A 288,358-nucleotide genomic window follows, 5' to 3' on the forward strand; every position below is an offset into this window, starting at 1 on the left:
TAATCGAAAACAAAATATGGAAATCTATCAAATGTAAGAACATCTTAACAAATGTACTTTCAGCATATGTCTGTCGCATTGATGAAGTATACTCATTGTTGGAGTTTATTTCATTCTGGGTTAGATATACATCAGGGATATGGTGTGGTATGGGGAGGAGCTATCCATTTTCTGAAATTTTTAAAAAATTCCTTAAAATCCAGTCTAATGCTCAATTTTTATATAATTGGATAAAATGACAACACATACATAAACATGCTCCTTTGTACATAAGAGGTATTTTTGGTGGGAGAAGGAATCAGACGTTGGCTCCCTCCATAGTTCCAGAACAATAGGGTTTCATTTCCTGAAAAACATTTAATAGCTTTTAATTAAGTCAAAAAATGGCCTTCATAACTCTGCTATCTCAGGCGGCCTCTGAAAGAAGCACTTTAAGATGACTGATACCAGGAAGAGTCCTTCGATATATGTTGCTGTGAGGGTTACCATGTATCTAAAAAGTCAACTTGGAGGGTCATCTTTGTAAGTTCAATGTGTATACTTTTTGAATGCCAGAACTGCCTTTAGAATTCTGATGGAATGTTTTTTCTTTCCTTTGTTTTTACTGTCTGCATGTATTTTGATAGCAGTGTAAGTTTGAGTCCCTTTAATTTCAAGAGGTAGCATAATGAACAGGAGAAATCTTGCCATACAATGCATCGTTAGTAGGAAAAAGCTGTAATTTTATTGAGCAGTTACAGTGTTGTGCGCTTTAAACACTATTTCATTTGATACATCAACTCTCTGAGGTTGGGGTTATCATTCCCAGTTTCCAGATGAGATGACTGAGGCTTGAGTTGGTTACTTAACCAAAGTCACACAGGAGTAAGTGGCAAAATGCACATTTGAGCGCAGTTCTGTTTGCCCTCTAAAGACCATGCGCTTAACCACTATACATCCTGCCTTTCACAGAAACAATAGTTTTTTTTTTCAAAGCAAATGCCTTCCGTTAAATGGTTACAGAAACCCGACTTCTGTACTCTTCTATCTTGTATGTAGTTGCCTTATAAATGTTTTCCAATATTCTTAAAATAACTTCAGTTTTATCCAGCCCATTTGTGGGGCCAACGGATGTTGTGGCAGCATGCCTTTTAGAAGATCAAAACCAAGGCCAGTTTGCACTATACCTCATCAGTAATATTAAGCCCCAAATGTCACTTTTTTTCAGGGTAGCCTTATCTAGTTATTCTGATCACGTATTATTGTCATTCTGCCCTCAAACTCTTCTGCACCATGAATCATTTTGACTGTGCAGAGACTAAATGTGTCTCTCTTCTCACTTTCCTTAAATAAATCCCATTCATACTCCTTCCATTGTCTCTCAACTTTAAGTGCAGTGTAGCCATGTCACTCAACTGTCTTTGCCAGGTGGTTCTGAATCCTATTAATACACAATTCCTATTCCCAAGTTTAAGGCCTTCTGGGAAGGGTTTCAAGAGATTTGCTTTTTTTGTTTTTGAGACAGAGTCTCTTTCTGTCACACAGGCTGGAGTGCATATTCTCATAAATGGGAGTTAAACAACGAGAACACATGGACACAGGAAGGGGAACATCACATACCAGGGCCTATTGGGGGGTGGGGGACTAAGGGAGGGATAGCAGGGGGTAGGGAGCTAGGGGAGGAATAGCATTAGCAGAAATACCTAATGTATATGATGGGGTGATGGATGCAGCAAACCACCATGGCATGTGTATACCTATGTAACAAAGCTGCATGTTCTGCACATGTGCCCCAGAACTTAAAGTATAATTTTAAAAAAGGGTTGAACTTAAGATATCAGTAAAGTTTCACTTTCAGCACACACACACAAAATTTTTTTCTAGACAGAGTCTCGTTCTGTTGCACAGGCTGGAGTGCAAGGGAGTAATCTTGTCTCATTGCAACCTCTGCCTCCCAGCTTCAGGTGACTCTCATACCTCAGCCTCCTGAGTAGCTCCCAAGCAGCTGGAATTACAGTTGTGAACCACTATGCCTGGCTAATTTTTGTATTTTTAGTAGAGGCAGAGTTCCACTGTGTTGGCCAGTCTTGTCTCAAACTCCTGACCTCAGGTGATCCACCTGCCTCATCCTCCCAAAGTGCTGGGATTACAGGCGTGAGCCACTGTGCGCACAGTTGCTTTCAAGAAATCTTTACCTGCAATGTTTCCAGCCCTAATCTTTGACAGCCCCCATGCCCCTCCCTCCTCATCCACTACTTTCCTGTACTTACTTCAGCCATACTGACCCCCTTGCTACACCTGGCTAACTTTTATGTTTGTATTTTTGATAGAGACAAGGTTTCACCATGTTGGCCAGGCTGGTCTCGAACTGCTTACCTCAAGTGATCTGCCCACCTTGGCCTCCCAAAGTGCTGGGATTATAGGCATGAGCCACCACATCCAGCCAATGTTAGCTTTTTATTTATATCAATCTGGGCTTCTTCCTAAAGATGACAGATGTCAGCTGTTGAGATAAGATCATAGAAAGAGGAAGTAGAGAGAGAGAGAATAAGGCTGAGATAAAACCTTAAGGAACAAAAATCTACTCAGACTGGGTTAAAAAGAAAGAATGAATTGTGAAACTATAGGGTAAGGCTCACAGAATCCAAATGAAGGAAGTACATCTTGGACTCGAAGACAGAATTAGATTATAAATCTTCAACTGAGAGAATACATGGGTGTATTCTAGACTACGAAGAAAGTTTAGAAAAAAATGAAAAATGAGTAATAACTTGCACTGTATTTGTTAAAATGTATTATAAAGCTATAATCAGATGTTAGAGGGGTATAAGAATAGACCAACAGTTCAAAGGATAAGACACAATAAACACACACACACACACACACACACACACACACACACATATTTGGTATTTGATAAGGATGTTCTTTTTAGATAAGGGGGAAAGAATGGAACATTTAAAAATGATGCTGAGGGCCAGGCAAGGTGGCTCATGCCTGTAATCTCAGCACTTTGGGAGGCCAAGGCAGGTGGATCACTTGAGGCGAGGAATTCAAGACCCACCTGGGCAAAATAGCAAGACACTGTCTCCAAATATATATATAAATGAATAGCTGGACATGGTGGCACCTGCCTGTATTCCCAGCTACTCAGGTGGCTGAGGTGGGAGGACTGTTTGAGCCTAGGAGTTTGAGGTTGCAGTGACAGAGGGAGACCTTGTCTCAAAAAAATATTTTAAATTTAAAAAATATCATGCTGAGATACTAACATACTAGGTTAGTTATTTGGGGGAAAATACACTTAGTCTCCTACCTCACAATACCAAAATAAATTCAAAGATAAAGTTTAAAAAAAAACCTATAAAAGATATAGAAGAAAATATAATGGCTGTTTATCTCAAAATAAAGACCTTCCAAAGAATAGAAGAAAAAGAAGAAATGGCAGTGGAAAAAAAATTTCAATATATAAACATTTAATATATCTGATCACTAAAATGCTATCAGACACAAATTTACAGGTAAGCTACAAACAAGGGAAAATATTTGCAATCTTAAGTATGACAAAGAGTTAAGGTGATACTTTTACTATCAAATAAATACAAACAAGGTAAGATGAATATTCCCTGAATAAGCTGGAATAAGGACATGAATAACAAAATTATGACAGAAGAATTGAAAATAGACAAGCAACTTGAAAAAATGTTCCATCTCCCTAGTAAACAAAGAAATACAGGTTGAGTATCCCATATCTGAAATGCTAGGGACCAGAACTGTTTTGGATTTTAGATTTTTTTAAGATTTTGGAATATTTGCATTGTATTTGCCAATTCAACATCCCCAATCTGAAAATCTGAACTGCTTCAACGAGCATTTCCTTTGAGCATCATGGCGGCACTCAAAAATTTTGGGTTTTGGAGCATTTCAGGCTTGGGATTTTTGGATTACAGATGCTCAGCCTGTATAAACTAAAACAAGGTATTTTTCAAACTGGCTAATATATTTTTAGTGATAATATTTACTCTTGGCCGTGGTACAGAAAACTGTGCACTAACAATGTTGGGAGTGAAAATAAAAATTTGGAAACAATCTTTAAGTGCCCAGTATGATCGAACTAGGTAAGTATATTGTGAAACATTGACATGACGAAATGTTACAAAGCCATTTAATATCGCAATATCAAAAATGAAGAATATGAGACTGTGGTTGTGTCCTAGTGTTAAGTGAAGAATGAACATCAGAAAGAAATACGTACCATTCTGTTTTGGTAAGTAAATCTCTCTACCTCTATCTCTCTACATATCTACATCTAACTACTCATCTACCACCCAAAAAGTGTTTCTCCCTATCCTTATACCTTACCACATGCTTGGTACAGAGTCCACCACAAGAGGTTCCAGATTGGAGCCATAACTTCTACAGTTGAGGAGGCCACAAAAGAATGTGTACTGTGTCCTGTCTTGGTATATATGTATGTATAACTGTAAATATATGTGTGTATATAAATGCATCAAAGTATAAACAGCAGTCACTGCCAGGTTTTTGGATTATGGGCGGTGTGAATTGCTTTTCATAGTTCTTTTTTGATAAATGCAGTCTATTTTGATCATCAGAAGGGCCTCAGGAAAATGACGTCCCAAGAGAGTGGATTTAAATCTCCTTGGTTCTTTCCTGTGTGTCTTGGTTTTTAGTGTTGGTGCTAGAAAAGGAGGTAGTGGAAGGAGAGGATTGGGGACATGGCTCCTAGGGGTATTGGCCTGATTCTTTCTTGTGTTCTGCATGTAAGTGAGAGCTGGCCCCATGAGAGGACAAAGCCTCCGCTTCTACCAGATATCAGGGCACTCTCCTCATTTGAAACATGCTTTTATCAAGAAAAATTCCTTTATCTTACATTGTTCGTTTGTCCAGTCACTTAGCCGTGATCACGCGCAGCTCTCCCACCCCCTCAGGAATACAGCACACTTATCCATCAGTCTATTGTTCTCTCCTGTGATGCCTGAAAGGTGCTTCTCCCCATTCCTACATATTGTCTGCAGAGGTTTCCACAGCAAGGGTCTGAATTGGAGCGACTACTTGCAGCTGAATGACGCATCAGAGAGAACTGGGTTCAAATACCTGCTCTGTGCAACCTTGAACAAGTTTCTGAATTTCTCCAAGCCCCAAAAACTGTTCCCTTCCCCTACCCTTGGGGTTCTGCTTTGTGATACTGGAGTAATGAATGTAAGGGATGCCTCTCGATTGCCCACTCATACCATTGAATGTTGATGGCATGGGTCTTAGTGGGGGTGGGAATGGGGACATGCCAACCATTGCATGCTGTCCATCTCCTGCATCTCTGTCTCAACAACCCTAGGAGACATGTGCCCAATCCTCTCCTGCCATTTCCTTTCCTAGCACCAATATGATCCATAGCAACAAAGCCTGACTGTATTGGCACCTCAACCCACTTCCTTTTCTACCATACTCTCTCTACGACTCAAATTTCCTCCGTTATTGTCAATTCTATGGGTCAAGGTATTGACATAACCTATTAACTGCTATTAATTGGTAAGGGTAAAAGGGTAAGGCACTGTGTTGTAGTAGAAAAAGCATGGAGTTTGGTGCCAGGCAAATTGGAGTTTGAACCCAGGCTTCACCCCAATTCCCAAATGAATGACTTTGGGTAGATGATTAAGTTGCCCCATCTGTAAAATAGAGTAGAATATCCTCCTTGAAGAACTATTAATGGCGGTAGCTATTATACCTATAACTTTACAGAGATGTGATGGTTACCAACAGGATAATGGCCATAAACTCTCACATACAAGGCACTCACTGGTGTGAGTAAGCAATCGGAAGAGGCATTCCTCATATTCATTACCCTAGCATCAAAAAGCAGAACCCTGAGGGTAGTTGAAGGGAACCAACACTTTTTGGGACTTGAAGAAATTCAGAAACTTGTTCGAGGTTGCACAACTAGTGAATACAGAGCAGGTATTTGAACCCAGGTCTCTCTGGAGTCAGAGCTCAGGCTCTTCCCACAAACGCCTCACTTACTGCCTTTACCTGCATGTGCGCATCCCGGAACAAAGAGAGAACTGACAGCCAACTTCAGTGATTCTGGCATGTTACCATGAAAAAAGTCAGCCCTGATACGTTCGGTAATCACACTGAGCTATATAAAAAGCTATGCACAGACCTTTAGACATTTCAGTGGACATCAGAGTATATTGTAAAGCTCTAAATAAACCAGCTATAATGAGAACCAGAGTGATTTGCTCACATTACACTATGGATGAAAACAAAAGTTCTCAAACTTCAGTGTGCATCAGAAACACCTGCTGGGCCCCACTTCCAGAACTTCTGGTGTCAGAAGTCTGAGTGGGGCCTGATAATTTGCATTTCTAACAAGTTCCCAGGTGATCCTGATGCTTCTGGTCCAGAAACTACACATTGAGAACCACATAAAAATGTACTATAACACTCCCAAGTCTCATCTGTGTCTCATCTTCCAAAAATTCCGAGGAGCTATAGGTACATGAGTATCACAAAATCTTAGCTGCCAATCCAGAAACCCTAGCTTTGGGTTTGCTGTCCCTGATGGGTCCTTTCCCCTCCAGTGTTCCAAAGTAAGTAACCAAAGCACTCCTGGTAATCATGACTTTTAGGGAAGTGAGAATGCTGCTGGTGGGGCAGGGCCACTTTTGTTCTCTGTCCCTACTCCTGTGCCCATACCAAGCAGGTAGCTGGCCTCCACTCCCCTTCACCTCAGGGAACATTTGTCTTGTGAGTAGACAGGCTACAGCCTGACTGCTTTCCAGAATTCTGAGCACCTTGATAGGATTATGCATAGGAGAGAGGGGACATGCCTTGGCAGGCAGAAATGCAGGAGGGAAGTTTCTGCACATGAGACATCAGGGGACTTTAGGGAGACAGTATCTCAGGGAAATGGCTTATTGCTACACAGGAGGCTAGACCCCAGGCATCAGAGCTCAAAGTCTAGGTAGAAGCATCTTCCACACCTGACCCCTCATGCTCCACCAGCCCTGGAGCAGGCCCACCTTCAAGGGACCATGTGAACAGTGAGGGTAGCAGGGACAATCACGATGGACTGAAGGTCCCACAGAGGTGCCCCTAATCCTTGGGTAACCTGTCAGAAGAGGAAGAGCCCTCCAGTAGTGAATGAGATTGAACTTCAGTAGGATGGAGGGAAGATGCAGATTTAAGTTGCCACGTCTGAGCAAACCTGCCTTGAGATACACACTACATAGAAGACACAGCAGTCAAGTGCACACTCTTTATTACTAGTTAGGATCAGAAAAGCCTTGGCCAAGGTTGATCTTGGTGAGCTGGGTGGGATCCTTTGGGGAAACTCAAGGACACCTTTAGCTCGGATTGGAGGTAGATCTAACCAACCACCCCTAGCTCCCTTCTTGCTTTTTAGCAGCTACCATGGGGAGCAGAGAGCCTGCAGAGAACACGCCAAGAGGGAGAGAAGGGGCCCAGAGGCATTCCCATGATTGCTCGCCCCAGTCCAGTTGTATTTTTAAGCCACTTAGTCCTCCCAAGAGAAGCACCATCCAGAGCCTGGGGCCCCTGATGTCTGTCCTTGGAATCCATTTTGTTCTTCATCCACTGTTGACTGGAAAGGGATTTGGGATGGGGGTAGCCCGAGGCTGAGGGATAGAGTGCATAGCCCATACCCCTTGCCCTCAAGCACTGTCTTTCTTCAAGACACCCCAGTGGTCTTCCAGTCCGGCTGCTGGGCAACCAAGAAAATGCCTGTTCCTCTCAAGGGAGGAAATTAGTAGACAATCAGAAAAGCCCTGCCTTCACTTTCCTAATATTTGCCACTGCCCATTCATTTCCATTGAGACTAAAGTGAGGAGCAGTTCAATCACTCAAGGCCTTTCATGAAAATTTCTTTGACTCTGCCCCGGGAGTTACAAGAATAGATGTTATTTCAATTGGGTTTATCCAAAGGCCACACTATGTGTAAGGCTACAAAGACACCCCTGATCTACACTGTATTTCAAATTAGGCTTTCTTGGCTGGGCACGGTGGCTCACGCCTGTAATCCCAGCACTTTGGAAGGCCAAAGTAGGTGGATCACCTGAGGTCAGGAGTTCAAAACCAGCCTGGCCAACATGGTGAAACCCCATCTCTACTAAAAATACAAAAAATTAGCCAGGCATGGTGGTGGGTGCCTGTAATCCCAGCTACTTGGGAGGCTGAGGCAGGAAAATCAATTGAACTCAGGAGGCAGAGGTTGCAGTGAGCCGAGATCATGCCATTGCACTCCAGCCTGGGTGACAAGATTAGTATTTTGTTCTCTTATCTAACCAAACTCATCCAATTGGATTATAATGTGTGCACCAGATAACAACATGTAATTATAGTTTCTAACACATACTATGCCATCAATGACTATTTGGTCAGTAAATTAATGAATGAAATTAAACAAACTTGCTATAATCTCTAAAATTTAATGCTATTTTCCCAACCCCCTTTGAACTCAGCTATATCAATCCCCTTTCTCCAATAGGATTAAGTTCTAAAGAAATCTGTCTGCTCTCCCTTGTTCCAAAATACATGCAGCTCATCTCCACCCTGATTCTTTTGCATTTTCAGCACCAGCCAGTTGAGGTCTCACTGAGGCGAAGGATGCTGAGAGTCAGAAGGGTATTTCATGAGGTTTCACATGCTGGGAGCCAGATCATCTTCAGTTTCATGCAAGATTCATGGAGCTTAAAGACACAAAAATAGGCCCTAACCTATGAATGTTATAAAATCAAACAAATATGAACACTGCCATAGTTTACAATATAACAATAGCAATCTCAAGGAAAAAGCAATGTTCTAGAACATAATGTGTCTTATGTTCTAAAATCATGGCTATTCCCAGCCAAAAACCTGGTGTTGAGGAGAGAGGAGGTTAGGAGAATGCAGAAAGAGAAAAAAAGAACGCTCCATAACATCAGCTTTAGGGTAGCAGCCACCCAAAGTCCACCACCTGTAAACTTAAATGCAATTGGACAGATTGTCCTTTTAAAGATTGATGTATTCAATAGAATCTCATCTTTCTTGAAAACAATACTCAGCTGGGCATGGTGGCTCACACCTGTAATCCCAACATTTTGGGAGGCCAAAGCAGGTGAATTCACCTGTGGTCGGGAGTTCAAGATCAGCCTGTCCAACATGGTGAAACTCCGTCTCTATTAAAAATACAAAAAATTAGCTGGGAGTGGTGGCAGGCCCCTATAATTCCAGGTACTCAGAAGGCTGAGGCAGGAGAATCGCTTGAACCTAGGAGGTGGAGGTTGCAGTGAGCCAAAATTGGGCCATTGCACTCCAGCCTGGGCAATAAGAGCAAGACTCCATCTTAAAAAGAAAAAAAAAGAAGAAAACAATACTAATTATATACACACATATACATTTATAATACAAAACTGGGGAAAGAGATCCATATGTAGAAATAGATATGTTAATGTTTAAAATGGTTATTGCTTGATGGTGGGATGATGAAAATTTTTGTTTGATAGATTTCAAAATTTTCTATGATGTAAAGAATGAGTTTTTGATCAGAAGGGGGTCTCCAGAAATTTATTTATCTTTGGACTATGTCTCCATTCTTTTTCTACCTTCTTGAATTCAGTGAGGAACTTGTTTTAAGTCAAGACTTCCCACCTCAACTGGTATTTAGATTTTTCTTGTATTTGTAGCAGGCCAAATGTCAAGAAAAATCAATCACATTGTACACCACGGGCAGTCTCAATCCCTCCTCCTGAGGTCTGGGGCAAGAGTCTCCTCTTGCTAGGATTCAAAGGCTTTATTACCATTTGGTGGCCTGGCTATCTGTCCCTGAGGTTGTTACTTCCTTGGGTCTCCTTGGTTCCAGCTGTGCTCAGAGGTGTTTCTGAAGTGGGGCCTCACAGGACTTTCCTTCTGGCCTTGGCTCCTGCTGTCACTCAGGGGGGCCAACCCGTGAAGACTGGCAGGACCTTCAACCTGGCTTTGGCTTCTGTGATCCCATGGTGGAGTGGTCTCCTCCTGGGACCCTACTGCAGCTGACTGCAGGCCAGGTGGGTAGATGCCCCCAGTAGGCATCTGGGGTGGAATTGAAGCTCCTGCCACTGCTTCCATTACTGTAATTACTCTGGGTTGGTGGGGTGGTGAGTGTGAGAATATCACTGGGAATGGTTGGGGAAATGGCATTGGTAGAGGGAGTGGAACAACCGTGGCCCAGGGTCTAGAGGATTTTAATGGGAAATGCACACTGGTCACAGATGCCATCTAGGCCTCCTCCCTCTGGGACCTCGCATTCTGCCCACTCCGTGACCACGCGGCCAGCACCTCGCTCCACTCCTTTGCATCCCCAGGCCACTCCTCAGTCTCATGCTCCTCATTTTGCACCCAGGGTGTGACTTCCTGGGTCAGCGGTTTGGCCCGGGGCCAACCTCTTGGCCCGCAGCAGCTGCCACATCAGCACTTCATCCTCGTCCAGCACGTGCTGCATGCTCTCTTGTGTGTGATGCAAGTGCGAGACTGTGCTCCTTGTGCTCCTTGCGCAGCCGCTGCAGCTTGGAGGACACAGCCCAGACAGCTGCCTCTTTCTCCTTCACGTGCTCCTGCAGCTGCTGGGCCCGGTGCTCCTGCTGTTCCTGGTGCCTCATGACCACCTGCACACTCAGGACCAGTGCACTCCAGGCACAGGCCCTCTTGATGGCGTGGGACACCCATAGGTCCATCACTATGGAGCACAGTTGGTCCTCTGTCTCATTCCGGGACCACAAGTTGGAGGTTAGGTGGTAAGTTCAGATTGCCATGGTTATTGAGGACCTCCTGATTGATGAACTCGACCACCTCGCTGTGGCGGAACCTGCTCCCAGGACCCCCAAAGTCGATGCCCATGACTGCTGCTGCCTAGTCAGATGACTCACAGCAGTTACTATAAAACAGTGGGCTGTCAACTGGTGCACCACTCATTACCTCTTCGCTTATTCCTATTACAGTCTTTGCCCAATCCTGGCCCCCTCCTCGGCCTGCTTCCTCCCTTACCCCGTCCTCCTCACAAAGACTGAAGCCCTGAAACCAGTTCCTTCCCACCAACCCTTACCAGAGCAATAGGAGAGCACGTCACACATATGGGCGCTGAGTCTTGCCGCAAAAGCTGCTGGGACCAATCTTCTTCGATAGAGCTCCCCGTGCTGAACTGGCAAGCTGGGATCTATTTTACTTGTCACATCGTGCTTTACAGGGCAGGCCAGCTGGATTACTGTACTGGGGTCTGCAGTGATCCCAGAGAGAACTCCTGTTTCCAAGAGTTTCTGAAGGACAGCACTCAGGCACATGGCATGAATTTCTAATCTGGGGGCTCTTTTGGGGAGCCTCTTTTTGGCTTGGCTTCCTCTCCCATAACTCTCAGTTGCTACATCGAACCTTCTGTATACTCTTCCCTCCTCATCTTAAGCAAATGAATGACCTTGGACTCCCACTCAGCAAGGAAATCATGTGATTGAGTTGTGAAGTCCCTCCGCTTTATTTGCTAAGTCCTATGCTCCAGACCCCAGTACCTCCTATTCCATTTCCTCAAGGACTTGAACATATCTTAGTCTCCCTGTCTTTCCTGGATCTCCCCCATCGCCTGTGCTACTGGATATTTTTCCCCATATAGTAAACCTGTTCAAGTTCCTTCCATGCTAAAATCATTTCCTCCCTCTACCCTACATCTTGTTCTTCTCAACACCATCCTTTCTCCCTTCTTATTACAGAATAGCCCACGCTATGTCCACTTCATTATGCTCCTTTCACCATACAACCTACTGCACTTTGTTTTTCACCCCCAAAATATGAGTGAAAATTCTCTGATAAGGTCGCCAGCAGTCCCTACCTCAGTACAAAAGCTGGTGGAAACTTTGACAGTTCTTACATGATCTTTCAGTAGGGGTTGATCCTGTTGAACATTCACTCCATTCTGTCTTGGTTTCTGCAACATCAGATTTTACTGATGTTCCTCCTATCCTTCTGGCTCATCTTTCTCAGTTTCTTTTCTTTTTTTTTTTCTTTTTAATTTTTTTCTAAGACATCTTGTTATAGCATCTCAGTTTCTTTGAACTGCTTGTTCTTCTGTCCAAAGCCCCAAAGTTGGTGTTTTCCCAGTTTTGTCCTCAGACCACTCCTCTTCTCATTTTATATACTTTCCTTGGATGGGCGTATTTACTCCTATAATTTTAAATGCTGCCTGTATCACAACTCTGTATTTCCAGCTTAGACCCTTCTTGATGATCAGATCCATATCTTTTTCTTCCTTTGGTAGATAATTATTAGATGCATAGTAAATCCACTGGACAAAAAGTAGTGGAAAATATTGAAAAGTCCTGGCCTTCAAGCTGTTTATATCCCATGGGTGGAATAATAAATGAAAAAAGTAAATAAATAGGTTAGGTAATAATAAATTGTGGTATATGGCCAGGTGCAGTGGCTCACACCTGTAATCCCAACACTCTGGGAGGCCAAGGCGGGTGGATCACTTGAGCCCAGGACTTCAGGACCACACTAGGTAATATGGCAAAGCCCTGTCTCTAATTTTTGAAAGTGCAAAAAATAGCCAGGCATAGTGGTGTGTGCCTGTAGTCCCAGCTACTCAGGAGGCTGAGGTGGGAGGATTACCCGAGCCTGAGAGATCGAGGCTGCAGTGGGCCATGATCACACCACTGCACTCCAGCCTGGGTGACAGAGTGAGACCTTGTCTCAATAGATAAATAAGTAAATTATAATATATGCTGGCAAGATAATATATAGGTTGATATGAGAGATAGGGATTCTACAGGGGTTGAGGTTGTACCATGTATATAAGGAGTTTAGGGAAGGTCTCTCTGAGATGACATTTAAGCTGAGATCTAGAACTCCAGTAGCAAAAGTCTTGGTGTAGAAAAAGCTTCAAATGTCCAAGAAATAGAGAAGATCTCGGCTGGGCACAGCTTGGATTACCCCAGCACTTTGGGAGGCAGAGGCAGGCGGATTGCTTGAGCTCAGGAGTTCAAAGCCAGCCTGGGCAACATGGAGAAAACCCATATCTACTAAAAATACAAAAAATTAGCTGGTCATGGTGGCACACACCTGTGGTCTCAGCTGCTTGGGAGCCTGCGGTGAGAGGGTAGTTTGAGCCCAGAGAAGCAGGGTTGCAGTGAGTTGAGATTGCACCACCACACTCCAGCCTGAGTGACAGAGTGAGACGCTGTTTCAAAAAAAGAAAGAAAGAAAGAAAGAAAGAAAGAAAGAAAGAAAGAAAGAAAATATCTCTGTGTGACCAGAACATGATACGTTTGGAAGAGAGTGAAATGAGACAATCTTGAGAACATACATAAGCAAAGATGTTGTCTTGCATGGCCTCAGAAGCAATAGTAAGAAGATTGAATTTATTCTAGCTGTGAGGAGGTGACATTGTAGTGTTTTTAGTGATAGCATCATCAGATCTGAAACATTTTACTCTGAATGTGGCATGGAATAGAGATTATATGGATATTAAGAATATAAATTGGGATAATAGTGTGGAAGAAGCTGTAGCAATTGACAAAGCAAGTAATGATAAAGATTTCATTTAGTCTGAAGTGGTGTTACTGGAGATGAACACCATCTCCAGTAACATGTGGAATGGTGCTCATCTGGGAAGAGGTTGACAATATATTTTGAAAGTAAACTCGACAGGCATTGTAGATTGTTTGTCTAGGGGGGTGTAAAGATTGAGAGAAAGAAAGGAGATAAAAGTGACCTATCGTTTTTAAGTTTGAGCCAAGTGGGTGAATGGTGGTACCATTTCTGAGATGGAGAAGATTGGGAAAAGAAAGGAAAAAGTAAGAGTACTCCTTATATATTTTTATATTTTTTAGTTTTAAATTTATTTATTTTTATTTTTTTGAGACAGGGTCTTGCTATGTTGCCCAGGCTGGTGGCAAACTCCTCGGCTTAAGCAGTCCTCCCACCTCAACCTTCCAAAGTGCGGGGACTATGGGCATGAGCCACCATGCCAAGCCCAAGAGTACTGTTTCAGAGATAATGGTTTGTGATGTCTCTCAGCAACGAGGGTAGAGCTATCAAGTAGGCCTTCTGGGATTTAAAGGTCTGGAGCACAGGGAAGAAATTGTGTTGGAAATATAAATTTGGAAATCTATTGATGGTATTTAACAGTGGACCAGAATGAGACCCCCCTAGGGAGAAGAGAGTCACATAGACATGAGTTGAAAACAGTGGACTGAGTCCTGGAGCACTCCAAATGTTAGAATCATAGTTACAGTCAATCATTAAAAGTGCAAAGATGATCCCATGTTAATTTTGATTTAACCTTTAAAATCAGATAATTATGGTGATGTATGCTATTTCAGCCATTGAAAAATATGAAAAACTCCCCAGATAATTTTATGTAGCTATAATCACACCCGATGAGAAAAATATTATCAAAAAGAAAGCTATTGGCCCATCTTATTTATAAATATAACTGCAAAGAGATTGCACCGACATTTCTATGTTATTTTTGTTTAATATCCAAAAGCAATTCCTTGTGAGATTCTTGCATTATACATGAAGTAGTATAACTTTTGAAGGTATGTTAAGTTAAAGAAGCACATTATAAGTTAAAGATGTCTATTCCACACCACAGAAAAAGATGGACAACTCCAACATTCATTTTGTGAAGCCAACACAATTTTAACAGCCAATCAGAAAAAGAGTGTACAAAATATACTGACATATCTGCAAAAAACCTACATAAAATACCTGTAAAGTTACTGTATCAACATTCCTGTGGCAGATAATGTTGGTTAATAACTAACAACAAAGCCCACCCTTTTGCTAACACAACCTACACATTGCTCAGTGAGTGGCAGGCCCTGGAGAGCACCTCATGATTGGTTTCAGCTAATGTTTTTCTTTGTCAGTGACTGGTTTACGGGTAGACATGTAACCCTGTGATACTCAGTAAGATACATCAGACTTTTTTCTGGGGGTTTCCAGGAAAGATTTTCCCTTGTGATTAGAGGACAAATAAAGTGAAATCCATTCGCCATGAGTCCCAATCCTTTGTTTGTGATGCAAGTATAAGGGCATGTTGTTTGGAGCTGCAGGAGTTACCTTGAGACCATGAGAAGAGACATGTCAGACATATATTGTGACCATCATACAGAAATAGGGTGAATCCCCACCCAAAATTTGGTTCAGAGGTCAAGACTGATGGTACCACACATGCACTAAGAAGGTACAAAAATGTTTATTACTTACATAATGCAGCTTTCTGGAGAGAGCAACTAGGCCTCCCAACTTGATTAAAAAATTGCTTGAGAGAGCAAAGAAAGGGGCTTGGAATTTTAATTGTGGTTAGGGGTGGAACTCAGGTGAGGGTTTCTGTGTGTGGGCAGGGGCTTGTATGGTTTGAAACTCCTGCTGGCACCAAAGGAGGGAGCACTAAGGCTTTCTTATCAAGTTGCCCAGATGTGAGGCATAAAGGGAGAGTGAAGGGTGAGGTTTAAAAACTGTTAGCAGTCAAACATCAAAAAATGGAGTCAGGCTCTCCATTATAATTTACCCCTGATGTTTGAGTGATGACAAAACTATAACATGCTTATTTAATTGAATTTGAACTTGTTTAAATAAGCCATTGTGGGACTCTATAAGACCTGAAGCCTGTAACCTATAAGGAAGGTGAAAATTTCATTGAATGCCTTGTTTTAGAGCCCAGCATTTGCCCTCATGGAGAACCTCTGTTAGGGCAATATGTAAGAAAAATGTGGGGTTGGAGCCCCCACACAGAGTCGCCGCCAGGGCACTGCCTAGTGGAGCTGTGAGAAGAGGGCCACTATTCTCCAGACCCCAGAATGGTAGATCCACTGACAGCTTACATGGTGTGCCTGGAGAAGCCACAGACATTCAACACCAGCCTGTGAAACAGCTGCGGGGGAGGTTGTACCCTGAAAAGCCATAGGGGTGGAGCTGCCCAAGACCATGGGAGCCTACCTCTTGCATCAGCATGCCCCAGATGTAAGACATGAGGTCAAAGGGATCATTTCGGAGCTTTAAGATTTAATGACTGTCCCACTGGATTTCAGACTTGATTGGAGCCTGTACTCCCTTTGTTTTGGCCAATGCCTCCCATTTGGAATGGGAGCATTTATCCACTGCCTGTACATCCATTGTATCTTTGAAGTAACTAACCTGCTTTTGTTCCTTATAGGCTCTTAGGTAGAAGGAACTTACCTTGTCTTAGATTAAACTTTCGACTTGGACTTTTCAGTTAATGCTGAAATGAGTTAAGACTTTGAAGGACTATTGGGAAGGCATGATTGGTTTTGAAATGTGAGGACATGAGATTTAGCAGGGGCCAGGGGTGAAATGATATGGTTAGGTTTTGTGTCCCCATCAAAATCTCATCTTGAATTGTTATCCCCATAATCCCCATGTGTCGTGTTGAGGGAGAGACTTGCAGGAGGCAAATGGATCTTGGGGTCAGTGTTCTTCATGCTGTTCTCTTGATAGTGAGTGAGTTCTCATGAGATCTGATGGCTTTATAAGTCTCTGACAGTTCCCCTGTCACGCATTTACTCTCTCTTTCACCTGCTGCCATGTAAGACATGTCCCTTCCCTTTCTGCCATGATTGCAAGTTTCCTGAGGCCTCCCTACCCATGTGGAACTGTGAGTCAATTAAACCTCTTTTCTTTAAAAATTACCCAGTTTTGAGCAGTTCTTTATAGCAGTGTGGGAAGAGACTAATACAGATATGTAGACTTGTTAATTAAAATCGTCAAATAGTAACTGCTTTTCAAACAGTGACAGCTCTTCCTTCACACAAACAACCACCCAATGGGCCTATATATTGTGCAAGGTATAATCGTTCCCATTAGCATTCTATAGAATAGTGGCCAATGCTTGGTTGAAACCTATAGTCAAACAGTCTCAGGATATGACTATTTCCCCTAAGCCTAGCATCAGTCACAGTTTATGCGGGAATCAAGACAGATGATTCATTCTAAGACACATAGACAGTTCTGAGCCAAGACACACAAGCCAGAGTAACTTTAAGGATGGCCTCAGTCCCCTGCTCCTGTTTGTAAACATCAGTTGATTATTGAAACTTCTGACTTAGGTCTGTTAAATCTATAACAGAGGTTCAGCAGAACTCAGTAAATCCAGCACAACTCAGCAAATCTTTGCACAACTCACAGTGCAAGCTAGTCAGCAGGCAGTAGCTTGGAGTGCATGCTTACCACCAGGCAGCAGAGTCAATTAGCAAATCAAAGTAAGAGAAGAAGGATACCTGGTAGTGGCGGTCATTGTCTCAACCTCCTGCTAACTGTACCAACTATTGACAAAAACAGGATGGATTGCCACCCAAAATTTGGTTTTAATGTCTAGACTAATGATGACATCAACACATCAAGAGGATATGAAAGGTTTATGACTTACATAATGAGACTTTCTGGGGCAACCAGAGCAGACATCATAAGATGATCCACAAGTGGGTTGATAGAGCAAGGAAAGGAGACTAGATTGAGATTTTTATGAAGGGGAGCGAGTAGGCTGAGGTGAGTGTTCCTGTGCATGGAATGGGGCCTGCATAATTTGAATCTATGGCCAGTACCAAAGGAGAGAGATCTGAGGCTTTTTTTCACAGCTTGCCAAGATGTGAGGCACAAGAAAAAGGGGGAAATGAGCTTTAAAAGCTATCAGAATTTAAGCTTCAAAAAATGGAATCAGACTCTTGATTACAACAAACTTCTGATGACAGCATGGAAAAGTGAGAGAACTGGGGTCCTTGATCATGTTATTCAACCTCTAAAATGACCTTAGAACCACCTGCCTCAGATTTCTAGTGCTGCTTAATAATTCAATGTCTTTATGGTTGAGGATAATTTTAGCTAGGCTGTCTGCTACTTGCAGTCAAAAGAACTCTGGATGATACAATGTTGAAGATATAATCAATTACTACCATGTTGGATATATTCAGGTAATACAGGGACAATATAACAAATTCATGAATGTAATTCGTAACAAAAATAAATTAAAGGAGAATATCATAGGGTCATATTAATAACATACTTAAAATGCTTTCACAAAATCCAGTAAATATCCTTAATAAAAACACAAGGTAAAGAGAAGCAGAAAGCACCTACCTAAAAACTCCTTGCTAAAACTAACAACAAAGATCAACTTAAAGAATGAAAGAATAATAATGTTTTAAAGATAATCAGAAATTACACAGGAATGCTATTACAATTATTCCACATATTCTCTGAGTTTCCAATAAATGCAATAAAGGAAGAGAATGGTATAGCATAACAACTACTGAGAAAGATATAACTTTTTCTAGTGTGAGTGAATGCCCAGAGATGCAAGAGACATTATAAGTACCATTACGGTTAATACAATTGTCAAGATTGCAGGACACAGGGTAAACATAAAAAATATGCTCTCCTGGCTGGGTGTGGTGGCTCATGCCTGTAATCCCACCACCTTGGCAGGCCGAGGGGAGAGCAGGTCATGAGGTCAGGACTTCGAGAACAGCCTGGCCAATATGGTGAAACCCCATCTTTACTAAAAATACAAAAATTAGCTGGGTGTGGTGGTGTGTGCCTGTAGTTCCAAGTACTGGGGAGACTGAGGCAGAAGATATCGCTTGAATCTGGGAGGTGGAGGTTGCAGTGAGCCAAGATTGCACCATTGCACTCCAGCCTGGCCAACAGAGCAACACGCCATCTCAAAAAAAAAAAAAAAAAGTTCTCCTATAGTAGGAATAAGTGGGAATAAGTAGAAATGGGAGAAATATTTTATTCACCAAAATGGCTTAAATTATAAAATACATTATGTAGTAAGTTTGTAATAGGCAATCTTCTTTAGGTTTGGCTACATTTCTCAGAATTTTCTTTCCTTTCGGTTTGTAATTAGGGTAAGTCACCAGAGAGATTATTGTGGGAGAGCTGGAGGACACAAGTGACGCAGCAGCCATTTTGGAGCTTGAACACATTCCCTCTTTTCTGCTGGCTCACCACATTGGCACAAGACATGAGCTGGGTTTGGAACTCCTCCACCTTCCTTTGGATTCTCCTTTAGCTTCTCCAACTCCTGGGCCAGGTGTGTGAGTTTGGCTCTGTGACAAAGTGTCTTGGCTTTTACAGGATACCCATACTGTTAAGGTCAGAGGAAACAAGAACTGATATGGGTTTTAGTCCATCCTTGGGGATGCCAGCTTGCGCTTATGGATTTCACCTTGTACTTGTCTGGTCCCACTTTTTGTCTATGTTTATATTCCTTCCTATCTTTACTCTGGACTTCAAGTTCCAGCACCATATGCGGAGACAACACTGCTTAACCAGTTTCCCCAACTGTGTAATGTTAAATCTCTGGAACAAATGTCTTTGAAAATTACACACACACACACACACACACACACACACACACAAACACACACACACACACAGAGTAGTTCTGCTACTCTGATTGAAGCCTGACTGACACACTTGGAAATAAAATTTCACAAGGAAAGCAAGCAGATTTCCACTACTAGTCAAGTTGGTATAATATAGACTGAATTTATGCTCCGACAAAAAAAAAAAAAAACCTTTGAAAGTGGACAAAATATATGAAATGGTGGTTTTCCAGTCACTGAGCATTAAGTAATGAAGGAGAGTGATCCCTGAAAAATGAGAAAGAAATGAGGTGAGACCCATGTTTGCTCAGTATACTGTCTGGAGAGAGTTTCCAGTCCATGGTGCAGGGAAGAGGAACTTAGGTGGAGTCCGGAAAACTCCATGAGTTAAAGAGGGAGAGGGAAGAATCTGGGAGACCAATGTGGCTAGGGTTTGTTAGACAGAGTGCCAGAGAGGGGAAATGTATATAGCGTGGACTCCAGAAACCTGCACAGGGTCCCTTTGAGTAGAAATGGTCCCCTGAAGAACTGATGGACTCATGGCTCATGGATGTCAAATTAAAAAAAAAAAAAGAGAGTGAGAGAGAAGAAGAGCTGATGGACACATGTGAGGAAACTACCTAAGGCTAAGAAATTAACCACACAAAAGAATTGGCACACACTGAAGGTTGATCACAAATCGCCAGCGATGTAATCAATCATGCCTACTTAATGAACCTTCCCTAAAAACCCAAAAGGACTGGGTTCAGAGAGCTTCTGGATAGCCGAACGCATGGAGGTCCCTGGAGGGTGGCATGCCTGGAGAGGAAGTGGAAGGTCTGTGCTCCTTCCCATACACCAAAAAAAAAAAAAAAAAAAAAAAAAAAATGCCCAGAAATGAAACAACTTTTAGTTTTATCCTCCTGTAACTAAATCCCAAGAGTCAAAAAGAGGGGAGAGAAAAGAAAAAGAATATTTAACTAACAGGTTGTCAGTTGTCAAGTTTTCCACCCACATGGCTGCCCAATATTCCTCTGGGAAAATTAGGGATATGGTCTGGAAGGAGAAAATCATACATTTCTTTTTTATTTCAATTTATTGTTGTCGACAACTCCTCAACACAATATAAATGTTTTTACATGTTGATTCCCAGAAAATAGATGCCTAAGAAAGGTTACTTTAGGATAATGATTTCAGGGGGATAGAAGGTGAAAAATCAAAACCAAAGTCCAGCATGGACAAAACCACGAAGATATTTAGAAGTGGTATTTCTCAATGGCAGTCAAGTAAAACCAAGTACATTGTAACAGATGGCATACAAATCAAATCCTGATGCAGCACAGTATGGGGACCTATTTAAATTAATCTACCAGAAGTTTATTGAACAGTTAGAACATTAATGAATCCAGTTCTGTATAATAATACTATTTTTTCATGTCCTAGCTGACAACCCAAACTATCTTAGTACTCTTCAATATTGCTTTGCAATTGTGGACACAATGGATTCCATTGAAAGAGAAACATTGTTTGACAAATGATTCATAATTCCTTGTCTAATAGTCAATGCATTTAACAGGATAATGTATTATGTATAAAATATAGCACCAGTAGTTGAATTCCTGTGAAATGTTAACTGTTTTAACTCAAATTTGACATATGTTTCAAAATGTTTAGGATATCATTCATTGATTTTTAAAAAGATGATACTTTCTGGTAAGCAGCAGCTCAGAGTAGAAAGAGCACTGGACCTGGAGTCAGATGCAATGCAAGTTGTTTTTTCTAAACACTCTCTAATATCCTTTCCAGATCTAACATTCTATTATCTTTTACTACTGAATCTTGAGAGTTTGATTGTTTGAGGTAATTTTCAAATAGTTGAGTTGTTGTCTCTTATCATTTTGTTCTTCGTTTTTTTAAAGGTTAGTTTTGTAAATTGAATTTGTTAAAAGAAAATGGTTGAAAGGAGGCAGCTTCATTGTTTGTCTGTTTTTGTATTTTCAATTAACCTGCTATAGAAGATCCTATATCTTCTATTACTTGCCAATAGCGGTTGGCCCCCCTCTACTCCGTCAATAAGACTTGCAAGGTGTCTGGGAAGGAGATTCCAAAGAGGAGCAGCTATTATTTCTGCCACAACGCCAAGAGAAAAAATCACATTAGGGATTAGATTGGTGTAGGATGTTTACATGACTGGCTTTAATTCTCAAGATTAAATAGCTTAAAATTTCCTAAGTGAATTCACTCAACTCAATGTTACTTTTGTTCTCATCTTTCCTTCTTTTCAACCCTACATGTGTTTACATCTCTACGTCAATGTCGGATCAACAGAAAATCACATCTAAAATGTTCAAAATTAATCTCTCCAAACCTGCTTCTCTCTTGTATTCGTAGTTTTGATCAACAATGTCACCACCTTACCAGTTCTAGCCAAGCTCAAACCTTTGGAGTCATTTTCCAAACTCCTCCTTCCTTATTCCCCATTCTCCAGTCTTGTCCCTCTCCAATCACCCTTCACATAGTGGTTGCCAAGTGCTCTTTCTAAAATGCAAGCCAGGCGCGGTGGCTCACACCTGTAATCTCAGCACTTCGGGAGGCTGAGTCAGGAGGATCACTGAAGGTCAGGAGTTCAAAACCAGCCTGGCCAACATGGTGAAAACCCATCTCCACCAAAAATACAAAGATTAGCTGGGCATGGTGGTGTGCACCTGTAGTCCCAGCTACTCGGGAGGCTGAGGCTGGAGAATCGCTTGAACCCAGGAAGCAGAGGTTTCAGTAAGTCAAGATTGCACCAATGCGCTCCAGCCCAGGTGACAAGACTGAAACTCCGTCTCAAAAACAAACAAACAAAAGAAACGACAACAAAAAATAAAATAAAACACAAATGTGACCACAGAGCCTCCCTGATTAAAATGCTTTAATGACTCATTTTCACCTATTGGATAAAACTCAAAGTTCTCTTCCCATCCCTGAATATCCCTCTAGCTCGATCTCCTGACACTGACTGCCATTCCTCTGAGCCCTTGTCATTCCAGCTACATATACTGCTCACAGTTACCCAGACACACCATGGTCTCTTCATGACTCTGGCTTTGCATGTGAAATTTCGTCTGCTACTTTCTCAGCTCAGGATATTTTCCCTCATGTTCCCATAGCTTTTCACATACTAATTTTATAACGCTCATCAAACTTTACTATATAACTTCTCCACTTGTTTGTCTTCACTACTAGACTGCCAATTCTCTGTTTTGGGAGAAAGTAAACATCGTAGAGGAGATTCAGACTTTGGATGCTCCTACGTGGCATTTAAACTTGCTTTGGACCCTGAGACACTATACTATTTGCTGATGCTTGCTTTTTTTCTCCTTGTCCCAGCCCTCCCCCTGGTGGAGGTGATAAGAAGCAGTGGAGTGATCAGGTGACCAAAGATAAGTCAAAGTGACCTGGCTGATCCACATCCTGGATAAGCATCTGCCTCATGTCATTTTTAAAGTAAATGCTAAACTGGCTAATGGACTTGGCTATTGCCTGGCCTGGCAGGAACGTTCTGTCTTGTTATGTATTCATTGACAGACTCTGATTTCAATCTCCAGCGCTGTAATTACAGGTCAATGTAACCACCCCTGATGGTCTCAGAAAACATCATGCTACTGTCAAACAAATAGCCCAAGAAGAATTAGCTGGTGGAGATCTTCTTCCACGTTGTCTCCTCTGCCTGAAGCTGACAAAAACCTGTTTGCAGGAATGTTTGCCTTTAGAGAGCAAGGAATCAAACAGCAATCATATCCATATGCTAAGTGTTCTCCCCAGTTGCAGTGAGCCCTGCCTCTTTAAAAAGTCGCAAGAACAGTCTTCATCTCTATCACAGAACAATATCCTGTTAGCACTGGTTTCCGCCCCCCTCCCAGTTGAAAATAACCTAGTTTTCGACTCAGCATTTTGTTGTCCGTGGGAGGCAGCAGTTTCGTAAGCCCCTCTGGATATAGAGCTCTATAGGTACAGTGGTCTAGGTTGTCTAGGTTGGTCTGAGTGGTGATTCCCAGGGAAGGACCTTGCCAGACAGGTTTTTTTTTTTTTTTCCTTCAGAGACAGGATCTTGCTCTTTCACACAGGCTGGAGTGCAATTCAGCTCACTGCAGCCTCGACTTCCCAGGCTCAAGCAATCCTCCTGCCTTAATCTCCCAAATAGGTGAGACTACAGGTGCATGCCACCACACCTGGCTTAGGCAGATTTTTATAAAATTGCCTGGTTGGAAGTAATCTGACCTCTAAAACTAGCAGAATTTTAGAAAACATGATGAATTTATAATCATAATAGAAATTCTCCTTCATGGCTGTTGCACGGCTATTGTGAATTTTGTCAGATACTATGTTTACGCTACAGGGAGACTACTAGCAGCAAGAATAGATTTTACTTTTAAGTGGAAGGAAAGGAAATTAATATACTCTATTTGTCATCAGGAGAGACTACCTTTAAAAAAATCAAACAGCTCCCATAATGTCATTTTATACACATGTCATAGGCAAGGAAAGATGATCTGCTGTCTTAGATGTCCATCTGGCTGTGTCCTAATTGAAGAAAAAGAATTCAGGTGCTACCAGAGATACCATGAGCTAAAACAGAAACAGAACTGGTAGGAGTGGCCCCCTGAGGTTCTTAGGTTTCTATGTTCAGGGTAAAGATTACCCTGCCCACAAAACGATCATTAATGACATCATTTATGATGCCTTTGCCCTTCAGTTGGCACTGCACAGGCACTGCTTGGTTCTTCACCACATCTGTAAAGTGCATTGCCACCAGCGGGGAGGTGTAGTTAACCTGTAGGTGGAAGAACAATGAATTCTAAGTGTGGGGAGGTGGTATGAGGGAAGTGATCAAATAATCACTGCAGGATGAGAACTCTCACAAAGAGAACTGAGTAAATCCCATGATGCCAATTCACAAATGGCCAAAGCAACTGACATACTCTCCTTGAGTTGGGAAACTGTGGGAAAATCATATGTTTCTCTAATAAGTCACTTTCCGATATCTAATTGTCCTCTGGGGAAAACAATTCTGACTCAGCATAATATGATTTTTCTGGAAATCACACCATGAATTAAACCAAAACTAGTGTCTATCCAGTCCCTATGTTGGCGACTTAGCCCAGCGCTTCAAATGGGAGAAACAGAAGTGTGATTATTAGGGCATGTTTAAGCACAATGGTAGTAACTTATCTGCTCCTGGCTCTGCCACTAACTAGCAGTGTGATCTTGGGCAAGTCACTTTCTCTTTCCAAACGCCAATTTTCCCATCCGTAAACTTAAAAGGTTAAACTAGGCCATATATAAGATTCTTTCAGATATGGAAATGAGTGTGGTTGTGATAAGAATTGGATGAGGGAGCTCCTGGTTATGGCCAGCAGCTATTTACCCCTGTACTAACTGCTGCCTCCTGATTCTCATAGATCTCAGCCAGCTCTTCCTTTGTCACTGAGCCCTTTCTGACAGCAATGAGCAAAGGGGATACAGCTTACGTGAGTCAGTTTGCCGTAATAAGGGTAGTAGCGGAGGTCAAAAGAAGCCGACTCTGGGTAATACCTGATGGATCGGATGTCATTTTCATCACCTCTCTGTAAGCAAAAACAGGCATATGTCAGGTGCTGGGTCACAGAGTGGGTTAGAGTCTGAGCTAAAGGGAATTGTACCCCAGGTGAAATCACTGTGTGACCCATAACCAACTGTTCCAGGAAGACCATGAAAGCAGAATAGGGCAGAGCTCAGCCCTGACCTATCCCCAGTGGAGCATTTTTACGGAGTGACTACGCCTTGGCTTTTCAGTTCAAAGAATACTGAATAGAAGGCCTGAGCTGAGGAGGCCACAAGTGCTCAGTTTGGCTCTCTGTTGGCATCTAGGGCGCCCAGACAGAAGCAATCCAAAGGGCTTGCAGTACCTGATGCTGCTCTGGAAAGAGGCCCTACAACTCCAGCCTTTCTCCAAAAAAATCATGCTGGGCCTGGCACCCAGTCTTGGAGCTGAGGGAGATACATGTTAGAACATGTTTAGTAAATCCCACTCCACGATTTGCACACTGCAGGCTCGGTTCTATTGGAAGACAGATCAAGCGCATAGGCACCTGATACACAGGCACTCAGCCTACAGTTGGCTCACATAGACTCATGTCTCTGACCACATTCTCTGTAGTGCTTAATCACAGTAGGTGGGGTCAGAGGGGTCAGCAGGAAGAACCTGAGTATGGAAATAATTAAAGTAAACAAGTCTACCCTCATCACGTTATGTCAGGTAGGGGGCTGCCAATTCTGCAATACATTAGGCTTGCCCTAAATAGCAGAGGTCTGGGGGCTAGTATGGACAAATAGTGCATTGCTACTAGCAAATTATTTACTAAGGTCATGTGATTACTTCTGTCAATATACTGTAATTGTTCTTGGTACAAACTAAGCCCTCCTTAATTTATTCTAGTCATGACCTCATCCTGCTTGATTTCCACAAGTGGGTGTGGATTTGAGCAATATTAATTATTATAGAATGTATAGAGATTCTTAATTTTTTTTAAAAAAAGGACATAAAATTTGTAAGAAGGCAACTAAAACTAATAATTAAAACTTTGAAAAATTTTAGAAGAGACAGTTCTCAGCAAGGTTTGATGTAAGCTGAAAAACAAACAGCGTCTGTTAGGGAACTATAAGTAGAACTCTGTCCAGTTAATATGCTAGCTTAAGACTAAGTTGGTCTTTATGATTTACTTTTAAGACATTCTTCTAAAAAGCAATGACATTCATTTTTCATGAAGGCCTGGGGAATCAGTTCAGATAGTTTGTAATCACACCTCACATTGTGAATATTTACACATACACATGAGAACAGAATGTCCTTCCTACCTTGTTCATTTGGCAAGTACAGCCTGACCTTTCAGAGTCTATCTTCCCTTTTCACAGCATTTGTAATACTTGATTGTCTTGATTTCAGAGACAGAGTCATACTCTTACCTCAACACTTCTAACACCTAGCAGAGGATCTGATATATAATAAGTGATCAATAAATGCTTGCTGAATGTGGGATATTGGCTGAATAAATGCTGCCTTTTGCTGTTTTCTGATCTGCCACCATGAGGACTGAAGTTTTCAATTGTATTTCTCATACTGAGAATGGAATTACCAGGTCTCACATATTTGCAAGACAACTATCCAGGGATGGGGGTGCAGTTGATGTCACTGAACAGGGAAGAGCTGCTTCCTGTTTAAGAAGCAAACCCAAGATCTAAGGGCTTTTTCCTACAAGGGAGCTAATTGGTGCAGATAAGATAGAAGTTAATGGTCCCTCGAAGGGCAGTTAATTAGCATATTAATGGAGTTCTGTTTATACTTCCCTTGTAGTCATTTGTTATTGCAACACCCAGTGCTACTGGTCATTGCTGCAAAATGTGAAATTCAGTTTTAAAATCTGGGAACTAATGACTCTAATGAAAGCTGTTTGTTTAGTTCAAAGAAACAAATAATTAGAGCTAAAAGCAAAAGTGTAAACAGAATCCCAATTAATGACTTTGCACACTGTTGTTCCCTGCTGTGGCCCCTAGCTGAAGTTCAGTCTTTGGTTTTCACAAGTATTAATCATGGCACACTGACACACACGCATGCACACACATACACTATACACACAAACACACATGACTTGAATGCTTTCTGAAAAGAGGAAAACCTGAAGGAACTAAAGAGAGCTGTAGTTATGAAAAGACTAACTTTTCCCTAGCCTACCATCCACGTGTATGTCCCTGAAAGGGATGGACTACATTTTTGCATGAAACAGATGTGCTAACAACACTTACTCAAAAAGGCTCTTTACCTGAACTTTGCAGGAAACCTTCACAGGATCTCCAAGCTCAGGACGAAAGCCTACAATCTATCAAAAGAAAACCAGTGTTTTTTTGTTGTTGTTGTTGTTGTTTGTTTTTTAGCAAAACATATTTGACAGTAAAAATTGGGCTTTTCTAAACCTCCTCCCAATCATCCTTCCTAAGGCAAATGCTTCGTCTATTTTGCCTTCTCAGAAATGTTACAAAAAGCAGAAAATGAAAAACATCTTCAGAGCTAAGCAGCTTACTCCATGTTGTATTTATGCCTGATATTTACACACAGGAAACCAGAGCAAGACAAGTCTAAAGATGTAAATAACTTTCTAATTTTAAGAGGGTTGTGACTGATAAGGCTCCTCCACAACTAAGGCATGACAGGTTGGAAGAAAAATGCATTTTTTATGATTTCAGAACTGTCCCCCATGCCACCCTCATGTCAATCATCCCTTGTTCCAGAGAGCTCAGTACTCCATTCTTCATTAAAAAATGCTTTTTTAAAAATTAAAGATGAGGTCTCACTATGTTGCCCAAGTTAAACTTGAACTCCTAAGCTCAAGCAATCCTCCTTCCTCAGCCTCTCAAGTAGCTTGGATTAGAATCTCAAGCCACTGCACTTGGCTAGGACTCCATTCTTTTTTTTTTTTTTTTTTTTTTGAGACGGAGTTTCGCTCTTGTTACCCAGGCTGGAGTGCAATGGCCCGATCTCGGCTCACCACAACCTCCGCCTCCTGGGTTCAGGCAATTCTCCTGCCTCAGCCTCCTGAGTAGCTGGGATTACAGGCACGCACCACCATGCCCAGCTAATTTTTTGTATTTTTAGTAGAGACAGGGTTTCACCATGTTGACCAGGATGGTCTCGATCTCTTGACCTCGTGATCCACCCGCCTCGGCCTCCCAAAGTGCTGGGATTACAGGCTTGAGCCACCGCGCCCAGCCAGGACTCCATTCTTGACAGAGGCCATCAAGGGACAGGTTTAGGGGTGAGGCAGAAGAATGGCCATAGAAAGTGCTCGGGGGAAAAGGAAATTGATAGGTTTGTCTGGTTGTTTGTATTTCTGATGCTGTCAGTAGAAATGACCAGCCCAAGACAAATGGAGTGGCCAGAGCCCTCCTATCTAATTCATTCACTTATCACCACCAGATATGAAAAGCCAATATACCCGGTTCATCTTTAGAAGGATGCATGGCTGTCCAGTAGAGTATCCAAAAGTTGGGTCCTCCAGACCAGAGCAGTTCTTTAGGAAAGAGCGCTTAAATTGGCAGGCCTTCTTGTCCTCATCCTCATCACCATCTTGGATGAAGTACTGCCCCGGGGGACAATCTACATTCATTTCCTCTTGAAGACTGTCATTATAACCTAAAGCATGTGTGAGTGGCAATGGGTTATGTTAGACAGGTGCTACAGGGGAAGGCCATGCATTCAGTAGTCCTCCCTCCCAAGCTTCCTTTCTCCAGCTTGTTTGTACTCCTCTGAAAGCCCATTCAGTCTACCTGTGAACTGGCATCAGGGGTGCCCAACAGCCTTCATCAGCAGCATCCCTCTAGGAAGTCTTCCTAACTAGTCACTTCAGCCCAGTTTGATTGCCTGTTCCCTTGCTTTTCATTCCCATGGAACTTCTGGTTATCCATCTCTGGGTCCTTTGTCACTTTATAAATTTTCTCCATTTTCCACCATTTATTTTCAGATATGATAAACTGTAAACTTGGAATGCTGTCCCTTCTACTTCTGAGAGAGAAATAGGCACATAGTTGGTAGATTTTGGAAGTGGGACTGAAACATTCAAGGTAATGGTATATATAAAGAGGCTAAGTTCTTGGGTTAAATCTCCTTAACTTCACTTAGGTTTCAAGGTGAACCAGTTGGGTGGTTACAAATTTGGGGGCTCATTTGGAATTGTCCTTGTGGCTACTTGCTCGTGGTTCAGTAGCCCCCATACCTGGCAGTGGATCCCGAGGCCACCCCAAGCAGCCACCTAGTTCTCTTGGGCTGGGAGCCGACTGGTACTGTCTCTACTGGCAGGGGCACTGGCAACCCAATGTGCATAGATTTTATTGCAATATAGAAATAGTCCTGGGGACACCGGGTGCGGTGGCTCACATCTGTAATCCCAGCACTTTGGGAGGCCAAGGCAGGCAGAATACAAGGTCAGGTATTTGAGACCAGCCTGGCCAACATGGTAAAGCCCCATCTCTACTAAAAATACAAAAATTAGCTGGGTGTGGTGGCGCGCAACTGCTGTCCCAGCTACTGAGGAGGATGAGGCAGGAGAATCGCTTGAACTTGGGAGGCAGAGGTTACAGTGAGCCGAGATTCCACCACTGCACTCCAGCCTGGCAACAGAGCGAGACTCTGGGGAAAAAAAAAGGTCTGGGGAGACTGATTGGGGTAATAATAAAACTCCAGTCTCCCTCACAGCCAGCTGGGTGTTAATTACCCTTTCTCTATTGCAATTCCCATGTCTTGATAAATAAGCCCTGGCTAGGCAGTGGGCAAGGTGAACCCATTAGGCAGTTACAATGTCTCCCTTTGAAGTCAATGAGAGGCACCTGATTGTAAGAGAGTGTCAAGTATGAGTTGTGAGACAGAAGGAAAGTGGAAGAAGAAGAAGAGGAGGAGAAGGAGGTGGAGAAGGGGGAGGAGGAGGAGGGGGAGGAGGAGGAGGGGGGGAGGAGGGGGGGGAGGAGGAGGAGGAGGAGGAAGAAGAGGAGGAGGAGGAGGAGGAGGAGGAGGAGGAGGAGGAGGAGGAGGGGGAGGGAATAAGCCAGCTCTTCATCCTTTACAGAGGGAAGTTAGCACTGCAAAATAGAAGCATAAGTTAAAAGAAACCAGTGACAACCATAAGGTCTCTGAGGGGAAAGTGAGGGCATGAGATCTTATCTACTGAGGCCTGAGACATTCAGGGTCAATGTCCCTTTACATTGGATGGAATGTAACATGTGTCCAAGGAGATATATATATATATATATATATCAGGGAGAAAGCTTAAAGGGACTATCTGTGAGGTAACTCTTTTGGCTACCAAATTCCATACATAAAACTGGGCTTTAGAAATTACTGCATTATTTCCAATTTGATTCTAGATGATGGAGCCCAGTTAGACCTGTTAGACTCAATCCCATGTATTAATGTTCAAAGTAGCTCAGTATTTCAGAGGAGATTGTGCACCTGTGATCTACCAGAGGTAAAACTCAAAATGTACTGCCAAATCCTTATCTAATAATAGGTTCACAGGTTGTGACTTGGGTTTGATGTTGTTAATTGGCAACTGGGAATTTTAAATCTATTCCAATTATGGCTATGCTTTTATTTTTCCTTTGACAAAGCTACATTTACTTCAAGGCTTTGTTTTAATTTTTTTTCTTTTTTTTTTTTTTAGAACAAGAACTATGCTCAAGTAACTTTCTAAATGGAGGCTGCAATCATGTGCTCATTGTTTCTCTTGAGGCAGTTCCATTAAAAATAATGTGGCATGGGCATGACCCTTATTGCAAAATCCCAGTCCTCATGGGAATGAAACTGATACTCTGGGATGTCTACTTCAGAGATGTGCTTGTTTTTAGCAGGACACATTATCTACTTTTAGGAACTAAAAAACCAGTGCTTTTCCTAACATTCCCTGCTTCCACCATCGGGTCAGAATTGGTATTTCTCTGTCTACTAGCTTCTTGGAGGGATTTTCTTAGCAGGGATTCTGGCAATGTATCTGCAATCACTTGCAAGCATTCTGAAACAAAAGAAGATATTGTGCTGGCCAAGATGCCCAAAACATTTCTGTGGCTAAAAATAAAACTACATGGACTCAGAAAGAACCCAGCCCCATCTTCCCTCATTTCACAGGTAAGGAATCTGAAGCTTAGACTTACCAAAATAACACTGAGCCCTGCTGATATAAGGCTGAGTTTCTAATGCTTGGTCATATGACAGCAGCATAGAATTACAAAAAGCAGCATTTCTCAAACTTTAAAGTTCCTACAAATCACCTGTGGATTTTTAAAAAATGCATATTTTGATTCAGCAGGTCTAGGATGTTGTCTGAGATTTTGTGTTTCTAACAAACTCCCAGGAGATGCCCATGCTGTTGGTCCCTGTATAACATTTACAGCAGCAAGAGTGTCAAGAACATGGAATGTGGATTCAAACACTGGTTCTGCTGCCAGAAGACTTTGATCAAGCTACTTTCCCTTTTTGAGTCTCAGTTCTCTCATTTATAAAATGAGGGCGATCAACTTTATTATGCAGAGTTAAAGTTAAATGACAAAATTAATGTATTTAAATAACACTTCCTAGCACATGATAAGAGATTGTTCTCCTCCTAATTCAGTGCACACGTTATAATAGTAGCTGCCCGTAGAATGGATCAACCCCACTTCAACCAGGCCAGGACAACCAAACCAGAATGACTGACATTTTTCCCCACAAAGATTAAGTGCAGAAATGCAAACCCCACTGGAGCTCCTCTTTGATAGCTACATAAAGAACCTGTGTGCTCTGTTAACCTTAACCAAGCCACTACTTCAGATTTTACCTTGTGGAAGGGTCTCCCACAAAGCCATTCATATGCCTCTGAAAATTTGTCTGATGACACTGTAGAGATAGGCACCTCAAAAATACTTGGGGTCAGAATGTTAGAGCAACACCCAGAGATTCTTCCTTGAACTCCTTTCTGGAATGTTGTTAAATAAAGACACTTGCCTCTCCATTCAAGTTAGCCCATCTCCAAGAAATGACTTCTTTTACCTTGAGAAAGTTTAGAAGATAGGAATCTTCCAGCTCTGGAGAACTTTATTCTTTTCCCACCACTATCTCCCCCACAGAATTATCATCTATAAATGGTCATTATTGAGCCATCCAGATATGCTCAGGACTTAACTGGGTGCTGTATCATGTTCAAGAAAAGAAACAAAGTTCTCTGCCTCAAAGAGCTTACTTATCTTGCTGGAAAAGTGTCTTGTATGCTTTCAAGGCATCATACAATCACACGCTAGAGCAATTCTGATTGTATCTACAGGTGCCAAGGGTGATGCAAAGTAAGGAAAGATCATAATAAGTTTGGGTTAGTAAGACTGGGATTTTTGGGCAAGGTGAATTTTGAATTTTGGATTCCCACCCATCACCTTTCAAAAGAGCTTCCAACTATTTAGAGAAATTTACTTACCCTGGAGAAAGCCATTTAGGCTAATCACATAATGCTGCCAAGTTTCAGGTTCAGAAACGTTGAAGTTGAAGTTAAGGCTATGGGCGAAGGGTCTGATCATAACTCCTGGCAATGAAAACAGGTCTTGGATATATTAACCCATTCTTAGGATTTTTTTTTTTTTTTTGGTATTGATTCCCATGAAACCATTTCCCCCCAGGCAATCAAAATGAAAAGAACCATAATTTGCCAAGTACCATTTTACTTTTCCTCTTAATAATTGGATCTCTAAGTCATTACCAGGAAGAGCCAAAGTTAATTGAGGCTGAACATGCTGTGCAAGCATATTTCTGTCCAGCAAGTTCTGACAACACAGGGCATCTGGGCACACTCACCAGGAGGCTTTACCCGTTCCGTGAAGGTCGGTATATAAGGACTGATGGTAAGAAATAGTGTGTACATGCAGAGGGTGATCACAGCAGCCAGGGAGGCATAGAAGAAGAAGTAAATGAGTAAGATCAGGCCTGCAGAGCAATCAAAGATGACAGTGGTCAGTGCTTGCCAACAAGCCCTTCCTCCCTGCCTGGACTCATGAACCAGAAACAACCCAAACACAAAATGGCCCTTTAAAAATTTCCCCAGATTCAGTATGTCCTTGCTTATTCAGATTTCACCAATTTGGAGTCAGTGAGGATTGTGCCAGGGGTCTGATTGCAGCTTACCTGTACAGCATCTCTGATGGAAGGGCTTGCTGAGCAAATGATGACCATGAACAAGATTACAGGGGAGTGGAGTTTAAAGTACTGCAGAGGACAAATTGCTTGAGAGTCCTCTGGGCAACAGTTGATGTCCTAAGTACAAATCATTCTTTGCTATTCATGAAAGTGGATGCCCTGAAGAGTCCTAGCAGCTTGGTTCCAGTGATTATAGGTATTTGCAAGTGATGAAAGCAGCATTTCTTTCCACATAGTCTATAATTCACACTTTTGATGAATTTCCACTGGACTTGTCTCCAATCAAGACAAAGTGAGGTTTTGTCCTGCTTATTTCAAATTGTATTCATCTTTAGCAAAAGTTTAAACAGCTCTGCTTTTCAAAAAGAACACTAACACAGGGTGGGGAAGGGAAGAGAAGGAAACAGTACCTAATCACTGACACTTGCCTGTGAACTTAGGCAAGTTACAGAACTTTCTCGCATCTCCAAATCTTCACAGGTAAGAAGGGGATAAATTTAGCACTTACCTTATATTATCTATATCCCTAACAATATCTTAAATTTGGTCTTTCCTTACATCCTATCCTGACTACCACTTCTTAGCTGTTTAATCTTGGACATGCTGTTCACCTCTCTGGACCTCAATTTCCTAGTCTGGACAATAATGGTACTTACTTCTTAGCATTGAATAATGCACATAAACAGCATAGCACAGAGCCTGGCAAACACTAAATGCACTATAAGTGGCAGTCATCATCAGGTATTGTTAACATTATTATTAGTGCTGCAGGACCACAAGCATAGTTGTATGAATTTTCCCTTTGTGGACTGTATTAGGACTAGGTTTGTCCCAGGTTAGGCCAGACCAAGTGAGGTGAATGAGCATGAGATTGCTGTTGAGAAACTCTTTTTAAGCCCTCCTTGGGGCTCCTCCCTTGGGCAACAATGTTTGGCTCTGCTCATAGCAATGACATGATGTCAGAACTACAGATTTGCACTGAATCATGAACCAGAAACTGGAACAAACCACTTAACTCTGCAGTACCCCAAACTGAATCCAAATATTAATTTTTAAATTGAGCCATGAACCAAATAGAACTAACCAGAAAAAGTATTGTGGAAGGGAGAAAAAACCCATAGTAATCCGACTGGAAATGGAACTGACCCTTTTTATTTTATTACATGAGCTAAAGCAGAACAGGAACATGAACACATCGATTCCGTTGGAGTCCCTGGAGAGTAAAGGACAGCACTTGTGCACCTGTGATAATTGGCTATCACCCAGTGGCTATCTAATGGGATTTGCCCTGTGTTTCTGCCTCCATTTCTTTACCCCATCCCCATCTTGGGAATGGATCAACAGCTAGAGCCATCCATGGAGACCAAAAGACTCAGTTTCATGGATGAAGGGAAAGCAAAGGAACACAGGTACATTCCTTTGGAGATATCTTCCTTCTTTCCCAGGATGTGTCGCCAGGAAGCTATAGATGAGGGGAATGACACTAGCAATAAGTTCCCTTAGCCTCACCCAGGAGTGGGTGCCCTAGAGTTCATGATAGGTGATGACAGATTGAGATAGTTATCTCAGCCACCCCCAGGCGAAATCAAGCACAGTCCCCATCTGAACCCATTGATCCCTCTGACACTTTCTGCCCCGGATGTCCAAGTATTACTTGGGCCTTTCCTCTAGGTATTCTAGGGTTTTTTTCTCAATGCCCCACCCAGGCTTGGATAGACCACGAAGTAACCATGCTCCCAACTCTTCATTTCTCCCAATAAAACACCAGGTCCTGAGGCCTACAGGGCCTTTTGTTCACTGTTAGAGTTCATGAAGATGGGGCAGTGTTCTGGCAAAAGAATGAACTCCAGTGTTCATCCAACCAGGGTTTGAAATCCCAGCACTGCCACTTAGTAACTATGTGACTATAGGCAAGTTACTTACCCTCTCTAAGCCTCAGTTTCTGCATCTGTAAAATGGGGATAATAACATTACTACCTCATATGATTCTTGTTGGTATCCAATAAAATAACAGAGTTTCCAAGAATAGGGCTGTATAGCTACCAAAGGAAAGGCCCAGATTATACTCATAGGCCTTCTAAATATATTAGGCAGTTTGATGTCAAGATTGGGACATCATTAGTAAGTGCGATAGTGGGCACCTTGGTCTCAGGAAAGAAGACAGCAAGGCATGTGCTTTATGGCTGAGGCATTAACATTACCATTCGCCCAGGGTAGCCCAACAGAATAATTCCTGGGCTCCACTTAGACCTGCTACTTGGAGGTCTGGGTATGACCTATCATGTAATGCCCCCATTTCCATATCTTCTCTGGGCACTTGAACCTTCCTCCCTCATCCCCACTTACTGGCCTATGGATTGTCTTCCATAGAAGGAATTTACATCAGCTCATCTGGTGAAGTTTCAATGGCTGCTGACTGTTTAGGCTTCCCCTTCCAGAATCACACTTGCATTTCACAAGACCTGTTTTTCCAGTCCTCTTTAGGCAGGGGAGAAACAGCTGTGCACCCTTAGAGCCCCAATGAGTGTCCAGTATTTGTCTACAGCTTCCAGAATGTTGGAATGTCGGTTAAATGGTACATTTGTTCCAGTTGAGAGTTTGTGGGATGGTCAGGGGTGGGGCTGGGAATTGAGGAGGGGTGAAGGGAGATGAGAGCCCCACACCTGCTATTCCTAATTCCAGGAAGCAGAGCTGGCTGTTTACCCTGAGTGAGCTGAAATAGCAACATTAACTATGAGGGAGAGAATTCTTAGCCAAGGGGGCTTTTAGGAGACATGGCCATCAACTTCAGCAATCTAGACCCTTGGCACTAGGGGACTGTTATTTCATCTTTGGCATCCTTTATTTTTTTCTTCCATGGATTGACTGAGTTCTAAACTAGCAGCTGCTCTTTTTCTGAGCTGTGTAGAGTGTGGCAAGTGTGAATTTTACCAATGGCTAAATCTCCTAAGGAGAAGGCTCAGTATAATAGTTTAAGAGGTGGGTAAGAATGTAGAAGGGAGCACTGAGGAAGTTGTGCAGTAAAAATGATGGCAGCATGTTGTACAAAGAGGAAATGCTAAGGAATATAATTCTACCGTTGATCAAGCATGTCTATCATAGCAGAGGAAGACACCCACAAGCGGGGCCAGGGACACGCCTCCTGGCTCTCTTTCTCTGACATTACCAGGTGATGAGGCTTTATAAACACACTTGGTCAAGTTAGAAGGGATTTGAGTCTCACACCCTACAAGAAGTCTTCTGCATAGTTCTTTCAACTTTACAGTTTTAACATCTAATTGGAGCCTCACTCTGATCCTGTGAGAGAAGCAAGGCAGGGATTGTTTTCCTCATTTGGCGGGTGAGGAAACCAAGGCTCAGAGGGGGGAAATGATGAGTCCAAGGTCATGTGGATAGAAAGTGACAGGCCAGGGACTTAAAAAAATATGTGCTTTTTCAACTCATTCTCACTATCTCTCTCCATTATAACTGATGTTGAGCCCAGTGGATTTCAGTTACACAATCAAGATTGTTCATCATTGGAGTTTGTTCTGATGGAATCTGTCCACGGTCTAGGCATTTCCCTAGGCATTCGTGCCCTTACATGAAATGCAAAGAGAAGTTAACAGACGAGCCCATCCAGCGTATGGTAAAGGAGCCCTGGACACCACACCAAAAGCAAAGGACACCAGACTTTGGCATTGGGACTATTGGGACTTACTCCAACTCTGACCTGTTCGGGCCAGAAACATTCTTCTCTCTGGATCCCACAGGTATTCGCTCATGATCTGCAATTTCTGCCACCAGGCATTGCCTGTTGGCTGACCCTGACCCTCTTCCTCCTCCTTTTTCTCCTCTTCCTCCTCTTCTTTCTCGTTTTCTTCTTCCTCCTCCTCTGACTTGGGCACCACCATCACCCGAGCCTCTTCTTCTGCTTCCTCCTCTTCATCTGCTAAGTAGTTCTGGTTCAGTTCATCCTGATCATCCTGGAACAGTGACAAAACACAATACCCTATTTGAAAACAAATGTCCAATGGTGCATCCCACCAGCCAAAAATAAATGAAAATGATTCAATATTTGGAGATGCTTCAAATTTCTACTTCCCCATACACATACACATTGTTACAAGAAGTAGATTTTCTTTTTCTCTGTTCTTTTGGAGAAAATATCCTTTTTATGACCCATTTTTACTCAGTATTCTTTCCATAGAGGTGCAACTTTTATTCTCAGCTTCAGGCATTTGGGCTCTTCTCCAAAGACTGTTCATATCACTACTCTGTTCTGGGGCCTTGACCTCCCACTTAACTTTGGCCTATCAGAGCAGAGGTGAGCTCACACAGGAAGAGGATGGAATAGTCTTAAACATTTGTGTCCATGATGGCAAATTTTCAGTTCAAGCCAGCTTCATCCTAACACCCTGTACACATTCAGCTGCTCAACTTCGCCATTTCAAATTGTGTCTAAAAATAGCCTGGGACAGACATCAGGAGGGGAGGCCAACTCCTGTACCCCTCCTCAAAACTTCGCCTTCCTTCCCAAAAGAAACAAGAGATGGGCAGTTATTAGCTGCTTCTCTTGAATGATTATTGCCCTAGTTGGAATTTCTTCCTGTTTTAAATTGGTTAGAAAGACCATCTGAGAGCTGGAACCCCTGGCTTCCTTAGTCTCCCCCTATGCCTTAGGTAAAAAGCTGAGCATGTAATACATACTCAGCACATATTTGTTGATTGACTGATTGCAGCCATTACTTGAGATTTGAAACTGTAATCTTCTCTGAGTGGTTCTAAGAAAATTAAACTGAAAAGGCGGTGGGGGGGGAGGGAGAGAGAGACAGAGAGAGAGAGAGAGACAGAGACAGAGACAGAGAAACCTAGACTTCGCCAAGTGGTGTTTCAAATACCTCCCAGTCACAGGCCAGAGAGTTGTACCTTTGCTCTTTGGAGGTTTGCCAAGGCTTACTGCAGCAGCAGAAAATGAGGCTGCCCTCCCTTCTCTCTGCTGTCCAAGTCTGAAGAGTGGCAGGGCCTGTGCACCTGTTGGGGTTGGATGTGTCAAACACTAGAGATCAGGGTCTCTGTGCTGCCCGCTCTCTGCCTAATTCCTCAAAGGCCATTTAGAGGGCACTCAGCTAAAAATGCTGCCTTTGTTGAGGGGAGGGGGGCTCAGCAAATTGGATTGTTCAGAATCAGTAAAAGTGATACAGAATGACAAGGCTCAGCTCTCAGCACTATCTAGCTCTTGATTATAAGCCCTCTTGAATTGCTCTCTAATTTGTTCCAATGTGCAGCTCTATAAAAAATACCGTATCAGAACTGACAGGGACCTTCAAGATTTACTTATTCATCTGAGGCCCCAAGACGGGACAGGATCTAGCCAAAACTATGCAGTAAATCCATGATGGAGTTGATAGCCTCAGAACCTGTGTCTGTTGAAAAGCTGGACAGTGATGTTTCTCCCATATCACATTGAGCACAAGTGCTTAGACGTAGCTTCGCAGATTAACAAAACACAGTGTCTCAGGTTCTGTGTTCCTAAAATATTTTACGGCCAGGTGCAGTGGCTCACGCCTGTAATCCCAACACTTTGGGAAGCCAAGGAAGGAGGATCACTTGAACCCAGGAGTTTGAGGACAGCCTGGGCAACATAGCAAGACCCCATATCTACAAAAATTTAAAAAATTAACCAGGCATGGTGGCGTGTACCTGTAGTCCTAGCTACTCAGGAGGCTGAGGCAGGAGGATCACTTGAGCCTGAAAGGTTAAGGCTGCAGTGAGTTATGATCATGCCACTGCACTCCAGCCTGGGTGACAGAGTGAGACATTGTCTCAAAAAACGCACACACACAAATATTTTAGGTGCTTATAATCAAGATGGCTGACTGACATAGGCTCACAGTGTAAGGCTTGGGAAAATAAACTTCATCCATTGAATGGATTAATACATGTTCTTAAGTAAGTATCTTTCACTTGTATGTGAACCTATGTACACATTTGACGTCCCAAACTACCTTTTGAGCACCCAGAGGGAGAGTCCGTATTTTCTATCCTCTTGATGGCCCTCTACAGTATAAAGCTGACAGTTAAGTACCCAGTAGGTCCTAACCAAATATCAGTGATACCTGCCTGACTTAAAATTCTGATACAGGACTCTGCTCTCACAGAGCTTGTCACCCTAAGTGAGCTGTCATATATATCACAGTGGGCAGCAATCACGACCCCCAGAGAATCTACTGCACCTGAGAATCTCAGTGAATTTGAAGTATAACATTTCATTGAGGAGAAATTTATATTTACTGAACAATTTTCTTTTCTCTCCATGTTGCCTATGCCTGCTTTCAACCTTCCATAGAGGAAGCAGCTGGGCTAGGCCTCAGCCTGATCTTAATTTGTAGATGTGGGCTCTCATGATAATCCCATTAAAGATGGCCTGTCATTAGAGCCTTACCCTCCTGGGAAGAATTAATCTTCTCACAGCTAATTTGTCCCCACAGCTCTCACACCTGAGAGGCTATTAGAGGTTCCTGAGCTTTGCTTTAGAACCCTCAAATCTTTTCTCCTCTCCCCTGCTTCCAGGTAAAGGAGATGGTCACACTGCAAGAGAGGGCTTCCCCAAAAGATCCTCATTAATTAAATCCTGTGTAAAATGTATCTTTGTGTAACTATTTAACAAATCCAGTAGAAAGTCCTTTGGCAATGAGAATCCTTATCCCTGAGATTCTGTTTTGTCCTCATGGGACAGTGTGTGTAAGTGTTCTCGGATATGGTAGTGGGTATGTGATGGGGTCATCAGGTTTCCCTAAAAGGGAAGAGTCAGAAGAACAGAAGGTGGCTCCCTTTTGAGCCATCTAAATAGATAAACATATAAACAAATATATACACAAACAGTATGACCCAAAGGACAAATTTTAAATTTTTGCCCTGCATTGAGTAATACTTCATAAACATGGGAATGGATGGTTAATTTTAAAAGAGAAATTAGCACAGGATTCTATTAATTTCTTTTTAAATTTGATCAAGTACTAGAAAGAGCAAGATCCCCTGATGCATTTAAAGTCCAAACCACTTGACAAATAACTGAAATTATACACAACATTTTAGTAATATTACATAGGAAAGAAGGCAAGTAAGAAACAGTTTTATACACCTGCAGATTGTAACTGTTCTGAGAGCTGGAAGCAACGATTCTTCAGATTGTGGCTAAAAAGGTAAGAGAAGCCTTCTATTGGTTGATAGGAGGTTAAAAGAATTTGTGTTTTCTTCTGCGGGCTGTTGACTGTCTTCACTTAATTCCCTGGTTACGTAAGTGGCCATACCCAAAGAAAAATGGCTTAGGCTTTGTTTCCTCCTGGGGCTCAGATCACAATCCTCTCTGGGAAAGATTTCAAAATCCTCTCCCAAAAAAGTCCTGTGTGGGGCATACATTAATGATTTATAGCAAAACAAGTGCAAAGAAGTTTTGGATCAAGCAATTTGTAATACATCCTGGAGATAAATGATGGCACCAAAAGAATGTATGTGTGCCTGTCTGTTGGGCAGTGTGGGGTGGCAGGCAGGATGGCAGTGGGTAGTGGCAGATCAGGGGGTTAGGAAAATGCATACTGCAAATACAATGGAAAGAGCACAAGACGAGAAGTGAGGATGTTGCATTTTCACTTTGGCTCCTCCACTAACTTGCAAGTCACTCCTGTGCTCTGAGCCACAGCAGCCTCCTTTACATAATGAAGGGTTCTGGAGAGATGATGTCTGGGATCCCTCCCAGCTCCTATTGGGGAGTCTATGATTTTAACTATAGTTTGGAATTTCCACTTTAGAAAGAGAGCAGCTGGGCTTTAAGAAGCTACCACTCAAGGGTACTGAGACAGCTGGGTAGGCAGCGACTGTCATTTCCACTTCCTCTTTCCTTCCCTCTTGGCTAAATTTCTTGCTATTAAACCTTTACTCACATACTCTAAAAGGTCTGTGCAAATTCTATACTCCCAAGAAAATATTTTAGAAGCCCCTCATTCTCTGTTATCTTCTCTTTCCCTTATCTTTGTTTCACAGGAAGAGGGAGTTCCTCCTTTTATCCAGCAATTTAGGGTGCCCGGAGGAGCTGGGAGTCACTGCTCCTTTTTGAAACCCTGGGCTTCCCTAAACGTCACTGTTTCTGCCCATCCCAGAGACAGGCAGCCATAAATCAAGGTCTACACAGCCCCCAACCCACCCCATTAAAAAAAGGTGGGTGCAACAAAATATTCTGCTCTCTGGCACTCACAAGTCTGTAGCGATAACTGTAAGGAAAGGATGGAGTCCTTCTGGACCGGAGTTGCCTTCTCATGGCTGTTCAGTGGGTAAAGACGCAGCAGAGGCAGGCAAGCGGGTGAGAGTTCTGGAGCTTCTGCTGGTACAGGAGACACTGGTTGCTGGGAACACTTGGCGCCTGGTAAAAGTGAACCCTCCTGGCATGAGCCCTTCCCCAAAATAATCTAACATGTCCCTCTCTCATTGGTTGGCCCCTTCCCTGAATCAAGGGAAAGCCCTTATGGAAAAGCAAGCTCATCATTACAAGGAGGGGGAGATATTCTGGGTCACGAGGATGAGCAACTCACCCTCCCCCCACCCCCCTTTATGTGTCTTTCCACCCCTTGTCTTTCTCCAGCGCTTGAGATACGATGGGCCCAATGGAAATCTTAAGTCATGTTCTTTTCAATTGAGAGTTGGATATCAGTGTGTGCAGGGGTGGGGTGTGGGTGGGAGTTGGGGGTGAGGGGAGATGGCCAAGAATAACTTGCTTTTTTCATAAGGCTGATCTCATGCAAAAGGATCTAGGATGTCAGGAAAGATTCCCTTTGCTCTCTCCCCCCAACCCCCACACACTCTAAGCCACCTACATTAGTTCTTATTTGTGTCAATCCATGAGCTTCTTAAAATGTGGATTATTCTTTCTGATTTTAGAAGCCAGGCCCCTACTTCATACCTTCCTGCCCCAAAGAGGGTCTTGGACATAAGGAAGCCTTTTTCTAGCCCACATGTCAGAGTAGCCCCATCAGTCACTGCCCCTCGTACACACACCCCCTTCAAATCCTGGCCAAATTTCGGTAGTGGTTGAGATCTATATTTATCCCTTAGCATCAGGGCAGGGAACAAGACAGAACCTTGCAGTCTCAGTTTCCCAGACACATGTAACTCCTGAAACCAATGTGGCATCCAATGAAAAGAAAAATTAGAAGAAACAGTTAAGAATATTGTATCGCAGTTTTGGTCTGTTTGGTCTACCCCACTGGAGCCTGGGTGTCTAAAAGGCCTGCATGGAGTTTGTGATCCTTCCTTGACAAATCAAACCCCATTATATTCAAGTGGCTGAAAATGTTGCAGACACTGACATTCTGGACACATTCATAACTGAGAAAGACAGCACAATGGCTTAGATAGATTTCGTCGTGACTCCAGTTCAAGGCTATTCTGATGAAAATGGATTCAATTGCAGTTAATTTTAAAAAAGAATTCCTTTTATTGTAATGTTAGTAATCAGAACTCTTCTTTAACAGTGTCTCTTCCCACATCCTTCTTTGAAGAGAAAAAGGCCACTTACAAAAAAGAGAAACTTATTCTTCTCTTTGAATTTTATTAAAAGCAAAATATATTTTAGAGGATAACCCGGTCTCAGTAGATGTTGATCTCTATCTCTTACACCTTCTCCAGTCTGTGTGATTCCTTATGTTAAGTATGAGAATCCCCAGGCCCTTGGAAACCTCAAAACCAAACAACGACTAGGCTAACTGGCCTTGTCTTACAAAGGCTGGAAAGAGAGTACATTCATTTTACCACATTTCAAAAACTGAGAGTAGGGGGACCAAAAGTGGGTTAGGAGTGACATGACCTTCGGTAACAAAATACTCCATCCTCTAGAATCTTTCATTTCTAAGTATTCTGGGTAATTGGGGGTTTGATGTATACTTAAGACATTTGCTATGTATTTCAGCTATAGCCCAGGCTGTGTTCTGGAATGCCAGCTGTTGGGTGGGGTAAAATAACCAAATCTCATAGGATGTCAAAGACAGATATCTATATGAGTTCACACTCAAAACACGAGTTAGAGGGAAAATGATTCCTGCCAAATTTGGAAGAAAAAAAAAAAAAAAAAGGAACATGCCTACCAGTGCGGCAGAATGGAGCCAAAAGTGGCTACTGGGGATACAAACGAAGCAGTGGCTAAACAGGGACAGGGGGAGGGAGAAAGGAGAGGCTTTGAATATAGTAACAGAGTCTACGGCCATACCATCTTGAACATGCCCAATCTCACCTAAATATAACAGCAAATTCAGGGGCAAATTATTAAAGTCTAGAAAATTACATGCTTATTTCTTGGGCATGGGTGTAGCAAATACTTCTATAAGCCCCTTGTCCTGAGTGCCTGCTGCAGCAAAACCACAGAGTTGCTGACAATGGCAAGTAACTGGGAAGAGAAACCATCTTATGGACTGGGTCCTCCTGTTCCCAAAGGGAGGAAGAGATGGTAGCACCCTTCAGATAATCTTTGACTTTACCATGCAATGGGCTAGTTTATGACATCTGTTTTTGTGGGCCATTTCCACAATTGTGTAGGTTGTGGAGAGGCCACAAGGTGTCCCAGAGCTGTCAAAGAGCAGCTGTGTACTTTCCATAGCCAGGAACTGGTTTGGTCTTCAGGGACTCTGGGAGGTCATGTGTAGTGGAGCTTAAGAGTTGTTTGCCACTGAAGTCACCCAAGCAATGTTGAATACTCTCTAGAACCCCAGTCCCTTCCAAGATCAGTGACCTGTGGACTCTGAGGTCACTGGGTAAGGAAGCTCCAGGCCAAGCTAGGGCCTGAGGTTACCCTTGCATGCTGCTCAGCATAGAATGTCATTTTTGAAGTTCATGGAGGAGGGAGAATTCACTTAGGGCTACAATGATCAGGGAGCTTCCTGGAATAGGCGGGCTTTGGGCTGGACATTGAAGGGCAGGCCTTCAAGCTGGAAGAGTTGCTGCCTGACCTCAATGATGCCAGTCTGGTCCCTAGTGCCCAAAATTCCCCCTCCCGAATAGCTAGCCTCTGCGTAGTGTCCAGCAGGCGTAGCCAGCAGGCTCACTGGCTAAGGCCAGAGGGTTTCCTTGACCTGAAAGGTCCAGATAATGGCCCCAGATCCCTACTTCACTGGGTTCCAGGAAGAACCCTTAGCGCATCACATTCCTGAGCAGAGTTTCCATCTGTCTAGTACAGTTGTACAGTGAGAGACGCTTTCATTTTAAAGGACTGAAGGCTATGGGTTTGTGACTATATAAGCCTAGACCCTTAGGGGAAAAATGAAGGCTTGGGAAATTGTGAGGTCCTTGTGGAGATTCAAGCCTATTTCTAGTGGCTAAAAGGCACTAATGAGTATAATGCAGGCAAGAGACATTGGTTCAAACAAACAACTAATTGGAATTAAGAGAAGTGTGCAGAGGCCCCTAATGAATGGATATGCTAATTGGTCTTCTTTGCTAGCCCCTTGGGCTTTGGCTGTGACATGGACTAGCCTATTAGATGCCTGCTCTGTAATAGCTGCTGAAGGCTGGGGCCCTTTATTGCCATGGTAACATTGATGTCTCGAGTCTAGCTGAGCCCTGGATCTCTTAATTTACTACTCAGGCGGCTACAATTCTTTGGGTTTTATTATTCTTCGTGCCCCGGGTGCCAGAGTGGCAGTGAATCATGCTTATTCATCCTCTGCACCGCCCACGGTGTCTTTGAATAAGTCAGGGTGTCTCTTACTGTGTGTGATGAGCAGATTATTAAGTTAGAGCCTATTTCTGCCTTAGCTAGACTGGTGCCTCTCAGAAAGCCAATGTACTTCTCCAACCACTTACTTACCTGCTGCCTCAAATGGTTTTGGCAAGCAGAGTGATGGCACTGCACTGGGCTGGCAGAGCCTCAGCCTCCCAGAAGCCTTTGCTTGCTTGGTGGTCAGAAAGGAGCAGCACAGTATAGGTGGCGGGGGCACCGATTGGAAAAATGAAGCTTGGAAATGCATGCCATCAAAATGGAGTGGTCAGAGGGAGAGAAGAGTCATTGCAGAGGGTCCGTGCTAAAAGTTTTATTCCCTGTGGGGTAAGGGGGTCGGGCCTGTGTGGAAAAAGACAACCCCTCTTCCGAGTGACTCCAAAAAAAGAAGTAGCCCCTAAAGGCTAGAAGGTACAGGGGAAATGAATTTCACTTTATTTTATGAGACCTTTGTTACAAAAGCTGATCACTGAGGCCAGTTGTCTCTGAAAGTTAGTAAACAGCTTATCACTGGAGCTGCCCAGACATTAGCATCTCATTATAGAGATGCTCTAAGCATCCACTGCCATGCTGTGAGAAGTAGAATCCTGCTAGCTGACCTCTTAGGACTCTGTCAACCTTGCAGTCTTGTGTGTCTATATATGATGTTGTTTAATTTATCAGGACATATGCTAAACTTGAATGATACTTTATAAGTACACGTGCTTTATTCAACAGCACATATGCTAAAATTGGAATGGTACTCTATTCGTGTGTGTCTGTGTCTGTCTCCAGCCATAAATGAAATTTTGCAACAGGTGCAGAGATGTTTTCCTGACACCTCTGTCCCTAACAAATGGATAACCTGAAACTAGAGATAAATTGTACAATAAATCCCAAAGTTACAAATGGCTCCTACAAGCAGAAGTCTTAGGGTTTTTGAATTCTGTAGTTTGTTTTGATTCTTTTTTCAGTTCACTGCAGCATTTGCAGCATTTCACTGGGCATTCTCAGGGGAGAATTGGCAGACTACAGAGAAAACTGAGCTACATAAATTCAAAGCACACTTACAAGGCTTTTATTCTGTTTATTGGGAGTCACAGGTCTTCTTGAGCTAACTAGATTCTAAGAAGTAGAGTTTTTTATTGTGACAAGCTAGACAGAGAGCTGGAAACCTAAAGACAGTCAATCAAGTGTGCTAAGCACAGAAGGGACTGTTAGGCAACATTGTTTTTTTCCCACCAAACTCTGCAAACCTGCTTATTATCAAGCAGCAGCATTTCCCCACACAGAGGACAGTGATATTAATCCAATCTGAATCCACTCTGGATTCAGCAAGCACCAGTCAGAAATCACAGTGTCTCTCAGCTGCCTCTTAAATCAAAGTCAGATTCATAGGCAAAAGCTTAAGGTCTCTCCATCAACAGCCCTGTTCTGTTACTCACTTGCTGTAAGACTACAGGAATGACAATTGATTTCTCTCTTGCACCCTGTTCCCTCCTCGAAAGGAAAGACACTTGCATGTCTCTGCTTCCTCACTCTCAGGAATGCCATGGGCTTAGAACTCTTCAAAAGAAAATAGTGAAAGACTCTGACATTAGGTAGAATTATTGCTTATTAGAGAGTATAGCATAGTGTCTAAAAGTATGGGCTTTTAACTGGAACTGGGTTTAAATCCAGTTTCCACTCCTAATAGCTGTGGAATCTTGGATAAGTTATTTCAACTCTGTGAGCCTCAATTTTCCCACTCACTCATAAAATCACTAGATTGGTGTAAGGATCAAATGATTTAATTTATATAAAGTACTTTGCCTAGTTCACTCCATAAAGGTGGTTGTTATTATTGTCAGTATTATTATTATGTGTCTTACATGGATGTTGTTAGTAAAGTGCCTCCCAGAACACATGAGGGTCAAGACAGCAATTATAAACAGACAAGCGTCTTTGTCAAGACAGCAATTAAATCGATGGATTCTAAAACCATTGGCGGAAGATTCTGAGGGAGCAAGATATTCATGCAGTGTCAAAGTATTACTCCACAGATAATTTATTAATTTCAAAGAAAAATTCACCTTTACAATGAAGAATTCTAGCAGACATCACGTTAGCTTAGTGATCAAATTTAGCATCACTAATAACAGAGCGAAGGGCAATGACATATCGCCCTGCTGATGTGATGCAATGGGATATCAACAACATTGCTTCAATAGTATTCTTGCCAAAAATGTTTAATCTGAATGTAATCATGAAACAAACAATCAGACAAATCCAGGTTGTATATCAGACAACTAACCTGGACTCTTCAAAACTATCAGTAGCATTGAGAAGAAAAGCCAAAGGTACTGTTCCAGAATCTAGATTAAACGAAACTAAAAAGAAAAAAACAAACGAAATTCATTATTTTTAATTGAATCCTGTCAACACAAACTGCTAGGATGTTTTGGAGGCAATTAAAACTTGAGGAATTTTAATATGGGCTTGATATTAGATACTATGATTAAAATGTTAAATTTCTTGGATGTGATAATGGCATGATTATGCAGGACAATGAAATAACGCTCTTGTTCTTATGATATACATGCTGAAGTATTTTTAGTTGTATAATAACATGGTGGCAATTTAATTTCAAATGCTGCAGCTGAATACGTACATATGATATATATATATATATATATATATATATATATATATATATATATATATTTGGGAGAAAGAGCACGTGCACAAGCGTAAAATACTAACAATTTCTAGGTGAATGGTATGCTGGCTTTCATCATAATTTACTTTCAATTTTTTTTTTTTTTTTTTGAGACGGAGTTTCGCTCTTGTTACCCAGGTTGGAGTGCAATGGCGCGATCTCGGCTCACCGCAACCTCTGCCTCCTGGGTTCAGGCAATTCTCCTGCCTCAGCCTCCTGAGTATCTGGGATTATAGGCATGCGCCACCGTGCCCAGCTAATTTTTTGTATTTTTAGTAGAGACGGGGTTTCACCATGTTGACCAGGTTGGTCTCGATCTGTCGACCTTGTGATCCACCCGCCTCGGCCTCCCAAAGTGCTGGGATTAGAGGCTTGAGCCACCGCGCCCGGCTTACTTTCAATTTTTAACATTTTTCCAAATAAAAAGTTGAGAGCAAAATGTACATCCTTCCCTCCAGCCCCATAGCAGATGTGCCTTTTCATGTCTCCAACAGGTCTCTGTACCCTAGTTCTTATGACCCCAATATCCCCCATCCTGTTGCAATGGAAGACATTTGGAGTTAAGGAGACAAGAATCATGGAAAGTTTCAGGAAGGGACTCACATTTGAGTTTGGCCTCCAGGGGTGGGGCAGGATTTCACCAAGCAGGGGTGAAGGGAAAGGACTTTCCAGAAAAAGGCAATAAATTAAGTGAAGCTTGAAGAATATAGAGCAGAGGTTCTCAACCTTGTTGTGCATAGAGTTATGTGAGGAGCCTGGTAACTATGCAGATTGCCTGATCCCAGCTCCAAAATTCTGATTCTCCAGGTCTGAAATAGGGCCCAGAAATTTGAAGGTTTAGCAAGCACCAAGATGAATCGGATGCAGAGGTTCAAGGATTCTGATTTGCCAGCATGAACAGTTGCCTACAGCACCGACAGTGAACTGGCTATGTTTACCCTATGTCTCTCCCTTTTTCAGCAGATTTTATCAAGGTGAGTTGTTACAAGGCTCACCTAAACTTTCAGAAGGAAGTCCTCTGTACTAGACCTGTCAGTCAGAATGTCTGCCATGTTCAATACTCTACTCATTGCCCCATGTTCAGGAAGGCAAACCCAGCTAGTTCTGGCATGAGAGTGACCTTGACTGTACCAGGAATGAGCTCCACAATGTGATGACAGGTAAGGTATCCTGGCACAAAGATCTCTGTGCCCAATAGGGTTGATAGTAACATGCTAAGAGAATCAGATTAACACCCTGTGGATCTGTTCCAATGGACTATGGAAAGAATTTTCCAGTTAGTGGCGAGAGGAGACTAGAAAAAACTTATAGAGGCAATAAGAATATTATGCAAGAAGAGAATAAGATGCTGATAACTAGAACTGCTTGGAATCTAGTGGTTTTCTAGGCCATATGCATCTTTGTAATCTTTCTTTTCTTGAGGTATACTAAGTGGACCTCTATTAACTATGATAAAAGAATTAAATTCATGCACCCTGTCTAAGGTTCCCAGTTCTTAGAAAACTCCTAATGCCCACACTACAAAAAAGTATCTCTAGGGTGTGTTGCTGTCCACCTGAAGAGCTGGCACTCCAGAAATAAGCCAATTGATTCATTGTCTCTCCAAGCAGACACACAAATCAAGAAAAGAAACCCTGAACCCATTTTCTCAAGACCCTTGCTACTTTATAGATGCCGGCATCCCAAATGCCTCCCTTTCCTATCTCCGGTCTTCCTTGCTTGGTTCAAGCTGGTGGACACTTCAAGTTGTGTAGTTCTCTTCTGAACCATTTTCTTTCCACCACCTCTGGCTCCAACCCATGTAGAGCCCAGACTAGTAAATCTATGCCCAGAAGTGAAGAAGTTAAACAATCATCTTCTGTTTAGATAAGACCAACAGCTGCTGGAAGGGTTGAAGGAGGGGATAGTAGAAGGCTGTGAGGAGGTCCCCAATCCCCATATTTTTGCAGTACACCAGTCCTGAAGACACCCAAATAACTATCCTGCCTTTGTGGAAGGAAGAATGGCATGGCATAGCATGGCATGAGCTTTGCCCTGCTCTCTGTTCCCTGATATCCTATCTTCTGGACAGGATGACCAGAATCTGTAAAAACAAAAGAATGTTTATCCTGATGTTCCTACTCCTCTGCCTCCTTGAAACCAAGGCACTATCCTCTGAACTCATTAAGTATCCAGAATAGGGAAACAAATTCTAGCCCCAGAGCTGCTATCAATGCACAGTGTGATGTTGAACTAGGTAGTCATTTAATCTCTTGAGACTTCAGTTTTCTCAGAGGACTGGTGTGAGGATGATCACTTCGGTGAAAGCGCTGGACACATCATCAGGCCTTCTGGTAGAGCAGTGCTCTAGGAACATGATAAGTGGAAATGGCCTCACTCCTCTACGGCCTCCTGTTTCTCCTCTCCCTAACTCTATGCTGACAGCTGTTTCTCTAGCTTTAGTGAAAAAAGAGATTGATTGTCTAATATCACAATGTTGTTGAAGAGAAAAATAATTTGTAAACAATGAAAACCAAAGATCTATATAAACAAAAGGGATGCTTGGGACTCCCAAGATTAGAAATCTCTGCTGAAACTGCTTTATACAATTAATTTTCAGGTTAGAAATATCTGGGAAATGCAGTCTTGGGATCCTACCATTATATGCCCTATAAACTACCACTCACACGACCCAACAGGGATATAGGAGGACCAGTGTTATCTTTTGATGTAGAGTTTGGCAAGTATCCCCCAAACAGCTAAAACTAACTGGTTATTTATGAAGTGTATAAGCTATTCTAGTTGTGTCCTCAGGGAATTCCTGTCCATCAATATAAATCTGCCTCACAAAGTCCTGACCATTGCAAGAACCATAGCCCTGGGAAAACAGAATGACTTAAAAAAATGGGATAATAAATTAAGGATTCCCATTAATTTAGGTCAGGCGTCCCCAAACTACGGCCCTCAGGCCGCATGCGGCCCCCTGAGGCCATTTATCAGGCCCCCCACCGCACTTCAGGAAGGGGCACCTCTTTCATTGCTGGTCAGTGAGAGGAGCACAGTATGTGGCGGCCCTCCAGTGGTCTGAGGGACAGTGAACTGGCCCCCTGTGTAAAAAGCTTGGGGACGCCTGATTTAGGTAATAGAAGGAAAGAAAATCCGATATTTTACACCTCTTCTCTTTTCTGCTTAATGGGATACCTAAATCATCCAACTTGAAAAGTAAGGGCAGCTCCAGTGACACATAGGTACAGGGGAAGCACAGGAAGGAATTATATCATATAATGTAGCAACTACCCCTGAGCACAGCACAGCAAGCAACACCATCCTGAGAAAAGAATGCAAGTTCTGGAGTCAAATAGATATGGGTGCAATTTCCAGTTCTGATACATTTCATTTGTGTTAACTGTCAAGACCTGTGAAGGTTCTGATATTTTTATCTTGCAAGCTAACCTACCACATTTCCATGGATGCTGACAGAAGACATGAGACTCTGGGTCAGAGATAAGGGACTTTGTTTCTCACAGCAATAGTATTAGCCAGAGTGTAAGCATTTTCTGTCACTACCTCGTTCTCCTTAGTCTCATAAGAGCTACTTGAAGAGGCCCAGGTGACAGCTGCACATGCTGCAGATTGCATTACAGCAAGGATGTCAAGGATGTCACCTTTACTCATACATGCTGTAGACTGCGTTACAGGAAAGCAATACTGAACTTAATAAATCTGAATCTTTTATGATGGGCAGTAAGTGTTCCTGTATTTTGCTCCAGAAGGAGATATGCTATCTTCCAAAGCTGTTCACTATATGTATAGCCTTGAAAAGGTAGTCTGGAACAATATTAGTCACTGTCTCTGCTCACAAGAAGTACAGAAACATGAGGCCCATGGGAAATTGTCTCACAGTAATGATCATAAGAAAGTTACCTAACCTCTTTGAGTCCACTTTTTTATCTGTAAAATATGTATCATAATAGTACCTACCTCTGGAGTCATAAAGATTAAATGAATTTATACCTGTCTAAGCACTAGACATTTGGAAGATGCTCAACACTAAATGTTAGTTTCATTTCTCCCGCTTTCACTTTCTCACCACTATTACTAGAAGGTCCTACTATTCTATACTTCCTTTTCCGTTCTTATAGTCATCTCCTGGCTCCCAATGAAGACTTCAGTTTATTTCTCATCACATTTACTCATACATTTACTGGTTTCCATCTGCATTCTGTCAGGATTGTAGTCCCACTTAATTAACTCATTCCTTCATTTAGCAAATACTTACTGAATGATTATAATGTGTCAGCTACTGTGTGAAGTCCTAGGAATACAGTAGAGAATGAAAAATACATAATCACCACCCTCATGAAGCTTGCCCTTTAGTTGAGGAGACAAACATTAAAAAATAAATCACATAGAATTATTGGTCACCAGAAAAGCATAACGTATCCTCCATTTGACTCATTTGATCTCTGCTGCCCCTCTGAGAATCAGACACTGTCCACATACGATTATGTCTCTTACCACTTTTCCTTAATGGAGTCAAACTTCACTCCTGGGTCCTAACTAGGTGAAAGGTTGATCAAAACTTGTGGACCAGCAAGGATGTCAAACACTGTCCAAGTAGTGGAGTCCTATTACTTTCCAAGACAGGCAACACTAGTGATAGAAAGGAGGGTTGGGGAAATAAGGTTTCTGGAATCTGCTGAAAACTTGAAAAAACAGATCTCAGTTAACATTAGCGGAGTCATTCTTTAGGAGAAAACATAGTTCCCAAAGGAGTGTTTGAAAGCAAATCTGTTGGCATTCACTCCTAAGGAAACTATACAGTGTCTTCATTTTTCATAATTAATTAGCTACACAAACCTTCTTCCTCTTCCTCAAAGGTTAGTCTCTCCTCTAGCATATAAAGGATTATTATGAGCTCCAAACTAGTAAGAGATTTCACTGGATTGCTACCACTCTTCCTCCTCCTACATGAATATTTTCTCTCTCCAATAGGATTATAAGAACCTTGAAGACAAGGCCTGTACTTTACACTTCTCTTATAACTGACTTCCACTCCTTCCATTACTAGCATAGCCGGCATCTGTTCAGTGACACAAACAATCTGTTCTTAAAAAATAACTAGCTAAAAAAAGGAATGATGCTGTGGAATGGCATGGTGTTTACAAGCAGATTCATGGTGATTTTATTTATAAAAATTCCCAGACTTCTTTGGTCAGTCACCCTTATGGTATCAACAGAAACATTTTTTTTCCCAAGTAATATGTAAGCCCAAACAGATTGGTTTCCTTAGTTTCACAGATAGAAAGTCAGGTGTTAATTTGAACCAATCACATGCTAGTACAGTACTGCTAGGAATAGAAGCAACGAAACATTATCCCCAACTCTCACTTTAATCATTAGCTTGTCCTCTTTCTTAGTCTAATCCCTTTGATCATGAGTCAAGAACCTTTCCAAGCATGCCAAAGCTTCTGCTACTATTCCTCTATGAGGCAAGGGACAGAGGGTGGTTAACTTCTGGGGAGGGAGTAGAGGAGAAGGTTGTTATCTCTCAGTTGTTCTAACTTGGGGATCAAGAGAAGAAATAAACATTTTGGTGAGAGTGGGATTGGAAGGAACTTTCAATGTGGCAGCAAGGAGACCCTCATAAATAGGGGGAAAAAAAGGCTAGAACAACTGCAAAAACTAGCCCAGCTATTGAATTTAGCTGTCCACTTACTGGACTCAATTTAGGATACCTTGGGAAGTCAATAATTCTTAACTTGTTTCTAGAGAAGAAGAGTGGTGTAATGGGAAAAGAATAGAATTTGGCATTTCAAGTGCTCAATGTACTTAAATCTAAAGTAAACATGTTGATGCATCCACTAAAAAAATGAGTACTATAACTATAATCACTTCTTTCCAGATATTTTCCCTTTTTAAAATTGTGAAATACACATACAACAATTTTAATAAGACTTTTTAGAGCAGGTTCAACTCCCAGCAAAAGTGAGAGAAAGATGCACAGATATACTATATAATCCCTAATCCCACACATGCATTGCTTCCTTTTTATCAATAACCCCAACCAGAATGGTATACTTGTTACAGCTGATGAACCTAAATTGAGACATACATGTGGCCAGCAAGCATATGAAAAAAAAGCTCAATATCACTGATCATTAGAGAAATGCAAATCAAAACCACAATTAGGTACCACCTCACACCAGTCAGAATGGCTACTAATAAAAAGTCAAAAAATAATATGCTGGCAAGATTGCAGAGAAAAAGGAACACTTACACACTGTTGGTGGGAGTGTAAATTAGTTCAACCATTGTGGAAAGCAGCGTAAAGTTCCTCAAAGAGGGAACTACCATTCAACCCAGCAATCACATTACTGGGTATATACCCAGAGGAATGTAAATCATTCTATCATAAAGACACATGCATATGAATGTTCACTGCAGCACAATTCACAATAGCAAAGACATCGAATCAACCTAAATGCCCATCAATGTCAAACTACATAAAGAAAACATAGTGCATACACACTGTGGAATACTATGCAGCCAAAAAAGAACAAAACCGTGTATTTTGCAGGAACATGGATGGAGCTGGAGGTCATTATCCTTAGCGAACTAATGCAGTCACAGAAAACCAAATACCACATGTTCTCACTTATGAGAGCGAAATGATGAGAACACATGGATACATAGAAGGGAGCAACAGACACTGGGGCCTATTTGAGAGTGGAGAGTGGGATGAGGGAGAGAAGCCGAAAAAATAACTATTCAGTACTAGTCTTAGTATCTGGGTGACTAAATAATCTGTACAACAAACCCCAATGACACAAGTTTACCTATATAACAAACCTGCACACGTACCCCTGCACTTAAAATAAAAGTTAAAAAGAAAGAAACATTATCACCCAAATACCACCCATAGATTACATTAAAGTTTACTCCTGGTGTTGCACATTCTAAGGGTTTTGACAAATGCATAATGACATTAATGACATGTATTAACTATTGTAGTAGCATACAGAACAGTTTCACTGCCTTAAAAATCCTCTGCACTTTATTGATCCCTTCCTCCCTCCTAATCCCTAGCAACCACTGGTCCTTTTTGGGTCTCTATAGTTTTACTTTTTCTGGATTGTTATATAGCTGAAATCATACAGTATGTAGCCTTCCAAATTGTTTTATCTCACTTAGTAATACACATTTAAGGTTCTTCCACGTTTCTTCGTGGTTTGATAGTTCATTTCTTTTTAGTACTGATTATATACAGATTTGATGTCCTGATCATCCTTGCCCTGGCTTTTAAGGCAGTGGTTTCATACTGGTAGAGGCAAGCCTAGGAGACTTGATGCTACTGCCACCCTCCCACTTCACTGAGCACTAAGTTCCTAGAGTGGGGGTGTCACTCAGAAAATGTATGCTGTTGTACCTACCCCAGCTCCAGAGCCATGGCTCAGAAATTTTGTCTGTGGGAGAAGCAGGCCATAAATAGAGAGCCCTGAATGTCTTCCCAAATGAACTGGCTTCATTTGCAACAGAGTGCAGAGAAGTTCCAGTTTAAGGGGGTGCTCAAAAACAGTGGAGTGTGTTCTGAAAGAAAGGAGAATGGGAGATTCATTCATTACAGGCTAAACTGTAAGCTGGCTAGTTTCCTGGAGAGAACCTGGGAAAGAGACAGCTAAAAGAAGATGTTCAAAGATCAGAACAAATCTAAAATACTTGCCTCAGGAACTGTCCTTTCAAAGGAGTCTGAATTTGTTTAATTTTTTATCTCCATAGGTTTTTGGGGAACAGGTGGTATTTGGTTACATGATAGTGGTGATTTGTGAGATTTTGGTGCACCCATCACCCGAGCAGTATACACTGAACCCAATTTGTAGTCTTGTTTCTGAAAACCTTGTTGTTTTAAATACAATTGAACATTTCATTCCCCACCCCCACAGTAATCAAAGCAAACATTTTATCATTATTATTCTTGCTATATCAAGCTAAATTCCAGGAATGTAAGAAAGTCTGACTTGGAAATATTACATAGAAAAAGGCAGAATTAACACACTACATTTTTTAGTTTTTCCTTGTAAGTATACATTGACATCTTCTTATCTGATAGCAGCACTGCTGGTTTTGAGTGAGTTTTATTTTGTTTCCTTCCAGAGGGAATGCAGTACGGCAGTATTATCTTTGGAAAAACCAATTTGTAGTCTTTTATCCTTCACTCCCTTCCCACCCTTTCCTTCTGAGTACAAAGGAGTCTGAATTTGATTGGATTAGTCTGTTGAACAATTTATGCTCCCAGAGCATTGTTGAAAACAATAGGGCAATCAGTTGAAAATTAGTGTAGTTTAATAGCTAGGTTTCATTAGGGGAAAAAAGACAAACAGAGCCTTGTGAAAACCATCATTATCACAGGGTAACTCTGGGAATACCGAAGGCTGCATCACCTAAGAAGCAATATCACAACCTTCACATTGTGATGGTAGATAGGAAATATACTTCACTGAAATAACCCAAACAGCCATTAAACAACAAAACAAAACAAAATGAAAATAGCAAATACAAAAAACAGATCTTTAAGTGGGGACAAGTACCCAGGGTTGCTAATAATATATTAACTAAAATATTCAATTTCCAACAAGCATTATGAGACATGCAAAGAAACAGGAAAATATAATCTATATACAGGGGGAGAAAGGCAGGCAAGAGAAACTGTGTGTGATAGCGTTATGGACTGAATGTTTGTGTCCATCCAAAATTCATATGTTGAAGTCCTAACCCCAGTGTGATGGCATTTGAAAGTGGAGCTGTCTTAATCCATTTTCTCTTGCTGTAACTGAATATCACAGACTGAGAAATTTATAAAGAATAAAAGTTTATTTAACTTATGGTCCTAGAGGCTGAGACATCCAATATTTAGAAGCTGCCATCTGATGAGGGCCCTCTTGTTGCATCATAACACAGCAAAAGATATCACATGGTGAGAGAGCAAGAGAAGCTCAAGTCTCTCTTCTTATAAAGCCACCATTCCCATCACAGGGGCCCCACCCTTGCAACCTTCTCCAATCCTAATTACCTCCTAAAGGTCCCACAGCCAAATGACATCAACATATCAATTTGGGGATTAAGTTTCCAACACATAAAGTTTGGGGGACTTTCCAGGCATAGTGGCTCATGTCCGTAATCCCAGCAACTTGGGGGGCCAAGACAGGAGGATTGCTTCAACCCAGGAGTTTGAGACCAACCTGTGCAACATAGCAAGACTCCATCACTAAGAAACATAAAAAAGAAAAAGAAAAGAAAATGAGGGGGACACATTCAACACATAGCAAGGTCTTTGGGAGGTAATTGGATTTAGATAAGGGTGTGAGGCTAGGACTCCCATGATGGGATTAGTGTAGTTATAAGAAGAGACTGGAGCTTGCACACATGCTGTCTTCCCCAGTAATGATACAACAAGAAGGAAGCCATTTTCGAGGTAGGGAGAGGGCTCTGACCAGAACCCAACTATGCCTGCACCTTAATCTGTTACTACCAGCTTCTATAAATGTGAGAAAATATACACTTCTGCTGTTTAGTCTACCCAGTCTATGGTATTTGTTATAGCAACTGAGCCAACTAAGACAGACAGTGACCACATAATAAATGTAGCAAAGACTTCAAAATAGCCATTATAAACATATTCAAAGAATGAAAGGAAATCATGATTAAAGAAAAAAGGGCATGATAACAGTATCATATCAAATACAAAATATCAATAAAGGGATAAAAATTATGAAAAAGAACCAAATCTAACTTCTGTAATTGAAAAGCCAAATATTTGAATTAAAAATGTCCCCAGAGAGACTCAGCAGCAGATTTGAACTGGCAAAAGAAAGAATTGGTCAACTTGAAGATAAGCCAATAGAGTTTATCCAATCCAAAGAACAAGAAAAAAGAGTAATAAAAAATGAATGAAGAGAAATTTAGGATACCGTTAAGGACACTGATATACATGCAATGGGAGTACCAGAAGAGCATAATAGAGAGAAAACAGAGCAGAAAAATTATTTGAAGAAATGATGGCTGAAAATTTCACAAATTTATTGTAAAACACTTACCTACACATCTAGGAAGCTCATTAATTTCTAAGCAGAATAAACAAAGATATACAAAAACAGACACATCATAGTAAACAAACTGCTGAAAGTCAAAGACAAGAAAATCTGCTAAGTGGCAAGTGAAAAATGACTCATCACCTGCAAGGGAACCAGAGTGAAATAGCTGACTTCTCATTAGACACAATGGAGAACATTTTCATTTGTATATTGGCTATTTGGATTTTCAGTTTTGTAAAGTAACTGTAAAAAAACTTACACCAATTTTTAAATTTTTTATCATTTTCCAGCAATTCTGTATGTGTTCCAGGTCCTTGAACTTTATTTGAGACATATTTATAGGTCTATCTACCTATCTATCTGTGTATCAGAAATCATAGTTAAAGAAGAAAAGGCATGATGACAATAGACAGATATAGATGCTACTTTATGGCTCACTATTTAATTCTCTTAATGGTGTCTTTTGATGAACTGGACTATTTAATTTTAATGTGGTCAAAGTTATAAATTATTTCCTTTATGGTCAGTGGTTTTGTGTACTACTGAAAAGGTTCTTCACTAGCCCATGGTTGTGAATATAATCATTTGTATTTTAAAAGCATAATTTTGCCTTTCAGGTTTAGATTTATAATTACCTACAACTGATTTGAGGGTATTAATTGAAGTAAGGTTCATACATACTCTTACTACCCAATTCTGCGTCCTTCTCTTTTAACTTTTAGAGGCAATATTCACCCACTCCCAATAAACTTCTTGTATTTCTAACTCCATTCAGCATCTGTTTACTGGAGGTCTTAAAATGACATATCATATTCTATTTCTCTGAATTGCCACCTCTATCATAAAACAAGTCTCCATATATAGGAATCTGTTTCCAGGCTCTCTTTTCTTTACTCTGTCTGTCTATCTGTGCCAATATTATATATTTTCTCATTTACTATAGCTTTATAATATGTCTGATATTTGGTAAAGCATGTCCTCTCACTGTGTTCTGCTTCATCAAAAGTGTCTACAATATCACTATTAAATTCCATTAAATGGAATTTAATCCATTCCAGTGTTTTAAACTATTCTGACATCTTCCACATTTTTATCTCTGTACCAGAATGCCTCCTCCCAAAATTTAGATTTTTATACCCAGCTTCCTAGTGGGTATCTCTACCTAGATATCCTACAAATATCTCAAATTCCAAAAGTTCAAAATTGAATTAGAGTGATGTCAAAAGCAATAATGTGGTAAGGAAGAAAATAATTTCCAAAGAAGCTATGAAAACAGTGGTAAAAATTGCCAGAATCAAATTTTTTTTCTTTCTTTTTTCTTTTCTTTTTTTTTGTGAGATGAAGTCTCGCTCTGTCACCCAGGCTGGAGTGCAATGGTACAATCTTGGCTAATGGCAACCTCCACCTCCCAGGTTCTAGCCATTCTAGAACTCTAGCCTCCAGAGTATCTGGGATTATAGGCATCCACCACCACACCTAACTAATTTTTGTATTTTTAGTAGAGGTGGGGTTTCATCACGTTGGCCAGGCTGGTCTCAAACTCCTCATCTCAGGTTATCTGCCCACCTCAGCCTCCCAAAATACTGGGATTACAGGCATGAGCTACTGTGCCTGGCCCAGAATCAACTTTTTAGACTCTGGAAATCAACCAAAGTTTTGTAGGGAGCAGGAAGTGTTTATTGAAGAAAAACAACTAAATTATGCTAAGAACAACAAACTCTACAGTGTTTTAACTTACTCTATGCCCATTTCCTTCTCTCCAGCTCTGCAGTAGCCTTTAAAATGTATCACACAGTAATGTGGAAAATCAGGAGCCTGTAAGCCACTAGAGGAGGCAGAATGAAGTTAGAGTTCCTTCAAAGCCCTGTACTCATAATATTGTCATTACTTGACACATATGATAGTTCCTGGGAAGACTCTACTCACAAAGCTTGTCTTTATTTTACCTGACTCAGAGCTTGTTCAGTGTGAACAGCCTTTCATTGACTGTTAATATTAGTTGAAAACAATAAGTGGCAATTGTTTAACATCATGGCTGCCTGTTGAAGTGGATAACAGTTGGGACAAACAATATAGACTGACAAAAAAAGCTTAAAATAAAAAGTGCGGAAATGAAACCTCCACAGGGGCTTTGACAAGTGCTGAAAAATTCTCAAGAACCTAGAAGGGAACACATATGCCTAGGACTTCCCATTCCCAGGACTGTGAACATGTTCAGAAAAGACCTGAGAATGTCCAGAGCTCTCATCCCTGACTGACTTGGAGGCCCTACATAAGCAGGAGATGAAAGCCAAGACAAAGTCTCAAATCAACTGACTGAGTGTCGAATGCCTCCAAATAAACACAGAGTCCCTCAATAAAGAATAGAAGACTTATTGGTTTTAGGCACTTAAGGAGATACCTGTCTAACCATTAGCTGACCACCAAGCTAGCCAAGCAGAGACATCAGTGGTCACACATGATAAAAATATAAACTTTACAGATTACTTCAGTAAAATTATTCAACAAACAGCAACAGTAATAAAAAACAAATGGCAACAAAAACATGCCCTGGAATTAAGAGAGAATCTTATTTTCAGAGTTGCTACATTACATTATTTAAAATATTCAGTTTTCAAAAAAAAAAAATGAGACATACAAAGAAAAGAAAGAAAGTATGGGCCATAATGGTGTGCAGATGGGGGAGGGGGGAGGCAATAGGAAAAGGCAGTCAATAGAAATTTTCCCTGAGAAAGGCCAGACATCACAATTACTACACAAAAAACTTTATGTGAGATGCTCCAAATATGCTCAAATAAATGAACACAAAGGTGCAGAACTAAAGCAAAGTATAATAATGAGGTTTCACCAAATGGATTATCAATGAAGAAACAGAAATCATAAAAATAATGAAATGGAAACTGTGGAGGTGAAAAGTACAATAACACAAATGAAAAAATCACTAGAGGAACATGACAGCAGAACTGAAGAGACAGAATAAAGAATTAGTGAATTTAAAGATAGGTTAATTGAGAGTATTGAATCTGAAGGGCAAAAAGAAAAAATAAAGAAAAATGCATAGAGACTCATAGAGCTGTTGAATATGACCAAGCATGCCAACATAGACATGATACGATACCCAGAAGGAGAGGAGAGAGAAAATAAGAGAAAAAGTATATTTGAAGAAATAATGACTGAAAACTTTCTGAATTTCACTAAAAACACAAATTTACACATTCGAAAAACAAAAAGAACTCCAATTAGTATAAACTTAAAAATATCCACATCTAGACACATTATAATCAAACTGTCAAATGACAATCTTGAAAGCAGCAAGAGAGAAGTGACTCATTAGATAGAAGGGTTACTCAACAAGATTAACAGCTAATTTCTCATCAGAAACCATGGATGCCAGAAGGCAGTAAGATGACATACTAAAAGTGCCAAAATCAAAGTATTATCAACTAAGAATTCTACAGCCAGCAAAACAACTCTTCAAAAATGAAAAAGAAATTAAGACATTCCCAGATAAACAAAAATTGAGAGTGTTGCTGGCAGATCTGCCCTATAAGAAATACTAAAGTGAGGGTTTTCTGGCCACAGTGAAAAAGTATGCACTAGCAACTTGAATCCACATGAAAAAAACAAATAAACCGGTAAATTTAACTACATAGAAAAACACAAAAGACAATATAAATGTATTTTTTCTTTGTTACTCTTTGTTTTGATAATCACCTCTTTACTCCATTGGTGAAGGATGGATCTCCAGCCAAGGGTTATGGAGATGGCTGAACAGACCTGACACTGAACAGATGAGATCAACAGCAGTTTTTAGTCACATAGACTCACAACCCAGGGGAGGAGGACACCACATGCCATGCAGGACCACAAGGGGTTTGCATTTGGGACCAGAGTGAACAAGCAGGGTCTGTGGGAGGCAGATTTTGTAATATCAAGAGGATGAGGTGATTTTTGGTTCCCACAGAAGAATGTGATTGGCTCATTTGAATAATTACATGGGCTGGCAGGGACTGAGGTCTGCTACTCAGCAATAAGTAGCAACTGTGTCTGGTCGCCATGATAAGGACTGATTTTTCTAGATGTCAAGGCAACACTTACTATTAATTTTAGGATTTATATCACAACTGACCTCTTGATGTCTTGACATCAATTTAAACTTGTTGATCACTGCAACTTTGTGGGGAATAGAAGCAGTGCATTCCTAGGAAGCAAAGTAGGCACTTGATTAGGAGAAAGATGGGCACATGATAAGTTGGTCATCAAAAATACATTAACATTAGATGTATCTCCCTTTATGGTCAATAAAGGTATTTGAGGGACCTGTGTGGCATTGGTACAGGGAAGGCATGTGTCCAGGGGGCATGAATTTAGACTAATCAATGTCTGTGGCAACAGTGACACCCAGTGGGGGGGGGTCCATTTGTCACTTTGCAATTTAAATAAGAGTTATCTGAAGAACCCATTAGGCTTCCAATTAAACCACCTGCCTGGGACCTATAGGGGTGGTGGAAGTTCCATTGAATGCTTTCTTCAAGAGCTCAGCATTGTGTATTCTGATGAGGGCCTTTGCCAATATCAGAAATGTCTGAAATTCTAAAGGGGATAAGAAGTATCCTGGTAAAGCCATGTACTGTGGACTTAGTATTATGCAGAGATATATGTGACCTTGATTTATAGTTTGGGTATCTATGAAGTAAGAGATTCCCAGAGTTATTTACCCGAAAGGAGGCAACTTTTAGGCAATGGACCAAGAGTTTGCAAAAATGTGTAGATAGGACCATTTTTTGGCCAGCATATTCAATGTTAAGATGACTGCCTGAAGTGTGGCTAATTGTGCTGACTCTTGAGTCCCATTCTTTTCAGGGGCATTCTGGTTAAGGGATGAAAAGCAGCAAAATTTTGCTTAACTCCATCATGTATGATGGCAAGATACCACCCATAAAGTGTATGAATTTTTATTGCTGATCACTCAGTTGATCCTAAAAAGTATCTCCAGGTAGCCAAGGGCCTAGGAGAGGGTTGACTTCCTCCAGCATTATGGCATCGAGCAAGTGACTGAGGATAGGGGAGGCCAGTCTCTCCTGTAAGGTTTACTAGAGTGACCAGGTTTGGACCATTCTGTAGCACAGAGGTCTCAGTAGCTGTGCTGTGCTTGTAAGGTTCTGCTTCCATAACCAAGGCATAATGAGTAGCTGGGTATAGAAGATTACAGGTACAGGGGCTGCAAGAGCCTAGATTTTTCAGGAGAACTCAGTATGTGGCCAGCAATTGCTGCCCTAATAGTATACAGTGCAGGGCTGAGAAGGGCAATGCAGTTTCTTGCACCAGAAGCCTATGGACAGCTTATGTTTGTCATAAGTGGTCCAAAGACCCCAGGAGGTATGAGAGGAGGTTACTGAAGCTTCTACAGTGAATGAGTCTCTGAGGACACTAACAGGAGTGCCTGTTGATTGGAATTTGGACAGATTCTAGAGCTTTTTGTTGGATAAGTATCCATTCGAGGTGGGCTGATTTGCAAATAACAGCATCAGTGAAATTAATTAAATTTATACCTGAAGAATACGTTGCTTCCAGATACCCAAAAGTACTAAAAGATGGACTTATTAACATTGTGGGTGCTAAAAGGATCAATAGTTTTTTCTCAACAATGTCAGGAATAAAGTAGCCTTCAGTTTACCAAATGATGTTCTGAAATTTAATAGAGGTGGCAGGGCTTCGCTCTATGTGTGGAGCAATGCCCTATCCCCTTTTTGTGAGCACCTTTGTATTTATAAGTCCTTAACAAATGTGTCAAATTAATCTCCTTGGATGTCATCAATGTAATGTCATACCTGGTCATACGTGTGCCCCTAGAGAAAGGTGAGTGCAGTTGGGATCTGGCCTGCAAAGCTTATGTGCCAGGCAAGGCCTGGCAAAAGTGTATTGTGTCCTTTAGGTGGTGAAGACAAATGTAATTGAGAGCCAATTGAAATACACACTGAACACAGTATATTATCCAAATCTAAAACAGGATGAATATTTACCAACTGCCGATTGGATGAATCAGAAATTCCAGTAATACTGAATATCGGGTATGAGGACCTTAGCGGATGAGACCATAGCATTGAGATTATAGTTACCCACTGTGAGACCCCATTCATTCATTCCAGGTTTAAGAACAGGACAAGTTGAGATGCTAAATAGAGGAACAGTGTGGGTAATCACTCCTTCACCAATTAGATCTTAAATAGTAAGTTTTAATCCTTGAGGCCCTGTTTTAAGTTACATTAGGCCATAGTAACTATTTTAACTGGGGGTGGATCCATGGCATCTTATTTAGTTTAGCAAGTTTTTAAGTATGAAAGACTTAACTTTATTTCTCCTGGGTCAGAGTAACCTTGCCTACCACAGGGTATTTTAGAATAATGGGTACTGTGACCATGAGGAATTTAGACAAAATAATAATTCTGATGGTTAAAGTGAGGCATACTTATTTGTTCTCTATTTCATATTCTGTAACTCCCTTAAGATTTTAGGGGGGATCTTGTTTAAATATAATGAGTCCCCAGGTATAACTGTAATTTGAGCCTCAGTATTGATTAAGTCCATGAAGGCCTGCCAATTGGCGTATTTCAGCAATTTTTTTTATTGTTCTTTTCTTTTTTCTTTTTCTTTCAGCAAATGTTGATGTTAATTCGGAACGTATTTTGTAGAGGCACAAAAGCCAATCAGTGCCTTTTTATCTTTTTGCTGTGAAAATTATTTTGTCAATAATATCCAATTGTGTCAAATTGCGGACCTCTCTTTCAATTTAATTTTTTTCCTGCAAGCCTGAAATTTGAGCTCTTTGTTGGCAATGTAGGCATAAGCTGGAGAGTGGCATAGCAGAAGAGCACTGTGCCCACAATTCTGCTACAGCCGCACCCTTTCTCCCACACAGGCTTCCTTTTTGTCCAAGCTTTTTCCTCTGTAAAAATCCCCTCATCATAGGCCAGGAACAGTGGCTCATGCCTGTAATCCCAGCATTTGGGGAGGTTGAGACGTGAGGAGCACTTGAGGCCAGGTGATTGAGACCAGCCTACATAACATAAAAAGACCCCCATCTCTTAAAAAAAAAAAATAGCCAGGTGTGGTGGAGTGTGCCTGTAGTCTTAACCACTCAGGAGGCTGAGGTGGGAGGGTTGCTTGAGTGTGGGAATATGAGATTACAGTGAGCTATGTCTGCACCACTATAATCCAGCCTGGATAACAGAGTGAGACCTTGTCTCAAAAACAATTCCTTCATAATAATTTAGAGTTATAGTCACATAAAGTCGCTGCTTTCAGTTTCTGTCTGCAAAATCACCGTGATGCAGCCCTTCTTGATGGTTATGGGACAGGTTTGGGTTCCTGGGGACCGACTCATAGGTGGTAGCCTCCTCTTCAAGAGAATGCCAGTCAATCTTTCCAGGGTTGAGTTCCACATCCAGTGAGATAATTTTGTCTGTGGCTTCGATGTAATCTATCAAGTCCCGCTGTCACAAGATTAGCCGTTTCACGTGCTGGTAAGCAGCAGCACTAAATGAATCCCAGGCACATTGGCTAGGGGTTATGCATTGGAAGAGCAATTGAGTACAAAATGCTCCTTCCCATTTTTAAATAATCAATATGTGGCCATGGATGTACACCTCAATACCTTTGGAGGTCAGGAGAGCATATACAACAGCAGCAGTGGAAGCAGCATCACAGGAGAGAAGCAAGGATGCTACGGTTGCCTTAACAACAATGACTATTAGGCAACCAAAACGCCATGCGTAATTCTCCCCAGGGTGGTGGTCTTCTTCTTTTCCACAAACTCTACAAAGGCCATCTTGGGAGTACACAATCACAAACGAAGTTTCATGGCTGCCCCAAGCAGCCAGTGATGGTAACTAGGCTATACGCAGTGACCAGAGAGCTCCAGCCCTGCCTTTGGTAAGTGGGACTCAGGTGTCAGCTGATTAGGATGCTGTGTTGTCGCCTTCACAGGCAGAAGCCTCAGGAACTATCTGCCCAACACAGGCCAAACTGAGTGACACATCATGCCGAGGGTACAGTCAACAAAAAAAAAGTTACTGTCTTGAGAATTATAGCATTTAGAGTGAAAAGAGATGGTGATAACTGGCAAAGAAAACATAGTGCTGTGCAAGCCAAAGCACAAGTCCACCAGCAATTGACAATTCTGTTCCAGGCAGTACTTGGCATATCATGAAACCAGCTAACTAGCCATGAGAAGTTAATTAAAGCTGACCAGGTGTACTTGGTTATTGTTGGTCCATCCCATTCATGACACCAATTGTTTTGATCACTTCTCCTCCACCCCATTGGTGAGGGAGGGATCCCATGGTAGGGTTATGGGTATAGCTGAAAACACAACACCCAATACTGGCCAGATGAGATTGACAGTAGTTTATTAGTCAAATATACTTATACCCTGGGGGAGAAGGACACCACATAATACATAGAGCCACAAGAGGTATGCACTCTGGAACAGTGAACAACCGTGGGCTGTGGGAGGCAGGCTCTATAGTAGCAAGAGTGTGGGTACCCTTTGGTTCCTGAGGAAGGATGTGATTGGCTAGTTTAAATAAATCTATGGGCTGGCAGGGAACTAAAGCCCACTACTCTTTAAAAAAATGTTAAATTACACTGGTTGAAGATGGTAAGAAATATTTTATTCAGGAGCATGGTGATAGGTGTAGGGACCACTGCAATGTGATCTTGTGGTGTGAGGGAGAGATTGGGCTTAACTTCCAATACAGGGTGGGAAAATGGGAATTTACAGACAAGGAGCAGGGTAGGGGTCAGTGGATGGCAAATTACTAAGAGGAAGCATCAGGGGTAAAGGAGAATTCTTTTTTATTTTTTTAATAGTGGCAAGGTCTTGCTATGTTGCCTAGGATGGTCTCGAACTCCTGGCCTCAAGCAATCCTCCCATCCCAGCCTCCTAAAGTGCTGAGATTACAGGCTTGAGCCACTGCACCAGGCCAGGGAGAATTCTGATTCAAACAACCTAGCAGGCTGCTTCCTGAAGGCAAAATAGGGTGATGAAACACCATCGCCTTGGGGATGATGGAGGATGAAGAACCTGATTAGATATGGAGGGATCAGATATCAAGGGTGAGAGGTTCTGGTTAAACAGACTTCATGGATTCTTGTTAAAACTGGACAATGCAGAGATGCACATGGAAGTCTAAAAGTTAGGCGTAGTTGAAAAAGAGTTCAGAGGAGCCTGAGCCTGAATAGAGTTTGGTCAATGAGAAAATCTTTGTTACTACTCAGGGTTAAGCAGGATCTGCGCCTGGCCCCCATGATAAGGAGCGTTGCCTGGCTAGAACACCTTATCTGTGGAAACAGAAAGGGAAGGAGAATTTGCAGTTAGGCCAATTTTGCCGTGTCAAGGCAGCACACAATATTGATTTTAGGCCTCATAACGCATTTCTTTTTATCTTTTTTGATTTAAAAGACAACTGTGACCAGGAATGGTGGCTCATGCCTGTAATCCCAGCATTTTGGGAGGCCAAGGAGGGTGGATCACCTGAAGTCAGGAGTTTGAGACCAGCCTGGCCAAGATGGTGAAACCTCGTCTCTACTAAAAATACAAAAATTAGCTGGGCATGGTGGTGCATACCTGTAGTCATAGCTACTAGAGAGGCTGAGGCAGGAGGATAGCTTGAACCTGGGAGGTGGAGGTTAAAGTGAACTGAGATCATGCCACTGTACTCCAGCCTGGGAGACAGAGGAAGACCCTGTCTCAATAATAATAATAATAAATAAAATAAAAACAAAGACAATTGCATCCTAACAAATATGTGTTGATACATATACAATGTATAAAGATGGGATTTGTATGACAGTAACAACACATAGGAGTAGGGAAGGAATGGAGCTATATTGGAAAAACATTCTTGTACAAAATTGAAATTAAGTTAGTATTCATTTCAACTAGTTTTCCCAACTTAATATGTTAATTGCAATCCCCAGGGAAGCCACCAAGAAACTGGAAAAAGAAACAACATGGTAATTAAAATGATAGGTTAGAAACTATCCATTTAATACAAAATAAGGCAGTAGTGAAGGAAATAATAAACAAAAAAGACATGCCATATAGAGAACAAATTGCAAAATGGCAGACACAAATCCTACCTTTTTTTAGTTATATTAAATTTAAATAGATTAAGCAGTATAATAAAAAAAGAAGAGATCGAAAGAATGAATTAAAAATGATCCAATTATATGCTATGTATAAGGGACATGACTTAGATTCAAAGACAAAATTAATTTGAAAATAAAAAGATGGAAAAAGACATACCTTGCAAACAGTAACTGATATGGTTTGGCTGTGTCTCCACCCAAATCTCATCTTGAATTTTAGTTCCCATAATCCCCAAGTGTTGTGGGAGGGAATTGGTGGGAGGTAATTGAATCATGGGGGTGGTTACCCCCATACTGTTCTTGTGATAATGAGGGAGTTCTCACAAGATCTGAGAGTTTTATAACGGACTTTTCCCCCTTTGCTCAGCACTTCTCTCTCCTGTCGCCCTGTAGAGTTGCCTTCTGCCATGATTGAAAGTTTCCTGAGGCCTCCCCCGACATGTGAACTGTGAGTCAATTAAACCTCTTTTTCTTATAAATTACCCAGTCTTGAGTATTCCTTCGTAGCAGTGTGAGAATGGACTAATGCAGTAACCAAAAGTGAGCTGAAGAAAATATACTAATGCCAGACAAAATAGAATTTAAGACAAGAATTGTTACTAGAGACAAAGAAGGACATTTTATAATGATAAAATGGTGAGTAATTCAGAAAGATATAACAATTATAAACATATACAGACCTGAAAGCAGAATCCCGATATATATGAAGCAAAAACTGAAAGAACTGCAGGAAGAAATAGACAATTCAGCAATAACGATTAAAGACTTTTATACCAAACTTTATCTAGTGGATATAATAATTAGACCGGGAATAGCCAATCATTTGGCTTCCCTGGGCCACACTGGAAAAAGAAGAGTTGTCTTGGGCCACACACAAAATACACTAACACTGACAATAGCTGATGAGCTAAAAAAAATTGAAAAAAAAAAATCTCATAATGTTTTAAGAAAGTTGACAAATTTGTGTTGGGCTGCATTCAAAGCCTTCCTGGGCTGCATACAGCCCACAGACAGATCAACAAGGCAACAGATTTGACCAACAATATAAACCAACTAGATCTAACGGACATATTCAGAACACTCCACCCCATAACAGCAAAATACACATTCTTCTCAAGTGCACATGGAACATTCTCCAGATTAGACCCTGTGCTAAGCCACAAATTGAGTCTCAATATATTTAAGCAGGTTGAAAGCATACAAAGTATGTTCTTTGTTCACTATGGAATAAAATTAGAAGTCAATTACAGGAGGAAATTTGGGATATTCACAAATATGTGAAAATTAAACAACAAACTCCTAAAAAATGTCTCAAGGAAGAAATCACAAGGAAAATTAGACAATATTTTGAGATGAATGAAAACAAATACACAACATACAAAATATATGGGATGGAACTAAAGCATTGTTTATGGGGAAATGTATAGCTATTAATGCCTACGTTGAAAAAGAATAATGACCTCAAATCAATTACCCAAACTTCTACCTTAAGAAACTAAAAAAAAAGAGCAAACTAAATCCAAAGCAAACAGAAAGGAAATAATAAAGATTACAAAGGAAAAAATGAAATAGAAGATAAAAACAATAGAGAAAATCATTAAAACTGAAGCTGATATTTTGGAAAGATCAACAAAATTAATAAATTTTTAGCTAGGCTGACACAGAAATAAAGAGAAAACACTTGAATTAATATAATCAGGAATAGAAGAGGAGACATTACCACTGACATCATAGAAATTTTAAAATATGTATTAGAATACTATGAATAATTGTATGTCAACAAATTAGATAACCTAGATGAAACAGACAAATTTCTAGAAAGACACAGTTGCCAAAACTAACTCAAGGAGAAATAGAAAATCTGAATAGAACTATACAAATAAAGTGATTGAATCAGTAATCAAGTATTCCCACCAAAAACAAAAAGCCCAAGATTGGATAGCTCCACTGGTGAATTCTACCAAGCATTTAAAGAAGAATAAAAGAATAGTTAACACCAAATGCTTTCAAAAAATGCAGTCAAATGCTTTCAAAAAATACAAGAGAAGGGAATACTTCCCAATTCATTCTGTGAGCCCAGTATTACTTTGATACCAAAACCAGAAAAGCCATCAAAACAAAACTATAGACCAATATCCATTTCTTTAAAATCTATTCACTAAATACCTCAAGAAAATATTAGCAAACAAATCCAACAATGTACCAAAAGGATTATACCTCATCACCAAGTGGAATTTATCACAGGAAATGCAAGGCTAGTTCAGCATATAAAAATCAGCTATTGCAATACAACATATTAATAGAAGAAAGAAAAAATAACATGATTATCTCAACAGATGCAGAATAAGCATTTTCTTGATAAAACCCAACAACCTTTAACAACAAAAACACTCAACAAACTAAAAATAGATGGGTACTTCCTTAACCTGATAAAGGGAATCTACAAAAATTCCACAGCTAGCATCATACTTAATGATGAAAGACTAAAAACTTTCTCCCCAATATTAGAAACAAGACAAGAATGTCCACTCTCATCACTGCTTCTATTCAAGATTGTACTGGAAGTCTTAGCCAGTGTAATTAAGCAAGAAAAATAAGTAAAAGGCATCCAGATTGCAAAGGAAGAAGGAAAACTATCTCTCTTTGCAAGTGACATAACCTTGTATGTAGAAAATCCTATAGAAATCACGAAAAACTATTAAAGCTAATAAATCAGTTCAATAAAGTCCCATGATAAAAGGTAGACAAAAATCAACTGTATTCCTATATACTTACAATGAACTGTCTGAAAAATCAAAGTAATAAAATAAGTGCATTTATAATAGCATTTACAAAAAGAGTAGGCTGGGTACAGTGGCTAACACTTGAAATCCCAGCACTTTGGGAGACTGAGGCAGGCGGATCACCTGAGGTCAGGAGTTCAAGACCAGCCTGGCCAACATGGCAAAACCCTGTCTCTACAAAAAATACAAAAATTAGCTGGGCATGGTTGTGTGCACCTGTAATCCCAGCTACTCAGGAGGCTGAGACAGGAGAATCGCTTGAACCCAGGAGTTGGAGGTTGCAGGGAGCCGAGATCACGCCACTGCACTCCAGCCTGGCCAACAGAGCAAAACTTCATCTCAAAAATAAAAAAAAAAGGAAAGTATTTGGGAATAAATTTAACAAAAGAATTGCAATACTTGTACACTTGTCAGTGCACTACATAACATTATTGAAAGAAAATACAGACCTAACTAAATGGAACATCATCTGATTTTAATATATTGGAAGACAATATTGTTAAGGTAGCAATACTCTCTAAACTGATATACAGACTCGAGGCAACTCCTATTAAAATCTCAGCTGCCTTTTTTTTTTCTTTTGCAGAAATTGACAAAATGGAAATATAAGGGACCCAGAATCTTTTATTTTTATTATTTTTTTTGAGAGGGGTCTCGCTCTGTCACCCAGGCTGGAGTGCAATGGTGTGATCTCGGCTCACTCAACTTCCACTTCCTGGGCTCAGACGATCCTCTCACCTCAGCCTCCTGAGTAGCTGGAGCTACAGGCTCTTGATACCACATTCGGCTAATTTTTAAAAATTTGTTATTTATTTTTTATTTTTGATAGAGACAGGGTTTCACCATGTTGCCCAGGCTGGTCTCGAACTCCTGAGCTCAAGCTATCTGCCTGCCTCGGCCTCTCAAAGTGCTGGAATTACAGGCATGGGCCACCGCGCCCGGCCAAAAGCAGTCTTGAAAAAGAACAAAGGCAGAGGCCTCACGCTTAACCAATTTCAACGCTTAACGACAAAGTAACGATAATCAAGAGTGCATGGTACCTGCATGAGGATAGACCAGTAGAATGTAATTGAGAATCGAGAAATAAAAGTCACACTTATGGTTAACTGATTTTTGACAAGTATGTCAAGACCATTCAATAGAGAGAAAAAAAAGAGTGTTTTCAACAAATGGTGCTGAAACAACTGAAGATGCACATCAAAAGAATGAAGTTGGACCCCCCTACTTCATACCACATACATACATTAGCAAAAAATGAATCAAAGACCTAAGTGTAAGTTAAATCTAGAAAAGTTTTAAAAGAAAACATAAGCACAACCTTTGTGGTTTTTGGATTAAGCAATGGATTTTTAGACATGACACCAAAAGCACAAGTGACAAAAGAAAAATAGATAATTGAACTTTATCAAATTTTAAAACTTCCATTCTTAAAACGACACCACCAAGAAAGTAAAAACTGACAACAGGAGAAAAATTTTGAAAATCATGTATCTGATAAGAGACTTGTATCTAGAATACATTCAAAACAGTTACAGCCTTAATCACAAAAGGACAAATAACCCAATTAAAAGATGAATAAACAACCTGAATAAACAATTCTCCACAAATGACCAATAGGCAAATGAAGGGATGCTCAATATCATTAGTCACTAGGTATATTAGGGTTCTCCAGAGAAACAGAACCAACAGGAGACGTGTGTGTGTGTGTGTGTGTGTGTGTGTGTGTGTGTGTGTGTGGTGTTGTGTGTGAATATGAATAAAGCTGTGATGAACATGCATTTATAAGTTTTTGTGTGGACCTATGTTTTCAATTCCCTTGGGCATATACCTAAGAGTGGAATATCTATGAAATATCTTATCTCCATAATTAACATTATGAAGAACTGCCCATTTTACAAAGTGGCTCTCACCATTTTACATTCCACCCAGCAATGTACGAGGGGTCTAATTTCTCCACATCTGCTCCAGCATTTGTTATTATCTTTTATTATATTCATCATAGTAATGACCTTATGCAGAACCATGGGGGCAGTGCTGCTGCTCGTTGCATTTCCTTACTATACATTCATGAGTATATCTCATGGTTTTGATTTGCATTTTCCTAGCATAATGGTTAATTTTTAATCTGTCAATTTGAACGGGCTAAGGGATGCCCAGATAGTTGGTACAACTTTTGGGTGTGTCTGTGAAAGAGTATTTCTGGAAGAGATTAGCATTTTAATCAGTAGCCTAAGTAAAGAAGATTTCCGTCACCCATGTGGGGAGCATCATTCAGTCTGCTGAGGGCCCACATAGAACCAATAGGTAAAGAAATGGGGAATTCACTCTCTGTTTGATCAGAGAGTCTTCTGCACTCAACATCAGTGTTTTTGGTCTCTGGCCTTCAGGTTCTGACCGAATTGTACCACTAGCTTTTCTGGTTTTCCACTGGGTCTCCAGCTTGCAGATGGCAAATCATGAAACCTCTAGCCTCCGTAATCATGAGTCAATTCCTATTGTAAGTTAATCTCTGATTTATTATATTCATATATTACATATGTTTATAACATTATATATCTATATGAAAGAGTTTCTTATCAAATATATAGATATATGGTTTTAAATTTTTTTCTCCAATCCTGTGGGTTGTTTTACTTTCTTGATGGTGTCCTTAGCCCAGAGGTAGTACCACAGGCAAAGCCTAGGAATCTTGAAGCACTCTCAGCTGCCCACAGAGCAGTAGACTACTCTATCCTTTCTTTGAATTTAGAGAGGCTTATTATGGCCCTATCCATTGGGGTTCCTTTTGGTCCTGAAAACTACTCCTTCCACTGGAAACTGTGGCCTTAATAGTTCCAAGCACTGCCACCATCCTGAGTCAGGTCTCTGTGGTGATTCTAGGGTACACTCTGGAGGGATTTGGTAGCAGTTTTTCAAACTAGGGAAACAAATTCCTGCAAGAAATTGTGACTATCTCATCCAGATTTTCTCTACTACTGGGAAACATCTTATACCACAGACCCTGTGAGGAAAGCTTAGCATACTCAGCTTAAATTAAATGTACCCAGTATCATTTGAGTCGTAGGATATGGCAATCACATAGGCCTCCACTGTATTTCCTGTACGTTAGGGAGTATAATACTGACTACAGAATTTTTGCAAGGCATTGCAACAACCTCTGTGCTTCTAATGGGAAAAATAGGCCAAGAAGGGTTAATTAGATCAGGAGAATCCAGTCATTTTGTGAGGAGAGGTCATTTTTCATTTCTTTTAAGTCTTGAGAACACCCGTGGAGGTAGAGTGTGTTAGGAGGAAGCTGTCAGTGAAGGCCTTGAAGCCAGGGTGGGAATGATGGATCTGAAGGGACTCAGGGAATGGCGAATTATAGGAGGGGTCTAAAAGAGCTAACAAAGAAGACCCTGGGGGTGGGAGGGAGGCTGACCATAAAGGTCCTTGAAGTGGGAAGGAATTGACAATCTGACAATCTGACAGTGATGACCTTACATAGAACCATAGAGTAGGTGCTGCTGTTTGTTGCATTTCCTTACTGGTTGATCCAGTATCCTAGTTTGGGTCCCTTGGGCTGGACTAATATTTACGTGTCCCACTACAATGCCAACATATCAAACAAGCCACCATTAGAACAGGATCATTTTCCTCCAGGCAGCTGCTTGCTGCAATCATTCTGCTGATTAAATTTCATTCTGGAAAGTACTGCACAGACATTAATCAGGTATCACAGCCACTCCATCCTATAGAGCCAAAGCCTCTCTGACCTTTAAAAATACACCAAACAGTTGCTAGAACACATCTCCCTAGGGAGGACAGATCCTCAGGCCAGCCCACAGAAATCCATGCTGTCCTCACCCCCCTCCACCCGACATTTCTCCCCCTGAAGCGAGCAAACAGTACCACAGACCCTTCTGATATTTTTACCTGGAGGACTCTGGTCAGCCTTCTGTCTTGGTGATACCATCAGCCCCCTACATATGTGGATTTGGAGGTCTGCAAGAGTTTTCCCATCTCAAAATAGCTTCCCCACTGGCCTGCTCGAATTGCCTGACATTTTCACTGTAATAAGCACTTCTCTCAGAGAAAACACTGTAGTCTTCAGGAAGCCCTTGTTTAAACAAAATAAAATAAAACTGGCTTACCTGGAAGAAAAAATTCATAGGTAATAATGGCACCTTACAATCTCAGAGCACTTTTTCTTGCTCTCAATGCACTTTCCAATATGTTATTTCACTTTTACATCCACTCTGTGAAGAAAATAATACTAGAATCCCCATTTTACAGATGTCAAAATGGAGCCTCAAAGAGATTAATTGACTTGGACAAAAACATAGGTATGGAAATGGTCATTTGATGCCAAATCTTAAAAGCTTTCTATCATGCTAACACAAATGAACACTGTCAGCTGAGAGTTCTAAAAAGAGATGTGTTTTGACGGGGGATGCAGGCAATGGTTAAGGAGGTCATGTCCAAGTAGGATGTCAGAGAAGAGGCCTGCAAACATCCAGAGGACATGTTGGAGAAAATGAGCACCTGGGTAAGGGGAGGCAGACACGAGGAGAGAGGGGCTGAAAGCAGCCTGGTCGCCTTCACCAATTCAGATGTTAGTGTAAGTGTTCCCCCCTTCCTGTCCCCCAAGCTTGTAGGTAGCAAATAAAGTGCCTTATCCCTAGCTGTGCCTTCCTGCCAGAAGTGGTGAAGACATGCTGGATGTAATTGGAGGAGGGACAATCACATATTTGTGTTGGGCTGAGTTGGATTACCCTTGGTGAAGTGTGCCAGCTGCCTCTGACTGTCCACTCTCTTCAGGCAATGCCCATTCAAGCCTAGGGAATAAGGAACAAGACAGAACATTATAACAGTGTATCAATAATGTAAGATAGTGCCCTGTCCTTAAAGCATAATGTAATTTAAAATGCAGTGTGTAGTAGACTCCAACTTAATTGGAAGGGATGCCTTGGACCATTTGGTACACTACAGAACACTTGACATAGCCATTAAAAACTGTTCTTCAGAGCCCAGGAAACTAATTGCAAATGGTTAGGTAATGCGCAGCTGATAGAAGGAAGATTTTCCTTTAAATTGATTCCATGGTATATGTAAGGGAAGTTTATTGCGACATTGCTTGTAACTATAAAAAACTGGAACTAAACTAAATGTCCACCCATGAGGCTTCTTCAGGTAAGTTGAAATGTTCACACAATGGAATGTTAGGCAGCAGCTTAAAAAACATGAGGCAAACTTACATATACTGACATGGAAAATGTATTTATGAAATAGTATTGGATTTCTTAAAAAGTAAGTTGCAGAATAATATTTATACTTTGCTTCCATTTTTTGTTCACTACGTGTGTAATTGTGTGTGTATGCATATACTTGTATATACATAGGAAAAGTGGAAAATCTTGGGAAAATATACATCAGAATAGAGGTTACCTCTGAAGAGTGACATTGGGGAGGGAAAGAATTTCACTTTTTATTTTATTCAATTTTGTACTGTTTGAAATCTGTGTGCGTATTTTACTTTTGCAATGTTGGGTGTTTGTTAAATGACAGTAGTATTTATTGAACAGCCCCCTTCTTGTTATAGCAGGATTCCAGGTTCCTGAGCAGATTGGTGCAGGAATGGATTTAGGTGCATTTCACCTTCAATAGAACTTCTTACAGGTCCAATTGAACCATGTTTTTTATACACAGTAACACAATAAAATACAGCCTTACCAAAGGAATCTTCTCTAATAACCACAGTTGCTGATTTTTATTCCTCTCTATTCTGTTTTACCTCCAAATTTCCTCCTCTCCGCCCACCTAAGCAGAGTTCTTTCTATCTATCTTCCTAGACAGATCAGTTACCCAGAAAGCTGCTCCTTCCAGGCAATCCACAGAGTAGACAGCCCCCTACCGGTGTAATTTTAGGGGCATTGACAAAGCCAGACCAGAAAAAGTACTTGCTCACCTGCCAACACCAACAAGCCTTAATCATACGATGAAAAACAAGTACAAATTCTCTTAAGAGAGGTGACATGTTGCCTGAAACTAGCACTCAGACAAGAAAGACCGACAGAAGAGAGGTGTGTGTGTGTGTGTGTGTGTGTGTGTGTGTGTGTGTGTGTGTATGTGTATGAGAGAGAGAGAGAGAGAGAGAGAGAGAGAGAGAGAGAAAGAGATACCAAACCAAAGTAGGTGGGTCTGGCCCAGGCCCATACTGCAGTACAGATACAGCACAATTTATTAAACATTCACCTATTTCCTTAATTCGCTTGTAAAATACAATTTGGAGCGGTTTGTGCTTTTTAATAATACATGCTCATTGAATATATTTGAAAGATATAGAAAAGTATAAAAAAGAAAGCCATCTCCTGTAATTTCACTACTCAGAGATACTTACAGTGAATATTTGAGTTTCTAGTCATTTTTCTCTGCATATATGTACAATTTTAAACAAAATGGGATCAAACTATACATACAGTTCTTAGCCTACTTTTGCACTCGTTATTTCACATATTTCTTTGTCCTTAAATATTTGAAACACAATTTTAATAGCTGTATAACATATAGAATCATTTAGTTGTGGTATCATCTAGCTCATTGTTCTCCTAATTTTGGTCAGTTCAGGGTTTTTCTTCCTTTTTTTAACTTATAAATAACATTGCCATGGTCATTGCTGCACATAAATCTTAGTCCAGATTTCTCTTTCCTTAGGACAGATTCCCAGAAGTGGAATTACTGGGTCACAGAGTGTAAACAGTTTTAAAGGCTCTGTGGAGCAGTTTGAACTGGTAGCAAATTTATTGATTCCTAAGAACAACTGAACACAGAAATCCTCTTCAGTGCAAACCTGAACCAAGCAGTTGGACACACACAACCCCGCCTGTGACAATACCACATCTAATTAGGTGTTTTATAAATGTTTTTTGATGGGGATAAGGGAAAAGGATATACTGAGCTCTGTCATTAATTAAAGGAAGAAAATCGCCAATACAGCTTAACCAAATCCTATTCTACTATCCCTACCAACTGTTATCACTGGCAGGTAAAACATAGCATTTAAATAGTGAGGTTCCCCAAATGACCCCCAACCCAGTTCCTGTGGGCTTAAGGCTACTCATCTCCTCTCCCTTTCCCCTGATTTGAAAGTAATACGTATGGTGGATTTTTCTGTATGGATGTTTGCCTTCAGTAAATAGTCTGCAGTATAAAATGTTAATTATGCTTCTCATAGACTGATCTCACTCTAACCTTAACATTGGTGGTTATTAACTTCTGTTATGTTTATTCTAAAATTCAAAAAACTTTATCTAGCCTTATTGAATATCACAATGTCCCTAGTGTATTCATTGCTTCATGCATTACGGTTCTCTGTTGCTGTTTTATATCTTCAAATTAGGAATGTGTCAAATTCTGTGGAAAACAAAGACTAATCTTAAAAATAAACTACCTCCTTTCTGTAGCAGGAAATGGACTGTTTTCAGAACTTTCCTATCAAGAATTCAGTAGAAGTATGTATACCTGAATCATTTTTATGTTTTTGTTAATGCTTCCAAACAATGTACTTTTAAATCAGAATCATTTCTTTATATTCATTTTTATGTAATTCTCTTGGTGCTCTTCCTTCCACAATAGTGATCAGAAAGGAGATAGTTTCCATTCCCTGCCCATGATAGCTAAGTAGGTATCATAATGTAAGTGGGAGGGAGTTTTATTATGCAAGAAGGAACTACTATTGGGTTTGACTGATTGAAGATGGACTTTGATGTGGTGTATTTGAAAGCTATTAAATTCAACTTACAATGCTTAATAAAAATATGTGTTATTTCGTTATTTAGCAAGTTTACCTTTGAAATACTTTTTAGAGTACTTAACTCTCAAAATAAACAAAGGTAAAAATATGCGTGGAGAAAAAACGTGGAAAAATGCATTTCAACCTCTAAAGTGTTGTTGTCTGTGGTGAGCAGAATTGTGGAGCAGGAGTAATTTGCTGCATCAAGTGCCTCTGCAGTTTTAAGAACTTTTACTGTATCCTGTCTTATTTACTAAGTGGAATAAAGCAATAGATAAAAAGAAATAAAATATGTTCAACAAGTATTCAAATGCCAACTCTATACCAGATATAATTAAGTGATCATTATAGAAACTGTAAAGGCTAAATATAAGAAAGACTTTTGAGTATTTGCAACAGAGAACAATAATGAATATGACAATGAAAACACCTGAGCAACTGGAAGTTTCTAGGGTATAGTCATGCATCGCTTAATGACAGGGACACCTTCTGAGAAATGTGTCATTAGGTGATTTTGCCCTTGTGCAAACATCATAGAGTGTATGGGGACACAAACCTAGAGTGTCCCACTGCACAGCTAGGCTATAAGGCAAAACCTAGATAGTACCTCCTCCTACACAGGTAGACTATAAGGTATAGCCTATCTCACCTAGACTACAAAAGTGTACAGCATGTGACTGTGCTGAATACTATTGTAATACAATGGTCAGTATTTGTGTCTCAAACCATAGCTAAACATAGAAAAGGTAAAGTAAAAATGCAGAATAAAAGATTAAAAATGGCACACCTGTATAGAGCACTTACCATGAATGGAGCTTGAAGGATTGGAAATTCCTCCGGGTGAGTCAGTAAGTGACTCAATACAATCATGGTAGTATTGTGTCCTATTGTGAGGGAATGTGAAGGCTAGGACATTACTGTATACTATTATACATTTTATAAACACTGTACACTTAGGCTGTACATTTATTTGAAAAGACTCTTCTTTCTTCAACAAGTTAACCTTAGCTTACTATAAATTTTAATTTTTTAAATTTTTTACTCTTGTAATAACACTTTTTTTTTTGAGACAGAGTCTTGTTCTGTCACCAGACTGGAGTGCAGTGGCATTATCTTGGCTCACTGCAACCATTGCCTTCCAGGTTCAAGAGAGTTCCTGCCTCAGCCTCCCAAGTAGCTGAGACTACAGGGGTGCGCCACCATACCCAGCTAATTTTTTATATTTTAGTAGAGATGGGGTTTCACCATGTTAAGCAGGATGGTCTTGATGTCCTGACCTTGTGATCTGCCTGTCTTGGCCTCCCAAAGTGCTGGGATTACAGACGTAAGCCACCGCGCCAGGCCATAACACTTTTAAACATACCCTGTACAGCTGTACAAAATATTTTCTTTCTTTACATCCTTATTCCATATGGTTTTTTCTATTTTAACTTTTTTCTTTACTTTTCAAATTTTTTTGTTAAGAACAAAGACAAAACACACACATATTAGCCCAGGCCTACACAGGGTCAGGATCATCAGTATGACTGTCTTCTACCTCCACATCTTGTTCCACTGGAAGGTCTTTGGGGCCAATAACATGCATGGAGTTGTCATCTCCTATGACAACAACGCCTTTTTCTGCAATACCTCCCAAAGGACCTGCGTGAGGCTGTTTTACAGTTAACTTTTAAAAAATATTTCAGTAGAAGGAGTATACTCTATAATAATGATAAAATGTATAGTATAGGAAATACATAAACCAGTAACATAGTCATTGATTATCATTATCAAGTATTATGGATTGTACCTAATTGTATATGCTACACCTTTATGTGATCGTCAGCACAGTAGGTTTATTTACATCAGCATCACCACAAACTCATGAGTAACACATTGCACTATGATGTCACTAGGTGATAGGTGTTTCTCATCTCCATTATAATCTTATGGGAACACTTTCATATCTGTGTTCCATTGTTGGACAAAACCATTATGTGACACATGACTGTACTTGTGGGCTGTGACAGTGTTGTCTGCCCTGGACCAAAACACCGTTATGTGATACATGACTGTACTTGTGGGCTGCGACAGTGCTGTCTGCTCTGGTACTGCCCTAGGCCTCCGCCTCCTAGATCTATGGTTCCCTCTGGATGCCGTGTGCCCAACTGAACTTCAGCTTCTTGACTGGCCCTTCCCATAGCTGACTGCAGTTAGGTGTGTCTTCAGTGTTAAACATCTTTTCAAGGTAAAATCAAGAGGGCGTGGGGACCCAGACACTTTCGCATACTGATGGTGGGAACGTGCTTTGCCACAAATATTTGGGAGGACAATTTGGCAATACATTTTCAAAGCCTTAAAAATATTCTGACTTGATGATAAAAATCAGAATAGTGGTTACCTCTGAGAGCGTTACTCACTGGGAAGGCGGCTCAAGAGAGCCATCTCGGATGTTAGAAAGATTTAATATCTTAATCTGGGTGATGGTTTACAAGGGGGTGTGTGTGTGTGTGCGTGTGTGTGTGTGTGTGTGTGCGTGTGTGAAAGAGAGAAAATACATTGGTATGTACATTTTATTGTACATGTGTTTATAAAAAATGTTTAATTAAACATAAATGTTTGAAACTTTTGAACCAATAATTCCATGGTGATATTGTATCTTATGGTGAAAAAGATACAAAGCTTTAGTTCATTGCATTATTTACAGTGTTAAAAAACTGGCAATCTCTAAAATATTTAATAACAGTGAAATGGTAAGTAAATGATGTTCCATTCATTTTGAATCATTTTATCAAAGGTTTTTTTTTACTGATATTGGAAAACATTTATGATATAGTGTTTGGTAACTAACAAAGGTTACAAAATAGCAATAAATTAATAACCAGATAAAGACAAGTACCAATGCTGTTCCCTGGTGCTATGGTTATTTTCCTGGTACCCAAAGACAAAGATCAGCTGGCAATGAGAATCAGGCAAGCTTTATGAGTGAAATAATACCATTAACAATGGTTTTCCTCAATGGAGATTCAGCTGTTTGTGGTGCAGGCACTGAGTACCATGCATTGACCTAAGGTAGTCTGGTGGGTACACCACAACCTCAATTAAGGAGGTTTGGACTCTTTGAGGTGCTTTATTATTCTGAAGCTTCTCTCTGTCCCTGGTCAACCAAAGTCTGGAAAATGAGAGTTGGATGGTGATAACCAGAGCACAGAGATACTGGCTGGGATGTGTATATTATGTGCACTTGTGAATACCTGTATGGCAACCATTTTAAATATGCATGTAGTATGTGCATACGTGTAAACATGATTTCTCTAGCCCACATTCCCATATTTGGAATCAGGAAGGTACTATGTAATTTAAATAGTCAAACTGGTCAGCAAAATAAGGAGATGATTGAATGCTATGGCTCTTCCCAGGGAGAATGTGTTAGACTCAGAGCACCATCTGGCATTTTTCTAGTGGTTTGAAGGCTTCTGGGGAGGGTGCTCACCATTGGTTTGAAGAAGATGGAGAGAAGTAGGCTGCAGCCCCATTGGTAAACATTTCCTGATGCTATAAAGCAGTTTGCAACCTAAGGCAACACTGTATGCTTGACTAAACTTGTAATGAAAAGGATTTATTTTAAGGCATTTTCATAATTTAGTTTTTATCAAAAGCTAACCAGCAGTTTTACAGCAGCCTTCACTTGCATGAAAGACCTGTTTCTTCATTCAGATGGCTTGCCTATTGGTGAGTTTTATTGTAAACCTATTTATGTGTAAACTCCACATGTGCTTTGACATGAGGAAAATTAGAATGGAGCCCAGGAAACACTGCCTCTTGCTTTTTAATCGACCTGGCAAGCAGAGACTGGGAGCTCCTCACTGGGACAGAATGGGCATGCCCAAACAGGTATATTTCCTTTATTTTATGAGTTAAAATGAAATTCTTTGGGAGGAAAAGAGGTCTCTATACTGGGCTTTGTTAAAATGTAGGGTTTTTTCTCTCTAGTTCCCATTCTAGTCCCTCCCCTTTTCCCGGTCCTCTTTCCAAACAAATACACCATCTCTGGAGAGAAGACTGCTACTACTCTCCGAGCTGCTGCAGCTGCTGCTATTGTCAGTGCTACTGGTCTCAAAGTCATTTTTAACTTGACTGAGTGCATGCTGTGCTCCAAGTCCCATAAGGCACCCCAAGAGACAGCACAAAAGAAATATACCATATGCAGTTCTTTTAAATAGCCAGCTCCTCTAGTACTTAAAAAAAAATGTTCACTTTCATGCAGGATTCAGGAATACAGATGTTGAGAAAGCAAAGCTCACTCCCCTTAAAGGTACCTCACTAGTTTGTGTCTGAGATTATAAAGGTCAAATTACATATGCCCTCTGCGTCATTTGGTGGGTAGTGCGTTTCTCTCTGAATTGAAAAGGCCTCGGATCTGTCCATCAAAACCAGCATGGTAACAAGTTTCTATTTGGCTTCTTTAGTGATCTCTCGCTGTGTGGTTGCTATAGGGGAGCCAGGCATCTCTAAAGAAGGTGTTAAATAGTCTTTAGAGCCTGTATAAAAAAGGTCTTTTCTTTCAGGCTACTTTCACAGAAACAAAATATGTTAATTAGGAAGCACTCCTGAGAAATCAGTGCTGGATGCAGGAGTTCTCCACGTTAAGTAGGTGATATTTAGAATGGGAAGAGAAAGAGATAAGTAAACAGAACTCAAAGACAATCATTGCAGAAGTATAAATACAGGATTTCTCTCTGTCTTTGTGAAGCTTATGGAGACCCTGACACATAAGCTAAGCATGCTTAAGACACCCACATCTACAATAGTAGGCACCTTGTCTCTATCTAGGACATATATCACAGATTTCTAAACCACATTTATAGTGTAGGACTGCTAATAATACCTGACACAGCATTCAACCTGGCCCCTGGGGTGCCCAAGTTCTTTACAAAGGGCTTCCTTTTTAACCTTGAAGAAACATCTTCTCTTCCTTCAGAAGATGGGAAAAGGCAAGGACCCCCTTTCCCGGATAAGAAAAACAAAGCTTTACAGTAGATTAGCAAGGCAGACTTGGAAAGAGCCACGTACTCTTCTTCATCCCATTGACTGCTGGGAGAGTTTTATATTTGATTTGGTTTGGGTTTTTAGTGGGGACATGGAGAGAGGATTGCAGCAATCATCAGGGGGAGGTGGTTGGAAGGCGACCTGGCAAGCAGAGCCTGGGAGCTCCTCGATGGGACAGAATAGGCATGCCCAAACAGGTATATTCCCTTAGATATGCCAGGCTTCCAGGGCCATTTCCAGAGGGAGGTGGAGCCCACTGTTACCTGCTTCCTCAGCCTCCACCTCCCCTGGCCACCAGACAGATGTCTTGGGGGCACTCCAAGGAGGCCTCATCGTGTTCTGCAATTGTTTTGAGAACATTTGAAACACCTTCCGAGCCAACCACAAGGTGCTTCAAGTCCAATATCCTAATGGTGTCCAAAAGGATAGCTGGGATAATAACTTGGCTGTCTTCCAAGATTAGTGACATTCCTACCTCATCCCCAGTTTCCCTTCGTAATCCACAGTGGATCTGTCAGCCATGACTTCACTTTCACTCTTTCCAAAGCTACTTGCATTTTCATCTTGTTGCACCTTTTGGAGCTAATTAATTCCTTAGGTAGTCCATTTGCTATATAGAATAATGGTCCTTTTCAGCCACCATAGCAAGAACACTGATCTTAGAGTCGGACATATCTAGGTTCTAGCTCTCACTTCTGCCACCTACTAGCTGAGTGGGGCACAGGACATTTTCTTCCTTCTCTGAGACTCAGTTTCCTCCCCTGCATAATAGGGCTATTGATAACTGCTCTTCCTCCCTTGCATGGCTGCTATGATGAGAAAATGTGATCCTTGATATGAAAGCATTTGAACAGTATGAACTGGGATTCTGGTGCAGAGTCATACTTTAGCTGAACCTTCTAGCTAAAGATTGGGGGCTGTTGGTTCTAGAATTCTCAGATCTGGTGAATAAGGCTGTGCTCCTTCTCTCCGTGTCTGCATAATTTTATTCACTCTGGTCACATCCCTTCCCAGCCTTCATCGTTCTAGACTAAGGAGTCTGCATTTGTTTAATCTATCTTCATATGTCAGCCCCCCCACCCCCCAGCATCCCTTTGATTATAGAGTGGCCCTTCTCTGGATCATCTCCAGCTCCATTATGTCATTCTGAAAGTACTAAGGCCAGACCTGCTCAAGTGTGTGTGTGTGTGTGTGTGTGTGTGTGTGTGTGTGTGTGTGTTCCTCAGCTCTGAACCTCTGATTCTGTCCCCCTCCCCAGTTATAAATCCTAGAACAGGATAATTACCCAAGACCCTGTCCAACTACAGAGAAGGCTGGTTGGCTTCAGATTGAAGCCGCCCCCGCTTTCTCTGCGCAGCCCTGGCCCCAAGGGGCTAAAACTGCTCCCTGTCTGGCTTGGGAGGCTGGGAGGTGGATAACTAGGATGGGGAGACTGAAGGGGAGGGAGGAGGGGGGGTCTTGCGCAAGCGCACGCGGCTACACGGACCGCCACTGCTGCTGCCTCCCGAAGCAGAGGGAGGCAGAAGAGGAGGGAGGGAGAAGAGGGGAAGGGAGGGGGAGGCGGCACTTGGGCTGCAGCTCTCAACCAGAGGCAGTCTTTCAGCTCTCGGAGGGACGGAGAGAGGCAATCGCAGAGTAGGATGCTCTGCGGGGCGCCCAGAGCCCGAGGCGCGTGAAGCAGCTTCGGAGACTGGGGCAACCGGGCAGTTTTCACCATGCATCAGTCCCTGACTCAGCAGCGGTCCAGCGACATGTCCCTGCCCGATTCCATGGGTAAGTCTAGCGGCCCTTCCTTCGGGCGGCGGCAGCAGTGGGTGAGTGCGCTGGTCTCAGGACTGAGAACTCCCTGGCCGCCACAAAAGCCAGAGAGCGGGAAATGGGCATGGGTGGGGTGGTCTTCGCGCCCCAGTGTCTGGGTGGTGGACCAGAGTCCCAAGAGAGCGGCCTGGCTGTGGCGGGGGCGACGTGAGGAGATTGGAGCGCCAAGCTTGCGTCGGAGTCTCCCTGCCCCGGAGTCCGGCGGGTGTGTGCGTGTTTGTGTGCGTGTCTACAGACTTGCAGGCGGTGGTAAATCCCAGCTCTCTGAGGATCAAAACACTTCCTTGCAACCTGCGCCTTCGCTTTCCATTCGACACTCCCTCTTTGCAAAGTCCTCGTCACTTCTGAAAGCTCACTACTAACGATAATTAGAAGAAGCAGGGTCCTCGCCCCCTCCCAACTCTATAGAAGCTGCCGGGAAATTTAGAGATGCAGTTGGGAGGGGGCCTGACTTGCACCTCGCTGATTGGGGGGGGGGGGTTGCGCAACTCTGGGGGATGGGCGGGGGGGGGAGAAGAAAGGGGGGATGAGGGGAGGGGAATTCCTGAGGAATCACTCAAGACAGCCCAGCCCTGCCCTCTGCAGCCGCAGGATCAACATTCTTTGAATTTGATTCTTACTCTGCTCCAAATGCACAAAATGTGCGTGAGTGTGAAAAGGGAGTAAGGGGCAGGAGTGAGAGCGCGAGAAAGAAACATCCAGCGCGAGCCCGCGCATCTTCTGAAGTCGCGCTTTTCCTCTCGGGGCGGAATGCAGGGGGATGGGCACCTTTCGACACCTTTCCTTGTCGAAACTGGGGTACAGCTACCTTCGGGCACCAACTTGGCTGCCCCTCGAAGCTGCTTTTTGGTAGTTACAAACAAAAAACAAACCCAGTTCCCATCAACTGTTAGGCACCTTCCCAAGCCCTATGATTTCACTGGGCGGAGAAATTAATTTGGAGCCCTGGAGAGCGGGAGGGGATTGTCAAATCTTGATCCCACCTAATCTTTTAAAATTCGCCTCAGATCCACTTCAATCAAAACGAATTCTCCCTTTCCAACATACTTCATTCTGCAAAATCCCTCTGTCCCGCAGTTCCTGCCATCAGTCGGCTCAGGTCTTCTGCGATGAATTTGCAAGAACATCTCGAGTGGAGGGGGCAGGGAGAAAATTGAACCCCCTCTATAATCTCCCCACTGCCCGCAGAAGACTCAGTGTCAACAAAAGTCGTTCACCGGAGGGGCCCCAGAAAATGATAGCTCCTGGAAAGTAGAAAGATCTGTATCCTCCATGGTTTTGCATATTCAATATAAAAATTTACTTTTCCATTTTTAAGGGCGTAGTTATTTACAACGGGGTACAAATGAGGCCAAGGACTTGGTCCGAATCCAGAGCCCAGCAGTACCAGACTCCCCCTTACTCCCAGCTCGCGCGCGCGCACTCTCTCTCTCCAACACACCACACACACACACACACACACACAGAGAGAGAGAGAGAGAGAGAGAGAGAGAGGAGAGAGAGAGAGACGGAGAGAGAGAGACAGACAGAGACAGGGACAGAGAGAGACAGACAGACAGAGAGGTGGGAATGCACTCCTTACCTTGGCCAGCTGTGGCGCCAACGCAGCCCTGGCTCCCCGACGCCAAGCTGTTGCGCTGCGCGAGGGAGGGCTGAGCGAAGAGTGCTAGGGTTCCGCAGTGTCCATTCCCGCTGCGAACGGCAACCATCTAACCACCTGCAAATCAAGCCACACGCCCCGGGCCCGTCTGCCTTTGGGGAGTGGGTTTGTTGGTGGTCCAGGGCTTAAAGAGTTGCTACTTGGCTCACTGCTCTGTGGGTTGGGGCACAAGATGAAGAGCTTTTTTTTTTTTTTTTTTTTTTTTTTTCCCTTGGACTCCCAGGGGCCCTCAGCGATCTCGTGTTTTTCGAAAGGTCTGCGCAACAAACAGCTAAGTGGGCTTCGCCCAGCCCAGGCTCCACACTGCGGGAAAGGAATCATAAATTCCAGACAGAAGCGGAGCCGGCGCCACGCATTCCACTTTTTAAAGTCCGCAGACCGACGGCACTAGCAAATTCCTGAGTCGAGTGGTAACCCTGGGTTTCCACAGTTTGGACAGGGGAGTCTCCTCGGAGTTCCTTGGCTCTGATCCCGCACAGCCCCGGCCTGAATCAGCGTCTAGGCTGCTTAGGAGCTACTCCCACTTAACTTAGCTCTGGCAACGCCACCTTTCCTTGCGTGTGTGTGTGTGTGTGTGTGTGTGTGTGTGTAGGGGGGAGGACAGTGGGTAGGTGGGTTACTGTTTCAACCTCCAAGGCCCGCTTTTCTGAGGGGGATTCCCTTTATTGTCAAAACACAACCGCAACCAAAACAATAAAGTTTAAAACACACAGACACACTGCACCAAGGTGCCTGCACTCTACGCTTGCTGTCTGCCTGGGAACAGAGCAGCTCCTTCAAGGCTCAGAATGGAGCGGGCGCTTGGCAATTAAGAAGATAGTAATTTGACTCCAGCGTCACTCCCCGCCCCCCCCCCCCGCCATCCTCTCCCAGCAGCCCCCTTCTCCCTTTGGCAACACCGCCCCCCGGCGCAAAGGCACCTCTACTACAGTAGGGCATTCCTTCCTCCCAAATAACACATTTGTAATTCGCGGGCGGGCCTTGGATTTTCTCCATTCAAAGAACTGAAAGAACTGTCTAAAGCGGGGAGGAATGGATTTCATAGCCTTTAAGGAAATGCTTGTGAGATTGGCAGAGCCTTGAGGCTCTTGCGTGGGCAGCCACCTGTTTCTAGGGATGCTCAAGGCTGGGAGATCCGGGGACCCACCCTGTGTGGCAAAGCTGACTCAGGTAAGCAAAACCGAATAGGTTCAAAAGATCAACCCAGAGAATGAAGCAGGCATCGACAACAGAGTGTACAGGACAGGATACTGCGTTCCCATCTTTACTGCACCCCAATAAAGAGTATATACCTTATCTGCTCTCGGGAGGATAATCAAGAACATATACAAGGAAAAATAAAGTAACAGAGACAGCATCCTACCTTCTAGCAACTCATATCTTGGTTCACTCAGATACATAATCCTGGGACTGGCAGACATATGGATTGTGGACCAGATCCACGGTTACAATTGTAATGGTACCAGTTACAATTCACTTACTTACTGCGTAAGGTACCTGGGAATTTGGGGACACGAATAAATGATTAGAGTCATTCTGATCAAGAAAAACTTCTTGGAGGAGGGGAATTTTGAGGAGGTTTTGAAGGAAGGGAGGCACCCAGATTCAAAGACCGCAATGCAGGTGTGGGCTCTGATCAGGGGGGAAGCCCAGATGAGAGAAAAGCTGATTATTTTTGGAAGGGTGGAGACAGCAAGTAATTGGGTGCTTCTAGAGCCGAGCATCCTGGTCATTAGGAATCTGAGGTGGAGGTGGGGCACTGCGGAGAGGGAGGGCTGCAGTAGCTCTGCAGGTCGGCTGCTGAAGAGGGGCAGGCAAGGCCAGTGACAAGATTTCAGACTCTCTCACTGCTGTTAGTTGCAAAGGTGGTTGTTGTTTAAGCAGAAATATACTGGGTGCCGAGGAGAGAAGGTAGTAAGAGGTATTGTAGTTCTCACACTAGTTGGCCAGAAGGATTTTAATTTGAGGGAACCCTCAGGTGTACCCTACTTTAAAAAATCAATTCTATGAGAATAGCCCATATTTATTCACACAGTGCCCCCCACATCCTTCTTGATTAAAAGCAAAACAATTCTGAGATGTTGCCTCTTGTTCATTCAACAAGTAGCGACTGTTTATTAGGTATCAAACACTAGGTATAAATCGTAATAATCACGATTTTCATGTATCTGCTGCTTTAAGTACCTCACGGTGCCTGAGTTTTTTGATGTGTCACTTTACTAAACAAAATCAGAATAAGATGGTCCTGTGTTTACAGGATCATCTAAAGCAAGCCCCAAATTGTACCCAAATAAGAATGGGGGTGTACTCCCTAATAAAATAAAACGATCACCAGGAAACTGTCCTAAGCAGACATAATAAACTGCCTTTTAGGAGCCTGGGCCACACCTTCAGGAAATGGGTGTCTTGCTCTAAGTAGATGTGAATTTTTTTGAGTCAAATTGACACTAAAGATAAATTGAGGGGCGATTCTTCATTTTCAAAACGAGTCACCCTGGGTGGTTCCTTAAAAGTCAACTCCCCAAGTGCAACTAGAAATAATTTCATGTTACACAATTATGGTGCTTATCGTATAAAACAGCAGTGACAGGGAAGGACCCTCATGAGGGGACAGAAATTAGATATTCAACCTAGTGAGGGGAGAGTTAGGCATTTTATCCAAAGCAAATCTTTACTGGAGGCAAGGCCCCTGTGGGGCTGTGGGATCTTTGCCTGGGTTTCTCAAGTGACTGATTTTTCAATTCAGGTTCTAAAGCAGGAAAAAAGATTTTCAAATGACACTATGTGGTTTGCTGAGTCACTTTTCTGACCTGGCTCCTCCTACGCTTTTAAAAGTTAGAATGATATTTGCAAAGAAGACCCAAGAGCTGTGAATAAGATTAAAGGCCAGCTGGTGGGGAAGGAGCAGACAAATAAAAGAAAAGAGAAAAAGACCACGCAGGCACACACACACACTCCTCCAATTTCATCTCTAAGGTTACATGTTTTCTGGGTAAGGTGTTGAGACGCTTGCGTGTCACAAAGATATACGTGGTGTATCCAGATGTTCCCTCACTCTCTTTTGCCAATTTGGGGCAGGGGAGGGCTAGAGATTGTGTGAGTGACGAAAGAGAAGGGAAGACAAGAATGGGAGGCGATGTTGGTAAGTTTATGTTAGAGCCCCTCTGTAGACGCAGCTCAGATTCACTGAGAAGTATCTATCATCAAATAAACTTAGACACTCCACGGTTTAGAGACTCCTTTAGGGTCCCTCAACATCAAGAGGAAGGATAACTAAACTTCAGGTAAAAAGAAGAAATAAATCTTGGACTTCCCCTACCCTTCTGCTATTGCCTTCCCAGTACAATGCAGTCCAGAGCTCCGGCTTTGCTCATATGTTTATCATCAGTCAGCTTCCACTGCATCCCTAATAGCTCTGTTATGCATAGGGCCCTGATATCACAGGTGTCTCTAGAGGGCCTTTCTGATTTTGTTTTTGTTTTTGTTTTTGTTTGTTTGTTTGTTTGTTTGTTTTCCCATGGAGGCTGGACTCAGGTTTCTTTAAAGAAGAGTGTCATTTCCCAACTTTTCTTACCTCCTCCTCCAGGGTGAGACATGGTACTTCAGCATTGTAGATGTCTATAAAAGTTCAAACCACTTCTACATTTCAATGAAAAATAGTCTTAGAATAATCTCATCTTAGAAATGACCCTGATGAGTCATACCCCTCATTTTCAAGGCTGACGTCAGGGGAGACCACCAGCCCCCCAACCTTCCTTGGAAACTTCAGCAGGGACCACACTGGGGAAGAAAAGATGGATGATGGGGTTAAGCCTGGGTGGTACTCCCAATGCTGGCCAGCCACAGCGCTTCCATCTCACCACCCAGGCCTCCTGGATATCGCTTCATTTTCTTGACCTCCTCCCCATTCCTCCATCCCCTCTCCGCTCACTGCTCACTCCGAGGAGCAGTCTGGTTGGCTTCTCCCAACAACTGCTTCCTGAGGCTGCAGTGAGGCCTCCCAGAAAGATGGGGTCTTACGGACAGATCCAATTGATCTCTTTAGGGTCATAAATGACAGTGAAGACATGTGGGTGGGCTACCCCATCAGACCTCCTCACTGCTTCATCCTCCTCATGCTCTATACCTCCACTAGAGAGCTGGACTCTTCTCATTTGCTTATTTTTTTGAGAACTTCTAGATGGTTCTCCCCTGGTATTTCCTCTTGAAGGGCCTCTCCCTATGCCTGAAAAATCCCTGCAGAATGTGTAACAGTGCTCCATTCCTTTAAAAAAAAAATTCAATTGAAAAGTGAGCCTCGATACTGTTTTTCTATCTGACTTAATCATCCTGTTTTCAAAAAAATATTGGTTTGCGCTATCATGTCTGATAAGCCCTAAGTGGGAGAATGGGTTTCTCATCATTTATATTTATGTCACCCTCACATAAGCCTAAATGTGTATAAGTTATAATCCTCCCCATCTACCTCCCCTGATACGTATCTTTGTGGACTAATGGCCTCCAAACACTCACTTTATTACACACATTTGTTATGTGACAAATCTTGCCAATACACCATTTTAAAGTTTATACATGAGGTGGCAAATGTCAGAAATAAATGAAAAAAAAAAATCCCAGTAACTTGGCTTGGCTGTGATATTTACACTGAAAATGAAATTTCATATCTCTAGCTTATGAAAAAAAACTCTCTTAACTGCATATTGGCTTTAAAATGTTTTCATTTAATAGCCCCCAACACACCTCCCATTTATCATATGCCTTCTAATTTGTCCTAAAAAAACACTCTACTGATTAGTTATGACACATCTCTTATAGAGTGCCAGGAGCAGAAAAATTTGTTTTGTTTTCATGTCACTGGTGAAATTTCTTCTGTTGTTCATTTTCAAACTGGAAATACATTTTTTATTATAAAAGTGGCACCTGATGCCTCCTTCCCCACAACCCACCCCCCACACCGTCACCACCCAAGATAACTTCAGTTACCAGTAGGATCAGGAAAGGAAAACCTTCTTGGTGTTTTTTGTTTTTTTTTTTCTTTAAGTCAACCCTTTCCCCAGCTGAAATGAGCAATTTTAGTTTCTTTTTATGCTTTCAGGAGCATTCAATCGGAGGAAACGAAACTCCATCTATGTCACCGTGACTTTGCTTATCGTGTCCGTGTTAATTCTCACAGTGGGCCTTGCTGCAACCACCAGGACCCAGAATGTGACTGTAGGAGGTTATTACCCAGGAGTTATTGTAAGTATAGAAGGCACAGGTAGGTTGCAGTAGCTTGCTTGCTGTCTGCAGAAATTCTGGCTCTGCTCTGATAGTTTTCAATTCTGTTTGAGTTTCTAGTGTTTGCTCAGATTTCCTCCTTTATATCTCTCTATATTTATGTAGAGAGGCAACTCTGGGTCTGCTAAGAAGAGCACTGGACTGAGAATCAGAAGAATCCAGCACCATCCCTATCTAACTGTGATCCTGAACAAGTCATCTCACTCTTTAGGACCTCAGGTTTCTGGTTTAGGAGATGTTACTAACTACCAGTGTTAACCTTAGGCTAAGGTGCCTTCTCTTTGGGCACCTGCATTCCTAGATATAATAGAGGTCATCTGATCTTACCTGAAATCTAAGGATCCTGGCAGCTTGACATTTTGACCGACAGCACTGATCTCCAAAGCAATCCTGTACTCCTATCAGGAAAAAGCTATGGAAGATATAGTCCTAAAATATGTAGATTTATTCACTTAAAAATTATATACATACATGTTTATAAAACATATAAAAATGAACATTCAAAAATTAGATAATAATGAAATAAACAATAACTTTTAATATCTTCATGTGAACACAAACGAAAATGTCACCAGATCATATGTACTTAGTGTGAAGTTCGTCATTAAAGACAGTGGCTTTAAAACCTTATTTCAAATGGCCCACTAGACAATTGTGAATATTTTTGGCTTCCTTCTTATCCCATATAATTAGATTGTCATTGGAGTCATTGTTTTTTAGTGTCAATCTCACAATTTGGCTGACAAAAAGCTACCCAGGGAGTTAGAAGTATCAAACTCTGCCATTTTCTTGTTGCTTACATTTGCTTACATTATTAAGGTCATCTTTGGCTTCTGGTTTCTCAAGAGAAATCTTTCAAGCCTCTTATCCATTTTGTTGGGACTAGTTTTGTCAAAATTGGATAATACATAAAATGTCCCACCATCAAACCTTTGCTGCTTGGAACTTGCCCTCCTCCAGAAGAATAGCTCACCTGATCACCTGACATAAACACGGACAGAGGGTGCCAGTGACAGTCTGTTTATTGAATATTAGTAATGTTTGGCTTCTTATTATTTTAGATAAACAATAAATAGGAAACAGGAGTTCTAATTGTTTCTGTCCTTATTCCAGTGGATTGTTTTATCTACCCCAGGATGCATGCAGTTCCCTTTGGAAGCTGCTAAACTAGTTGCATTAAAAAAAACCCAAAATCTCATTTGAGTCTACGTACACTGCTGTTGAACCCAAAAACCTAACTCTAGAGGTGAGATCATATTTTTTAATACCAATTAAATGGCTCCTTAATTGCTAGAGAGCAGAAGGAAGTTTAGGACAGTTCAGTTAAGAAGTATTTTAGGACTCAAAGAGGTCAGATGTATTTTTTGTTGTTGTTTTGTTTCATTTCTCTTTGAAGTGGAGAGAGAGAGAGAGAGAGAGAGAGAGAGAGAGAGAGAGAGAGAGAGAGAGATGGGGATTGGAGAGAGAAGTAAAGGGAGAGGAAGAGATTAAAGTCCGGCCTTGGACAAGCCAGAGCCATGAGTGACCAAGCCTAGAGCCTGTTGCCTAGGTCACTGATTTCATTCCACAGTCAGCCTCCTCAATAGCTCTTGAGAAGCTGGGACCTAGCATGGGCTGCAGGTTATGCCTCCCTGGAGCTGAAGGCTGCTGGCGGAAGTGCCTCCACAGCTCCAGGGCAGGCAGGACTCCTTCCAGCTGAGGGCAGGTGACCCACAGACACTGTTTGGTGCCCTCTGTTAAACATGTGAGGTGAGAACTCATGCAGTCCACTTCCTGTGGTGAGGCAAGAAAACCAGTCGTCAGCAGAATGGATTTTATTTTTGAACACAAGCAAAGCGGGCAGGGGGAGGGGGGGCGGTGGGGAGTGGTGCGGGGAGGAACGGACGGGGTAAGATAGTATTTTGGTGGCTTGGAAAAGCAGTTTATAGGGTCTGCATGACTTTGTGTATTTCAGATAGCTGCATTAGTAAAATATTTCTAACTGATGAGCAAATGCTGAAGCCAAGATTCAGAATCTCTGTGGGTGAGGGGAAGGTATTTTCCATGGTATTTAAGAGTACGAACTCCTATTCATAAACAGTGGCTGTGAACCTTCTCTGTGGAATATCTGACTGTGGGCGGCTAGGTTGGAATACATTAACAAAGGAAGGAGGGCGCCTGATTGCTGTTATTCAAGTACCTGATGTTCAGCTAGCACTGGAATTTGAAGCAGTGGGGACGTGTGTTTTCGTGTGAGTGGTTCACTAAGAGCTAATATGGAAGAATTAATAGGAAAGCCATCCCTAAAGGACACTGTGCCCCCCCCATGATTTAACCTTTAAAAATGTGCTCTTATAGTTTCTGGAGATTGTTTCTTTAAAATGCATTTTAATTACATAAAATAAAGGGGAAAAGATAGCAGATTGAATAGCAGAAAAAATCCATTTGAGTTTGTAGGTCGGATCACATTATAACAAATACACTTAGAACTCATACCTCAGAAACAGTAAACGCCTGAGAATCCAGATTTGTCTAGGAATGGGGTACTTTCACTAATTGAATAGTTTGGTTATTAGGGAGTTACTATAGAAACTCTAAACCAGTGGTTTCCCCACTCTGATGAGAATAAGAATGACCTGGTGAACCTGTGAAAAATGCAGATCTCTACTCCCTAGCCTAAGAGATTCCGATTCAGTTGGTTTGCGTGGGTCCTAGCAATGTGAATTTTCTTTTCATGAACTAAAAATTGAAAGAGTAATACACGTTGAATCCACCTGAGGGGAAAGAATCCAGGGGGCAGGGGGAGTCTAATTCAGGTGGACTAGCAACCACCTGAAGAATTAACACGCAGTAAAATATGCTTAGCAATAAAACCAGAAGGATCATAGTGTGTCATCTGGAGATTCCGCATTGTCAAATTGGTCACTTTAAATATAAATTACTAATGTGAAAAAGTTTCAGCTTATTCAGAACTCTGCTGTTTTAGGCTCTGATTAAATGTGTTAACAATACATGAGAATTTAAATTTTCAAAACAGACAAATTAGGGACAAGTTATTAGATTAAAAGAAGACTTACCGTACAAATCTTTTAAATATTGTGATCTCAGGTACTTAAAATAGAACTCAATTTGCATAACTCTAAGTCTTGTGAAGCTTTTCGGGAGCATCTTTATTTTGCCAAATAAGATGTCTTTGTACATTGTTCTAAGAGACGTATGCACTCTAAAGTTTTTAAAAAACTAAAACCAGGCTGGGCATGGTGCTACATGCTTGTAATCACAGCATTTAGGGAGGTTGAGGTAGGAGGATAGCTTAAGGCCGGGAGTTCAAGACCAGCCTGGGCAACATGGTGAGACCCTCATCTCTACAAAACGTAAAAAATAATAAAAATAATAAAATAAAAATAGCTAAGCATGGTGGTGCACGCCTGTGGTCTCAGCCACTTGAGAGGCTGAGGTGAGAAGGTCTCTTGAGCCCAGAAGGTCAAGGCTGAAGTGAACCACGATGAACCACCCCACTGGGCGATAGAGGAAGACGCTGTCTCAAATAAATAAGTACATAAAATTTAAAAACTAAAACAAGCCAGGTGTAGTGACTCACACCTGTAGTCCCAGCATTTTGAGAGGCTGAGGCAGGTGGATTGCTTGGGTCCAGGAGTCTGAGTCCAACCTGGGTAACATGGCAAAACCCCGTCTCTACAAAAAAAAAAAAAAAAAAATTAGTCTGGCTTTGTGATGTGAGCCTGTAGTCCCAGTTATGTGGGAGGCTAAGGTGGAAGGATCGCTTGAGTCTAGGAGGTGGAAGTCACAGTGAACTGAGATCACACCACTTCTCTCCAGCCTGGATGACAGAGCAAGGCCCTATCTCAAAAAAACCGTAAACAAAAACCAAACACCAACAAAGACAGACAAACTGGCTTAAGAATTTTACTGGCCTCAAATGTTCAAGGCATTTTATTTACTCTAGGAGGGTTCTGGTGAGCTTTGTACTCTGAAGGCCTAAAAACCTAAGAACTTCATTTGCTGCTTGAAGCTGAAAGAGACAGGTGAGGGTGGTTGCTCCTTCCCTCTACACCTCCTCTTACCTCAGGTGCAGGAAAGCAAGCCCTCTAAATGTGTTTCCCAAGCAACCCACAAGATGGAGTTGGCCCCCTGGATAGTGAGACAAGCCTTTCATTCTTGCACCCTCCCCTCAGCTGCTGTATTGATACTATTAGGGCCCATACTAGCCTGAGTCTTCTTTCAAGAAAGAGAGCAAGAATTTCTGCCCCATTTCCTGGAAGTGGGTGGGAGAGTCAGTTAACTGAAAATCATTTCAGAGTTACTGTGGGATATTAGGAGACGGCACAACAGGGATCATTCAAAACAATCAATATACCAGAAACCTTCTTTAGGTCAGTGTGGCCTCGGATTCACATGTAAAGACTCTTCTGAAAAGTCCAAAGAAATTTTGATTAACATGAATGCTCAAGAAATATAAGGAGCTCTGGATAGTGGGATTTTGTAGCAAATTGTGAATTAGGCAGAAAGATTTTCAACAAGAGGTGAAAAAGTTTCTACCTCCTGTTTGAAAATGTTTCTAAAATCTAAGTTCGTGCTAAAATATAAGTTCCTAATGTACTAAGTACATTTTAAAAATGACACCTGGGCTGGGTGCAGTGGCTCCTGCCTGTTATCCCATCACTTTGGGAGGCCGAGGCAGGAAGATCATTTGAGCCCAGGCACTCAAGACCAGCCTGGGCAACATAGTGAGATCCCATCTCCACAAGAAATTTTAAAATTAGCCAGGTGTAGTGGTGCACACCTGCTGTCCCAGCTACTTAGGAGGCTGACATGGGCAAGGTGGGGGGAAGAATTCCTTGAGCCCAGGAGGTCGAGGCTGGCAGCAATGAGCTATGATCACACCACTGCGCTCCAGCCCAGACAACATAGCAAAACTTTATCTCTGTGACAATTTTAAGAATTAGCTGGGCACAGTAGCTCAGGCCTGTAGTCCCAGTTACTCAGGAAGCTTAGGCAGGAGGATTGCATAAGCCCAGGAGTTCGAGGCTAGAGTGAGCCTTGTTTGCACCGCTGCACTCCAGGCTGGGTAACAGAGTGAGATCCTGTGTCTAAATGAATAAATACATTTGAATCCTGATTTGCTGGCTAAGACTTTTATAATACCAAGAGGTTCTCACCTTCATTGGCTCCCTGTTGCTTCCTTGGCATGCCATTCAGAGCTCTCCATAGATGCTCTCAGCCTAGTCTCTCATTACTTCTCTTTTGACAAAATTGTGAATTCACAGTCCTTTGAACACTACTTGGGCTTTTCTGCTTTGGGGCCATAATAACATTTTGTTACTCGTGCCTGGAATATCCTTCCTGCGCTCTCTCTATTTAAGTGCTCTGTCCTATCCTAACTTAAAAACACAACAGGAATATTTTTCAAATACTGGGGTCCACAGTGGTGTCTGCCATCTTTGAACTCCCTACCATAGATTCCTCCTACTCATGGTTGCTAGAAAATACTTGTGTCCCGCTTTGTGGCATCTGTTGGGCTATATTCTCATATAGCTTTGTTCATATTGTCCTCAATCCCTTATCTGAACCCTTGGGCCAGATGGGATTCAGAATCTAGACTTTTTATTTTAGAAAAATTATATAGTATGTATACTACTTATTAGCTAACAACCGAGTAGGGGCTTGAGAACCACCCCATAACCAAGCACCTCATGTTTCTATAATAAGACATGGATTTTTACACTAAGTGAGATAAAGAGTATAAAATAACCTCACAACAGTTCAAGGTCAGGTTTTGCCACCAAGTTAGTTACATTAAAGAAAAAAAAATCACACATTTTGGTTAAGAGCTTTGTGGATTTCAGAATTATGAAAAGGGATTGTGGTCTGGTTTACCTAATTATAGTACAAGCTTCTTAGCCTGAGTCGTCTTGACCATACCCCATCCATCCCACCTCCTGGCCTCCAAATCACAGATCGAACACAGTACTGGCCAGAGCAGATGTCCAATTAATATTTACCTAATTACTAATTTTTTTGAGCCTTTGCCCTAGGTGTCTGAGGCAGTAAATGGGACTAGGCATAGGTGACAAGAGTCCAGCCCCCAAAAAGCCCTTGAATCTGACTTTGATATCTAATCATCTTCTTTTTTTCCCCCACAAGTGGAGGACAGCCAAAACAAAGCAAACTAGTTATTTGTTCAGGTAATGGGGAATCGAGATGGAAGTCCAAAGGTCTGAACTTTACATGATTCCATGAAGCTTTTGATGGGAGACCACAGAGCTTACCTTTCTGAGATCTCAAAAAAGCAAACAATAGATTAGAAGCAACTGTCAATTTTAAGGAAACTGTTGGTTTTACCTTCTTTATTTTCAACCCCTCAGCTTTTCTGCAAATAAGACTTCTCACTCCATCCTTACAGAGAACTTCTCTAGGGGGCAACAGTGAGGTCCTTGTTACTTGGAGGTCACTATTCTACTGACACTGGCCACAAACACAGCAGGGTGTGGCTTAAAGAACACAATCTGAGCCAGGCGCGGTGGCTCACGCCTGTAATTCCAGCACCTTGGGAAACGCTGTCTCTACTAAAAATACAAAAATTAGCTGAGTGTGGCGGCATGCACCTGTAATCCCAGCTACTCAGGAGGCTGAGGCAGGAGAATCACTTGAACCCGGTAGGTGGAAGTTGCAGTGAACCGAGATCGTGCCACTGCACTCCAGCCTGGCGCGACAGGGCAAGACTCTGTCTGGAAACAAACAAACAAACAAACAAACAAGCTGTTATTCAGGTGGTGACCCAAGGGCTAGTCCCAGACCTACCATTAACTTGCCATGAGAGGGCATACATCCTTACAATTCTCCATGACTTCATTTTCATGTCTATCTAATTGGAATATCAATTCCACCAAACTCCATAGTATTCCTGTGACCAAACTAGGGGGCAAGTGCTTTTTTAACTTAAAATGCTTTTGAAATGTAAGATCGTTTTTGCAACACTGGTGAGTTCATTAACCTGTCATCCAGGTAAGTGAATTGAATCCTTCCAGCTATGACTCAGTAGATACTAGCTCCCTGCCTGCTGAGCTCTAATCCATCTTTTGAGTTCATACGAAAATGTTTCCTCCTCTATGAAACGTTAGAGCTACCATTTATTTAGCAGCCTACCTTATGCAAATCACACTACATACTTCATTTCATATAATCCTCATAGCAATCCTGTGTGGCAGGCACTGTTACGATTCCCATTTTATAGATGAGGAAACCAAAGCATAGAGTGGTGAAGGAAATGGGCCAAGGTCACAGAGTTTGTAAGTAGCAGAGACAGGAATATGTTATATTCCTGGCTGCAGGAATTATTCCCTGCTCCTATAGCACTTTGTTTTTGCCTGGTCTGTGGTCCTTAACACACTCTCCCTTACTAGACTGTGAGCTCTGGGAGGACAGTAGCCACATCTTCTTATTCATGTGACATAAAGCTATTAGTGAACGTCAGAAAACTGAATGCATTGGAGTGGAATAGAATAGAATGGAGGGGAAGGGAAGAGAACTGGATGAAGTAACTGCCTGGCTTGGGATTTCCAGTTCTGAAGTGCCTTGTCTTTCCAGACAATTCCACAAAGCTTCCACCCATCTCTGGTCACTGCCATCAGAGAGTTATTTGCCATTAGAGGGTATGAGGGATAGGGAGTGTCTTTGCTTCCTGTCTTAGGACAAATATTGCTATCACGATTCAGGAGACATTCTGTGAATACCATTGGAAGCTGATGAATTGTTAAGTAAAATGATTTATTTTTCCTGTAAGAAGCTGCCTCCAAATGTCTCTCAACTACACAAGTGGCCCAGAGTGCCGTAAGCACAGACTATTCATGGACTTTCACCTAAAAAATAGGAGCTATGGAACTTTTCAGAGGTGGAGACGAGACAAGATAGAACAGAGAAACTCTCTTAGTATGAAATAGGTCACACAATTAAAGAATTCTCCAGCTCAAATCGGGTTAGAGCAGTTCAAAAGTTAAATGGCTTTAAAATAACAATAATAATCACTAGAACAAAGTTATATTTACTGAGTACTTACTGAGTACCGGGTGCTGTGCAAAGTTCTTTGAATGTATTATCCTAGTTAATTCTCCTAAAAGCCCTATAAGGTATTCACTACCGTGGTTCCTATATTTACAATATAAGGGAATTGAGGTTTAGAGAGCTTAACCAGTTTGTTCAAGGTTACACAGACAGAAGATCTGGGGTTGGAAGCCAGGCTAGTGTGATACTTTATGGCAACATATTTTAATTATATTTGAAATAAGACCAGATGGGAGACAGGCATAGCTTGAATGTTGAATGAGGATATTCTCAGTAGAGTCTTGGATATTATCCTCATGCACTGCAGCATCTATTTCCCAAGAGACATTGCCCTGCACAAGGAGTCCCGGAGATTTACATTCATTCCTTCCCTTCATTCTCTTTCATTCTTGGCTTTTGAGACAACCACCCAGTCCCCTTACACTGCCCTACCAAGCTCTTCCCCATCCCTTGGGTCTGTTAGATTCCCAAACCTAGGTGCAAGACTTGGGGGTCTCAAATTGAAATAGATGTCCCTGTGAGCCAAAGTAATGCTGCAGCTGGAAACCCAGACCATTAGTGAGGCTAAAGAGAAAAGTAACTACATCACTGAACTTGTGTTAAGATTTATTGGTCCATTCCCACCACTTTTTACTTCTACTTTCATCCCCATCAACAGCTATCAGTTAGTGATCATTTTCAGGTAAGACTGGCAGACTCAGTCCTCTAATGGCAGAGCTGAGAGGGCAGCGAAATCTGCTATACCAAGCCATAATCCCAGCCACTTAGACAGGAAAATTGTTTTTCGGGGTTTTACACTGCCATTTCTGTTCACCCTTTAATGAATGTTTTCTGTCCATAAATGAAGCAGAGATGGAAGAAGAGGTGAATAAGTGCTAACATAAATTGCAGTGGGTCAACCACAAATACAGGCTTGCAAAAAAAATTTTTATGTATTTTTAGTGTGGGTTAAGGTGCTTCCTGATTTCTAAAGTACTTCCTGAGTTGGATTGGTGTACCAGATGCATCACACTTGCTTTTGTAAACCTTTATTTTGTGATCTATACATCAAAATGGCAGGTCTTTTTCAAAAAAAGATAAAGATCAAAATATAACATATACTTTTCATCATTATATGTCTCTTACTGACTCACCAGTCACATGCTAGGTAATAGATACTGAAATTGAAATAGGCAGGCTCTGAAAAGCTATGGGTGACCTTTACTTTTAGTTTTTGGCCACATGAGTTTTTTTCTTAGTTATGATTCATAGCTACACCCTTGTAAAACTGGCAAATGGTGGGAAAAATACTTTCATTGTACATGCTGTTTTTGTGTAAGTAACAACTGCATGTGGCTTTAGCATTGATACCCCAGTTTTTTCTATTATCCTGAATCATATCCAGGGGCTGGAATAATTGTATGGTCAGCCTGACTGTCATCCCACATACTATGTATGCCATGTTGCCTTGCAGCTCGGCTTTGGATCATTCCTTGGAATCATCGGATCAAACCTTATTGAAAACAAAAGGCAGATGGTAAGTTTTCATCCCTATAGAGTCAGTTCTTCCTCTGAAAAAGCTCAACATTTATGTGGAGAACTAACACATCTCTTAAGTCTGTGTGATTTGGTCATAAAAGGATCTACTACTTTGCCATTTCTCCTAAACCTCTAGGGAATGTGTTTTACGGTGACCCTGTGGTATGAAATTGGTTCTCATCTTGCTTGATGCTCTCTCACTGACGTAGCTAGATTTCTTATGCTAAAGGGATAGAATATTCTGGATCTTGCCCTTTGCTTTCCTCCTTACTTCCGAAGGAGTGCTCCAGCCTATCCAATCAGGCTACGGTCCTCACCTAGAATGCTTTTGCTTCCGTTTCTGTTCCTACAGCCCTAGATTATTGGTGACTCTCACATCTTTCTCTCTGATACATAATCTTTTGGGTAAGTTTTCACGGAGAGTTCCTGCCTTTTAGGAGATTACAATCTAGGAGACTTTGACTGCACAAGCAAATGTACTTGTGGTACAAAAAAGATAAAATTATGAAGCCATCCTAAAGTATCTCCATTACCCATAGTTCAAAGCTAAGCATGTTATAAGATTGAAAGGAAAGACAAGAATATAACAGGTGAAGCTTCTATGTCTTAATAGGGGCCCACAAGGGCAAGCTGTTATACTTTCTCAGTTCAATCTGAAAAGGCTTCCTCAAGGATAAGGGTAGAAGATACAGACAGAATTGCAAGCATATTGCAGTTTTATGGAGTTGTAAATCAAGATCAAGATGCCTGGTGCGTGGTCAGATGGTGATTGGCCTCCCCCTGTACAGTCTCTGTGACACTGAAACTTTGATAATGGGGTCTATTTCACAGCAAGTTTAATCAGATAACGTAATAGCTCCAGGGACAGAGAACTCTAACCATATGTTTTTCCCCAGCAGTGTGGGGAATCACCCTCAGGGGAGTTCTAATAGTTTTCTTCTTCCATTTCACCTGGACTCCCTCTTTACCAGTTGTGTTTGCACTTTGGGCTTAAATTATTCAAAATAATGGGGGAATTTTAATTGTAGAGCTGATCACAGCATAGCTAATAATGCCAATTTCATTACATTGTTCATTCATTATTTACCAATTCTCTGTAGCACTGTAAAGCGAGAATTATGGGGAGAGGTTTCTGAACAACTCCCAAAGGAGATAAGTATTTCCTCCTAGCCTGCTGAGGTGGGAGAACCTTAGGGTGGCTTTGATTTTTTTTTTTTTTTTTTTTTTTTTCTGAGATGGATGGAGTCTTGCTCTGTCACCCAGGCTGGAGTGCAGTGGCCTGATCTCAGCTCACTGCAAACTCCACTTCCCGGGTTCAAGCCATTCTCCTGCCTCAGCCTCCCAAGTAGCTGGGATTACAGGTGCACACCACCACACTTGGCTAATTTTCTTTGCATTCTTAGTAGAGACAGGGTTTTACCATGTTATCCAGGCTGGCCTCAAACTCCTGCCCTCAAGTGATCCACCCTCCTTTGCCTCCCAAAGTGCTGGGATTACAGGTGTGAGCCACTGCGCCCAGGGTGGTCTTGATTTTCATTTTCTCCTTCTCCCTGGAGAGTAGCTTAATGCCATGTGATCTCCCCATCTTTTCTTCCAAAAACCTCAAGGAGGAAAAATGCTGATTCCGTCTAGTTCTGAAGGTCAGCACAGGCAGATGGTGGGCTCAGGTAGCATCTATCCCTGCCCCTGGAAACACCTTGAAATACCTATTTCCTCCCACATTGGGTTGTAGTAGCATCTTTGTAATAGACAAATTATGAGGAAAATTTCTGTTATCTAACACAATTAGAGAATAGGGCAGCCTAGTTCAAGTAAACAGTTGTCTTATTTGAAAGTTTTTATATGTACCGTACTGGCTGTGTGTGGTGGCTCATACCTGTAATTCCAGCACTTCGGGATGCTGAGGCAGAAGGAGTGCCTGTTTCCAGGACTTTGAGACCAGTCTGGGCAACACAGGAGACCAGTCTCTAAAAAAGTTAATAAATTTAAAAAGTATGTACCATACAAAGTTGATCAGCTTCAGAGACTTCAACCCTTCAACACTTTGTAAAACGTTCTTGACATTTAAGTCATAAGTTGAATGTCCTCTTTCTTCAATGCTGCAGAAGCCCATGTGTAGGACCTCAGAATCATCCTTGTCTTCATCAGTGCCCACTATAGCATCTAGTAGCAGTGTGAGGGGGTAAAAAGAACACTGGACTAGGAGTTGGTGGGCACCAGGCTTTTCCGTAAACTAGATGGATATCCTGGGCACACCACTTCCCTTCACTGTGCCTCCATTTCTACATAAGTAACATAGAGGACTGAGCTACCTAATGTTAAAAGTCCAACATTATTTCTGAGTCCAAGGATGGAAGGGCCATGCAGTCAAATTCCTTCGTGGGCAGCATGCTAGATACCAGCAAGCCTCCTCTTCATTTGGGGCTCACAGAGTGAATTCCTTAGCTTTCCCTAAAAATGCAAAAATTGCCTCAGTTGCCCCTTATCTGCCTCCCCTACCTACCTCCCTTCCACTCATCTTGCATGACTGAAAAGAGCATTCCTTTGGGGTGGTAGGCTAGAGTTCTGCTTTGGCTAGAAGTCTCTTGGGGATCACCCGGTCCCCAGAAGCAGCAAGAGTGAAAGACTAACAGACACTTTTGTTTTGCTCCCCCCCCTACAGCTGGTGGCTTCTATTGTGTTTATCAGCTTTGGTGTGATTGCGGCTTTTTGTTGTGCCATAGTTGACGGCGTCTTTGCTGCCAGACACATTGTGAGTATTTTTTCATCCTGAGTTAAAGTAAATGTACAATACAGCAAGGCCCCATTGGATGTGTGCTGGATGTTCAGCACTTTGCTAAGTGCCATGAGGGGTACATGAGAGGGAGAAGACATGATCCTTTTTCTCAAGGAGTTGTCAGTCAAGATGAAGACACCAATGAACACACAGACATCTAGAGAATGGGATCTAAGCTGGGAGAACAAACTCCAAGTGCCATAGTGGCTTATCTTGGATTCCAGAGGTCAGAGAAGGCATTCAGTGGTGGTAGGGCTAGACCTAGGCCTTCGGCATGTAGGTAAGATTTGGGAAGGCAAAGACACCGGGGGCAAGGGAATGACTTAGAACTAGCGTTGTGGGTAACGGGGTAGAGAAAGAACAGCAGGAAGCCACATGACTTATGGTCAACGCTGTCACTCAAACTGTCTCTGAAATGGCATCTGAGGAAACAATTCCTGGGCAAGGGGAAAAATAAGAGATGTAAGAGAAAGGCCCTTTGCCTGATTTTCTTTCAGCACCAAGAAGATAAATGTAGGCCTCTCTCCAGATCCATCCCATCTGATTTTAAGCTGAAATTAGCCATCTTTTTCATCATCTTTTTCTTCTTAAAAAGTCAAACAACACCTCAGTAACTTTAAACAACCATAATTCTACCACTCTAACTTGGCAGTTCTTAGTATTTTTGCATATTAGCCGCTGAACATATACCTATTACTGTAGTATAGTTGCAGTCAATGATAGTATGCATACTATTTAGTATTCAACAGGAGCCATCTTAATAATAATTCCTTGTTTTCGTGTGGTGTGTTTAGCTTTTCAGTGTTCCTTCACATCTATTACTTCATTTGAGACCGTGATATATACAGGGCAGGCATTATTATCCCCATTTGACAAACAGTATTCACTCTGAGGCCGTCTCCATGGCAACATAGGCCTAGTGGCTAAGAAGCCTGCAGTAGATTTTGATGGCAGCATGAACTAAAATGGCTTCCTTTTTTCTCCTCTTCCTCTCACTCTTAAAATTTTTTAATAGCTTTATTGAGATATAACTCACATCCATGCAATTCACCCATTTAATGTGTATAATTCAATGATTTTTAATATATTTAGCGTATATCAGTCACTTATGTGCAACCATTTCTGCAATTTTAGATTTTCATCATCTTGAAAAGAAACCCCATACCCTTTACCTATCACCTCCGTATTCCCCCATTCTCCCCAGACCCAAGCAACTGCTAATCTACTTTCTTTGTCTAAGGTATCCCTATTCTAGACATTTCATATTAATGGAATCATATCATATATATATGTGTGTGTGTGTATATATATATATACTCTTTTGTGACTGGCTTCTTTCACTTAGTATAATGTTTTCAAGATTCATTTATGTTGTATCAAGTACTTCATTCCTTTTTAAAGCCTAATAATATTCTATTGTGTGGGTATACCATATTTTCTTTGTCCATTCACTAGTAGGTGGACATTTGAGTTGTTTCCACCTTTTGTTTATTAGGAATAATTCTGCTGTAAACATTTGTGTACAAGTTTCTGTATAGATATATGTTTTCTTTTTCATTTTCTTTCCACTTAAGAGTACAATTGCTGAGTCATATAGTCATTATGTTTGTTTGTTTGAGGAACTACTGGACTGTTTTTCAAAGTGGCTGTATTTGTACATTTCCATCAGCAGTGTTTGAGGGGTCTGATTTTGCTACATACTCATCAACTCTCATTATTATCTGATTTTTTGATTCCAGCCATCCTAGTGGGTATGAAGCAGTATCTCATTATGGTTTTGACTTGCATTTTCCTGACATTCCAATGAATATTCTCTATAACAAAGCAAAGGCAATGGGCAGAAATTCAAATTACACATACTGGAAGTTTCCTCTAATGACCGCTACTTGCCTCTGAGTCCAGGCCCTCTGTACCTCCTGCTGCTGGCGACCCGCAGTACAGCATTTGACTCAAGTATTTAGGGGTAAGACTGGATGAATATTTAAGAAAAACTTTCTGCTTATACTGTACCTACCCTAAGACATTGGGTAGTCCTCATTGCCATCCAGAGAGTTTTGTGGAAATAGGCTTTATTAATCTATGATGATATCTGTTGGCCAGCTTAAATGAAAGGCGCAGATGGACCCTAACACAGCTTGGATGGGTGAGAGCCAGCTGTCCTATTGTTGAGGCCCTTTCACGTCATCTTGCCCTGTTCTTTTGGCTTGGATGAATCTGAACTTCCTCTCAACACCTACTACCTTCTCACTCACCCCCTCTATATGTCTTGTGCCATCTCTCTTTTGCCTCATATTTCTTTTCTTTCCCTTCTCCCTAGTATAGCCATTAACTGCTTGGAAAAATCACTTTACCTTCTTGTACCATAGTTTCCTTTTCTTCCAAATGGATATATTAGTAACGTACCTTTCAGGGTTAGCATGAGGATGAAATTAAATCATGGGTATGGACATGCCCTAAGACGGCCTGGCATAGAACAGATACTCAACATAAAGCAATTTCCTTTCTACCCCTTCACTCCATAGTTGGTGGGCCTTTAGATTCCAGAGGTTGCTAAGCACTGGCTGAGTGACCTTTTCTTACCTCCCAATTGCCTTGTTCTTGTTCCTCTTCTGGGACCTTAATGAAGAATATCAGCCACAGGCAGCAAATGGGCAACTATCACACGTCTGTCTTCATTTAAGGCACTTGGTGGCTGAATGCTTTCTGTAAAACCAGAAGGTGAGGAGGGCTGTGACCAGGACATTAAGCCTCCTCTTCAGCAGGATAATTATGACAATTATTCTGCCACTACCCACACACAAAAGTTTGACAGTAAGCCCTGCCAGGTGTGAGCATGAACACGCTCATAACTCTCCAGCCAGACTCCAGGCTAAGCTAACAGGGCAAGGTACTTTTAGAACATTGGGCAGGCAGGAGTTTCATGTAGAAGTAGCTAGCTGATGGAAAGTCCTAGATCCTTAATGGGGAGGCCAGCTAGAAGGCAGGAGGCATTTAAGTGCCAAGTACAAGAGATGCTAAATCACATGTGTGGGGAAAAGCAGCCACCGAGATGATCGGAAATAGTGAAAGAAGTGGGGGCAGAAGGGAAGGAGACAATACATAAATTCCCTCTGCCTGGGTACTTCTGCCAAACCCCAAGGTCAATTTGCGTCAGCTGTTTGTCCCATCCTAAGGTGCCTTTGGTAGAAGCCCCCTACCACTCAGGGGATGTTTAGCATCAGCTCAGAAAATGAACAGCAGCTCCTGCCTGGAAGCTTCCAGGCAGCCCTGGCTTGGGTCTATTGGTTCTACCCCAACCCCCATGCATGAGAGCTCTCTCTCATCAGGAAGCTGGCCAAGCCAGCAGAGTAAATTGACTGTCCTTGAGCCCCATGTTAGTTTTCTGAGGCTTGAACAATATTTTTGGAGTTCACTGACTTTATCTAATCTATGTAGTTGGGTGAAAATGGCTCATAGATCAGTTGAGTTAAAATCTACAGCAGCCTCAGGGGCTGCCCCTCTTCCTCAGTCTTTCTTCCTAAGCTCTTCCTTCTGAAAAAAAACAAAAAAAAACAAAACAAAACAAAACAAAAAAAAAACGTGGAAATGACAGCAAGGAGTACAAGTCAGCCAGCCCTAGTCCTGTTCCAAAGTGATAATGAGACCACAGTGTTGAAGTTGAGCAGCTCCCTTTGTTTGAAAGTGTCATTTCACAATAACCTGGAGTTTTACATTTTGTTCCCTGGGGACTGTTTGCACGAAGATAAAGGCTAGAATTAAAAAAAAAAAAAAAAAAAAAGGGCAGAGGAGGAAATTTCAAGAAGCCCATTTCTCAATCAGTTTCATAATTTCTCATTAACCAACTAGTCTAATAGAAAGTAATTTTTAGGGTATTTTTGTCTAATCTTCACTCAGTCTCCCTAGACAGGTGACTTTCAGAAATTAATCCAATCTACTGCCTGCCTGCTTTTGTGTGTGTGTGTGTGTGTGTGTGTGTGTGTGTGTGTGTGTGAAAACCTTTTATTTCTAAGTAGAACACTTGCTACTTTATTTTCCAAAGCCAAAACCCCTTTGGTTTGGTGTTTCCCTTTTCAGGATCTGAAACCACTCTATGCTAACCGGTGCCACTATGTTCCCAAGACATCCCAGAAGGAAGCTGAGGAGGTGAGCCAGAATGAGGCTGCATGTCTTTACCTCCTGGGAAAGTCCTCTGTTCTGTCTGAAACACCCTTTCTTTTATTACTTTTCATGGACCTAAGGTTTATTTCTAGGTGTTTATACCTTACTTGTTCAGTAGGTCAGAGCACATTGCTAATGAGGCCATGGTCATAGATTGGAACCTCATGAGGCCTAACCAGTTTTACTTTGCTCTGTGGCCACAGGCTGACCCTCTGACCGCAGCAGGGAGACTCTCCATATGTGGCTTTGATCCTCAGGGGGACAGATGAGCGAGAGTACAGAGGCCACAGGACATGCCCTCCCCCATCTCTGTGGATGATGGCTCAGTTGCCTGAACTCGGTGCTCAGTTGGAAGAAAAGTGGGATCCCCACCAGGGCACTAGGCCCGAACTAGGGAGGCAGAACCTGAGTTCCACACATAGGATGGATCTGGAAGCCAAATGAGGGTAACTGAGAAGCCAGATCCACCTCTATGCTCTGGGGAGGCTGGGACTGTCAGCCTGGCCCCTCTCATAACATCTCCAAGAGGCCAGCCTAATAAGGCTTAAGTGGGCACATATGAGTCTCCTGCCCCACACAGCTCTCCTTATGTTCCATGTTGCCCCAGGCAGAGCTAGATGCAATGGATAGTGAGGTAAAGTATGGCTCCAAGTCATTTTTGGAGAGCTTTCATTTCAGTACACAATAATCCCTTCCCAATCCAGGGATCTCCAGGTACATGAAACTGTACCTAGGTTTCCAGGAATCTTGACAATTTTGTACTCGATTAACCTCACACTGAAAGGCAATCATCCCCAAATAGTTAGAAAAATGGTCAACTTTCAGTTGGGAAGAGAAAAGGAAGTCAAGTGGATATAAAATGGCCACTGCATTGCACAAGTTCAGGGGAAGACATTTTACATAAAATACGATGTGAATGGGTGCCCTTGGAGTAAGGCAAAGCAGTCCTGCTCCCAAGGCACCATGGCAAATACTTTGATTATGTCTCTGCCGTTCACTTGACTCCTTTTTCTTTTCACAACCATAAGTTTTTGCTCTTTATCTCACTGTTCTCAGGTTAGATAGAGGGAATAGAAATGTGTATATGCTAACAGCTTATCTGAAAGGCAGTGAGCATTTGGATGAAGGACTCAATATAGAAAAAGATGCCCACTTACTATGAATATTCTCTATAACAAAGCAAGACAAATTTACCAGCACTTCATTGCATCTGGAAGGGGGAGAGAGCTGGAAAAGTTCTTGCTAACAAAAGATGGTAAATAGAACTCTTTTTCATTTTTAAAACCTTTTTGCTAACTCAAAATGTATAAAATGTCATTGCTGTTCTCTGGATTTTTGTCATGATAGCTTTCTTGTGTTAATTTGGTGACTGTAAAAATATTAATAATGACTTCCATAGGTTCACGTGTAACCCTGGTCCCCCTAACCCTATTTTTCCTATATAAGGTCATAAGTTCCTCAACCAAAAATTCTCCTTCCGCGAGGGTTATGAGGAACCTTACGCAGGCAGCTAGAGAGGTACTATTGTACTTCAGAGTGCATGCACCGGCCCCTCTGTCTTCCTTCCCACCTTATCTGCTTTCCCCCTGTGCCCTGATTTTCCCTTCCCTCCTATCCTCATTTCCTCGAGTCCATTTGTTCTTCCGTCTGTTCTTCCATCTGTCCTTCCTCCTCTCCATTTCCACCCTTCAGGGATGGGGCACTGAGGGCTGTGGCTGAGGCTGGACATGAGCCCAGCTACACAGTGACTTGCCTCATGCACAAGTTCAGCCGGCTCCCCGCCCAGCCCCATCCCTCTCACACGTTGGTGTGTTCATTTCAAAGCCATCCTTACTGTCTCCATCAGTCACTAACTTGCATTTCCAATCCCAGAGGGTCCTACCTCCCATCCAATGCCAGTTCATCTCCTCACTGTTATATGCCCTCAGGTTAACTGCCCTCACCTCAGCCGTGAATTCTGCACACCTCGCATCCGGGGAAACACCTGCTTCTGCTGTGACCTCTACAACTGTGGCAAGTAAGTGTTGAGGCCCAGACACGAGAATAATGGTTTGACCACAATGGACACTAGAAGAGCTGAGGGTAAGAAAGGGTGCATGGTAGGAATCAAGGAAGTGGAAGACATTGATCTGCTAACTAACAGACATTACTTGCCTTCTCTGTGCCAGGCATCATGCTAGGTACTTTCACATACTTGATCTCATTTAATTCTTACTTATGATGTATGCAGAGTAATGCTCACTTTATAGATAAGGAGAGTGAAGTTCAGAGAAAACAGATAACTAGCCCAAGGTCACACAGACATTGAAAATAATATGTATGAGATTCAAACTCAGCTCTGTCTATATCCAAGTCCGACAATGTTCCATAAATAGTTATTGAGTATCTTCTCAGTACCTGGCTCTGTTCTAGACACTGAAGATTCAACAGCCAACAAAACAGAAGTCCTTTCCCTTGTGGAGCTTATATTCTAGTAGGGGAGACAATCAACAAATACAGAAATATATAATATAATGCCAGGTGGTGATCAGAGCTCTGAAGAAAAATGAAGCAGGAGACATAGATAGTGATGAGGGGGGTGTGTGTGCGTGTGCACATGCACACATGGACATGCATGCACACTCTATGTTAGAGTAGCCAGGGAAGGCCTCTTAAAGCAGGTGACATTTGAGCAGACCTGCATGTAGTTGGGGGGGGCAACTCAAGTCGATACCCAGAGAAAGAGTGTTTTGAGCAGAGGGAAGAGCAAGTGCAAAGGTTATAATAATAACTGCAAGGAGGAGGAGTTATCACAAAAACTGCAAGGAGGCAGGAGCAGTTTTGGTGCTGGTTCTGCTGCAACCACTCTGGCTCTGTGCCCTGAAAATTGCCAAAGCATCATTTATTCTTTCTTTCAAAACGTATTTAGGTGCTAGGAATATAGGGATTGCCACTGAGGAGCTCGCAGACCAGTAGAGAAGGCATGTGAACAATCAATTGCAATATAGTGTGATAAGTGCTGTGGAATTCAGTGGATGTGGTGAGGACTCTGTAGGCCCAATGAATGAAAGTCAGAGTTTGCTAGGAGGGGAGCAGTGTCAAAGAGTAGGTGATGTTGGAGCTCAGACTTACAGAATAAGTAGGGAATTAAAAGGCAAACCAGAAGAAGATAGAGGTGGGAAGGCTATTTATTCCTGGTAATTGTCAAGAGATAGGGGATCGAGGTGGTTACACAAGGTGTGATAGGAGGTAAGGCAGAGGTGTAGCCAGAGATCAGATGATAGAGAGCTCATTGGCCATAGGAATGACTTTGGACTTGACCCTGTAGGCAATTGAGGGCCACTGAAGGTCACAGCATGGAAGACGGACTTGAATGATTGAGGAATGGAAGCAGCTAGGAGGCCACTGCAAGACTGCAGGCCATACAGAATGCTGCCTAGATCCAGTTGGAGACAATACAAAGCAGGGAATCATTTTAAGAGCAATTTAGCAGATGGAATCAACAGGGATGCGTGAGTAGGTGATGTGCACTGTGAGTAAGCACCTCTCCATGCAGTATATGTCGACCAATGTCTGTCATGCACATATTTCCTTCAGAATCTTAGTGAAGGTGAGATGAGGGCCACAGGAGGGAGTAAGGGAAGGAACCTGCAAAGTGGGGATGCATGGAGCTAGATTCAGCAGCAGGTGGATGCAACCCCCTCCTCACTCACATTCCCTGCTGTTAGTATTTTGGGGTCAGTTACTCTGGTTTAATAATTAAGACTTGCTAGACTAGAGGCAGGGAGGAGAAGGCAGAGACCATACACTAGCTCTTTACCTTCTTTACTAGTGCCAGTCTCATTTTGTTGAAAGGTTTGGCAGTGGAGAAAGAAATCTACAGATTCAAATGAGGTTTAGGGATTGTCTGGGGAGTTCAATTATTCATGTTGTAATAATAACTATCACTTGTAAGGGACTTCCCTCCTTAGCAGCAATGATCGAGAGCTGGCTATAATTGTACTTCCTCAGTCCATCCTTACAAAAATGATCAAAGAAATGTAACACGGGTCCTAGGGAAATTGGAATTATTTTACTATCTTTCCTCTTGCCTCCCCCGATCTGTCTTTCTCTTTGTTTTTATCTCCTCCCTTTTTTCTCCCTCCTCCTGCCATCCTTCTCCCTTTTCCTTGGTGCTCTCCTCTCCTTTCCCATTTTATGGCCTCCTTGGGTGGTGCCGGGAGCCGGCTAGAACCGGGCCTGAGATCTCAAGGAGAGAGGAGGCCCACTGAGAGGGCTGAGAAGCGACTCCTTGCAGACACACCTTTTTTTTCTGCGATGGGTGTGTTTCTGAAAAAGGTTTGAATACGCAAAATCCTCCTTTAAATTCCATTTAGCTGAGCCCTCAGGTGAATTTTTTTTTTGAACGTGGAGGCTCAAGTCCATTCTTTCTTTCCGTCAATCTGAACTTCATAAAAATTGACTTCCTTACTTTCTTCAAGCAAGTTATACCAGAATAGTCTTTAAGGAATTTTATGAGGAGCGGTGCTAAACTATGCACTCCCTAAGGGCAGGGAGCATGAATTAATCTTATCTATACTCCCCTGGCCCCAGCACAGGGCTGAGCATGAGTAAAGAGCTGATGAAAAGGGAATGACATTTGTTGAAAAGGAACAAAAAGAAGAACTCCTTTTTCACTGGGGAAAATAAAATATTGGACTAGAGGTCATAGGAACACTCCTCCTAAAGATCTTCAGGCCTAGAAGTGTTTTTCACCTATCTGGTGCCTGGAAGCCAGCCCTGGACTTCTCTCAAAGCCCTTTCCCAAGTCTGTAGTGCTAAGATTCCAAGAGCAAAGCCAGTAGAAAATGACTTGCTTAGCTTTCCCTGAGGAAACAGTCCCACCAGGCCATAAACTCAGGTTGAGATTGAAGAGGTGAGGGTCCCACAATAGAGGAAAACATTTGTTCTTGACCTGAAGCTTTTTCCACTCAGAGCCAAAGAGATCTAAACGCAAGGCCTAAATATAGCTAGCAATAAGCATTCTGAGGCTTGGAGACTTTAATTTTGCCAAATGTGTATTCGTTTTCCTCACACGAAGCCTATTTTTAATCAATTGCCAGCTCCTCCAGTCCATTTCCTGGAAAGGAGGCCAAGAAAAAAAAGTGGGAACAAAAACATCAGGCAGTCATTTGTACAGTGCTACAGAAACAGAGTCTCTACTGTCCCATCAAACCCACAGACCTTCTTTGACGTCAGGGGTGTTGAGGGTTTAATACCAAACATAGATTATTCCATTTAGCCTCATGCAGAAAGGTAGCTTTCTCTAGGACACAGCTCCTCAGCCTGCCTTTCAGAGTACTTCAGGCTTTCATCTACTCACTCATCTTTGTAAGGTCAAGTCAATATCACTGGTTTTCAGCATGTAACCTAAAGGAAATGGAGTGGTTTGTGAAAGGCATCAGCTGGTAATAAAATGAAAGAAGATAGCTTACTTCCCTTCACTCCTTTCTTCGACAAACATCTCCTGAGCCCCTACTATGTGTTAGAGGCTGTTCTAAAAGAATGGGCATCAATAAAACACAGTTTTGCTTTTAAGGGACTGAATTTGCTAGGGGGATTTCAGGGAGGGGGACTTCAACAGATATGCACAATGCATGCAGTGGGAGAGAGGACAGATACACACAGAGGCTGCCCATTGCCACTGCCTGTCCACCAGGAATTGGTGAGTGTTCCAGGCTTTTATGGAAGAGCAGAATGATGTCCTCCTGCCTTATCTAAGATCTTTTGCCGTCTACTTTGTTAAGTAGGAGACCAAAACATGGAGAGGTTATCCGTTTCTCTAGGCCCACTCAGAATGTTGAGAGCAAGGGGGCAAAAACCCACATTGGGTAATCAATCTCATGATCAACACAATGATGAGTCTTTGCACTCAGTTACTCATTCACTGAGTATTTATTGACGACCTTTAATGTTTCTACCACTGTGCTAGGCAGTGGGAGAGACACAAAGGAATGTTAAGAGACGACCCTTGCCCTCAAGAGGTTGCGATTTCAACAGAGACATCATGTCACCTTGGCCATGATTGTAACGTTAGCAGCAGCACAGTGCTTAGCACTGAATACACTCCAAATATATTAGATTAAATAAATAACTCAATTATTGATATACACAAAGTGCTGAACTAAGAGGAATAGACTATGGGAGTCTAAAGGAAAAGCTAATGAATGGGCAGTGACATCTTTGAAGAAGGCACTATTGAAGCTTTGAGCAGTGAGAGATTAGGATAGGCAGAGAACAGAAAGTGATACCTTCAATGCAGGGGGAGAAATCTGAGTGAAGGTTTGGAATAAGTACCCAGCATAGCCAGTGTGGGCCTTCTGTGGATTCCAGCCTGGCTGGAGTGTGTACTCTATTTTGGAGCTAGACTTTGGTAGACTAAGGAATTTGAGCACTCCCCTGAAGGTACTGGGGAGCCACCGAAGGGTTTTGATTAAGCGAATGACATATTTTTTAAAGTGTTTTAGAAAGAGTAATCAGGCAGCAGTAGGGTCTTGCAGGACAACCTTAGAGTGATGGAGGCATGAGGATGGGAGCAGTGGGAATGCAAATGGTGCAATTTCAGAGGAAGCTCTGCCCAGAGACTGAACCAAATGGAATCCTGAATCTCAAGCAGAAACAAACTGCATTAATTTGCTAAACCTGAACCATATCTAAGAACTAGCTTTTTTGGCTTCATGGTTCAGTGACCAAAAAAAAAAAAATTAAATTAAATAGCTGCTGGAACCACTCAAACTGAAACCAAGTATATATTCTCTAAAAGTATTGAATATTTTAAAACAAACTACTATCCTATTCCCATGTTGTGGTTCGTGCCTACAAATGTTAATACTGGCCAGGCAGTGGCTCACACCTGTAATCCCAGGACTTTAGGAGCCTGAGATGGGAGGATAGATTGAGCCTAGGAGTTCAAGAGAAGCCTGGGAAACATGTCAAAACCACATCTTGACAAAAATTAGCTGGGCATGGCAGCATGAGCCTGCAGTCCCAGCTACTTGGGATGCTGAGGTTGGAGGATCATTTGAGTCAAGGAGGTTGAGGCTGCAGTGAGCCATGATCATACCACTGCACTCCAGCCTGGGTGACGGAGCAAGACCCTGTCTCAAAAAAAAATAAAATAAAATAAAATAAAATAAAACCAACCAACCTTAAAAAAAAATAATAAAGTATTAATACTTTAAGAACAGGGTTCAAAGGTTTTAATTGTGTTGCTGGAGGCTGGCTCTTAGAAGGAACAAAATGTAGCTATATATTTTGGTGGGGGCTCTTAGTATATGTTGAAGTACTGCTTTCATGCCTGCTGGCATTACCTCCCCCAGGCTCAGAGAGGTTAAGTAAGTAACCTAAGATTAAGTAAGTAAGTTGCTAGAGTCAGACAGTGCATAAGTGAGACTTAGAAACTTAACTTTTCTTTTTACTTAATTTAAATTTAAATAGCCACATGTGGCTACTAGCTACAATATTAAACAGCACAGATTTAATGAATTCACATATGTAAAATGCTTAGCACTGTGCCTGGTACATAGCGAGTGACAATAAATGGTATCTAGGATTAGTGATAGTGATGGTTGCAAGTATTTTTCTGGGAGGTAGGAGGATTTTTTTGGGGGGGTGGGGATAAATAATCACACTCTGATTTATTATAGTACATGGCTATGATGTCTGTTACTATAGCTTCCCACCTGCCCACCTGTCTTTTCACTGAGCTGTATGGTAGCCCAATCTCAGGGTTGGGTGGGGGACAGGGAGGACAGCCTGCTCCCTGGGGACTGACTGGAGCGTACTCCTCCCTGTCCAGCCGGGTGGAGATCACTGGTGGGTACTACGAATACATCGATGTCAGCAGTTGCCAAGATATCATCCACCTCTACCACCTGCTCTGGTCTGCCACCATCCTCAACATTGTCGGCCTGTTCCTGGGCATCATCACTGCCGCTGTCCTTGGAGGCTTTAAGGACATGGTAAGGAAAGAAGTGACTTTGCTTTTCACAGTGGCCCCTGTTGGGGATGAGGGAAGGTGAGGCAGTTGGGGAAAATGCAGATACATATTTTCAAGGGAGGAATCAGAAGCAATTGCTTCAAGGATGTAGCTTCCTTCAAATATCTCAAGTTGAAGAAGCTAGGATGTCATCGGTCTGCAAATATTTCTTGTTATACATGAATTACCTGTGTTCTGGCGGTGAGGTGAGAGGAGGAAGAGGTGTTCTCAGTTCCTCCATTTGCACTGGTTATGTAAACATAGTCTTTTATACCCCCACCCCACACTTTCATTAGAATTTTCTGGGAATAAAAAAAAAAAAAAAGAATTTTCTGGGAATAGTTTTCCCCCTACAAACTTTGCAAGAGATGGAAGGAAAGGTGATTTTAGCTATAAGTATGATTAACACTAGTCTCCCCGTCCCCAGGTATTTCATCCTGAAGTTTCTTCAGAAAGAGCACCTGGGCTCTTTTCGGTTTGCATTCGCAGAGCCAGCTCTAGTCTAAGTTGCTTGCCAGGTCTTGCCTTCATCCTGGCCCTCGACCTCAGCCTCCCCACTTCCCATTCTTCCCTTTCAAATCTTTTCCATTTGTGTGTGTGTGTGTGTGTGTGTGTGTGTGTGTGTGTGTGTGTCTTCAAAGGCACACCAGAACTTGGCATTCGGTAGGTACTCCATATAGTAGTTTTTTTTTTTTTTTCTTTCCCTTTAAGGCATTTCTAAGCATTGCTTATGTGATAAACCTAAATCTCTAATTATGGAGGTAATAGCTGTGAGTTATGGTTATCAACCTGGCTTCATATAAGAATCACCTGCCCAGCATGGTGGCTCATGCTTGTAATCTCAGCCTTTTGGGAGGCCAAGACAGGAGGATTAATTGAAGCCAGGGATTTGAGACTAGCCTGAGCAACATAGCAAGACCCGCCTCTCTATATATATCTATTCATATATATAATGTGTGAAACTTTTTTAAATTAGCTGGGTATAGTGGCACACACCTGTATTCCCAGCTACTTGGGAGGCTGAGGTGGGAGGATCACTTGAGCCCAGGAGGTTGAGGTTACAGTAAGCCATGATTGCACTACTGGACTCCAGACTGGATGACAGAGTGAGACCCTGTCTCTAAAAAGAAAAAAGAAAAAAAAAAAAAAAAAAAAAAAAAGCTTGGGCCCCTTCCCTAGAGATTCTGATTTAATTGGTCTAAACTGAAGTCCAGGCATCAGTTGGTTTGTTTTTTTTAAGCTCCCAGGTGATTCTGGTCTGTAGCCATGATTGAATACCACTGCTTTAAATGAATGTCCCACATCTCTTTATGGAATTATTTTGTGACTAAGAGGGACTTTCCTTTGATCCCAGAAATGAGTCCCCTAGGCCCTTGGCTGTTTCTGTCACATTTTGGGGTCCCTGAAGAGCAGAAACCTGAAAGGCACTTCGTAATTTGATCCTGGACTGTCAAAACAATGAATGTTGGAAAGTGAATGGCGGGGCAAGACGAGGGGAAAGGAAAACCTCTGTCGTGTTGGACCGCGAGTCTCCAGCAGTACTGGGCTGACTGGAAGTATTAAGTGTTCCTGCTGATGACTGTAAATCAAGAGAAATCCTTTCCTGCCCGTCTGCACTCTGTCTTCTTTCTCTCCCTTTCTCATCTGCACATTTCTTATCCCAGCTTCCCTCTCCAGACTCTGGAAGGCCCAAGCACTAATGAGTAGGGGAAGCATCAGCAAAGGTGGAGCCCCAGGAGGGAAAAAGATTGCCTGTAAATTTGGCCTTGAGGAAGCTTTTAGGTGAGAGAGCTGGGAAAAAGCTGTTTCTGGGTTGGGGCTTCTTTGGAGAAAAGAATGCCCTTTGATCCCAGCACTTTGGGAGGCCGAGGCGGGTGGATCACGAGGTCAGGAGATCGAGACCATCCTGGTCAACACGGTGAAAGCCCGTCTCTACTAAAAACACAAAAAAATTAGCTGGGCATGGTGCCTGTAATCCCAGCTACTCAGGAGGCTGAGGCAGGAGAATTGCCTGAGCCCAGGAGGCGGAGGTTGCGGTGAGCCGAGATCGCGCCATTGCACTCCAGCCTGGGTAACAAGAGCGAAACTCCGTCTCAAAAAAAAAAAAAAAAAAAAAAAGAATGCCCTTTGTTCTTGGAGACTTTTCCCCAGGGGGCAGATGAAAGTACAGGCATTGTGTGGAATCTCAGCAGCTCTGGCTGGAAGAGAAGCTCCCTGGTTTGTCCAGTTGAGCACACTGGACCTCAGGATGGGTGTTAAGAGTTCTCTAAATTGTCCCTAGAGCTTTCAGGCTTGGATGGCAGAGCTACCTTGATGCACAAATGGAGTAGGTGGTGGCTACTTGGTAGGCTCTGTGGGGCGCCTGTAAGGCTTCCTTCCTCTCCAATTTTACCCTACTGTGGGTGCTGAAATGCCACCATTTGTTATTCCTTGCTTTAAGATAAGCATTGTGCTTTTTCTCCTTGTCCACTTTCAAAATGCATGTATTAAACAAAGGAAAAGGCCAGTAGGCCACAGAAGTGTTAATACTTTGAGTTACTAATCTCTCAGTGTGAAGGATTTGATAAGACCCTTTTCCATAGTGATGGAAGGAATTGGATTTTGAAGGCAAAGGGCATCTGAGGAAGACAGGGAGAGTGGCTAGATGGACACTTTCAAGAAATTTCTGGAAGTTGGAAAGAAGGGAGGAGTAGGAAGGTGATATGCTAAGAAATACAGCCCTGCCTAGCGTTTAGCCTTAGCTTTAGTCCCCTGAATTAATCATTCTGAGTGTACAATTCAGTGGCATTTAATACATTCACAATGTCGTGCAATCATTTCTATCTAGTTCTAGAACCTTTTTCATTACCTGAAACCCGTACATATTAAACAGTCACTCTTCGTTGCCCCTTCCCTGAGCCCTCAGCAACCTCTAATTTGCTTTCTGTCCCTATGGATTTACCTATTACGGGTATTTTCTATAAATGGAATCATGCAATATTCGAACTTCTGGGTCTGGCTCCTTTCACTGATCATAATTTTATTTTTAAGATTCATCTACCTTGTAGCATACATCAGTGCTTCATTTCTTTTTATGGCTGAATAGTATTCCATTGGATGGACAGACCACATACATTTTGCTTAGTTTTTTATCTATTGATGGATATTTGGGCTGTTTTCACATTTTAGCTACTAAGAACAGTGCTGCCATGAACATTCATGTACAAGTACTTATTTGATTACCTGCTTCCAATTCTTCTTCCACCTATGAGTGGAATTGCTGGGTCATGTGGTGATTTTGAGGACCTGCCAAACTGTTTTCCAAGGCAGCTGTGTCATTTTACATTCCTACCTGCAGTGCGTGAGGGTTTTAATTTCTCCACATCCTCACCAACACTTTCTTAAAAAATTATAAACATTCTAGTGGGCACAAAGTGGTATCTTGTGATTTCCACTTCCCCGCTGATCAGTGATGTTGGGCATCTTTTTATATGCTTGTGGGCAATTTGAATATCTTCTTTGGAGAAATATCTAATCAAGTTCTTTGCCCAGCTTTTATTTTCCAAACAATATTCAAGTTTGTGAAACAAATCTTTTACGTATTATAAAATGTTTAATTTTCATCAGCTTCAAGGTTTATGTTGCTCGCAAATTTTGTGTATAACTGAATGTTCAAATCTGCTAACACTGAATTGATACCATTCTGGATTCTAAGGCATCAGTTTCTTCTTGCCAATTTTTCTTTGCCTCGTCTAGCATTTCTTGTGATTCATCTTGAGAAAGGCTAATGAAAACATCAATTTGATAAGGTATCATTAAGCAGTCATCATCTGCAAGCACAATGTCATTGCAAGCATCCTCTAAATTTTGGAGTTGTTTCCTTTTTACTTCTGTTTCTTCCTTCAGCTCTGTGATTCTACTCACATTCCTTGCAGATTTGTTTATCTTTTGTTGATATTCAAAAGTAGAATTGACAGCTTCTGTAGCCTGTAAACAACAGTACTAGTAGCACTTACCTGTGGACTTGTGAGGGTTCATGTGATAACCCAGGTAAAGTGCATGTATTAGTCCATTCTCACACTGGTATAAAGAACTGCCCAAGACTGGGTAATTTATAAAGAAAAAAAGGTTTAATTGACTCACAGTTCTGCATAACTAAGAAGGCCTCAGGAAACTCACAATCATGGCAGAAGGGGAAGCAGGCACATCTTACATGGCAACAGGTGAGAGTGCATGTGAAGGAGGCAAACGGGGAAGAGCCCTTATAAAACCATCAGATTTCATGAGAACTCACTGACTATCATAATAGCAGCATGAGGGAACCACCGCCTTGATCCAATCATCTCCCACCAGGTCTCTCCCTCAACACCTGGGGATTACAGAGATTGTAATTCAAGATGAGATTTGCGTGGGGACACAAATCCAAACCATATCAGTGCATCAAATGCATAAAAGCAAACCTCAGTCAATCGGACCTTCAGCTTCCCACACCCAGGACAAGGCCTGGGCTGCAGGGTCCTCATGCTCCCCAGAGGCACCCTCAGTACTGAGAGAGGTGGCCCAGAGCCCTCCATGGATTCTGGCCTGGAGGCCTCCTGCCTCAGCAAGCCAGGCATCTAAGCAAATGCTTAGGGCCCTGGGTGCAGACAGGGCTCCCCACACAGCAGTTCTAAGGACTGGGGGCATTGGTCTTGGGCCCCACACTGAGCTTCAGAGCTGGGCACCCCCAGCATCCCACACCCTCCACTCCCCTGCTGCAGCTGAGACCTGGCCACTAACCAAGCATCCTGCCCATTTTAAAATCTGTTTTGCTGTTGTTGAGTTGTAAGAGTTCTTTATAAATAGTGAATACTAGACCATTATCAAATATGGGACTTGCAAGTATTTCCTCCCATTCTGTGTGTTGTCTTTTCACTTTCTTGATAATGGCTTTTGATGCACAAAAGTTTTTAATTTTCATGAAGTGTCATTTATCTATCTTTTCGTTTGTTGCTTGTGCTTTTAGTGTTATATCTAAGAATCTATTGCCAAACCCGGGGTCATGATTTCCACATTTTTGTCCAAGCATTTTATAGTTTTAGCTGTTACATTTCGGGCTTTGATCCACTTTCATTTAATTTTTATATCTAGTATAAGGTAGGGGTCCAACTTCATTCCTTTACACGTGGATATCCAGTTTTCCCAGCACATCTGTTGAAGAGACTGCTCTTTCCCTACTTTATGGTCCTAGCAACCCTGTCAAAAATCAATTAACTGCAGATATATAGATTTGTTTCTGCATTCTTAATTTCACTGTTATCTTTGATCTCCCAAGGAAAAAAAGGGTTTGCTGGTGGTCTGTCCTGATTGAGGCAGTAATGGCCCCTAACTATCTACAAAGTGCTTCTGCACAATTAATTTTCACTATTACTACCTTGTGAGGTAGGTATTACTGTCTCTGTTTAACAGGTGAGGAAACAGGCCAAGAGGGGTCAAGTGACTTGCCCAGAGCTGAGTAGCTGAACTGGGACTGGAGCCCAGATTTGTCAGATGCCTTTGCTCTTTCTACTCCATCCCAGCTGCCTCTGACTAACATTTGGATAGCCCTTTCCGGTTCTATGAGTGTTTTAACTGATATTATCTCCTTTGTTTAGTTGATTTAATTAAAAAAATTAAAAGCATGTTATTTTCACCTGTTGGGAGCTTCTTTCACAGTAAGAAAGGAGAGCAAGGGAAGTGCCAAGCATTATCAAATGTCAAACCTGGGAACTCTATCAAGGACGAGGGCAGAAAAAAAATGAAAGCAAAGATCAGGGGAGAAGATCTTTGAGTCATGAGATTAGAGAACAACAGCGGGGGCATAGAAAAGGGTACCAAGGAGGAACCATTGCCTAGATCACTACATGAAAATAATAACACAGTGGGTCAGGCACTGTGGCTCGTGCCTGTAATCCCAGCACTTTGGAAAGCCGAGGCAGGTGGGTCAGGAGGTCAAGAGATTGAGATCGTCCTGGCCAACGTGATGAAACCCTGTCTTTACTAAAAATACAGAAATTAGCTGGGCGTGGTACCGCATGCCTGTAGTCACAGCTACTCAGAAGGCTGAGGCAGGAGAATCGCTCTAACCTGGGAGGCAGAGGTGCAGTGAGCCGAGATCGTGCCACTGCACTCCAGCCTGGCAACAGAGCGAGACTCCATCTCAAAAATAATAATAATAATAATAAAATAAATTAAGAAAAATAAGAACATGGTGTAAGAAGTCCTGGAACATCATTCAGGTGAGCCTGAGTACGATCCTTGGCCTACATCCAAATGTGGTTGGTGACTTGTGATGTGCCTCTCCCTCGGTAGAGTCCCCTGGGGTCTACAGGGAAACCCAGGGGTGCTGGCTAATGGAAGCCATTTCCAGAGACTGAGGACAGGAGCCAAGGGCTGTGAGCTGGCAGCCTTCAATGGAATCAGCTAGGAATCACCATTTCCAAAGTTGTGGAATCCTGAAAGGAACCCTGACCAGAGGTGCTTGGTGAAAAAGACTTTAAAGAAACGTTTGAAGAAGTGTTTATTGCCCAAAGATATGAGGATTTGAGACGAATCTTTTTTCTTTTTTTTTCAGGACTCAGCCAGCTAGAATTTTCTTTTTTTTTTTTTTTTTAAGGCGAATCTTTAAAAAGTGAATATATCTTTCTATTTTCTCCTAATTGGTATCGCTGGTTTAGAGTAAACTGGAGAGGGAAAATTTGCATTCTTTCCAAAGTCCACAATCATTGTCTCAGAATAGACTCAGTTTTGTCCAGGCAAGATTGCTTTAACCATTTCCTGTGCTACCTAGTAACCTTTTGTGTTACTGGAGCTCAGAATGCTATTGGAGGGGTCTCACAATGTAAGCCCCAGAATTCTAACAGAAATACACATACATAAACACACACACACACACACACACACACACACACACACACACTCCTATATGTGCTCACAAATAGAGACAGGGCCAAAATTTATTGTAAAATCAGATTTATTGATTTAAAATATAACTAGACCAATATTTTGGGTCATCTCTTTTGCCCCATCCCTGACCAAGTATTCACTCCACTCCCACTTCCTCTTCTTCCCTCTCTCCTGTTGCCTTGTCCATTTTGTCTATAGTCTCTACCCCCAACTCTCTTCCCTTGAAAGGCTTTCCTATATTCATTTACTCTTACTCTCATGTTTTTCTCATGCTGCCTTCTCTATAATAGCCAACTTCCTTTCAAATATTATCTGGACCCTTGGCCTTGCTGAACACACAAAAATTTTTACATAATTTACATTACATGGCATTATTGTTTCTCCACAGTTAGGCTTAATTTATTTAGATAGAAGAGCTGGTTTCATTTAGCAAGAGCTGGAGGGTGTGTTTTTAATTGACAGAATGCCAAGGGAACATGATTTCTGGTACTTCCCCAGGGATAAAATTTCTTTTTAGAATTCTGGTGGAGAGGTAAGGGCATTTCTGAGTGCTCTCCTCTGTAAAGCAAGCCAGATCTTGGAATGGTCAAGATCTCAGCCCTCTCCCACACACTGAAGAGGCTGACAAACATTTATCTGGCTGTCTGTGAGCTTCATTATAATGACTGAGGCTTGTAGCTCTTCAAACCTCCTAGAGATGTAAACAGTAACCCACTCCAAGGAAGAGAGCAACAGAACTGTGTTGAAACTTGCTGTAAGGGAGTTCCCCCTGCCAACACCCTAACACGGTTGCCTTTGTGACTGCCAAAGCCTGCCTACACATTTTTATCACTTGAGAGGAAGCTTCTGCTTCTCTGTTAATGTACTCTAGATATGTTCCAGAAAGAAGACACATTGATTTTTCAGACAGCTCTCAATTATACACATGAATGGAGGAGATGTCAATGACATGGAAGATGGAAAAAACACTTACCCCACATCTTGACCCATGTGGCACAAACACAGTCCTACTTGGGAACTAATGAGTAGTGATAACTTTCTTTAGCAGTGCATTGGCCCTGATGAGAGCAGGGCGTCCATTCTAGACAACATTAGCTTTAATCCTTGAAGGGCTACACACACCACATGTTGTGAAAAGGATATAAAATTATGTCTGCATTGTTTTATTTACACACACAAAAAAAAGGATCAATATATTCTTCTTGGTCTTTCATGCCTTCTGTGCACTGATAGGATTTTGCCTCTACTCTATAGGGCGCTATGAGAAATGAATGCCATTCATGTCTTCAGGAAAGCCCCTTAGCAAGGTTGAGATCTCTAAGAATCCTTACAACTTTTACAAACTCTTTGTGATTGAGCGCACTGTGTCACAGCAAGAGCACTATGCTTTTTGGCCTTGTCTATTTGGCATTTTGCATTTTGGGTCTTCTTTTTTCTTTTTAATTCTTGTTTTTAAACATCACACAAATAATTTCAACTTTTCTATAGGTTTAAATTTTTCAAGTTAAAAACTTTGAGGAAAATGACACAATACAAATTAGTTGTAAACACTTTGACATATATAGTAGAAAGTTAAGATTCCCTATATAGTTTGTAATACTACTCCCCTCCCCAGAGATAAACCACAGTTAACAGTTTGCTATGCATCTTTCTAGGTTAATTTCTTTGCATTTACTAACATACAAACATGTATAATTTGGGGGATCTATTTTAAAAAACATAAATTGGCATTATGTTAATATAACATAGTGGCTTTTATAAAAATATATCCTGGACAACTTTCTCTAACTAGGACCACATCATTGTTTATCAATAGCTGCATGGTGTTCTACAGTACAGATGTACCAAGTTTATTTAACCGTTCTTCTAGTGATGAATGTTTATGTTGTTTCTAATTTGTGTTTCTCTACAGAACCCAACTCTCCCAGCACTGAACTGTTCTGTTGAAAATACCCATCCAACAGTTTCTTACTATGCTCATCCCCAAGTGGCATCCTACAATACCTACTACCATAGCCCTCCTCACCTGCCACCATATTCTGCTTATGACTTTCAGGTATGTTTTGAGAGAAAAAAAGCTATTACCCTTGCTTTTACTCATGCTCTCTTGTTCTCTCCCTACATTCAATTATTGGAACCTTTCTACAGTCTGCATATATATGAGGTAACCAGGCACCTCCCTGATGGCCAGCGGCCTATGGGTGCTAGCTTAAGGACCATGTAGGCAGGAAATGATGGCAGAAATGGGAGGGTAGAAACTGGCCAAGAGAATAAACAGAGAGATGGAAGAAAAAGGGAGAGAGGAAGGTAAGATCAAGATATCCCAAATTGCCTTGAACTACAGCAAGGAGAAGATAAGTTGGTTGGGAAATGGTAGCTACCATGGACCCCTGTCCAACAGTGGCTTTTTCCATTCCTCTGATATGGGGAGAGGCCTATTCCTGCTCCTTAACACAAGAGCATTCTGAGCCGTACAAGGGTTTGAATCAAACCTGTAATGAGGAAGAAGTCCCATTCTTTTTCTCCAGGCTTCCTAACTAGGACTACACAGAGAAATACACAGGGTATTTTTATAATACCCCTCCCCCTTTTGCCCTAATATCACATAGATCGGAAATAGTACTACCAAATTTGCACTTTCCCTTTTTCCTTTTGAAATGTGACTACTAGTAGGAAAGCAGAAGCAAAAAAGGTACTTAATTTTAAAAAATTCATTGTATGTAGAACACTGAACTAGACACTTTGGACAAACAAGGGACATAGTCCTTCAGGTCTGTATAATGATTATAAACCCTTGACCACAGAAGAGCAAGGTTACACTAAAATCTAGTTAATTCAGCTGGGCGGAGTGGCTCACGTCTGTAATCCCAGCACTTTGGGAGGCCGAGGTGGACAGATCACAAGGTCAGGAGTTCGAGACCAGCCTGACCACCATGGTGAAACTCCGTCTCTACTAAAAATAAAAAAATTAGCCAAGCATGGTGGTGCATACCCGTAGTCCCAGCTACTCAGGAGGCTGAGGCAGGAGAATCCCTTGAGCCCAGGAGGCAGAGGTTGCAGTGAGCTGAGATTGTGCCACTGCACTCCAGCCTGGGCAACAGAGCAAGGCTCCGTCTCAAATATATGTGTGTGTATATATGTATGTATATTTATATATATGTATATATATGTATATTTATTTATATGTGTGTGTGTGTATATATAAATATATATATATATATATATATATATATATATATATATAGAGAGAGAGAGAGAGAGAGAGAGAGAGAGAGAGAGAGTTAACTCAAATTTTAGAGACCAAAGGAAATACCTTTTAAGGAAGGGAAACGCATAATAAATTTATTGATCAAGAGCCCATGAATGTTCCATGGGGACATAAAAGTATGATTGTCTGGGGTACTTCCAATTAACCAGCCAGTTTGGCAATACAAAGCCCTTGGGCAACCTAATTCCAACTTCAGTTTGACAAAATAATTGAAACTTAAAAATCTGGTTAGGTTGAATAACACGTTGTGTTTGGTTTAGATGCCATTTGGAGAGGTCTGTGGCTCTATAATGCAACAATAATACATGATAGTGTGAACATAGACTTGTTCACCTGTATAAAATATAGCACTAGTTCAAAAAGGTATCCATTAACCCATTTATGCCAGAGGTTGCAAAATTATTTTTGTGAAAAATCAGACATTGATGATGACCTTGAACAAGTGGATACAAGTAACTCCCACAAGCTTAGCATTCCAATAATGGAACACTAGGCATAAATGGATTAAAGCTTAGAAAATATAATGATAGAATTAGTTCTAAAGCCTACTATGTAATATGCAATAATATGTAATAATAATACATATAATGCTATATGTATTATTATTGCATTATAGAGCCACAGACCTCTCCGAATGGTATCTAAACCAAACATGACATTTTATTCAACTTAATCAGATTTTTAAGTGTAACAGGTAGATAACTTAGGTAACTTTTTACCCAAATAGGTGGTATAGACTGGAAAATACAAATATGTTCACGAAGAGCATAGATAATTTCAATAGTGACTGAGGCAACAAGGAATTCTTTAAGAGAATGCAGGGATGTTGAAGATAACACAAGGAGGGTCATCATTCTCTTGGGGTCCCTGTAATAAAAAGTCATCCTGAAATAGAGGAGCCACACATGAGTCTAGCCCAAGAGACTTCCTCTACTTTTACATCAAAGTAAATTACATTGATTTCAGGAATTTGCACTTTATAATGAACCCTTTAAGTAGGGACAATAATATATCTGGTGATGGTTACCACTAACTCTAAGGTTGGAAACTTCTCACTTGGGTATGGAGCCATCATTCCTCATTCAAATCCTACTCCAGAAATGAAAGCAAGATAGACAATTCCAACAGTGACTTGGGTTGTTGGTTTCAGTTCAATATTTACTCTGTGTTCCACATGCCACGCATTGAGCTAGGAGCTATGGAAATAGAAATTAAATGAGATAGTCCCTGCATTAGTCTAGGGACTTGGGGGTGGGGGGTCGGGGGACAACAGTGGGGACAAAAAACTGAAGAAACTGTTACTCAGAGTGCTATGGAAACAGTATACCTAACCCAGAGAAGGGATCCAGATTTAGCCACTTAGTCCAAACCTATACTATGGGCTTATAGCAGGGAATTCAGGGATTGTAGAAGTCTCTACTTTTTAATAACAGCTACTATTCACTGAGTACTTACTATGTACTAAGCATTGTGCTAACTGCTTTACGTGTATCGTCATTCAATTATTTACTTCTTTGAGAAAACTACTCTTGTAATTGCCATTTTTAAGATAAGATGACTGAATCATGGAGAGATTAAGTGACTTCACCAAAGTTACAGAGGCAGTAAGTGAAAGAGCAAGGATTTATATCTAGGGCTGTCTGATTCCAGAAATTGGGTTGGGGGGTTTTTGAAGTTGTGAATCTGAGTGGAACATAAATCTTTTCCCCAGTTAATTTTGGGATATTTATACTTTCTACTGGTTTAAATTGTGGGCTTCATACTCATGGTCCTCAGAAAGGGTCTCTTTACTCTTTTTTAATTAGATTATTAAATTGATCCCCACTAAACAAGGATTCCCTTCCTTCATGCATTCCCCAGGGGGGAATTCAGGGGCTGCTTGGACACTTTTTATATGTCTGTCTCCCAGTTCTTTCCCTAGGCTCAGGTCTTCAGTATTTCCTGTTTTAAGACTTTATAATTGTATAGCATAGGTCTTAAGAGGGTAAGATTTTAAGTGATTTCTCTGTAGAACTTAAATGGTTTCATTTTAGTATTTTAGTTGAGCTTTCTTTTGCTCACCAAGTTTCATTCCGTTATGGTTTCATAGGCAAAAATAACAATCTTTACACAAGAAGGTCAGCCGGGTGCGGTGGCTCACACCTGTAATCCCAGCACTTTGGGAGGCTGAGGCAGGTGGATCACCTGAGGTTGGGAGTTGGAGATCAGCCTGACCAACATAGAGAAACCCCATCTCTACTAAAAATACAAAATTAGCTGGGCGTGGTGGCTTATGCCTGTAATCCCAGCTACTCAGGAGGCTGAGGCAGGAGAATCAATTTTGAACCCAGGAGGTGGAGGTTGCAGTGAGCCAAGATTGCACCATTGCACTCCTGGGCAACAAGAGCGAAGCTCCATCTCAAAAAAAAAAAAAAAAAAAAAAAAAAAAAGAGGCCAAGAAACATCTGCTTATATTCCCAGATAAATAAAAAGCAGTCAGCAAATGCACTCCAGATCTGACAATAAAACTGCCAGAGAAGTACAGACACACCTCCAAAAGGCCAGAGCTTCCTCATGCTCTTCTGACTGTAAAATGACCTAAGTTACAACCAGAAAATGGACCTTTCTAGACTTTCTTCTGAACGATTTCCCATTTTGGTTAGTTCCAAGTAGGACTACTTCTGTGACTTTGGGTTTGGTTATTTCAACTTCCTTTTATGACCCTGAGGCTAATAGAGGGATGAGGAAAAAATACTTACAATGTTTTGTTGTAACACCTCAAAGTCATACCCTTATTGGGTAGCTGTCCAATAAGGAAGCCTGGGAACACTTCTTGTGGTCAGACATGAGCAAGGATTTGAGTCTGGTCAGTTGGCCCTGAGGAAGTTTTGAGTGCTGAGCTTAGAGAAACTGGATTCTTTCAAGCACTGGATTCCAGGGTATTCTTGCTTCTCAGGAACAACCCATACTCCAAAGCAGGAAGCTGAGACTATCTGTGTCTCCTTCCTTATCTATCCAACACTCATTTCTCGTGTCCTTTGCGCTGTTTCCCACTACCCCTTCAGCTTTAGCCAAGTAGTCCAAAATCTGTAGCGTACAACACATCAGTTTCTACTGCTGGAAAATTAAACCCAGCTTTTTATAAACCCCTCAAGGTTCCTAGCCATACTTCCCAGTCTGGCATACTGGGCCAGTCCCCCTACTTTAATCATAGAATGGTCCCTTTCCCCACAATTTGGTGACCTGCCAAGTTTAGGCTTAAAAGAAAAGTCTCAACCTACGCAATTCAAAAGTGCCTCTGTTTATCCTATTTATTAAATCACAAGGGTACACTAGGTTTCACCCTAGCCACTCAAAGTTACTCATTATAAATTGGGCCAATTTGATACAAGGATTGCTTTAACCTTGGGGGAGGGCAATTGATAGCACAGGTTGCTGAGAGCCTTACAAGGCTGTCGTTGCTGTCACTCACCTTTTTCTTCCCCTACCCTCTGCTGTCAGGTGTTTCCTTTCTTCCCCTCTTTTCCCTTGTTCCTGATTCACCCCTATTTTTCCTCTTTCTTTTTCCCACTCTTCTCTCCATCTCCCCAGCCTTTGTTTCTGAGGGCAGAACAGAGAAATGCACAGTACCAACAGATGCTGGGTTTTACCCTTGGGTCACAGTGTCTTTAACTAGTAATTATCACCAGCCAGTTTCAGGGCTCTTTGTGGAGTCACTGTCCCACAAGACTCCTGAAGAGAGAAGCATGCCCTGGCAGAAATGCACATTGATCTTGAAGAGTGTAGGTCAGCCATCAAGCAGGCAGGAGGCAGGCTGAGGTGGAAGAGGAAAGCCGCCTGTGTACCTGAAAGGGTGGTGCTCCTCTTTGAGCATCATCAGCCTGTTGGCCACCCCAGCCTCTTAGCAGCAGCTCAGGAAGCTGGAGCTGACTAGGCCCGGCAGTAGGCTATTTAGATGCTCTTCATGCTTGGTGGTACGCAAGGATTCAAAGCTCTGTTCTCCTGAGCTGCCCACAGCATTATTAAAGTCACACGCTCAGGCAGGAACCAGAATACACCAGGCCAACTCCCCAGCTGTGACAAAGCCAAATCTTTCCCAAGGTGCCTGCCTGTTGCTAGGAAACTATGCACTGGTACTGTGGGCCTTTTCCCCCACAAAACCCCAAGGATGTGTGGACTGCAGCCAGCTAGCTCCCTAGCTCTGCCAGGAACCCTTCAATTTTATCCTAAAGACTCCCAGCATCCTCAAAGGGAAGTGAGAATCAGGCCCCCCTCCCCCAATACTTCCCAAACACAAAACTGAGAAGTGAAAACCCAAGGGCCGTTGTACCACCCCCTTTTATTATCAAAGTGTACAACTGCCACCCACAGCAGCTGCTGCCCACAGAAGCCTTTTAATGCCTCTCAGGACAGAACTGCCTTTAGCTTCACGGCAGGAAACTTGCCTCTCCCTTCTGTGGCTGGGAACACCTAAAACTGGCCTACTGGCTCTCATGTCATCTCTGTAGCGGGATTTACAGAGGCAGTGAGTGCCACATGCCCAGGCACAGAAATTCTTTGCCCTGGTGGGTTTTTTTCCTGCTCTCTGGTTAAGAGGAGAGCGTTCTTAGTTGAGGAAAGCAACAGAACAGGAGGGAGAGAGAGGACGAGGAAGGGGGAGTTTGAAGGGTGCAAGATGGAAAATCAGGAAATTACTATACTGATGTTTTAACAAAGGGTATCATCGTGGAGGGAGGAGAAAATTGAGTGTTTGGGAAGGAATCTAGATTGTCTCAAGTCCACTGCCTCAGGTTGTTTTGCCTTTAAGGGCTCTCCAGTTTCTATGACCCTGCCATTTCTTCACTCAGAGTGAAATAATGGATGGGATTCGGGAGGCAGCGTATGATGGAAACTATCATCTCTTCTCAGTCTTATGTGATAAGGAAGAGATTATTTGTGTCTCAAGCAAGGCTTAGAAATCTCAACATAGATTTTATTTATTTATTTTATTCGACACGGAGTGTCATTCTGTCACCCAAGCTGGAGTGCAGTGGCGTAATCTTGGCTCACTGCAACTTCTGCCTCCCAGATTCAAGGGATTCTCATGCTTCAGCCTCCGGAGTAGCCAGGATTACAGGCTACCACCACCATGCCCAGCTTAGTTTTGTATTTTTAGTAGAAACAGGGTTTTGCCGTGTTGGCCAGGTTGGTCTCGAACTCCTGACCTCAGGTGATCCACCCACCTCGGTCTCCCAAAGTGCTAGGATTACAGGTGTGAGTCACCACACCCAGCCTAGATTTTATTTTTTAAAAACATGCCAAGTTCATCTTATATGCTCCTGAAGTTGTATTCACTCATTCAAGATTTATTGAGCACCTACTACTCGGCAAATACTGTTCCGAGCTCTGGAGGATATAGCAATGAACACAGCAGGCCAACTCTCCTTCAGCAAGGAAATCACTAGGGTCAAGGATATTCATGGGCCAGGGAGAGAAGGGGGCAAATGACTCCTAACATGCCAATTCACTGGGTGTTTTAAAAAATTCATTTCCATTCCTTTCCCAAAGACTAATAACCTTTCCCAAAGTCAGACAACACAAAGTAAAATTGAATATTCAGTGTCTCTGCAACCTGGCATATTACTCCTCATTCTCACCTCCATGCCTTTGTAACTCTTTGCTCTCCAACCTACTCTGCACTTGGGGATGAGGGGGCAGCAGTTAAGGTGGAATAGAAAATGTTGGACTTGGAGTCAGAAGACTCCAGATCCAAGCAAGCTATTTAACCTCTCTGATCTTTGTTTCTTGTCTACCAGAGGGGCTCCTGACCACTGCACTACCTCTCTGTGATATACTCTTTTAGCAAAGGCTTTCCCAGAGATCAATGGCTTAGCCTCATTTAATGTTCTCAAGGCCAAGATTACCTTTTTGAAGACTAGTTGGGATGCTGTTGCCATAGCTCAAGGGAGAGGTATTGGACGCTTGAGTTATAAATGTAGAAAAGGGAGTGATTGATTCAAGGGGCAACACAGAAGTAGAAGCAACAGGATTTGGTAATTGATTGCATGCGGGCTGCAAGGGATCTCGGAGGAGGATTCCATATTTCTGCAGGTGGCTTGAGCCTGAGTGGCTGAGAGAACCACCTGTTCCATGCTTATTAATTCTGAGGTTTAGGAACTCTCTGTTCTTCCAAACAGGAAAAAAAAATCTTTGGCCCATGTTCATTTTTAAATAGTAATAACTGTTCGGAGAATTGCAAACTCACTGCCTAAACTGATGTTTTCTTTTTATCACACAGCATTCCGGTGTGTTTCCATCCTCCCCTCCCTCTGGACTTTCTGATGAGCCCCAGTCTGCCTCTCCCTCACCCAGCTACATGTGGTCCTCAAGTGCACCGCCCCGTTACTCTCCACCCTACTATCCGCCTTTTGAAAAGCCACCACCGTACAGTCCCTAAAGAGTAATGCCTGCTGGCTATTGAGATTACCGTGGCTTTTTTATTTCTGCTTCAGTGGAAGTGTGTAGGGTACAAAATTTAAAGTGTGACTCTTACGCATAAAGTTTTACAGTGGCCTGCCAGGCTAGGGAAAGATAGGGATGAAGCTTATTCGTTATTAGTGCAGAGCAGGGGTGGCTAGGCTGAACCCAGCACTTCCAAGAAAGGCAGCTCGCACTCTCTTAGCAAGGCTGGGGAGCCAGCCCAGCAAGACGCTTATCGTGTTTGGACCTGCATTACCCTATTCTCCACCTCTGTATTCAGCAGAAGCGTGGTTGCCATCTGTTTCACTTAATGTAAAAGAGTGTTGTCCTCGGGCCCTTGGCAGATTGCCACCCCAGCACTGAGGTTGAAGCACCTGGCTTATAGGCCCTATCTTTCCCTACCACTAAAGTCAGTCCCTAAGGAAAATTTCCCAGCTGATGGGGCTACACAGTAGTTCCAATAGAGTTTTGGCTAGGATTTTGTGTCTGGATGTTGAAAAAGGCTGCCGACATCCCTTACCCCTTTCTTCTCTGTGAGTATGGTAAAAATGGCTGTTGTGAACACTCAGCTCAGCTTTTGTTAGTGGTAACTCGTAAAAGGAAAAGTGCAATATTTCTGCATCTTGAGTAGTGGGGAACAGTGTGTACTGTTATGGAAGCACTGAAATACAGAGCAACATGTGAGATGTTTTAAGTAGATCACTTAGGAGACAGTGGTTCTACTACATGTTGCATTATTACAAAATACATTTGCTACAGGAGATAGAAATCTTACGGTTTTAATTCAGAGTTTAAAAATGCCATAGATTAGGCTCTCGGGTCGTGATATAAATTGTTACTAATCTTTGTGACTATTTAATCTTCAAATATTGTGCTTCAACCCCAGCAAGCCGCACGTATCCTGCACCCCACCCCAAAAGATTCATCTGTATTTTAATGCCACTGCTCTTATTGGTCCTTTTTTGTGTTGAGACCAGTCATGACAGCATTCAAGATTATGAAAGTGTTACAATGCTGCTTCAAGTCTGCAAAACCTCAAACATAGCCCACCTGACAAATACTTAAGTGTTATGGTAGATTTAAAATCCATCTGGCACACCGTGGTACGTATTTGTACAGTTCTTTTAATTATACATAGCTTTACACCATCAACTTGATGAGTTTAAAACACTTTGCACCCATGGCTTCACTTCAAAATGAACACCTTCATTGTGATCTTATATTAACCTGAAAACTGACTGATTTCAAGGAAGACCCATAATCCTACACTTTACAACGTAAACATATAGGGGCTATAGGAAGGTACCTAATTAGACAGTTCTGCAAACACAGAACAGACACTGGAAAATTTTCCAGCCAATTTTGCTACCTCCCAACTTGATGGATTAGAGGTAGCAGACAAATGCTGGTGCTCCCATCTACCTTGTAGACACCCAGCCATCAAGAATCAAGGCACAAGAAGTGCATTTTCTCATTACTAACAGTAAATGTTTGCAAGATATCCAGTTTAACTTTTAGAATCATGAATATTGTCTTACCCAGGTTTTGAATCTGAAAAACTATAATCCTTTTGTGTTATACAAAATTACTATGATTTTTTTACAGTTCTGAGCATATTAAAATTCTATTGGATTTCAAAAAGAGACTAATACCCAATTGACTTGCTAAACAAATATTAACTTGTGATACTCAATTTTTTGGCCATTTACACTTGACCGTTTGCTTTAGTGAATGTGCATATTTAATTTTTTAAAGCACCATTCCACAGTATATCCTACATTTATCACATTTCTTAAAGTGTTAAGATTCTATGGCTCATTTCTATATATTTTTCTTACTTTACAAAATAATCTGAAACAGTATACATTTTGTAACACTTATTTTGAGCAGCTTATTTTATTACATTGAATTATATAAAGTGCATGTTACCTTAGAAAAATTGAGACTTGCTGCTTTACTGTTTTGCAAAACATTTGCTGTAATGAAGGGATTTGTATTTCCAATATGTATCTTGACTGCGTTTTGTAATATTTACTGCTTTATTCCTAATTCTGCTTTAAAGTATTGAACTGGGCATGAAACATTAAAATATTAATCCAGAACCTGTATAAACTGGATGTTGCTTAAAATCTGTATCACTGCCATGTTGGAAACTCAGATTGCTTTTGTGATGTTTCAAATGAATAAAACTATTCTCCTTATCCACTTGTGTCAAGGTAGCTACAAAAGTACAGCAAATGCTCTAAAGCAACTGACGGCAGCTACTCACTTTAGGGTTCTATTAGGGTTCACGATAAAAGGGGACATGATTAACCAACATGTAAAACCGAATGGGAAATTTTGCCATGCTGTCATCAGAAATACAGCTCCAGTCTCCTGCTATAAAAATTGAAAAACAATATAAAAACCTATATAATTTCTGAAAAACAATCTTGTAAAACACGCACTCAAACATGAGAATTAAATCATTTTATTTTTGCCATAAGAAGCTCTAAGAACTAATTATCAGGCCATGGTTAATGAAAAGTAGAACTTAAAGTCATGACAGGGAAGATTGTACAAGTATGAACAATACAGTACTGGGAGAAACGAACAAGGTCTCATAAGGTTGACCAGCTAGGAAGCCAGTGCTGTTGAGCTAGCGTTTAATTCTTTAGAATATGCATGCCTTGACAATACAAAATACCTTGATCAATGTTTACCATTTTTTAAATCTTTTTGGTACAATGGGGAAAAATGTGGCATTATTTCTTCATAGTGGTTGTGTGTGGGGGATCATTACCACCAAAATCACAATCATCATTTAAAGTATATTTTAAAGGTAGTCTTGCAAGATTGTTACGGCATTTTAAAATCTCTGTAGTTTGAGCATTTTCATTTTGTCATTTCTTTGAACAAATTACTGTTTCAAATAGTTCCTATCCAGAATATTTACAGGTAATTTAGCCTAGGAGTAAATCTGAAGCTAACTTCAAAGAACAAAAGGAAGTTCAATAGCCACAGAGCTAAGTCTAAGTTAGAAAAACCACATGGTAATTTTAAACAGCATCTTGCTACAGATTTCCAATCCAATAAATACCACAATTGAAGGATTTTTGCCCCAAATAAGTATTTCACATAACTCTGAACTTTGGATATGGAAACTTACAGAAAAACTGAAGACCCTGAGACACATGCAAGTAAGAGTCTTCTGGCAAAAATACAATTTAATATTCCAGTTTCTCTCCTCCCAAAAAACTCCAGAAGATACCTTTAGTAGGCACAGAATTTAAATGTCATATTCAGAATTTACAGAGCACAGCAGCAGCAAATAATTACATCCCTATTATTCAGAATGGATAGTTTTCCATTATAGAATTAGTTCCTGGTTTGTCATAATAGACTTGTAGAAACTGCCAAGTTTTATTATGACAAACTAACTGACCTAGCAGTTGAGTCTGAAAGATCTGGAAGCTCTGCTGGCATCAGTATCATTCACATTGGTAATTATGTCTAACTGGTGAAATAGCATTAATGAAACTCAAATTTCCACTGAGAACATTTCAGAGCGCACACTATAGTCAAAGAGTAATGTTATCAATATCTACACAGAAAAGAAACAGATATGGTGATTCCAGAGATCACAGAGTCTTAAGTTATAAGGTAATTTCAAATATCCCAAGGGTTAGTTTACAAAATGGTTTGAAGGTCTAGACTTACAGAACAGAAAACAGGTAAATGCACATCACTCTACCCCTTGGCAAGCAAAGGATTTTTCTTGCATTATTGCATGTACTGATGCCTGATATCCTCAGCTACCATCTTAAGAAACACTGAAACCATTACCTTGAAATCCAGCTTGCCGTAAGAACAATGTATACATGAGAAATTATGATTAAAGCTTTAAGTTCAAAGTCAAGAAATAGACTATTTTTTAAAATACATGGTAAGGAGAAAGAAAATATCTATGTTGAACTAAGAAATACTTAAGCAAGGTTACAAATGACTAATAACTATGCACAACAATCTTTTCCAGAATCAATTTTTTCCTTTGCAAAAAAAAAAAAATCATTTACAGATGTTCAACAAGTTAATTCTGTTATAAATGCTAGGCTATATATATGTTCCAACCTGCTGCCTTTTAATACTAGCACAGTTTAGTACTAGCACTTCAGTAAGTGTTAACTTGATTTTCTGAGTGTTTAAATATGTGTCATTTTAAAAAGAAGAAAAGTGGTATTTATTGTTGTCAAGACAAATGGGAACTGACAAGCCTATATAACATTCCTTATGTAGTTTTCCGATTGCTATAATATTGCAGCAATTTGCAGATGGAATAAAACTTACTTTAGAAGGGGTAAAAACCTAAGAGATCTTGCTGAAAGGAAAATACTAGATCACTGATTCAACTATTTCAAATAAAGACTTCCTATGGGAGGGTCTAAGTAATATGAACATTTAAAAATATATGGCAGTAGCCTCCCACCCAAAATATATAAAAGTCTCACCTATGAAATCTATCATTTGCAAGGATTTATACATAAAGATTCATTTGGTGGCTTTCAGATTCAAAATTTGAAAACTTTCATGGGAATGTTTTTAACCATAAGAAGCAAAAAGGAAATCTTCATTCCATTCTCTATCATGTGGTAGTCACAGAATTAAAAATATGTGCAACAGAACTTTTCATCTCCTCCTGTCTGCATTACAGAGATTTGTTTTTTTATTAGTTTTTTGCCCCCAGAGACCACATTGCAAAGGTATAAAGTGGTCTAGCCACCAAAGTCTTTTACAGACTATGGCAATAAAAGCAAGGATTAATTCTAATTAGCTAAATCTAATTGGTTCTTTAGAGGAGAGACTTTTCTGCATGGCTATTTTCATGGAGGGAGGGTGGCAGGAGGTTGCTGTCCACTTGGGACTAGCAGAATACACGACCCAAGTAGAGACTTATTCTGACATTTTCCAGAACAACTCTAAAACTTCTTATTTACTCTTTATGCCATATACAAGACAAAACACACATTTATTGTCTCAATGTTAAGAAAACTGAGAATTCAGCAGTAAAGTGCTAACATGGAAGGGGAAAAAGTTGTAAGATGTCCTAGGGTATGCTAATAACTCCAGTTATTTTCAAAGAACATTCAGACTGCTTCAAATTCTATTCAGAAAACTATCTCTCCAAGCTTTTTATTTTTGCCTCTTTTAAATGAGCTGAAAGCTAAACAGATACTTAGGGAAGCGGGGGGTCTCACCTCTACTCAGAACTTTCAGAAAAACTTGCTTCTAAAAATTATCAACAAATAATTCCACTACACTTCCTTCAGATAATGCGGCAGATCAAATTTACTTGTTCGCACCTTAATTTGTTTTACAGATCTTCTGAAACCCCTGCCCCATCATCCAAAACAACACTTTCTAGTATTTCAAAGGCATTTAGTAAGATTCTGGGATTATAAATTCAAACTCAGTACTGCCATCTGTTACATTCTGTTTAAAAATGGAATCATTTTCCTGCTGAATAAAAATATCTTCCCAGGTCATTGGCTTGTTCTGAGTAGATGTGGTGGTCCCTACTGGAGGTTCTTTTCCAGTGTCAACCTTATACCCAATGCCATCATCCTTCATTGCAGGCATAGTGCTTGATCTATCAGAGAGATATGCATATTGTCTGATCTGTAAAGACCTGCATGGATGTAAACGATAAAGCTTCGAGTCCCCAGAAGGATCTTGACTATGAACTGACTTTATATGTGAAGACATAAATTGATAGTTGATGAAAGATTTGCCACAGGCCAAACACTGATACCTTCGCTCCCCTGTGTGATGAATTTCATGCTTTGTGCGATATTCTGCAAGAGGAAATACCTTCTCACAGTAACGGCACGGATACTTCTTCTCCCAAGAATGAATGTTAAAATGTCTCCGCAAGCTTGTCAGACAGACATATGACCTTTTGCACACAATACAGATATAATAGACCCTTCCATCTACTATTAACTCATAGTGATCATCATGTTTTACTTTCATACGTTTGTTTGCCATCTCGCTGCCAGACGTTTTTGGTATTTCATTCTCAAGTCTGGCCTCCCCTTCATCAGGGTCATCTTTGACAGGGATCACTATGTCATAAGTATCTTCACCGATATTTGCATAAACCTTGCAACCAGTCGATAAGCCTTCAATTTCAGTAGCTGTATCTAAAGTAATGATCTTCTGACCCTCCATTAGATGTTTTGATCCTAAGCCTGGATCATTAGTATTTCTAGTAATTATATCTGAAATTTTTAAGGAATTGGAAAGTGGTTCTTGAAGAAGTGTAGGAATCTGCATCTTCTGTATTAATGATCCATCAAAACTGGTATTTTGGGAGGTATCAGCCTGTGGGACCAAAGATGTATTACTGACGGCCGAGTCAGGACTGGAGCTAATAGTGTCATCATCATCATCTATAATTTCCTCCTCCTCCTCTTCAGTGGCCTTGTTTCCTGTTAAAATAGCACTGTTTGGTGTCGGCTGATTCTGCACAAGTAAATTGATTGAAGAGGGCATATGATTTGGAAGTGAAGAACTGACATTTGGCGGTGTAGAAAGTGGTGTCTGATTTAACAAAATAATGTTGGGAGTCAGATGTGTTGGAGCTGAAGATACCAACAATTTTTCACTTCCTTGCGTTTGGCTCAGAGTTGCCTGATTCACAGGAGTAGGAAGTTTCTGAGTAGGTGTGATATTTGTTAAAGGGGGAGAGTTATTGCTAGCACTAGGTGCAACATCTGAAATAGCAACAGGGCCTGGGTTAGATTGGGCCTGTGCCACTGTGTTATTATTTGGCAAAGTCTCCTTTGTGGGCAGAATCTCGGAGCAAAAAATGACATCATCATCATCATCATCAGAATCGGTAACAATGATCTTTTTCATTTCATAATCTTCGGCAGATAACGAAAAAGACTCTGTGATAATAGGCATTATAGTAGCCCCATTATCTTGGGCTTCATCTTTTGTTTTTTGTATTACAAGGTTCTTTTCACCAGAATCAGGAGGTAAGGGTTCAGTATTACCATCCTGAGCTGTACCTGAGATGCTTTTAACCTGTGACAATGGGACACCAAGCTCTGCTATAAATTTCACTCCTAATAACTGCCCTGACTTAATTAGCTCATCAAGTAAATCTGATCTAACACGAACAATTTTAGAACTATAGATATAATTGAGAATTTCAGCAAAGATCTCTGCTCTTATAAAGCTCAGTTCAACAACTTGCCCGGCAACGGAGAAGAGCTGATGGAAGTAGGTACTAGAAGCCGAAAGAATATTCTTGTGGGCCCGGAATTTTCGGTCTTCCACAATAACAGTCACATCACAGAAGAGTCCATGGCCACGTTGCTCATTCAAGGAGTTCAGCAGACTGCCAGAGTACTGAATGTCTGTAGCAGAAATCAGTTTTCTACTCTCCATGCCTTTAAGAGAATGAGAAGAGAGGATGGGAGATGATTAGAGAGAAAAAAACTAAAGTACTTATCATTTAGAATCTAAGCGGCAGCATCATTAAATAGTTTATTCAAGTTTTAATCAGTTTGGCATTTTTTTTTTTTTTTTGGCTTTTACAGAAATTGTTCATACAGGCTAGCTTTTGGAACAAGTGTCAAATCCCATTACTTCCTCCTGAGAAGAGCTGAGCAAGTTTTACACCATTATACAGATTTGAAGAGTAATCTCCATAGCCACCTTCTTTTGAATCTTAGATACATGTATCTCCACTAAGTGATTTTTAAAGATTAGAATTAATTTTCTTAGTCCCAGTTTTGGGTTTTCTCTCCAAGAAGAGGTAAGAGTTGATTTTTAACTGTCAAAATTAAGAAAAATCATCATGAATGCACAGAAGTTATTTCATCTGTAAATGATTTAAATGTCAGAAAAGCTTGGTGCGTGCAATACTGAGTCTGAAATACATACTCTTATTATTAACTAATCTTTAAGAATATATGCAGAATCTACACCCTGGAGCCAATGACATTTGTAAACATTGACAATTATTACCTCCCAACGTCCCATTATTTTTCTGTTATTTACATTGGGGTGCCTCATCTTGACAAACTATTAAATGTCTTTCTTATGCTTTCCTCTTTCTTCATTCCCTTGTCCCTTCCCCTCATCTCTCCATGTTTACAATTTCCAGAGGTGGAATGTTAAACAGTGCCAAGTGAAGTCAACAGACACTATCATGAAAAAATATGACAAAGGAAAAGGAAAGTTTACCATTTCTAAATACCCACTTCAAATAAAACATGAAACACTTCATTTTGTTGGTAAATAATTATGTGCCTTGGTATGAGAACTTTTTCACAACAAATGAGTTAGTGAAAATGTAAACATTAACTTATTGGAATAGATTACTCTAGAAGGGGGGATATCTTAGTAGATTGCATTGTTGTGTGACACTAGCAAAACACCATTTTTTGCACTTTGCAGAAGATATTTCCAGGAACAAAGATGCCCAAGTTTAGGGGGAAAAAACTCCTATATTAAAATATATATAATATCCATCCATATTATATATGGATATATTTTAATATATGGATATATTAACAATTAGTTGACAAGTACCTTTAGTGAAGAAATATTTTTATTAATATCCTCTCCCTTTGAAGTTACCAAAAGGGTATCGATGTCACAATGCTAAAGTTATATACACGTGGAGGGCAGTTCTGTCTCAAATATCTTCTAAATTTTTCAAAATGATACCTTAAGAACAAACAGCAGGCAAAAAGTCTAAAAATCAAAGATTTAAAACATTATCTATTTGAAGGTGTTGCATGTTAACAGTCCCAAGGAATTCCAGGTTACCACAGAGGCATTTATCGTCAGAAAGGGTGACCTTTGGACAGTTTGCCAAAAACCAGGGTTTCTAAAATACGGGCATTTCGACACAAGTAAATTTAAAGTGGAAAGACAGGTTTTCTGAAAACGGCACACAATTTTTGTCGTTTGCACACGGGGTCTTCCAATATGGGAATGCGTCAAACGTACGTGTCCAAGTGACACTGGGACTCGGTTTCATTTCGTTTATGTGTCCCCCTCCTCTTCGTCAGGGTGGGCCCAGGACAGCACAAGTCGGTCTGAACCCACCCTGAAGATCTGAGATTTGACTGTGGAAAGGCCACTGTACATCACTGTGAAACAAACCCTTGATCGAGGGCAGGTTCTGAGGCTGGTGACGGTGGAAAGAGATAAAAGCCATCCGCGAGGGAGTGAAACAAACCGACACGCGGCTCCCTGCGGCAGCTGAACCTCATCTCCCTTCCTCCACCTCCCTCTTCCCCGTATGGACCCTGCCAGCTGCAACCGAGGTTTTAACCTCAATTCACGTGCAAAGCAAGCTTCTTGCAAATACAGAGGGAGGTACAAACAGCAGAGTGAGTGAGAGAGGAATACGGGGTACCAGGGAAAGTAGAAGGTGGCAAACGGCAGGGTGGGGTGTTGAAGGGGGAGATGAGGCGAAGCAGGCGGCATTGTTGTGCCCTGGGAAGGGGACGGAAAGGGAGGATGGGCCCGGCAGAAAAGCTCTAAATCAAAGTAGGGGTAGGCGGAGTAAAAGACGCACAAAAAAGCAGGGAGAGCGGCCAGGGAAAAGCCAAGTGGGTCTCTATGATGGGCTCCCCGCGCCCTGGGGCCTACCCAGGGCACCGGCACCTCCTCGGTCCCTAACGGCGAAGGGGACCGCGCCGCGGCCCTCGCGATTCGTCCCCTCCTTCACTCCCCGGCCCACACAAAGAGCCGGAGGAGCGGAGCCTCCGACTCCGCCGCTTCCTGGTTCAAGTGAGGCGAATGCAAACGCAGGCGCGGCCCAGGGACGGAGAAGGCAGGCGCGCTCCTTCGCCGCCTCCCGGATTGGGGCCGGGTCCTCACCTGCTTCCCGGCGCCGCCGCTGCTCCTCCTCGGGACGCGCGGAAGGCTGAGTCCCCCAACAAGAAGAAGCCGCACTCCCCGGCGATTTTGCCCCTTCTTTAAACGTCGCTCCAGTCTTGGTCGACGTCGACGCGGCCGCCGCCTCCTGCCGCCACCGCTGCTACAGCTGCCCCACGCAGCCGACAGAGGGCACAACGCGTGGGCGAAGCGTTGAAGTCAAAGGCGCCCTCCTCTTCCGAGCGACGGCCGGGGCTGTCCGGAAAGGCCCGAGCTTGAGGCGGCTCCACTTCGGCGCCGTGCTCTGCCTTCGGCTTTTTCCGCAACGGGCGGAGGAAGACTGGGAAGCTCTTGTGTGTTCGGCTCTTTCCGGAGGGCGAAAGGGTGAGAAAAAAGGAAAGGGAAAGATCGGGTAAGGCACTCGCAAGCAATTGGATGGAAGAGAAGCGAGTCGCTTTCTCTGAAATTCAATGTGAACTTCTAGGGCACACAAACTTTTCAAGACTATACAGGTTTCATTTCTTTTGCAAGTTTGAATCTTCTCTGTTAGAATCTATTAGTTTGATTTACTCTGCTAGATGATAAACCATCTTGAAATATAATCACAATAAATACAATCAAATATAAATTAACTTCTTATAATAACCCCAGTTCTGGGATAACAAGACAGCAACTACATTACAGTAACTACTTTTAAGGAAGAAAGTTAGTGTTTGGACAACTACTGTTTTCTTAATTGAATACTAAATAGTGCAGTACTATGTTAATTCCCTCATTTCAACTTGCATTTACTGACCCCATGCTTGATCTGTAGCAAAAACCCTATGTTAGGCTCTCTGGAATACCAAAATGAATAACCCAAAGGTCTCTACCTCTTTAGGGAATGCAGTGGCTTAGCTACACAAACATGGACAAAAATATTTGTACAAGGTGAGAAGCAGGGAGAAGGGAATAGCAAATTGAATGCTGTCATTTGAGCTGTATCTTGAAAGATGAATAATATTACTTGCATTTTAAATTTTTTATTATTACTATTTCCATAGCATTTCATCTTCAGAGGGCCTTAGTGTCTGACATATAGTAAGTGGTCAGTGATTGTTTAATGACCAAATAAATACATTGTGAATTACATTATTTTTAAAAATCCTCTGGTAATACCCTTCCAACTGAGTTCCACGATGAATGAAGCAACAGGATGGGTGTTTGGAGAGCAAAATGTTTCCCTTTTAGGCTGGCTATTGATCATATTCAACTAAGGAACCAAATAGTAACTATTTTCTGCCACAATTAAGGCCATTCATTATCTTCATTATCTTTTTTAAAAGATATGTATAGCACAATACTGCATTCATTTCCAAAATCTTGAATTTGTATTTATTAATACCTTTCGGTTGGAATTCCTGTGCTTCTTCCCTAAAAAAAATCTTGCTACAAATGTCCATCAGGATATTAGACTGAAAATAGATCTAACTATATCTAATTTTCTCCAACAGGAAATCAGACATGAATGTCATCATCTACCCATGCCTAATCTATTCTACATTCTCCTCAATAAAGTAAAGCCACATACTATAATAAAACATTGAAGTGGTGTAATATAGCTGTATTTTACATGGAAATATGCAATTCCTTAAGCTCTTCTCTAAGATTTTGTGTTATGGGAAAACAAACTATGTGGGAATTATTGCATTATTAATTTTTGATTAGGATTTAACATTATGAAAGTTTCATTGCTTACCATAAAGACATTTCATGGCAAATAGAAGTATGCTGTTGTAAAATAAACTAAGGCAGATTAGTATTTTTCCTGGCAACTGAGCACTTAACGACCATTTTTCTGAGTTATCCACCCCAAAACATAGTAGTTAAAAAAAAAACTTAGTAATTAGAACAAAGTATATCTTGAAAGATTAGGATCTATTTATCTTTCAGTAGCTTAACTGACAGAAACTAAAATAAGACATCTTCGAAATACTGATCACAGTGGCAGTAGATGCCACTCTAGATATCATGTTCGTTGGTCACCTCTCAGTAGATTGGAAGGCACAATACAATTTATTTTGCAGCAGCATTAACAGCACCGAGACTGGCAACAGAATTGCTTTGCCTTTGTCACTTTTCTGAAAGAGTTTTAAAAGTTTGGAGTACCAACTGACATATGATGAAACCTTCTCTTCCCTTCTTGCTGTATCTCTCACACCCAACCAAGCAAAAACTAAACAAGTTTAAAAGCTGCCTGTAATGAAAGGGGATCCAATGTTCAGGAAAGGAATTTTATTTGTAGGAAAGCAGAACAGACCAAGAAACTTGAGTGACCCTAATAATTGTCTTTGGGACAGGATCATTGGAAAGTTACATTACTTTTCCATTTCTCAACTAGTTATTTCACCTTTCATTTTTGTTTTTATCTGGAAGGCTTAACCCTACTTCAAACAACCCAGTAGATTGTAAAGAGAACAACTTATATCAAATGGATTTGGAGGTATCAATTATTTCACATTCCAGAAAGGTTGTATTGGCTGAAAATTAAATGAGTTAGGTTTTATAGCCATATTGTCAGCATTCGCTTGCCTTTTGAACTTGATTATGAATTCCACGAGGGCAGTTACTGTCCTCTCCTGTGTTAAAATGCCAGCAATCTTGTGGGTGCTTAATATATGTTAATTGATGATGACAAAAGATAAGTGACACTCATTCAGTCTTAGAGCTCTTCCTATATGTTATACTTATGGTTACAGATTTGGTAAGGTCACTCTATGGGATCTGCAGAAACCCCAGTAAGGCAGAGTGGAAGAAACAAAGTCTTGAGGAGAAGATGTGAGTGGGTTGGAATTCTGATACTGCCACTTACTAGCTCTTTGATCTTGAGCCTGATTCTTCATCTGTAAAATAGGGATAATAATACCTTCCCACAGAGTCACTTTGAGGATGAAATGAATTAACTATGCATAGTGTCAAACTGCTCACGGTGTTCAGAATATGCCATGCAGTTTACTGCTTTCAAGTCTGTTCCTGGAGCCCTGAGCTTGGAATAGTCATTCCCTTCATAGCCACACTTCGCTTACTTAACCTCTTGTCTGGTTAGTTCCTGGTAAGTGCCTGGTCTTCCATAAAAACCCAACTCAAGTATTAACTTATTTGTGAATCATGCCTTGGCTCAACAAATTGTAGATAGAGATGGTTGCTTAATGCTGAATGAATGGGCATCTGGAACCCAACAAGTGCTAAGTATATGTTGCTTTCTCACCACTATCCCCTTTGCTGCTTAATCCCAACCAATCTCTCTTTAAGTGACCTGTTTAATACTGCCTCTATTGCCATTTTTTCTGAAAACTTTCCAAAGTCAATTGGATAGGGATATCTAACTCTCCTACTGGGAAAGGAGGAGTCGATAATTGCTTACAATATTACAGTCTACAAAAAAAAAAAAAAAAAAAAAAAAAGCAACAGACAGCTTATTCCAAACTTGAACAAAATTGAGGGAATATGCCACCCATGAGTCATTTGTGAAAAATTACTTGGCAATATACAAAGTCAAATAAAATAAGAAATGAGTCCAAATAAAGAATTAAGAATGGAGATTTTGCAGTACACCAATCTATTTAAGTGGAAGACTAAGCCCAAACAACAGATCGATTATGACTGTGTGACAATGAAACTTATAAACCCCGGCACTGTAAATTCCATTCATTTTTTCAATGCATATTAAACATATATCATTTAGTACTTACTCTGTGCCAGGCAATGTTGCAGGCATTGTGGATATAATTATCATCAAGTTGAAATCTTGGTCTTCACCGGGCGCGGTGGCTCAAACCTGTAATCCCAGCACTTTGGGAGGCCAAGGTGGGTGGATCATGAGGTCAAGAGATCGAGACCATCCTGGTCAACATGGTGAAACCCCGTCTCTACTAAAAATACAAAAAATTAGCTGGGCATGGTGGGGCGTGCCTGTAATCCCATCTACTCGGGAGGCTGAGGCAAGAGAATTGCCTGAACCCAGGAGGCGGAGGTTGCGGTGAGCCGAGATCGCGCCATTGCACTCCAGCCTGGGTAACAAGCGAAACTCCGTCTCAAAAAAAAAAAAAAAAGAAATCTTGGTCTTCATGGAAGTTACATTATAACAGAAGAGATATACAATCAACATTTGCATATATATAATCTAAATATATAACACAAGATCAGAAAGTAGTAAGTGCTATAAAGAAAAATAGAGGGAGGGGAGCATCACACACTCGGGTCTGTAGAGGGGAAATAGGGGAGGGACAGCGGGGGGTGGGGAGTTGGGGAGAGATAGCATAGGGAGGAACGCCAGATATAGGTGATGGGAAGGAAAGCAGCACATCACACTGCCATGTGTGTACCTATGCAACAATCTTCCATGTTCTTCACATGTACCCGTAAACCTAAAATGCAATTTTAAAAAAAGGAAAATAGAGCAAAGGGATATAGAATGATGAGGGTGTTATTGTAAATTGCATGGTCTGGAATGGCCTCTCTGAAAAGACAATGTAGGATCAAAGAATGGAATGAACTAAGGGAAAGGACCATATAAATATCAGGGGAATAATATTTTAGGCAGTGGAACATGTCAATAGCCTTCAACCAAAGACTACCAGAAACATAGCCATAGCTGACAAATTAGGTTTATTACTCTTACTCAAAGGAAGGAGAACACACACTATAGGTAACTATGATGTGTTTCAGTAAGAGGTTGTTAGAATGAACCTAGTATAGGATTTGGGCAATATGGGGGAAGGTCTAGGAAGCAGGGGTTCCATCTTAGACACATCAGAAAGCAGGGGCTATATGATTGCACATTTCAATAATCTTATTGAAATGGGAAATCTTACAGGGAGAGCAAACTAGAAGGAGGATAAAGATGTACATTAACTGGCAAAGTGGCAGTGACCTATGTTGGCCAAGACGGAGTGTTTGGTGTTTTCTGGGTGTCACAATGAACTTGTTTTTGTCTGTACTTAGACAAGCTTATGAAGTGGTGTTGTTTTGTCTCACTTGATCAGTCTCCCAGTGATCTTGTCTTGTGTTGGTGTTCTGTGATTTTATGTTCAACAAGAGAAGAACATGCCTAACTGTGAGTGCGAGGCCAGCTTGTAGATTTCAGGGGGCTGCCCCCACTTCCTTTCTCAAACAGCAAGTGAAAAGGCTTATAATATAAGGAACAAGGCTGGGTGCTGTGGCTCACCCCTGTAATGCCAGCACTTTGGGAGGCTGAGGTGGGCGGATCACCTGAGGTCAGGAGTTCGAGACCAGCATGGCCAACATGGCAAAACCCCATCTCTCCTAAAAATACAAAAATTAATCCCAGGTACTTGGGAGACTGAGGCAGGAAAGTCGCTTGAATCCAGGAGGTGGAGGTTGCAATGAGCTAAGGTCATGCCATTGCACTCCAGTCTGGGCAACAGAGTGAGACTCCCTCTCAAAAAAAAAAAAAAAGAAAAAAACAACAACAAAAAACCAATTTTAGAAGTAGTGGGAGAGGAAGGAGGAAGCACAACAGTGGCTATCACCTCATCTTTAATAGAAAGTAGTCACTTTCTACTGTATTATTTTATGTAACATACTTATACTAAAACATTGTTCTTCATTTGAAATTCAAAGGTAAGTGGGCCTACTGTATATTTCTTTTTGCTATTAACAAATCTGACAACACTGAAATAAACACTTTCAGTTGTCTACGAAATACTTTGGATACTTTGTCCCTTTTCTTACCATCTCAGATTTTTCTTTTAATTCAAATAGACTCCAAAAAAATATGTGAATCTATTTGAGCCAGTCCTATTTGTTATATATGTACATATATACGCACATAACCAAATGTACATATTTTATACACACACAAAGGACACAGAGTGCACCCAATATTATAGAACATGTAATACACACTCACGGAAATCACCCGAACATGAGCAGAATTGACTATGTTGTTGATATGGTCATTCTGTGAAATGTCTCCAGTGGTTTATCGTCCTGCCATTCAGTAGTTATTTCAAGTACGAGCCTAAGAAAGACGTGGTCTTCGTGGGGATTTAGATCTGGTGCGCTCAATGCGGAACCAAAGGATGAGCGAAATCGGTTGCAGTGGCGGTTTATTAACACCAAGACACACATCTCTTCACCTTGGCCAGAGGCCACGCAGACATGGGGAAAGATTTTGCCAACGTACTCGCAAGGATTCCCGTGGTTTCCTTTGCTCCCAGCTGTTGGGCGGGCTGGGTTTTTGGAGCAAAGGCACCGGATACTGCTGAGTCTCCTGAGAGTGTCTCCTTTCCGAGGCTGCAGTAGCTCGTATCCGGTTCTGCGGTACCGAGAAGGAGGGCTCAGGCTCCGGGGGCAAGTGTTGCAGTTGGTCCTGGAGCCCCAAGCCCAGCAAAGCCTACGGCTCCCTGCTGGTGCGCAGCTCTCGCTGAAACTCTTGCTCTCTGTCTGGGGAATGGAATGGCCTCAACCAAGGCTCCCGAAACCAGCCCTGCCGCTCCCTCTTGTGGTCCCATTCTCAAGAGCGGCTCTTTGCGCCGCGGGGCATCTCCTTCGCTTCTGCGCCCTTGTGCAACTATTTCGGCAACTAAACTACTTACGCTCCTACGGGACAAGGAGAGGGAGGGGAGCCCGTGGCAGAGGTGAGTGAGATCACGATCGCGCCTTCGTTCTAAGGAGCCCGCTTGCCTTCAACGAGTCTGCTTCATCTTTTAGCCCGCTTCTATTTGCATTTCGCTCCTTCTATCTTCACTGCTCCCATTTTCAGCCTTTTCTGCAATCTGTCCATGGCAGCTCCTTGTTCGCCCTTCTCTCTTACATTCTCACTCATCCTTGGGCCCCTTTGTAGGGTGCCCTGTTCTCCCTCCACCCTCTTTTGCCTCTGATCTCGGGGTGGACACGGCTAAGGCTCACAGACCTATGTATAGCATTTCTTTCTTTTGTGTTATCATTTGTGAACATGTTTTTATTCTCCACTAGACTGAGTTTGTGGAAGGGAGGACCCCTGTTTTATTCATTACAGAATTTGCAGTACCTAGCACTTAGTAGGGACTCAACCTACTGAATGTTGTGTGTTGTAGGTTGAGTGAATGAACAGATGGGTTTGAGATACTAACAGGCTAAGTAAGGGGAAATTCCTTGTGGGGAGTTGGAAAGGGTTGAGATTAAGGGTTTAAATTGGAAAGCAGAAATACCTTCCTCTGAGACAAGATAATTGGATGAACGTAGGCAAAGTGATGTGCTAAACTGCAGATGTGGCTACCTTGAGGAAGGTCTTAAGTGGTCTCAATCTTGACCTCGAAGAATGAGAGGAGAGTAAGATGAGTTTTCCTCTAATGAGAGTGAATATTGGTGTGGGAAGTAGATTGTTTGAGAAAGAAAATAGTTATAATTATTGCTGTGTACGTACTCATATCAAATGTTTATTGAGTGTGTCAGGTGCTATACTGAGCGCCTTACATGCACTACGGTTAAAAAATGAGAAATTTTAAAACATTACAGGTATTGAGGAGTAGGCTGAAATTCCAGCAGTTGGGAGATGTCTTGATGAGTCTTCTTCTGCCACTAGTGGGATATAATAAAGCATAGTGATGAGAAGGACAGCTACTGGATTCAGACTTTCCGAGTTTGAAGCCTTGCTTTGACACTTAATACCTGTGCGAACTTGGTAACCTCTCCAAACTTCGTTTATTTTTCCACCTGTAAAAGGGGGATACAAAAGTACTGACATTTTTTGGGTTATTGTAATGATTTAGTGCCTTGCACATAATATACATTTCACAGGTGTTGGCTATTACGGTTTCATGCCTGGGAGCAGAAGCAGTAAAAACAGTCCTGAGTCACGTTAGAGATACATCTCTTTTGCCCATGTGGGAGAACTGAGTGAAACTACTGTGCCTTTCCTCTGAGGAGCCCTCCTGCCTTTGGAATAGAAAGGTCCTCCCAGTTTGTGTCAATCAATAAACATTATTTTAGAATCCTAAACAAAAGATATAAGAACAACTTGCGTAAAATTTGCATTTGTGCACATAGAAGATAAATAATTTATCTTAAGGTACAGATAAAACCAGGTAGCAGCAGGTACTGTTATAATCGTTTGCTGTTCATCATGTTGATGGAGGAAGGATTCTCACCCTTTGTGTTATGGAGTAGCTAAACACAGGACAGATGAGACCAACAGCAGTTTATTAATCACATATACTCACAGCTGGAATGGGAGAGAACACAGCATGCTGCGAAGGGCCACAGAGAGGTTGCTGTTGGTAAGACAGTGAGAGGTTGCTGTTGGTAAGACAATGAATAATCAGGAGCTGTGGGAGTTAGTTAGACTTTGTGGTATCAAGAAATTAGGCACGTGCGGTGCCTTACACCTGTAATCCCAGCACTTTGGGAGGCTGAAGTGGGTGGATCATGAGGTCACGAGTTCGAGACCAGCCTGACCAACATGTTGAAACCCCCCATCTCTACTAAAAGTACAAAAATTAGCCAGACATGGTGGTACATGCCTGTAATCCCAGATACTTGGGAGGCTGAGGCAAGAGACTTGCTTGAACCCCAGAGGCAGAGGTTGCAGTGAGCCAAGATCACACCACTGCACTCCAGCCTGGCAAGAGAGTGAGACGACGTCTCCAAAAAAAAAAAAAAAAAAAAAGAAGAGAAAAAAAGGAAAGAAATTGAGGTAATACCTGTTTTCCCTTAGAAGGATATGATTGGCTTGTTTGAATAATTCCACAGGCTGACAGTGTACTAAAATCTGCTACCCTGAGATAAGCTCGAACTGCATCTGGTCCCTTTGAGAAGGAAGGTCATTTGGCTAGGGGACCTTATTTGCAGGAGCAGAATAGGGAGGAGAATTCACAATTAGGCCATTGGGACCCCTCCTGGTTTCCCCAATTGTCAAGGTAGTACACAATATTGGGCCTTAATTTTGTGCCTCACACCGCAAAGACTGTCTTTATAGTCTGGCAGGCATCCTTGGTCCCCATACTCATATTCCAAGAATTATTAGACGTATGTTTACTTTTAGATTGCCTGCTGTTGAAATGAGAAACCTCTGAGTCTGACTCTGTATACTTATAATACCTTTTCCCCGAATTAAGAAGTAAAAAATAATTTATTCAAACAATGAAATCAAATATATTTATTTTATAAGGATTTTAAAAAAACAAATGAAAACATAAACATCTAAACTTTGGGGAATTGAACCCCTCTTAGTTTATTTTTTTTTCAGTTTATGAGTAACAGCAAAAATTAAAACAATAAATGACAAACATTATAATACAAAAAAAAATTAGTGTCCTCCAGTGTAGGGTCCAGCCCTGCAGGGTTCAGTGAGCCCCTCTCTGCTAGTGTGGAGATGAGAAATTGTAGAAATAAAAGACACAAGACACAGAGATAGAGAAAAGAGAGTTTGGGCCCCAGGGGTCCACTGCCAACCAAAGTGTGGAGTATAACAGTGGCCCTGAGTGCCTGGACGCTCTGACTTTTATTGAGCACAAAGCTGGGGGCAGGGTAGGTAGGGCATGGCATTGGTGGTCGGTGGCTGGGGGCAGAGTAGATAAGGCATGGCAGTGATAGGGTCAAGCACATCACTTGTTATACAGGTAGGGGCTCAGGAATTTCTAGTAGCCAAGATGAGGTAAGGAGCATAATGCATCAGCACTTTTCCGTGCTTGTTACGAAAAAATAAAGACATTAAGATGTATATTACTTTTACTGATTATCACTTCTAAGTAAAAAGGAACCAGGCGCAGAAGCGGAACATGAGAGTGGACATGGTACGTGATCTGAAGCACAGCATCACATAGAGACAATTAAGCCCCTGGATGTCTTTGGGTCTACCTGACAGCCATCAGGCCTTACCATAAGAGCTTGGAGAACTGGAGTTTTCTCCTAACTCCTCTAGGGAAGGAGAAGTCTCAGCCATCTTGGGTGTCTCCTTCCCTAGCTGGCTAAACAGTGGGCACTTTTTCAGCGCTGGTGCTGCCACACAGTCAAGGCGCCCTCCAGCAGCACTTACACAGGCATGACAGAGGGCCCAAAGCGTCTTGCCTTAGGGTCATTTCTTTCACAATGTCACCCCAGGTTCACACTTCCAACCTGAGAGGCATTAGTAAAAGAATTAGGATCACCTATGAATAACTAAGATTACCAATGAATAACTAATAACTACTAAGGTTATATTTCTAGTTACTTTCTTCTTCATTATTTATATGGAAATAGGCTGAGGCTTCTGGCTCCTGCCTCAGCACTTATGGGATATACCCGCTACACTCCAAAGAGCAGATGTACTCCTTTCTTAAAAGGAACTAAAGGGAGTGTAACATACCGAAGAGTTAAAACATGTTGCTAGTAGATTGTAGGATGCTAATTGTTTTCTTTAAATTTTATTCATGGGGTGCTAATTTCCTATTATTAGAAGAGTTCAGTGTTAAAACAGATAATACATTTATATTTTGAATTTTTTTCCTCAACCCAGGAGCAGGTTGCATTCCAGATAACAGTATTACACAGCGATTTTTTAAAAAATGAGTGAAGGATATGAACAGACACTTTTCAAAAGAAGACATTTATGAGGCCAACGAACATATGAAAAAATGCTCATCATCACTGGTCATTAGAGAAATGCAAATCAAAACCACATTGAAATACCATCTGATACCAGTTAGAATGGCGATCATTAAAAAATCTGGAGACAACAGATGCTGGAGAGGATGTGGAGAAATAGGAACACTTTTTTTTTTTTTTTTGAGACGGAGTTTCGCTCTTGTTACCTAGGCTGGAGTGCAATGGCGTGATCTCGGCTCACCGCAACCTCCACCTCCTGGGTTCAGGCAATTCTCCTGCCTCAGCCTCCTGAGTAGCTGGGATTACAGGCACGCGCCACCATGCCCAGCTAATTTTTTGTATTTTTAGTAGAGACGGGGTTTCAGCATGTTGACCAGGATGGTCTCGATCTCTCGACCTCGTGATCCACCCACCTCGGCCTCCCAAAGTGCTGGGATTACAGGTTTGAGCCACCGCACCCGGCCAGGAACACTTTTACACTGTTGGTGGGAGTGTAAATTAGTTCAATCATTGTAAAGGAGTTTGGTCATTCCTCAAGGATCTAGAAATAGAAATTCTATTTGACCCAGCAATCCCATTACTGAGTATATACCCAAAGGATTATAAGTCATTCTATTATAAAGACACATGCACACGTATGTTCATTGTGGCACTGTTCACAATAGCAAAGACATGGAACCAACCCAAATGCTCATCAATGATAGACTGAACAAAGAAAATGTGGCACATATACACACCATGGATTACTATGCAGCCATAAAAAACGATGAGTTTGTAGGGACATGGATGAATCTGGAAACCATCATTCTCAGCAAACTGACACAGGAACAGAAAACCAAGCACCACATGTCCTCACTCATAGGCAGGTGTTGAACAATGAGAACACGTGGGCACAGGGAGGGGAACATCACACACTGGGGTCTATTGGGGGGTGGGGAGCTAGTGGAGAGACAGCAGGGGGCAAGGAGGTTGGGGAGGGATAACACTGGGAGAAAAGCCTGATGTAGGTGACGGGGGGGATGGAGACAGCAACCCACCATGGCATGTGTGTACCTATGCAACAATCCTGCAAGATTGCACATGTACCCCAGGACTTAAGGTACAGTTAAAAAAAAAAAAAAGTGAAGATACTAGTGTAGTTTGGTACTTAATTTTTCTGTATCCAATACTATGTGAAATCTTAATGCTTTTTTTTTTCTTATTTCTTTTCTCTTTGGTGTTACTCCGAAGTTTCTTCTTCCCTCTCCTCTATTTCTGTGTTTAGATTGAGTTGAGACAATGTGCTTCACAGGCAAACCTATAATTTGTGACAAGGAGATAAAGCATTATTATCTGAAGTATATTTTAATAGATACCCTTGGGAAATGCTTAAAGAACCTGGACTCATAGAATCAGAGTCAGAAGGAACCCTAAAAATAATTTTATAGGCAATACCTAAATTATTCCAGATGTGATCTTCAAAGGGAAAGGTTATATAATATAGAAACTCCCTTTCTAAAGTATTGTAGAACTTTACTTATTGATTTATTTGCTTTCTCTTTCTTTCTTTCTTTCTTTCTTTCTTTCTTTCTTTCTTTCTTTCCTTCTTTCTTTCTTTTCTTTCTTTCTTTCTTTCTTTCTTTCTGATGCAGGGTCTCACTCTGTTACCCAGGCTAGAGTACAGGTAGCATGATCATGGCTCACTGCAGCCTTGACCTTCCCACCTCAAGTTAGCCTCTTGCACCAGCCTCCTGAGTAGCTGGGACTACAGGTGTATACCCAGCTAATTTTCTTTTTTTTTTTTTTTTGAGACGGAGTTTCACTCTTGTTACCCAGGCTGGAGTGCAATGGCGCGATCTCGGCTCACCGCAACATCCGCCTCCTGGGTTCAGGCAATTCTCCTGCCTCAGCCTCCTGAGTAGCTGGGATTACAGGCACGCACCACCATGCCCAGCTAAATTTTTGTATTTTTTAGTAGAGACGGGGTTTCACCATGTTGACCAGGATGGTCTCAATCTCTTGACCTCATGATCCACCCACCTCGGCCTCCCAAAGTGCTGGGATTACAGGCTTGAGCCACCGCGCCCGGCCTATTTTCTAATTTTTTATACAGAAGGGTCTCACTATGTTGCCCAGACTGGTCTCACATTCCTGGGCTCAAGCTGTTCTTATACTTTGGCCTCCCAAACTGCTGAGATTATAGGTATGAGCCACCATGCCAAGCCTACTGTAAAACATTAATAATATTCATTTTCAGAATTCTCTGCAACAAAACAAATACACACACACACACACACACACACACACACACTCACACACACACGTAATTTTTTTACCATGGTATAGCCTCAGGTCCTGAGAACATGTGTCCCCAAAATCTCTTTAGACTGTAGCTTCTTACGGTCTTCTTGCTCTGAGGAGACAGAACAGTTGCTGCTCTACCATTTGTTTTTTACATGCTTAGAATACAATTATATCTTCCTCAGACTTCTTATATCCAGTTTCTTTCATCTTACCTTATGGTTCATGTTTCTCTATTTTCACCCCATGGTTTCTTCTGAAAATATAAATCCTCTATGCTGCTTTCAGTTTGAATAGTACTTTGTAATCTGTAAAGCATTATGCAAATATAAGAATGTAACTTATGTTATTATTAAGAAAGTGTGGTTGGCCGGGCACGGTGGCTCAAGCCTGTAATCCCAGCACTTTGGGAGGCCGAGGCGGGTGGATCACAAGGTCAAGAGATCGAGACCATCCTGGTCAACATGGTGAAACCCCATCTCTACTAAAAATACAAAAAAAAAATTAGCTGGGCATGGTGGCGCGTGCCTGTAATCCCAGCTACTCAGGAGGCTGAGGCAGGAGAATTGCCTGAACCCAGGAGGCGGAGGTTGCGGTGAGCCGAGATCGCGTCATTGCACTCCAGCCTGGGTAACAAGAGCGAAACTCCGTCTCAAAAAAAAAAAAAAAAGAACAAAGAAAGTGTGAAAGTGGCAGACCCTTAACTGTATTCTTTTTTTTTTTTTTTTTTTTTTTGAGACAATCTTGCTGTCACCCAGGCTGCAGTGCAATGGCATGATCATGGCTCACTGCAGCTTTGTCATCCCAGGCTCAAGTGATCCTCCCACCTCAGCCTCCTGAGTAGCTGGGACTACAGGCAAGCACCACCATACCTGACTAATGTTTTAAATTTTTTGTATAGATGGGGTCTTGTTATTTTACCTAGGATGGTCTTGAACTCTGGGACTCCTCCCACCTTTGCCTCCCAAAGTGCCGGGATTCAGACATCAACCATATTCTTACGAAAGCCGTCCAATGCTTGTTTTTAATGGTTCTTGGACAATTTTCGTTGCTGAAAAGCTTTAAGTTTATGTTTTTATACTCTATGGTCCATATTTCATCACTTTTCTAATTCTTATAACCATTTTCTTTCAATTCAGCTCTGATGAACATATACAAGTAGAGAATGAAGAGCCAAAGAAATGCAGTACTTCATTTTCGATATCAGAAGGTATTTTTAAGGTACAGACCTTTTTTGAAAAGTTTAAAAAAGTTTACAAATAGTTGCATATTAGACTTTACTTTTACTCAAATTGCCTATCATCTATTCCTTTTCATTATTTCAAATGCAATAAAATTGATAATCAGAAATACTTTTTTAGAAGTTATTTTTTATTTGTATTTTTTATGGAAAAAAAGTAGTCTAGTCATTCAAGTGAAAGGTCCAAGAAAGGAAGAAAGAAAAATTCATTGAAAAGAAAACACAAGAAGTATTCTGAAGATAATTACAGTGACTCTGATTCTAAAACAGACTCCAGTGGTAAGAAAGCCAACAGCGTTCTGCAAGCCTTGCTTTAAAACTAGTTTTACTTCTTAAAACTTATTTTAGAAGAAGTTTCCTGAAAACAATAGTAGCACTGAAGAGTTTTTGAACACTTGCTAACCTTGTGCCAGGCATCCCATTAAATGCTTATATTCATTATTGCCATTTAATCCATACAATAACTGTAGGGTACATCTTATAGATGAGGAAATGGAGACAGAGCAAGTTATAAATACTATTCCCAAGGTCACACAGTTGGGATTCAAACCTAAATAATCTGACTCCAGATTGGTTGTGCATAGTTGTACAAAGCATGTGGCAGCAGACCAAGTCAGGGGGTTGGGCTGTACCAAAGTAAGCCTTACAGGGCTGCATTAGCCCAGTGGAAAGGCTCTTTTGTGTAATTCTCATGCCCAGTGGGCACTGCTGTACAGTTTTCAAAAAGGCACGCCCTTTAGACTGGCTGCCACTTTATGGATGGCGCCCCATCTGGGGTAGTGCATCACAAAAAAGCCACCTTGTTTGTGCCCTCTCCTGGCTAACGATTGACTAGAGGGTGCTTCCTCTGGATTGTCATATTACACAAAGGCTCTGCCTCCTCTGATATTGCCCCAGTTTCCTGGATCCCCAATGTCACTTTACTTCCTTGCTGCTGGAAAACCAAACTTTCTTAAAGCACACATCTAAGCATGTCAGTCCCATACTCAAAATCCTTCCATAGTTCTCCATAGCCCTCAGGGTAAAGTTCAAACCCTGACTGATCTTTCTCTAATCACATATACTCTGTCACTCTTTCTTGCACCATACTGTGTAGCCTGAAACCTACTTTCTTTGTTGTTGTTGTTGTTGTTGTTGTTGTTGTTTTGTTTTTTTGTTTTTTTGACAGGGCCTCCCTGTGTCACTGAAGTGTAGTCAGGCTGAAGTGTAGTCTGGCTCAATCTCTGCTCACTGCACCCTCTACCTCCAGGGTTCAAGTGATTCTCCTGCCTCAGCCTTCTGAGTAGCTGTGACCACAGAAGACATGCACCACCACACCCAGCTATTTTTTAAAAAACTTTTGTAGAGATGAGGTTGTGCCGTGTTGCCCAGGCTAGAACTGCTTTCTGTCTCTTCAGTATTCCATGTTCTTTCTGTTGACTCTATTACTTGGTAAAGAGGCACACTGTCTGTAATACCAGTCTCTCCTTTCAACAAGCTTGGCTTACTTATTGCAACGATGGGCATGCAGTACTTTTGTAATCAAAGAACTACTTTAAGAGTCACCTTTCCTGGTCAACCATTCCTCAACCTCCCTCCCCAAATCAGTCTGATTGTGAGACTCCTCTGTGTGTCCAGAGCACCCTACGCTTCCTTCTGCCACTCATCACCCAGGAGCGCCTTTCAGCTGGGAGGAGCAAAATGCCCTTTCATTTCAGAACTGAGGAAACTCAGTGTCTCATTTATCTGTGAAAACAACAGTTCAGTTCCTCATGCAAATATTCAGACAAGCCAATTGAGATTAATTTCAGGAGGAAAGGCAATGAAGAAGCCCCTTTAGAATGAACCTCTGAACTAGAATTATGATCCTAAACAACTTCCTAGGAGGAAAAAAACTCAGCTGAGACCGCTTCCTGTAAACTGTCCTCAGCCACTCCTAACTTTGTAGCTCTCGTTTGCCATTACACATGCTAAGGTCGAATCCTCTTACACTACAATGTAATCTCTGGTACCACCAAAAGCCAAAGAGGTCAGGTAATGCAATATAGGAGAGCAGAGCTCTAGACCTACAAAGAATCTGCCCATGACTCTTGAAACGCCACAAAGAAAACAGAGCACTCTAAAGAGGAATGAATAGTGCCTTCGTTTTGAGTTCTTTGAGGGGTTTGAGTCATTAGAAGCCTTCTCTAGATGTTTTTCTTGGTTGAAGATGGCTAAGGGGAAGGAGAAATAGAGTGAAAGAAAAGTAAGACAGAAAGCAGACATAGAAACTAAGCAGGTTTTCTTTTTCGTCTTTTTGCAGCTGCAAGGAATTTTAGCCAATTCAGAGGCCTCGTTCTGCATAATTTGGAATTCTCATTCAGATTTGACCAAATTGGGTAGAATTGGTCAAATCTGATGAGAGAAAGACTGAAACAATAAAAAAAGAATCCCAACAATATGATCACTGAGCGTTCTAATGGTAAGGAGAAATTAAGACCAGCTGGTTGTCAGTTTTAACCTTTAGTTATTGAGGAGAATTTCCAAGACAAAAAAAAAAAATCAGTTATTTACCTAGAAATAGGTCTCAGGCTGAAGACTGCTCTCTACCATCCTAGAAGCAGGAAGAAACTCAAACTTGTCTTCTTTGTTGGAAGCAAACTCAAACTCCAGAAAGAAGTTACCTGCCTTCCATTGTCATGGAAGCAGGAAAACTTGCCTGCCTTGTGGGAAGCAAGTAAAACTCCAGAAAGGGAGTGTACAGCAAAATTTATTTTAGATCTTAACCAAATTTTGGGATATTAGCGATCTCTGGAGGAAGGGGAGCTCTCAGGCCTCAGGAAATTGTCGTATTGGTTTGAACTGTAAAGATAGCTCAAGCTGGTACCAGGCACCAATAGGAGATTTGTCAAAGGTCAGGACCACCTCTACTGAGTCCCTTTGTGGTTACCAATTTGTAAACCAAAAAGCATCTGAGACAAGTCTCAATCAATTTCTAAAATTTGTTTTGCCAAGTGTCAGGTCTAGGGTCATATTCCAGCCCATGCTGAGGTTGGAAGGGAGTGGGTGGATGAGTGGCAGATATCTGAAAGAACACTCGGGTGGCGAGGGTGTAGGCAGATGAAAGGCGATTTTATTCAGCAGCTCTCTTACACTGTCTGTCTCTGTCTCAGCTACCTGCTCCAGCTGCTCCCACGCACAGCTGCACGACCAGCTCTCCCATCAGGGTCAGCAGCTTAACTCTTTCCCTCTGGGTGCAAGCAAGCCAAACTGTGTCCCGGCTTCCTGCTGCCTGTCTGCAAGACAGACAGCTCTGCCTCTCTCTCTCTTTCTGTGGGTGCACCTGTACAGCATCAGCAGGGTAGTTGTACCTTTTACAGACGATAGTGGCTCTGAGCTGAGTGATGAGCCTTCCCATGTTATGGCTAGATGGCTGTGATTATATACCAAGTGTCATTATGCACCTGTTATATATATGAGTCATGCAGTATGTTTACCTCAGCCTATGCCTGCTTGGCTTCATTGTAGCCATGTTTCTTACACCAAGGTCAAGGATGCACCTGTGACACAGCCTCAGTATGTCCTGACAACATGTGCTCCAAGTGGTTGGATACAGTTTGGTTTTATACATTTTAGGGAGACATGAGACATCAATTAATATATGTAAGATGTACATTGGTTTGGTCCAGAAAGGTGGGACAACTCAAAGTGGGGAGGGGGCATCCAGGTCATAGGTAAGAAACAAATGGTTGCATTCTTTTGAGTTTCTGATTAGTCTTTCGCTGAATACACAATTTACAGGAATAGTCACTTATGCCTTAGTCTGGCTTAGTGAAATAATAGGAAAGCAATCAGATATACATTGTTCTAATATGAGCAGAAGGATGATTTTGAGTTCGTCTATCCTTTGTCCACAAGGAATTTCCTTATGGGCAAATTGTGGGAGAGGTATATAGCTTTTAAACAAATCTTTGTAACTATCTTATTTAGGAACAGAATGAGAAGCAGGTTTGTCCGACACAGTTCCCAGCTTGACTTTTCCCTTTGGCTTAGCGACTTGGGAGTTCTGAGATTTATTTTCCTTTCAAAGTTTCTACCCACTTTTAATACTCTTTCATTTTTTTCCAAGTCTTGGATGCGCACCTAGCTAATGAATTGCACTGTGTCCTTTCTGTTAATGCTATGCTTGGTAACAGAATAAAGAAATGCCAGTGTCCTGAAAACTATCAGCTGTCCCGCTGTTCTGCCCTTTCTTACTACAAATAGGGTCACCCTGGTCATGGGGGAAGCTAAGCATCATAAAAACTGAACCTTTTTAAAGTCATACTGAGGGAAATAGTCCTATGATATTATAAGAAATATATCAGGTCTTTGCCCCTGGTTCCCGTCACAGAGCTCCTAAAACCCTTGAAATTTCCTGACAAATAGGATTATCTTTTCTTATTTGTAATGTGTCCCTTTGGATTACATCTGCACGTATGCTAATAACATGACTCAGGGCGTGACTTTTAGGTAGCCCAGGATAGGGCCAGTCAACTAAAAACCAGGTAATAGAAGATAAGAGGATTGGTGGCTGGGTGCTGTGGTTCACACCTGTAATCTCAGCATTTTGTGAGGCCTAGGCAGGCGGATCACAAGGCCAGGAGTTCGAGACCATCCTGGCCAATACAGTGAAACCCCGTCTCTACTAAAAATACAAAAATTAGCAAGGCATGGTGGCACATGCCTGTAATCCCAGCTACTCAGGAGGCTGGGGCAGGAGAATTGCTCGAACCCAGGAGGCGGAGGTTGCGATGAGCCGAGATCACGCCATTGCACTCCAGCCTGGGTAACGAGAGTGAAACTCCGTCTCAAAAAAAAAAAAAAAAAAAAAAAAAAAAAAAAAAAAAAAAAAAAAAATTGGGCAAGTTGGAACTTTCAGCCTCACCTACCAACATCCAGGAAAGGTGGGGAAGCAGGGCTAAAGGATGAGTTCTATAAAAACTCTTTTTAATAATTTTTTTTTTTCTAAGCATAGTGGCTCATGCCTGTAATTCCAGCACTTTGGGAGGCTAAGGTAGAAGGATTGCTTGAGGCCAGGAGTTCAAGTTCAGTGTGAGCAACATAGTGAGACCCTATCTCTACAAAAAAAATTTTTTTAATTAGCCAGGCACGATGGTGCATACCTGTAGTTCTAGCTACTCAGGAGGCTGAGGTGGGAGGATCGCTTGACCCCAGGAGTTCATGGCTCCAGTGAACTATGATCAGGTCACTGCACGGAAGCCTGGGTGACAGAGTGATAATAATAAAACCTAAAAATAATTTTTCATTGACACAGTTTTGCACACATTTATGGGGCATAATGTGTGTGTGTGTGTGTTTGGAGATTGGATCTCCACTCTGTTGCCCTCACTGGACTACAGTGGCTTGATTATGACTCACAGCAACCTTGCTCTCCTGGGCTCAAGGGATTCTCCTTTCCTAGCCTTCTAAGTACTTAGGACTACAGGTACACACCACCATGCCCAGCTAATTTTTAAAAATTTTTTTGTAGAGATAGGGTATCACTATTATGCCTAGGCTTGTCTCAAACTCCTGGCCTCAAGCAATCTTCCTGCCTTGATCTCACAAAGTGTCAAGACTACAGGTATGAGCCATTGCACCGAGCCTAATGTGATATAGTTTTGATACATGTATACATTGTGTAATGATCCAATGATAGTAATTAACATATCATCACCTCAAACATGTATTATTTCTTTGTGATAGGAATATATAAATCCTCTCTTTTATCTATTTTGAGATCTACAACACCTTGTTGTTTACTATAGTCATTGTACTGTGCCATAGGACACCAGAGCTATAAAAACTCTTGAACAGTGAGATTTGATGAGCTTCCAGATTGCTGAACACATAGAGGTATCTGGAAGATTATACACCTAGAGAGAGTATAGAAGCTCTGCACAGACCTCCTGATAGCTTGCCCTATGCATCTTTTCCATTTTGCTGTTATTCTGTATCGTTTATAATAAACTAGTAAGTGTAAATAAGTGTTTCTGAGTCTTGTGAGCCATTCTAACAAATTAATTGAACCTGAGGAGGGAGTTATAGGACCCTGCAATTTATACTCAGGGAATCAGAACTATAAGTGACAATCTAGTGCTTGTGACTGGCATCTGAAGTGGGGGGTCACAGTCTCATGGTACTGAGCCCTTAACCCATAGGATCTGACACTATCTCCAGGTAAATAGTGTCAGAATTGAATTAAATCATAAGACATGCAGTTGGTGTTCACCGGAGAATCTGATGTCAAAAGTGTTTTGTGCTGAGTATTGTATTAACTGTATGTGAAAGTAGAGGAAAAACACCGAGTTTGCTTTTTTGTTTTAAGTTTTGTTTTTGTTTTTGTTTTTGTTTTTTTTCTTGACACAGGATCTTGCTCTGTCGTCCAGGCTGCAGTGCAGTAGTGCAATCATGGCTCACTGCAGCCTCGATCTCTTACCTCAGCCTCCAGAGAAGCTGGGACCACTGGTGCATGCCACCACACACAGCTGATTTTTAAGGTTTTTGTGGAAACAGGATCTCATAATGCTGCCCAGACTGGTCTTGAACTCCTGGGCTCAAGTGATCCTCTTGCCTCAGCCTCCCAAAATGCTGGGATTACAGGCATAAACCACCAGAGCCAGCCATTTCTTTTTGAAACAGCTGGCTGGCTAGCTACTTAGCTGGCTACCTAGCTCTATCTAATCTATTTATTATTTATCTACTCATTTATCATCTATTTATCACTCTGTCAATTTGTCTGTGTATTTACTTATCTGTTTATTTATTTATTTAGAGATAGGAGTCACTATGTTGCTCAGTCTGGTGTCAAAATCCTGGTCTCAAGCAATTCTTTCACCTCAACCTCCTAAGTGGCTGGGATCACAGGCTCCAGTCACCATGCTTGGCTACATGCCTGTATTTTTAGACGGTAGATTTGCTTCAAGTATGATTAAGGGGTAATTCATTCTCTGTAGCCTCCTGAGAGTTAAAAAGATTTTATGGCAAGGGAGGCCTGATCATGGGGCCAGGGATATTTATGGCTTGTCTTACTGGGACACAAGAGTTGCTAAAGCCCTGGACACTGCCTTCATATTTTACCCTTTAATCCTAAGGAAAGGTTAGCCTAACTAGGTTCAAATTCATTAGAACTCAAGAATTCTGCCCAGCCAGTAGTTTGGAGAAGAGGTATATCATTGTCAATCCTGCATACTCCAATCCAACCCCACCCTCCCAACCTGCCTGGGTTCAGGACACTGTCAGCTAACCTTGTTCTAGCTTACAGATTCAGGATTCTGGACAGAGGCTGATGTTGCCAAGTGCTGGGACACCCGTGGCCCTGCTAGCCCGAATCCAAACTAGAAGATTCCATTCCCATCACCAATTTCTAAAGCAGGAAAGTAGAACTGATGACAGTGGCTGCTGCCACCACACTGGCTGCAGCAGGGAGCTGTGGCTGGGGCTGTACACTCCATGGAGCTGGTGGGAGCCCCACTCCTTCCAAGTTGGGGTGGGAGCTTCCCAGGTGCCAATGAGTCACCCAAACTGCAGCTATAGATCTGGGCCTCCAGTTCCATGGATCAGGCTGGAGCCCCCAGTATACTGGGCAGGGCCACAGATCTGAGCCTCCCTGTGCTCTTAGAAGGAGCCAGGAGCAGGCAGAATCCCTGCCATCCTGAGTGCAACTATAGCCACCTAATCCGTGGCTGCAGATCCCGGCCTCTGGCTCCATGAAGCGGGCAGGAGCCAGGGACAAACAGGAGCCCCACCCCTTCCAAGTTGGTGGGGCGGGAGCTCCCCAGGTGTAGCTGTAGCTGCCCTCCCAGGTGCAGGACCCAGGCATCTCTGCAGCCTGCATTCTTGGGGCCCAGGAAGCCCCCTGCCCCCAACAGGCTTGGAGTGTCTGTTCCCATTGCCCAGTGTCTTTTCCCTCAGGCACCTGCTCTAATCTCATCTCAGAGAGGGGCTGGGGCCTATCCAGGAGCGCTGTCACAGCCCTGGGGTCGGGGGGTGTTCAGGCTCACGGCAGCACTGACATGCCAGTGCCCTGCCGCCTTGGCACCCTCCAGAATTTGAGTGCCCATAAACTTGAGAGGGGAAGCTGAGGGGGGCTGAGGGCAGCTTGGCATGGCCTGCAGGTGCCTTGGTGTGAGCAGCCTGGTCCCCATGGACTGCTATGGGAGGCAGACAGGCTCCTGGGTGGAAAGGAGCAGGCTCCTAGTAAGACCCCACTTTCAAGCCAGGCAGGACCTGAAGCAGGAAGCCAAGCGGCCAGTCCTGCCTGTTGGAATGAGGACTTGTGGTGCCTTTTCTGGGCCCACCCATGGCTGCCCACACTTCCTGACCTGTGAGGTCCATAGAAGCCCTGAACTCAGCCAGAGCAGGGCAGAGGATGGAGGGGATGGAGAGGAGGGATGACCTGCCTGCAGAGAGGAGCTACTCCTCTGAGCTGTTCTAACACTTAATAAAGCTCCTCTTTCTCTTTGTTCACCCTTCACTTGCTTGCATACCTCATTCTTCTGGATGCAGGACAAGAACTCCGGCTCCTCTTCGTCTTGTTCACCCTTCACTTGTCTGCATACCTCATTCTTCCTGGCTACAGGACAAGAACTAGAGCAAAAATGTCACCACCAACAGAGGGTTCTGGCCAGAAAATTGATACCCAAAAGATCCCATAACAGAACTGGGCATTTTAATGCAAGGTCAACATCAATGTGGGTATGGGGGTCACAGAAAAGGTTTTTTCTTAAATGTCTGTCAAATACTAAAAAACAAAGCAAAACGACCCTGTCAGCTAGACTTTACTGTCCACTCAGCATCCTAGTTAATGGAGTTAACATTGTATTTAATCCTTTTGGAAGTTCTCAATCTGCAAATTGTAACACTACAGGCCATTTCTCCCTGCCTGACTCCTCACTTTGACTCTTCTATTTGAAGATTTAGGATCCTTTCTCTGCATGAATATAGTCTGAAGGCCAGTGTAATAGAGCTCTTTTGGGGCATGTTCAAATATATCATCAAATCTCCCTAAATAGCCAAGCCCCACAGTAGGCTAACTGTTCTATGGGCCAATATTAGTTCCCTATTCCCAGTACTGATTGCATAAAACAGTTCTATTATATTTGTAAAAGAGAGAAAACATCTACTAAGAGTTCCTTGAAGGAAGTTCATGCTGTAGAATTTGGAAATAGATGAGAACATTTTCTTTCTCTTATTTCTTATGGCTCCTTTTTCCTTTCAGAATTCCATTAAGAGACCACTATGTAAAACAGGAAAGCAACTCACCAAACCTTATCTTTCATTTCCTCTGAGCTTGCCATGTCTCCTGAGACAGTGGGGGTTTCTTTCATCCTCCCAACCTGACTGTGGGAGTCAGCCAAGACTGACTGTCAGCCCTATCTGTGGTATTAAGATGACAGCACTCAGAGGCTGCTTATTTTTGGACAACCTGCCATCAGATCTGCACGTTTCCATTACTGCACATACACACACACACGCACACACACACATACACACACACTGCAGCAAAACTAACAATAAACTCATCCTCACGTTTTTTTCCCTGACAATAGTTCTTGGATACAACTTCAGGTTTTCTATGGTCTCAAGTAGTCACCTTTTGATCTCATGATCTACAAATAAGTTATCACTGCTGGAGAAAATGGAAGAGTATTTCAAATTAACAGAGGTGTGAATCTACCCTGAATTGGCAGCCACCCTACCACTGTAATAACTGAGCGTGTTAGAAGGAAACGCTAGGCTCTGAGTTCAAATTATGAGTCCTTTATTCAGCCGGCGACCGAGAGTCAGCTAACACTCAAAATATCTTGGCCCTGAGGAAGGGGCTTGATTCCCCTTTATACCTTGATTTAGGTAGGGTAGGGGGAGTCTAGCTGAAGCGGAATTTTACAGAAGCAGAACAAGCAAGTTAGTAGGAGGAGGCTGGTAAACAGGGGGCAGGAGGTTCCCAGGATTGTTGGTTGCTAAGGGTATTTCCATACAATCACTAAGCGGGGTAGCAGGGGGAACTTTCCAATCAATCACCAAGGAATCTATTCACAATAGCAGGTAGACTGGCCAAGCAGGATGCGAGTACAATGGTTGCAGGTACTGTGAACAGTGTGAACCACTCTTAACAGTTCAAAGCTGTGAGTGCTGCATGACCCAGTAATGCACCTGAGGGGCTGCGGCAGGGAGGGAGAGGCTCGAGAGAGTTTGTCAGGTTTGCAGCTAAGATAAAGTCAGTTAGGCTAACCCAGGTTAGCTTATTACACCACCACTAAACAAAATCTGCAAAACCCACCTCTTCATAAGTGTACCACCGAAAGGAAAAAAACAATTCCTTAAATAATAGAAATTCCTCAAGGGAGTGTTCATTTATGCATTTGATAGTTTCATAACGTTGAGTTTGTGTGGCAGCTACAAGGTATATTTTGACTGTATAAAATTCTCTAATATTTCCATTCTCCTTTTGTCTGGAATTTTATTTGTAAGTGTTTTTTGTTTTGTTTTTTAGAGAAATTCTAGGGATGCCACTCCCTATGTTGCTTTACCAAATGCTTAAGAACAGCAGCAGGAGGACTTGGCCTTCATCTCCATGCTTCAGACTCATTGTAACTAAATGTACATTAGTGTGTTTTGGGGTGAATTACTTCCTCACACCACTGCCTAAATATTTACAAAATCACTCATTTTAGCTCAGAGGTTATGCTTGGTTTTAAATATTTCAAATAATTCCGTACAATTGAACATTCATTCATTCATTCATTCATTCATTTAGAGATGGAGTCTTGCTCTGTCACCCAGGCTGGAGTGCAGTGCTGCAATCTTGGCTCACTGTAACCTCCGCCTCCCAGGTTCAAGCAATTCTCCTGCCTCAGCATCCTGAGTAGCCGAGATTACAGGTGTGTGCCATGATGGCCAGCTAATTTTTGTATGATCCCACTCCTCAGTGCATTAGTTTGAATACTTCCAGCTCAGACTGAGTCCCAACATGAAGGTACACAGAAGACAGTTAGTATTCCTCCTTAAGGAGGGCTGACAGCCTCTGTATTTACTTTTCCTATTTGCACTCCTTAAAGCCCCAAAAGTTCAAAACTTGTTTTCCAGTCACAGAAAAACCAATAAAAACACCACCGCCCTCCAGGTTTCTGTCCAGGAACTCCTGCATCACTGTGAGTACTGCTGCTACCTCATTCTCCCCCTCCTCCTTGCCTCTCCTCCTCTTCTCAGAACTATCTTCCTGAATTGAATTCTTTTTTTTTTTTTTTTGAGACAGGGTCTCACTCTGTCACCTTGCTTGGCTGGAGTGCAGTGGCACAATCTCGTCTCACTGCAACCTCCATCTCCTGGGATCAAGCGATTCTTGTGCCTCAGCCTCCTGAATAGCTGGGACTACAGGTGTCCACCACCATGCCCAGCTAAATTTTGTATTTTTAGTAGAGACGGGGTTTCACCATGTTGGCCAGGCTGGTCTTGAACTCCTGACCTCAAGTGATCCACCTGCCTTGGCCTCCCAAAGTGCTGGGATTAAGCCGTGAGCCACTGCACCCGGCCAAATTGAATTCTTATTCTCCGCTGAGAAGTGTCAAATAAATAAGAGTCAGGCTAGGTTGAAGGCACTGCAGTTCTTTAAGAAGTGTTTTAAAGGTGGCCTGAGATGTGTTAATATTCTGAATATTAATAGGTCTTAACCATGGTTCCTATGCTTGACACCGGGCATGGGTTTTTACCTGCACAGCAACCACAATGTCATCATCCCCATTTTTAAAAAAATTAAACCAGAGTGGAATAACTACCTCATGCATAAACAAGCCATGTCCCGCCTTGATGAATGAGGTGATTCCACTTACTGGACTTAACAGGATGTGGCTCCTCTTCTACGGTCAAGTTGGAATAAAAAAGGGCAAGTAGATAGAGGCTGGGCCTGTTATATCAGGAAACCCTTCTCTGAGGGTATAAGGACATTTGATCAAACTGTCTCTTAGGTCCCTTTATCCTGGAGGACATTGATCATTTTTGTCATTAATAGTGCCTGGCACAGTAATTAAGAGCTTGATTCATGTGAGCCATTGCTATTATATGCATTGTTACTCCCATGTGATTGATGAAAACTATATTTCTAACTCAAGAGACTCTTATTCAAGTCATCAGCTAGGAGTGAAAACTGAAACTGGATAGGGAATATGGTTAGGCATGCAATATAGTACATAACTCAAACAGAAAAGGTTTGAGCCAAGCCCCTGGGCCAGGAGCATGCAGATATGTCCGTGTTGGCCAACCTAGCCTGGCTTTTATTTATTTGACACTTCTCAGCAGGGAACAAGAATTCCATTTGGGCCGGGTGCAGTGGCTCACAGCTGTAACCCCAGCACTTTGGGAGGCCGAGGCAGGTGGATCATTTGAGGTCAGGAGTTCAATCCCATTTATCTATTTTTGCTTTTGTTGCCTGTGCTTCAGAGGTCTTACACAAAAAAATTTCTGCCCAGACCAATGCAGATATGTCCAGAAGATGGAGTGCTGAAGGAAATCTGTAGACTGTGTGTGTGATGAAAGGAACGTTGGAGTATAGTAGGACATAAGGTTGAAAGGGAAAAAATCAAAATGTGGCCATGCTGTATAAAACTGGCAGGTGTGTATTCCATATGCCACTAGAAACCAGGAGCTATTTTGAGCAAAGAATTCACATAAGCCCATTCATATTTTGGAAAGGTAACACAAGCTTTAGGGGGCAGAAAAAGAGATGGAAGCTAAAGTTAGGAGTCTAATTAGAGGGAAAAGTATTAAATAACTCAAGTTATAATACATAATGGTTGTACATATTTCTGGGGGCACATATATCTTGATACGTGCATACAATGTATAATGATCAAATCAGGATCATCGGGGTATCCATCACTTCAAATATTTATCATTTACTTGTGTTGAGAACATTCCAAATCTTCTCTTGTAGCTCTTTTGAGATATACAATAAATTATTATTAACTATAGTCACTCTACTGTGCTATCAAATGCTAGACGTTTTTGCTTCTAACTGTAGTTCTGTACCCATTAACCAACTTCTCTTCATCTTCCCTCTCCCTACCCTTCCCAGCCTCTGATAATCAGAGGCTCCTCCGTGAGGTTCTTTTCTTTTTTTTTTTTTAAGTTTAGTTTTCACATATGAGTGAGAACACTCAATATTTGTCTTTCTGTGCCTGGCTTATTTCACATAACACGATACCCTTCAGTTCCATCCATGTTTCTGCAAATGAAAGTACTTCTTTTTGTGGCTGAATAATATTTCACTGTGTAGATATACCACATTTTCTTTATTCGTTTCTTGCTGAGCACTTAGGTTGAATCCATATCTTGACTATTATGAAAAGTGCTGCAATAAATATGAGAGTACAGATATCTCTTCAGTATACTGATTTCCTTTCTTGTGAATATATACCTAACAGTGGGACTGTTAGATCATATGGTAGTTCTTTTTTTTTGTTTTTTGAGGAAATTTCATACTATTTTCATTAATGGCCGTACTAATTTAAATTTCCATCAACAGTGTATGAGAGCTCTCCTTTCTCTGCGTCCTCACCAGCATCTGTTACTTTTTGTCTTATAACAGCCGTTTTTATCAGCTTTCTCAGGTTGAGTATAATAGCCATTTAAATTGGGGTGAGATGATATCTCATTGTAGTTTTGATTTGCGTTTCCCTGATGATTAGTTGATGCTGAGCATTTTTTTATATACCTGTTGGCTACTTGTATGTCTTCTTTTAAGAAATGTCTATTCGTTGTTAATGGCAAATCTAAAGAAAAAGAAAAGAAATGTCTATTCAGATCATTTGCCCATTTTTAATCAGATTATTATTTTTTGCTATTATTTCAGTTCCATTTATATTTTGCATAATAGCTCTTTATTGAATGTATGGTTTGAAAATATTTTCTGTCATTCCATAGGTTGCCTTTTCACTCTACTGATTGTTTCCCTTGCTGTGCAGAAGCTTTTTACCTGGTTGTAATCTCATTTATCTATTTTTGCTTTTGTTGCCTGTGCTTTAGAGGTCTTAACAAAATAATCTCTCCCCAGACCAATTTCCTGAAGCATTTCCCCAACATTTTCTTCCACTAGTTTTATAGTTTCAAGTCTTACATTTAAGTCTTTATTTAATAGATAGGAGTCTCACCATATTACCGGGGCTGGACTTGAACTTCTGGGCTCAAGCAATCAATCCTCCCACCTCAGCATTCTGAGTAGTGGGACTACAGGCACACACCACCATGCCTGGCTTTCTGTAATCCATTTTGATTTGATTTTTTGCATATAGTGAGAGTCAAGAGTCTAGTTTAATTCTTCTGCAGCATCATTTATTGAAGAAACTGTTCTTTCCCAATGTATGTTCTTAGCACCTTTGTCAAAAATGAGTTGGCTATAAATGTGTGGATTTATTTCTGGGTTCTTTATTCTATTCCATAGGTCTATGTGCCTGCTTTTATGCCTGTACTATGCTGTTTTTGGTTACTATGGTTTTATAGCATATTTTGAAGTCAGGTAGTGTGATACCTCCAGCTTTGTTCTTTTGCTCTCAGGATTGCTGTGGCTATTGGAGTCTTTTTGGTTTCATAGAATTTTAGGATTGTTTTTTCTATTTCTATGAAGAATGTTGTTGATACTTTGATAGGGATTGCAATCTGTAGATCATTTTGGATAGTATGGATTTTAACAGTATTAATTCTTCTAATACATGAGCATAAGATATCTATTTTTTGTATCCTCTTCTTTGTAAGAAATCTTTCACTTCTGTGGTTAAATTTATTTCTAGGTATTTTTTTCTATAGCAATTATAAATGGGATTGCTTTCTCGATTTATTTTTCCGATTGTTTACTGTTGGCATATACAAATGCTACTGATTTTTTTTTTTTTTTTTTTTTTTTTTTTTTTTTTTTTGAGATGGAGTCTCACTCTGATGACCAGGCTGGAGTGCAGTGGCACAGTCTTGGCTCACTGCAACCTCTGCCTCCAAAGTTCAAGTGATTCTCCTGCCTCAGCTTCCCGAGTAGCTGGGACTACAGACATGCGCTGCCACACTCAGCTGATTTTTGTATGCTTAGTAGAGACGAGGTTTCACTATATTGACCAGGATGGTCTCAATCTCCTGATGTTGTAATCCACCCACCTCAGCCTCCCAAAGTGCTGGGATTGCAGGCATGAGCCACCGTGCCCGGCCACTACTGATTTTTGTATGTTGATTATGTATCTTACAACTTTACTGAATTTGATTATCAGTTCTTAATAATATTTTGGTAGTCTCTAGGTTTTTCTACATACAAGATCATGTCATCAATGAACAAGGATAATTTAACTTCATCCTTTTAGGACTATATTTGATAAAAATGGTAAAAGTGGTCATCCTTATCTTCTTTCAGTTCTTAGAGGAAAGACTACCAATTTTTCCCCATTCAGCGTGATGTTAGCTTTGGGTTTCTCGTGGCCTTTATTGTTTTGAGATATGTTCCTTCTATACCCAGTTTGTTGAGTTTTTATCATGAAAGGATACTGAATTTTACTGAATGCTTTTTTCAGCATCTACTGAAATCATCCTGTTTTTTGCCCTTAGTTTTACTAATGTGATCTAACACACTTATTGATTTCTGTATGGTGAACCATTTTACATCCCTGTGGCAAATCCCACTTGATCATGGTGAATGATCTTTTTAATATGATGTTGAACTTCATTTGCTAGTATTTTATTGGGAATTTTTACATCTATGTTAATCAGGAATATTGGCCTGTAGTTTTGTTGTTGCTGTTGTTGTTGTTGTTGTATCTTTGTCTGGTTTTGCTATCAGGGTAATGCTGGCCGCATAGAATGAATTTGGAAGTATTCCCTACTGTTCCATTTTTTGGAATAATTTGAATAGAATTTATATTAGTTCTTTAAATGTTTGGTAGAATTCACTGTTGAAGCCACCTACTCCTGGGTTTTTCTTTGATCAGAGACTTTTTATTACTGCTTTGCTCTCATTACTTGTTATTGGTCTGTTCAGGCTTTCTATTTCTTATAAGTTGTATGTGTCCAAGAATTTATCCATTTCTTATAGATTTTCCAGTTTGTTGGTATATAGCTGTTCATATGATCTCTCATGATTCTTTATATTTCTGTGATATTGGTTTTAATGTCTCCTTTTCACTTCTGATTTTATTTGGGTCTTCTCTCTTTTTTCTTACATGGTCTAGCTAAAGATTTGTTGATTTTGTTTATCTTTTTGGAAAAACAACTTTTTGTTTCATTGATCTTTTGTATTTTTTTATAATCACAATTTTATTTATTTCTGTGCTGATCTTTATTATTTTCTTCTTTATCTCTCTCTCTCTTTTTTTAGACAGAGTCTTGCTCTGTTAATCAGGCTGGGGTGCAGTGGTACAATCATGGCTCACTGCAGCCTCAACCTCCTGGGCTTAAAAAATCCTCCTGCCTCAGCTACCTAAGTATCCGGGACTACAGGCACATGCCTTCATTCCTGGATAATTTTCAAACTTTTTTTGTAGACACAGTCTCACTTTGTTGCCCAGGTGGGTCTCGAGCAACCATCCTGCCTCAGCCTCCCAAAGTGCTGGGATTACACATCCAGCCTTGTTACATTGCTTTGGGGTTTGATTTGTTCTTGCTTTTATGGTTCCTTGAGATGCACCATTAGGTTGTTTATTTGAAGTCTTTCTACTTTTTTAAAAAATTATTTTTAATTCTTGTAGGTACATAGTAGAGATAGATAGATAGATAGATAGATAGATAGATAGATAGATAGATAGATAGATATGGGTACATGAGATGTGTGGATACAGGCATGCAATGTGTAACAATCATGTCATAGAGAATGGGGTATCCATCCCCTCAAGTGATTATCCTTTGTATTACAAACAATCCAATTATACTCTTTTAGTTATTTTTAAATGTACAATTAAATTATTATTGACTATAGACACCCTGTTGTGCTATCAGATAGCAGGTGTCATTCATTCTTTCTAACTATTTTTTGTACCCATTAATCATCCCCAACTCCCCTACTTGTCCCCCACTACCCTTCCCAGCCTCTGGTAATCAACCTTCTACTACGTCCATGAGTTCAACTGTTTTGATCTTTAGATCCCACAAATAAGTGAGAAAATGCAATGTTTGTCTTTCTGTGCCTAGTGCCCCCCAAAGCACTAAGATTACAAGTGTGGGTCTCTATGCCCCCACAAATGACTTTATTATTGTACATTTATATCCTTTTCTTTCAGATTGAAGAACTCTCTTTAGCATTTTCTTGCAAGACAGGTCTGGTGATGAATTCCTTCACCTTCTGTTTGTCTTAGGAAGTCTTTATCTCTCCTACATGTTTGAAGGATAGCCTTGTTGGGCATATTATTCTGTTTTTGCCTTCAGCACTTTGAATATGTCATCTTCCTCTCTCCTGTCCTGTATCGTTTCTGCTGAGAGTCTGTTGCCAGACAAATCAAAGTCTTTTATATGTTATTTGCTTTAATTTCTCTTGTTGCTTTTAGGATCCTGTCTTTGTCCTTGACCTTTGAAAGCTTATTATATATCTTGGTGTAGTCCTATTTGGGTTTAATCTGTTTTATGATCTTTGACTTTACTGTATCTGGATATTTATATCTTTCTCTAGGTTTGGAAAGTTTTCTGTTATTTCTTTGAATAAGCTATCTACCCTCTTTTCTTTCTCAATTTCCCCTTGAGGGCCAATGACTCGGATTTGCTATTTTGAAGTTATTTTCTAGTTATTGTAAGTGGTCTTCATTCCTTTTCCTTCTTTTTTCTTTTCTTCTTCTCTGACTGTGTGTTTTCAAATAGACTATATTCGGGTTCATTGTTTCTTCTGCTTGATCAGTTCTGCTGTTGTTACCTCTGTGATGGGTTTTTCAGTTCAGCCAATGTATTCCTCAATTCCACGTATCTGTTTGATTTTTTTCGTATCATTTACATTTCTTCATTAAATTTCTCTGATACATCTCTAAATTACATCTCTGTATTAACTTGGAGATTGCTGATTATTTTCAAAACTGCTATTTTGAATTCTTGATCTGACTCCTGTCATTTTGCTATCTGAAAGCTCACATGTTGCTCTCTCATTGGGGCTAATCACTGGCTTCTTGCTTTGTCAATTTGGGGAGGTCATCGTCCACTGTTTGCTGTTTTTCTTATGTATGTGGATCTATGTCTTCGCATTTTAAAATTAGGGTTTTTTTCAAGTCTTTCCTAAGTTCGTTTGTGTGTTGAGAGGTTCTATGCGATTTACCCGTTGATTCCCTTAGCCCTAGAGTGCTGCCTTCTTTTGAGCACTAGATGGCGCGCTAAGCACAGGTTTTTCTGTAGCTCTCCAAGTGCTGCCCATTACGGCGGGGCGGGGCGGGGGGTGGGGGGGGCGTGGAGTTCCAAAGGGGATTCCTCAGCCGTGCAGCGAGGCGGCTGGCTCTGGGTTCGTGCCCAGAGGTTCCCTGCAGGGTGCTTCCTGCAGTGTGGTGCTGCTAAACTGCGTCTCTGATTTGGTGTCTCGTTTTTCTGGAGTGGAGCGCAGCCTCCCAGTTTCTGGTGCTGGGCCATGTAGCCCCACCTCCCAAGGTTTGTCTCCACCTGTCCTTAGGTGGAGGCATTTGTGATGCTTCCTGTGAGTTGAGGCAGGAACAGCTTTCTTGCATAGGAACCCAAGATGATTTGGAAGCTGATTGTCCACCTTGATCTCACTTTTTCCAATGTAGAAGCCGTGAGTCTTGGAGGACTTTTCCATGTGGTGCCTAGCAGTTTGGGGGAGGGGCATTGTGGATAGAGAAGTCCATTTCTCTCACTTTCAGCTCATAGTTTTTCACTTCTCTGTGCCCTCAGGGATTGTCACAGCTTTGGTTTTCAGTTCTGGAGTACTGGCGGTGATAAACTTGGCACTGGATAGTTGTTCTTGGTTTTTAATGGGCAGGGGGAGTGAAACCAGATGCTTCTACGCCATCTTTGGTGAGATCACTCCCCAATTCTGAAGTTTTGAGCATGAGTAACTGAAGAATTGTAATGCCACTATCCAACTTAGGGGATATGGAACATGTCATAGTAAATAAATAGGCAGTTTGCACGTGTTGAATTTGAGAGTCATCTGCAACTAAATGGACTACAAGAGTCACGACCTTGGCATTCAGGAGAGAGAGCTGAGATAAAAGCATAGATCTATAAATCATGAGTGTGAAGGGATGATGGGTGAATCCTTTAGAGTGGAGGGGATCATAAAGGTGGAGTGAGAATTCAGGAGTGCCAAGAACTGGACTTTGAGCAACCATCTCCTCCTACACCTTGAGGGTTGGGTAGAAGAGAAGTGAGCATACTGAGACAGGGAGCAGCAGCTGGAGAGATTCCAAAGAAAATTCCAGAGAGTGCTGGTCATAGAAACCAAGGGAAAAAAGAAATTCAGAAATGAGAAAGTAGCTTTTTTGCAACGGGTTTGCTGCCAGAACATAGGTTATCTTGAAAACCAGCCCTAAAAACCAAAATGGGAAAGGAAGACTTATATCGATATTGTCGTCATAAAGATGCAAGCAAGTCCACTACTACTGGCCATCTGATCTACAAATGCAGTGGCATCAACAAAAGAACCACTGAAAAATGGAGAAGGAGGCTGTTGAGATAGGAAAGGGCTCCTTCAAGTATGCCTCGGTCTTGGATAAACAGAAAGCTGAGCATGAAAATGGTATCATCACTGATATTTCCCTGTGGAAATTTGAGACCAGCAAGTACTACCTGATTATCATTGACGTCCCAGGACACAGAGTCTTCATCAAAAACACAATTACAGGCCGGGAATGGTGGCTCACACCTGTAATCCCAGCACTTTAAGAGGCTGAGGAGGTGAATCACTTGAAGTCAAGAGTTCAAGACCAGCCTGGCCAACATGGTGAAACCCCGTATTTAATGAAAATACAAAAACTATCCAGGCATGGTGGCATGTGTCTGTAATCCCAGCTACTTGGGAGGCTAAGGCAGGAGAATCACTTGAACCTGGGAGGTGGAGGTTCCAGTGAGCCGAGATTGCACCACTGAACTCTACCCTGGGGGACAGAGCATGACCCTGTCTCAAAAAAAAAAAAAAAAAAAATGACTACATACACATCTCAAGCTGACTGTGCTGTCTTAATTATTGCTTATTGCTGCTGGCAGTGAATTTGAAGCTGGCATCTCCAAGAATGGGCAGACCCATGAGCAGGCCCTTCTGGCTTACACACTGAATGTGAAACTATATGTTGGTGTTAACAAAATGGATTCCACCGAGCCACCCTACCACCAGACGAGGTACAAGGAAATCAGCACTTACGTTAAGAAAATTGGCTACAACCCTGACAGAGTAGCATTTGTGCCAACTTCTGGTTGGCATAGTGACAACATGCTGGAGCCAAGTGCTAACATGCCTTGGTTCTAGGAATGGAGTCACCTGTAAAGATAGCAATGCTAGTGGAACCACGCTGCTTGAGGCTGTGGACTGTATTCTACACCAATTCATCCCACTTATGATCCCTGTGTCTGCATCTCCAGGATGCCTTCAGGATTGTTGGTATTGGTCCTGTACCTGTGGAGACTGGTGTTCTCAAACCTGGCATGGTGGTCAACTTTGCGCCAGTCAATGCTCAAATTCAAGTAAAGTCTATTGAAATGCACCATGAAACTTCAAGTGAATCTCTTCCTGGGGACAATGTGGGCTTCATTGTCAACAAGGTGTTTGCCCACTTAATAAAATCAGATACAAAGGACGAAAACGCTAAGTTGTTATAAACATCAGTTGGCATGCCTTACAGTTCTTGGTGGTCTAAGATCATCACTTCATATTTCAAACTCTCTGAATAAATACAGCTTCACAGTTGCTCCCACATCTTCATATCTGAAAGAATCCTTTTACAAATCTGAAGTGGACCAATTTGATAATTATTACAGAATCATTGTGGTCTTGTAAGAAATCAGTGATTTACATTTGTAACCATATTTCCAAAGAGAATGTCTTTGTAATAAAGTAGGGGGTGTAGGAGGTACATAGATTATTTACAGCTGTCTCTGTCAAGCATTTGCTCTTTGTGTCCATTGCTGGATTCAACACTACACTGGCATATCATAGTTAGTTTTTTGTTGTTGCTGTTGTTCTAATTAAAAACAAACATTACATTCTTTCTAAGAAAAAAAAATAATGTGTCTGCCAAAGATGTTCATCATGGCAGTGTTGCTGGTGACAGCAAAAATGACCCACTAGTGGAAGCATCTGGCTTCATTGCTCAGGTGATTATCCTGAACCATCTAGGCAAAATCAGTGCTGGCTGTGCCCCTGTACTGGATTGTCATGCAGCTCACGTTGCTTGCAAGTGTTCTGAGCTATAAGAAAAGATTACCATTGTGGTAAGAAACTAGAACATGGCCCTAAATTCTTGAAATCTGGTGATGCTGCCATGATTGATATAGCCCCTAGCAAGCCCATGTGTGTTGAGAGCTCCTCTGAATATTCTGACTATCCTGACTATTCTCCTCTGGGTCATTTTGCTGTTCAAGACAGACAGTTGCCATGGGTGTCATCAAAGTACAGGCCAAGAAGGCTGCTGGAGCTGGCAAGGTCACCAAGTCTGTCCAGAAAGCTCAGGAGGCTAAATGAATATTATTCCTAATACATACCACTTTTTTTTTTTTTGAGACAGGGTCTTACTCTGTTGCCCTGGCTGGAGTGCAGTGGCATGATATCCACTCACTGCAACCTCTGCCTCCTGGGTTCAAGAAATCCTCTTGACTCAGACTCCTGAGTAGCTGGACTACAGGCATGTGCCACCATGCCTGTTTAGGTCTTATTATATTACCCAGGCTTGTCTCAAACTCCTGGGCTCAAGTGATCCACCCATCTCAACCTTTCAAAATGTTGGGAGTACAGGCATGAGCCATGGTGCCTGGCCTGAGTTTTAATCAGTGATGGAAGGGTCTCAGAACGGTTTGTTTCAATTGCCCACTTAAGTTTAATAGTAAAAGACTGGTTAACGATAACAATGCATTGTAAAACCTTCAGAAGGAAAGGAGATTGTTTTGTGAACCTTTTTTGGCATCTTGCAGTTTTAAGTTATTTAGTTTTTAAAATCAGTACTTTTTTCAAGTGGAAACAACTTGATCAAAAACTGTCACAGAAATTTGAGACCCATGAAATCAGATTTAATAAGGAAAACAGAGTAGCCAACAGTGTTAAGAGCACAAAGAAATAAAGTAGACTAAGATCTGGATTTGATGTTTTATAAGTTTCTGATGAATTAAAATAGTGTTTTTAAAGCAGGAGTCATATTCAAGGAATTGCAGAGAAAATGAGAGGAAGAAAAATACTTTTGCAATAAACTTAAGGTGCCATTTAAAGAAGTTTGACATCAAAAAGAAAGTGAGGATAATAGATGGGTTACTTAAGTGTCATGTGCAAATCTTTTTTTTTTTTCAAAATTGAATGTTTTTCATAATGTCTGTAATCCTGTGTCTGATTTGCAAATTTGAATGTAAAATAAGAATCACCTGAACACAGTTGCAGCATTTGATCAGAGAAGCAGTGTGAAAAGCAGTGTGAAAAGGGATAATTACAGGGATTAGACCATATGCAACTGTGGGAGCAGGGTGTCAGGTCCCAGGGTCTGGGTCCAACACATGCTGAAGTCTGGAGGGAGGGGTGGATGAGCAGAAAGAACACTCCGGGGACTGTAGGCAGATGAATTTGGTTTCATTCAGCAGCAGCTTTTATTAACAGCTTTCTCATATTAGCTGTCTCACTGTCTGCCCTGTCTTGGCTGCTTGAGCCGGCAGCTCCCACACACAGCTGTGTGGCCGGTTCTCCCTTGCCTTCAGGGTCAGCAGCCTAACTCTTTTTCTCACTGGGCATGAGCAAGCCAAGCTGTGTCCTTGCTCCCTCCTATCCATCTGCAAGACGGACAGTTTTGCCTCTCTGTCTTTCTCTGGGCACCAACACACCCTCCACCATGTTAAGCCATGCTGAGCCAAGCTGAGCCCCAAGAGCCCCTATACAGCATTAGTAGGGCAATTATACCTTTTACAGACAATAGTGGTTTAGAGCCAAGTATGAACCTACACAAACAGGTTATGTAACAAGTGGAGGCGTGTGTCTGCATGCCAAACTCACTGACATGCAGGCCTGGATATCAACCTTGGCTTATTCCTTTACCAAAGCACATCCATACAACTTACACTCTACCCCTAGGCTGAGGGAAACTTAGGTCTTGGGCACACTGGTCTGATACACAGGTTTTGCACACAGGCCTGACATACAAATTTTGGGCATGCAGGCCTGATACATACATAAGCTTTTGGGCACGCAGGCCTGTTACATACATAAACTTTGATAAACTGCCCACCTATTGGCACAGATTACCATGGGTGTCACCTCCTTGGTGATTACCATTCATATTGCCCTGATTTTAGCTTATTAGCTGCTTTGCACACACCGGGTTTCAAACCATATAGTGTCAGTACTAGGCAGCAGTAGCACCCCAGCTAGACCTAGCTGTATACCATGCCCTATCGGGAATCAGGGAATGCCCTTCCTAATGGTGAAGTCTCAGAGTCTAGGAGTGCCTCAGTCCCCATGGCCTTACCTTGCATTAGGACTACAGGTCCCAAGACCTCTTGCAACTTTGCTGCTAAGGGATTTGTACTTAGCATACTTCGCTGTTTCAAGTAGGCACCCCACTTCGCTAAAGTGGATCTCTGTGCTGTCCCTGTCCAGGGGGTCATTACCCATGAACGCACCTATCCCACTGTTACTAACTGCTTCTCTATTAGTAAGCACTGGAGTGCAGCTTCCTTCCACAGTTGGGACTAACAGCCCACTGGCACTTCCGGTTGCTCCATGCACTGCTATAGGCCCTATCCACAATTATCTGTGGTTACAAGTACACTTAGTGTGAATGGGCACCCTTGGTTTACTACCCGGAAAGGCTGTCTCAGCCCCTCACCCCAATCCCAGGCAAGAGGGGCACTGCCGCTTTTAAACCTGGAAGAGAATCAGAGGTTAACATAACATTAGTAACAAAACCACAACATATGGTGGGGCTATACAGTAGCCCTGCAGCAACACTGTGAAAGTCCACTGTTGCCCTCCCATGAAGGCAATCTGTTCCTAGCTCTCTGGAACATTGTAGATTGACAAGAATGCATTAGCCAAGTCCACCACACAGTGGCACTGCCCAGTTCCATTGTCAAGTGGTCTATTAAGTCCGTGATAGATGGCACAGCTGCCAAGCCGTGCAAAACAGCCACCCCAGAATGTCTTCAGATGTGGGTGGGAGAGACATACACAGTGCATAAGCGGAGAGCCAAGCGACCAATGCCAAGATGCAGAGATACAGGTTTCACTTTCACTGGCCAGTTTTCATAGTTGTCAATAAATGCAGCTCTGCCTGGAAACTTAGCCGGGTTTAGGGACCAGCGGATTGCCAAGTGCACATGTGGCTCCCATTGTCCGATGCCCCCCAAGCTGGGCATCTTGGCCAGTTCTCTTATCAAACAGAAAAGGCTTTACACTTCCACCAGCTGTAGCAGATACCCTTTGAACCGGAATGCTCAGATGGGACCCGTTTGCGCAGCAAGGTACTTCTCCCGTATGACTTGCACTAAGTCTGTACATGACTGCCAGCGTTATTTGCTTAACTCCCTCAACTCAGCAGGGGCACAGACACCATAGGAAGCATGCTCCACCACAGCAGGGGTTCTCTGGGCCCACCCTTGGGGCCCAATAGCTGCTCCTGATCTATTTTGTGGTAGATCACTGGGCGAGCCTGCTATGGACGTTCTTCCTCCTCCCTGCACTGTGTCCGGCAAGGACTGGGCATGTTCTTCCCACAGCACAGTTACAAACGCCCATCTGACTCCTACAGCAAAGGCATGCTTCTTCTCAGTGCTGTGCACTTCCAGGTGCTTCAGTGCCTTCTCCATACTCACAGGAGACCCACCTACTGCCTCCCGTGTTTCCACTGGAGCCCATCCTCGCAGCACAGCTGCCACCGGGTGTCACAGCCCATGCTGCGGCCACAAAGCTGACCTGGGAACCCTCAGGGGCTGAAGACCCACTCATCTCATCCCATCCTCATCACCCATTGTTAGGTCCGGAGATTCAGGTCCAGCCCATGGAGGAGGGCTGGGTGGATGAGCAGAAAGAACACTCGGGGGGCCACAGGCAGGTGAATATGGTTTCATTCATCAGCAGCTGTTATTAACAGCTTTCTCACACTAGCTCTCTCACACTGTCTGCCCTGTCTCAGCTGCCTGAGCCGGCGGATTCCACAAACAGCTGTGTGGCTGGCTCTCCTTTGTCTTCAGGGTCAGCAGCTTAACTCTTTTTCTCTCTAGGCACGAACAGGCCGAGCTGTGTCCTGGCTCCCTCCTGTCCGTCTGCAAGATGGACAGCTTTGGCTCGCTCTCTCTCTTTCTCTGGGCACCAGCACGCCCGCCATGTTAAGCCATGTTGAGCTGAGCTGAGCCCCAAGAACCCCTGTACGACATTAGCAAGACAATTATACCTTTTACAGACAATAGTGGGTTAGAGCCAAGTATGAATTTGCACAAACAGGTCATATAACAAGTGGAGGTGTGTGCCTGCATGCCAAACTCGCTGAGTCATACAAGCCCGGATGTCTATCTTGGCCTGTTCCTCGACCAGAGCACATCCATGTGCCTTACACAGGGGAAGAAGTCTACGGAAGGCTATTGTCTCTGCACTTATAGCAGCCTGAAGTCACTGTAGCTATTCAGGGCCCACAGTTGAGAAAAAGTGGTATATGTGGTGTGGGTGGGGGAAAGCAAGAACAAACTTGAACCTGCAAGGATTAACTTGAATCCCTAGGTCAGACTGAAACCCATGAAGACTTACTGGAACCTGCATCTGTCTCTTACTGCCTCCAACCTGGAGAAGGAGCTGGCATCCATAGCCATGTAAGTATGCACACACCTGACCTAGGACTTGGAGAAGTGGCAGAAGGAGATCTTGTCAGAGCTGGAGTCGCTGCAGCCTGCTGCTTCCCCATACCAAGGTGTGCCAGTGGGTCATTTGTTGGAATTCGCTCGGGGTGGTTGGCAAAATATTACAGAAAGTATTAAAGATATGTAAGGGAAAGTTATAGATTAGTCTCAAACCTTTTAGAAGGCTGAAAGGTTTTACAGGGGCAGGCCAAAGGCAGGCTGGCCAGTCCATTAAGTTAGGGAGAGACAGAGATGATCAAAGGTCTTCCCAGTTAAGTCTGCTTACCCCACACCCGTTAGTCTCCACCGAACTGTTTACTCATGTTAATTTTGTGCTGTAGCCGTCTCAGGGGGAGATCAAAGGGGAATTGCCTGTTAATCGTGTTTACTCTGGGCCTGGAACCTAAAGCTTTTATCATTCATATAACCATGTTAATGATCCACAAGTGTGTTAACTTAGAACCTCTGTTGTAACTTTTTTTTTTTTTTTTTTTTTTTTTTTTGAGACGGAGTTTCACTCTTGTTACCCAGGCTGGAGTGCAATGGCTCGATCTTGGCAACCTCTGCCTCCTGGGTTCAGGCAATTGTCCTGCCTCAGCCTCCTGAGTAGCTGGGATTACAGGCACGCGCCACCATGCCCAGCTAATGTTTTGTATTTTTAGTAGAGACGGGGTTTCACCATGTTGACCAGGATGGTCTTGATCTCTTGACCTCGTGATCCACCCGCCTCGGCCTCCCAAAGTGCTAGGATTACAGGCTTGAGCCACCGCACCTGGCCTGTTGTAACATTTTGAGGGAATAAATGTGTCACAGACAGAGGATCTGGGTTGATTGGTTGCATTTCGCCCTCAGAAAGCAGCCAACAGCCATCCCTAGCCCACTTGAAACACTGTAATGGTGTGAGAGTGCATTCATCCATCTGTTGTTGAGTCAGGATTTGCAGGTCAGACTTCTGCAGGTGGTGAGACCCACGTCTCAGGTGGTGACCCTGATGTGATTGAGGGCACAGTCAGTGCCAGTGTACACCAGTGGTAACAGTGCCTGGTCCTACCAAACTTCAGAACATAGTATCTGTTGCTTCACTTCCACTTCCCAAGCCCTGCCCCAATTTTTCTCCTTGTCCAATCTAACTCAGAACTATATTGGGAAGGCAATCCCAGGAAACTGTGTTTCTAGATTATCTAAGTTGGCAAAGCCACTTCAACAACTGTGAGACAAATAGTGACCAGTAGAATGTGACTGGTCACTCTCAGAGAAAAGGATAACACACAGTAGGTAAAAAAAAGAAAAAAAAAAAGAAGAAAAAGAAAAAGAAAAAAGAATCCCGAACCAAAAAACGTATGGGTCATTCTGTGCATCAGTTATAGACAAGAACTTCTCAGTGTTTGGTACTCACATTCCACAAAAGCTGTGTCCAAGAAGGACTCATTTAACCCAACAATCCTGAGTGTCTATGTCCACAATGTTCAGTAGAGCAGAGGAAGAAACTAAGCATGGCGTTACTGGCAGCATTTTGGAATGCTTTTGGTCACCGTGAATTTTGGCCACTGACTTCTGACTTCTGAGATAAGCTATCCAACACTAAACCTTCCACCCAGATTTTCAAAGAGGGTGAGTGTTCTCTTATTTTTAAAGCAACATTGGTGACATAAGGATGACACATAAATTAACTATATAGGCTTGAGTAGAAGTTGTGATTTGTTTCCAAAGCTTCAGATGGAAATATAAACCTGAAATGCATCCCAGTGTGACACATGGATATCTTTTCAGTTTAAAAGCAGAGTTTCAGAGGTGTAAACTTCGGCTTCTGTGCTCTCACCCACCCCTCTGAGGAATACGAAATTGCTGGGGGCCCATGCATAAAACAGAAAAGCAGTGGAGAATAGCTTGCAGGTACTGGGAGGCTGGCCAGATGATTGCAAAGACATTCTGCTGATTTTATGGGATAAGCGATGCTTTGAGCATTTTCCAAAGGGGAAAGAATGGTGAGCAACTTTATTTATCACAAAACAGCTGATTTTTTTTAACTTATAAATGACTATAGTTTGAATATTTCTCCCCTCCAAAACTCATGTTGAAATTTAATCCCCAATGTGGCAGTATTGAGAGGTGGAGTCTTGGGACCTTTAAGAGATGATGGGTCATAAAGGCTGTGCCCTCATGAATGGACTAATCCAGCCATGGATTAATGGGTCAGTAGATTAATGGGTTATCATGAGAGTGGGACTGGTGGCTTTATAAAAAGAGGAAGAGAGACCCAAGCTAGGATGCCCAGCCCCCTCACCACGTGATGCTCTGTGCTGCCTAGGAAGTCTGCAGAGAATCCTCACCAGCTAGAGGCCCTCACCAGACGCAGTCCCTTGACCTTGGGCTTTTCAGCCTCCATAACCATATGAAATAAATTCATTTTCTTTATAAGTTACACAGTTTAAGATATTCTATTATAAGCAACAGAAAACAGACTCAGACAAGAATCTTCAGTGAAAAGCTATGGCTTTTAAATTTTCATTGGGATTATGCTATATAGCTAGAACATAGCGACTAGCTCAACGGACCACACATAATTTAAATTTATTATTTTTCTTCTGGATAAATTAAGTTAGATAAAAGGAAATATTTAGCTACTAAAGTTTTGCATCTAAAACCTTTGTGAAATTCTGGCTAATCTCTTTTAAAAAGTAATAGAAAATCATGGGCGTTATTTTGAAGAGCCAATTTTCTTCAGCACTGTGGTAATAATAATAACTAATATTATTTAGGATTTGCTATGTGCTAGGTATTAACCAACTATTTTACATGTATTATTTCATTTAATGTTTTTAACACCTCTAGGCTATCAGTATGATTAGTACCACTTACAGATGAAGAAACTGGAGCCCAGAAAGGTTGTGACTTGTGTAAAGACACACAGTAAGTTCCAGAGCCAGAGTTCAAACCCCATCTGCATCATTGCATTCCTACAAAATTCACACTGATCAGTAGGTAGAAACCACTTCAGCAAAAGATGTCTGAACAGGAATGGTTAGTGCAGCATCTGTTATAAGGATTTAACATTAAAAAAGCTTATCTATCTATCAATAAGGGACTGGTTAAACTGATGGAGTTAATCTAGCCACTGGACTAGTTTTGCATCTGTTAGGAGTTATTTTACAGAGATGAACAGACAGTGTGATCCAATTTTAGTAAACACGCCACATTTGCCAGTATTCATATACATTAAAAAGTTTGGAAAATTATACAGCAAAAATATTAACAATGATCATTGTGAAGTGGTAGGATTCTAGGTAATTTAAAACATTAACTTGTCCCAATTTTTCCCACAATAATCATATAATAAAGAATAGAATAAAACCTTTAAAATGCACACCACTGTCCTTTCGTTGAGAAATGCTGCTGTTCTTTTGAGCTGCAGACTGGAAATCAGCCCTGACTGCACTTGAGTGCTCTGTGACCTTGGATAAGTCACTTACCCTCTCTGGGTCTCCCATTTTGTATATATAATATAAGAAGGCGATTTAATTTTGCCTTTGTGTTCTAATATTCTTTAACTTAATGAATCTCATTCTCAGCAAAGTTATTTTTAAAAAAGAACAAATAGTGTGTGGAGGTTTAAATGTTGATAAATGATTTCTTCACCAAGACCTACTTTCCGCTATATGAGCATGGTCCTGGCTTAACCCAAACCTTGGTGTCTCCTGCACCCCACAGGCCTGAGCTTCAATCAGGGGAATGGCAGAAAGCTTTCGTGCAGTTTCCTAGTCACTTTTTTTTGTTTTGTTTGTTTGTTTGTTTGTTTGTTGATATGGAGTTTTCCTCTTGTTGCCCAGGCTGGAGTGCAATAGCGTGAACCTCCGCCTCCCGGGGTCAAGCAATTCTCCTGCCTCAGCCTCCCAAGTAGCTGGGATTACAGGCACGTGCCACCACACCCAACTAATTTTTGTATTTTTAGTAGAGACGTGGTTTCTCCACGTTGGTCAGGCTGGTCTTGAACTCCCGTACTCAGGTGATCTGTCCGCCTCGGCCTTCCAAAGTGCTGGGATTACAGGTGCGAGTCACCGCACCTGGTCTCCTAGTCACATTTTTAACCTGCATCCTTTCAATAAAGTGGAAAAAAAAAACTGCTCTCAGAGAAGCAACGTTGTATTTTCTGTTATCTTTACCAATCAGAAAAGTCTTTCAGCAATATATACATATTATGAAATCAGAAGCTAGTTTTCAACAAATGTGAATATTGAACATGCACTCCCCTCAACACACCCTGAGGGAAGATCTCCCTAGAATCAATGGTCTGGAATCTTCTCACGTGTATTACACTCCACGCCCCCTTCTATTTTTCATCCCCTAGCAGTCTCTTAGACTGTGCATTCACCTTGGGACTATAATTCTGGGACCTTATCCATTTATGTCCACTTGCTAGCTGTGTGGCAGCAAGTAAATCACCAAACTACTCTGAACTAAAAACATCAACCTCATAGAGTCTATTCATTTATTCACTCAACACATGTCAACTGAGCACCTACTCCAGTTGAACCCTAGGCTGGGAGCTGGTAGTGTGTCAGTGAACAAGGCAGATGCTTTCCTTACTCTCATGAAATTGGCCACCCAATGGGGGAGCCAGACAATAAACCAATAAATACAAAACTGGTGGTAAGTATAAAGAACATGGTAAAACCGGAAAGAATACAAAGACTTCTAATTTAGGATGTAGGTCATGGGAGGCCACTCCAAGGAGGGGACATGAAAGCTGAACCTGAAGGATAAATAAGAATGAGTCAGGTGAAAGATGATAGGCAGTGAATCCAAGCTAGGAAGCTTTCATATATTCCAAAAGAGGCCATGTGACTAGATGGTGAGGAGTGAGAAGAGAGGTTCCAAAGTAGTTCAAAGAGTTAAGCAGGAGACAGATTGGGCAAAGCTTTGAAAGCCATGCTAAGAATTTTAAATCAAATCCTAGGGTATAGTGGAAAGCCACTGTATTATTATTTTTTTATTTATTTTTTATTTTTATTTTTATTTTTTTTTTTGAGACGGCGTTTCGCTCTTGTTACCCAGGCTGGAGTGCAATGGCGCGATCTCGGCTCACCACAACCTCCGCCTCCTGGGTTCAGGCAATTCTCCTGCCTCAGCCTCCTGAGTAGCTGGGATTACAGGCACGCGCCACCATGCCCAGCTAATTTTTTACACCTTTAGTAGAGATGGGGTTTCACAATGTTGACCAGGATGGTCTCGATCTCTTGACCTCGTGATCCACCCGCCTCGGCCTCCCAAAGTGCTGGGATTACAGGCTTGAGCCACCGCGCCCGGCCTCTTTTTTTTTTTTCTGAGACGGAGTTTCGTTCTTGTTGCCCAGGCTGGAGTGCAATAGCGCGATCTCGGCTCACCGTAACCTCCGCCTCCTGGGTTCAGGCAATTCTCCTGTCTCAGCCCCCTGAGTAGCTGGGATTACAGGCATGCACCACCATGCCCAGCTAATTTTTAGTATTTTTAGTAGAGACGGGGTTTCACCATGTTGACCAGGATGATCTCGATCTCTTGACCTTGTGATCCACCCGCCTCGGCCTCTCAAAGTGCTGGGATTACAGGCTTGAGCCACCGCGCCCGGCGCCACTGTATTATTTTTAATCACTGACATGATCTGATACAGGTTTGAGAAAAGCTAATTTGGCTAATATGAAAACAACAGGAGGGAATTGGGAGTGAGTGCAGGAGCCTAGGAGCTATTGCAGGTGTTCCGGGAAGAGCTGATGATAGCAGTTTGGTTACGGGTAGCAACAGTGGAAGTGGTAAGTAACCATATTCAGAACATATTTTGAAGGAAGGGTACACAGATATGCTGACATAATATATGTGAGGCTGAGAAAGAAGAAGGTATCATGGAGAGTGTCTTTGTTTGGACTGCTACAACAAAACATCATAGACTGGCTGGCTCAAACAACAAAAATTTATTTTCTCACAGTTCTAGAGGCTGGAAGTCCAAGGTCAGGATGCCACTGTAGTCAGGTTCTGGTGAGGGTCATCTTCCTGGCTTGCAGTTGGCTGCCTTCTCTCTGTGTTCTCACTGGCCTTTCCTTTCACATTCCAGTTAAGAGAAAGAGAAGGGAGGGAGAAAAGGAAGGGGAGGAAGAGAGAGAATCATCTCCTCCCCCTCCCCTCCCCTCCCCTCCCCCTCCCCCTCCCCCTCCCCCCTCCCCCCCCCCCCCCCACTTCCCCCTGACCCCACCTCCTGTCTTGCTCTGTCTCCCAGGCTGGAGTGCAGTGGTGCGACCTTGGCTCACTGCAATCTCCGCCTCTCAGGTTCAAGTGATTCTCCTACTTCAGCCTCCTGAGTAGCTGAGATTCCAGGCACGTGCCACCACACCCAGCTAATTTTTTTTTTTTTTAATTTTTAGTAGAGACAGGGTTCCACCCACCTCAGCCTCCCAAAGTGCTGGGATTATAGGCATGAGCCATCATATCTGGCCAATCTCCCTCTTCTTACAAGGTTATAAGGCAACTAATCCTATTGGATTAGGACCCTACCCTATGACCTCATTTAACCATAATTTTCACCTAAAAGCCCTATCTACAAATGCAGTCACATCGGGGATTACAACTTCAACATAGGAATTTGAGGCAGGGCACAATTAAGTCTATTGCAGATGGCAAATAGGTCTCTGGCTATGAGAGTGAGGACTCAGGGAGAAGAAGTTTTAAGAAATTGCTCTGTATTAGTTTGTTGCACTGCTATAAAGAAATATCTGAGACTGTGTAATTTATAAAGAGAAAAGAGGTTTAATTGACTCAGTTACACAGGCTGTGGAGGGAGCATGGCTTGGAGGCCTCAGGAAACTTAAAATAATGGTGGAAGGGGAAGCAGGTATGTCTTCACACAGCCAGAGCAGGAGGAAGAGAAGAGAGGTGCTACACATTTAAACAGCCAGATCTCACAATTACTCAATTACTCACTATAATGAGAACAAAACTAAAAGGGAAATCTGCCCCTATGATCTAATCACCTCCCACCAGGCCCCACCTCCAACAATGGGGATTAAAATTCGATACGTATTTGCAATATCAATTGCTACATACCAAGTTCTCTCTGTTTTGAGCCTCTGTAACAGTCACAATGTGCTGCCTACAATCAATGGTAAGTCTCCAAGAAACCAAGGTCTGGTGTACAAGCCAGGTGGGGCTATTGAATGGAGAAACAGTCTCATGAAACACTTTGGCTTCCTTAAGCTCAGCAATTATGGCAATTATTCTTTTTCTCCCCCAGACAGCTGACATTATTTTTGGGAAACAACAGTACTAGGTGTGGGTCATCAGATGGGTCCATGGTCTTCTATATTTCCCACTAAAATGGTCAAAACTATTGCAATTCCTGTCAGCGGTTGGGGGCCAAGGCTAGTGGGGCTGCACATGGAAAACACATCAGTACCAATATTTCATTCAGTACCGAGGGCCATGACAGTGGAGGTTAGTAGGAACCCCAAATCAGAGAACACTATCTGTTTTCCTGTCATCTTGAGGCAAGGGTTTGTGGGGATCGCAGTCTCCTGTGTACCGGTATCTAAAAGGCCTAACAAGTGCAATTCCTCCTCACTTTTCAGTTGAACTCTAACCTTGGCATAGGGCCTCTGGGTCCCCTGGGTACAGATGGATCTTGTTTATAATCCCTAATCATTGGATCTTTGTAACCCCTAATCGTGTTTATATTTGAAAGCTGAGTGTCAGAGCAGAAGTTGCTCACGATCTCTGATTTGTCTCCGAATCCACCAGGAGAGGTGGAAGACCATCACTGTGCAGACTCTTACGGGACCACTTATCAAATCCCCATGGCCTGGTACTTGGCCCTGAATTCCTTAGTAGGGAGCCCATCAATCTCCTGCTTTTGTGGTTCCATTATTGAGTAATCAAACTCAAAAATCTCTTTGGGGAGGCCCTTGCCCAGATAGTCCAGAAGAGGGCACCCAAGTGCTATTTTTATGCTCCTTTTTTAGAGGGGAGGAGGTCAAATTTTGCTATTTTCTCAGCAACCACTTTTTCTGTGCCTGAGAATTTCTCATTAAGATCTGAATTACGTTGCAGATTGATGGACTTGACGTCAGGAGGCAGCTTAATTGGGCTTGACAAAAAGCAGGAGCAGTACGAACAAACCTATATATCTAAGTCTGGTTACTCTAATTATCTGCTGTTTCCACTCCCTCATAGTAGACCCAAGAGACCACCAGGAGGGCTACAGGACCTCCATAGCCTTGTGAAGGTGGTTGAGACACGTTCTTCAGTGACTAGGTATTCATGTGTGGACCAAATCAGTCAGAGACCAAATAGTACCCAGATGAGGAAAGAGATGGTCCTTGGTATACGTACACTCTCATCTCCTCACCTTGCTCCTCCTCCTTAGGGAACGTGGCCACTGTCAAGGCATTATGGAGGAAGGGGGTCTGTAGTGATGTACCCCTCAAGGAGCCTAAACTTTATGAAGTTTATTTAACAAGATTACCTTTTTCTCAAAGGAAGCAAACTAGCCAAGTCTCTATGTTCTCTTCCTCTAAGCCAATCTTCCTTCTGGCTTGGCTGCTGGGCATTGACCTATCTAGTGAGATCACTGGGAAAAGTGATCCTAAAAACCTCTACATTATTTTTATTAGAAGCATGAGTCTCAATAACATGCTGCATGGCAAGTTGTCTGTCAGCCCCAGGGAACTGCTTCGATCTGGGAATAGTTTTGGGGTACAAGCCAGAGAACGGTATCCAGGGAATTGTTTCTGTGGCTTTCTTAGAGACCCTCTGCTGAATCTCTAATTTGATCCACTAGGTTACCTCAGTCAAAATAAAAGTAACAGTCAGGCTTTAATCATTTCCTTTTAATCATTTCCTTTGATAGCATAAGCAAGGGACTGAACCAGAAAAAGTACCAACTCCTCCATTATTCCATTTTTCCTCATGGAGTGGCTCCAACAGGGGTCTGCTGGATTAGCACAGATGCAGGGATCATCATGTCACTATTAAAGGAGCCCTGAACAAAAAGCTCCTGCCATTTTATGGACCCAGGGGCAGGAGGAGGTGATGAGGAAGGGCTAGGAGTTGAAAAGTACTGAGTACTGAGTCCACGTTGTTGAGAAAAAAAATATTTTTAGGCACCCGCCCACACACACCATGGCTAAAAGAGGTCTTAAGCTGAGGTGCTGGAGGAAGCCTCTGCAAAAGGCTCCTGATAAAGCAAACTCCAAATGGAGGCACCTGGTCTAGGAATTATTGGATACAATGAGTTCTAAATGTCTCTCCAAGGAATCAGTATGTCTTTATGTTCATTTATTTGTCCTTCATTTTAAAGTTTAACTTCCTTGTTGTTCCAGTAAACAACATTCTCCACCAGTTGTAATCAGTAGTTCACATCTGTTCCCCCTGGCCCCCAGCTCCTGACTCATCCTGGTCACCTGCTTCAGTCATCTGATCCAGTCACCTGCTCTGGTCATCTTCCTTTGACTTACGTCACCCCTGGCTACCTGCTCTGACCCGCCTGTAACCGTCTTTCCTGACAAACCACCCACTCTGCCACTCCAGCTCGGACCCCTGCTCTCTTTAAAATAGCCAATCGGGATTAGTCTAGCTTGTGTAGACTAACCCTAGCCAATAGGGTAACTACACAGCAGTAGGGACGACCCCCGTCAGACATAAGTATCCCTTTTCCTCACTTGTCCAAATGTGCAGTCAACGATTGCTCCATCCGTGAGCCGCACCCTTCCACAGAAGTAAACTGCCTTGCTGAGAGGATTTATCTTTGAGTGCTATTTCTTTTGCAGCATCGAAATTTCACTTATAACAGAATGCAGAAGTGTGAGAGCATGATCAGCTAGGGATATCTGTGTCCTTGATTGCAACTCCAATCACAGACTGCAGTGCACTGGCTGTGCATCAAGTCTGAGGTGTGGAGGGCACATCCCCCCATGGCTCCTGCCAGGTAAAGCTTTCATAATTGCCTACAGTGAGGCCTGAAAGATCACCCATGGGTTTTTGGCCAAAAGCTGAATTCACTCTCTCCAGTGGTCCTAGCAGTTCCTATGAGAGGTCCTGCTGTTGTTGTCTGTAAAAGCATGAAGTCAGAGCTCTGACCTTTGGAACGGCAGCTGCTGTGGGGCTGGATGTTTCCAGTTCCCATTAGAGGTAATGAATTCACTCTTGCTCCCACCACACTCACACAGGAAATTCAGGAGGAGGGGAGGCAGGGCTGTGGTTTTCGGCCTGCTGTGGGATTAGAAGGTTTATAGCAGTGAGTCTGATGGGCTTTCTGGGTATCAGACCAGAGAGAAGAACCGAAGCCAGTCACCATCATCAAGAGTATTCTAGCTCTGGAGGTTACATGTTCATCAATGACAGTGTCTGCCTAAATCTTCCTTCTGGCTTGGCTGCTGGGCATTGACCCTACCTAGTAAGAACTTAGGACACACCTGTTCCTGGAATACTGGGCAAATTCTCTCAGCTCAGGAGAGTGGCGGGTTCTTTTTGGTCCTCTGCTTTTTAAATTCGTTATGTTTAATGCCCTAATCATTATCGTTGTGGAAGAGAATGTTTATTAAACACCTATAGCACAGCAGGCCTTGTTCTCAGTGTTCTACTTGAATCTTTTCATTTCATCTTCTTTTCAGGCCTATGAACTAACTACTATGAAGATTCCATTGTACAGATGAGGCTCAGAAAGCTAAAACAACCTGCCTAAAGTCATAAATAAGTGGCAGATCTGTGATTTGAAACCCTTTGCATTGAGAGTCTCTGCCCCTCCTATTTAGCCACACCGTCTCCCATACTCCTAAAACTGCCTTTGCAAAATTATGACTAAGACAGTGAAAGAGATTTAACTAAACCGACTCCATCGTGCTTCTAACCTCCAAGCTGTCCTTGTTCATTCCTGGGCATAGGCTGAACAAGCCTTGGAAAAAACTTAGTTTATAGTTTAAACAAAGATGGTGACAGCCCTTTCCCAAAGCAGATTTTCTTGTTGCCTGGAGACTAGATTGCCTTTGTAGGACTAGCATTAGCCACAAGATTAGAAATTATGGTTTAAGAGTCATGAAGCTGGAGGCTACAAGATTCTAACCCTTCCTAAACTGCTCCTAAGATCAGTGCTTGAGATATTTTGCAAACCCTGTACTTGATGAATCAGCTGGCACCACCCAGATCGATGAACTGGTTCATCTGATCTTGTGGCCCCCACCCAGGAACTGACTCAGTGCAAGAAGATGGCTTCGATTCCCCATGATTTCGTCTCTGACCAATCAGCACTCCTGGTTCACTGGCTTCCCCCCACCCACCCAAGTTATCCTTAAAATCTCTGCTCCCTTAAGCCAGGCTTGGTGGCTCAAGCCTGTAATCCCAGCACTTTGGGAGGCCGAGGCGGGTGGATCACGAGGTCAAGAGATCGAGACCATCCTGGTCAACATGGTGAAACCCCGTCTCTACTAAAAACACAAAAAATTAGCTGGGCATGGTGGCGCGTGCCTGTAATCCCGACTACTCAGGAGGCTGAGGCAGGACAATTGCCTGAACCCAGGAGGCGGAGGTTGCGGTGAGCCGAGATCGCGCCATTGCACTCCAGCCTGGGTAATAAGAGCGAAAACTCCATCTCAAAAAAAAAAAAAAAAAAAAAAAAAACTCTGCTCCCTCAATGCCCAGGGAGACTGATTTAAGTAATAATAAAACTCCAGTCTCCCGCACAGCCGGCTCTGCATTAATTACTCTTTCTTTATTGTAACTGCCCAGTCTTTATAAATCGGCTCTGCCTATGCAGTGGGCAAGGTAAACCCCTTGGGCAGTTACACTTTTGCCTTTCACCCCAGTGCCCTTACCCCTCCATGCCATCTCAGCAGCATGATCTTTACATATGGGCCCTAGATTTATGTAGTGTTTTCCAGGCAGCAAGCTTAGTACTTCTTCCTGGATAGAGAGGACACTTAACGAAGCACTTCCCTTTCTGTGTTGCAATTGAGACCAGTTGTCTTAAGATGGGAAACTACTCCATATACAAAGCATAGTGGTTAAAGGCAGGGGTTCTGATACTTGGAGATGTCAAGAACTAGCAAAATTAATAAAACTGGGTCCTGACATAAGTTATTCTCTTTTTATTTCACCAATTAAAGATATTCAAAACACCATTTATACTACGATTAAAATAATAGTAGACTGAACATGGTGGCTCACACCTGCAATCCCAGCACTTTGGGAGGCTGAGGCAGGAGGATCACTTGAGGCCAGGAGTTCAAGACCAGCTTGGGCAACATAGGAAGAACCAGAACTAATTCAACTGGATCAGTGTCCCACCCTTATGACTTCATTTAATCCTAATTACCACATTATAGGCCCTATCTCTAAATACAGTCACATTGGGAGACAGGGCTTGCTATGGACTGAATCGTGTCTCCTCCAAATTCATATGATGAAGCTGTAACACCCAATGTCATGGTGTTTGGAGATGAGGTCTTTGGAAGATTATTAGGTTTAAATGACATATTAAGAGTGGAACACTCATGATGGGAGTAGTGGACTCATAAAAACGGACACCAGAGAGCTTTCATTTTCTCTTTATTTCCCCACCATATAAGGACATAGTGAGAAAGCAGCAGTCTGAAAGTCAGGAAGAGAGACATCACTAGAATCCAACCATACTGTCACTCTGATCTTGGACAATTACAGCCTTCAGGACTGTGAGAAATAAATTTTTGTTGTTTAAGCCACCCAGTCTATTGTATTTTGTTATGGTAGCCCCAGAAGATTAAGATAAGGATGAACATACAAATTTGGAGGAAACACAATTGAGTCCATAGCACACATGAAAACTAATACCAAACGTGTATGAGAAATTGCTTTGTCTCAAATATAAGAGGAAGATGTGTGGTTGGAAATCTTTGAATACTCTGAAAATTAAAAGAATCTGATCCTCGTGGGATGGAACAATGTGAATAGAATTTCATTTTTCCCCCTCTTTAAAACATTTGCTGAGCATCTCCATATCCCCAGTGTTTTAGGGATACTGGTAGAAGGACAAAAATGGATGGGCAGGAGTGGACAAATTAGAGTAGAGTCTACCAAGTATAAGCAATTAATTTACAGAAAGATGTCTTACATGTTCTGGAAGCCATAAAGGGGCCAAGACCGGCCTTCCAAACTTTATTGGCCTCAGAGAAAGAAGGTTAAGGGCAGAGCACAACAAGGTCAGTGTAAGGAGAAGCCTTTCACAGTTTTCACTTAACCAATTAATGTTACACAGAGAATTGGCCCTTCTTAGTAAACAGAGAATAGATTAGGGGCTGTTAGGAAACTTTAGCAGTATCGATGGAATATGTAATATTTAGGTGTTATTTGCAAAACGGCCCACCACAGGCATGCTCTTGGATGTGAGGTAGGATGCCAGCAGGACTTATTTTCCAGTCCCAACAGGATGAAGTGAAGAAACCGGAAGGAACCAGCAGATGGCAATGAAAGTGATCCCTAGCTACCTTCATTGCTCATTAGCATAAGATACTCCCACCAGTGCTTTAAAAGTTCTAGATAACCCACCCCACCATTTGCATTAACCCACTCCTTAATTTGCATGCAATTGAAAGTAGGTGTAAATGGATATAAATACAATTGCCAACAGCCCACAAGTGTGGCTCGGGGCACCATGTCTGAGTTAGCACTGCTTCCCAAGGAGCAGCTCGTTAAATAAAAGATTGTTATTTAATACCGCCAGCTCACCCTTGAATTCTTTCCTGGGAAAAGTCAAGCACTCTCCCAGGCTAAGCCCCAGTTTTGGGGCTGGCCTGCCCTGTGCCATTTGTACATATACTCCCAGTAATTTTCTAGGTTTATCAGAATTTCAGTTAACACAGAAAGATAAGCAAGAAAACACAAGGTCGATCTAAAATAAGTATGGAATTCATTTAACTACATATTAGAAAAGATAAAACATTAATCTTTAAGACTGATATTGACTGAAAAATGAAATACTAGTCAGTCAAAAAGAGATGCCTGAAGTAGCTGTTGGCATATTTGACATTAACAGGTGCCAAATATACATTATAGAATGATGGAAGAAATAGTTATTGTTTTTCTTGTTTTGAAAAAGAATGGCTTCTGAATGCTTCTGAATGCAAGTACATGAAATTACAGGAAATACTCTACAAAGTAGTTACATATATATATATAGTTAGATAAATCATATCAATAAACTGAAACACTATACAAAATAGGCATATCTTGGAACGACTGGATTCAAACAAGCAGACATGTTGGTTATATTCAAGCTTTGATCATGTCTTACTTTTTAACATGTAAGGCTTCCAAATCCCAATGATATTGTGAGTTCACAGACTGCTTGGCATTGACCCAGGCAAAGGGAAATGGCTTTAGCTTTTGAAAAATACATCTTAATCCACAGTTAACAATTTTTTTGAGAGACAGGATGTCACTATGTCTCCCACACTGGAGTGCAGTAGTGTGATCATAGCTTACTACACCTCAAACTCCTGGGTTCAAGTGAAACTATTAACATTATTTTTTAAAAAACAACTATTTTCATTTTTCCTTTCTTATTATATTCATTGTATACATGTTGCCTTACTTCCTAACATTCACCTAAATGGATAGGTGAATGATTATAAAGAAAAAATGGCAGCACAGAAAAGGGAATCTAATGAGCAGAGAGAAGAATGAAAGAAAAACATATAGTATATACCCAGCAGTCTATTCTGTTTAATTTGTATCCAGAAATACTGTGTACTTATATATTAAAATGAATCCTTAGATCATAATACCCAAGGGTTAGATTTAGTCTGATTAATGGAATGCTTTAAAGAAATGAGATTGAATGAGAATCCCATGTCATTTTTTATTTCCTCATTTTTAAAAATTTTAATTAAATAATTTAGAGATGAAGTCATATTCAGTCACCCAGGCTGGAGTGCAGTAATCTGATCATAGCTCACTGCAGCTTTGAACTCCTGGCCTCAAGCAATCCTCCCATCTCAGCCTCCCAAATAGTTGGGACTACAGGTGCATACCACCACACCTAGCTAATTTTTTTTCTAGAGATCGGGTCTCACTATGTTGCCCAAGGTGGTCTCAAACTCTTGGCCTCAAGCAATCCCCCAACCTCAGCCTCCCAAAGTGCTGGGATTACAGGCATGAGCCACTGTGCCCAGCTTATTTCCTCATTTTCTGTTTTAAAAAAATGTAAAAACATGTATGTCTATTTTCCCCTCAAACTTGAGTCTACTGAACAGAATGTGATAGTTGGTTAATGAATTTCATTATAGCCACTTGTCAGATGTGTGATTTGGACAGCTTATTTAACCTCTTTCTGTCTTTATTTCCTCATTTGTGAAATAACAATAAGCTTAAATCACACACAGTACTTGTCACACATTAAGCCTTCCAAAAATTTCAGCTGTTACTATAATCATAGCCCTTTTAAAAATTACACATAAAGCACCACCCTTAGCTTCAGTGAAGGAAGCAAGAAGAGTAGGAGACCCAGTCTGAAAATACAAGTTCTTACCATGCAGGTAGAAAACATAAGAATTATAACCACAAAACAGTTATGTTTCAGTGAGAGGCCCTAAGTTATGACTGTTGCCTCTTAAATAGTGATTAATACTTCAGGTCTACAGGGGTTCTGGAAGGGGAGATAATTGGGTAGGTGATGTTGAGAAACAGAAGGAAAAAGAAGATGTGTGAAAGGAGGCAGAAAATGTGAGAAGAAAACAGACAAGTCATGAAAGTTTCAGATAGATGAGGAAAGGAGAATAGGAACAGCACAAGCAAAGATAGTCAGAAATAACCATTGTATATTCCAGAGATTCACTGTGAGTTTGTAGTGCCTAATATGGTTTTGCTGTGTCCCCACCCAAAATATTATCTTGAATTGTAATCCCCATAATCTCCAACTGTCAAGGGCAGGACCAGGTGGAGGTAACTGGATCATGGTGCTGGTTTCCCCTATGCTGTCCTCATGATCATGAATGAGTCTTGTAAGATCTGACAGTTTTATAAACATCTGGCATTTCCCCTGCTTGCACTCACTCCATCCTGCTGCCCTTTGAAGAAAGTGCCTGCTTCTTTGCCTTCTGCCATGATTGTAAGTTTCCTGAGGCCTCCCCAGCCATGCACAACAGTGAGTCAATTAATCCTCTTCCCTTTATAAATTACTTGGGCTTGGATATTTCTTCATAGCAGTGTGAGAACAGACTAATACAGTATCTAAGAGCCATCATTCCAGACAGCAAACTTTACTGCCATGGCTTTAGCTGAAAAACACTTAGGCTATTAGATTGAATGTATGCTGATCCCTAAGACTTTCTCTAAATGGTTACATAAAGCAGCACATATAAAAATGACAGCTAAGGGATCAGACTCAGCAGAGGAAAAGTGGCTTTCTTGGTTATTTACTTTTCCTGCAGTAAGTATGCAATCATGATTAATTAAAGTTCCCTCCTAATGTTATTCTACTTAACTGAGACATTGATGTACAATATTAGAATGTTACCAGTTGTAAGAGAGAACAAGCCACTTCGTGCATGGTGCCTAAATATCAGGAGAGTGTTAAAATAGTTATTCAAAGTATCATTTTTATTTTGCCTTCTGCCATGATTGTAAGTTTCATGATTGTGGATTGTAAGTTCCATGATTGTGGATTAAGTCTTTCCTATGGTTCATGGGGAAAGAATGGTGAGAAGGAGCAGAGTGAGATGAATGAAACTTGATTTCTGTCGTTGGCTGTGGTTGCTACTCTTGGACAGTAACTCGATGACCATGAAGAAGCTTCCTCATTTCATCACATTCTGCCTGTGGATCACAGCTGGCAGCTAGTCTCCTTGCTTCCAGTTCAGAACGGATGGAGTAAACATTTACTTAGGGGAGAGTTAAGCAAGATTTTGGGACTGTAGAATGTGTTCACTTGACAGGCTGAACCGAGAAGAGGCTCCTAAATCTAAGTCTTCATGTTAAATAAACAGCAGAGTAACAAATTTAGCACCTTACAATATTTCTGTCTGACTCACTTTTGGGGTTTACCTTTTTTATGTGGTGGGTAGGCCCGTGGAATTCGTGAGAACTCCTTGGAAATTCCTTGTGCTTCAAATGAATAGAATAATACTTTGTGTTTCTTGAGGTGCTGGGGTTGGGAACCTGGGCTAAGGAAAATCGCATTGTGAAACCTCCACTCAGTCTTGACTTTCCTTTCTTCCTCATAAATAATTTCAATCCCATTGAAACCCCTTAGGTGACCAGATGAGTTAAAGGAAGGATAGGGATCAGGGGGAAAGAGAAATTGCAATCTTCTTGGCCTTGTGGCAAGGGCTATGGAAGGAGATGTTAGGGACTGATTTATATAGGAACCTGAATTCTATATTTCCTTTATTATTTTTTATGGTAAAGCCCTGCTGGCCAGAGCTACCTCTTTGTGCCTCACTGGCTACCTCCTTGTGCCTCACTGGCTACCTCCTTGTGCCTCACTGGCTACCTTCCAGAGGCAGTACCCAGCTGCTAGCTGCTGTTTACCATCAAGCTCCCCACACCTCAACAGCAGCTCCAGGCTCAGCCACTGCCATGAATTCCTTTCCTCCTGTGTCTCCACAGACTCTTGCCTTTTGATTTTAAAACATCCTTTGTTTATTTTTTTGTCTCTCTTGTTCAAAGGGAACAGAGACTCTTCCTTGTTCTCTGCCTTACCTCCATTGTTTTGCCTAAACCAAGATTATTTGGCTTGAAATAAAAAATCATAGTACAACTCTCTAGTTCTCATAGAGGCCCTAGCTTTGTCTGCGGCCTCTGCTTTGGAGGAGTCCAAATGTATCAATTATGGTGCTCACACCTGAATGCTACCTCTGAAATCACCTTTGTCCCCTTGCTTGTGTAACACAACAGAATGTGCTTTTAGAAGGGGTCTTTTGCATTACTAGATTCTAAAATATTGACAAAACGATTTCCAACCTATTAGCCTGCTTTCTTTAAAAAGTTAATTCAACACCAAGCACCAAGCTGGTTGTTGCTCACATGTTGTGCTTCCAGCTTTAGGCACAGATTTGCAAGGAGATTGGGAGAAATGAGATTTGTGAGGAGGACACAAGTTGTATCACTCCCTCAAGGGCCTGTAAGAATGGACACCAAGACACTGAATGCTTTTAGGGGAGGTTGTTTACTATTCCTAGAGGTAAAATGGTCCAGTGCCATGGTTGGGGAAGGGACTTGAATCTTTAACCCTTTAAGTGAAATAGTTTTGGGCTGGATAGTGTGGTAGGTGCTGAAGAGCTGAACTTGGGCTGGTGTGTGTTTCTCTTAACTGAATCATCCCAGGCCCAGGGGAGGTCATGGCCATCCAGAGGCTGGCCTCCTCTAAGCTGAGTTCTGTGTGTTCTCTTATGCAGGCCACTCCATTGCTCTGGGACTGCAGAAAGCCCTCTATGGTGCTATAAAAAGGATATAGTCAAATGTAGATCAGTGTAACAGAGCTTATTTTAGGCGACTTCAAAAGTACCACCAGCCAAATCTCCACAACAAGATAACTTGTGTTTTGGGTCATTGTTGGGTCCATATTCCCAATACTCTTTTCATAAAATAGTTTTAGTATATTTGCAAAAGGGAGGAGAGCATCTTCTAAAAGTTTCTTAGGAGATTCATGCTACCAAGTTTGGAAATAGATAAAAACATACTTTGTTTTTACCTTAAAAAAAATCTTTGGCTGAGTGCAGTAGCACACACCTGTAATCTCAGCATTTTGGGAGGCAGAAGCAAGAGGGTCACTTGAGCCCAAAAGTTTGAGACCAGCCTGGACAACCTGGCAAAATCCTATCTCTACAAAAAGTATCTCTACAGAACCTAGCTGAGTGTGGTGTGTCATGCCTGTAGTCCAAGCTACTCAGGAGGCTGAGGTGGGAGGATCATCTGAGCCCGTGAGGTCAAGGCTGCAGTGAGCCAAGATTGTGCCACTGTACTCCAGCCTGAGTGATATAGTGAGACCCTGTCTCAAAAGAAAATGTTCTGTGTGGCTCATTTTCCCTACGGAACTCCACAGAGCACGGTGTAAATTCACCTAAGGGGAAAAAGCAGCCCACAAAACTTTAAGATGGTTTCTTAAAATTCCCAGACCCTGGTATATACACATATTCTTCCCCATCCAGATATTGAATGCATTTGGAGGAGGTTGATTACTTTTTATAGAGGTAAAAAGGCTCAGGCTTAGAATAGAGCTGGCCTTTGAAGTAAAGCATTCTGGGCAGGATAGAGTTGGTAAGTGCTGAGGAGCTAAATCTGAGAGAGTGAGCAATTCCTGTATCTGGGTGACTGGGAAGCCAAGGAAGGGCATGGCCACTTAGAGGCTGGCCTTCTCCAGGGTGCAGTCTGTATGTTCTCTTTTGCGGATCATTCCCTGGCTGTGGGCCTGTGTTCCTTCATCTGTAAAGTAAGAAGAGTAGGCTGGATGTCCCCTAAATACTCTCCATTGCTTAGTGAACACATCCTCCAGGAAAGACACCCTAGCCAACACAGGTCGGACTGGGGACAAAGTGTGGGCTTGTCCTTTCATATATCCTACCCTCAACAGACAGATTGTAACATAAGGGCAGAAAACATGCCTGGTTCATCTTTGCAACCCCAGAGTCTAGTCAGGAGCTGGGAACAGAGCAGGTATCTCTAACAGTCTATGTAATACATAAACGAGAAACAGTTCAGGCAAATAATCTTGACAACCCCTCTAGCAAACTTCTGCTGTTCTTTCCAAACCTCTCCATTCACCAAATCAAGTGGTGGCTAAGACATGGTCATTAGATAATACTGAGCTCAAATCCTGGCCCTTCCAGATCTTCTGCAGGTCATCTATAGCAGATGTCTGTGTCCTACTAGATCTCAGCCATATGTACTTGGCCCAACTACGAACTGCTTGATGCTTCCTCTGGGGTCTGAAGCCCCTCTGCCTGAACAGAGAAGACTGGGGAATAAATGCCCCCAGGAGCAGCCCTCAACCAATGATTATTGGGAGTTGGTGGATAAATACCCAAGCTTCCTTGCCCCTTAGATAGGATAATTCTGAAGCGATTGTTCTACACTGCGAGAAGGTGATAAGCAGTCTGTACTAGTCCATTCTCACACTACTGTAAAGAACTGAGGCTGGGAAATTTATGAAGAAAAAAGGTTCAATTCACTCACAGTTCCACAGGCTTAACAGAAAACATTACTGGGAGGCTTCAGGAAACTTACAATCATGGCAAATAGTGAAAGGGAAGCAAGGCATATCTTTCCATGGTGACAGGAGAGTGAGAGAGTGAGGGGGAAAGTGCCACACACTTTTAAACCATCAGATCTCTTGAGAACTCACTATCATGAGAACACCAATGGGGAAATCCTCCCCCATGATACAGTCACCTCCCAACAAGCCCCTCCTCAAATTCGACATGAGATTTAGATAGGGACACAAATCCAAACCGTATCACAGTCCCTGACAGCCAGCACTGGCCTGGTACTCACAACTAGGTCTTGATGTTTTCCTGTTAAACATAAACAGTCTCACATAGACACTCTGTGATCTTGATGAAGTGAGAAAAAAAAAATACCACTTCATAACTTTGTCTAGGCAAAAAACAAACAAACAAACAAAAAAAAAAAAAACAAGATCACCGTGCAAATGAAAAAAGTACCAAACATGGAGTTCAACTTCCAGCATGACAGCGTAAGGAACTCTGCTGATACACTCCCAAGTGAAACTGGTAAATATTATTTTTAAAAGAACAACTTAAAGCCCTTGGAAATGATCCTAAGGGAAAACAGCAAATGAAGAAACATCTGTCTAACAGAAGCTGCAAAAATTCAGTAAGAAAACCAAGTCTGTGGTATTTGAACGACTACAGCTTCTTCCTTTCCCCCTCCCAGATCAGTAAGGCAGAGATTCCACTTCAGACTGCTGCAGCCAAGAACATAGGGCTCCCTCTCTCCTCTGGCTTCCAGCCAGAGGACTTTCTTCCCAGGAGAGACAGCACTTCAGCATCATTCATACTGACACCAGCTACTTGTTTCTGAGGCTAAGCATCAGGTGAGTACAGATGAGAGATGTTGACTCATTCACTCTGCCTACTTTGTCCCCCGCTTATTTAATGGATGCTCTACCTCAGATGCAACACGCTGAGAAAACTGGGGCTCAAGTTTTCCTTGCCTGGAAAGAGACAAGCCAAGAGCACCTTAGGCTGCTGCACCCCACTCCACTAAGGCCTCAGCCCATAGAAAGGGGTTGCCCTTCAGACAGAAGCTTGCCACTGTCCCCATCCTGTCTCTAGAGTTCTTACTGAAAGATTTTGCCTTAGAGGAGAAACACGCTACAAAACAGATAGCTGCTTATCTCTTCCCAAAGGAATTGACTTCATTTACAACAGAGCGTTATAAATGAAGTTCAAACCTAAAAGTGTTCTCAAGAACAGTGGAGGTTGTCATACAAGGCAGTTGAGATTTGTGGATCTAATGAAGATAAAGCATGACCTATAAGCTGGATAGTTTTCAGGAGGAAACCAGGAAATAAGATGTCTGGTAAGAGCCCTCCTGGTATCAGGACAAATATCAGACATGGACCTCAAAAACTATTTCTTCAAAGAAACCACAATTTAATTGCATTAGTTTGTAGAACCATTTATGCCCTAGGGCATTGCTGAAAACATTCTAGAGTGACTGTGTACACACCCAAAGTCATGTCTTCCTGAAGAGCAACATCAGAGGCTTAAGACTATGAGGAGAAGGACTAATCTTCATTAAAAGAATCCAGCCAATCACTAAAAAATATACCAGCAAATAACAAGTCCCTGAGGCTAGAGTTGGGGGCAGTTGCTACAACATATTATCAAAAATTTTTTGACTAGTCATAATGGCTCACACCTGTAGTCCCAGCATTTTGAGAGGCCAAGGTGGAAGGATCACTTGAGCCCAGGAGATCAAGACCAGCCCAAGCAATATAGAGAAACCCCGATCTCTACAAAAATAATTTTAAAAATTTAACCAAGTGTGATCTGCCCAAATCTGATGTTGAAATGTAATGTGTATTTTTCCCATTGTTGGAGGTGAAGCCTGATGAGAGGTGTTTGGGTCATGGGAGTGGAACACTCATGGCTTAATGCTGTCCTTGCAATAGTGAGCAAGTTATCACGAGATCTGATTGTTAAAAGTGTGTGGCTCCTCCCCCATCCACTCTTTTGCTCCTGCTCTCACCGTGTGAGATGCCTGCTCCCCGTCTGTCTTCCACCGTGACTGTAAGCTTCCTGAGGTCCTCACCAGAAGCAGATGCTGGCACCATACTTCCTGTTAAGCCTGTAGAACTGTGAGCCAACTAAACCTCTTTTCTTTATGTATTACTCAGCCTCAGGTATTCCTTTGTAGCAGTGCAAGAATAGCCTAACACATGAGACAACAGAGATATAGTAGGTTAAGCAATTCATTCAAAGTAACAAAAGACAGCGTAGGCTGCAGCAAGAACCCAGACCACCTTATTTTTAATCAAGTCTCTTTCCATTATACCACACAGGAAAGGTGGGACAACAGGTTATAATCATGTGATGATAGGAGATAATATATAATAATAGTAGAAAACATTTCTGTGTGCTTACTCTGTGGCTGGGCATTGTGGGAGGCCACTTACATGTATTATTTATTCTCATCAATTCTGTGATATAATATTACCATCTTATAGAGGATAATGATGAAACTACAGCCCTTAAGTAAAATGCCCAAATGGAAACAGCTGGGAAGTGGCACATCTGGGATTGGAAGCCAGATTGCCCTAATTGTGGCATCCCAGAACACCGCCACTGAATTAAACTTTGTCTGTCTGGAGGCAGACAAACTTGGCTTCAGATCCTGTTTCTCTGATTAGCTTTGGACCATGGACAAGTTTCCTCTTTTTTCAATGAATATGCTAGAACCTATTAGGATTCATTTGAGGATCAAACAAAATCATCCAAGGAAATTGTTTTATTGCTTGTCACATAGTACAGGCATACAAGATGTTAGCTGCTAATAAAAAGGGGATGAAAGTTACAAGGGATAACTGTCTCCAGTAATCCTCCCCATCAAAAAAACCTGTAGCTTGCTTTCTACCCAGCCCCTTGAGGTAGTTCCATTGTATGCTACCCAAACAATGTGTGGTTCAAGGTCAGTGTCTACTCATTGTATGTGATTTTAAGTGAAGTGGCATCCTAAATATAATTCAATATAATTCTGTGAATTTGAATTTCTTTTTTTTTTTCTTTTTTTTTTTTTTTTTTTTTTTTTTGAGACGGAGTTTCGCTCTTGTTACCCAGGCTGGAGTGCAATGGTGCAATCTCAGCTCACCGCAACCTCCGCCTCCTGGATTCAAGCAATTCTCCTGCCTCAGCCTCCTGAGTAGCTGGGATTACAGGCATGCGCCACCATGCCCAGCTAATGCTTTGTATTTTTAGTAGAGACGGGGTTTCACCATGTTGACTAGGATGGTCTCGATCTCTTGACCTTGTAATCCACCCGCCTCAGCCTCCCAAAGTGCTGGGATTACAGGCTTGAGCCACCGTGCCTAGCCGAATTTTAATTTCTTAAGGTACAAGAGCTCTGCTTTGAAATTCAGAGACTAGGTTACCAGAGAGAGACGTCTTAACCTATAATTACAGCAGGTACTTGTCAGATACATGAAAGCAAATGCCAACTGACTATAGGAGATCTCCTTTTGATATAAAGGAAACATATATGGCTAAAAATGTCTTTTGACGGTGTAAAAATGTTATGAATCTGATAACCACGGGAAAGGAAAATGGAAGTATGACTTCAATTCTTCCCTTTTACTTTTCTTTGCCTATTTCTGAAAATCTCTAGGCTACCAAATGTTTCAGTGTGAATGTAGAAAAAACAAAATAATGAGCAAGAATAGACCAACTGGCACAAAATGTATCAAATAGAAACAATTTCCAGACTGAATGTACACACTGACATGTGGGACTTACTGTAGATAATTATACAAAGCACAATACAATGAGAATAGAAAAAAAAAAAAGGAAAATCTCAAATGGAGAAGAAAAAAGAATCCACTTGGCCAAGGGGCATGCATAAATGCATAATGAATTCATGGACTTCCCTGATTCCCACCAAGGCATGTGGCTTCAGGGGTATGAATAAACCTCCTCCTCCTTGCAAAACTCTCACACCAAATGCAATTGCTTGGCCAAAGCTGGACACCCACAAGTGTGAAGACGGAAGTGAAGAATGAAAAGCAGCAGACAGCCTGACAGAAAGTTCATGCTCACCCAAGAAAACAGAATTTTCCTTCAGGCTGAAAACAAAGCATTGTGAAACTGGTCATCAAATAATTTTCAGAGAAAATATTGTAACCATCACTCTTTATCTGCAGGCATTGCAATCACTTCACAGGATGACCATAATTTTCACAATTAATAGCTTTAAAAAATATTTTTTGGTATATTTTTTCTTTTCTTTTGCTGTGGTAGGCCATGTAAAAACTTTGCCATTCCACTGTTTACAAGAGCAAAGACCTGGAACCAACCCAAATGCTCATCAGTGATAGACTGGACAAAGAAAATGTGGCACATATACACCATGGCATACTATGGAGCCATAAAAAACGATGAGTTCATGTCCTTTGTAAGGACATGAATGAATCTGGAAACCACCATTCTCAGCAAACTGACACAAGAACAGAAAATCAAACACCGCATGTTCTCACTCATAGGTGTTGAACAATAAGAACACATGGACACGGAGAGGGGAGCATCACACACTGGAGTCTGTTGGTGGGGGATGGGGAGGGACAGTGGGGAGTAGGGAGCTTGGGGAAGGATAACATGGAGAGAAATGCCAGATATAGGTGATGGGGGGATGGAGGCAGCAAACTACGTTGCTATGTATGTACCTATGCAACAATCCTGCATGATCTGCACATGTACCCCAGAGCCTATAGTACAATTATTTAAAAAAAAAAAAGTTTGCCATTCTAGCCATTAAATAAGTGTATAATTTCATGGCATTATTTACATTTATACTTTTAACAGAAAATTACTTTAAAGAAGTCTTGTATGGCAAGAAAAAAACTTAATGAATTTTTAAGAGTGGGCATGGCTTCCTTGCCGATACCATTTTGGTTTTGTTGTATTCCACCATGGCAGTACCTTGAAACACACTGTTCTCTCATTAGGGACTCAAACCACTCCATCTTGCACATGTATCTGGTATCAATGGATACACTGTTTCTGAGTCAAGACGCCAGAAGATCCTTCTAGACTACAAGTCACAGTTCTAGCCCTGCCGAGGAGACCACGGTGGCTCCAGCTCAGAATCTGCAGAAGCACAAAGTTCTATCCACAGCACTCAGGGCATGGAACCTCTGGACTGGTCTAGTCAGGATATCAACAGCTTGCTTAGCCCTGGATTCAAAGATGAGGAAGAACTACAGGGTCAGTGCCTAGATGGGACATGTGCTTTACTGATCTCAGGAAACTGAGGTTCCCTGGGAGAGACAAGAGACTGGATGGTGGTACGCCTGTACTCTAAACTCACTGAGTCATGCAGTATGTAAAGATCCCACCTCAGCCTATCCTTGAACAAAGCACATCTATTACCTTACAGTGTCTTTGTACTTTCTCTAATAAATCTGCCTCTATTTACCTATGACTATCTTGGTAAATTCCCTTACTGCCTGTGACACCGGTCCCAGCCAGTCACACCCATGGCACGAAGGAAATTCAGCTGGGGATGCTGGAGTAGGCTTATCAGACAACTGACCATATGCAGCACAGTGACTTACTTGGCAAGCCTGCCAGAGGCTGAATGGAGTCCTGGGTCTATCTAGTTATTTATCAGGGTGATTCCTGACAAGTACAGGTCCTCCTTACTGGCAATGATGACAAATGCAAAAACAATTCAAAAGGTCATAGTTTTCCTGGATGTAACTGAAACCCATGAAAGACAAAGTCAGAGTGAAGTGTTGCATGTTACTTCTACAAACAATATGCCACCTGGCCTAAATAAAAATTCCCAACAGCAAGGTCACTTCACCATCTTAGGCCAAACGCACCACTTACAGGTAGGTTCCTGCTTAAATGTGAATCTTGAGATTAACAAGAAGTTACATTGGATTTTAAGAGATGAGGGAGTCTCAAAATGGGTGATCTCTGATAATAGGGAGAGGAATTATGATACTAGGATTAGACTACAGTCCACAGCAGGCTTCCCCTTTGGAAACGGTGCTAACTTCCACATCTGTCTTGATCCAAAAAATAAACAACACTGGCTGACTCTGTTGGACTTATGTGATGAAATCTCTTCAATCTCAGGAAGCACTCATTCTTTACAGGAATCCCTCTCCTGGAGGTGTCCAGCTTGTGAAGATGGTTAATTAAAGGAGTAATTACCCATTTAACTATTAAAATTGGGCCAGTTTTGCCAAAATGCTTCTGTCCTGGATGTTCCCCCTAAGAATACTCTTTTTTCTCATTATTAGAATGGACCCACTCAGTTAGCAGGTAACCTCGTGGAACAGGCCTAAAGCTTTCATACTTTTCTTGGGTGCTAGCTGCAAAAAGCCAGTTAACCTTCCCCTACCAGTGCAGGCAGTAAATACACCACAGTACCAGCTAAGGCAAGGCACTGAAGTGTTACAGCCTGACAGAGCTGACTTAGTCATCTCCCTGTTCAATTCTCTGATATGGCCTTTGCTTAAAGCCATTACTAATATGAAAGCTAACTATAGACTACAAACAGTTAAAACCGACTATTCTATTCATTAGAGTACCTCTACCAGATATCATCCCCTTTAAGAGTGAATTATTTGGAGTAACACTTGGCTAACTTGTTCTATCCCGTAAAAATTCCATATGAGAGTCAGCCACACTTCACCTTTGAGGGTCAACCGTACACCTTTTCTTGTTTCCTGTGGGATACTTAAATAGCCCTGTGATTGCACACAGGCTTTGATGACAGCACCTAGATACCCGCCTCACACTCCCATTAGAAATTTGGCTTTGGCATTATATTGATGATGTCCTCCTCAGTGGACCTGACCAAGACTCCGTCTTAAAGACCATCACAACTGTGAGTAAACACATCACTGAGAGGGGATCAGAAATTGCCCCATATAATACAGGGACCCTCTGAGTCTGTTAGATTTTTGAGCTGTTTGGAACACAGAAGAGTGAATTATTCCAAATCACCCTAGAAGCTAAAGACAAACTTGTAGTGCTCAACCTCCTACACTGGGAAAGGAGGCCCAAGATTTAGTAGGAATGTTTACATTCTGATACCAACACATTCCTCACCTCCAATATTTGATGGCCTACAACAACCCTGTCATTTGTAAGTCCTCGACTTTTCAGTGGAATCTGAACAACAACAGGCTCTAGATAAACTAAAGGAGGCTATCATGTCAACTCTCCCATGAGTGCCCCGAGAGCAGGACTTACAATTAGAGGTTTCAGCCACCCCAAAATTTGCTACCTGCAACCTCTGGACCAAATGAACAGTTAAACGATTAAGCATTGGCATTTGGTGTAAGCAGCTTTCAGACTTCGCCCTAAAGTACTTTCCATTAGAGAGGCATTTCCTGAAGGCATAGTGGGAACATATCAAAACTGAAGCCTTTACTGGGGGAGAGCCAGTTACCCTGTGAACTAAGATTCCTATTATGCCCTGAGTGATGGAAAAAGATCCTGGTAGAATTGGGCTATAACAGAGGCCTCTTCGTTAAATGGAAATGATATCTAGAGGATTAAGTTAAACCTGGGCCAACTGGAGTATCACAACTCCATGAGGAAATAGCCATATACTCTGCTACTGAGGTTAACTCATCAAAACCTGCCACTCTAGCTCAATAGGGACTGTAGAGAGGTTAGGCCACACACTCAAAACAAAAAAGCAATGGTTTTTCTTGATTGATGGAGCAAGTATGCAGTACAAGGGAACCAAACAATGAACAGCTACAGCCTATCACCCCTATTCAAATAGTTCAATTTCCATTTGGGGAATAGACCAAAGTGCCCAATGGACTGTGCTGCATCCAATACTCCTAGCAATAGACAAACATACTCCTAAGGTTTATATTTTTTACCTACTACAGGTTGGTGGGTAATAAGCCACCTACTTGGTCAGGAATTTGGTAAAATCAAGGCTGGAAAATACAAAGTTGATATATTTAGGATAAAGAAACATGGCAAAAAATTGCCACAGTGGCTCCCACTGGCTATCGTGGTGCATCATTCCTTGGCTCATACCAAATAAAAATAGAGGACGCATGATGCAACACCAAGGATGACAAACCAAGTCACCAAAACAGATAGGTATTTTGAAGGAAGGGGCATCACCAGAACTTTGGGATGAGTCACTCTACTCCTTCTATCAGTGTAACATGAGAAGTCAGGGTTTTGGACATTGTAGGGTTATGAAAATGAATTGTTAATAGAGGAGTCAACTCAGTAGAGAGATATTTACAGAAACCCATTAGGGACGGTACCACATGTCAGAAATCTATAAACTGGGTCTACTGCATGAGAGGAAAAGTGCACAGAGGAGAAAGGCCACATCGTAACTGGACAATTTATTTCATTTGGTCTTTTCCTGCAGTGGCAGGAGCCATTAAATATGTCTTAACAATGTTAATAAACAGGCTTTTGTTGGCTCATTTATACAATGCACTAACCTGTGGTAATATCACTGAGGGGGTCAACAAAGGTGCTTTTTCAGCCATTGTGAGTACCATAAGTTACACAGTCAGATCAAAGCTCTTATTTTGCCACAAAGCAAAGCAACAACGGGCATCACAAAAGAACACTGATTCCGGTTTCCACCTACCTTTTCTTCCTAAAACAACGGGTACCATAGAAACTCTTGAGGGCCGGGCGCGGTGGCTCAAGCCTGTAATCCCAGCTACTCAGGAGGCTGAGGCAGGAGAATTGCCTGAACCCAGGAGGCGAAGGTTGCGGTGAGCCGACATTGCGCCATTGCACTCCAGCCTGGGTAACAAGAGCGAAACTACGTCTCAAAAAAAAAAAAAAAAAAATAGTGGTGGCGCGTGCCTGTAATCCCAGCTACTCAGGAGGCTGAGGCAGGAGAATTGCCTGAACTCAGGAGGCAGAGGTTGCGGTGAGCCGAGATCGCGCCATTGCACTCCAGCCTGGGTAATGAGAGCGAAACTCCGTCTCAAAAAAAAAAAAAAAAAAAAAAAAATGCTTCTTGAAACAAAAAACACAGAGCCTTCAGTGTGGCCTGGTTCTCTTTAATTGGACAGTAAATACAATTTTTCTAAGCTCAGAAAGGGCTTAGAAAAATATTTTCAGAAAAAGCCAGGAGGAGTGAGAAGGGGACAAGGCAGCAGCAGGAAAGAGGGGATTCATCCAGGTCGACAGGGGCCCAACACAAGGGACATGTGCCCTTTCGTAGAGGGTATTCAACTAGAGACACAGAAGCTGACACAAAGACATTGCAACACCAACAATTGCAAACATAATTTTTAAAAACAGAGAGAAAGGCTGTGCAGTGTAAGGGTTCTTCGAAGCAGTAAGCACTGTGAAGTTTTCTATACTTGTACCCTAACACGGATTCATTTCTAAAAACCAATAGGCAATAAATTTTCTCAAGGGGCACACTGTTAATTTTTTCTTTAATTCTGTTTCTGGTTTTTTGCTTACTTTTTGCAGAGTGCATCTAAGCAGCTGGCACATCCTGCAAATCCAGTCCCAAGCTCCCGTTCCTGGAGGCCTGAGAAGCATGGCAGGCTCCTAAGTTAATTTCTTGTATGTTAGCTTAATTTCTAACCCCTGTCAAATACTAACTACTGGATCTGGAGGGCTGGGAGAAGAGGAAACACTTCTACAAGGCCTCTGGGACTGTCATGAGGTCGGCCTGTTACACTTGGCAAATCTGCTTGCCCAATTCTGCACAGCAGCTTCCTCTGGGAAGACTCTCCACCAAGACCAGAGTAGGCAGCTAAGATGCAACATGGAGACCCAAGTACGACACCCACGCAAGCACATCTACAGCACAACGCGTGCAAGCATCCCCCCACCCTGCTCCCCGAGACTCCGTGCTCCCTGCAACGCGGGGCGAGGCCAAGCCCCTGACGCATGCGCACCTCAGTAGGCCCAGCCCACACAATGACTGGCAGGAAGAAGAAACCCAAGAAAGGAGGTCTCTAAATGGATACACTGTAAGCAACCGAGTCTACCCGCTAGAAAAAGAAGACCCTCCCAAACTGCGAGCCGCAGTTCCAGTCCCGCCGAGGAGAGAGTAGGAGCTCCCAGCCCAGAGTCTGCAGAAGCGCACAGCCCCATCCACAGCACTGACGGCATGGAGCCACTGGACAGGTCCAGCCAGGGTATCACCAGCATGTTCAGTCCTGAAGTCGACGAGGAAGAAATACTACAGGGTCAGTGCCTGGACACGTGCTTTAGCAATCTCAGGAAACTGAGGTTCCCTGCAAGAGGCGCGTGGACTGGACGGTGGCCTGGCACCACCACTGCTCTGAGTGCAGCCCTTCAGAGCTTCCTTCCCACACCCTCCGCTCCAATGCCTTGATATTTCTCTTTCGGTTTCTACTTTTCCAGGTCTGGAGGCTGCGGTGCTGTCTCTTATTGAAGAGTCCGATGAGGAGGAAGGGGAGACACAGCCCAAACCTGAGCAAGGCACAGCAGCAGCCGCACAAAAGTCGGCAGGAGCCTATGGCGGAGAAGAAAATGTAGGTGGCGGCATTAGCGCAGGAGCTCCTGGCCCCCTAAAAGACGAAAACCACGAGGGCATCGGCGGCAGCAATGGCGGCGGTGAGCACAGCGAGGACAACAACAGGGAACCCAGACAGGAGCCGCCTCCCCAGGGTGCCAGCTCGGGACTGGAGCCTGATAACAGGCAGCGGCCTTTCGTCCAGAGCTTCACTGCATCCCAGCGGCGGGAGCTGGAAGGCATTTTCCGGCGCTCTCAGTTCCCCGGCGAGTTCCTACGGTAAGCCGGTTGCTCTAGTTGGCAGCTGTTTGCAGGGAGCACGTGCTGCTCCAGGGAAACATTTGGCTCTCCCCCAGCGCTTCTCCACCCAAATCCCCTCCTGAACCAAAAACCACCTAGGACCTGGAGTCGCTGCCGTCCCCTCCTCGGCGACCCCTGGCACCTGGTTGGTTCTGGAGTGGGGCTATGCCTAGTGGGCATCATGCAGAATTTAAATGCACCAAGTTGGGCAACTCTGGCCTGAGGTCTGTTATGATAAGTAACTCGTAATTCAGCCAAGGCAGAAATAAAGGTGAGAAGCCTAAGGCGTGATAAGTGCAGGGTCGCATACTGCCTTTATTTAAAATTCTGAGAAGTCTGTTGTTTGTCATGGGTTTCTTTGGCATTTATTTTTCTAAGTTTCAAATATTATATTAGAATGTCATTTATCTTGATTACTGATTTTTTTTATTTTATTTTATTTTATTTTTTTTTTTTGTGGCATTGCCTTAATTTGGGGCCTGAGAGAAAATTCCTAATGTGAGGCTCAGCTGGATGTTACAGAACAGCCTACTGGATGTAGGGGAGTTAGTGGAATAAAAGATTAAACACAAGCATGAAACGATACCCGTAAATCCAAATGCTGAACATATGTGGTTTTTTTCCGCAGAAACGAGCTTGCAAGACGCATGAATGTGACTGAAGTCGCAGTGCAGGTCAGTAAATGGGAAAAAGCAATTGGGCAGGGCAGCCATTCTAAAACCTGCTTCAGGGCTTAGACACAACTTTAACCTAGACATTGCCACGTTGGGGTTTTTGTTGCCTTTTTCATGTATGGGAAATGAGGTGTGAACTTTGGGATCTTTGTGGCTGGAAAATGGGGTAAGAAAAGCTGGCTTGTGGAAATTTCTCATTACCAGAGGGAACATGACTATCCACGGAAAAAAAGAAAATTAGTACTGAATTATTTCCTGTATTCCTGTGTCTAAATTATATTAATGCTATATATTAAAATTATAAATGTATAAATATATGTTCCAAATGACAAATATATATGTATATGTTATATAACAGTATAAATTAAATGTAGCATAGTATATGATAAGGTTCGACTCCTAGCACTGGTAAACTCAAAGTAGCACTTTCATGTGGAGGCATACTAGGGTTTTCTGACATGGGAATTATCCAAAGAGCTCCATTAAACTAAATTATTCAATATATTTAAAACCAAGCATAAACTATTTGGTTAAGAATTTGTAAATGTTTAGGCATTGGGGTAAAGGAATAATTCACAACCAGAATACGTTTTCTTAAGCTGAGACTCATAGGCAGGGGGCAGCTTAAAGTTAAATTGCCTGGCTTTCCTATTGTTGTTTTTAAGTATTTGGTAAAGCCTTGTAGAGAGTAGCAGCTCTAACTTTTAATTTTCTGAAATACTTTGATATGCCAGCCTGAAAACACTCCTGACCTAGTTGGTTGTGCATTATGGTAGAGACAGGGAAAAGGTTTGCAACCTTTGGAAATTTCTCTAGAAACCAAAACAAACTAAAAAATAAATTTTGGGCCGGGCGCGGTGGCTCACGCCTATAATCCCAGCACTTTGGGAGGCCGCGATGGGTGGATCACGAGGTCAAGAGATGGAGACCATCCTGGTCAACATGGTAAAACCCCGTCTCTACTAAAAATACAAAAATTAGGCCGGGTGCGGTGGCTCAAGCCTGTAATCTCAGCACTTTGGGAGGCCGAGGCAGGTGGATCACCAGGTCAAGAGATCGAGACTATCCTGGTCAACATGGTGAAACCCCGTCTCTACTAAAAATACAAAGCATTAGCTGGGCATGGTGGCGCGTGCCTGTAATCCCAGCTACTCAGGAGGCTGAGGCAGGAGAATTGCCCGAACACAGGAGACGGAGGTTGTGGTGAGCCGAGATCGCGCCATTGCACTCCAGCCTGGGTAACAAGAGTGAAACTCCGCCTCAAAAAAAAAAAAAAAATTAGCTGGGCATGGTGGCACGTGCCTGTAGACCCAGGTACTCGGGAGGCTGAGGCAGGAGAGTTGCTTGAACTCAGGAGGCGGAGGTTGCCATGAGCCGAGATCGCGCCATTGCACTCCAACCTGGGTAACAAGAGTGAAACTCTGTCTCAAAAAAAAAAAAAAAAAAAAAAATTAATTTTGAACAAATTTCCAGCAACCTAAAAAGGATAGAAGTCTTGGGCAAAAATTGTATACAGTCACACTTATGTCTTGGGGAAACTGCATGCATTCAACTTTTTTTTTTTTTTTTTTTTTGAGACTGAGTTTCGCTCTTGCTACCCAGGCTGGAGTGCAATGGCGCGATCTCGGCTCACCGCAACCTCCGCCTCCTGGGTTCAAGCGATTCTCCTGCCTCAGCCTCCCAAGTAGCTGGGATTACAGGCAACTACTACCAACCACACCTGGCTAATTTTTGCCTTTTTTTTTTTTTTTTTTTTTTTTTGAGACGGAGTTTCTTGCTCTTGTTACCCAGGCTGGAGTGCAATGGTGCGATCTCAGCTCACCACAACCTCCGCCTCCTGGGTTCAGGCAATTCTCCTGGTTCAGGCAATTCTCCTGTCTCAGCCTCCTGAGTAGCTGGGATTACAGGCACGCGCCACCATGCCCAGCTAATTTTTTGTATTTTTAGTAGAGACGGGGTTTCACCATGTTGACCAGCATGGTCTCGATCTTTTGACCTCGTGATCCACCCGCCTTGGCCTCCCAAAGCGCTGGGATTACAGGCCTGAGCCACCGCGCCCGGCCATACATTCAACTTTTCAAAAAAATTTTATTGAGACAGAGTCTTGCTCTGTAGCCCAGGCTCGAGTGCAGTGGCACGATCTCAGCTCACTGCAAACTCTGCCTCTTGGGTTCAAGTGATTCTCCTGCCTCAGCCACCCAAGTAGCTTGGATTACAGGCATAAACCACCATGCACAGCTAATTTTTGTATTTTTAGTAGAGACGGGATATCACCATATTGGCCAGGCTGATCTCAAACTCCTGACCTCAAGTGATCTGCCTGCCTCTGTCTTCCAAAGTGCTGAGATTACAGGTGTGAGCCACCATGCGTGGCCCTGCGTTCAACTTTTGAAACTACCAAATTCATCAGTGAATGTTTTCTTGAGCAATTTCTAACATTTAAGAAATTTTTTCTTCTAGTTTGTGGTACTATTATCAAGAGTTGCATTTTCTGAAATGTGTTGATAGTGGGGGATGGCTCTCAGTTCAAGCTAGACCTCTTACCTTTGGTAATTTGAAATAGCTTCTTATTTGCTCAATAATAATTAATTTATAGGTGAATGGATGCAAAGGAATATTTGCAAAAAAGGAAAACAAGAAAGAAAAATCTGGAAGGTCTTAATAGCTTTTCTACAGAGCACACGTGTGTGAGTGCAGTGAGGGAACTGTGCTGAGGTTCTGTCAATGGTGGCATGTAGAAAAGCAGCCTGACAAAATGGGGCACTGAGTGATGGCATCCTGTTGCCCTCCACTTTCTCAGGCAGACAGCGCAACTTTGGGGGAGAAGAAATATTGACGTTTTGGTGAATTGCCTTGCCCCTCCCCAGGTTTACCTAGCATTCACTCAATACAGTTCTAAAGGGAAAATGACCACTCTCACTCAGCAAATAAGGAAAAAGGCATGACGTTCTTATCTATTGCCAAACATTTCAGCATGAATATCTCAAAACAACTTTCAATAGATGTTTCATCCTTCTATTTTGTAAAGATAGTAAGGGCTGTTTAATAAAACCAACAATGAGAATAGGGACCTAATGTTGGCCCACAGTACATTTAGCCCACTTTTGGCCATTGCTTTTGTTATGAACCTTTGACCACTGGTACATTTGAGTTGCCTCTTTATAAGCACTATTACAACAGACTTCAAATTTAGACTATATATTCATGAGGGAGAAGGACTCCAAATAGTAAAGATGGGAGAAGAAAATGGGGCATCAAACAGGAAGAGGAGGACCTTTGTCCCATAAATTGTGCGGTTTGGGAACTTCCAGAAGGATAAAAATACAATGGAAATGTCATTAATTAGAAGCTGGGGTGATAGTGTTATTTAATGGACAGGTTTTATTCTTTTAACAGTTGGTAGGTGTTTAGGGAGTAGTGTTTTTGATACTTGCTTTACATTACTACTGAACATCTTCAGAGATGCCTGCTTGGACTTTTTCGCTTTGGGAATGTGGATGAGATTGGGATCTTCTACTTGAGTAGCGGGGCTAGATGGCTGAAGGCATCCTGCAGAGCTGAGCAACCAAGTCTCTGTCCCAGAACCCGGGACTGTAGGGAGAACCAAGTGATCCGACCTTGTCCTGAGCCCGGGAAGGTCTGGAAGGAGGGATGGGCTGGGGCATGCAGAATCAGCAATGCTTCCTTTCCCCCAAAGTCTCAACTGGGCAAAGCTTTCTGAGAATTTTTGTGAATTTGGACATTTGTGTCCTTCTTCCACAAAACTTCCAGCTGAAATATGAAGACAGTGTCCAGGGCTTCAGATACCCCCATTTCCCAGCAAGACAATCCACAAGCTCCCTGGGTCCCCGGTGCCCAGACATGCCTTGCAATACCATCTTTTCAATTCTCAAGAAGTTTTGGACTATGAATGACCTGTTAGAGGTTCTTGAAGGAAAGAAAACTTGTTTTAAAATACAGTGTGCTCCTACTGATTTTTGACTTTATGCTAAGGATGGGCTTTTCAAAAATGGGGGCCGTTCCCCTTGGTATGACTTTAAGGGGTATGCCCCCTTGTTTTCCAAGCTCAGCTTCCCCCATGACCAAGGTAACAGTAGCCTCCTAAGTAGGAGTTGGTGGCAGCTGGATAGCTGATGGTCAGGTGTCCAGAAGCAGATGAACCACACATAGCAATAGCAGCAGGGACCAAGTCCCATTCATCAGCTACACCTGTACCCAAAAGTGAAAAAAGTAGTATTACAGATAGGAGGAGAGAGAAAAAGAAAAGAGCCAAGCCAGAGCATAGGTAGCACACCCTTGGAGGTCACTGGGGGAAAGGTCTGGTGTTCACCTTTCTAAAATATTTTAGTAGTAAGGAAGTAGCTTGTCTTGATGCAATTGAAAACATTAAGGACAGAGAGAGATGCCTGTTGTGTTTTTTCCATGATTATATGAAATGTTCAGTATACTAAATCTGTTCCTTTTTCCTCTGATTCAAGATTTGGTTTGAGAATAGAAGAGCCCGCTGGAGGAGACGTCAGAGGGCATTAAGATTGAGAAACATGTCGCGCCCCATGCACACGAGCCAGCTTGTCATGGTACCCGTGGTTATCCCCTATAATGCCATCCTTATCCAGGAGTGGGATGGAAGATGGTTTTTTCTGCAGCCACAGCTATTCGGGCAGCCTGTGCTCCCCATGACACCTTTTTCTCCTCTTTTCTTTTCTCCTTCACCCTTGCTTAATCCACCTATGCCTTACCCTGTCCAGGCCCAATTTGTCCCATTCTCTTTTGTTTTTGTCCATTTCTTCGCATTCTCCATTGTCTAAGGGATAGTCTCTGTGCCACTTCTTGCCAGTGTCTTTGAGCCAGATTCATATTTTGCATAGCACACCATCAAGAGCTCACCAAATATCTGTTAAATATATTAACAAAAAGTACAAGTACATTGACCCATTGACCCTGAGAGTTGTTCCTTTAGTATGCAAATTTAGTACTATCTAGCTGACAAATGCCTAGGGTTATGAAACAATTTACCATGAAGTTGGGAGTCTGAAATAGGAGGAATAAAAAAGAGGTCTTGCGAATCTATAACACCTACTTCTATGTGCATGTCTAATACATTTATGTATTATTTGTCACCTATACAGTGTTTCATTACCAAAAATATATAAATGAGCTCTGATTCACTGGCCTAAAGAAAAAATAATCACTTAAATACTATATCTGAATAATAGAAATGTTAAGCCTAAATGCTTTTTCAAGTTCATGTGACTTTAGTAAATATTTAATAAATGACCTGGTTTTGAAACTATTGGTAAAATATAATTAGAAATGTCTTCAGAATTGTCAACATATATTATTCTTTAGATTTCTCAAGTAGTTTACTATGTACCTCTGGCAGATATTAAAAGGTGTCAACATTTGCATGAGTGTTATAAAGCATTATGAAGCTTGCAACCAAAAGGAGAATTAGCTTTGTTTTTGTAATGTTTTACATAAATAAAGCATTTAACATTGTTGGTTTAATAAAAACAACTAAACCCTGAGTTATTGGCCAAAAAAAAACCTCGTTTATTTAGCCTTATGTGTCTTACTTAAACACTGAAAAACACAGATATAAACAATTTTAAATGATGATTGCCACAGTTTTCCTAAGTAATCTCCATAAACTAAAAATTCATTAAGTATGTAAATATAATGGAATACATGCTTGTAAATAAACTTAGATAATTTAAAGTCTAAAGTTATACTTAATCAAATATTAAACATTAATTATATGTTTGCATCATTTTCAATGTTTTTAAAAAATTACTGGAAAACATTTTTCTTTTTTTTTTTTTTTTTTTTTTCTGAGATGGAGTTTCATTCTTGTTACCCAGGCTGCAGTGCAATGGCGCAGTCTCGGCTCACCGCAACCTCCGCCTCCTGGGTTCAGGCAATTCTCCTGCCTCAGCCTCCTGAGTAGCTGGGATTACAGGCACATGCCACCATGCCCAGCTAATTTTTTGTATTTTTTAGTAGAGACGGGGTTTCACCATGTTGACCAGAATGGTCTCGATCTCTTGACCTCATGATCCGCCCACCTTGGCCTCCCAAAGTGCTGGGATTACAGGCTTGAGCCACCGCGCTCAGCGGAAAACATTTTTCTAAAAGTATTTTTTATGTAAAGTAAAATAAGTTTTGTCTAATTCAAAAATTATTTAAAGGTTATTTATGAAACAAGGTAAAAGAAACCAGTAAATAAGGGAGAGATAAAGAATTTTATAGATATAAAAGGTGTTTGGGGTAAGAGAGGTTAAAAGGAAAAAAATTTATATGAGAAAGAATCCTCTATGGTAAATTATTTATTTATAAATTTATTTATTTATTATTTATTTTGAGACAGAGTCTTGCTTTGTTTGCCCTGGCTGGGTGCAGTGGCGTGATCCCAGCTCATTGCAACCTCCACTGTCTGGATTCAAGCAATCCTTGTGCCTCAGCCTCTGGAGTAACTGGGACTACAGGCATGTGCCAAAATGTCTGGATAATTTTTGTATTTTTTGTAGAGGTGGAGTTTTCCCATGTTGGTCTGGCTGGTCTCACACTCCCAGCCTCAAGTAATCCACCTTCCTCGAACTCCCAAAGCTCTGGGATTATAGGCATGAGCCACCATGCCCAGAATTGTATTGTAAATTCTTGTGCTAAAATAACTGGTTGTTTACAAAATAGGGATGTTTAGGATAAAACAGGAAGTCCAAGCATGTCATAAACAGTTTGTGTAATTTGTAATAAGGTTTGTAAAAAGAGAATTTATGAGAAAAAAATAACTCTACATGATCAAGTTGGCTCTAGTTAAAAGGAAATTATTTTTAATAGTCTTTCTAGAATTTGGGCTTTGGAATGAAAAAAACACTAATACACTAAATAATTGGTTAGAACAACAACATTTTCTTCAGTTAACTGATTTACTCTTAGGAAACTTACAACAGATTTTTATTTTTTAAACCCAAAAGTTCAACTTCTAGTGCATATCTGTTTCCAGCTTTCTCACCCCTTTGACAAAGCCAGAGTTAAAGCTCTCTCTCCTTCACATTCCTGAATAATCCACCCTCTGTTTAGCATAAGATCAATAAATAACCATAAACACAGGCAACCAGTGGCCCATGCTGCTGCTCTGCCTATGGAGTAGACAGTCTTTTATTCCTTTCCCCTATAAATAAACTTGCTTTCACTTAACCCTGTAGATTCACCCCAAATTCTTTGTTGTGCAAGATCCTATAACCCCTTCTTGGGGTCTGGATTGGGACCCCTTTCTATAGAAGTAACAGAGGGAGCTCCCAGGTCTCAGAAAATTTTCCTTTTGGTTTAAGCAATAAAGATACCCCATGCTGGTACCCAACACCCATAGGAAATTTGTTAAAGGGCCGGGCCACCTCCACTCAGAGTCCCTCCAGTTGGTTGCCAATTTGTAAACCAAAAAGTACGTGAGAGAAGTCTTGATCGATACAGAGGGAGAGGTTGCATGCACAGTGTGTTTAATAGAGTTGTATCCATGCTCAGTTGAGGCGTTCTTCCCTCACCAATCGAATGACCCCAGAGTATGTCAGATAAAGCCTGCAATTTTGTTTCTTAATGCACATGTTTGAGCCCACTGGCCAAACTCCTGAGATCTACTGGGAAGCTGCTGATCACCAGTGTCATGTGTTTCCATTTATTGGGAGACTGCCTTTCCCTGGCTCTGGCTGCAACCAATTATTATTGTAGAGAGACAGTTAACAACAGCCTTGTTCCATTCAGGCCTTAAGCTGAGTGGGTGAGGCCCGCCAACAATATGGAGGGCAGTCGGCCTCACAGAGTCTACCTGCTTCAATGTTTATCTCACCTTAAATCACCCTCACAGACACACCAGGAGTAATGTGTGACCAAATTGCTGACCACCCTGTGGCCCAGTCAAATTGATATGTAAAAAAGGAATGTCAGGATTTAGACAGGATTTTAGCACTTGCAGCCATCAGCCTTGCTGGGCGTAGGCGAAAGGAGGAAACAATCAGGTCAGAACCGGGGAGAAGTGGAAAATAAAAATGGAAGATAAGGAAAGGGATGTTTGGGTAGGCAGGAAGGTGGAAGGGGAGGAGATGGAAAAAATAAGAGTAAAAAATAAAAGAAGGATAGGATGGAAGAAATGTAATTCCAGAGGGAGCATGCAGAGGCCTGAGAAGAGAGGCTCCCACTTTCCCTCGTCCCATTTCCCCCACAACACTATGTAGACCATCACTTCCTAGAGCCGCTCAGGCAGATTTTCCTGAATTCAGGAAGAAGCTAACAGAGTAGAGACCTGCAGGCTTCTCCTGAGGAATTCTCCCTAATAAGCACTGTCTCCTTGATACATGTCACCTCCCCAGTTCTCTGAGGAGGGCACAGTGAGCTGCCTGCCCTCTCTCTTCCCTGGAAGTTTGTCCCACTCAACAGAGCTCAGGTAGACCTAGGCGAGCAGGGCACATAAAGCCCTGCATGTATATCTCCTGGAGAGCATGCACACACTCACCCTGGATGGCCCTGCCTTCATTGACAGAGGATTCCCAAAGCTTGGTCTGGAATGGTGATGACGAGGTTGTGGGCAATTCATCACTGTACAGAGCACCATGCTTTTTAAAATGGACACAGCCTTGAATGGGGGAGGAGGTAAGTTTTGACTTACACATTTGTAAACTCTTGCTGCAGAGGCCACTTTCTGAACCTCTGGAAAATAGCAGTCTCCCTTCCCTGAAATATTTTTGCCTGCAAGTAGTCTATACTAAACAGCTTTCATGACTCTGTTCTCTGGGCAAACAAGAATCCCCTTCACATCTCCCATTTGAGGTCATAGCCTAGCACCTCTCACCAGGGGCTCCATGGATTCCTAGGGGAGGTCTTGCTTCCTTTGCCCCAAAAGCTTAACACGAAGGAACCTGGAGCTCTCTCTTCCTCTTTGGATTTCAGCTACCTTCAAGCTGTGTGTTTCCAGCTCCTGTTCTCTGTGAAGTACAGTTCCATATCCTGTATCAACCCATTTCATTTTCTTATCAACCCTAGGAAGTGATCATTACCATCCCCATTGTATACATGAGCCTCAGAGAGGCCAGAGAGCCTGTCTAAAGTCACAAGGCTAGTCTGTGAAAGAGCTGGGATTTGAATCTTTTCTGCCTGCCTTCGCTTCTCTGTCCCCACCTCCAAATTCCCCTGCCTCGCTACTCCATGTCCACATGCTCTTTCTGTGTCCACGTTCTTGAGGTTTGTGAGGTCTTCCAGAAGCAAGTACAGCACTTTCTCCTGGAGAAACAGGACATAGTTAATCACCTTCTTCTCTTTGTTATGATTGAGACCAATCATCTTCAGGTGAGAACAATTTCCATATCTGTGTGATTAAGAGCAGGGCTTCTCAAATTGGGAATTTTGTGGACTAATAAAAATAAAATAAAACTGGGTCCCAACAATTTCCCCCATTAAGGCCATTTCAAAGAACACCATTCACTACCATTAATCCTACCAGAAATCATAGTTAAACCTTATAGAGCAGGCATCCCCAAACTTTTTACACAGGGGGCCAGTTCACTGTCCCTCAGACCGTTGGAGGGCCGCCACATACTGTGCTCCTCTCACTGACCACCAATGAAAGAGATGCCCCTTCCTGAAGTGCAGCAGGGGGCCAGATAAATGGCCTCAGGGGGCCGCATGTGGCCCACGGGCCATAGTTTGGGGACGCCTGTTATAGAGAGATGTTATGATGAACCATCTTCGATGTGTCATGTGCTAGGGCTTTATATGAATTATCTGATTCTATCTTCAGCAAAACCCCATTCAATAACCCTATTCAATAGGCATTATTACTATCCTCATTTTGTAGACATGGAAACTCAGAAGGAAAAATATTCATTGCTCTTGAGTCTCTAGGGATAATATCATCAGACTCTCTCACATCCTTGTTTCATAAGAGTCATGTTTCAAAACAAATGATCAAGCACACAAAAGAGGCCCTGACTTCAGAACTTGGAAAATAATAAGTAAAAAAGCACAGATAACGAAGTCAGACAGCTCTCGGTTGGAGGCCTGAGCAGATGTCTTAACACTCCCCAATCCCTCAGTTTGCTGAAGTGTAATAGGAAAATGTCAATGCTTACCTCACAGGGCTTTTGTGAGGACAATGTAACACACCGAGCACTTAACACAGTGACTGGCAAATAGAAAGGGGCTCAGTACATACCAGCCAAGGGATTTATCATCACTGCTTCTGGCACAATCCTACATGCTCACCTCCTGCTGAGGTGAAACCACTTGTGGCCAAAACATGCTGTTTCTTTTACCAAGGTCAGGTAGTTTCTGTGATTGACTGTCCTCCTCCCCTCTCTGTCTGCTACTTCCCTTCCTCAACTGAACCAAAAGGAAGAACTATTTGGGCCTTTTCTTGGGGGGGATCGGGTGGCGGTTGAAACTGGTGTTGCCCTTAAAAAAGTCATATTCTCTCAGATTACAGCTGGATAAAAACTCCTTCTGAGGTTTCCCCAAAAACCTCAGAACAACGATCTGGTCACTCTCTCAGGGAGCAGGGTTTGTTGAGGGTGGGTAAGTCCACAGAAAGGATCTCATGGTTCTCCCAATTTATCACACTCCCAAATCCACTATGCCTAGTGTCCTCCACCCATTCTATTTGCCTGACTTCTTATTGGGAAGGTAAGGGAAGACAAGGAACTAGGAAAGGCCAGTGGGGGTGGTGATTTGTCTCCACAGAAGCAAAAGTTAAACTTCCAGCATCTTACCCATCCTGTTGGAGCCCACGGCTCCATGGAGAGGTTCTAAAGTGGGTCGTTCTGTGGATAAAGATCGAGACTCACTTCCTTGCTGTTGGAGGCAACAGACTTGACTCCAATTAATTCATCAAGAGCCAACTTGCCAACAGCCAGGTCATCAAGTGACCAAGTAAAAATGCAGGCCATTTTCTGAAGGATCAAGTTGCTGTACCGTTAATTCACCAAATCCTAAACAAATCACTGATTTACCCAAAACCTTGTCTGTTTCGTGTTGAAATACAGACTTTCCTGCAATTTTGGAGGTAGGGCACATTCGTATGGCTTAAGGGCTGTGAAAGGTCAGTTATACAAGGTTCTCTTCCTGCAGACATTGTTCCATGCCTGTCTGTAGATTCTCCCCAGTCTGGGATGAGCAGCACAGGAAAAGTCTGTTTTCCTCCAGCAGATGACCCTCTCCCCCATCCCTCATCCCCAGCTACAGAAACAGAGAACTTGGCTTGGATAGAGGCCTTGCCCTCTGTCCAGGGACTAGAGGGTATTCCGGTCCCTGGAGGGCAAGGGCTCTATTCAAGGCCCCTGAGCTGGACAAAGCAGCTGTTACAAAGGCAGTAATAGGAGGTACTCTTATGAGTCTGGGGAGTTCCCCCATGCGTGGGCTCCCAAGACACACCCCAGTTTCACATAGTCCAAAGCTGAGGAAATGTTGGCAACAGTTCCAGGTATGTCAGCAAAGCCCTTCCCCCGGGGCCAGGTGGACTATGGGTAGGGGTTGTGTGTATTGGTGTAAATAACCCTGTAGGGGAACCCGTTTCCTCCCTCCCTCCAGTTTCACATGAGCCTCTGCGTGGTTAAACTGGACAGGAGCCTACCTCCCTTCTCAGCTTGGAGCCTGAAATAACTGAAAGGAAGGATGAATGCTCACAGGATGCATTTCAGATAGCAGCCGTATTAAAAAACAGTGAATTCTGCTTTGGTTTCAGGTGTTGTCTATGTGTGTGGATAATGCATAGTATTGGCTCAGAGGGCATTTATTTTTCTGGTATTCTCCTGAATTGAAAAAAACTTTAATTGGATGGGAGTAAAGGGACAAAGTATCCAAAGTATGATGCACTTCCTTTACCATTGTAATGCTTAGCAAATAAAAATACAGTATGCTAAGTTAAATTTGGAATACAGAGAAACTACAAATACATTTTTGATACTTATTTCCCATGCAATATTTGAGATGTATTTATGAAAACATTATTTGTTGTTTCTCTGTATGTCAAATTTATCTCAGCATCCTGCAAAGCTATTTTCTATTTTCCCAAAATCAGCATAATAGAAAAAATATGCTTTTTAAAAGTTTCTATTTCTGTCATTTGGTCTTTTTTGGTACTAAGTTATTGTACCCAAGCAATGTATACATTGTTATATAAAAATTCAAGTAAGTCAGAAAATCCAAAGCAGAAAAAGCGAATTTACTTACATGAGGAAGAAATAACCAAGGTTGACATCGGTGAGAGTTCGCCCAGATATCTGTATGCATAGAATGATGAAGAAGGATCAATGGCTGCAGGAGTGTAGAGTGAGAATTTTTGTTTTGTTTTGTTTTGCTTTGTTTTGTTTGAAGACAGAATCTTGCTCTGTCGCCCAGGCTAGAGTTCAGTGGCACAATCTCAGCCCACTGCAAGCTCCGCCTCCTGGGTTCAAGTGATACTCCTGCCTCAGCCTCCTGAGTAGCTGAGATTACAGGCACCTGCCACCACACCCAGCTAATATTTTTTGCATTTTTTAGTAGAGACAGGGTTTCACCATGTTGTCAAGGCTGCTCTTGAACTCCCAACCTCAGGTAACCCATCCACCTTGGCCTCCCAAAGTGCTGGGATTACAGGCATGAGCCACTGCACCCAGCCTAAAGAGAGAATTTAGTAAGACTGGAATTATGACATATGCTTGTTTAAAGTAGAAAGCACTAAATTTAAAATTTCTATTTAAGAGAAGAAAAGAAAAAACAGGCAATTGGAAGAACCGATGAACTTCAAAAAAAGTTATTGTTTCTTGATTACAAAAAAAAAGTTTCATAAAATACCTTTCTATTTCTATAGGATGTCCCGACCCTCCCAGCTTGTTAGTTTGCTTTCTTTATTTTTTTTTAACAGCAGAGAAAAAAATTTAATCCTAAAATAACTGAAGGAGGAAGTGAGAGGTAATATAGTCTTTAAGGGTTTTGAAGTGAGAGGAAGTGTGAAAATCATTGATTGGTTGAAGAATGTGGGGTGAAGTCATGGGAGAGGAAGATGAAGAAGCTATATTCTCATGTTTATCCCATTCCTCTGTGGGGGTCTTCAAACTGGTTGTTGAAAATCAGGGCCTGAAAAACATCCTAAGTTATTCTTAAGCAAAAGCATCATGACTCTAATGGCAGAGATCCTGTCTATATGAACAATGGGGATGCAAATCAATTCTTAAACAGTCTTAAGACCCTAATGTCAGACATCCTACCTATGGGAACAATGAGGATGCAAATGATCAGTACCTAGTGCTACACGACTTTTAGCAACAAGGAAGCGGGCCAAAATGCAGTCTGTTTAATGGTTAATTATAACTATATTTCTGTCCAGAACCCAGCATGCCATTCTTGTCGACCTAGTGGGGATGACTTCAGTCCCACCTTATCTTGCCCATCCCTCATTCCTGAGGCGTGATCAATAAGAGGGGAATCAGACCACTCTGGCTGCTTCCTGCTGACAAGAGGCTCAGATAACGGGGCATGATCAGGATTTGAGGAATGAAACCGCTTTGCAGTAGCCTGTAAATATTCTTGAGTGCCGTGTCTTGGGTTCCAATTCTGCATGACAGAATGTTAGTGCTCTTGTTACTAGTCCTTGTCTGTTGTGAATAGAAAGAAGAGCAATCAGCACCATAAGACAGAAAAATATAATAATAATAATAATAATAATATTGAAAGAAGAGCAAGACAAAAATAACTACAATAACAAGAGTTTGTAAGGGTGACTGAAACCAGTTTTCCATTCCTATAGGACGTCAGCTAAAGAGTTCATTAAGAGGGTCCCTGGCACACACCTCTCGTAAGCATTTAGATTGTTTGGAAATCTTTACTATTTGCAACAAATGGTATTAGCTATTGCACAGGAGGAAATTTAATGCAATTCAATTATCCAGAACTACCCGGGCTGGGGAGGAAGCGTTTTTCTTAATGCATTCCCAAGCTACCTTCTTATTGTTAAGAACAACAGCACAGTGTACCAGAAAGAAGTATTAGGTCAAGCGTGGCCCAAAGTCCGTTTTGTTACCACGAGGCCCCCTGTCTTTGTCACTCATGATGTGTTGGTATTCAATGGTTAGGTTTCTGAAATCAGAACTAGATAAGAAGAGTAAAGGATAAAATTAGAGAAATTCATAGGCAAGAGTGGAGCATAAAGAACAAAGCATATATTGGATCAGAACTTATAATGAGGAAGAATAGGGCAGAACGATGGCATTCTATGAGTGTCAGCATTGGAGGCACTTTCCATTACATTCTACTGCTCCAGAGTAAAATTCTCAGAAACAAATTGTAAATTGGCAACTTCCAGCTGAATCTGGTCCACAGACCTGCTTTTTAGATGACCAGAGCACTTTTTGATAAACTATTAGAATTAGTTGACAACACTTAAATAATGGAAGGTTTCATTAAAATATTTTTATTTCTGGTCCATCTTGAAAAACTGGAAAATCTTTCAGCCATGTCCCCACATTTGCACCCAGAAACATTGAGCTAGAGCTGACTGTTGGCCATTCCCTTTGAGGGAGGCATTTTTTTTTTCAGTTCACCACAGTCCCTACTTTGCTTGTTTCTCTCTTGTTACTGACTAGCCCTCCTAGCATTTGATTTTGCAATGCTTAACCATTTTTTGTGTTTTTAACTATAGAAAATGATAAGCATATACATAAGCAGAGAGAATCATGAGATGAACCCACATGTATTCATAGTCCAGTTTTAATAATTATCATTCATAGCCATTCAAGTCTAATCAGTACCCTAACCAAATCTCTAACACCCTGTACCTACCCATGGATTATTTTGAGGCAAGTCCATAAGTCACATCATTTCGTCACTCAATGTTTCAGTGTATTATCTCTAAAATACAGATCCTTTTTAATACACTTAACCACAGTATCATTAGCACAACAAAAACGAGAACAATCTTTTCTATTAATTTTATTGTAGACATTTAAGAAATACAAAATGATGTTCTGATATATATTGACGTTCCACCCTGCTAATTTTTAAAGAATGCCTTGTATGTCATTTCACTCATTTGATTTCCTTTCTCTCTATGGATAAAGACAAATGGGAAAAGTTGATCTGGGAAATTAGGGTAAGGAGTAGAAATATGAATAAAATAATCTGATCTCTAGAAATAAAGCAGGAAATGATTCTTTATGTTTATGTAACACCTTCACTCTTATATGATTTCTCTTTATTTGAACATGTTTGAATTTCTCTGTCCCGTCAAATGGCTGTACACTATCAATAGGACAACGGAAATATAGTAGGTAAGTGGCTTGTACTGTTATAGAGACAGTAGTAGAGATAGTATGGAGATCCTATATAAAAAGAGTAAATTGTGATAGTTATGACTAAGCTCTGATTTTTTTATCTTGCCCAAATTTCAATCTAAGGAGTCGGGGATATCATGTTCTACAAACCATAAATTCTCATCAGAGGAGTTTTAGTTAACCCTACATATCATGACTTACTTTCCATCCTGACTCTGGCATAACATTATGAGACAAGGAGGAAAATCAAAATATTTTACCCTAAAACATGTTTCTTTGCCATATCTTGAAATGGCTTTGCAAAGCTCTCTTTTGTGGGGGAAAAATCCACACCTGTAAAGAACATAGCTCGATCTTTTTCTGCCAGGCCTTCCCAATACTAAAGAGATCAGCTAAAATCTGAATAGGAAACATTTGTCATCTATTGTCTCTAAGGGCAGCCACTATAAGACTTCAAAAGAACCTTGACCTCCACGATCTTTAATCTTAATCTGACGAACATTTCCTTTCTATCAATCCCAGGTCTTTAGACAAACTCAAGCAATAGTCAGCAAGAAAATGTTTAAATTTACCTATAGTCTGGAAGCCTCCTGCTTTGAGTTGTCCCACCTTTCTGGACCAAACCAATGTGAAACTGCCTTTGCAAAATTTTAACTGAGGAAAGTATGACAGTGAAAGAAATCGACTCTATTTTACTTCTATCTCTTAAGCTGTTAGAAACAGACTCTATCTAACCGACTCTGTCTTGCTTCTAACCCTTAAGCTGTCCTTGTTTATTTCTGGGCATAGGCAAAACTAACTTTGGGAAGGAATTCAATTCATGGTTTGACTCTCAAACAAAATTGATAACATACATCCCTTTCATGAAAAGACCTCCCTCTTGCCTGGGGTCCAGTTTGCCTTTATGGGACTAACAAATTAGCTACAAGATTAGAAATTACAGTTTAGGGGTCATGCAGCCTCTGGCTGCAAGAGTCTGAACCTCCCCAAATTGCTCCTGGGGGTAATGTGACTATTGTAAAACCTAACATCAGTGCTTGAGATATTTTGTGGACCCTGCACTTGATGGATCAGCTGACACCACCCAGACTGGTAATCTGGCCCAGTCAGTTCTGCCATCACACCAAGGAACAGAAGACATTAAGAAAACCTAGCTACGACCCCCTATGATTCCATCTCCAATCTGACCAATCAGCACTCCCCACTTCCCAAGCCCCTACCCACCAAATTATCTTTAAAAACTCTGATCCCCAAATGCTTGAGTAGACTGATTTGAGTAATAACAAAACTGGTCTCCTGCACAGCTGTCTCTGTGTGAATTAGTCTTTCTCCATTGCAAATCCCCTGTTTTGATCCATTGGTTTGGTCTAGGCGGCAAGCAAGGTGAACCCATTGGGCAGTTACAAATTTGGGGACTCATCCAGCATTGCCCTTGTGGCTACTTGCCTGTGGTTCAGTAGCCCCCCTTTGGTGATGGATCCAGAAGCCAGCCCAAACGGCCACCTAGTTCTCTTGGACTGGGGGTTGACTCTGGCACTGTATTCACTGGCAGGGCACGACTGACCCAATGTGCATGGATTTAACTGCAATGGAAAAATAGTCCTGGGGACATGTCCTATAACTGTAACCCTATCACAGGGTGTCTGACTGTAGTCCCATGGTGGGATGTCTGATTTGGTGAGTATTCTAGCTGCCAACAGCCCCTTCCTTCTCCTGATTTGTTGGCCTCTCTGGTCTCTCTTGGTAGCCTTTCAGGGTGTCTGTCTGTAGTCCTATAACGATGTGTCTGTCTGTAGCTCCATTATGGGGTGTCTAATTGGAGAATAGGGGACTTGCTTGGAGGAACACTCTTGGTTTGTGACTGGGTCTGGAATCTGCCTTGAAGGCCTTTTGTTCATCTTACTCTCTCCCTCCTTCTCTCTCTCTCTCTCTCTCCTCTCTCTCTCTCTCTCTCTCTCTCTCTCTCTCTCTCTCTCTCTCTGTGTGTGTGTGTGTGTGTGTGTGTGTGTGTGTCTGTTTATATGTGCAGAGGGGAACCCTGAAGGAATTGCTGATCAACGATGAGCAGACCTAACTCAGAGTGACTGTCTGTTCTTCCATCCTGCCTAAAAACTGCCCATTGGGTCTCTGGTTGGAGGTTATCCTGCCCCCTTGTAATTGGGTTAAAGACAACAGGAACCAACAAAAGATAAACCTTACCAGGTTGATATTAGGTGCTAATCGAGGTAACTGGGGTCTGTTTTGTTATGTGTATTTTGCCTCAGCTGAGATAAAATGTTAATTAGGTTCCCCATGAAGCCTGCTGGGCAGCATCTTGCAAAATTAAGGATCTTTGCCTATGGTTCCATAAAACAGAAAAGGGTGATTTTCTTTTATAAAGCGGCTTGACCCCACAGCTATGGCACAGTGAGCAGGGTCATCAAAAGCTATTCCATTCTTCTGGACGCTGCAAAGAAAGGGAACCCGGGATCCTAGTATGCCAGCAAAAACGGTAAGAAACTCCGACCAGCCAAGTTAATGGTATCTCTCGTTTGTTCTTGTCCTCCCTCCCTCTCTCCCTCTCTCTCTCTCTCTCTCTCTCTCTCTCTCTCTCTCTGTGTGTGTGTGTGTGTGTGTGTGTGTATGCGTGCGCACACACACACACACACAAGCGGTAAACATCACTGTCTCTTCTGCAAAGGTTTAATTAAGGAAAAGAAAAGGATTTGTGAGACTAGCCTCAGGCTATAGCGAATCTGGTGTACTTTGTGGTAAGAATTTGCCTTTCTCTGTTGTTCTGTAATAATGAAATGGTTATCACAGGATAGGACATGAGCCTAGGACCCCTATAAGCCTGCTTTTGAAGCCAGCCTGGCAGGCTGGTCAGTTACAAATTTTGCTGGGGGTCCCTGAAACCAACTTCATCAGGAAGGCAGGCAGGCAGGTAGGGAGGGAGGGAGGGAGGGAAAATTAATAAGAAAACAGTGGATTTGAACAACTCTATAAACTAAATGGACCTAACATATACAGAACCTGCCTTCCAACAGCAGCCGAATACACATTCTTCTCAAGCACACATAGAACAGTCTCCAGGATAAGCCATATAATAGGCCACAAGGCAAGTCTTAACAAATTGTTTTTTCGGACTCCTCACCCAGGAATTGTAGAGTGAGTCCTTCAGCTCTCCAACAGGGATTGCACAAGGAACGCTTCTCATTCCCAAATGAGGGTTGTGCATGAGACTGACTTTTTCCTAGCACGTACCTTTTTTCTACTTCATCTTGCTCCTCCCACAAGTAACTTTCAATCTGCTGGGCGCCTCCTCCTCCTCCACTACAGCTAACTGTATTTTTTAAATATCACAATGGTACTCATTTTGTCCATTATCTCCCAAAATAACAAATTTCATATAGGATAATTTAGAATTTCAAGGGGAGACTTGAGACCGCACTAGACTACTAAGACCTCTCCATTCCATCGCCCCTGCTCCTACTTTCTTCTTTTAGCATCATCATCTTCCCTTCGTCCCCCTTAAATCCTTTGATCCATCCTTTCAACATCTCTATGTCTTCTATCCCTCCATTCACCTCTGCCAGACCCCAGCCCCTCAACTTCCCCTAGTCATTACAGCTTTAGGCCATGTTGCAAATAAAAATATCCGCAATGGGAAACACTTTTCATGCAATGTGTGACAAATACATTTCGGTGGGTTAAAAAAAAAAAAAAAAAAGAGTAATTTCATTTTAAAGTAAAATGACTGGTTGTTCCAAAATGAGAAGAAGGAAAATTTAGAACAAAAACCTGAATAAATATGGAAACTTACAGGTTCGTAGAAAAAAAATGTTATTACCTATGGCTGAAACTGGGTAAAATTTAGTGGTTTTACTTATCAGATTTTTAAAAGGTAGTCAAATCAAATCGAATAGTCAACTAGTATACTGATGCAAAACTAGAATTTGGTTTTCTCTCTGATAAAATCATACAATATTATTTGATTACTTGTCTGTTTTTAATAAGAAGTTGTAAAAGTTTTTTCTTTCCTGTCTCAGTAATCTGCCTACAAGGCACAGATTCTGTCTTATCAGAATAATTTCCTGTGCTCTACGTTGACTGTATCATGTTTTTATTAATTCCGAGGACTATCTTCTTACTTTTAGAAGATGGAAGGATTTTTTTTTTTACCATCATGTTATGTGCTATATTTACTCTTAAAGTCTTTCATTTTCACTTTGATTAAATAGGTACCCAATTTAATCTTCTTACCTTTTTCTTGATGATCTACAAGTGTTCAAGCCTCCTGAAAAATTTTGACATTTTGACTTCATGAAAGCAAAACTTAAAGGTCTTCTTTACTTCACACTGTCTCTGGGATTCCCACAGGGCTCTTGGAATATCATAAAAATTTGTCTTTTCATCTTATAAAAATAGAGGTGCTAAAAGTAATTGGTTTATTAAATATTATCTAAATTACACAGGGCATGTCAAAAAATTTAAATACATAATCTTCCCTAGTTTAAATCTGTAGGTGTAAAACGATGATACAAATATTTCAGAAATTTTATAAAATTCCCAGAGATTTGCCAAAGCTTTCATTGTCCATATGTTTATATTTATTTAAGTTCTATAGCTGCTTTGTCTGATATTAGAAAACAACAATACAATGTTATTCAGTCATCCTTTCAATTATTTTTTAAAATGTTAACTTGGCCATAATCTTACTTTTTTTTATTTTAGATGGAGTCTCACTCTGTCCCCCAGGCTGGAGTGCAGTGGTACGATCTGGGCTCACTGCAACCTCCACGCCTCTCAGGTCCAAGCAATTCTCTGCCTCAGCCTCCCGAGCAGCTGGAATTACAGGCACCCGCCACCACACTCAGCTAATTTTTTTCTATTTTTAGTAGAGACTGGGTTTCACCCTGTTGGCCAGGCTGGTCTTGAACTCCTGACCTCGTGATCCACCAGCCTCAGCCTCCCAAAGTGCTGGTATTACTTACCTTATATTTTAAATTGAGTATATTCTAGGCCAGTAGTTTCCAATTGGACATCCATATCACATACCTGTGAGGTTTTATTAATATACAGATGTTTAAGACCTTTTCTTCAATGACAATTAGACTTTATTCAGCTTCTAAATTTCTTAGTTATGAATATGTTCTTACTACCATGTTCTCTCACTAGCCTAAAGCTTTTCCTTGTAAAAGAGCTGCTGCCACTATCATTGTTAAACTTTTATCAGAACAAGTGTTCCTCACATGGAGAATTCCACTGGCACTTCCAAGTGATTGAAGAACCCATTTCATCAGTAAATTCATCCAAGAAATCTGAATTCTTTCTTCAACATAAAAAAACTACGTTGTCCTTATCCACAGTTATCTGGAATGATAGAGTGAACTAATGGAATATTCAAAATAAAGCTTGTTAGTGATGAAAAAACTTAATCTCTCATGGCCTAAGGTTTTACCCTTAATAAGATTTTCCCTCCAGTCATCTTCTACTGCAGTCACAACAACCATCCTTATATAAAATAATAGTTGGCACACCAGAAATATTCTCTACTTGGGATCTCAAAGATTCTAGCCTGGTCAATTCAGACATTCTGAAATCCTGCAAGGGATTTATTAATTATATCCACTCTCACAATCAGCAGGTTGAGGCAGCTTTTCCTTCAGTTATTTCATCCAAACCACTCTACAACCTAGGAGATTTACTTCTCTGGAGGCAACAGCACTAGAAATCTAATCTTGAACATTGTCAGAAGGGCCCTTATGTCATCCTCCTTATCACAAACCCTGCCACCAAACTCTAGGGTGGCAACACTGGATTCATGTTTCCCAACTGAAAACATACAAAAGCTACTCTGAATGAAAATCCACCCTGACTGGTGACCTTTGGCTTCTTTTTTTGAGCCAGAGTCTCACTCTGTCACACAGGCTGGAGTGCAGTGGCAAGATCATGGCTCACTGCAGCCTCAACTTCCAAGGCTCAAGTAATCCTCCCAACTTAGCCTCCCAAGTAGCTGGGACTACAGGCACACACCACCATGCCTGCCTAAATTTTTTGTATTTTTTATAGAGATAGGAGTCTCACTATGTTGTCCAGGCTGGTCTTGAAATCCTGGGCTCCAGCCCACCTTGGCCTCCCAAAGGTGAGATTAAAGGGGTGAGCCATCACACCCAACCTTAGGCTTTCTTAAGAGCCCCGGGAAACAAATGGTGCCAAGAGGTAGAAAACCTTCCCAATAACTTTGGACCAAACAGATGACATCATGAGATGGTCAGCTTCCATTCAACATGCCAGAAAAAGACCTTCTAGGATTCTCTTGAGTACTTCCTATTCTCATGATTTCTGCTGTCCTCCTTTGCTTCATCCTCCTTCTCTGTCCCCCAGCATCACCTTTGCTAGTCACAGAACTCCCCACATTGCAACTGCAGCTTTCCATAATAAGCCTTACTTTGTATTATCTCTTCTTCCCCTTTACCCAAGATGTCCCCTTTTAATAATTTCTCCATCCCTGCAAAAACCCCAGGATCTATGGCATTCCTTCACTCAACTCATAGCAGAATCTCACAACTCTACACTCTACTTTTAATTGCTGGCTATAGACTCTCTTTCCTTTGGAAGTTTCTGGTTTCCTGCAAGTTCCTATGCCTGTCCCAGACATAAGGGCATCTTTCATGTTATTACTCAGAGGTTCTTTTACTTTTTACTCTAGACTTCAAAAGAAACTTCCTTTAACCTCAGTACTTTTCAAAAAAAAAAAAAGAAAAAAGGCAGTCTGTGCTTCCACTGGAATATAACTGAGGGCCCTTTCATGGGCCTGAGTGTTTATAATCATATCCACTTTGCCAGCAATACAAGTATCAACACTATTATCACAGGAGGCAAGGTTACATATTCCTTGCCTTGTTAGATGAATCTAATAGACCCAGATGATTCAAAACATAATTTCACCTGGTGTGCTTAGGACTGTCTGTCTTGTAAAACAACAACCTGATCAACTTTTTTCCAACAAGATAGTACAACATATTTATCAAAAGGGTTCACATGAACTCCAAGATACAAATGCATGGGACAATAATTTTCATGAGCCCTAGTAGCACCTCAGGAGATACATTTTATTTGTGGCACCTGCACCTACTGATGTCTGCCTACTAAATAAACTGGATCCTCTTATCTACATAATATTATTAGCCATTGCCATTTTTTAAACCAGAGTGCCTCTTTCCTCGCTTTAACTACTCTATCACTTCTACTTTAAGTTTTCCAGGCACTAGACGAGCCAAACAGTCTACAAAAACATCACTACCATAAGTTTCAGTGCAGAATCCCAGCCCTGAAAGAAGGCTGTGATCTTTCTGTCTGGCCAGGTTCTCAAGGAGCCTTAGAGCAAGAGACCAAAAGATTAGGAGTAAACCTAAAAGATTTGGTTGCTGCAACAGATAACATATAAGCAGGCTTTATACTTACTGTTTCTACTGTGAGGGCCACTCAGGAAGTTCACTAGAACTTTCACACCTATGCTTCGCTCCAGGAAATAATCATGACTATGGAGAATCCTACCAAAACCACAAACAGCATTATCAAAGAACTAAGAGAATTCCAATGATGAGTCCTCTGTAATCATCTGGAATTGGGCATGATTCTAGCTTCTGGGGAGGTGGGTAGTGCTTGCACAGTAGTTAGAAGCAATTGCTATGTATATATTCCTCAAAACCTCTCTGATGTCTATACCATCACCAAAAATATTCAGACCAGAAACTGGGATTGCCAATACCATTCTCATTCCACCATCTGAAGATGCTTTGGGCTCATCATCTTAGAATCTTAACCGGCTCCCTCCAAACCTCAAATCTTAGTTTAAGTCCCTTACTCAACCTTTAATAACTATTTTTATATTTCATTTTTATTATTTTTATTTTATTCCTAGATATAATTAAATACCTGATATCTTAGACCCTCCAATAGCTGTCAGTCCGATAGCATGCTCAACAGGTAAAATAACTAGTCCTTCAGGGCCAAGAAGAAGGTGAAAGCCAGAACATACATGAACACTATTTGGACCAACCACAACATTGCAATGACTCTTATTCTATTCCCAACAGTGTTTAAGGAGAGACTTGTTTTAAGCAACAGAAGGGACGAAGTGCTTACAACTGCCGATTGCTTACCTTCCGGTTTGTCTTGACATCTCTCTTCCTACAGGCCATGAAACCCTGCTTGACCTGAAGCCTGAGCAAGCGCAAAAAAGTGGAACAGCTGGGAGTCAGCGGACCACGTCAAGACTCTCTTTCTGTCAGACCCCACTGATCATTTCCCCTTGTTTATCCAGCTTCCTGTATGATAATTCTATTTATCTCTGCTTGCCCCTCCTTGATTCTATTTTTTAAAAGTCTCATTCATTCAGTGTCCTTTTGACATGCTCACAGATTTTTGATATCAGAGTATTCTCCCTATTGCAATAGTCTTTTATAATTACAGTCTCTCCCTATCAAAGCCTGGGTTGTTTTTTTGTTTGTTTGTTTGTTTTGTTTTGTTTTGTTTTTGATACCTCTAATAACTTGGTATTTGGGGTGGGTTTCATCAATTCTATAGGGTAACCCTGAAGTTTTCAGGCTGGACCTGTAAGAGTGGTCCACTGTAGATATAACCTTGGACCGGACTGGAAAAGAGAACAACCATTAGAGGAACAACTTTTGCCACAGTATTCTAGTTCCACACAAGGCACTATTCAATGAGGTACCCAACAGTATAACACAGGATACATGTTGAAGGGAGACTGGAATGTTCTGAGAGGTCTTATGACATCATGACTCTCAAGAATCTGTCCACCTGGTACTGACCAGCACAGTACTCAGGGTCTAGTGACTTTAGTGTTGGAGCACGAACCTCAGCTGGGGAAATGGCCTGAACTATGACCATCTTCTCCCATTTCTGGGATCAGGCTGGTGCCTTTTAGTCTTGAAGCAACTTCACTTTGGCCACACTTGCTTAGAACCTACCAAGTCTAACTTCACCTCGAGTTTTGAGTCAGAAAGTATTTCATTGCCCCCTGCTTTGACCTTCTACTTATCTTTTCACATTAACATGTTTTATCTTTCCAACTAAATTGTAAGTGCATTGAGGATGGAAACACTAACTTACCTGGCTTTTCTTCCCCACAGTGCCAGGCACCTAGGTACTTTAAAGGAATCGACAAGCTATCTGCTGGCTGACTGGGTTACTTGAGAAAAACACAATGTCAAAATGTCATCTGGGCTTCATTCCTGGGAGCCATCAGCATGCTAGACATAGACACAAAGAAGAAAAAGCAAGAAAAGAAAAGCAAGAAGAAGGAGGAGGAGGGAATAAGGGAGGAAGATAACGAAGGGATGGTGAGAATAGGGAAGGAAGAGTACAGATGAGAGAAATTGAATTGTATGACTTCAGAGCAAGTGTCCTTAAACATAGGCTGTATTAGGAAAGAGTATGCCGCCTTAAAGTTTGGATGGAACCTATAAATCTGTATACTGATCAGCTACATTGGTCTTGCTTGATAACACTGGCAACATATGTCACAAATATTAGATACAGAAATTGTAGAGACTGTTAAGATGGGAGCAGAAAATATTCCCATGGAAGATATAGCCCATTTGGGCAGCCTCGGGTAGGATCATTACTGGATGATTAGAATTTCACAGTATACATTTCAGAGCTAAAATTTATTATGCCTAACTTCAACTCTGTAATTTTATTAAAGTTTATTTACAAGAGTGAAGCTGTAAGTGGCCACAAACTGTTCTATTCTGTGATTATACGTAAAGTTCACATCAATTTCCCAAAAACAATGGGAGGCCATTCTTGAGACAATGTGCTAAGACAATTTTTTAATTTCAAATCACAGAACTAAGAATCACACAACTGGTTAAAAGGGTAAAGAATAACTGACATTCATGTATTTGCAATGATACATAGTTGTTTCCCTGAGGTAGTATGAGGAATACAAAGGCAGTAGATATTCATATTTCTGAGTTTATTTTTATCAAGTGAAATACTTTGAAACTTCCTCTTTAAACAATAGCAACAACAGCAAAAAAGCTAAGGAAATTTAAATGAAAATCTAGACAAGGATTTTACCCACTTTTGGCTTCTGAGCTTTACTTTAAAAAAAAAAAAAAAAAAAAAAAAGAAAGAAAGAAACTGCCGGGCATGGTGGCTCAAGCCTGTAATCCCAGCACTTTGGGAGGCTGAGGCGGGTGGATCACAAGGTCAAGAGATCAAGACCATCCTGGTCAACATGGTGAAACCCCGTCTCTACTAAAAACACAAAAAATTAGCTGGGCATGGTGGCGCGTGCCTGTAATCCCAGCTACTCAGGAGGCTGAGGCAGGAAAATCGCCCGAACCCAGGAGGCGGAGGTTGCGGTGAGCCGAGATCGCGCCATTGCACTCCAGCCTGGGTAACAAGAGCAAAACTCCGTCTCAAAAAAAAAAAAAAAAAAAAAAAAGAAAGAAAAAAAAAAAGGAAGAAAGAAACTGGTATTCCTGAAATATTTAATTTTATAAAACTAAATTTTTAATTGTATCTTTTCCCTTCACATCATTCCCAGTATCATAAAGAAGTAACCTGTATTATCGTATATGTTTATTTATATCAATCGTACAAATTTGAACATGCAGTGGTGTATATGAATTAGTTGTCATTTTCAAAAAAATTTATAAATTTTTCACCATATGAATTCTATAGTTGGCACAAACCTCTGTGTTCCTTCTACAGATACTCAACTTCAGATATTGTTACTACTAATTACATTAACAGCATTGGCTACTTACTGAGCTCCTGCTCTATATCCGCCGTGCCCAGTATTAGACATCCATGCATTGCCTCTTTCACTCATGACAGCAATGGTATGAGCTAGATGCTGTTCCTCCACTCACCTTTATGGTGGGAATCTCTGCTATGGAGTAGCTGTGGAACCTGGGCAAGGTACCTAATCTTTCTTCACATCAGTTTCCTCACTTGAGAAACGGAGATAATAACAATGTCTTCCTTTTAGGATTGTTGTGAAGATAACTGAGTTAATATTTGTAAAGTACTGTGAAAGAAAAATGAAAACTTGGTACCCCAATTCACTCAGCCAAAAGAAAATGAAATAAAGCTCATAATGCAAGAAGCTGCCTTTCTTTTGTTCCTTAGCAGGTAGCTACAGATAAAAAGTTCATTAATTATCTCCACAGGTAGCCAGTCTATGCTCACCTTTTACAGTGAACACAAGGTGAATACATAATTGACTGCTCTCCTACCTGATCCTTTTCTCTTGCAACATGTGGATTCAGTAATGTGACCATGCCCTCCTTCTTTTCCCTCCAGCCCACCTTTCCCCTTTAAATACTAAAGCCCCCAAAATCATCTATGTAGAAGAGAACAGACTTGTTTCCTTGGCAAAATAGGTATATCCTTAGCCTTGGCAAATAAACTTCTAAATAGATTGTTTTTTGTTTACAAATTGGCAACCCACATAAGGAACGCTGAGTGGAGGTGTCCCTCATTTTTGACAAATCTGTTGGTGCTTGATACCAGCCTGGGCTATCTTTATTGCTCAAACTGATACGACAATTCGCCAAGACTTGGGAGCTACCTCCTTCAGAGAATCCTTGATCTTCCAAAATTTGGTTGAGATTTAAGGTTTATTTTGTTGTACATTTCCTTTTCTGGAGTTTTACTTGCTTCCAACAAGGAAGATGAGTTTTCCTGCTTCCATGACAACGAAGAGCGAACAACTACTTTCTGAAGTTTCAGCTCACTTCCAACAAGGGAGGCAAGTTTCAGTATTTCCTGCTTGTAGGCTGGTAGAGAGCAGTCTTGAGCTTGGGGCCCATTCCTAGGTAAGTAGCTGAATTGGGGTTTTGTCTTGGAAATGATCCTTAATGACTAGAAGTTAAGATTAACAAGTAGGCTGGCCTTAATTTCCCCTTACATTTAGAGCACTCAGTAATTGTGTAAACTGTGTGATCATTTGTTTATTTTCCTTAACTTTCATTTGTTTGTGTTTGTGACTGTTTTTGTTTTTTGGGTTTTTTTTTTACCCCCATAGGGTTTGACCAACTCTATCCAACTTGATCAAATCCAAAGGAAAGTTCCAAATTACAGCGATCAAGCTTGCCTTCTGCATTGACTAAATTCCCACAGCTGGAAAAAAAGGAAAAAGAAAAAAAAATGGTCGGCAAAAGGGAAAAAAAAAAAAAAGAAAGAAAGATTTTGACTACTTGAGGGGCTTTGTTTACATATGATGGCCACTTTTTGCTCACGAAGACAAACTGAAAGAGCAATGGTCCTTGCCTCTGGCTGTAGTTCAGTAGCTAAGATCGTGCCCTCTTTTCACCATGACGGCTTGAGTTTGGTTTGTAAATCAAGTCTTTTCTGGCTTGATATTTGTAGTACTTTTGAAATACCAGCAGTTTGTTCCAGCTAAAATAGGGTAATGAGATTGAAAAGGATTTCTTTAAGAGCTCACTGGTTAAAAAATCAGATTAATTAAAAGTTAATATCCAAGATATATACATATGTGTGTGTATATGTGTGTTTGTTTGCTTATTTATTTATTTAAAAGGCCTTTATGCTTTCTTTCTCTCCTAAGATCTTCTTTTTTTGAGAAAAAGGTTTTTTGTATCCTTCTCAGTCAACTGAATTCTGTTTTCTCCATTTACTTCTGCCTGTCTCTTCTTTCTCTTGCCACCCTCTGCTGCACGAGGGACCTAGAATAATTTCTAATAGCTTGGGATTCCTTAAAGAAAACAGAGAACATGCCAGACTCATTTTTGGGGAGAAACCTCTGTTTCACCTTATGATAAACTTTGTTTTACCCTACATACCATACCAAACTCTGTTTTACTCAAGAGTGTAAACAGACAAGTTCCTCTCCAATCTTAAACGGCTTGCTTTTGTGTTGTGTTGCCTGATTTTATATATATATTATATATATATATATTATATATATATATATATATATTTTTTTTACAAAAATAGTTATTTCAACAGGGGCAACTCTTGAATGTTTAAAATAAGAAAGGGCTTGGTTTAGACATTTAGAGACATGTCACATGTCTTTGTAATGAAGTACAGTGTAAAAGCATTACATGGCCTAGTCTCATGGTACCTCTCTATTTTTGGAGACCCAAGATTCAGTGTGGGCACTTCCTAAAGCTCTTAGACCCAGTTGAAAGATAAAGAGTAAATTCAAAACTACCTATCTAAATAACATTAGTCTCCTTATACAATCCTATGGTAGATTTTTATAATTTTCTGTTTGAATTGGCATCCAGTTTTAATCTCTCTCTAACACACACAGACTCCCTCTCTCTCTCTTTTTTTTTTCTCTCTGTACTTTAAAATATAAATTTCACTATCTGATTTTCACTTAAGAGTTGTTCCTTTACTATGTAAATTTAGGGCTATCTAGCCAACAATTGCCTAGGGTAGTGAAATAGGTTATCAAGAAATTAGGAGTCTAGCTTTTCCGCCCGCTCCCCCCTCCCCCCTAGCGCCGCTCGGGCTGCACAGCGCTGGCTCCGAGCTTCGGGCTCCTGCTAAGCTAGCGCCGCCGTCCTCTCCCGTCAGCCGCCGTCATGATTATCTACCGGGATCTCATCAGCCACGATAAGATGTTCTCCAACATCTACAAGATCCGGGAGATCGTGGACGGGCTGTGCCTGGAGGTGGAGGGGAAGATGGTCAGTAGGACAGACGGTAACACTGATGACTCGCTCATTGGTGGAAATGCCTCCGCTGAAGGCCCCGAGGGCGAAGGTACCGAAAGCACAGTAATCACTGGTGTCGATATTGTCATGAACCATCACCTGCAGGAAACAAGTTTCGCAAAAGAAGCCTACAAGAAGTATCTCAAAGATTACATGAAATCAATCAAAGGCAAACTTGAAGAACAGAGACCAGAAAGAGTAAAACCTTTTATAATGGAAGAAGTTTTTAATTATAATTATTTTTTGACACAGAGTATTGCTCTGTCACCCAGGCTGATGTACAGTGGCATGATCTCAGTTCACTCCAACCTCCGCATCTGAGGTTCAAACAATTCCCCTGCCTCAGCCTCCTGAGTAGCTGAGATTACAGGTACCCACTACCACACCTGGCTAATTTTTGTATTTTTAGTAGAGATGGGGCTTCACCATGTTGGCCAGTTTGGTCTCCAACTCTCGAACTCAAGTGATCCACCCACTTTAGCCTCCCAAATTCCTGGGATTACAGGTGTGAGCCTCAGCCACTGTGCCTAGCCTAATTTTTAAATTCCATAATCTGTCCCCTTGAAATTCTTCAGATTATAATCTCAGAATTTCAGCTTTTTTTTTTTTTTTTTGAAAAGGCCTTGGATGATAACTCTCCTTCACCTTTTGTTGGCTCCTGTAACTTTTTATTAATTATCTAAAGTGAGGGAGGTAATTTTGTTCTGAAAACAAGCTAATCAAAAATATTTTGGATCTGCCTTTTTACTCTGTATGCCTGTTATAGCTATATGTGTCATGTGGAAGTAATGTTTCACTATGAAGCCATATGAAAGAGCTAATCAATTGACTTTTTTAAAAAATAGTAAATGCTTATCAGACTAGTAGAAGTTAGCTCAGATACTTTTCAATTCACATAACCTTGATAATCTTTGGTAAAATTAACTTGGTAAATTTAATTGCAAAATTCTCTCCAGTAGTTTAAAATCTTACAGTCATGTTAAGTAATCTCAGGATTTTTTTTTTTTTCACTGAGAATCTGGGCTACTAAATTTAAATAGTGAAAACATAAAATGTGTCTTGGATGAAGTTTATGAAAAAACAAGGATGTCAATTTTGCTTAAAAATTAAGAAACTATTTAAGGCACTTGTCCTTCAAGTTGCCTGCTTGGGTCTGTTCCAAGCATACTTTTCTTTCTTTCCTGTTCTAAAGCCTTTTTAAATAAACGTTCACCCTGCTCTTAAAAACAACGAAACTATTTAAGAGTAGCTTTAAAATGAAGGGAAAATTACACAGATAAAACTAAATGGTTAAAAAGAAAAATTAAGCCAGGGCAACAAAATTTGCTTCTGAGACCTGTGGTTGCCATGCAGGTAGTCCATGTTGGGGAAGGGTAAAACCACGTAACTATTAAAACCAGATGGTATAATGTAAAGAAATTGTTCCACTTTGTACATTGGTATTGTCAGCTTCTTGAGAAACTTTTACTATAATGAATTGCAAAAATAATTACCTTAAGGATAAATTCCTTAATTTTAAGTGTTACAGAATGAAAGAACTTGTTTTGGTTTGTTAGCAGTGGCAAATATCCAGGTTACTGGTGGCAAATCTGTATGGTTCTGCAGCAACCTCGATTCTTGCTTCCTTAGAAGAAAGAATTTGAGAAGCATAAAGCAGAAAAAGAGTCCAAGGCAAATTTCACAGTGGGAGTGGGAGTTTATTAAAAAGCTTTAGAGCAGGAAAGAAAGAAAAATACACTTGGAAGAGACCTAAGCAGGAATATTGGAGGTAAAGTGTGGCAATTGACCTTTTGATTTAGGATTTTATATGCTGGCATACTTCCAATGTCTTGAGTCCCTTTTCCCATGATTCTTTCCTTGGGGTGGCTCATCGCATGCACATTGGCCTGCTAACACTTAAAAGGTGAGCATGAGCAGTGTGATAACTGAAGCTGTACCCGTGCTCACCTGAGGCATTCTTTCCTTTTCTGGTGGAATGCCCCTGGAAGGTCATACTCTATCATTCTGTCCCTTAATGTGTATCCTCAAGCTCAATCACCAAACTCCTGAAAGCTGCGGATTACCAATTTCAGGTATTTTTATCTACTGGGAATCTGCCTCTTGGTGCCTGCCGTGACCAATTATAATTTTGAGAGAACCATTGTGAATCTTTTCCCCATTTCTTGTTTTGTTGAATCCAGCAGCACATCAAAAAGCTTATCTACCACAATCAAGTCAGCTTCATCCCAGGGATGCAAGGCTACTTCAACATACACAAACCAGTAAATGTAATTCATCACATAAACAGAACCCATGACACAAACCACATGATTATCTCAATAGATGCTGAAAAGGCCTTTGATAAGATTCAACACCCCTTCATGCTAAAAACACTCAATAAACTAGTTATTGATGGAACATATCTTAAAATAATATGAGCTATTTATGACAAACCCATAGCCTGTATCATACTGAATTGGCAAAAGCTGGAAGCATTCCCTTTGAAAACCAGCACAAGACAAGGATGTCCTCTCTCATGACTCCTATTCAACATAGTATTGGAAGTTCTGGCCAGGGCAATCAGGCAAGAGAAAGAAAGACAGTGTATTCAAATAGGAAGAGGGGAAGTCAAATTGTCTTTGTTTGCAGATGACGTGATTGTATATTTAGAAAACCCCATCATCTCAGCCCAAAATCTCCTTAACTGACAAGCAACTTCAGCAAAGTCTCAGGATACAAAACCAATGTGCAAAAATCACAAGTATTCCTATATACCAGGTGTCCCCAAACTACGGCCCGCGGGCCGCATGCAGCCCCCTGAAGCCATTTATCCGGCCCCACACCGCACTTCAGGAAGGGGCACCTCTTTCATTGGTGATCAGTGAGAGGAGCACAGTATGTGGTGGCCCTCCAACGGTCTGAGGGACAGTGAACTGGCCCCCTGTGTAAAAAGTTTGGGGACGCCTGCTATACACCAATAATAGAGAGCCAAATCATGAGTGAACTCCCATTCACAGTTGCTACCTACGAATTAAAGAATTAAAATACCTAGGAGTACAACTTACAAAGGACATGAAGGACTTCTTCAAGGAGAACTACAAACCACTGCTCAAGGAAATGAGAGGACACAAATGGAAAAACATTCCATGCTCATGGATAGGAAGAACCAATATCGTAAAAATGGCCATACTGCCCAAAGTAATTTACAGATTCAATGTTATTTCCATCAAGCTACCATTGACTTTCTTCACAGAACTAGAAAAAAACTACTTTAAACTTCATATGGAACCAAAAAAGAGCCCATATAGCCAAGACAATCCTATGTAAAATAAACAAAGCTGGAGGCATCACACTACCTGACTTGAAACTATACTACAAGGCTACAGTAACCAAAACAGCATGGTACTGGTACCAAAACAGATACATAGACCAATGGAACAGAACAGAGGCTGCAGAAGTAACACCACATATCCACATATGAAATTTTTTACAAGATTGTTTTACAGACCTTTCACAACTTATTCAAACCTTCAGATTTTTCCTAACTTAGAACAATCCTTTAACCCTCTAAACTAGTCAATAAATCCACATTCCTCTGAATAACAGTGACAGAATTGTAGAATAGCAGGCCCAGATGAATCCTACTAACTCCAAACAGCTCACCTTACAGATGTGAACAACTGTGTCCAGAAAAATAAGAGCCTTGTCCAATCATCAGAGAGCTTGTTGGTAACAAGTCAGGCCTTCTGACTCTTAAAAAGCCTATATTCAACTCAGTACCTCAAAGAGGACTTTGAATACGTTAAGAAGAAAAATCTCTCAGAGAAAATAGACATGTTACAGAATCTGCTTCTCTGAATGCCTTTGGCTAAGCAAGCAAGACCTTTATTTATAATCCAAAAAGTGCTCGAGGTAAATACAGTAAGGAACTCCAGGACTCCATGGCTCCACAAAAGCAACTGATGATCTGGCAAAAATCATCAGAATCAAGTTTTACAGAACTCTGAGATCTAGTTAAAAACTTAACAACAGCAGAGCACAGTGGCTCATGCTGTCATCCTAGCACTTTGAGAGGCTGAAATGGGCAGATCCTTGAGCCCAGGAGTTTGAGACCAGCCTGGCCAACATGGCAAAACTGTCTTTACAAAAAATACAAAAAGTTAGGTGGGTGTGATGACATGCCTTTAGTCCCAGTTACTAAGGAGGCTGAGGTGGGAGGATCACCAGAGCCTGGGAGGTTGAGACTGCAGTGAGCTGCCATGGTGTTTGGATTCACTCAAGGTGGCTGGCAAAATATTAAGGATAATATTAGGGAAAGGTTATAAGATATAGTCTCTAACCTTTTGGAAGGCTGAAAGCTTTTTCTTAACTTATGGAACAGGCTGAAGGCAGCCAGTTCTTATGCTAGAACATTAAGTCACAGGGTGAAGATTAGGATAATAAAGGCTTCCCCAGTTAAGCCTGTTTACCCCACATTCCTTTGTCTCTACTCTAACTGTTTACTCATGTAAATTTTGTGCTGGATGGTTCTCTCGGTGGGAGGTCGACAATTAATGGGGAATTACCCAATTTATTCTGGGCCCCAGAACCAAAACCTTTTATAATTCCTAAAGCCATTCTTCAACCATGTTAATTATCCACAAGCATGTTGACTTAGAACCTCTGTTATTAAATCAATACTGAATAAATGTGAGGAGGAACAAGGAGTTGTGGTTGGTTAGCTGAAGTCACCCTCCGAGAGCAGTTGATGACCATCCCTAGCCCACTCAAATCAGTGTACTTGGTCTGTCAGTGCATTTATTCATCCGTTGCTGAGTCAGGTTCTGCAGGACAGACCTCCGCAGGTGGTTATCAATGTCTCAGGTGGTGACCCTGACATGATACCTGTCACAGCTGGCGCCTGAACAAAGACACTGACATGACCAACACCAAACAATGGCACCACTGCACTCCAGCCTGGGTGACAGAGTGAGACCTTGTTTCAAAACAAAACAAAACAAAAAAGGATACTAGGCCTAATACCTGAGTGACAAAATAATCTGCACAACAAACCCCTGTGACACACGTTTACCTATATAACGATGAACCCCAAACCTAAAAGTTTTGAAATTCAAACAAACAAAACAACAAAAACAACAATCAGGGAAAGGCTTCATGAAGAAAGGAGCTACTGCTTTGAGATTTAAAAGTGCTGTTGATTAGGGAGGCCGAGGCGAGTGGATCACGAGGTCAAGAGATCGAGACCATCCTGGTCAACAAGGTGAAACCCCGTGTCTACTAAAAATATAAAAAATTAGCTGGGCATGGTGGCGCGTGCCTGTAATCCCAGCTACTCAGGAGGCTGAGGCAGGAGAATTGCCTGAACCCAGGAGGCGGAGGTTGCGGTGAGCCAAGATCGCGCCATTGCACTCCAGCCTGGGTAACAAGAGCAAAACTCCGTCTCAAAAAAAAAAAAAAAAAAAAAAAAAAAAGTGCTGCTGCATTTTGAATTGCCTGCCTGTATCTTTCAGTTCCCAGATCAGAAGCAATGGTAAGGACAGCAGCCTACACTCCTGATACAGATTGCCAGTGCCAGAAGGAGCAGGACAGACATTAATCTCAAAGAATTGTGGTTATTCATTCAATCTGCATGACAGTCCCTGATGGAATGCCACAAGGGTTTGCCTTTGTTTTGCCTCACTTGGAGCATTCCCAGGGCTGGGGCAGTTTCCCAGGTGGCATTTGCTGAAAGCACATAGAGGCACAAATACTGGCTACAGCAGACAGGAGGATAATTATAGGATAATTATAGACAGGCCGAAAGGGTGAAAAGTAAGAGGATGGAAAAGGAGATAATGGAAGGAATAAGTGTTTTTAAAACCTCTCGCATCTACCTTGTAATGAAGAATGTCATACACATGCCCAAGGCCAGACACAGGCTCAGAAAAGGCCTGACAAATGTCTAAGACTTCACCTCTGGATGATCTTCAGGTTCCACACAAGCAGGAAGTGAAGGCTACCGCAAAGTTGTAAACGGTCTTGTTAAGCACTAGAGGAGAATATTAACACAGCTGACTTGCAAAGAATGGGAAGCACATTTTTAAATTTTCTTTCTCTTTTCCTATGGCTGACATTTAAGGAAACTGCCAAAACACTAGCTGACAAATAAGGTAAGTTATGCTAACATCACATAAAGGTGACTTGAAGATAAAAATTATTATGAGATAAGAAAGAACATCATATATATTGAAAAAAATTGTGGTATCAGAAGGTAGCACAATTACAAACACATACAACCTAACAAAAGAGCCCAAAAATACATGAAGCAACATTAATAGCAGTAAGGGAAGAAATGGACAGTTCTACAAAAATCTTGGGGATTTCAATACCCCAGTTTCAATGAAGGATAGAACCACTAGGCAGAGATCAATAAGGAAATAGAGTACTTGAATAATACTATAATTCAACAAGATCTAATTAATGAATATACATATAAAACATTCTACCCAATAGCAGAATACACTTTTTTCTTCTCAAGTTGACATGGAAAATTCTCCAGGACATTCTAATTATCTTGCTATAAAACAAGCCTCAATATATTTTAATAGACAGAAGTAACATAAAATATCTTCTCCAATCATCGTGAAATGAAATTAGAGATCAATAGCAGAAGGGAAACTGGAAAATTCACAAATATGTGGAAATAAATAGTACACTGTTAAACAACAATGGATTGAAGAAGATATCACCAGGAAAAGTAGAAAATACTCAGATGCATTAAAATGAAGACACCAACTCCCAAAACCTATGAAATGCAGTAAAAACAATGCTCAGAGGAAAATCTATACCTATAAATACCTACATTAAAAAAGAATAAATGTGAAAAATCAGTCATCTAACTTTACACATTTAGAAACTAGCAGAGAAGAAACTAGTCCAAAGCTAGCAGAAGGAAGGAAAGAATAAAAAATGGAGACAAACAAAATAGAGAATAGAAAAGCAATATAAAAAAATCAGCAAAACCAAAATGTGGTTCTCTGAAAGATCAACAAAATTGGCAAACATTTAGCCAGACTAAAAAAAAAAAAAAAAAAACAGAAAATTAAAAACTAAAATAAGAAATGAAAGAGGGGATAATACTGATACAAAAACAGACACATAGACCAATGGAACAGAATAGAGAGCCCAGAAACAAAGCTGCACACCTACAGCCATTTGATCTCCTACAAACTTGACAAAAATAAGCAATGAGGAAAGGACTCCCTATGCAATCAATGGTGCTGAGATAGATAAACAGCTATACGCAGAAGAACGAAACTGAACCCCTACCTTTTATTATATACAAAAGTTAACTGAAGATGGATTAAAGATTTAAATGTAAGATGTCAAACTATAAGACCCCTAGAAAATCTAGGGAACACTGTTCTGGACATCAGCCTTGGGAAAGAGTTTGTGAGTATGCAAAAAACAAAAATTGACAAGTGGGACCCAAGTAAACTAAAGCACTTCTGCACAGCAAAAGAAGCTGTAAACAGAGTAAATAGACAACCCACAGAATGTGGGAAAATATTCACAAACTATGCATCCACCAAAGGCCTAGTATCCAGAATCTATAAGGAAACAATTCAAGAAATAAAAACAAGTAACTCCATTAAAAAGTGGGCAAAAGACACATGAACAGACGCTTTTCAAAAGAAGACATACAAGTGGCCAACAAACATTTGAAAAGGTGCTCAATATCAGTAATCATCAGAGAAATCCAAATCAAAACCACAATGAGATGCCATCTCACACCCATCAGAATTGCTATTATTAAAAAGTCGAAAAACAACTGCCGAGACCAGCTCCGTCATAGAGATCCCAACCCAGGCAGTGCTGAACTAATTAAGAAACAGACACAAAGATAGAGTGCAAAAGTGGGAATCAGAGTGGGACAATCAGGGGATTGACAGCATTTCCCAGCTGAAAGCCCAGAGCAGATTCTGATCCACTTATTTATTCTTTGTGAACAAGTGAATATTTTTAATAAGCAGGTGTTCAGTGTTTCTTCACAGATAGACTAAACAAGCAAATACTGCCTGTTCACTACTAAAATAAAAATAAGCTAGAAAGTACTCTTTGCGCCGGGCGCAGTGGCTCACGCCTGTAATCCCAGCACTTTGGGAGGCCGAGGTGGGTGGATCACGAGGTCAAGAGATCGAGACCATCCTGGTCAACATGGTGAAATCCCGTCTCTACTAAAAACACAAAAATTAGCTGGGCATGGTGGTGCACGCCGGTAATCCCAGCTACTCGGGAAGCTGAGGCAGGAGAATTGCTTGAACCCAGGAGGCGGAGGTTGCGGTGAGCCGAGATCGCGCCATTGCACTCCAGCTCCAGCCTGGGTAACGAGCGAAAACTCCATCTCAAAAAAAAAAAAAAAAGGGTACTCTTTGCAAGTCAGCAATAGGGAAAAGGTCATGTATCCTGTGTTTTGGGAACTGGTTTAACTAGTGCATGACCAGTATATATTGCCTACGATTCTAGCAGTTTTCTGCCTGGTGATTGCTCAGTGTTACTTTCTGGTGTCCAGGCGACGGCTGGGTTCCTCCTATATGCCACTGGGCATGGCATTTTTATTCAGGCAATGCTTAAGGAAACATAGCCAAGCCTGGTGCATTAAGAGGGGCCCAAGACCCGTTTTTGGGAGGAGGCAATGGCACAGGGAGGGGCCCAATGCGCATACATGGTCCCAGTGACCACCATGGTGGACCGGACCACCACGGGCTGCGGCGGGGTGGGGGGTGGGGGATGGGGGGTGGGAGGAGGACGCGTGCTTTCCCCGGCCTCACACACAGCAGAGGCTGCGAACAGCTTCACCTGTGTAAGACATGCCTGGTTTTACAGACTCACAGCGGCAAGCAGTTTTTTTCCTTTCAGACCTACACCTCCTGCGTCCAGATTTCCATAAGGCAAACTTTTACCTGGCAACCCCTGGCACAGGAGTAGCCTGCTAGTACAGTGGCTAGGGCATAAGTTTAGCAGCCGCAGAGTTGCTGGTTCAAATCCCCGGTAGGGTCAGGCTTGACTGGAGCTTAGATGGGGGACCATTTGGGGAGTCCAGGAGCTGGAGGCTATAGGATGTTGTGTGTTTTTTGTCACCCACAAATTTTCCAATCCAACTGAATGGTGCCCAAATCTAAAAATGTACAATCTGTCTTGCCTAGGATCGGCTCTCCATACGGCAGAACTTCTGCATCTAGAAGACCATAGTTAAACCGGTTCCAAGGCTCAAATAGTTATTTACAGGCCCTACAAACCTAAGGCATTTTCCTATAATGGAAAGTGGGGTGGAGGAGGAGGCCCCGATCCTGAGGGCATTGTTTCTGCCTCAGCCATGTGGCCATCCAGCCTTCTTTAGGATTGTTGTGCTCAGAGGTCCCCCCTCGAAGTTTACCCTCCTAGGGCAGTTTTATAATCCGGCCTATGTTAATTGAACTCTTGCTATGGAATATTAACACCTATCACTCAAGCCTCACTGGCCTAGTTCAGGGATGTGCTGGTACGAACTACCAATCCCAGCAGTCCCCACGTCTTTATGGTGGTCAATGGGGACATGTAGACAGTAAGCGTGTGTGCCATGGTGCTGGTGACTGTAATTAAACCCAGCACATGGAAGGCCCTGAAAGATGATCATTCATCTTGGGCACAAGGAAATTACGAGGTTCTATAACTGGGGGACTCCCCAGGGCTAGCACTATAACTGGGGGATGCCCCAGGCTTAGCATTTGCAGGAAATAACCAGGGACGTGGGCATTCCTGGGTTCAATTTCAGATGGGTGCTACTCTTCCCAAGATAAAGTCTCCCTTAAAATGCATCCTGGACAACTGAGACCAATTTGACACATGATCTTTGAAGAAAAAGCAGCTCATTTTTCTCTGCCAAACAGCATGGCCGAGATACCCTCTGTCAAGTAGAAAAACCTGGCCTCCTAAGGGAAGTATAGATTACGACACCATTCTGCAATTAGACCTGTTTTGTAAGAGCAAAGGTAAATGGCTTGAGGTCCCCTATGTGCGCGTTTTCTTTTCTCTAAGGAATAATCCTCAGCTATGTAACCCCTGTACCCCATACCCTACTAACCCCTCCTCAGGACTACCCCCACATTTAGAACTCCCTGTGGCTCCTCCCCACAACAATGCTGACCAAGCCTCCTCAGCTCAAATAACCTAAAAGGAGTCTCGGCGAGATGACCAACGCACCTCAGGCTACTAGGACGCCCCGACTCCGCCCACTACAGGCAGTAGGAGAAGAATTTGGCCCAACCAAGGTGCACACTCCCTTTTCACTTTCTGACTTAAAGCAAATCAAGGCAGACTTAGGAAAATTTTCAGATGACCTGGACAAGTACATAAAGGTTCTGCAGGGCCTGGGTCAGTCTTTTAAATTAGATTGGAAAGATACGATGTTATTTCTTAGTCAAACCCTAACCAGCAATGAGAGAGAGGCTGCTCTAGCGGCAGCTCAAGAGTTTCGGGACACATGGTACCGTAGTCAAGTGCATGACCAAATGATGCCAGAGGAAAAGAATAGATTTCCTACAGGCAGACAACCAGTCCCTAGCACGAACCCTCACCAAGATCCTGACTCAGAACGGGGGGACTGGAGTTGTAGACACCTCTTGACCTGCATACTTGAAGGATTAAGGTGAACTAGGAAGAAGCCCATCAACCATGCAATGTTATCCATCATAACTCAGGGAAGGAAGAAAACCCAATGGCCTTCCTTGAGCAAACATGGGAAGCCTTAAGAAAGTATACTCCCCTGTCGCCAGACTCCACAGAGGATCAGTTAATACTGATAGAGGGTCCATAGAGGGTCAGTTAAACCCCGATTCTACTAAAAAATACAAAAAATTATCTGGGCATGGTGGCAGGCGCCTGTAGTTCTAGCTACTCAGGAGGCTGAGGTAGGAGAATTGCTTGGACCTGGGAGGCGGAGGGTGCAGTGAGCTGAGATTGTGCCACTGCACTCCAGCCTGGCACCTGGTGACAGAGTGAGACTCTGTCTCAGAAAAACAAAACAAAACAAAACAAAATCCCGAGGTTTGGGCAATGGGCAGACAATTTGGGTGGGCAAAGAATGAAGGCCCAATTCGAATAAGGCTAAAGGATCCCACCTCTTTTCCTTACCAAAGACAGTAGTCCCTAAGACTGGAAGCCAAAAAGGTGCCACAGGATATTGTAAAGAACTTAAAAGCTCAGGGTCTAGTAATTGTCTTGAGGAACTCTGGTTTTTCAATACATTAATGACTTACTTTTAACTGCAAACTTAAAAACCCAATGTCAGCAAGCCACCCAGGACCTTCTAGACTTCCTTGCCATCTGTGGATATAAGGTTTCCAAACCAAAAGCCCAACTTTGTAGGCAAGAGGTAAAATACCTAGGGCTTGTCTTCTCTAAGGGCACTTGGGCCCTCACAGTAAAGTCCTGTAACAGCCCTTGTCATACTCCAGTTTTAGGAGTACAGAAACCTAATGGACAATGGAGGCTGGTGCAAGATCTCAGGCTTATTAATAAAGCTGTAATTCCTTTATACCCAGCCGTACCTACCCCTTACACCTTGCTCTCTCAAATACCAGGAGAGGCACAATGGTTTACAGTCCTGGACCTTAAGGATGCCTTTTTCTGTGTACCATTACATCCTAACTCCCAGTTTCTGTTCACCTTTGAAGACCCTTTAGACCAAAATTCTCAGCTCACCTGGACAGTGTTACCCCAGGGCTTTCGAGACAGCCCCCATCGTTTAGCCAGGCTCTTAGTAATTTTTCATATCCAGGTAAACTGGTTCTTCAATATCTGGATGACTTACTTTTAATGGTGAACTCAAAAACCCAATGTCAGCAGGCCACCCAGGACCTCCTAAACTTCCTTGCCATCTGTGGATATAAGGTTTCCAAACCAAAAGCCCACTTTGTAGGCCACAGGTAAAATACCCAGGACTTGTCTTGTCTAAGGGCACTCAGGCCCTTAATAAGAACATCTTCAACCCACACTGGCCTTCCCCCGTCCAAAGAGCTTAAAACAGTTACAGGGATGCTTAAGAATAGCTGGTTTTTGCCAATTGTAGATTCCCAGATATGGCAAAATACCAAAATCTCTATGCACTCTGATTAAGGAAACCCAAAATGCTAAGACCTATCTAATACAATGGGATCCTATAGCTGAGGCAGCCTTTCAGACCCTAAAGCAGGCACTACTGTGGCTCCAGCTCTAAACCTTCCTACAGGGAACGACTTCTCCCTATATGTTATGGAAAAGTCAGGAGTAGCACTGAGGGTTCTTACCCAGACTCAGGGGACCAAGCCCCAAGTGGTGGCATATCTAAGTAAGGAAATTGATGCAGTAGCAAAAGGCTGGCCCCACTGCTTGTGCATCAGAGCTGCGGTGGCTATACTGGTCTCAGAAGCTGTTAAAATAGTGCAAGGGAAAGATCTAACTGTGTGGAGTTCACATGATGTAGCTGGAATTCTGGACTCTGAAGGAGGCTTATGGCTGTCTGACAACTGCTTACTCAAATCTCAGGCCTTAATGCTTGAAGGGCATGTACTTCAGCTGCACACATGTGCAGCCCTCAACCCAGCTACTTTTCTTCCTGAGGAAGGAGCAGACACAGAACATGACTGTCAGCAGGTTATAGCTCAGAACTACACGGCTGGAGAGGATCTCTTAGAAACTCCTCTAGCCAATCCTAACCTTAACCTATACACTGACGGAAGTTCCTTTATGGAAAATGGAGTTTGAAAAGCAGTATATGCAGTAGTCAGGAATCAAACAGTGCTTAAAAGTAATTCCCTTCCTCCTAGAACTAATGCCTAGCTAGCAGAACTAGTAGCCCTCACTTGAGCTCTAAAATTAGGAAAAGGAAAGAGAATAAACGTATACACAGATTCCAAATATGCTTACCTGGTTCTCCATGCTCATGATGCCATATGGAAGGAAAGACAGTCCCTAACCTCAGCAGGAACCCCCACTAAATATCATAAGAAAATTTTAGACTTATTACAAGCTGTCCAAGAACCCAAAGAGGTAGCAGTCTCACACTGCCGAGGTCACCAGAAAAGAGATCAGAAGGAAACAGAGGGCAATCGCCGAGCTGACCTAGAGGCAAAAAGGACAGCTAAACAAGAATTTATAGAAGGACCTTTAATATGGGAGAACCCTTTTCAGGCAACTAAACCTCAATACTCATCAGAAGAGGTAGAGTTGACAATCTCCCAGAAGCATAATCTTGTTCCTTCAGGATGGCTAGCTACTGAGAAAGAAAAAGTATTCCTACCTGCTGCCAGCCAGTGGAAAGTACTTAAAACCCTGCATCAAACCTTCCATATGGGTATAGAGAATACACATCCAATGGCCAAATCTATATTTACAGAGAAAGGTCTCTTCAAGGCTATCCAACAAATAATCAAAGGATGTGAAATATGCTAGAAAAATCATCCTTTGGAACATCACAAAGCTTCTCCTAGGGAATAGTGAGCTGGTCATTACCCAGGTGAGAACTGGCAGATGGACTTTACCCATATGCCTAAGTCTCGGGGACATCAATATCTGTTGGTATGTGTAGATACCTACACAAACTGGGTTGAGGCTTTCCCCTATAGAATGGAAAAAGCCCAAGAGGTAATAAAAGTCCTGATTAATGAAATCATCCCTAGATTTGGACTCCCTTGCTATCTTCAAAGTGGTAACGGCCCTGCCTTCAAAGCTGCAGTGACTTAAGGAATTTCCAGGATGTTAGGAATATAGTATCATCTCCACTGTGCTTGGAGACCTCAGTCGTCAGGGAAAGTAGAAAACAATGAAAAAACTTTTTAAGCGACACCTAAAGAAACTAGCGCAGGAAACCCACCTCTTGTGGCCTTCTCTATTACTGACAGCACTCTTAAGGGCTCGAAACTCTCCTGAGAAAATAGGACTGAGCCCCATGAGCTGCTTTATGGACAGCCCTTTCTTACTAAAGATCTTGTATTAAACAAGGAAACAGCAAATCTAAGAAAAGATATAACCTCCTTGGTTAAGTACCAACAGGCTCTTAGAATCTTACCTGAAGGACACCCTAGGGAGAAAGGGAAAGAGTCGTTCTGCCCTGGAGAGTTGGTGCTTGCTAAGTCTCTCCCCTCAAACTCTCCCTCTCTTGGCCCATCTTGGGAAGTACTATTTTCGGTTATTCTGTCTACCCGAATGGCAGTTAAGGTGGTGGGAATTAACACACGGATTCATCACACTCAACTGAAGCCTCGGATACCTTCTGAAGAAAATCATAGGCCCTCCACTCCACAGCCTGAAGTTCCAGGAAATGACCCTTCGTACACCTGCAAGCCATTAGAGGATATACGTTTGCTCTTCCGATGAGACTCTTAGGAAAGTAACTGCTCATGTGTCTACTTTACATCCTGGCAGTAACAGGACTATCACGCTTAACTTTGCTATCTGCAACCAGACTCTAAAACTCTAATTATTCCTTTCATAGTGTGGGGGGAGCTGGAATCATAGAAGTTGGTACTGGCATTAAAAAAGTTACTACCTCACTCAGGTGCTATAAGCCATCTCAGGAGTTAAATAATAACATTTTAAAAAAAGATTGCTAATTATCTCTCCAGAGGCAACTCACCCTGCAGAAACAGTTTAATTCTTTACTTGCTATAGCTCTTCAAAGTAAAAGGGCTCTAAATCTGCTAAAAGCAAAGAGAAAAGGAACCTATCTCTTTCTAGGAAAAAAAAAAATGCTGCTACTTTAAAAAAACAATCAGGTATTGTCTTAAAGTTAAAGAACTCAGGGACCAATCAAACACAGGGCTAAATACTTTCAAGAAACAGTATCGTGGAGCTTAACAACTGGCAGTCCTGGCTCTACCCTCTTTTAGGCCCATTTATAACCATTCTATTATTGCTGTTCTTCAGGCCTCTCATCTTTAACCTTCTCGTCAAGTTCGTTTCTTCTAGACTTAAAGCCATAAAGCCACAAATGATTCTGCAAATGGAACCCCAGATGTCCGTGGCTCATGAGCTCTATCATGGACCTCTGGATCAAACTGCACCCCTGGAAAACTCCCCTCTGGAGGAAACCTCAACTGCAGGGCCCCTTCTAAATCCCAATTCAGCAGGAAGTAGCAAAGAGTGATCAACACCTGTGTCCCAACAGCAGTTGGACTTTCCTGTTCAGAAGGGGGACTGAGGGACTCTGTTAACTTCCCTTCCCGGGTCCACAAGGGGCGTGGTTTCAAAGGCAAGAATTTTCCAGCACCATGCCTCCATCCACTTCCCCATCTGGAAACCTAGACTTCTGTCTAACTTTCCCATGTACGGGCTGGGTAGAAAGCCCAGGTGAGCTTCCTTTGTTTAGAAAGCCCACCAAAAGCTCTGAGGGAGGAGGCATTAATTGCAGGCCAGGCAACCAATCCAATATCAGAGTCGAAGATCAATCACTCCAGAGCCAGTTTGGAAAAGCTCCTCTCACTGGATGAGAACTTGAATGGGGCAGGAGTAACTCCAGGTTAAATTCCCTCTACTCCCTTACCTATACGAATTTCCCTCTCTGGGATCCCCTCCCACAACAGTGTGGGAGCTTTCTCTCTCTCTCTCTTTACCTGTGTGGACTCCATCTCTAAATCATCTCCCACAACAGCATGGGAGTGCGCTCTCTCTCTCTCTTTCTCTTTCTCTCTCTCTCTCTCTCTCTCTCTCTCTCTCTCTCTCTGCCTAATAAATCACTTTCCACAAAACTTTCTGGGTCCAATACTTACTTGAACAAGCTTACTGCACCACCAAGGCCCTCTCCCCATTCTTAAGTAAGGCCCAATGACCTGGGAAGACACATCCGATTGGGAAACAGTGAGCATCTTTGGGATGAAGCCCTGTTCTTGTCACCCAGTTACACTTTGACTCCTGAATACATATATCTCATCTAAAGAAGACACTGACTCCTGCCAGTATCTGACATCAGACTCAAGTTAACCAAAGCCTTCTTTTTAGACTCAGGCAAAGGTAACAATCAAAATAAACAGCATTCATGAGACACAGGGATAGGTATATCTTCAAACACATTAAGATTCATTTAATAATTTTGCCTCTGTCTGGACTATTATAATTTATTCTATACCTTAATACTAAACGATTTAAATGTTTAGCTACCTATAAACTTTCTTTTCTCAAAACTAGACAGGGCTTACAACTTTTTGTTTGTAACACTGCTAATTCTTTATGTCTTGCTTTGCTTCCGGCACATAAAACTATTCAATAATTCCAGGCTCAGGGGCTATTGTGCAAGAGGTGGGTATATGAGATTATAAGGGCTAGTTTTGAGGGATAAAATCAATTCAGACCCTCCAAATTGAGGATGGGCACACAGATGCCTAAACCACTACACAAAATGCTTGTGTTTTATATACCTAATTGCTACAAGCCAGAATAGTTCAGTGCATAAAATGTATGCCCTTACTTTACTTAAAAGAGATTTTAAAGGTTAAATGGGTACCTGCTCACCTCCATTCCCATCTGGCCTAGAATGTTTAATTGTCTGTAAGTCTTTTGGCTCTAAGTCCCTTGGTCATAGGGGTCCTACCAAGGGACATAATTGACCCAGTGCATGTAGCCACACCACCCTAACAATAATATGGGATAAAATTAAAGTTTAGTCACTGATGCTGCCTCTGGTATGTCTTAACCAAAAACAGTGGGGAGTATAAACTAAAAAAATAAAATCCTAAGCCCCCACCAACTAAATGGACTCCCTTCTTGCCCAAAGGGAATCCCAAAGAAACCTAAAAGAAAAAGTTTCAGGCCATGACACATAGCAGGGCGTCAGGCATGCCTCACTATACCTTCCCTACCCTTTTTAGAATTTAGGCAAAACTGACCAGCATTAACATTAAAATATCAGCCTTATGACTGATAAGACAGAATCTTTGTAACAGTAAGATACCAAACTATAAACAAGACCATTGACCAAGGGCTAATTCTTGCTGGTATACAAAAACTACACATTTGCATGCCTTTACGTCCTCAAAAGACCTTTTGATGTATAGGGCCTAATTATAATACATTATATGTTAAGTCTCCACACAAAAATAAACGTAAGTCATATGTTACATACATATTTGTTCCATATACGTGTCAAGACTGCCTTTATAAATATTTATAATCCCTCCTGTATGCCTTAACCAAAAGATGAGGTAATACAAACTTAAACAAAAAAATAAAACCTGTTACATTTGTGTATTGAGCCCACCTGTCATCATATCCCCAAAGGAACTCTGGATACAATTGACAGTGGGGACTCTGCATGATAATTAAGTAATTAAGACTGAATGCTAAATATTATCCCAGATAATTCGGAAAATGTCTTGTTAGCCTGCAAGACATGAACCAACAAATCAAAACTATGTCTGACCCCACATTGTCGCTACCTCAATAGTTAGCATCCTGGTTCAGATCAGGACCATCCTAGTGGCAAAAACTGCTTATGACTTTGGCCCCGGTTGCAGGGATAGGCATATTTCTTTGCTGTGGATTTTACTGCTGTTGCACCTTCTGTATGGAAATGCAAGACAGGCTTTCCCAGAGACTTTCCTGGACTCGCACCATAATGATCCAGCAAACATTGTCTATGAACCAGTATTTGTGAATATTTCCAACCCGAATGTATCAGTTCTATTTTGATACTCTAACACTCCTCCCACTTTCAGCAGTAAGTAGCCAAAATAAAAACAATGCCAAATCCCGTAAAAATGGAATGGAATTTGACAGTGGGGAGTCTTAACCAAGTACCTCATCTTCTTAAAAAGAATTATGTTTACCTTTTTTCTTTTTCCCTGACCTCTTACTTTTCTCTTTAGGAATACAGTTATAAACTTTACCTTCTTTCCAACAGGCACTCTCTGTGAGGCTGGAGAATAGGGTCTGGAAGCAGGGACCCTAAAGCTATTTCACACTGACTTCCTAGAACTAAATTGAAATGAAAGCTCTAACTTTCCACACCTAAGTAACAAAAGGACCAGAGGCTATTCTCTTTCCAACCTCCCCGCTCCACCTTTTCTTCCTTGCAGATGGGAAATTAAAATTGAAAGCCAATCACTTCAGCTTGATTGGCTGCTTTCTGCAAGCATTCAGACTGATTGCGGGCCACCACTTCATTTACATGAAATGAGCACCAAGTGGCCAACGGAAAACCTCTAGGGGCTATTTGGACCCAAGAAGATTCTGTATCCGGCCCTTGAGCCACTGCTCTGGCCTGCTCCCACACTGTGAAGTGTACTTTCATTTTCAGTAAATCTCTGCTTTTGTTACTTCATTCTTTCCTTACTTTCTTTGTGCATTTTGTCCAATTATTTATTCAAAATGCCAAGAACCTGGACACCCTCCACAGGTAACACCTAGACTGAAAGCTTATCTAAATATGTATTTGCTTAGAAGTATCAGGGGCCAAATCTCAAAACAAAACAGGTACTCTCTGGAATTCCCCACCAGGAGATTGTCTCAAGACAACAATTAATTCACAATCCAATTCCATCCATGATGGTGCAGAATAGACCATCAGATGGCATCACTCAATCTAAGTCATCCAAGCGAGTCACGTAGACCCCCGCCCCTCTTACATGCCATTCACACCAACTTTCCTTTTAAAGCCCTTGCTTTCTGCTCTGAAAGTTAAAGCAGTTCCTTTAAGGCAGGAGCCTGTTGTGTTTTCCCCACTGCTAAGTTCTGGAACAAACGTCACTTTCTTTTTACCACCCTCTTCTTTGTTATTCAATTTTGCAAGCGTGGAGCCTGCATTTGGTTACGGTAAGAGGAGGAAGGAGGAGAGCAACCAGTAGAAAGGGAGAAACTTAGAGTCACCAGTTTAGGGAGACCATAAGTTTCCCAAAAAGACCGATGAAGTTCCAAATTATCCTCAGCAAAATCATGTCAACAAGGAGGTGGACAGTGTTGGTGGAGCAAATAGTCAGTGAGGATTCAAGAATGATGTTTCAGTTGACTCAGAAGTCCCCAGTGGAAAAACAGGATCAAATAGAACAGAGAGGCCTCACAAAAACCAAGGGAAAAATTTCCAGCCTGGGCAACATACTGAGACCCTGTCTCTACAAAAAAAAATTTTTTTTTAATTAGCCAGGCATAGTGGCATGTGCCTGTAGTCCCGGCTACTCAGGGGTGCTTAGGTGAAAAAATTGCTTGAGCCTGGGAGGTTGAGGCTGCCGTGAGCCATGATCATACCACTGCATTCCAGCCTGGGCAAAAGAGGAAGACCCTGTCTCAAAAAAAAAAAAAAAAAATTCCAGCCCAAAGAGTCAAAGAATAATTCCCACTCAAAATAGCCAGAAAGAAAAGCTTCCAGCCCAGGGGACCAGAGACTAATCCTCACTCAAGACAGAAAGCCATGAAGAAGACCTTCCAGCCTAGGAGATACATTTCAAAAGAAGTATGGGGCTCTAACGCTGCTTCAGAGAGTATACTCAGAATCTTAAGATTCAAATCAGTCCTTACCAGCTTTAACAGAAGTTTGCCTAGAACACTGGTTCAAAAGTCTAATTTAGCAGTGAATCCCAAATCAATCAGTCAAGAGTGAAGGAAAGGGCTTAAAAGGTGCACATTTGAGGTTCGCAGTGATAGGTCCAGGAGTCCAATGATGAATCTGATCCTATAAAAGTCACAGTATCATTACTATGCAATTGTTTTTAAATTACACTTGTTAACAATGAAGAGAAAGACTGTGTTCAACGGTGAAATATCAAGATAAATATAGGAACCGCTGCAATGGCAACTTGTAATGGTAATGGGGGAGACAGATTTGAGATCAACTAAAATACAATGTGGGCAAGTGCAAATTTAGAGCTAAGGAACAACGTGGGAGTCAATGGATGGAAATTTACTAAGAGGAAACATCAGGCATAATGGAGGATTTGGGCTAAACCGACCTAACACAATTCCTGTTGAAGACAGCCCAGGGTAATCAAACACCTGTTGAAGACAGTCTAGGGTGATCAAACATCACTTGGGAGATAGCGGAGGATGAGGAACCAGATTAGATACTGAGAGTGGTTGGATATGGAGGATGGCTAAATAAACTTAGCAGGACTTAGCAATTTAGTTTCCTTGCTGAAATTGGACAATGCAGAGACAAAATCAGAAATCCAAAAATCCAGGCCTAGTTGAAAAAGAGCTTAAGGGGGTCTGAGTAGAATTTGATCAATGAGAGAATGTTTTTCAGCACTAGAATTCTGGGATGAATAAAACAGAGGTCTTTCCTTCCAGGAGCTCAGTCTAGTGGGAAATAAAAACATGCTCTCTAGTCCCAGCTGCTTGGCAGGCTGAGGTGAGAAGATCACTTGAGCCCAGGAGTTCCAGACCAGCTTGGGCAATGTAGTGAGACCTCATCACTAAAAAAATTTTTTAATCACATGTAATATATATAATTATATAATCTATTTAATATATATTTTAACAATATATTAATATTAGTAAATATTGAATATTTTATATTAATATATAATGTATATGACATATATTATATATAACACATATATATTACATATATAACTCTTTCTAATGATAAAATAAGACAAGGAAATTCCGATATGTTATGATGTGTTTGGCCATGTGTGCTCCAGCAGGAGGTGAAAGGGAGAGGAAGGAGACCAGAGCACCTTATGAAGGGACGTGATAAAGAGTAAGAATGTAAGGGGGTAGGATGCATAAGGGACCCATCAGATGGATGGATTGAAGGGGTGAAAATGCAAGGCAGACAGGGAATGTGAATAGTCAGAAGTTATATGTCAGGGACTCTGCAGGCAGGTGAGCTCACTCACTTTTGCCACAGGCTCTCCTCCCTCTTCTCGTTGAGGAGGCTAGGCCACAGCTTGTCATACCCATAGGTGTGTGAGTAGCTGCCATAATAGGTGGACCAGAAGGCAGAAACTAAGGGGATGCCATGTGTGGCAGAGGGCCACCCTAGAAAACACCACCGCTAGCATGAGCAACAGGACTGGTTTCAACAGCCTTGGCGGAGGCCATCCAGCTGAGGCTAAGGCCGTTCCAGTCCCTAGGCCATGGGCGAGAGTGAAAGTAAAAGCAGCAGTCCTGCAGGGAGTGGGCAGATTTGCTGGGCTCAGGGCTCTTTCACCAACTTTGACATTTCCGCTAAGCCCGAGGTCTCTCAGACACCTCATTGCTGCTGTGGAATAAGGGGATAAAAAAAAAAAAAGCTAGTTGGGCACCTGGGTCCCTGCTTCCTTCCAGTTCCACATGACATTCAAGTCTAAGCTAAACAAGAGAGCGTGTCCTTTCTCTGCCTCATTCCGAAATAACTGAATGAAAGTGTTACCAAAACACCAAGGCTTCAGTATAAGTCCTGCGGCTCACTGCACAGAAAGGCAATCACCGACATAGTGAGTATTGCCAAGGAAGGCTATAATCAGATGCTGTAGCTGAGATGGAACCTCAGTCTCAAATTCAACTCCCTGACCAACTAAAACTAGGGGCTTATATGGCAGGGAAGAAATGTAACAATGTGTAAGAAAACAGGAACTAGGGAGGGGCAAGGAAGCAATCATGAGGAATGAGGGCTAGCATCTCACTGTGAGAATGTGGTGATCTGGTGAGTTTCAGTTCTTTGATCCCTTTTTTTGAAAGGCCTGAAGGTCGCTTCCAGAGGAAGGAACTCAGATAAAAACAAATGTAAAGGCCGGGCGCGGTGGCTCAAGCCTGTAATCCCAGCACTTTGGGAGGCCGAGGCGGGTGGATCACGAGGTCAAGAAATCGAGACCATCCTGGTCAACATGGTGAAACCCCGTCTCTACTAAAACTACAAAAAACTAGCTGGGCATGGTGGCGTGTGCCTGTAATCCCAGCTACTCAGGAGGCTGAGGCACGAGAATTGCCTGAACCCAGGAGGCGGAGGTTGCGGTGAGCCGAGATCGCGCCATTGCACTCCAGCCTGGGTAACAAGAGTGAAACTCCGTCTCAAAAAAAAAAAAAAACCAAAAAAAAAAAACAAAAAAAAAACAAATGTAAGTTTCAAACTTTAACACCAGAAAGGTTCCGTTTCTATATTTACCAAAAAGAACAGTACATGGCAAGGATCCCCAACCCCTGGGCCACAGACCAGTATTGGTCTGTGGCCTGTATGTAAATGGACTGCACAGCAGGAGGTGAGTGGCAATACTGCCTGAGCTCTGCCTCCTGTTGGATTAGTGGTGGCATTTTATTCTCATAGGAGCACAAACTCTACTGTAAAATGCACATGCAAGAGATCTAGGTTTCGCGCTCCTTATGAGAATTTAACCAATGCCTGGTGATCTGAGGTGGAACGGTTTCATCCTGAAACCATTCCCCCGGCTCCCCACCAAGTCCATGGAAAACTTGTCTTTCGCAAAACCAGTCCCTGGTGCCGAAAAGGTTGGGGACCACTGGTCTATAGGACTGTTGGGTCAGTTTCAGAAGGATCACAGGCTAAAAGACATATTTCACTGAGCAGCTGTTTCAACAATACAGTCAGTTCAGTTTGTGTCTCATGTGTGTTTATATCAGGTGTTATATAGAGCACACTGTCATATATATATATATATATATATATATATATATATACAGAGAATATATATGAGTGTATATAATATATTCATGTGTATAATCATAAGGATGGCTCAAATCAAAGTACCTAATGTTTTTCTTAATCTCTCCTAAATTAAAAGAAAAATATAAACGGGATGAATGGATGGGGGTAAAAAAGGGCAAAGTACTCCCAGTATTTCCTTATGAAAATGACAATATGTTTAAATGAGAGTTGAAGTAAGAAATACAGAGTGCTGAGTCAAATTACTGATAAATAACAAATCGTTTTGAATAACTGTGTCTCATGCAATATTGGGGACATACTTATACAAAAATATTTGTTGTTTATTTGAAATTCAAATATAAGTGAGTGTCCTGCACTTTATCTGACAATGCAAGATTACTTCCTATTCTTCCAAGTCAACAAGATTTGATTGCATTTAAAATTTTCTGTCCATTTGTTCTTCTATGTAATACTTTAGTTTAAAATAATTGGCATAAAAATTCAATCAATTCATAAAAGTCCAAAGCCAGAAGAACAAATCTACTGACGTCTCATGAGGAAGAAATGATCAGGATTGACAATAATGAACCTTCTCACGGATACCACTACACATACAAAAACAACGAAGGATAGGTGAATGGATGCAGAGAGAATTAGTAAGACTGAAATGATGCCATACTTGCTTTTAAAAAATAAAAAGTATCAACTTTTAAATTTTACTTCTATTTAAGAGAAGAAAAAGAAAAAAAGGGAGATTGAAAGAACTGCTGAACTTCAGGAAAACATTTCTTGATCACAAATAGATAACAGTTTTATAAAATTCCCTTTGTCTTCTCAAAGTGCCCTGCCCTTCCCACCCTGGTACCTTGGCCCTTCAGTTTCTGAAAACTGTCCAAAGGACGTGCATATTGTTAAGAAGAGCTACAAAATGTACCAGAGAGAAAGATCAGGTGAGCTGGTGCCTAATTCATTACTGTGAGGTCTTCTCTCTTGGACACTTGTGATGTCCTGGTCATCAGTGCTCTGAACCTTAAAATCAGAACCAAGTAAAGAGAATGAAAGATCAAGTTAGAGATATTTCAAGCAAAGATAGAAGGCAGGGAGCAAAGCATATATGGGCTCGAGACTTATAATAAGGAACAGCAGGACAACCACAAAGGCATTCTTGGATTGTTGGCTTTAGCAGTCCTGTCAATTATATTCTACTGCTCCAGAGAATGAAAATTGCTTAAAATTGGCTTCTTACACAGAGTTTACAAACTGGCAGCTCCAGCTTGCATCTGTTTTGCAGACCTGATTTAGATGGCCAGCATACTTTTCAATAAAACATATTTCAGTTAGTTACCAACATTTAAAGAACTGAAGAACATTTCATATAAACATTTTGATTTGGAGCCAGTCTTGAAAAACTGAATAATCCGGCAGTCTTGGCCCAAAATTGCCAGCCAGCAACACTGAGCTGGAGCTGAATACTGGCTGCCCCTTTGGAAAAGACATATTCTTTCCCAGTTTGCCGCAATCCCTACCCTGCTTGCTTCTCTCTTTTATGTTACCTGTCTGGCCTTGTCAACATTTGAATTTACAACTCTGATCATTACAATTTTTCTGTTATGCAAACTGTCAGACAAATACAAAAGCAGAGAGAATGGTAAAGATAAACCCTATTTGTACCCATTACCCAGTGTCAACAATTATTCATAGATAACCTTGTTTCATGAATACCCTAACCAATTCTCAAACACAATTGCATCTCCCCCAGATTTTTGTGATGCACATCTAGACATCACATCATTTCCTCAGTAAATATTTCAATGTGTATCTCCAAGAACCAAATGTGTGACTCCTAATCAGGCTTCTTCTGTTATGTCACATATGCCATGGGTTATATGTAGTGAGAGGATACCTTACGGAGTAATAGCAACAAATATTTCTGAGGTCTTACTCTGTGACTAGGTATTGCGCTACGTACTTACATATGTTGTCATTTATTCCTCTCCTCAATTCTATGGCATAGATAATACTTTTATTTCCATCTTACAGATAGTCTTCACATAGATGGCCTCTCTAATATATACGCATGTATATGTGTGTGTGTATATATACACATGTATACAAATACATATAGTGCATATTTATTTATATTTATATACAATATAACATACTTATATATTTCATACTTATATTCTTCACATCTATTTAATTGTATTAATATATAGGAACTAGAAAAAGTAGTTCAGTTCTATTTTCGTTGGTCTTTTTTGAAATCATGTATGCTCTAATAATGGGAAATTTCCATAAGCCGGGTTTTTCTTATCCCATTTTCTCTTCACAAAAACTCAAAGTTTGAACTTATTTCCCAAACCTGGAAAAGGCAACAAAAACACACCAACTTCAGAATATCTAGGGCAAAGGTATCTAAGTCTTGAAACAGATTTTAGAATGGCTGCCCTGCCAAATATAGGCACACTGGTTCCAGTCATGCTCATGCATCTTACAAGTTCCTTTCTGAGGGGAAAACCACAGATGTTCAGTATTTAGAGTTGTGGATGAAATAAAATACATGATGTTCATTTCAAGCTTGCTTTTAAATACTTTTCCCCCAACACCTCTCCCCAAGTACACTATTTTGTAATATCCAGATCGAGGCTTTCTTTAGGAATGATTTTCTGCCATACTAAACATGAGGGGCACAGAAAAACCCTCAGGATTCCAGAAAAATAACACTTTTTGCACTATTCTGAAAAATCGAAAATATTATGAGCAAATTATCAAATATTACAATAAAGGCAGAATTTGCCCATCCACTCGCACGACCATGCCTTACTCTCCTCACCCTGATCATGGTTCTGGTTCCAGTCAAGTTCTACTTATACAAACCTAGTTATCAGGCCAAAGTTTCCCCCACTTGATTCATTTAAATGCTGCTGGAAAATATTTACGCTGGTGTCCAGGAGGCACTGCCTCTACCCTGAAGCCCAAGGGTAAACAGGCCCCAGCAACCTTGAAACCCCTTGGTAACCTTTGGATCAGAAAGCTCTGAAAGGGGCCTAGGAAAAGAGAACGAGGCCTGAGCCCAGCCCCTGCTCTGTGAAAAGTGGGTGCCGCCTGAGCATGCCACCTACCTAACACGTCCGGGTATGGAACGAGTTGGAAAATGTTCTTCAGCTCCTGTAGTTGCACCGATGTGAAAGTGATGAGCCAGAGGAGCTGCTCGACTGTCCTCAGGCTTTCTGAGTTCGTGGCCACTGCCACTGTCGAGTTTCTCCTTGTCCCTGGGGCCAAGGTCTGCCACACTACCACGGCATTCTGTTGGTGCTGCTGCACGGTGCGGTTGCTTCTTGTTTACAGTCGGACAGTATTGTGCCATCCTCGTTTTCTCCTGGTAAATCACTGAGATCACTGGAGGAATCGCATCTGGAAAGGCGTAAAGGCAGAGAGAGATCTGAACCTCATTGGAGGCCTGGGTTTATGGGCTGGAAGAAGTTAGGGGCGGCAAACTGAAAACCGCACAAAGACAATCGGCTGTCCCAGGAAAACGTAGTTTCCTGGAGTTCACTGGAGCACCTGTCACCATCCAGGCACTGATCATGTATTTCCTTTCCTCAATTCCCAGGGTGCGATAACAGTGCCGTCTTGGCTTCTCTTGGGCAGAAGCTTCAGTCCCTGCTATCGATGAAACCGTGCGCCTCTGCAGACTCTGGCCTGCAATCTGTACAGTAATCCCCAGTCGGGACAAGAAGTGCAAAGCCGCTTGAGAAAAGTCCAAGTACTCCAAAATTTTACCAATGACCACCACGTCAGTCTCAGACTAACAGATTCAGCCTCGTGTTTATTCTGTGTTGACTTTCTCAAAGAGTGCGACTGATTTCTTATAGAGCACATCTTACCACCCAGAATGGTCTGCATGCCCAGCTCCAAGACCCCAATCCCAGCACTGAAGGGAGCATGGCGGCTCTGCTTTCAGTGCCCTTGCTGGAACTTTGAACAAGCAGTCCCCTAGTCAATCATATCAGCTTAACTATAGCCCGTGCCATGTGCAGCCTGCCAAATACAGAGGGTCAGGCCATGAGACATTCTCCAAACTTTTACTCAAGGGGTCCTGTGGTCACTGTGAGATCTCACCTCCCCTCAAGCCCCCAAATCAGCTTTCCTCGGGGTAAAAAGTAGGTCCAAGTAGGGAGTAGTCAGCTAAGCCGCAAGCTGGGGCCCCTATGTTGCATACATATATGCCTCCTATTGGCCCTTTTCTTCTCCACACTGCCCCAAAGTTTTGGCTAACCCTACCCCACCCCCAACCCCCACCCCCACCCAGCCACACTCACACCCTCCATCCACACCCCCATCCACACCCACTACACCCACCCCCACCATGCACCCCCACCCCCACCCTCACCCCCCACCCTCACTGTGCACCCCCTACTCCATCCCCACCCACCACCCTTACCCTCATCATGCACCCCCCAACCCACACCTCCTCACTTCCCACCCACACCTCCAACCCCGACCTGCAACCCCCACCCTCACTGTGCACCCCCCACCCACATCCCCACCCTCAACCACATCCCCCACCCCACTCACAACCCTCACCCTCACTGTGCACACCCCAGCCCTCACCCCATCCCACCCACTACCCCCGCACCCACCACGCACCCCCACCCGCACCCTCCACTCCCCACCAGCAACCCCCACCCTCACCAGCAACCCCCACCCTCACTGTGCACCCCCACCCAAAATCCCTACTCTCATCACACACCCTCCTCACCTCTCACTCACACCTCCAACCCCCACTTGCAACCCCACCCTCACCGTGCACACCCCCAACCCCATCCCCACCCACAACCCCCACCACTACCACACACCCCCACCGGCAACCCCCACCCTCACCAGCAACCCTGACCCTCACTGTGCACTTCCCCACCCGCAACCCTTACCCTCATCACACACACCCTGACCCATACCTTCTCACCTCCCACCCACATCCCCACCCCCAACCAAACTCCCATCCCCACTCACAACCCTCACCCTCATCGTGCACAGCCCCACCCACACCTCCACCCCCCACCTGCACCCCACACCCACAGTCACACCCCCCGATTCCAATCTGCAAACTCCACTCCCCACTCCCACCTGCACTCCCCACCTTCCCATCCCCCTACTCCTTTCCACCCCATCCCTTCCTTGTGCGCATAAGCAAGTCTCATCTATTGCAACTGTAACCAATACAAAGCCCGAGAACGGGGACCAGCTCCACCCTCTAGCTCCAGTTCTAGCGCCAGACGCCATAGTTTGTCTAGGTGCACAGCACTCCAGCCATGGCACGTTCGCGAGGCTATGGCAAGTTCTACTTCCTGACTGTATGCCCGGTAGAAGAAAATCCCATACCTGAGCTAGGGGCAGCATCAAGGGCCGAAGACCATGGTGGCCAAGGAGCACCAGGCCTCATGGGTATTATGTACCCCGAGGGCGACATGAACCCGGAGGGCGACATGAACCCCGAGGGCGCCGTGAACCCCGAGGGCGGCGTGAACCCCGAGGGCGCCGTGAACCCCGAGGGAGGCGTGAACCCCGAGGGCGGCGTGAGCCGTGATGGCAGCGTGATTCACGAGGGCGGCGGTGGAAACCAAGAGCCTGAGGAGCAACAGTGGCCCTGGGAGGAGCCGGCCCAGGCAGCCATGGAGGATCTGCAACCCGAGAACTGGGAGCCACCAACCCAGCGCAGGAAGTTCAAGTTCACGCCGCTGCAGGTACAGGAGCTGGAAAACATTTTTGAATTCACTCAATACCCTGATGTGTTCTTAAGGTAAGTGGCTTGCTCCACGAGCTGCGAGATCTCCATGTTTGTTTCAAGGCCTCTTTTTCTCTCACTTGCCCCACCTAATCATTAGGAAAAAGCCACTGGGGGTCCTTGCTTGCTTTTGTGCTGTGGTGGGGGTGGGAATATTTACCTCGTGGGCATCAAGGTAATATTTTATTGCAATGTTTATGTGAAAGAAACGTGGAAATTAGTTCTTGCCTCCCTTTTTTAAAGTTGTGATAAAATACACAGAAATATGAAATTTGCCATCTAAGCCAGTTAAGTATGTTCACATTGTTGTGCAATAGCTCTTTAGAATTCTTCTCATCTTGCCAAGCTAAATCTCTATACCAATTAAGCAGCTCCCCTTTTCCTCCTTTCCCCAGCCCCTGGCAACCGCCATTTTACTATTTTACTTTATGAGGTTCCTACCCTCATCATGCACCCCCCAACCCGCACCTCCCCACTTCCCACCCACACCTCCAACCCCCACCCTCACCGTGCACACCCCCACCCACATCCCCACCCCCACTCACAACCCCCACCCTCACCGTGCACACCCCACCGCCCACCCCCACCATGCGCCTCCGCCCGCAACTCCTGCCCTCACTGGGCACACCCCAGCCCCCACCTATATCCCCACCCCCTCACTGTGTGCCACCACCCGCAATCCCTACCCTCATCACGCACCCCCCGACCCATACCTCCTCACCTCCCACCCACACCTCCAACCCCGACCTGCAACCTTCACCCTCACCATGCACCCCCGACCCACATCCCCACCCCCAATCACATTCCCACCCTCACTCACAACCCCCACTCTCACCGTGCACATCCCACCCACACCCACATTCCCCATCTGCACCCCACACCCACAGTCACAACCCCTGACTCCAACCTGCAGCCCCCCACTTCCCATCCCCACCCGCACTCCCCACCCCCACCTTCCCATTCTCCCCACTCCTCTCCACCCCCTCCCTTGCTTGTCTCACCCATTGCAACTCTAACCAATACCAAGCATGAGAACAGGGACTAGCTCCACCCTCTGCCCTCCTCAGGAGGTGCGGGTCGGGGGATGCATTATATGAGATACCTCTATGCTAGGTACCTCATATAAGTAGAATCATACAGTATTTGTATTTTTGTCACTGACTTAACTCACTTAGCCTAAGGTCTTCAAGGTTCATCCATATCACAGCATGTATTAGAATTTCCTTCCTTTTTAAGGCTAAATAGTATTCCAGTTAATAGACACACACACACACATTATCATTCATCTGTGAAAGGGTATTTGGGTTGTTTTTGTCTTTTGGCTGTTGTAAATAATGCTGCTGTCAACATGAGTATACAAATATCTCTTTGAGTCTATGTTTTCAGTTCTTTTGGGTATATATATACCCAGATATGGAATCGCTGTATCATATGATAATTCTTTGTTTAATATTTTGAAGAACCACATACTCTTTTCCATAGAGGCTGCATCATTTTACATTCTCATCAACAGTATATGGGGGTTCCAGTTTCTCCACATCCTCACCACCACTTGTTATTTTCTGGGGTTTTTTACATAGCCATCCTAATGGTTGTGAGGTGATGCTTCATTGTAATTTTGATTTGCATTTCCCTAATGCTTAGTGATGTTGTGTATCCTTTCACGTGCTTAGTAGCCATTTGTGTATCTTTTTTGGAGAAATGTCTCTTTAACTCCTTTACCCATTTTGAAATGAGTGGTTTTTTTTCTTTTTTCTTTTTCTTTTTTTTTTTTTTTTTTTTTTTTTTTTTGGTTATTGGGTTGTAGGAGCTCTTTATATATTCTGGATACTAACCCCTTATCAGATGTTTTTTGCAAATATTTCCTTCTATTCTATGAGTTGTCTTTTTACTCTGCTGATTGTATCTTTTGATATGCAGAAGTTTTTAATTTTGATATAGTCCAATTTATCTATTTTTTCTTTTATTACCTGTGATAATGGCCTGTTTTTGTCGTTGTTTTTGAGTGATGGGGGGAATCTGTCACCAAAGCTGTATTCCTGGCCTCAAGCAACCCTCCCACCTCACTCAGCCTCCTGAGTTGCTAGGATTATGGGAGTGAGCCACCACACCCAGCTCTAGTCTCTTTTTATAAATAAAATTTTGTTGAAATTGGAGTAAGGAGAATGAGATACTGTCATGCAGCTACAGTGCTAGATTCTTCCTTTATTTAAAATTTTGATAATCTGTTCGTCATAGGGTTTTTTTTTCCGTTTGGTTGGTTGGTTGGTTTTTTGTTTTTTGATTGTTCTGTTTTTGAGACAGAGCCTCTCTCTGTGGCCCAGGTTGGAGTTCAGTGGTACGATTTTAGCTCTCTGCAACCTTTGCTTCCTGGGTTCAAGTCATCCTCCTGCCTCAGCCTCCCAAGTAGCTGGGACTGCAGATGCAGGCCACCACACCTGGCTAATTTTTGTATTTTTTGTGTAGAGATGGGGTTTCACCACATTGCCCAGACTGGTCTCACTGGGCTCAATCGATCTGCCCATCTAGGCTGCCTCCCAAAGTGCTGCGATTACAGGCCTGAGCCTGAGCCACCACGCTTGGTCCTCATCACAGATTTTTGCATTAATTATTATTAAAATAGTGCATTAGGGCCAGGCGCGGTGACTCAGGTCAGTAATCCCAGCCCTTTTGGGAGGCCAAGGTAGGAAGATTGCTTGAGCCCAGGAGTTTGAGAACAGCCTGGGCAACATGGAGAAATCCTGTCTCTACATAAAACTTAAAAAATTAGCCGAGCAGGTGTGGTGGTGTGTGCCTGTACTCCCAGCTACTTGGAAGGATGAGGAGGAAGGATCGCTCGAGCCCAGAACATGGAGGCTGCAGTGAGTGGTGATCCTGCCACTGCACTCAAGCCTGGACAACAGTCTCAAAAAAGAAATGCATTGAAATTATTTACCTTGGCCAGGTGTGGTGGTTCATGCCTGTAATCCCAACACTTTGGGAGGCTGAGGCGGGCATATCACCTGAGGTCAGGAGTTCAAGACCAGCCTGGCCAACGTGGCAAAACCCCATCTCTACTGCAAATGCAAAAATCAACTGGGTGTGGTGGCATGTGCCTATAATCCCAGCTACTTGGGAGGGTAAGGCACAAGAACTGCTTGAACCCTGGAGGCAGAGGTTGCAGTGAGCTGAAATCATGCCACTGCACTCCAGCCTAGGAGACAGAGCAAGACCTTATCTCAATATTTTTTTTAAAAAAGTCTTTCTCTGGCCGGGTGCAGTGGCTCACGCCTGTAATTCCAGCACTTTGGGAAGCTGAGGCAGGTGGATCACCCGAAGTCGGGAGTTCAAGACCAGCCTGACCAACTGGGAGAAACCCCGTCTCTACTAAAAATACAAAATTAGCCAGGCATGGTGGCTGGTGCCTGTAAGCCCAGCTACTCAGTAGGCTGAGGCAGGAAAATCGCTTGAACCTGGTAGACGGAGGTTGCAGTGAGCAGAGATAGCACCATTGCACTCCAGCCTGGGCAACAAGAGCAAAACTCTGTCCCCAAAAAAGAAAAGAAGTATTCCTCTGGATTACTGAATTGTTAATGTCACCTTAAATTTTGTGATAAAGGTAAACTATTTCTAAAACATCCATGGAGCTGGGAATTAGAGAAAAGTATATACTTGCAGGAGGTGTGAGGGGAGATTATAAATTGTAAAACAAGCATGACGTATACATACTATGTATTTCATTTCATCCACAACTTTGAAGACTAACCATGTGTGATTTTCTCTCCACAGAAGGGAACTTGCCCATGCCATTGGAGTGTCTGAAGAGAAAGTGCGGGTCAGTAAACCTGTAGAGGCAATTTGACAGGACAGCCATTCTAAAACCTGCTTCAGGGCACTGAAGGCTTTGTCCTGAACATTCTTAAGTTGTGTTTTTGTTATTGTCTTTTTTGTGTTGGCAAATAGTATTGAAGTTTGGGTTCTTTGTCGGTAGAAAAGGGAGTAAGCTCCACCTTATGGTCCTTTCCTCTTTCCCATTCCCCCTAGGGAACATGATTTCCTAAAGGAAAAACAAAACAAAAAACTGCTTCCCCTGATCTGTATAGAAAATTAAACAAATACATACATAGGAAACACATATATGTATAAAATATATATAATACATATATGTGTATATGTATGTATCCAATAAATAAAATTCAATTCCTTCTAACACTGGCATCTTCTAGGAGCAATTTCTATGTGGAGTCATGGTGGCGCTCAATCTTACCCTAGAAATATTCAAGTAAAATGCAGGGAGGGGCAGGGTTATAAGAGGGTTCAAGTGTGCTAAATTATTTAAAGCCAGGCATAAGCACTTAGCTAAATGAGTGAATTTATAAATATTGGGATGAGGGAGTAATTCACCACAGAACACATTACATGACTAAATAGTGAGTTAAGCTGAGACTTATGAGGAGATAGCTTAAATGTCCAAGTACCTGGTCCTTCTTTTAAGTTATTGGTAAAGCTGTATGGAGAGTAGCAGCCCTAAGTTTTAATTTTCTAAAATATATTGATGGGTCAACCTGAAAACATTGCTAAAATAGTCACATTATGGTTGGAATTGGGGAAGGTTTGCAAGCTTCGGAAATTTGTCTAAAGAATGAAACAGAATGAGTAATACTGACTTCATTTCAGTTGACCAAGAAGGGTGAAAAGGTTAGAGAGAAATGTGGTCAAAATAGGCTTTGCACATACTATACAAATTCACCATTATGAAACTACTAAACGTATAAGTGACTGTTATCTTGAGGAATTTCTATCCATCTAAGGATTTGTATTTATTTTTGGTGGCACTTTTTTGAAGAGGTGGGTTTTCTGGAATTTGTTTGGAGAGGTGGCCCTCATTTTAGGGTAGATTCACACCCATGTTAATTTCAAATACTTTTCATTCCTTTAAGCAGTGTTGACTAATTTGTAGGCCGTAGAATTCAAATGATGATTACTTGAGACCAAAGAAACCCATAGGTAGTATCGGCCAAGCACGATGACTCATGCCTGTAATCTCAGTCCTTTGGGAGTCCAAGGTGGGTGGATCATGCGAGGTCTGGAGTTCTAGAGCAGCCTGACCAACATGGGGAATCCCCGTCTTCACGAAAAATACAAAATTAGCGAGGCATGGTGATGCATGCCTGTAATCGCAGCTACTCAGGAGGCTGAGGCAGAAGAATCACTTGAAGGAAGCAGAGGTTTCGGTGAGCCGAGATAGTGCCATTGCACTCCAGCCTGGGCGTAGCAAGAGCGAAACTTTGTCTCAAAAAAAAAAAAGTAAAGAAAACCATATGTAGTATCAAAGGGATATTTTTAAAAAAAGAAAAGAAAACAAAAATCAGGATGACCTTATTGTTAGCTTTGCTGCAGAGTGCACCTGTGAGTGTAGGGAGGGAATTGCACTGCAGATCTGGTTGTCCAGAAAAGCAGCCCAACAAAGCAGATTACTGAGTGCTGGCATCCTAATGCCAAAGGGTGGGCTCACGATCCGACCTGGTTCGGGTTGGGTTGGAGAAGTTGCAAAGAGGTTGGGATAACTTTTCTCGGGCTGGTAAACTCAGAGGAAAAGAAAAACAAGGTTCGGTGAGTTGCTTTTCTCCTCCCTGAGTTTACATAATGTTCTCTCCATAGTGTTCTGAAAAGAATATGAGCCACAAGATAGAAACAAGGGAAGAGAGAGAATGTTCTCATGTATCTTTAAAGTATACAGCATAAATTTCCCCCAAGAAAGTAATACATAGTTTTTCCATAGCTTTTGCAGATGTAATGTAGCTGTTTTATGAAACCAGTATTGGGAACACAGACCTAATATCAGAGCATACCAGTTAACCCACTGTACACTTTGGTTATGTTTTTTTTTTCTTTTCTTTATTTTTCTTTTTTTTTTTCTTTTGTATTTGGGCTCTGGGGTACATGTGCATGGCACGGCATGTACATACATACATGTGCATGGCATGTACATACATACATGTGCATGGCATGGCATGTACATACATACATGTGCATGGCATGGCATGTACATACATACATGTGCATGGCATGGCATGTACATACATGTGCATGGCATGGCATGTACATACATGTGCATGGCATGGCATGTACATACATACATGTGCATGGCATGGCATGTACATACATGTGCATGGCATGGCATGTACATACATGCCATGGTGGTTTGCTGTCTCCATCCCCCAGGCCCTGCTGCGTCACCTACATCAGGCATTTCTCCCCGAGTTACCCCTCCCCATCCTCCCCCCTCCCCGCTGTCCCTCATGCCCCTTCCCTCCACCCCGCCACCTAGCCCTGTAAGTGTTGTTCCCTTCCCTGTGCTCAAGGGTTGTCATTGTTCGTCACTCGCCTATGAGTGAAAACATCCGGTGTTTGGTTTTCTGTTCTTGTGTCAGTTTACTGAGAATGATGGTTTCTAGATTCATCCATGTCTACATCCATGTCTCTACAAAGGACACAAACTCATCGTTTTTTATGCCTGCATAGTATTCCATGGTGTCTATGTGCCACGTTTTCCTTGTCCAGTCTATCATCAGTGGACATTTGGGTTGGTTCCAGGTCTTTGCTATCGTAAACAGCACTGCAATGAATATACGTGTGCATGTGTCTTTATGATAGAATGATTTATAATCCTCTGGGTATATACCCAGTAATGGGATTGCTGGGTCAAATGGAATTTCTATTTCTAGATCCTTGAGGAATCGCCACACTGTCTTCCATAATGGCTGAACTAATTGACACTCCCCAGTGGCACAATTGAGACCTTCCAAAAGGAGCTCTTTTAGACTTTTAGACACTGGCCTCAAGACTATATATTCATGCGGCAGAAAGACTGAAAATCATTAAATTAGACAGTGATAAAGATGTGTCAGTCAGAGAAAGGCCCTCCATGCCACTTAAAATTTGCAGTTTGAGAACTTTCAAAAGTAATAAATACAATATAAACTCCATTAACTAGGATGCTGAGAGGATAGTGACATCTAACTGACAGGTTCTTTTTTGTCTGTTTGCTTTTTAATTGTTGGCAGATACTTAGGGAGGAGCCATATTTGTGACCCTTCCCCCACATTGATATTAACCATGTTCCTAAAATGCAGGTTCCACCTTTCTGTCTTAGGAATATGGGGTGGAATTCAGACCTCCTGGTTGAGTAGCAGGGCCTAGGGGGTCCCGCCATGCTGGACTATCGCACCTCCAGTGCAGAATCCTGGAAGTGTAGCTAAAACAGAGTGAGCTGAGCTTGCCCTGAGCCGAGGAAGGTTTGGAGGGTGCAACAGGTTGGAGAATGAATTGACATTGGTGACAATGGTATGCCTCTTTCCCCTAAACTATTAAGTGGACAAAGATTGTTGAGAATTTCAGTTAATTTGGGTCGAGTTGGTTTCAACTTTCCTTAATGCTACAGGCTAAAATATCAAGGAGTGTCCAGGCCTGTCTTGCCAGAGGACGAATAATCCCTTAGGCATCCTGGAAGGAAATCTGTCTAAAATTCCAATGTGCTCTTTCCTATTATTTACCGCATACTAAAGACAGATTTTTTAAATAGTCCCCTGAAGACGACTTGAAATTAGGCCCACTTTTTACCCTGCTGAACCTCTCCCACAAATAAGTTGAAACTCTCCCTAGTGTGGAGGGAGTAGGAGGCAGCTGGATAGCTAGCTGATGGTCACTTGTCAGATGCAGACCTTTTGTTACCCTGTTGCCAGGCATTGAATTAACAGCAAGAACCTGAAACAACTCATAAGCCAGAACTGCATCCAATACCTGGAAGTAACCCTTAAAGAATATTAAAATTGGGGCTGGGCACAGTGGCTCATGCCTGTAATCCCAGCACTTTGGGAGACCAGAGTGGGAAGATTGCTTGAGGCCAGGAACTCGAGACCAGCCTGGGCAACATAGTGAGACCGTCTCTACAGAAAAATAAAAACAGCTGGGCATAGTGGCATGCACCTGTAGTCCCAGCTACGTGGGAGGCTGAGGTAGGAGGATCTCTTGAGGCCAGGAGTTCAAGGTCACAGTGAGCTATGATTGCACCACTGGACCCCAGCCCAGGCAAAAGAGCAAGACCCTGTCTCAGTAGTTAGATAGATAGATAGACAGGAGCAAGACCCTGTCTCGATAAATAGATAGATACATAGATAGATAGATAGATAGATAGATAGATAGATAGATAGATAGATAAAATAAAGTAAAATGGAGAAGAGAGATACAAAGTAATAAGCTTATTCTGGGGCTTGGCACAAAGCTGGTGCTCACTAAGGGTGAGCTGAAGGGCCAGGGGATGTGTTATTAACTTTCCTAAGGTATTTTAGCAATGAGGAAATAGCTTTCTCTGATGTAGTTTAAAATCTCAATAGCATATAAAGTTGCATCCTGTGTTTGTCCATTATGACATGAACTGTTCAATATACTAAACCAATCTCTTTTTTCCCTCTAATTGTAGATTTGGTTTAAGAATAAAAGGGCCAGGTATAGACAACAACAGAGGCAATTAATGCTCGTCAATGAACCACCTCCTGAACCATCTTCTGATCCAGATGACAGTCTCTGCATCGTCTTGGATTAGCCCTAGAATGCCATCCTTCTTCAGGAGCTAGTTTGGAGATGGGTTTTTCTGGTGCCACTGACACCTGGGCTGCCCATGCCACTCATGCTGCCCTTATCTCCTTTAAAGTTATATCAATAAAGAGGCAAATTCTCAATATATTTGTTTCTGTGTGCCGATTGTGGTTAGTAGGGTATGGGTGCAAATTGTTTTTAAAAAGCCATTTAAGTCAGGGCACGGTGGCTTACGCCTGTGATCCCAGCACTTTGAGAGGCTGAGGCGGGTGGATCACAAGGTTAGGAGTTCAAGACCAGCCTGGTCAAGATAGTGAAACCTCATCTCTACTAAAAATACAAAAAAAAAAAAAAAAATTCGCTGGGCATGGTAGTGAGTGCCTGTAATCCCAGCCACATGGGACGCTGAGGCAGAGAATTGCTTGAACCCGGGAGGCGGAGGTTGCAGTGAGCCAAGACTGCGCCACTGCACTCCAGCCCAGGGCGACAGAGTGAGACTCCATCTCAAAAAAAAAAAAAAAAAAGTCATTTAAACAAAATGACAAGGAGGGCTCCTTTCATGAAATGACATCCGTGAGTTGCCATCAGCAATAGGCCCTATACATCACAGAAGTTTACTAAGTATTGTTGTGAGTTTGCACTGACCTATACATTCTCCACTCCCCCTCCCTACCCCTGCCATTATGCCATCCTCTTCACCGCCTTGCCCCTTTAAGGACCAAAAATACGTGCAAGAAGGGGTGAAGCAGATTCCTGGTGAGACAACAGTGTATTCCCAGGTAGAGGTGAGTTCCATTTATGCTGACTAGTTATGTCCAAATTGTGGACTCTAAAGAGAAACTTCCTAGGCAGGATTTATATGAAGGTAGCAGCTGAACAATGATCCACTATGCTCCAAATTTCTGTTCACTGCCCTCCGTTTTTGTGGAGGACACAGGGGAATAGCAGCCATTCTGCCCCCAAAGGTCCTGCTTCAAAAGAAACACAAGCAAAAATTTCATTAAGGCCAAAGAGAGGTTCTTCTCCCTTTTATCCCCTCCCCCCAGCCCAAGAAGTATATTGTTATACCTCCTTCAGCTCATAAGCAGCTGAGCAATCCATCAAATGTATTTTGTCACCTTTAACATCCTAGAGAGAACCCCACTTCCTGCAGATTACAAGGTGAAAGGGGACCTTTTCATTTAGTGCTGCTCAAAGAAGAGTAAGAAGATGATGCCCTGAGCAATGTTTCAGAATAACCACTTACTGGAACGAAGCAGTCGGACCTCTGCTTTGCTCATGCTATTGTAAACCAAAAATAAAATTTGAAGCCCCCCACCTATCTGAATGGATCCTTCCTCTCAGCCAAGGGCATTCCAAAGTTAACCTGAAAAAATAGTTCATGTCATGATAGGAAGTAGGGGTCAGACATGCCTTATTATTTCCTGCTGCCTTTTGGAATTTATGTACAACTGACCAGTAATAACATTGGAACAGAACTTAAGACTAACAGATTAGCTGGGCATGGTGGCGCGTGCCTGTAATCCCAGCTACTCAGGAGGCTGAGGCAGGAGAATTGCCTGAACCCAGGAGGCGGAGGTTGCTGTGAGCTGAGATCGCGCCATTGCACTCCAGCCTGGGTAACAAGAGTGAAACTCCATCTCAAAAAAAAAAAAAAAAAAAAAAAGACTAACAGACTCTGTAGCAAGAAGACACCAATTTCCAGCCTGATTCTAGTATAGCATCACATGACAGCAGGCCCTGAAAGAAATCACAAGTATTTTACCCTATATATTTCTTTGCCATATTTTGAAGTAGTCCTGCAAAGCTGTCTCTTGTGGGTGAAAATGTACATGCTGAAGAGAATCCCCTCTCTGTGCAGGCCTTTTTCCTGATCCAGTAGAGAATCAACTCTACTAAGAAACATTTACAAACTGTTCTCTCTGAAGCTGGCTACCTGGAGGCTTCCTCTGCATAACGAGAACCTTGGTGTCCACAACCCCTTACCCTAATGCAGACATTCTCTTGTACCGAGTTTAAGTCTTTAGACAGTAACGTAACTCCAACCAATGGCCAACCAGAAAATTTGAATCTACCTATTACCTAGAAGCTCCCACTTTGAGTTGACTCACCTTTCTGGAAAGAATCAATGTACATCTTACATGCATTGATTGATGTTTTATGTCTTCCTAAAATGTATAAAACCAAGCTGTAGCCCAAATACCCGGGACACATATTCTCAGGATCTCCTGAGAGCTTCCATGGACCATTGGTCACTCATATTTGGCTCAGAATACATCTTTTCAAATATTTTACAGAGTTTTACTCTTTTCGTCAACACTATCGTCTTTGTGTGAAATTTCCAGGATAGAAGAAAACAAAAACAAAAATAGGAAAATGAAGAGGCCCAGCCCATTTTTTAAAGCATAAAGTTCTCCTCAGCTTAACCTTTGTTTTTGAGTAATCTTTAGCAACATGAGTCTCCTTCAATGGAGTTTTATGTTAAAAGTGATTAATTGAGGACACCAAAGTTATACTATAAAGTGATTGCAATGGCTACAGACAAGGTACCAGAGTCACCCCACAATTTCCTCCCATGGGTCTTAATCAAAGACCAGTTTAATTGTGCTCATATGTTCCCAGTGTAAAGGAAGGCTCTGTTTCCTTAGGAAACCATGCCGTGGTGCCTGCTGATTTTAATTCCTTTCTTCTTCATTTCCACTTGTGATTGTCAAATGTCAGCAAAGTAGTATACATAATGTGTGGTTTCCACAGAGACAAGGTGGTTATTGCTGCACAGAAGTCTCAGGTCCTGTTGGGAGTGTGGAAAATCCAAGAAGGATGCACCTCTGTATAGCCATTGTCACAGGATGATATTCAAACAAAAATTATTTTCCAGTGTTAATCACTTTCCTTCTAAAACAGTAAATTTCTCAGTGCTTTAAGCAGCCCCAGAACTAGTGGGTCTGTACGAATAAGCTCCAGAACACCATTAAACCCAGGCCTGACACCTTCTCTGCACTGGCCGCAGCTGAAACTGAAAGCCAGAGAGTGCTCAGCAGAAATCCTCAGTCAATCCTCACATCAGTCTGACACACACTGGCAGAGAATATTCTTTTTTCCATGCTCATATTTCCTGGAAGAAGCAAAATAAAGTGAATACGTTTCCCAGAAGTGGATAGCATCTTCAAGAGTCATATACGCCATTTTTAAATGTGTCTCTAATTCCAGGTGCCAGAAATTAAGGCAGGATAGTGGTATGAGGCAGAAAAGATAAGCAAAACATTGCTGTACATGATAATTTACCTGCAGTCTAGGTTTTCAAAGAGAGAGATCCTCTAAAATTAATCCCACAAAGAACACTTCTCTTTTTTAAATTTTCTTATTTAACTTTCATTTTAAGTTTGAGGGCACAGGTGCTGATTTGTTACATAGGCGAACTTGCGTCATGAGGGTTTGTTGTACAGATTGTTTCATCACCCGTGTATTAAGCCTAGTACTTATTAGTTATTTTTCATTATCCTCTCCCTCCTCCCACCTTTCAGTAGGCCCCAGTGTGTGTTGTTTCCCTCCAGGTCTCCTTCCGTTCTCATCATTTAGCTCCCATTTATAAATGAGAATATGCAGTATTTGGTTTTCTGTTGCTGCATTAGTTTGCTCAGGATAGTATTCCTTTTTATGGCTGCATAGTACTCCATGGTGTACATGCACCACATTTTTTTATCCAGTCTATCACTGATGGGCAGTTGGGTTGATTCCACGTCTTTGCAATTGTGAACAGTGCTGCAGTGAAATACATGTGCATGTATCTTCATAATAAAATGATTTCTATTTCTCTGGGTATATACCCAGTAATGGGATTGCTGGGTCAAATGGTATTTCTGATTCTAGGTCTTAGAATAATCACCACATTGTCTTTCCCAATGCTAATTTACATTCCCATCAACACTGAAAAAGCCTTCCTATTTCTCTGCAGCCTTGCCAACCTCTGTTGTTTCTTGATTTTTTAATAATTGCCCTTCTGACTGGCATGAGATGGCATCTCACTGTGGTTTTGATTTACATTTCTCTAATGATCAGTGTTGTTGAGCTTTTTTTTATATATGTTTATTGGCAGCATAAATGTCTTCTTTTGAGAAGTGTCTGTTCATTTCATTTGCCCACCCACTAGAAATGTCGGGTGATGGCTCAGGAATTATTACCTTGCCTCTCTAAAAATGATAATTCAGCAGCACCAGGAAGAGGTCAGATATCTTGGGGTTTCTCCTCAAGACATCTGTTTCATAAGGAAAAACAGAGGTTTCTCCTGAAAATGGAGTCTGGCATCTTCTCTGTTTTCTTTAAGGAATCTCAGGCTGTTAGAAATCATTTTAGATCCCTCAAGCAGCAGAGGGGAGAGCAAAAGGAAGGAGAGAAAGGAAGAAAAATAGAGAAAACAGAATTCAGTCAACTGAGAAGAAAATGGCCTTTATTTTTTTTCTTTCTAGGACTTTGTTGTTTTTGGAGAAAAGGTGTTTTTCTTCTCAGTTGACTGAATTCTAGAGGAACAGTCACCTATGCCTTAGTCTGGTTTGGTGAATCTGCATTTTTTCCATAAACAATAGGGCAGAGGAAGCAATCAGCTATCAAATTGTCTCAGGTTGTTAGCGTTGAAAGACATTTGAGTTACCCCGTGTTACTGGTGGTGAATCTGTACGGGTCAACAGTAACTTCAGTCCTTACCTCTTCAGAAGAAAGAATTCAACTGAGGGGCATAAAACAGAAAAAGAGACTGAAGCAAGTTTCAGAGCAGAAGTGGAAGTTTATTTAAAACGCTTTAGAACAGAAAAGAAAGGAAAATTTGCTTGAAAGAGACCCAAGCAGGCACCTGAAGGTACAAGAGAGAAAAGAGAGCAAAAGCAGAGAGCAGAAAGGCCCTTTAACCTTGATCCTTGGACTTTATAGGCTGGCCTTTTCCCCATGATTCGTCCCTTAGGGTGGGCTTTCCACATGCTCAGTGCTTTCCTTACCCTGTGGAATTGAGCATGCGCAGTGTGTTTAGGGAATTATACGTATGCTCATCTGAGGCTTTCTTTCCTTTGCCAGTGGAGTGTGCCCGTAGAAGATTATACTTCACCATTTTTGCCTCTTAACATGCATGCCCAGGAAGTTGCTTCCCCCGGGACCTGCATTCAGTTAACATTTTGATGTTAACAGGTGTGGACCATCAGGAAACAACATCTTCCTGGTGCTGCTGAATTATCCTTTTTAGAGAGGCAAGGTGATAATTGCTGAACCATCACCCAACATTTCCAGTGGGTTGAGGAGAGCCCTCTCCTGCCCTGCTCATGCCTAACTCCCTGTAATAAGGTGAGCAAAGGGATGACTTTGAGTTCTGTCCTTTGTCCAGCATCTGTGAAGATAAGCTATCAATTTACACTGCCAGGGTGAAATTCAACAGAATTGTTTTGGGGTAAAGGTCTTGAGGCACACAAGGAATTTCCTTGTGGGCAAATTGTGAGGGAGGCATGTAGCCTTTTAAAAAATATTTGTAGCAATGTTATATAGGAATAAAATAAGAGGCAGCTTTGCCTGATGCAGTTCCCTGCTTGTCTTTTTCCCTTTTACTTAGTGATTTTGGTGGTCCTGCAATTTATTTTGCCTTCGCAAGCCCTTCACTGGATTTCCTGATTAGTAAGTTCAATTTTGTTTACTTTGATGTGGGCATGGACTGGGATTCTCATACATTAAGTAGACACCCTGTGCAGTTGTTTGCTACGATGATAGAATGCTCATCACATAGGCCTCATCCTAAGAATGCTGCATAACATCACTTTTACTTTAGAATTCATTTATGAGAAAAAGGAGGAGGCTGCGGACATCTGGAGGAGAAAGGAAGTCCATTTATTTCATACGTAAAGCAAAATAAAACACAAAAGGCCAAGGTTCCATATTCAGAATGTGAACTTTGCCCTTAAAGAAATAGCAAATGAGTAGCACATTTGTCTTTTAATATCAGCATCACATTGATTGCACCCTTAATGCTGCATATAAAGAACTTCAGTAAATTGGGCTTAAACTAGGCAAAGGCAGAGGACTATGTCTTACTTATCTTTATATCCACTACTCCTTCCCTTTTCTTGCCGTTCATACATGGATGTGAATTGACAGTTTAATTGCATTTAGAATCTGGCATAATGAACCACTGGTTGTGCTGAGAGATTTGGGCTGTTGACCAAATTCTGAGGCTTCCTTGTTCTCAATCCCTCTCACATTCTGTTTCTCTAGGGGCTTGGTGGTCAGCAGAGCACTCCAAGTCTCCTTCCAAACCATGAGCTTGTATGTTTGGCTGTTCCTTCTCTCTTTTGCAGACACACGTGCATGTGGGCATGCATGCACACAGACAGGATCTTTAGCTAGAAAACACCCTGGAATGGTCACATCACTCCATTTCACCCTGTAGTTTTTTTGGTCATCAGGATACCCCCCACCCCCACAGGCTACAACCACCTTTCTACCTGTTAGAAGACACAACTATCAAGCTGCTTCAAGTGAGATAAAACAAGAAACAATTGTCTATTTATCAGAGGGTTTTACAATTTAAAATTCCAATTGGCTAATCCAGGAGTTTGGGAAATTTTCCATACATACAGTGGCCTAATATCCAATTCCCTCCTATAAAAACAGGAACAATTCATCATCATAGAATAAAGCTTGTCAAGCCAGTTGTTCATGGGGCCCACAAAGCCAACTCTTCAGTTGGGTGTCAAATCTGTACAAATCTGTATTAACTAAAAATAATAACTAAATAGTTTATTCAGGAGAAAAATTAATTTTAGAAGTGCATAATTCAGGTCCTTTCAAGAACACAGTGATTAAAAGCTTTTTTTTTTAAGTTAAGTCTTGAAATCTCTTAAGTTATTGACCTAATTGGGAGGGGCCTTCATGTAGAATCTAATGAACACAGACTATGATACATTCCCACATAACCCCTACTCCCCATTAGCTCCCCGCTGGAGTCCTGTGTGGGTGCTCTAAGTGGCAGTCACGTGCCAGTTCATGCTGCAGGGTCACAGACTGTGAAGAAGGGTAGTGAATGGAAGCTGGATATCCCTGAAGCTGTAACATAGGCCAGGCGCAGTGGCTCACACCTGTAATCTCAGCACTTTGGGAGGCTGGGGTGTGTTGAGAAACATTAAGTTTACCCTGCCCCCACGGATCCCTTGTGGAGAATACCTTTTAGTTTGTAATTAGTGGTAAGTGGGTGGCGACTACCTACCTTGTATATTTTTGAGTTATGAGTTAATACAGAACATCTGTTTATTAATAATCACTTGTGCAAAGAGAATAAATACATGGATCAGCATCTGCTCAGGGCCTTCAGCCTGGAATGCTGTTAGCCCCTGGGGCTCTCAGCTCAATAGGCTGCGGGCTCCCCGGATAGAGCCTCTCTGTGGTTCTATCTGGGTGTATGCCTCTCATTGCCTTCAGTGCCGCCTGGCTGGGGTTCTCCCAACCAAGCTGGTACTCGGTAGGGGTGTGCAGATCACCTGAGGTCAGGAGTTGGAGATCAGCCTGGCCAACATGGTGAAACCCCATCTCCACTAAAAATATGACTGTAATACCAGCTACTGGGGAGTCTGAGGCATGAGAATCGCCAGAACCCAGGAGGCAGAGGTTGTAGTTAGCCAAGATCACTCCACTGCACTCCAGCCTGGGTGACGAGCGAGACGCCATCTAAAAAAAAA

General features: G+C 42.0%; 6 protein-coding genes across 10 annotated transcripts; 4 read left to right on the plus strand and 2 right to left on the minus strand.

Annotated features, from left to right (window-relative positions):
• Positions 1-20,243: 20,243 nt before the first annotated feature.
• ATP1B4 (ATPase Na+/K+ transporting family member beta 4) lies at positions 20,244-41,468 on the minus strand. Of its 2 annotated transcripts, none has more exons than XM_003931088.3 (8): positions 41,300-41,468; positions 36,779-37,031; positions 32,728-32,856; positions 32,354-32,458; positions 28,358-28,554; positions 27,188-27,244; positions 24,860-24,955; positions 20,244-24,162 (listed from the first exon to the last, which is right to left on the minus strand). In XM_003931088.3, the coding sequence occupies exons 1-8, from the start codon at positions 41,360-41,362 to the stop codon at positions 24,001-24,003; spliced, it is 1,062 nt and encodes a 353-aa protein (XP_003931137.1). In that variant the 5' UTR covers positions 41,363-41,468; the 3' UTR covers positions 20,244-24,000. The 2 variants fall into 2 exon arrangements, with proteins under 2 accessions (XP_003931137.1, XP_010340006.1); XM_010341704.2 differs by having other exon boundaries at positions 36,767-37,031.
• A 43,368-nt stretch (positions 41,469-84,836) lies between these two features.
• TMEM255A (transmembrane protein 255A) lies at positions 84,837-135,361 on the plus strand. 4 transcript variants are annotated; one of them, XM_039464062.2, is made up of 10 exons: positions 84,838-85,060; positions 91,861-92,003; positions 101,557-101,619; positions 104,284-104,373; positions 108,472-108,540; positions 110,002-110,073; positions 110,484-110,572; positions 116,372-116,534; positions 125,367-125,510; positions 132,979-135,361. In XM_039464062.2, exons 1-10 carry the CDS (start codon positions 85,003-85,005, stop codon positions 133,135-133,137), a joined length of 1,050 nt encoding a protein of 349 aa, XP_039319996.1. In that variant the 5' UTR covers positions 84,838-85,002; the 3' UTR covers positions 133,138-135,361. The 4 variants fall into 4 exon arrangements, with proteins under 4 accessions (XP_074248263.1, XP_039319996.1, XP_003931134.1 ...); XM_074392162.1 differs by lacking the exon at positions 101,557-101,619 and having other exon boundaries at positions 84,837-85,060; XM_003931085.3 differs by lacking the exon at positions 110,002-110,073 and having other exon boundaries at positions 84,839-85,060.
• Positions 135,362-135,614: 253 nt separating this feature from the next.
• ZBTB33 (zinc finger and BTB domain containing 33) lies at positions 135,615-143,333 on the minus strand. The gene is made up of 2 exons (XM_003931087.3): positions 143,046-143,333; positions 135,615-140,596 (listed from the first exon to the last, which is right to left on the minus strand). Exon 2 carries the CDS (start codon positions 140,592-140,594, stop codon positions 138,576-138,578), a length of 2,019 nt encoding a protein of 672 aa, XP_003931136.1. The 5' UTR covers positions 140,595-140,596; positions 143,046-143,333; the 3' UTR covers positions 135,615-138,575.
• Positions 143,334-148,968: 5,635 nt separating this feature from the next.
• Positions 148,969-212,840, plus strand: LOC101036325 (uncharacterized). The gene is made up of 4 exons (XM_074391576.1): positions 148,969-149,006; positions 149,097-149,683; positions 182,981-183,069; positions 212,751-212,840. Exons 1-4 carry the CDS (start codon positions 148,969-148,971, stop codon positions 212,838-212,840), a joined length of 804 nt encoding a protein of 267 aa, XP_074247677.1.
• A 557-nt stretch (positions 212,841-213,397) lies between these two features.
• RHOXF2B (Rhox homeobox family member 2B) lies at positions 213,398-220,264 on the plus strand. Its single transcript, XM_010341785.2, has 4 exons — positions 213,398-213,478; positions 213,657-214,047; positions 214,697-214,742; positions 219,221-220,264. The coding sequence occupies exons 1-4, from the start codon at positions 213,400-213,402 to the stop codon at positions 219,548-219,550; spliced, it is 846 nt and encodes a 281-aa protein (XP_010340087.2). The 5' UTR covers positions 213,398-213,399; the 3' UTR covers positions 219,551-220,264.
• Positions 220,265-271,602: 51,338 nt separating this feature from the next.
• Positions 271,603-280,659, plus strand: RHOXF1 (Rhox homeobox family member 1). Its single transcript, XM_039463984.1, has 4 exons — positions 271,603-271,741; positions 271,832-272,090; positions 275,844-275,889; positions 280,537-280,659. Exons 1-4 carry the CDS (start codon positions 271,603-271,605, stop codon positions 280,657-280,659), a joined length of 567 nt encoding a protein of 188 aa, XP_039319918.1.
• Positions 280,660-288,358: the final 7,699 nt, after the last annotated feature.

The sequence above is a fragment of the Saimiri boliviensis genome, chromosome X (assembly GCF_048565385.1).
Source record: "Saimiri boliviensis isolate mSaiBol1 chromosome X, mSaiBol1.pri, whole genome shotgun sequence".
NCBI lineage: Eukaryota > Metazoa > Chordata > Mammalia > Primates > Cebidae > Saimiri > Saimiri boliviensis.

Coding starts and splice junctions, on each gene's coding strand:
- ATP1B4 (XM_010341704.2), bottom strand. CDS start 41,362: ATGAGAAGGCAACTCCGGTCCAGAAGGACTCCATCCTTTCCTTACAGT. Junction 27,245..28,357: donor TCCTTCTAAAGATGAACCGG/GTATATTGGCTT, acceptor TTCTTTTGATAG/ATTGTAGGCTTTCGTCCTGA. Junction 24,956..27,187: donor AGGTTTCCTGCAAAGTTCAG/GTAAAGAGCCTT, acceptor TTTTGCTTACAG/AGAGGTGATGAAAATGACAT.
- TMEM255A (XM_039464062.2), top strand. CDS start 85,003: ATGCATCAGTCCCTGACTCAGCAGCGGTCCAGCGACATGTCCCTGCCC. Junction 92,004..101,556: donor GTTATTACCCAGGAGTTATT/GTAAGTATAGAA, acceptor GTTGCCTTGCAG/CTCGGCTTTGGATCATTCCT. Junction 110,074..110,483: donor TTACGCAGGCAGCTAGAGAG/GTACTATTGTAC, acceptor ATATGCCCTCAG/GTTAACTGCCCTCACCTCAG.
- ZBTB33 (XM_003931087.3), bottom strand. CDS start 140,594: ATGGAGAGTAGAAAACTGATTTCTGCTACAGACATTCAGTACTCTGGC.
- LOC101036325 (XM_074391576.1), top strand. CDS start 148,969: ATGAGCAGAATTGACTATGTTGTTGATATGGTCATTCT. Junction 149,007..149,096: donor GTTGTTGATATGGTCATTCT/GTGAAATGTCTC, acceptor GTGGGGATTTAG/ATCTGGTGCGCTCAATGCGG. Junction 149,684..182,980: donor GAGGGGAGCCCGTGGCAGAG/GTGAGTGAGATC, acceptor TTGAATCCCTAG/GTCAGACTGAAACCCATGAA.
- RHOXF2B (XM_010341785.2), top strand. CDS start 213,400: ATGGAGCCACTGGACAGGTCCAGCCAGGGTATCACCAGCATGTTCAGT. Junction 213,479..213,656: donor CGAGGAAGAAATACTACAGG/GTCAGTGCCTGG, acceptor CTACTTTTCCAG/GTCTGGAGGCTGCGGTGCTG. Junction 214,743..219,220: donor TGACTGAAGTCGCAGTGCAG/GTCAGTAAATGG, acceptor CTCTGATTCAAG/ATTTGGTTTGAGAATAGAAG.
- RHOXF1 (XM_039463984.1), top strand. CDS start 271,603: ATGGCACGTTCGCGAGGCTATGGCAAGTTCTACTTCCTGACTGTATGC. Junction 271,742..271,831: donor ACCAGGCCTCATGGGTATTA/TGTACCCCGAGG, acceptor CCGAGGGCGCCG/TGAACCCCGAGGGAGGCGTG. Junction 272,091..275,843: donor TACCCTGATGTGTTCTTAAG/GTAAGTGGCTTG, acceptor TTCTCTCCACAG/AAGGGAACTTGCCCATGCCA.